Genomic DNA, 287,714 nt, shown 5'->3' on the forward strand with positions numbered 1-287,714 from the left:
TTCCCTCTGACCATCAAGAAGCACTTATTTAGTTTTACTGAACAGCCGCTGCCCAGGGGCTGTGAAGTCTCCTCCTTGATGAGCTTCAACAACCTCTTGGATGTGGGCCTGAGCACCTTGCTCTTGATGTCCCTGCTGGAGCAGGAATTAGGCCAGATGGACCCAAAAGTGCTGCCAACCTCAGTCGTTCTGTGGTTCTGAGAAGCTTTTCCCTCTTTCTCCTCTCTTTGAAACACATCAATACATTGGCAGTGTTGCTGCTAAATAAATGCATCCAGGAAATGGCTGATAACATGGGTCAGAAGAGTAACTACCTCCCTTTGTTATTTGGAAACAAGCAGTGAGTACTGTGAAAGCTCCTTTCTTGCTAGCTCTACTTATAATAATTGGCTAGAGTTGAAGACTTGCATTTTTATACATCTTGGGAGCAAATGCCAACTATCCCTCTGTCTCTTAGTGTCCCAAGTGGATCACAGAATGCACATTCATATAAATTGCTTTGGAGCACAGAGATGGTTTCAAGCTGCACTGTTGTCTGTGCTCAACAGATGCATGCTTAGAAGATGTGCACAAGCTGCTTCTTCAGGAGTTAACCACAGAATAAGCATGCTCAGCCTCGTAGTGCATCTTCTGCCCCTGTTGTGCTCTAAGGTGAAAGCTGGTTCCCTTCCAGGAGTGGAAAGCACAGCTAAGTTTGGGACCAGGAAGGCATTCTTTTCTGTTGTCTGTGCAAATATTGAAACTGTGACATCTCTGTTGTTGGCCACCTCCTTTATTCAGAATTCCTGGTTCTTTCAGTTTTTTATTTCCCACACACTTCCACTTCTCTTCCTTGCTTTTTTACTTTCACTTGGCTATTGCTCCTGCAGCTTTCTCCTCCATCCCTGATACCATCTTTGTGTTTTATTTTCACGAAGGGTTGATTGTTTCTTGTTCTGCTTTCCTTCAATGAAACCAACTGGCATTAAAGAAAACTGCTTTGTTCGTGGCCACATCAAAACCTTTTAATATTTGGTGATGCTCCGAAATATTTTGGAACTGGCCCACAAATTTTGTTCCAAGCTGGAAGCTCCCCAGCTCTCAAACAGAGGGGAAGAGCTCTTAAAACCACACTGCCAGCTTGAAGCATATTTACACTAAATGGTTTCATATTGTCAGTGAGTCCTTTTTGACCTTGATGTCAGTACAGAGGCTAGTCCATTCTTCATCCTTCCTGGGTGTGAGACAGAGTGAGAAAGAGCTGGATATGCTCCAGTGACAGTTAGAGGACCTGTAAGTGTTGTAGACTTTGCTCCCTATCCGTAGGTCCACCTTCTCCCCATTTTTTTGCTAGCTTTACACAAGCACAGCTTCAAGACTTGTTGGAGAGGAGCACAGGGCCCATAACTTGCAAAGTAATTCTATTGCAATGACACAAAAGTTATATTTCCCATGACTTTTTAAAGACATGTTGAGTTGCAATCCAAGCTGAACTGACAAATCCTTTTAGGAAACCCAAAGGAATATTGGAATGAAAATGGTTAACTTGGAACAATGAACTTGTCATTACTTCTTCATTTGAAAGCGCCATTTTCCTTTAAACGTTCCTCACTATGTTGGGAAATAGGAGAGCTGGGCAGTAATCCCCTAAGCCTGTTGTTGATCTGCTTTAGCTCTGAGCACATTTGCTGCCCCTTGTCTTTCCTTAAATTCATCAGGCTGTGTCCAGTGTGAGGGCCTGCTCAGTTTGGTCACTGTTGGGCCTTCAGAGCATCTTGCAACGTAAGTAAGGATATGAAAAGTAGGCAGTGATGGCTCTCTTGTGGAGAAAAAAAATAAAACCAATGTGGTCCCCCAAAAAAGGCAGGTAAGGAGAGGTCTGCTTCTTGAAACTGTGCCTGTGTGAGGATACTCGTTCTTTCAAGAGTCTTTACAGTTTCAGCACCATCCTGTGGGATTTGAAAGACAGCTGTGAAATATACCCAGAACCTTGTTCCTTTCTATTTGAAGCTGTCTGGGAAAGCTGTGAGCAGCAAAAAAGACACCAGAACTGTCTGTTTGCAGAATCAGCAAGATGGTCAGGAGACATCTACGTTGTTCTCTGACTCGAGAGGTTATTTTTGCAAACATATGGCCTGGAGTTAAACACTGGTTTTTAACTACGGTTGATTCCTGTGTCCATTAATGGTGTCTCTTGCTTTTTTTTTTCTTTAGAGAAATATTTATATTTGTACAGAAAAGGGAGATGTTCAAGCTGCACGGCAACAAATTTCACATTAAATTGCTACTTTTAAAGTTCTTTTTCTGAATCAGCCCTCAGATTTTAGTCTCAAAGTGGTAAAAAATAATACAAATCTCTCTCTGCAAAATCACTTCAGCGTATTTCTGCAGCTAGCAACTTTGATGGGCCTGTTAACGTGAAAAGATGAAACAAATAAGTCCCCGTGTGCCCTTCATCATTTTAGTGTCTTTTTTCTTGGTAATAAATGGTAGTTCATACATCTTACTCAGCTGGGCTTCTCTGCACTCCTTTAACCGTAACTTGAAAAAAGCCTAATTGCAAAAGAAGCAATCTGCTTCATTTTTCTTAGAAGAAGAATTGTCAGCAGAGTAGGAATTCAGAAACAATACCACACTGTAATTCATTGTAAGCTTTCAAAAAGACAGAGGGTATCACTGACCATCCCCTGCACGTAGTGATTTTAGGAAGGAACCGTTCATGAGTAATTTCAAGAATGGCTTTTCTTATATTAGTATAATCTAGTGATGTTTAGGCATGCAGAGAGTGTCCTTGAAAGACTAAGGATAAAAGGAAGGGAGGAGATGAAAAATTAAGCCTGAACCAAGGGATTTGGAAAGAATTTCAAGCTTAGAGTAGTATCCAGCCATATTCATTTAACCTTCAAATGAACCGGCCATATTTTTCCTTCTCAGCAAAGTAACACTTTCAAGTCTCGAAATATGACTTTGAGGCTGAGATCAATGCTGGTAATGTTCTCATAACACCAACTCCCACTGGAGGTGAAACAGGCAAGGAGGGGACTGGTGGTTTATTCAGAGATTCCACACAACACAGCAGGCAAGTGATTTCTGCACGAACTGTGCTTCCCTAAGTGGGACAGAGAATTCTGTGGCAGGGGTTAGAGGCTTACCAGCTCCTACTGACCCAGCACCTCCCAAAGCCAACAAATGGCTCTCAGCCATTTCTGTCCCACAGTCTGTGAAATCCAGGAGAGGTGCAAGCTATGAACAATTTACAGATCAGAAGTAATAGGAGAAGCGTGTTGTCAGTAGGTGTAAATTTGCCATGCGGGAGTCTGTGCTCATGTTGGACAAATAAGAAAAAAATCCATACATTGAAAATCATTAAAAGTCATTAATCTTGATTCATGTAACTAGCCTGGAAGGGCGTGAGGAAACTGTGAAATGAGCTATGTCTTGGAGTCCTGAGTTACAGGTGTTTGATTTTGCACTGATTTGTAACTGCCCTTAGTATTATGTAGCAGTGCAGTAGATGAGAAATCACAATCAAAAGACCTTTATTATATCTACATTCATGCATGTGAAAACACTGGTCTTCAAAGCATTGTATGAACACTAACCAGCTAATGACTCCCCATGCAAAGTCAAAGTGATGGCTATTTTTAATGCACTTATTTTCCATTTGTGCCCATGAAGGGCTGTTTTGTGCCATGAGCTTATTTAGCCAAGCAAGAAAGGGAGAAGAATTAATGTGGAGAGGGAAGGAAGCGGCGGATGCGAAATGGTTTGACCAGGTTCCCTGTACACAGTTAATGGACAGAAAAGGAACGGGTGAAGATGAAGTTTGAAAGCCATAAAACAATGGAAGGGATGGAAAATACTGAGTTGATTATGAGGTATAAATATATCTTCAGGGCTGGGTACTAATGGTCTTCTCAGACTAGCAGAGAAAAGCATAACAAGGACGAGGAGCAGGTAAAGTCAAGTAATTCAAAGCCTGATTTTTACCAGTGAGAGGATTAATGTTTGGAATGAGTCACAAAACCAAATGATGAACTTCTCATCTCTTTTATTCAAAGGCAGGAAAAGATTTGGAGGACACGCTTTGGATGAAACTTAGAGCAGGTGCACAACCTCTCTGTGGGCAGCGGGTAGATACGCACACTGAACCTTCCTGGAGCACTGCAGAGTGCAGCTGCTGCTTCTGCTTCAATAGGGTGAGAGGCAATGGCTTTCAACTGCACCAGGGGAGGTTCAGGTTGGATAGCAGGAAACATTTCTTGTCTGAAAGGATGGTGACACAGCTGCCCAGGGAGGTGATGGGGTCACGTTCCTTGGAGGTGTTCATGAACTGTGGAGATGTGGCATTGAGGGACGTGGGCAGTGGGCAGTGGTGGTGGTAGGTGACTGCTTGGATTGGATGATCTTACAGCATCTTCCCAACCTTAATTCTATGGCTCTGAGGCTCCGAGTGAATGAATACCTGTGGGCAGAACAAAATGCTGAAACCCACAGACAGGATTCATCCCTCTGCAGCTGGAGACCCACAGTTTTGTGCTTTGCAGACACCATTTCAGGTCACTTCTCTCAGTGACATTAAGGCTGGAGCTACCAGCACACAGAGCAATCCCACAGCCCTGCGCACAGCCGTGGCTTTTGCACCCTGAGCTTTGCAGGTGGGCCCGTTCCAGGATGCAGGCTGTGTCAGCTCTCCATCCCACATGGAGAGCCATGGGAGCGTGCAGAGGAGGGGCACAAAAACGGGATGGAACACCTCCCTACGAGGACGGGCCGAGCGAGCTGGGGCTGTGCAGCCTGGAGCAGCGAAGGCTCCGAGTTCTTAAGGCTGTAAGAAAGAAAGGGATAGACTCCTTATCGGGGGCTGTCGTGATAGCACAAGGGGGAAACGGCACTGTGCTGATACCCCTCAGTGGGGTATCAGTGACCGGGCAGCCGTTCACTTTTTGGCGCCCACCATTTCACAGCCACAACCCGGCCCTCCCCGCTCCCTCCAGCGCAGCGCCGCGCCGGGGCTGGGCGGGCACGGGCAGGAGGGGGGGGGGGAAGCGGCCGCGCTGGGCGCTGCGGAGCCCGTCCTGCACCAGGCGGCGGAGTCAGGCAGCCCCGGCACGAGCTGCGGCGGCCGCGCTTCCTCCTCCTCTTCATCCTCCTCCTCCTTTTCGTCCTCATCAGTGCCCGGCTCGGTTCCGCGTCCCGCCCGGCCGCCCCGCGCGCGCGGCTCCCGCCCTCTATGGATGGGAAAGCAGCACCCAACGGCGTGGCCACCATCGAGGACAGGATCTTACGGATCACGGGCTACTATGGATATTACCCGGGCTACTCCAGCCAGAAAAGTAAGGCTCTCACCGTGCCTCTACCTCCGTGCTGGGCTTCTCCCCGCCAGGTGCCGAGCGGGGGATGCTGGGGGGGGGGGAGAGGGGTACAGCCATCCTGCAGCGGCGCTCGGGAGGGATGCGGGGATTTGTTCCTTTTTGGGGGCTTTTTTTCTGTTTTTTTAATTCCCTCCCAGCTCAGCGCTGCTCCGGGAAAGTTTGGGTGGCGGTGGGGGGGCCTCGGAGCCTCAGCATCCCCCGATGGTTCGTTTTCCTCGCCAAAGTAATCAGATTTTTCCAGAAAGGTGGGGGGTGATGGGGAGATCCGGCTTCGCCTCGCTTTAACCGGGTGAGGATTTAGGGCTGTAGTGGATTTCTGTGGGGTTGGGGATGTCCCAGCCCTCCGTGGAGCTGTTCCACGGTGAAAGTTCCTCTTAATGAAAGAAATGATTCTTTTTTTTTTTGATACCGCGGGGGGGAAACCGATCCGTTCCGTGGTCTAAGAGTTACTTTGCACTTTGCTGACGCTTAGGAAAGGGAAATGGAGGCAAAGGGGAGAAAAAAAAAGAGGAAAAGGAAAAAAAAAAAAGGAAGGGAGAATAGAAAACCCCAAGCAGCCGGTGAGGTGCGGGGAGCACGCTTGGCTCTGCGTGTGTGAACTCCCCTTGGAATCGACGGAGGTGAGCTGCTTCCAGAACGGCGCAGTGCTCTCCAGCCGTAGTACACCGGGAAACAGCGGCACAGCCGAGCTGCTCCTGGCAGACGGACACCTCTGAGGGCTTTTTGTAAGAGGAAAAAAAACAAGCCGTGCATTGGAAATAGTAATAAGATTGCCTTGTGTGTCGTTAAAGCAGGTGGTGGAGATGGTGGGTGTGAGGGCCCCTTGCTGAGGTCAGTTGCAGTTAGGAAGGAGCTGAGAGCCATCTGCAGGGATGGATGCATGGGAGTGTGAGCCAGGTGGGACTGTGTCCTGCATTCTGCAGGAGCCTGACAGATGGACCAGAGAAAGGTGAGGGCACCAGCTTTGTACTTAGTCACAAGTTTGCTTTGGTTGCAGAATGCAGTTTTTTCAGCTTGCAGCAACACTCCCACTCTCTGTCAAAATGCAGACCCGAATTCAGTGTTGGCAGTGTGACTGTCTGTCTCTGCATGGGTGCATGGGAAGACTGACTGCCCGAGTGCAGGAGCTTCTTCGGTCCAGGAGCAGGTTCTGCAGATGCTACAAGCTGCATCCACTTGGAATTAAACAGAACCTGGAGAGTAAAGCGCACAAAACTGCTGACTCTAGAGATTTCATTGCAGATTTCCTGGCCTTTTGTACCTCTTGGAAGTCTGGGTGCTGACAGGCGTTGTGCTGGAGGGGAAAGATTAGTATCTCAGTTTTTGTTGTTTGAAGAAAACAAGTAGGATTTGTGGCCACCAAGCTGAATGAGAAAACTTGCAAGTGTGAAGTGTCCTCAGGTGAATGAAAAGTATGTGTTCCTACTAAACCACAAGCACTTATTCAGGAAGTCTCTTTAAGTTCTGTAAACACCATGGTAATTCTTTGGAGTGCTTGCAGTTGGCAAATGGCTTAACTTTTCCTCATGGCTGTGATTTTTTGCTTTTATAAAGTGATTTAATGTTTTAAGGTTTTCGCAAAGATGTTCTACCTTACCTGTGGCATCTTTCAGGAGGGTCAGGCCTCTTGCAGGCTCTTGGCATTGAAACAGTGAGAGTAGCTTGTCCTCTGGCTTGGAGATTTTACTCCGTTTCTGTGTCTAGGCTGAAACATAGCCTTCAGGAGTGGCTGCTTCCAAGTGCTTTTGACAGTTCTCTGCTAATTGTTTTGAGCTCTGTCAAAGTGTAAGTCTTCAAACGGGAAGTTTGTGCAACTAATTTGTAAGGTACACGAGCTCTCGTTTTATTTCTGAGGGCATCGTTATGTCACTGCTATTCAAATAGTTTTAGTGCAGCTGAACCGTGCCCGTGCCTTTTGCTGGAGAGCTGCAGCGTGGTGTGCAGTGTGCACCGACTTCCAGGTAGGTTGCATCTAAATCCACTCCCAGTGATAGAAGAACTGTTGTTCTGCCACATGTCCAAATGTGTAGCTCATGGAGTTATCTCCTTACACTGACACCTTGCTCCTGCCCAGGTCTGAAGCGTGCTTGGGAAGAGAGCTGAGGATGAGCTGTTGTGCCCAGAAGGGCTTTGCTCTGTCTGCTTTTCTTCTGCTTCTCTCATAGCCGTCAGCTCTCATCTAGGAGCTGGCCAGGCACCAGGTGGGGATGATATTTTGGTGATGGTGTTCTGCTGCTGGTCACCACCTTCCTTGAGGCTTTTCTTTGTTTATCACCTGCAGTGTCCAGCTAGAGACTTTTCTCCTCCTTGGTGAGGAGAAAAGAGGAAGGCTGGTTTGGGTAGCAGTTGTTCTGCTGACTTTTGGGATGTGGATCCTGAAAAAATGACCAAGTTCCCAAGGCTCTATGAATTCTGCTTGTGAGTTACATCTCTCCTTATCTAATTGGCATTCACTGTGTAGTTCAACAGGAGAGCACGCCTAGGGGTCTGTGTGAAGGATAAGGACTGATCACAAATGCACAGGAAATCTGTCATCAAATGTCTGTAGTGCTGACTGGCTGTTTTTGAGGGAACTGGAGTATTTCTTCTTTTGCTTCTTCTGTATTTTTGTGCACTAACCTACTTCAGAGTGCGCGTATGATTCTGTTAATTACAAGTTAAGCACTTTTATCATCTTATTTATCCTTAAAAAAGCTGTTAGAGAAGGAAAGCAGCTTCTTTGCTTCTGTGAGCCAACTGATTAAGCAGAAGCATGGGTTTTGATCTGGTATTTGCATCCATGCATATAGCAAAAGAACATATCCTGCATAATAAGGCATTGGCAGTGGAGCCAAGACATGATGTTTTGTGCTTTTTTTTCCTTCTTTTTCCCACCACTTCCACAGATCAAAAAGATGGTTCCTGATCACAGTTACCCTCTATCTTTGCCTATATGGCTTGGTCCCTTAGTTCCTGCATTGATAATATATACAATATATATGTATGAGGTCTCTGTGTGTTTATGGAGTAACTTTGAGGAAGTTCTGTAACAGCTTGTCTCTCTTCCAGTGAATTTCCTCAGAGTTACTCCTTAATTTCCCAGGGCATAAATGTTGATTCTGTGCTGGCATAGAACAGAGGCACCAGTCTTCGTCCCCATTCCCTCTCCTTTGCCATAATTTCTCATTTTTCTTTTTACTGCTAATACAATCATATTTAGTGCCTCTGTTCTTAAGAGTATATGTTGGCTTTTTTTTCCCCCTTTGATTCTTTCCAAATGCTACCTCATCTGACTTTCATCTCTGAATATATTCTTGGTTTTATGACACAAAGTTCCTCTCCTTCCAGTCTGAACTAACAGCCTTTCTGTGCCTACCTCTGAATTAAAAGCGTTCCAGCTGAACTTTCTAATCTCTGATCTCCATCAGCTCCACCTCCAAGTCAGGTTGGTGCTGTCCTGGCTGTTAGCATTGCAGAGCTGGGTTTTTGGAGCACCATTTTCTCTGGCTCAGACAACCACAGCGTAATGGTACTGAAACTGCAGCAGCTGCACTTGTTCCCCTGGTTCTTCACAGGATCCGTCACCGTATCTTTCTTGGTTGAGGAGCTTGTCTCAAAGATTATTTCCTCCTTTCTCTGCTCTTGTTTGGGTCTGGAGGTCTGCATCTCACCCCCAACAGGGCTCTGACTACCAGCCTACAGTGGGAACTTCTTCATTTTAACATTCCCCCATGCTGCTTCAAGCCCTCTTCTCTTCTTCAGCCCTGCCTTGATACCCTGGACCTGTGCAAGCTGCTGGAAGCAGAGACTGCTGTCAATGACTGGCAGTGATGGGACACGCAGCATGGCCTTGGCTGAGCATCCCTACTGCATCCACATCATCACCTGCATCTACTGCAGGGCTGGGGTGCTGTCACAGCTCTGTCCTTCCTTAGCAGGGCTTGGAGCTGGGAGAAATGCTGAACCTGCCCTTCCCAGCAGCACACTTGCTGTAGGGAATAAGCTTTTGGTTTTGTTACTCTGCTAGAGCAGCTCAAGCAAGGTTCTTTGGTTTCATTTGACAAGTTAAGCCTCAAGTCAGCAATGAACTTAAGCACCTGCTTAAGTCTGAACTTGTGTTAAGCCACTGGGCTTTGACAGTGTGTTTAAAGTTAAGTCCATGCTTAATTGCTTTGCTTAATAAAACTGGGATTACAGGCGTGGTGAGGCAGTATCAGAGGCTTGACAATTCTGCTTCCCTGCTCCCTGAACAGAGTAGAAGGCTGTAGAGGTGAATTCCAACTCCAAAACATCAGAGGGAATTTTTTTCCTGGCTATTACAGCAGCTGTGCCAGCAGCTCTGCTGCAGTACAAATCACATGGCAGGCCGAGATCATCTCTGTGCTTGCTGAACACCATGCCCTCCTGGTGCCTCATCACTTTAGTGAAAGGAACAAAGTATCAGGCTATTTACTGGAGACACTCTCCTGTTTCTCCAGCAGTTTCCAGACCCCTCAGTTTCTCCAACACAGAGCACACACAGTGGGACAGACTGGAAAGCAGAGGGCGAGGAAAGGAGCTTTGAAGTTTTTGGTGGTTTCTTTGAGCTGGGGAATCTGGAAAGGAGGCAGTGGTGCCTGAATCAGCTTCTGTGTGCATTAAGGTCTGAGGGCTATTTCAGCTAGCAGCAGCAGCCCCTGTGCCAGCTGATAGCTTTTGGGCTTCAGGGACTTGAAATGCAAGTTTAGCTGGAAAAAGTTTATTTCAGAGCTTGGCTTGTTTGGGCCAGCCAAGATGGGCATGTGGCCACTGCTGCAAATATATCTTGGGAGGACAAACAGGGAGATGTAGGAAAGAAGAGTTATTTAAACTGAAACAGCATGTTGGCACATATACAAATGGGTATGAACGGTCCATGAATAAATTAAGGCTGAAAATTAGCAGAAGACTGGATTAATGGCCAAAAATTCCCTCCCAGCCTTATGTATCTAAACAAGAATTAGTTCCCAAACTATAAAGATGTCTCATAAATAAGTTTGGCAGGACTTAGAGAAAAAAAATACTGCTATTTGGCAGGGGAGTCTGAGATGGTAAGGTATATTAGAAAGTTTGCAATAATGTCTTCTACACATTGGGAAGCTGATGGACTTTTGCTCAACTACCTGCATAGTCATTCACCCATGAAAGTGAATTCGTGGCATGCTGGTTGTTGAACAACGGGTGGCAGGAGTTTTTCCTCACAAACCTGCTGCTGGGTGATTGCCATGATATATATTGAAAATGCCTGGAAAAAGGAAATCTGTCTTTTTGTGGCAAATGTGCAAAGAGGATGGGGGGGGAAAGTGTTTAACTGGCCGCTTAAGTTACTCACCAACAGAAACTGGACCAGCTCTACTAAGGAAGAAGGAAAATCTCTTTTCTTTCCTGCGGTAAGGTGCAGTGGGACTCCCTGTTGGCTGTGTTTTGGGCTGCCACAGGACAAAGATGTAAAACTATGCCTAGCCCATACCCAGGGTACTGCTCACACAGCAGTGGCAGAGCTGTAAGTGGGAGCATCCCCAGCATTTTTGAGTGACAAGAGTGAATTTATTCAAAGGTATGCAGCTTGCGTTCAAGTCACAGGTTCTCATTGTATCTGCCATACAGAGGAGACCTTTCTGTTATTACTTTAGGAACACTCATTCTTCCCAGACTTCACCTGCGAATATTGTTGGTAAAATAGACTTGCCCTTTCTTACCTCCAGCATCTGGATCAGGTGCAGCAGAGTGAGGTAGTGAGAAATGTCTCAGTTGTCCCTCTATTTTGGCTGGTGCAGGCTCCCGTGCCTGTCTAAGTCTACTTTTGTTTCCAGTTTTACTCTTTGCAGGGGGGAGGGGAGGCAAGCACTCTCGTTGCATCTCATGGGTAAATATAATCATATTTACACTAAACCCACTCACTGCTAGACCAATCATAAGCCTGGCAACGATCTCTCCATCCACAATGGGAAGGAAATTGTAGTGTGAGTCCAACCTCTTTGTGCTGGCATTATGGCTACCTTTGCAATTGGGAAGTGAGTGTTTATGGGACTGACGCAGCGTTGCTTGAGCAGTTACCTGTTGAAGTAAGATACAGAGACCAGGTATTCTGAGGGATGTTTTTGCTGAGAATCAATGCACACCTTTATTATTATTAATGGATTACTTGGAAATGCTGTGCACCTCACTGAAAAACAAATTCCTGCTGGGGAACTGATTTTTCATATAGTTCAGAGGGATGTAGCTATGCAGATCCATTACTGCTAATGGGCATCATATGCTTGGGTGTCTGAGGACAATACTGAAATCCTGTGCTGTGTAAGATAAGCAAGAAACAGGGCTAGAACACATGTTCTCTGTCACTGTGTTTGGACACAGAAAAGTCATTGCATTAGTTTAACACAGTATGATTTATGTTCAGCATCTCGAAGTAAAAGGGCATCTTCTGGTGCAGTTGTTGTGTACCTTTTCCTTCATGTGTCTAAAACCTGACACTTTCTCATTTCTTACACAAAACTTACCACGTGGAATCTGAAGCACTGGAGCTGTGTGGGTGCAGATTGGGGTTTTTCTTTGCAGTGCCAGAAAAAACTTGTTGTACGGTGTGTTACAGGGGCTAAAATTTGTAGCAGCTTGTGTGGAAGTGGAATGCATCCCAGTGCTCTCCCAGAGAGAATTCTCCAGTGCAAACAGCATGGATGGTAGGAAAATGTACTCTGCATGGTGTTTCCATGGCATGGCTTGCACTTCTAATTGAGGAGGATTGGTTTTGCTTATGGGAAGACACTCAGTTCTCTGTACCAGGTGAGGCTGGGAACATAAAGAGTAGGTGGAAAATGATTGAACTTAGTGTTTACTGGGAAGATGGGAAAGAAGAACCAGTTTCCTGGTTCTCTATCATTTCTTACTTCTTTCCAGAGCAGGATGTGCTGGAGAAAAAGAAAAAAGTGGAGACTTAAGAAGAAAACTTCAGATGTTTTAAGAATACGTCCAAAGAGACATTTTGGATGGATGAAGTGTCTGGAGTGTCACTGAAGAAGTGCTGTTTTTCATACGTGTTGAAAAAGCTTTGGAAGAAGAAACAAAAGCTGCTTTTTAGCTGAAGAATGTAGTTGAGCTCTTGTTGGAGTGCAGCTGTATGTCCTTTGGAGGTGACCTGTCCAGTGCCAGGCCTGCTTTCTGCCATTCCTCTTGGGGGGACTCTTGGGTAATGGGCATGGATTGGTCTGGAGTTGGGTTTTCCAGTGCAGCCTGTTTGTTTGCACACATTCAGCGTTGGAAAGGAGGTTAATTTGATGAAATCAGGACAACTTTATTTGTAGGTAGAGTCTGTGCAGCGCCTTTGTGCACATCTGCTTTGAAGCTAATTCAGAGCAACTGAATCCTTATGAAGGCAGGCATCCTCAGCTGTGGGCTCAGAGAATTCAGCTGGAAGAATGCGAAGGCTCTAGAGAGCGTGCTTAAACTTGGTGGTTCACACTGTGCACGTATGCAGCACTGCCTGTTTGAGGGCCAAAGTTTGTAAGGTGGGCACTGTGGATGCCCCGTCCATCCCTGGAGGTGTTCAAGGCCAGGTTGGATGGGGCCCTGGGCAGCCTGGGCTGCTATGAAATGGGGAGGTTGGTGTCCCTGCATGCAGCAGGGGGTTGGAGCTTCATGATCCTTGAGGTCCCTTCCAACCCAACCCATTCTATGATTCTGTGAGCCTATGAAATGCTTCTGTGGTGAGTGTGCGCTTGGATTTTAGCTGCAATGCTCTCACATTTTGTGGATATAACTTCTGGAGCCTGTTCTTTGAAAATGTGCCCCTTGATTATTACTGTTGTAAAATATTTATAGAGCGAAGTGAAGTTTCATAGCACTTTGAGGAGGTAAGGCGTTCATTGGAGCTTACTGGTTTAAGGTGGTAAAGTAAACAAAATGGGAAGCGCAGCTCTCAGATTTATCTTGTGTAAAGGAATGCAGGGTAGAATAAATCCATCACTATCACTTGGCACAGCGCTAACAGCTGTTGGTTTTGGACTCCTACCTGAGCACGGGTCTCAGGTTTGCCATACAAATAACAGTAAGGGACAGACCTCAGTTGTGTGGGTTCATATTTACTGTAATGCAAAAGCTGCCCTTAGATAGGGGCTATTCACAAACAAGCTCTTGATTTTGCTCAAGAAAAACAGTAAGCCTTTTTTTCCTATATTTTTACCTTGTTTCTTTCTATAATTCTTCTGTCTGTCTCTCTGTTTTTTTGTTTGTTTATTTGTTTGCTTTTGGTATTTTCTAAAGGGTGCAGTGCAGCTCTGGAGAACGGCATCAATGTTCTGATATTTCCTCTGCTCTTTTTCTTTCTTTTTTGTTTTTTCTTTTTTATTTTTTTACCCCTGGGATAAAAGTGATTCTACTGCTGTATTACTTGGCAAGATAACAGTACAGCAGAAAAATCATGTGGCTGTTTAATGACTGCCCTTCACATCCTCTCTGCGAGTGGTAGACGGTGTGTGGCTGAGTGAAACAAGTCATTCTGTTTGGTTTTTGTCCCCAAATATTTCTGTTTCCCTCTGTGGGAGGTGGTTTAAAGCTGGCAGTGGGCTGTTTGAACTGCCATATATCCTTTGTGTGAAGAATGAGGAAAAGATTCGTATGTCTTCATTAGAGGGTTATGGTCGTTATCTCCTGCACCATTCAGGTATTTGGGGGCGAGCCTCTGGAAACCAGCAGGACAAATGCAGTGCAGTTTCAACACAGTACCTAGATACTCAGTCTTCTGCAGCATTTACTCTTTGTATTTCAGTGGCTTAAGCTACTCTACTTGGTCCTGACATTCCCTTTTCATCCTGTCAGCCTCCCTTCTCTCCCTGTGTCTGAGCATCAAATTGGGCTGGTAGATGAGAAGATCTAAATGAAATATATTTGGTGCCTTTGATGTGCACAGTCTCTCTTTTTTTTTTTTTTAATAGGCTGTGAACAGAAATTGTCTGTGTATTCCCAAACTGAAGAATACATGATTACTATTCCCAGCCTCCCTCTGAGAGCAGGCTTTGACATCATTTATACTCTATAATTTATGGTATTTTTGTAGCAGGCTGTTAAGGTCTGGAAGAGAGTAAAAAGGGTTGATTTTGAAAAAAGGAAAGAATATCCCTGTGTCTTGTGGTAGCTCTATGAGAAAGCACGCTCCTGCTTTTGGAGGTGCTGCTGGGTCTCTTTTTATTGTGGGAGCATTTTTTAAAGATGATGCTGTTTTGCCTAATGTCAAACACATCCGCGTGTGCCCTGTTAGGACTTTGCACTTCATTCCAGGCTGTTTTAAAAGCAGATTACAGAACGTCTTGTAACTCTTCATCTGTGGGTTTTTTTTAACCTGGTTTCTTAAGGAAGCAAGGCTTATGTGAATATGATGTCCTTGTCCCTATCCCCTCCCTCTGTAACTTTTGAGTCTATTGATGGAATTTGAGTAACCTTAATAGGAGAGCATGAAAGACAAAGTAATGTGATGGACCATGTGAAAATGGACCATGTGAAAAGTGTAGCTCACTGTTGAAGAAGCGTACTTGGTAACATTTCTGGGGTCTTACAGGAACAGCAGCTAGTTCACATCCAGCTTCAGAGAGAGGTCAACAGGAGATGTGCAGAGCAGCGTAGAATCATAGAATGACTGGATTGTTTGAGTTGGAAGGGAACTGGTCCAAATCCCCTGCAATGAACAGGGACACCCACAGCTCCATCAGGTGCTCAGAGCCCATCCTGCCTGACCTTGGGTGTCTGCAGGGGCGCTCACCACTTCTCTGGACAACCTGTGCCAGTGCCTCACCACTCTTGTTGTAAATGACTTCCTCCTTATATCCAATCCAAATCTCCCCTTTATTAGTTGGAAGCCATTTCCTCTTGTCTTATCACAACAGTCCCTACTAAAGTGCCTGTCCCCTTCTTTCTCATAGATACCCAAAGGCTGCTCCCAGCTCTCCCCAAGGCCTTCTCTTCTCCAGGCTGCACAGCCCTTGCTCTCAGCCTGTCCTCGCAGGGAGGTGTTCCATCCCTGGAATCATTTTTGTGACCTTCATACTCTAACAGGTCCATGTCTCTCCTCTACCGAGAACTCCATATAATTCAGTTTCCTGGTATATCTTCTCCTGGTATTTTCTGCTGCTGCTCATTCAACTGATGAATGAGGGTAACACCCATGAAATCTTGGAGCCTTACCCTTTCCCCAAATATTTATGGAGACAGAGGGAGAGAAGGAGAACAAAGTGTTGGCCTGTTAAAGGTAAATAAGCACACTCTGAAGCGAACACGTTCTTTGCTCCATAATTCATTCCAGCACACGTGTAGGATACTGATGAGTGACATACAGACTTTGCACTTTTTGCCTGCTTTTCCTGAATGCACTGGGATGCCAGGAGTCACAGGGTAATAAACCTCCCTTTGTTTGGATCTTTGAGATGATGCAGTAAAAACAATAAAACATTTCTACAGGACAGTCTCAGGTTTTCATCTGAAATTCAATGAATAAAATATTAATTTCCAGAGCCACACTATTGGTAACAGCCTGTAGAGCCTCCCAGACGATGGCTGTGAACCCTTTTCAGTTTAAAAAAAAAATGGAGAGAACATAGTTGTATTATTAAGGCTACAGAAAATGTTATAAAATATTCATAATGATCATCTCGTCTTATTTGAAATAATAAATCCAGGGTTAATTTTGTACTTGCAGAAAACCGGTGGCTGACTACTGGGCCTCTGTATCTTTGCTGATGTAATGTAGAGATAATGCATAATATTTTATCTACTTTGCAAGGATGTTATTAGGCTCACAAATATGTCGTGGTGCCTGGAGAATAAAAAGTAGGCTTTCCCCTGTTTCTTAGGTGAGGGAAATAGAGGGCTCTGCAGTCATTTTCAGATATTTTGGCTCTTTAAGAGCCCAGGCACTGCTGTGCAAAAGGAATCATAGAAAGCAAGAAAGCATTAAGTTTGTTATTACAGCAAGTTTAATACTCCTTGTAACACATATTGAGAAAATAAGCTAAAAAACAACAGCAACCAAAAAAGCATGGGAGACTTGCCACCACTGCTGTTTATTTAAAAGCCAAATTCCTAGAAATTAGTTTTGTTACCCACACCATGCATCCAACTGCCAGCTGCAACGTTTCTGACCTGTGCTGAAAATTAGAATTTGACATTGTGTTGACCGCAGCGAGCAAGGAAAAATGCCTCAGGGTTTTCTAAATAGGATTTAAAGCAGATTTCCCTTGGTTGTGTTTTATTACTGTGCTCTGTGCATTTTGATTTTTTTTCTTCCCAAAGAAATGAGTGCTGTTTTTTAATACTGCCGTGTAGCGACAACATGAAGCCTTTTTAGTTGCTGCTGCACAAAGTATTGTAAAGTCTGACATCCCTTTGAAGAACTGCTCTTAGCCACTGCTGCTATTTTTATTTTGGAGTTGTTCTCTGCTAGAATATTTTTTTGTCCTCACATGCCCTGAATTTTTGAGACAATTTCAGGTCAGCTTACAACAAATCGATGGAGATCTTTCTCCTGGTTTTTCCTCACTCTTATTAACTTTTACTGGACTCCTGCCTTCAGAAATCTAGTTGAAGAATGCTTTTTTTCCCCCTTCCCCTTGAACTTGCAACACGGTCTTCAGAGAAATATCTGCCAGCAGCACTGACCTACAAAATCTATTAGCTTTCCCCGCTGGTGTGAAGCTCATTTATGTAACACCGTTGGATTGGATGGCTGCTCTGCTTTGGAGGTAAAATATGGAGGTCTTGTTTCATAAGCCTAAGTGCAAAGGAGTGGCTGATAATGAGATAATGTTTGCACATCTATGGCAGGTGGCTTGTGAAGTTGTCTCCTGCTTTTATATTACAGAATCTGGAGAGATTCCTTGCAGGCAGAGAACGTGTGAGCAGGTTTACAATCAGGTGCTGCCAGCTGGATTCCCTGGGCTGGCTCTTTGAGTTCCCTCAGCACAAAGGAAAAACTGGGCAGGGAGTCCTGATGATACAGCCCTGAGAAAAGGAGATTGTAAAAGTTGTTGCTGATGTTAACTTGGTTATATTTAGTTATCCCTAGTTATTCTGGGGCCACCAATACCAGAAAGACAGGGAGCTGTTGGAGAGGGTCCAGAGGAGAGCCACAAAGATGATCAGGGGGCTGCTGCACCTCCCCTATGAAGACAGGCTGAGGGAGCTGGGCTTGTCCAGCCTGGAGAAAAAAAGGCTGCAGGGTGACCTCATTTCAGCCTTTCAGTACCTAAAAGGAGCCTACAAACAGGAGGGGAATCAACTCTTTGAAAGGGGAGATAACTGCAGGACAAGGGGAAATGGCTTTAAGTTGAGGGAGGGAAGATTTAGGTTGGATGTCAGGGGGAAGTTCTTTGCTATGAGAGCAGTGAGGTGCTGGAACAGCTGCCCAGAGAGGCTGTGGATGCCCTGTCCATCCGTGGAGGTGTTCAAGGCCAGGTTGGATGGGGCCCTGGGCAGCCTGGGCTGCTATGAAATGTGGAAGTTGGTGGCCCTGCGTGTGGTTGGGGAGTTGAAGCTTCATGATCCTTGAGGTCCCTTCCAACCCAGGCCATTCTATGATTCTATGATCCCCCTTCTGTGCTGCTTAAACCCTCCCGGTGTAATAAGGACAAGTGAGGGCTGCTGTGTGTAGCTGTGCTGAGCCCTAGTGGTGCAGTTCTCTGCACTGCTTGCATTCTTTACAGTGTGTGGAAAGAGCTGGATTAGAGCTGCCTATAACGGCTCTATCAAGTGGTGTTCCAGTGCTGATAGATAGTGGAAAGTAAGTGTTGCAGCTGGTCAACAAATGAGAGCTGGCTTTCTCTACTTTGTCAGAGGGTGCTCCGTTCGTGCTCTAAGCTTTGTGGATGTAAGACAACTCTCAGTTAAAAAACGCAGTGCTTAGGTAGTTCTGTTCTGTCCTAGTAAGTCCTGTGGGTTTCACAGTTTTGAATTATGCTGTATGCTGTGAACGAGGCTGCAATTTGCTGATACCTTACCTGCAAAAGGCTGTGGGCAATCATGGAATGGCTCAGCTTGGGAGGGACATTAAAAATCATGGGTTAACTGTAATTGTACATAAGTCACTCTGAAAATGATGCTTCCCATTTATTTTTATGGAAACTACAACAGCTACAGAGAGCACAATAACACCTATTTGATAGAACAAATCCTCAGCTACAAAACACTGTTTTTGAGCACAGTTTTTCACCGTTTGCTCTGGATTTTGGCCAGCAATGAGCAAGAGCCTGCACACTGTCCTGGCACAAATCTGCACCAGCACTGGTGTCACTGTTGAAATGCACCACCCACTGCTACATGGTCTTCACATCCACTCTTTGGTCTCCATAAACATTCAGCTAGTGTTGATGAATGTCAAAGGGCTCAGACATACAAAGAAGTGATTGGAAGCACATCAGCAGGTGACTTGATGGATTTAAAAACATTATTAGGTGATCTTCGGATTTTGCTTGTTAAGGATGTAATTAGTAACTTGTTCACACTGCTTTTCATAAACATGTCCTTAATTTGAAATGTGGCTCAGTATCAGACGCTCCATGTCCTCTGGGTGATCTTCTAGCAGTGGAGATGCAGAGGCAATCTCTACCTTCTCCATTGGAGCATAAAAATACAAGAAGCAAGGGAAATAGAACATTGTTGAGTGGATCAAACAAAAAGGACAACCAGCCCATAAATCTGAACCAGCCCTTGCCTGGGATGGATATGTGTGATAAGCAGAGAATAAAGTCCCCTCAACCTGTTTAGGGGATTTTGGCCCCGGTGTTGTTGGATGAGTGAAGTTAAAGCACAACAGCATTTACAATCTTTGCTACATAGGGTTAGAAAGTGGCTACTGTTACGTCCAGCTGTTTTTCAGGGCTTAATCAAAGGGAGCAAGGAGCTGCTCAGAGCTGGATTAACTGGAGATGTAGTCTTTGGTGCAAGTCTGGATGAAAACTATGCCCCGTCCTTGGACGTGTTTAAGGCCAGGTTGGACAGGGTCCTGGGCAACCTGATCTGAATGTGTGTTTGGTGGCCCTGCTAGGCAGGGGGGTTGGAACTACATGATCCTTGGGGTCCCTTCCAACCCGGGTGATTCTGTGATTCTGTGAAAACTAAACTTTGCTTATCTAGAAGGGATATCTTAATCTTTCTGCCACAGGACCTGTCCTTACAGAGATGCATGCCCTGAGTTCGTTGCGGGGAAAATGTTTCCAGTTTCTTTTGGCTTTGCAAGCCATCATCCTTACCTTTCTGTAGACAGATCTGAAAGTTGTGAATCCTTTCTGTCCCATCCCCTGAGTCGCAGTGGATTTCTGAAGTGGGCTGGTTGACCTGTCCCAGACACATTAATAAAGCTCCGCATCATGAACTATTAGAAGGAGCTAACAGAATGTGTTATGCCTGCTCTTTCTCTGACCTTGCATAATTGCCTCTGATTATTCCATTACAGCAGAACATTTTAAAGTAATTGTGGAGATTGTATGCAAGTGTAGAACCATAAAGATAGTCCTAAAACTTGACAAAATCTCAGACAGGAATCCAGATTATGACTCAGTCTGCTGCGGTCTTCTTTTTCAAGTGGGTTGCTACCCAGATTGAATAAGGTTTTGCTCTCCAATGAAGTTACATGATGAAGAATGGCAGAACTTGATGTGGTCCTTGACACTGTTATTGTTGCTCCACGTTCCAGGGTCAGGAGAAGTTTTATCTGAATAAAATGTCAGAGGTTTATCAGCTTTTAAAAAATTTCATTTGTGAAATGCCTGGGCTGAGCAGTGAGTGTCTTAGAGTATTACAGAACTGAAATAGCTATGGAGAGATAGTTGGTGCATCTGCCCTAATGAGCAGGCTCACCTGTGTCGTTCTTTGTGGACGCTTATCTGATCCTTTTTGAAAACACCAGTGGTGGACATGGACTGTCCTTGGAGGTAGCCTGTTGTAGTGCTTTGTTTTCATGTTATTTCCTCATGGAAATATGAGGAAATGGCTAAATGTTGTTTGGTTGTTGTTTTTTTTTCTTTGCATGGTTCTATGGTTTGCATACTTCTTCTAGTTACTTTTTACATGGAGAACACTGATCTCTTCCTCTGCAGCAATACAAAACGGTTCCAATTACTTTTGTTTTGTTTTCCTTCATCTGTACTGCACAAACCCAGTTCACAAAATCATAGAATCATAGAATAGCCTGGGTTGAAAAGGACCTCGAAGATCATCCTTCAATTCATTCTATGTAGAGCCATGCTTTGTAGAAATTTGCCTAACTTTTCTTTCTTCTGGACTCTCCATAGTGAGCACATATATCTTCTTAAAATCAGGTTCCTCAAATTAGACACTAGATCAGGTCTTCAGTTAAAGTCTCACCAGCACAGCCTTGCAGAGAAGAACAGCTTCGTTTCTGTAATGCTATGGATTATCCATCTTACTTCTATGTCTAAGTTTTGGCAGCAGCAGGTAAGGCAGCATCACCTTGGGGACTCCTGTCAACTCCTGGTCCTCCTCTAAAAGTTGTGGCTGTTCCCTGATCTGATCCTCTGGTCCTCTGCTCTAGCTGGGAATAGCCTTTCACTTTCATTAAGAATTTATTTTTTTCTGGGCGATTTCTCAGGGTTATTAACATCACTCTGTTTTCTTTCCAACATACTTCTAGCTTCCCTGTTTTATATAATTTAGACATTGTGGTCAATCTCTCTGTTATGGAAATAACAAATGGTGAAAGGACCCTCTCTTACCGTTTTTCTGTTTAACAGTGAGGCACTGATAGCAACTCCAGGTCTGGTTCGTGAGCACTTTTTCTCCCACTGTAATTCTCCTGTCCTTCTCTGTTCACAAACCCATTATTCTTCCACAGAAATAAACAACATTAGTGTGATGTGATTTGGCCTTGATGAACCTTTGATGATCATTCTCCTCACTGTCTTTTGTGTAGCCCCTTTGACTATTTGGTCTTTTATTGTTGTGGGATCTGTGGACAGCCTGCCTGTTATTTCCAGCTGCTCGTATATAGTTTTCAACTTAAGTTTGGTTTTCTGCTCTTCCAGAGTTTCTTGTACCTTCCTAGAATTGTCAGAAATTCTTGTAGCAGCGTTAGCTGCCTGCACAACTGACAGGGAACTGACATCAGTGCTTTTTTCCTGGGTACATCATCAGGCCAAATTGTTGTTGATAGGAAATTTATCCCTCCAGATACAGAAGTTCCAAACAAACCTTTGTTCTGTGCCATCTTGTTGTGCTTCAGAATATATTGCTCTGCAGAGCAGTGACTGCTGAGACACATATAAGAGACTGCATTTCTTTAGTAAGAACTTGAAATTTATGTTAAGATAAATTTCTAATTGTTTTGCCTATATTAGAGATTAACAAGGGCAGAACTTGAGCAGATAATGAGGAAAAAAGTGTTGGCAAACTTGGCAGTGACTTTGAAATGATCCTTGTAACTTGTTTTGTGATGCTTCTCTCCAGTGTTTTGCCAGCATTTTGCAAGTGAAGTCATCTCAGCATATTGCTCACAGATGGTGACATTCTTAGATGCAGTATATGGCAAGCAAAGGCTCAGGTACCATTTGGAGTTAGACTCGAGTGCTCTGTAGACATGGCCCTGATCTTTTACAGATTGAAAAATGAACCTACGTAGCGAATTACAGGAGGCCAAATAAATAGTGAAGTGGAAACTGGTTAAATACCACAAGAATAGTATTTCACGGTCCCATTAAACTCATGAATTTAGGAATATGAAGGTGATTGCTTGAAATTTTCCCATCCAGACCATCTGTACCGCTGCCTTCTGTGCTGTGGCCTAGAGAAGCCAAGAATAGTCTTTAAAACAACAGATGGGTCCACCAGCCAAACGTTTCCGTCATCTCTCTGCATGAAAACACTCTCTAGTTGGACCAAGAGTTGCAGCTGTGGCCATGAGGCCTGAAGGATGCTGGGGCTGGGATTCAAAACTGATGTCAACCCATGTATGAAAAATCTGAATAACCTGCAAGTAGATGCTGAAGGACATGAGAGTGAGGATGAGTGATGGGGGTGAAGTTGGAGCAGACCGCTGGTTGGTCTGGCATATTAATTTCCTACCTGTATTAATTCCTACCTTGTGTAAGAGAATCTCCAGCACACTAGAAATCTAGAAATGGTAGCAGGAATGGTTTTTATTCTTGGTTGTTTTGTTTGTTTTTTTTGCCCTTCATTTTTCTCCCTTTAGCCATCTTGGGAAAAGGGCCAATGAAACTGAACTCTTCAACGCTTGCTTCATACCAACTCTAACTTTATAAGCTATGATCATATTGGTTTCTTAACTTCTGAAAATCACTTGTTGGGCTCATAAACAACAGTGGGCCTCTTGCTAATACATTAAAGACTTTTCTTCTGGTGCTTTGTACTCATCCTGTGAGGGTCGTACTCCGGATGGCTTAACTTTGGTCTAAGTGACAAACTCTGCATAAAACTACAACAACTGGGTTATCTTAAAGCTGCTGTTCCTATCTCTTCAGAGACTGTATCAGTGTGTGGTTTATGTGACAACCGTTTGATCAAACTGTCAGCTTTTTTCTTTTTTAATTTTTAATAAATAATTTTGAAAGCTAGAAGTTAATGCTTTGGAGCTAACAGTCTGGTGTAGCTGTGGGGTTCCTGGAACCCGTATCATTACTGCTCACAGAATCTTCAACCACAAGTCTGTTTAGCACAAGATCCTCATTTAGCAGAGCCGGTAGGAGATGCTGTAAGGAAACAAAACAGGACACGGACAAAATGACTTTGTTCTGTCACCCTCTCCCAGCAGTAGGCTATCGAGCACTTTTGAAACTACAAACTGTTTTAAAAACCATTTTTAGCCTCTATGAAAACCTCTGGCAATGTGTGCCACAGTCCCATTTTGCACTATACGGAAATGCTGCTGTAAGTCAGCTGTCCATTGACTGTCTTCTTGAGAACCATCTAGTTTTGGTGTTAGCCTGAGCCCCCGAGGTGCAGTTTCTGATACTGGTGACAAACACTTTGTGACTTTCCCATCACTTGAAGCTGCTGGGCACAAAGCATTCACTGTGTCATGTGGAATGGAGAAGAAGCTAATGAAAGGAAAAATCTTGCTGTTACTCAGTGAGAGAGGTACTGATTTGCTGACAGTTGTTTGTGGGTTGGTTATTCAGCTGCAATTAAGGCTCCAGAGCTAGAGTCCTGACTCCAGCAAAACCACTGAAATTAATGGGGAGTTTTGCCTTGAGTCAGGTCTACAGAATTGAGGCATTGGTCATTTTTTCCTCTCTTTGCATTTTGTCTCACGTGTATCTGCTTGCAAATAGACAGTACTTGCTGGTGCATACAGTGAGTTAATTTTGATCTTGGCTTGTACTTATTTGAAGGTACTTGATGAGCACTGTGCCTGTAATTGTTGCCCTTGCCTTGTTCAGCGAACTTGCAAACCAGAAAGAATCAAAGAGCAGATCACAGAGATGCATTCAGGTTTTCTGTGCCCTATTGCAGAGCTTGGTTGTTTCTTTAAGGTTTTCTCTTTTTATTAAAAAAAAACAAACAAACAAGCAACAAACAGCTGACTAATAACATTGAACTTTATATACTATTGCACAGCGATAGTAGCACTGTTAATTTAGGGATCACATGCAGACAGTGCTGTTGTGTGAAATTAGAGAAGATTGCTTATTTGTTATCTTCTTTTGTCTGCAAAAGCCAGAAAGCCTGCTCTATTAGTTTTATCTAGAGCACAGTATGTTCTCATCTTAAACGTGCCATGTAACATTAATTATTAATCACAAGGATTAAAAATAGAAATAAATATAGGGTAGTAATCGTGTGCCTAGATAAATCCTGACTCGCTCCATCAAAAAAAAGCCAAAACAAAAACAGGGCCTTCCTCCACTGTGTACCTTGTGTGAGTGAGCTCAAAATCAGATCACTGAATATTTAGGTGCTCTGTCTGTGTTTGATGATTCTTATGTCTGGATGCTTTTCAGAAGACTGCTGGAGTCTATTTATAGTGCAGCTTTTGAGCATCTGACCCATAAGCTCCTGTGGACAGTCAGAGTTTCTTTTTTTTCCCTTTTAAAGGTAGAATATAGAGAGTTTGCACAAGTTGAAAACACTTTTTTTTTTTTTTTTTAATATCTCCTTTTTACTTGTCACCTTCACCTCCATGCTTTGAAATGTGGCCATTTGTCAGCTTGGCTTCAGCCTGAATTAACTGCTTACAGAAAATTCCTTCACAGCACAGGCTGTGATTTCAGGTTTATGCTGATGTAATGAGGATCGAAGTACTGCCCAGGGTCTTGAGTAACATACTTGTGCATTATGTGTGAGTTAGAATAACTCTTACAATTCCTGTGGGATATCCAACTCTGGCTGGCTGGAAAGCATGTGGGAAAGGAGGGTTTTGATAACCTGAAAATGGACAAGGGCTCCCAGATATCACTGATCCTCTGGGATCTTGTTGAATTTTAGTGAGGGCAGCTCTACACTGGAGCCATTTCTCAAACAGTTCTTCTATTCAGTGTTTAGGCCCCAGAGGTCTCCTTGCTGCGTGTGACTTGTGGTCCTATGAGATGAGATGTGAAATTTTGAAGCGCCTGTGGTGTCAACTTTGCTCAGCCTCTACCTCTTCTGGTGCCTGCCTACTGCAGGCATCGTGCTACCATCAGAGAACGGCAATCCTACTGAGACTGGAAATCTCCCAGTGAAGAAGCTATCTGGCCAGAAACAGGGGCTGAGAAGGACTTCTGAAGTTGCTGAGTTTCACCTATTAGTATCACAAGCAATCTTGTATATTGCTTCCTTTGGAGTCAATCTGGAGGCTGTAAATCATGATCTCTGCTTTTCTATGATGCTGGTGGCATTTGTAGAATTTGGCCCAGTGAGCTGCTTGGTTGTTTTCCCTTGGCTGAGTTTGCCTGGCAGCGGGATCAGCTGGTTCTGCTCACGTGCTCTTGATGCTTGTGATTCACAGACATCAATAAGGCCAGAAGGGACATTTAAAATTACTTAATCTGACCTCATTTATTCTTATATTACATGATGTACAAGTATACGTTATTATATGTTACAACATTTAATACATAGAAACATGAACTGTGTGGAATATGATGTTAATGTCTGTGTTAAAACTGATGGATAGTTGTCAGCTACTTTCTGTTTAAGCTATGACAGATCCTTGGGAAATGAGGATAACTTTGAGCTGTAGCTGAACCCCTTGGCTTTTAGGAAGGGAACATGAAGATTTATACCTCAGACTTGAATGTGGACACAGTGCCAAGGTCCTGGAATCCTACATGGGAATGTGGAGCCCCATGGACACAAGTTAGTCAATCCCTGCTTAAGGGAAGGTCATTTCAGGCTCAGAGTGAACGTCTATAGATATTGATCAAGTAGAAAGGGATTATAGTTATTTGTAGCCATGTGAATGATCACAAACCTTGTTTGTAGCATACAGACTCATTCCACATATTCTGTCCCCCTTGTCCTTGGTGTGTATCCTAACTCCAGCTTGTGTCAGTGGGGTCTGCTTGTATGACATCTGCTTTTAGCAATTGGATGAGAGCAAAATGATGCTATCTGTAGTTAACAAACTGTACTTCTGAATGAAGCTTTAATTTTCATGTTCTCAAAATGGAAGGCATCAGCCTTTATCAGAAATTCTGGTTACCTCTAGTGGTGTAATTCAAGAATAACGATGGAGTTAGGGAGGTTTCCAACTCTTTTACCTCAGTGGAAACCCACAGAGTGTACTGGAATTGTTGATGCTTTATCCTGGTGTATTTAAGAAGAAAATCTGGCCCACATGGCTCTTTTTCCTCTTTTTTTTTTTCCCCAAACACATCCTATGTGCTTCAGTCACTGCATCATAACCCAGAGCACGAAATCATTAAAACAGAAGGAAATGTAAAATCCTAGAAAACCGTGCAAATTGGTTGGTTTTCATTTGCAGTTCCACTGACCTTGACCAATACGTGTTCTTCTATCATCCTCAGTTATTTAGCTTTCCCTGCTTTTAATCCCTCTAGTGTTTGTGGGAGGGATGCTTGTGTGTGTGTTGGCCATCGTGTCTGATCACAATGAAAAAATCCAGAGATCTCTCAGGTTTTTCTTTGACTGTTCTGTCTTTGATCAGTGTAAGTCTAGGCTTGGAAGAGTATTCTGTCATATTTTGCAAGTTTTGCATGCTGCATCCCACATCTGTGTGGGACAAGAACTACACAAGAATAACTCTAGGCCATTAGCTTGTAGTAGAAATAATTGTGCAATACTGAATTGATTAGTTTTTAATGCAGAAAGGGCTGATTTAAGGAAACAGTTGGAACGGAAGGGCAGAATGCTGACAAAGAAGTTAACTGCTGTGTTGATAAATTAAAAAAAAGGCTTCACTGTGTTGCAAAGCATTTCTCAGCTCTTTTCAGCACTGGCAATATGAATCGTTCAGGAGTTTATAAATAAAGAGAACTGTGCTTAATTCGTGCTGTCTGATGAGAAATGTTGGACTTCCATACTTCTCAACTTGGTATGTTTGCCAAGTCCTCTTATTACTTCAATCAATTTAAATTTGCAAGACTGATGATCCTGACAGAAGCTATTGGCACATCATGTGATCCTGGGAGCTAAAAATACCATTCTCTACGGGGCTTACTTATTTCATGCTTCAAAGCCTAGGAAGTGTTTGCTTTAAAAAAAAATAAAATAAAATGAAGTTTGTGCTTTGTGTGCTACCAGTAACTTACTGAAGGCAAAATTCCTGCTACTTTTCATATAGCCTTTAGGATGTTTTGGTGCACAGTAGTGGATTGTTACTTGTTTTATGGAAGTGCCTGCAGATGCCAGGTGAAACGATCCCTCGTCCTCCTGCATTTTTATATCCATGGTGCAGAACAGCTGCTTTATATAAAGAAATGACTTACGAGAAGTGTTTAATTAGTGACCAGCACTGTGAGTTTCTGGCAATAATACCACTGCTTTGTGTTGGGAGAGCTTGTGATTGTGTGGTGGCATGGGTTTTGTTTCGAGTTTGTTACTAATCCTTTGCCTGCCCCTTTCTGCCTCTTTCACAGGGAGATGGGCAGTAAAGCAGAAGAGATGCTACTGTATCAAGAATGTATGCCATAGGCTTGGTTCTGCACCTGAGTTTGTGTGAGCACACACTTACAACCTTCAGAATGAGGCAGTTTTTCCTCTCTTTGTCCTTCAGGTTTGTAGAGATGAGTTTGACTTCATTCCTCACACTTGGAGTATTTTGCTCATTTTGTTCCTTATTTCATATGCATTTCTGCTCTGTCCTGAGATAAGAAGTTGGAGATACGATGAGTTATATGAGTTGTATAATGTGGAAAAGCCTGCACGATGGAAGAACTGTTTGTGTTTCCATTTTGTCTATTGGGGCCATGATGTAATACCTGAGTGCCAATCCCTGATAGAGCTAGGATGGCTTCAGGCTGATGTGATGAAAGTGAGAAATTTGGAAGCATGGAGCTGGAGGGTTAATTAGAGAATTATCTTGTATAGTGAAGCATTTGACTGAAAGTTGTTGTCCTGGCAGGGACATAATAGTGTAGTTTGCAAGTGGTAAAGAGTTCTCTAATGGGGTGAACACACACTTGGACGAAGAACTGAGTAACAGCTTATGCTTTGGGCTTGAGCAGGTGTTCTCAGTTCTGCTGTCTTTTCTCATAGCAGATTTTATGTGCAGACAGCATCTCTGGGTTGCTATAAAATCTGGAGATGGCTTGCTTTTTGCATGTAAATGTATTCTCTTACAAACAGCACGGCAGTGAAAAAGGAAAAAGGAATTTTTTAGCTGGCCTAAGGAAAATCTTCCGTGCAGAGTCCAATAAGGATCAAATTAAAGCAAATTAGATTTGATTAGCTCCAGAAAGGCCAGCTTCGTAGAACTAATCTTTGGCTTTTTCTTTTTTTTTTGTCTCTTGAACTACTTAGTCATCAGCCTAGGGTAGGATTACTTTCATCTGCTGGAGGCAGGAAACAAATGAAGCGATGTACTGAGGAGAATATTGTAATCCTTCCTTCCACATTCAACTTTGGTATGGAGCCAAAGAAGTTAAAGCCTGGTAACATTCGTTTAGGTATGGTCCTTGATGATGAAGAATCCCGCTATGTGCTAATTAAATCAAATATCCATCCTCCAGTGAAACTTATTCACTCTCCATTTAACTCCTGGTTACATCTGTACCTTGAGCTAAATACCAGCCTGAGGTTGTCTGGAGATCAAGTCTGCTGTCTGTGGTGGTAGCATGCAAGCTCCTTTTCCCATCAGTCTGCATTTTCACTATTGTATCTGTAAGAAGTCTTCAGTGAAAGGCGTGTAAGTAATCTATTCCTAGTTCTAGCAGCAGGGCCTGCTCCTTCCTTCCAAACCAAGGCACAGGAAATTGATGAGAGCCTGATATAAATGCATGGGCTCGTTAAACTTTCTGGCAATTTGAAACAGACAAAGTTGGTATTAAATTTATATTGTCCCTTGGAAGATAATCTTGGTGAGACGTGCCCTTCAGGGGATGTTACTCAAAGCATGAATAAAACATGCACTTTTCCCAAGGAAGGCAAAGGAAGGAAAGAACTGAAAGATTCAGCAGTAAATTAAGACTATTGCTTTGGTTTCCTGTGGTGTTTTTCTCCTTAACAGAACTGCTGTCAGTTTTGGTTGATGCAGGCAAAGCTTCTGCTTTTGAAATCCTCCCAGCTAACTTCCCTGGATTTTGCTTTGTATTGTCATGAAATGATTTGGGGTGTAATATGTGTATTCTTCTTACATATCCTGTTATTTAATTATGTTTTTGTGAGGTTTCAAGAAAGAAAGGTTCACATTTAGGATCAGGTTGTCAGTTAGTTATAATAACTTGCGTTGTAGTACTGCAGCTGCTAAATTTCTAGCTTTCAAACGTATTGATTATAGAGCTAAAAGTATGCAAGGCAGAAGTCAGTGCTGCTTTGAAGTCCTTCCTAGGTGAGGTTCTTATGTTTTTGCTGGAATATTAATAAAATGCTTGTTCCTGAGGAAGATGGATTCTTTATTTTTTTAGGAAGATTCTTTCACTACTGGTTTCCAATAAGCTCCTACAGGCTATAAAATGGATATTAAAACCAACACAAACCTTGGTGATTTGCCCAGCTAAGACTGTAAAACCAAGCACATTAGCTATAAAGTTAACTGAATTTGGAGGACTTATTCTTACCTTGCAATTAAATGGAAGAAAACGCATTGTAGAAGTATTGCAGGGCTTTAACCTGCTTCTGTTGGTGTCAATGGGAATTTTGTGATTATCTTCAGAAGAAGCTCACACTCAGATCTGCAGATGTAAAATGGTCCAAGAAGATCACAGCTCTTTGAGTCTGATTTGGTACTGTGCACTTGAGTGGAAAGAAGAGACTAGCAGCTGCAAACACTGATGATAATATTCCTATGTAATAACATGGCCTGGGACTGATCTCAGACTTCTTTGCACAGAACTGTGGCACCATTCTGGATGACCAGTGATAACCAGTCTGCTTCGTCTGGTATGGCCAGATGGATCTCTGGGGATCTGCACTAATTTCTGGATAGTGGGAATTTTGGGAGTGATCAGGCATTGAAGCTGATGGGAACTTGCCAGCCAGTGCTTCCCAGTTATTTCCAAGGAAATACACAGTAGCATCAAGCCTTTTGCAGCCCTGCACGTCTAAATCTTAGGTGTTGTTTGAAATGGGTTGCTTAGTGGAATGAGCACTGCTGTAATCCCAAGTAATCACCAATATGTTGGCATCTCAGGGAAGGAAAAAAAAAAAGAAGAATCAGCGAAATCATGTTTTGTAACAGTGGTAATGAAGTAGATTGCCTGATGTGTGCTTCCCTGGTTTGGTTGCAATGGGTTGGAGAAGGCGGCATTATTTTTGACTGAGCTGTTTCATTTCAGTGAACAGCAAAATTATATCCATGCTTGATTTCTTGAAGGTGTAGTAATGGGGGCAGGGGAGAGCACAGTCCTCATTTTTCTGATACTTCATATGTCTGCCTTGTTGACACAACAGCCCAGTAATCCAAGGTCTTTGTGGATTGCTTTGTGCTTTTGATCCTTGGAATAAATGAAGCATTTCTACTTCAAGCTAACATCGACAGAGATTAAGGTATATACATATAAGGTGTATATATGTGTATACATAGGGTCCAGGCTTCTTTTTAGCCCTTACCTGCTTCTGCAGCGAGGGACAAAAAAGCACAGGGGCCAGCCAGCAGCTTGTGTAATTCAGCAGACAGAAGCTTCAGAAATTAATTCCACAGCACAGATGATCTTGCCTCTCTTGTCTTGACTGCTCTGTCTTTTTAGTGGAAGCTTACATACTCCTGGGGAAGTCCAATGAAATTAGTGCAAGTACTAAACGTCACTGAAGAGGGAAGTGCAGCTGATTAAGACTCTTCACCCCCCAGCTATAGCAATCCAGAACATTGTTTGGTGGTGTTTGTGTTTTCCCAAATACTGCAGTTCTGCCATTGCAAGGGGTTTGACATCTGTCTGCATTTCTTAGTTATCTAAATGCTTAACAAAGAGACAGCCCAGGGGAATTCAGAAACAATTGTGCTTTTGCTATGCTTGTTGTTCTGAAACCACCTAAACACTTTGGATTTCTTCATCTGGTCTTGCAAGTGAAATACTTCACTTTTAGAGTGTGGATATTTTGCTATGATTGGAAAATATAGGATCTTAGGCACAGAATTACAGCTCCTGTTATTGCTGTGCAGAATGATTGTATTCTCACTGTACCATGCCATGGCTGGCAGGAAGTGGGAAATGGGAGTCAGGGAATTAAGGCAATCTAAACCCTAATTCCGAGTGTATTTTGTTGTACTGTCACAGTGCTGAAGTATCTTCATTCTGCACACATGGGCTGTTGCTTGGTATGATTGGCAGGGAAGTGTTAAAGATATGTTAGTGTGCAAAGCAGCACATCCATCAGAGACTTGGATTTGCAATCTTAACTCAAAAGTGAATATGCTTGCTTTGTATCTGATGCTATAATAAGGAGGATGTACTGTAAATATTGCCCTGAAGCAAAGGGATTTGCTGTAGATTGACTATAGATTTGCTGTTCATAGTGATCACATGCACACATAGGTGGCAAAAATATGTTTAAGCTTTACTGTCTTCTGCTTTAGCCTCATCTAATCGGTGTGCATGCTCTGAGGGACTCCTGCATTTATAGCACGAAGCCCAAGGTGGAAGTGGACAGGAGGCAGAGCCACAAATAGCCTTTGCTGTGGCTGTTTGCTATTTCTATGGATCTGTTGGTATCTGTATAACAAAGAGGTGAACTTGGTTGTGAGTCTGTTCTTCCTTCTCACTGAAACGATGCAGACCAAAGCTGTGTATAGCCCAGTCTCGCCTCTAGTGTTGAGGACCACAACTGCACTGTTCGTATCTCTCACTCTCCAGGTTTGCAGCCATCCAGGTGGAGTTGGCATGGTCCTGCCATCCTCCAGAAAGCTGGTGTTGGATACGAGGTCATCCGTCACCACGAGACAGCCTGACATCTCCTGAGGCTGCACAGTTGGGAGAGATGTGGACGGAAGAACAAGCTGTTCTGCTTCAGTTCACTGAAGCAAATTTATGATGCGGGCATCAAAGCCAGCTCCGTCCTAAAACGAATCTGCTGCTTTACAAAAAGCAAAGGTGCTGGGGCTGTGTTCTGCCATAGGGAAATCCAGAAATCCAGTTCGTTGTCTGCCCTCACCAGTGCTTTATCCAAGTGACCTCTGTTTCTTTTCCTGCTGATGTATTCCTCTTGCAGCATCACTTGAATTATTTCAGTGTCCCGTCTATGGAATTTTCTTGCTGAAATTTTTCCTTATTTACCTTTGTGTTGTCTTCCTCCATCTCTCTCTTCGTGGATGAAGTCAAGAGAAGCTATTTTCCTCTCCCTGATGCAGTTGGTGCTGATGCTTTTTCAGGAGCCCAAGGGATGCTGAGGAAAATGAGAAAAGTTACAAAAAAAAGCACTTTTATGTAATGTATCTCCATGCTGGATGGAGATCTCTGGTGTGCCTGATCCAAGGGGAAAAGGTTATCCATTCACTTACTCAGTGTTTCTCTGTTCCCCTTTCCATTACTCTCTGTTCAGCACACTCCTGATGGGGGTGATGCTCACTTGTCATGAGTCACTATTTTACTACAGGAATCTATGTACATCTCATAAAGGAAATCTGTTAGCAGCCAATACTTTTCATTGAGCACTGTGAGATTTTAACTCTGAAGTCTTTAAATTCTCAAATGATGTCTCTTGTAGCAGATTGGTAAATAAGCTGCTCTAGGTTTTCTAGGCTGATCTCTTTGAGGTACAGCACTCAGGGTAGAGTATTTATATGAAAGAGAACCTCTTTGTTTTGCTGTCTGATTTATGGTAGTCCTTGCAAGCCAAATTCTACTTAGGTTAGAGAGACATGGTGAAGAAAATTTGTGAAGAAGGCAGCCTTTTGGGACAAATCAGAAATAGATATTTCTTTTAAATGTTAATGTTTATTCCTACCTTAACTGTGAAATGGGTGTGATTGTCCCATAATTTCAAGAGAATAACATGAAATGGGTTTAAAAAGGTACATACACCTTAGGTATGTAAAGGTACCATAGACTTTGCTTGCAGCTGCCGCAGGCAATGAAGGATCTTTATAGACCATCGTTCAATCCTTTAGGCCCAACTGGCTCTGTCTGAAAGTGGCTGCGGTCAGATCCATCAAAGCAGCATGCAGGAAACCCCACAATAATTCCTACCTCAAAGGAATAATATTTCTGTCAGCCTCCCATGGTTAGAGGCTGGTTTGCATTATGGTGCATCAGCAGGTACAGGGAAGGCTGTGTATTTAAACTATCTTTGATCTCTCCCATTGATCTCAGTTTAAATCGGTGTAGTGACAGCAAGAAGTGAAGCTGGGTTGTTTTGTTTTTGTTTTTCAAGTTCTTTTAATGCTCTTTGTGAGTTGTTTGATGATGGGGGCATAGACTAATTGGCCAAAAAAATAGTAGTAGCAGACCTGACAAATCAATTTATTGCTATCTGGAGTGGCATTATGGCTCTGAATACTGAAAGGCAGCTCTCTGAATCGCTGTAAGAGTAGCTACTTACTAGGGCAAAACAGTAGTTCATTGTAGTGCTTGGATGGACTGTTGTTTAGAGACCTGAGAGTCTCATTCCATGTACAGCAACATTTCAAGGAGTAAAAAGACTACTTTTATATTGCTACTTTATTAAAATTTATGCTGGCATTGCAGTGTTGGAGCTCCAGTGGAAGCTGAGTTAGCTCTTTCATTCAAAGTCACGGTTCAGGCTGCTCATAACTTAGTAAAAAATCACCTCCGAAGAAGAGATTTCTTGTTCTGGATCTCAGTCTGCCAGGGAGTTTGTTCTTTTAAGTGCTTCAGGACTGCTCTGTGCCATTGTGTGTTTTCAGGAGGTATGGAAGAAAGTGTTTTCCTGATGAGGCTTTCTTTGTATTTAAGGCTTGGTCCTATTTTATTTTCTTTAGCTATTGCAGAGATTTGGGCTAGGGCTTTTGTTCCTCCTGTAGAAAAGAGGGACTCACTGCCCAGGAAGGGCAGAGAGGCAGACAGACATGCTACATTTCTGCTATTGAGCAGCAGGGCTTGAGGACAGCTGAGCTCCAGGCGCTGCCCCATGTCTCAGACCACATTTCAGCCTCGGACCATTAGCCCCAACCCCATAGATCTAATGGGGAAGGGCTGTAGTCCTCCCAGCTTGGCCTCATGCTTTTGTACTTGTGATGTGCATGGTTCATATCAAAATGGGAGTTTGTTTCACTTCTGTCCCACGCTGCTAGTAAAAAGCAAAAATAATAATAATAAAAAACCACTTAGAGTTGGAAATAAAGATGACCTCCTTTTGCTTAAACGGTGTGCAGCCCAGATTGAATTGTGTCTGAAGTGTGCTTGCTTGCCATTAATGATCTGTGTTTTTACAGCCTCTTTGCTCAGGGGACGGTGTGATTTGAATTTATTGTTGCAAGTGCCTCTTTGAGGAACTACTGATACTGTTTTACTAGTTGACAAGAAGTTAGTTTCTTTTTTCTCTGTCCTTGTTTTTTCGTGTTTCCATCTGTTTGGTCCAATTGAGGTCCCCTCTCACCTCTCTGCTCCTGCTGGTCTGGGTGATGGAGATGGCCTTGGATATGTGAGTCAGCTGCCTTCACTCTGTTCTCTCAGTGCTTGAGTCTGGCAAATCCCTGCCAGGATGGCTTTGAGATTCTGGCCCAGTGCTACTTTGAAAACCCTGCTGCAAGCATGCCTGGGTAGAAGTGCTGTAGCTTGAAGGGCTTCCCAGTATCTGGTCCAAGACCAAAGTCTGGAGGATCTGGGAGATGGCTCTCCTGGATACTGAAGCTTCAGCAGAGTTTGCTTTCCTGTCCTTTGCCCCATGTGATTTCATTTCCATTTTAATGAATACAAAAGTCACCTCTGAAATCCTTGTCACGTAATATTCCTTGCTAGACAGTTACAAGCTTCCTGCCTGAAGGCCTCCTGTAGTTTCGTCTGTGTAAGTTGTCCTCTACTTTGCATCTTAGATTGTCCTTAACTTAGCTGGCCCCAGAGCATCTGGCCTGCCTCACCTCACAAGTGTTGAGGTGTAGGTGAGCAATCCCCTGTTGAGAAGTGCCCCAGCAGTCACTGGCATCACGTGCTTTGCTGACATCTCCTGTAGAGTGGAAGAGCCAGTCAGTGGGGGCAGGAGGTAGGATGTGTGTGGGGCAGGAGCATCATGGAAGCTCCTGAAGGGCAAGAGATACTTTGGTTCTTGCCTTTCTCTGACAGCTATAGTATAGATGTTCTTATTTTTTTACTCACAGCTGTGTAATAGAGGATATGGTCAGAAAGATAGACTGAAATGAGCGAGTTGCTCTCTCCCTCTGCCCCAGATAAACTACCATCAGAACTACAACACCAGAATGTCTAGCTCCTTCACTTCTACTCTTGCTTTTTAATGAGCAGAGGGAGGGGCTCTTTTGCAGTGTTTTTATGGTACTGTTCGCTTACAGATCAGCAGAGCTAATGCACCATGCTTTTGTTCCTGTGCTCTTGCCTGCAGTGCTATGGTGGTGTCATTCTCTGCAGTGTTTTTTAGGCTTTGAATAGCAATGTGTCAAGGCAGTTATGTTTGGACTCTGTCTTGTCTGAGCGTTCATGCAAAGTCTCACTTAGCTTTTCAAGATGCTATGGGAGCTGTAGATGCTGTTCCCTTCCCATCTCCGTTATTTAGGGCTCGCTACAGCAAACCTCTCAAGCCTGTGCTTTATTCTGAACCTGCAGGAGATTTCACTGAAAGCAGAGTTTAAGTCTCTGTCACAATATTTGCTGTGATTATTTGAATGATTATCACAGAGACAAGCTAAGGCAGGTAGATACATCTAGGACCTCAGACAGGAGCCTAGATGTAAGTGCTTGCATCTCAGCAGTGGAGGAGCCAATGGAAAGATCCTCTAGTGATGCAAACACAATGCGCATGCTCCAGATGGACTGGTCCCAGGTGTCTGTGTGAAATTCATGCCTTAGATCTCACTAGCATCTGGAGGGGGGCTGGTCTCACAGAGGGAAGACTCTGCTAGTGACAGGCCCCCAAATGGCCCTGCTGATGAGCAGCTCTTCTGCCTGTCATCCAGCTCATTCTCTGATTCTAATCAAAATGGTGGCTTTAGCCCAGGCTTCTTGTGATGACTAAGCTGTTACAAATATGAGGCAGAGAAACACTGAGAAATGTTCTGCTTTGGGAGGAAATACTGTTGCACAGTTGATTTGAGAGCCAATTTCTGGCACCAGATCAAAGGCACTTGCTTTCTCTACTTCCCAGTGAAAGGACTTATCTATGGATGGTAAAGTGAGAAAGTAAAGAATCTTGACTTGCTTTTCCTCCTGGAAGGGCTGTCTTGTTATCCAAGTGGTCACTTCTCTTCTGATTAGGTCTTCCTTTATTGTAGGAGTGTGCTCATACCAGCAATTGTTGAGGCTGTTTTGATGCTGTGAGATGCCATCTATCAAAACTGTGACTTTGGTGACTCATTGTCCTTCTGGGCTGTTCCAGGATATGCTATGGAGCAACCTCTGATGTTCTGACCTTACAGATGAGAAATTGCACCCCAGATAGATGAAGTAATTTGTCTAAGGTTACCCAGGCAATCTGTGTCAGGGCAAGGATTCAAACTTGTCTATGAGCACCTGCCTTTTGGAACATTCTTCCTCCCACTGGCAGCACCTCCTGTGGCTGAAATGCAACCATTTATGCAGGAGAAATGCCTCTTGTACTTTCCATCTGTCTTTGAGGTGGTGCTATCACGTATTGTTTTGTATACTTGATGGAGTTTCAACAGAGCTGAAAGACATCACTTTCTGCTTTTGGATTTCATTTTGTTACTGTTCTGTGTTTTTTGTCCAGCAGATACAGACAATCAGGTGTGCTAATAATGCAGGGCCAGCCACACATTTATCTCTGTGCCAACACTCAGAATCAGGCTCTATCTTCAGTCCCCTTGCCAGAGTCTTATCCTGGTGACCACAGGACTTTTCAGTATCCTTGCACCAACAGGTCACAGTCCAGCAGGTCCTCCTTAGGGACAGGTGGTGTTGCATTGGCCATACATCCATCTCATGGGTCACAAGGGAAGACAAGCAGTCAGCATGGCTGTCTGTTTTATGGATGTTGTGGCCCTACTTTGTCCAATGCATTCCCTAGGCCAAGGTTAAGTGTTTTCTGCCTCTTCTGTACAGGATTTTAAAATATCTGTTCTCCACCCAAGACAGGATTGCTATAGGAAAACCAGCAGAAACAGGTGGTAGGTAGGAGCCTTTCCTGGTAGCAGGCAGTGCCTAGCTTTGAGAGTTCAGAAATGCACCTGAGTGCACAGGTCAAGCTGGGGGGCTCACAAGTGCCTTGCACTACGATCTAAGTCTTCCAGAAACTAGGAGAAGAGCTGACAGATATATGGGGAGCTGAATTTGCCACCCAGCCCTTTGGAGAGCTGTTGGGTGAGGGGGGGAGATGTGATTTATCGTGGAGCTGGCCACCTGCTGCCTTGCTGTAAATCCTTTGGAATCTGCAGAGCTGCCAGTTGGGGGATGAGGGAGGAACACATCTTTGCTGCACTCAGCTTGGGACGGTGCCATCATCATCTCATTCTTTCTGTGACTGATGTTTTACAGGAAAAAATAAAAATAAAAATCCCTGACTGAAGAGGTCAGGAAGAGGTCCTGGGGGAAGACTGAGCTGTTTCTCTGTGCAAATGTGCTTTTATCCCTTCTGTGCTCACCATCACCTTCCTCTTACTGAGATAAGGTAACACTTCCCCATCTCAGTTGAATATTGTTAGTCCTAGCATGCTTGTACTCTGCCAGGCAAAGGAATTCTGTGGTTAACTAAGGAGATAAAGCTGCCAGCCTCAGTGTTCAGCAGGTGATCTCTGCTCTTGATCTGAAGAACTGATTGCTGCATGAAACATTGCAGAGAAAATGCACCTGAGAAACTGCACAGTGCTTTTGATAATTCCTGGCTTCAGACTGATGTTGATATTGTGGGAATTTCTTTCCTTGCTACATATCAACGCCAGTTTCCCTGGTGATGATGAAGACTGTGTGCAAGTGTAGTTCTTTTTGTTTTTAGTAACTTCTTAACTCCATTGTCTTATTGCAAGGAAGTTAGATCCCGATCTTGTTATTCGATTATTATGTTATTAAATCCTCCAAATTAGTAGTAAGGTCCTATAAGTTCCGTGAGTAGTTAAGCAAAGAGAGGAAGCTGTGGTTGATGCCTGTGCTGCAGGAAAGGCTCTGTTCCACATGGGATGTCACAGATCAGGCAAAGAGGCCAGCATGGAGTGGGAACTTCACGTGAGACTTCTGATCAGGTATTGATAATGAAGTGAGCTGAGTGAACTAAGAAACTTAGCCAAATTTCCCAAATGTGGATTGGCCAGCAGAGGCTTCAGCAGATGCAACTTTATCTCATGCACACATCTGCATCCATTAGGTAGTGAGGCAGAGGCTTCATTCAGACTGATTGTCTGGTGTGCAGCAAAATGGAGGATAGAGGAGGAAATGGGGGCTCACAGTGAGACCTTTGAAGAGTCTGTGACTGGTTGTGTTGGAGATGCTGACAAGCTCTGAGCCCTTCGCAGGAAGCGGAGAAAGCAGACAATTGTGGAACGCTGTCCCAAGAGAAAAAGGGGTTTTCTGAACAGCTGCAGCACCTCGTAAGTTAGGAGAAGTATGAAAAATGAGTGGCAATGCTGCATTAGCAGCCCAGCTTGCTCCACATCCAAGAATTAACTTACATTATGCCAACTTATGGCCTCAGCATGATGTCCTCTGTTTTACGCACCTGCTTCTCCTTCCTTTGCCTAAGAGGGACTTGTGACCATGATGGTAATTGTATCTGTCTCTATATATGTCTTCACATTCTCCTCCTTAAAATGTCTGAAAGCTTCCACTTCAATGTCATTCTGCTCACCAGAATACATTATACTTTCCCAAAGTGAGTACTTGTGCTTGTTATAATTATTGCAGAAGTGCTGAGCATTTTCAAGTGCGTTTCATCATCCCTAAATGTGGAAGTAGATGACTTGGCACTTTCTTTTTACTACCAGCTGCTAAACAGGCCAGTTCTGGATTAGTGGAGCACAGTCAGATCCATTGCAAAGGAAGAATCTGTAGTAGTTGTACAGGTTTAAGGACCACAGCCATGTAATGCTGGAGCTTGTGGTTCCTATTCTTCATTGTGTGCAGACTGTGACCCAAATACCTGATATTTCTCAGCACTACAAGCAGAATCAGTCCTCTCAAAAGGATTCCTCTCCTGTCAGACTTCCCAGCTACCCAGTCATGGCCACGCTGCCTATAATGGTTAGAATGGCTGTGGAGAAGTATTGAGTACTTCCAAAAATCTAACCTTTACATAGCTGGTTAAACGGTATGTGGTTTTTGTTTTATTTATGCTTTTGCTCAGCTATGTGTGCAGAAGACTTTGACTTTTTAAGAATTAATATGCTGTCTTGGGCTTTTTCTCTCTAACTTGCAAGGAAGAGCTGCTGGAAGATAATTCAGCTCAGGCAGGCTCCAATGGCTCCGATTAATCTTGTTGATAAATTACTCTGCATGGGAAGCAGTTAGGAGCATGGGGGAAATCAGCACAGGCAGTGCCACTCTGTGCTCTCCCCTGCTGCCCCAGTGTGAAGATGTCTGAACACACACAAAGATGTGGCTGTGCTGGGAGCTGCTTCAGGCAGCTGAGGAAACTTCAGAGGTCTTGAGCTCTTCTCCAGTAGGAAACGTGGATAAAAAACCTCTGGGCTCCAGTTAATCCTTGGCAAAAGGGAGGATGAGAGATAATGGGCTCAAGTTGCGCAAGGGGAGGTTCAGGCTGGATACTAGAAAACATTTCTTCCAGGGAAGAGTGGTGATGCAGTGGCACAGCTGTCCTGGGAATGCTGGTATCACCATCCCTGGAGGTGTTCCAGAACCATGGAGATGTGGCACTGAGGGACGTGGGCAGTGGACATGGTAGGGTGGGATTGGACTTGGGGATCCTAATGATGAGTTTTTGTCTGCAGAATGCAGCATCTCTCTCCAAGTGCTAACGAAAGCACAGAGTTACTTGCAAAAACCGAAAAATAATAATATGCGTATTTCAAATTAAATCCCCAGTGAGAATTCTCAAGAGAGTATAACTCCCTAGACAGCTTAATTCCATTTGTTGCCCTTACAAAGAAGGCACACAACTTATTAATTTAGGGAATAAGGCATGTGCTTGTGCTGAGCTGCACAAACATATTATGAATGTGATAAAGGCTGAAAATTCTTCGCATGCAATTTTAAAATGTATATATTGCTAAGCCTTAAATAAAATAATTAATCACTAAGATTAATAGTTGGAAAGACAGAAACTTCTTCAGTCCAGTTTGCTCTTTGCAGTGAGCTGCTTTACCTAAAGACATTAGTGGTTTGCTGGAGAAACTTCTGGTTAATGATACTTTTTAAAAATATCCCTGACCCTCAGTAGCTGCAAGTGCTCAAGTGTCAGATTTAATGAGTGTGTATCCATTTGGCTAATGACAGACAGGACCTCTTCTGGTGTGGTTTATCCCTGGAGGGCAGCTCAGCATCATCCAGCTGCTCTCTCACTCCCCCGCAGTGGGGTTGGAGTAAGGATTGGAATAAAGGTAGAAGTAACTCATGGGCTGAGATAAAGACAGCTGGCCAGGTAAAACAGAATCCATGCACTCAAACAAAGCAAAACAGAATTAATCCACAACTTCCCACCGGCAGGCAGGTGTTCAGCTATTCCTAGGGAAGCTGGACTCATCATGTGTAGCAGTTTCTTGGAAGACAAATACCATCACTCTTAATGCTCTCCTCTTCATCCATCATTGCTCCAGCTTACCATGTGCCATACCAGCACCATGTGATATGGAATATCCCTTTGGGCAGTGTGGGTCAGCTCTCCTGGCTGTGTTCCCCCCCAGTATCTTGCGTGCTCCCAGCCTCCTTGCTGGCACCTCAACACAAGCAGCAGAAAAGTCCTTGACTTAGTTTAAGCACTCTTCAGCAATAACTAAAAACATAGGTGTGTTATCACCACTATTTTCATCAAAAATCCCAAATACAGCATCACACCAGCTTCTACGAAGAAAATTAACTCCATCTCAGCCAAAACCAGGGCGTTCTTCCTAAAAGGTTTGCTTGCAGATGGTTTGCAGCTTACTAAGAAATGAACTTGTCTCAAATGAGGAGAATTGCTGAATAAGTTTGACGCTGCTTGATGCTTTAGGATTCTCCAGGGGACAGAAAACCCTGTTTTCCATGACAGCTTCAACTTGTTTCCTGAGTCTAATGAATATTTTTACTGCAAGACCAGAATGTTGCATCCATAATGTCACTTTTTTACTGCTGGCGAGATGGTAAGAAATTGGAGGCCAATTTTGACACATCCCTCCAAGGATTATAGATGGTAGAAGCTCTCTTACACTGATTCACACAAGTTTGTGTTGTTTTTAGTGGGTGTTGTTTTGGCCTTAACTGAACTCTTTTCTACTGAATGTCTTCAGAATCTTCTCCTATACATTGCTGACTGTTCATTTAAGGTTTTCAAACACTAGTTGCAATAGTTCTTTCCAACTCATTTTCTCAGAAGATGCAAAACTCATTTTGCTGTGTGCATATCACAAATCTCCTCTCCTGAATTCTGAATTGGCGTACACTGCTTTGTGTGATGCTAAGTGAAACTGGGACCTGGATTTGTTCTAGGTCCTAGGAGCAAGTTAAATGCCACCCTAGGGGAAACTGTCAGGGCTGTTTGTTCTGTGCATTGCGGTTGCATTCATCTGTGGGGTTTGCTAAAGAAGAATTTGGTGTATAGCAGAGCTCTGAATACACTGAGGAACCATATGCTGGGCTTCTTTTGAATGGTTCACATCAAACAATTTAAATTCGTGATAAAAAGCTGCATCCCAAAGCTGTGCTTAGCACAGAAATGGTAGGTGATGTTTTTCAGTTTCCACCCTCCCTGTGTGGGGATCTACTTTGTATCCTGCAGGATTCAGGGCACTCTTTAGATGGCTTGAGATGTTCTTTGTGCTGCTTAAGGGTTCCCTTTTTCTCCTTCTTCACGTTGAGAAGGTGGCGTGAAGTTCTCTTTGGATTCTTCATGCAGGATGTAACAACTCCAAACTGCCTGATTAGTTCCATTTCACACTTTGGTTGTAGCAATATGAAGGACTGAATGCAGGTTGGGATCTTGTCTTTAAAGCTATTGCTATAAATCCCCAAATCACAGAATGATGATGCTGGAATGAATCCCACTGCACGTGGCTCTGGTCTTCTTCTGGGCATTGCTATCAGCCATTGTTGGGGATGGCTTCCCTACCTAGGAGGACATGTGGCTCACATGGACCATGGTCCACCTGGCAGGACTGTTCTTTTGTGAACATTCACTTTCCCTATGAGTATGTTAATTCCTGCTATGAAAAGGGTTTTGAATTTTCTGGAGTTTTACTTGTCACTTTGTTCTGTGCTTCTTAATCCCTTCCAACTCAAACAATTCTATGATTCTATTGTTTTTTGTTGTTTTTTTTTTTGCTGCATGTGATTAGTGATACTGCCAGAAAGAAGGCCAAACAGAAGTGGTTGTGGCTCTAAGTATTGGTTTTGTGTTGGAAGGATAACTTTGCACCATCTGTTTGAACTCTGAAGATGTTAGGCTTTGGAGATGAAGTAGGACACGTCCTGATAGGCTTTTCTTGTTTTGGAAAGGTTTATCCATAGAAGCAGAAATATTTTATGGGAACAGCTGTTTGGCTTTCCATGAGGCTGGTGTTTCCCTGCCCTCACAGTGACTGTCCTTTGCTGTTTTGGGGGGATTTTTTTTTTTCTTTTCAGTTTTTGGCTGGTCATTTCTTCATCCTGGTGCAGACTGGAAAAACGTCCAACAAGCAGGGAAATTGCCTCTTGCACAGTCCATTAGCATTTCATCAGGTCAGTGTCTATTGCAAGGAATTTCCCCATTCTGTCTATAGCATAGTTACGTTTTCCCTGTGATGTTAGCTTTCCCAGGGATTCTAGTAATGTCTGTTCAGCCTAAGATTCTCCATCTGCAGTGTGTTCTAATTGTAAGCTGAACCTGTGACTGCAGAGAATTCCATATGTGGATCAAGCAGTTTTTTCTCTTCAGGTGTATTTTACACTTCAGTGATTTCTCGTGGCTAACTGGATGCAAGTAGCCTTGTCAAACTGTCCCTAGTGTGAGTGTCAGACCTCTGCAGCCTCCTGGGCTTGGCGTGGACAACAGATCCACAGCTGCCATGACTTATCCTGACTATCCCTTGGCTGTGTCCCATGGCAGTAACCATGCGACAAGCCAAGAGCTCAGCTGAGCTAAGCAACCCCAACTGTGGTAGAGTGAGTTGCAACAGCTTGTGGATGCTCACAGCAGGTAGTTTGGTTTATATATAATTTATGGTTTGCAGACAGGGAGCGGCTCCGTGCTGGGAGTTTCAGACTGGGCTTCAAATATAGGTTTTAAATGCTTTGAATGTGCTGCTCCTGCCTTGAATCTGGATGAGTTTCCTGAGCCTTTGGGTCTGTTACACATGGCTTGCAAAATCTGTCATATTTATATGGGATAAAAGTGTTCTGGTGAATCTGTGAGAAGGTAAATGCTGGTTTGTGATAGTGTGGGTGACAGTGCTAAATACAAAGCAGTGGGGAATCAAATCTGCTTATTCTCGGAAGGTAAACACACAGGTATGACACACAGGAGTGAGTTCAGTGCATCTGCTCAGCTTTGTCTGCATTTGAGCACACAGTCAGTGCAGTGCTTGCACACCTGCTCTGTGCTGGCCTAGTCAGACTGGGGTTCATATGGTCTGAAGCGCTTGACATGTCACTTCTAAAAGAGCAGTGCAGCTCCCTGGATGCACAAGATTCCAGGTTGTACCAAGATACTGGATAAATGAGAACAGTGTGTATCAAAAACAGTTTGATCTCTTCCTTCTAGGCGGTCCAGCTTGAGATGCTCAGATGGTCCCCACTGGTGCTTGCCCAGGGGCACCAGGTACAGCTGCAGCTTTCAGCATCCTGGGAGCTGGTTATGCTGGTCTGAGCCAGCTTCTGCAAGATATCTGCTGAACACAGGCTGCTCAGAAGCACCAGCTTAATCAAATAATCTTCAGAATATCTAGCGTGAGTGTCCATATCTGACTATTTATAGCCTGATGCTGTGTGTGTCAGGCACGTGGCCCAGATTGTGTCTGAGGCTATGACTGGTAATAGATTTACAACTGTGAGAAAGGAGTGTGGTGACAGGTACAGAATTTAGATGGCTCTCTGTTGCTGCTCTTTCCCAAGTTGCAGCATTTCTTTGTATTTCTGAAAGTTGTTGCAGAAATGCAGGGGTGCTGCTGCAGCAGGGTGACAGCTGTGGCTGGGAACTTAACATATGTGCTTGTGTGATGGCCCCATCTGTGATCCTGTCCTGGACTGGAACCGTGCAGCAAACTAGCAGATGTTTAAGAGAAGCAAGTAATGCAGCGCCTGATTTTTGGGGAAGATTTTTGCAGAGAGAGAGAGCAAATGCAGCTGGTACATGAGCCTATATAGGATTCAGTGATGCCAGGTAGATGTGTGTGTTGCAGGCAGGCAGGTATTACCTCCCCACTTTGTCGACTTCTGTCACTTGTAATCTTAACATCCAGACTTAATATCTTCAATTTCACAGCACAAAACCCAAACTGGACTGAAGCAAAAAGCCCTAAATTAGCTTCTCTAGCCTATGTTATATAAGCAGTCAAAGAGGATTTTCCCATGGACAATTCTTTGAAGGTAAGAAGACTGTAAATTGTGAAGATTGGAAAAAATAACCAAAGTTTGCTCCTGCCTTCAGCTGTAGGGCTGTGAGGCTTGGAGTGGCACCTTGCAGGTACACACTGCATCTGAATTAAAAACGAGAAGATCAACCTAAGGAGAAAGAATAAACAATACATAGACCAGTTGTTTTCCTCACTGCTTTCTTGTCACAGGTGGAAGGCTTCATTTGTAGCTGGTGTATGACCGCTTGAGCTCCTTCAACTTGAAATGGATGGAAATGAGTTTGATAAGGGGATTTGTGGAAGATAGTTTTTGCAGAATGTCTTGGAGATGGAAGCACGGCAAAAGGAGAAGCAGGTTCTCTGCACCAGTGTGGAAGAGGGATAAATCTGTAGGAGAATAAGGCACCATGTGTTCCGTTGCTCTGAGAACAGCTTGTTTTCTTAGAGATCTGTTCCTTCATATGAAAGAGCTTTATCAACACAAAAAAAAAGGAAAAAAAAATCTTTTTCCTAACCTACAATTCCCACTGGTCTTAAATAAAATGAGATGTAAGCACCTCTCTGACTTTAAATAGCACATGGGTAATCAGTCCTCAGAGTCTGATGATAGCATCAGTGACACTCATTGGACTGAGGGAATTAAAGAAAAGAACCAAATCTGTGCTGCTTTCATCTGCATTCAAGTGGCTGAAGAAAAAATCGATACTCGTTAGCAAAATAAGGACAATATTGCCAGCATTGAGAGTTATTTTCCATTCTTTACACTCTCTGTTTAAAGCTTGCAGATGATCTTGGACCTGTTCAGATGAGCTTTACAGGGGAGTCAAAGGATCGTTTGGGGGCTGAGACTGGAAATGGATCTGTGCGGCCTGGTTTCAGTTCCCTGCTGTTCCATGAGCACCTCGTATGACCTTGGGAATGTTCTAAAGCTTCCTGTAAAGCTTAAGCAAATTGTCTGCCTTCCATTTGTGGCCCCCATTTAGATGGGGAGCGATTGTGGGTTAGTAGTCTGTCCATGACCAAGTTTATTAAGTCTGTCTACTTTTATTTCCAGTGTCTGTGAAAGATTTGGATCTTTCTCAGTCTTGGTTGGGTGATGGTGTCTCACCCTTCAATGACTTGAACTGCTGTATGAGTTGGCCACTATCTACTCCCATCAGATAAGACGGGAAATCAGAGGCTTCTAAAGCAATTAGTGACTGGCTGGTCATGGCCAGGAGACCCTACCCTATCTTTCCCTTTTCTGTAAATTTTCAAAGTAAATTTCAAACTTCCCTGCTGGCAGCCAGGAAAAGGCTTTCAGCTGTTAACTGGCTGAACGCTTTCCAGTGATTTATAATTAATGGAGACACTTCCAAGAGTTTGTGGCTTTTTATTCACTTGTTTCCTGCTTATGTTGACAGTGACCTTATCTGCGTTTAACTTTGCCTTCTGGATTCATGAAGAGAAGCGTGGATTTAAGCAGCCCAGAAGGAAGATTAAGCCATCCTTCTAGCTAATCTGCATGCAGAGAAAACTGCCTGCTTTCCCTATCTTAGGTTTGAGAAATTCTATTATGCTACAGCGTATCTCCAAGGAAGGATTTGGGTGATGTTGTTAGCAGACTTCCTTAACACTAATTTTTACTGTGATTTGCACATGGTAAGTCTGCTGTCAGCCATGTAGCATTTTCTTCTTTAAAAAGGAGTCCTGTCATTTGTTGTGCTGCAGCATGAAGGTGTTTTGCAGCTTTGGCTCTGAGGATTTGTAACTATCAGTGTCTTCTGACAGTAATTAGTGATGTTCCCACATTGGACCCAATACACACCTGAGCCATGGTTGTTGCCAGGAGGTTCACAGGAACTTTACAGTCATCCCCAGGGCATTCTTGCAGTGTATCAGCTAATGGGGGGACTGATCCACCAGTCAATTCTTTGGGCTATACCTTTGGTTCTGCAATTTGTCCTTTCTTATGAAGCCTCCTGCCAAAATAACTCTCTTAAAATGCACTGAGCACTTCGGTCCAAAGGCACTTTAGGTCTCAAAAGCTTTCAAACTTTAGTATTTTGGCTAGTTTGCTACCTGTAAAATAGCCTTGGGTATTTCCCAAAAGGCAGTCACGGCTTATCTCCTCTGAGACCTCATTAGAAGGAGCAAAGATCTGCTGTGGATGGTCCCCATATCCTGGGAACAGGAGTGTCACCATTAGCTGTCATTCCTCTTTCTGATCTACTCTGGGGATTTTCTCCCTGTGCTCTGAGAAACCTGTGGAGATCTCTGGGGACACCTGAACCAGGGTAACCTGGAGTACAAGGTGTTGTCAGAACAGCCTGCTATGTCAGCACCCCTTCACAGCATTTTCTCTTGAGAACTGGAGCAATGAGTGTTTTGGCTGCTCTGAAAACAAAAAAACTGGCAGTGAAACATCACCTCCTCTCTGACAGAGAACTTTGGCCTTTGCCTAATGCCAGATGACTGCAAACTGAAAAGAAAAAAGGAGTAGAAGAAGTGTACTTCTGAGTATTTGAAGCCAACAGGCACAAATGCGTCTCTCTAATACTTAATTTCCCAATGGGATAAATGTTGAAAGAGCACTGGGGCTTCATTGCAAAGATACTGCTGTCTCACAGGCTTTTTATCCTTGGGGTATTGCTGAGGTGTGCATGTGATGGGGCAGTCTGCCTTTGAAGTTCCCTATGGATCGAGTGGCATTTAGACTTCACCCTTAGAGTGGTTGTTAGTGTGACCAAAATCAATGCTTGAGCTCTGTCCTGTTCTGAGTACACCTTAGGAAACTTGCTGCTAGGTATCAAGTAGGAAATGTTTTTGTTCCATCCATCTGAACACTTATTTGGCGTGCTGCTAGACAACATGAGAAAACTGGGTGTGATATTGATGCGTTACATTGCACTTGTGACAGACAGAGGGATGACCGTAAGGAGAATGTCTCAGAAAGCCAAGCATAGCTTATGGGATTTGGAGCCAAACAGGCATCTGCCAGGAAGCTGATGGCTGGTAGTCCTGTCAGAATCCCCAAATCCACTCTCCTGGACAGCGCAGGAAGCTTCTGGCCTTATATCTAGTGGTGCTTTGGAGGATTTGTGTGTAGCCCAGGGCTGGATGTGGCCTTTCCATCTTTATGAGGACACAGCATCCTTGCGTGTTACACCCAAGACATGTTGTGTTATCCTGTCACAGAGTAGGAGAGCTGGTTGAACTCTGAGCCAGCTGCTCTGGTGCAAGAACATTTATTGCTCAGCAAGGAAGGTGATCTCTGGGTGTTGCTTGAATGCTTTGCAACGTGAAGTAGTGGCTGGGGACTGAATGCTGCTTTCTCCCTGTGAGCTGAGATTGGAAGGAGTGAGAGCAGAGTGAGAGTCTCAAGAAAAGCTCTTGCTTTTTATCTGAAAGAAGCTGGATGACTCAACTGCTTGCATCTTCTAGAGTACACCAGGAGCCAGGAAAGCCTTTCCCCGAATTTACTGCCATTGTGAAGGAAGGAAGCTTAAATATTTGGCTTTCTTTACATCTTTAGAGGAATGGTGACCTCAGGACTGATGTGAAATCTATACAGTGCATTGTATGGCTATAGCAAATGCTACTTTTGAAGGACCTCCCTGACAGTACCATCAGGGTGTACATCAGGGTGTACAAAACCTGCCTGCAGCGCTACCCTGGAATGGATTTGTTGCAGCATATATACAGGACAGTGACAAGGCAGTGCTTGGAGGCTCTGTGGGACTGTTACTTGCTGTGCTGGGGGGGCTTGGGAGAGCACACGTTATTTTAGCTGGTCCCAGATGACTTCTGACTTGCTGGCTCCAGTATTATGTCTCTAATCTTTACATGCAAGATCAGTGCAGATTCTTCTGCTGAAACTCGCCCTTGGAGCTCCTGCTCTCAGAGATAATCATCCTCATTCAGCATTTCTTCTCCTTTCCCATTTCTCTCTTCTTTCTGTGAACTCATCTTTCATGCCAAGTTCCACTATCTCTCATATATCTTTTAGTGAGTTTTTGTGGCATCTCTGCTTTTGCCCTCTTGCATCCTCCTCCATCTCCTGACCTACATAATATGTGTCCTATGTGCTAAGACCTGCAGTCACATCCTGAACTATTTACAGCCATTCTGGTGGTGTTTGTAAAGCTGTCTTTTGTATTCTTTAATGTTTTCTTTTGTTTTCACAGTTGTTTCTGGACCCATTATCTGTCATAGGGTACATTTAAAATCTCTACTTTTAAAAATCATTGTAAGAAAGCTAAGGAGCATCTGCTTAACTTTTACAAGCAAACTGCTCCGTGTGCCACAATCACGTGGTCATTGAATCACTGTGATGTTTCCCATTGTCAGGTTGAAAATCCTACCACTTGAGCCTAAAAATAAAGTGCTGTCAGTTCTGCATGTGCAGGCAAACTGTCACTTTATGCTAAATGGATTGATTAAATGTTCTGCTTAAGCGTGCTCAGTGAGGAAAGTGCTACCAAAACTGGATTGTCCCTGAAACTGAAGGATGCCTAAGCTTCCTTTTCATTCATTAGACTCCTTTTAAGAAAGCAGAGGGCTTATTTGAGCTCAGACTTGAGCATTCGAAAGGCTGAATTTTGCCAAACTTGATACTTGAAAGAGCCACCAACTATCCAGTATGCATAAATTCAGAAGTGGCATCAGGTACATGGTAAAGCCTGAGCAGCAAGTCAGTGCACTGCCCTTGACGGCTTGAGATTCAAGCTGAGGCCAATTGAGTCCTATTTGTGAGTGAAACCAGAATTCAGCAGTTGTCTCCACTTTGGCTGGAAAGATCACTCACAATTGTGCGTCATGATGGTTGACAGCTTCCCTGGTAGCCTGAGCTGCCTCACAGCTTCAATTTTAATTGTTTTCTTAGAAATTGCACTCCTGAATTTAAACCTTTCTTCAGCCAAAGGTGGAAGCAGGTGCAGGCAATTGCTGCCTGTGCTCCTGCTGATGAGAATGGGAACTGCACCAGTGAGTCAAGATGGGCAATCACACCAATGTCAATGGAGTATTTTATCCAGGTATTGAAACTGCCAAACCATCCTGGTCAGAAAAACGTGGTTTGAAAACACTGCTCAAGCCTTTACTTCTTTTAGCCTTGTCTTGAAGCTCTGACTGGTTTCTTAACACTGCAACAGATGCAGTTTCTAGGAGGTGTGTTACTGCCTTCCTCATTTTTGCTGCTTTTGGTAAAACAGATGGATTTCAATATCTGCTTGGTATAGCATTTGCTCTAGATTTTGTCCCTGACCCCCCTACCCCCATACACTTTCCCAGGTCCTTTTCCATGGAGAACATCAATGAAAGGTGTCTGGAGGACCCCTGGACATCTTGCATAGCCCTTGCAATGAACCACTGGGTACTTGGCTCATCCTCAGAGCAGAGTTCTGAGATGTATGACTTCCAATGAAGAATCCCTGTTAACTGTGTATGCACAGTTGTTTTACAGCCAAATGAGCTGAGATTATTTATATGAGCCACTCTTTTTGTTTTTTTGAAGAGGGACACTTTCTTCTATTGTTCAAGGGCAGATTTTAAAATGAACTTGGTTGACACGTGGGCTTTCTGAGTGGAAAGGCTTGAAGACATTGCTATTTTCAGCTGCATACAGACAATTTAGACTGTCCTGATGTCGTTGTGCTGTTTTTCCTATTGGCTGAATGTATCTCATGGTCTTTATCCATTTAAGTGAAACTTGGGCCATCTCTGGCGTTACTTGTACTGTTTAATGAACAAATAGAAACAACCAGATGATTCTTTGCCTTGCAAGCTGAGGATCTTTAAGTCCCACTGGACTTTCCTACAATCCTCCTCATTGCTGTAATGGGAGACCTGGCCAGGAAAGTGCTTTGACAACTAAATGACAGCTCTGGATACCATCAGTTGCCACCATTCCTAATTGTGTTTCTCACAAAGCAGTGACACAAAAGGATGTGGTCAGTGGGCAGGGTGGGGATGGGTCCAGGTTGGACTGGGTGCTCTTAGATGTCCTTTCCAACCTTGATGATTCTAAGCTGAATGTCAGCTATGGTGTCTCAGCCATAAGCACTTTGAACTGAGTTCCTGGAATCATTTCTATCCTGTGTACACAGAGGCTTCGTACATCACTAGGCTTTGTGCCTGACAACTGCAAGGATGTCAATTATTATGCCGTAATTAATCACTTGAAGCATCTTGCTGCACTGTTGTTAAGCCAAATTCTGAGGCCTTTGCTGGGTCATTAAGCAGTAAGTAAGTAAAGACTAATTTAATCCATTATTAATCAATGAAATAAATATATTATGTAGTCCCAGTTTAACAAGTCATGGGTGAAAAGTGAATAAATTGAGTAAAAATCTCCAAAAAAGAAAAACAAACAGTTTTTAACCATAAACTTAAATTATTTTGGCAAATACTTATTTCTTCAGAGCCGTATGAGCCCATACCAGCTCCTAACTTACATTCTTTATATCACCTACTGGAGCTGCTCAGCTCACTAGAAGCAGTGAAGAATGTGCTGGAATTTTACCAGGAAAGGAAGCCCTTGGTCCTGCATTGGGCTGAGCACAGACCGTCTGGCTTCAGGCATGAGCTCAGCCCACTGCTGTGGCTGCGGCAGTATCACCCTGCAGCCGTTGCCTTCCTGAGGGAAGCATTTCTCAGCATCCAGCTCAGGTCCCAGCCCACATTCCCAGCTCCTGCACCAAGCCTGGCTCTGGGCTATCGCTGCCACCAGCAGTGTTTTCAGCTGCTAGCACCATCCTTAAGTTCTGAGTGCATTTTGGGAGTGCTAACTTGATGGCTTCCCGCAGGAACAGGAGATCAGCTGTCATCTGGGTGGGCTGTGGGGTTTTCAGTATTTTGACTTGCTTTTACAGCAGTATCTGACAAGCTTGAATCCCGTGGTACTGAGAGCTTACAGCAGATATTTGCTTTTTTTTCTACTGCAGTAGCAACTGGAAGGCTGGTTGTGAGGTGTGTTGTGCTGAAACCACACTCATACATTTGACTTTTAGACACGAATCCTTCCCAGGAGCATCCAGCTCAAGTGGACAAGGCACTTGCAGAGAGGTGAATGTATTATGACAAAGTCAAGAGGGGATTTGTAGCAGAGATAGGTATTAAAATGCTCACAAGCTCCCTACCACTGTAGAGCATCTTAGAAGCAGGCTGCCTTCTCATCTGGCTGGGATGAGAGGGAGACATTCTGTTGTGCATCTGCCATCGCCTCGTTACGTGAAGGAAAGTTGGAGAATGCTTTTGGTGCTTTGTTTCTTTGCATTGCATAAGTATGTAAGCTGTTTGGATCATCAGAACAAACTTCTCCCCATATTTCAAAGCCAATTGCTTGTTTTGACATTTGCAGTCTGGCTCTTTGCTTGTGTTTTTCTGGTCGTTTTGTTGAAACAAGCAGCCTGCATTCTCTCATTTTGTTTATGTGACTTGAAATGAGACATCTATTAGATTCCCATAAAGAGAGGAGTGATGAAATGGGATCTAGATACCATTTCATGCAGCTCTCCTAATATTTATCACAGAATCACAGAATAGTATGGGTTGGAAGGGACCTCCAGAGATCATTGAGTCCAACCCCCCAGTTTATACTCAGGTGATATAAAGAATATAAAGTAGTGAAGTTTGTTGGGTGAGAAACACATTTCAGCATGTTCTTATTGCCATGGGACAGCTGAGTAGGGAAGTACCAGTGGAAAGATGGAGAGATGCAATAGAGCTGGAGCAGGGTGCAGCTGCCTGTTACCAGAGGCAGTTTCTCTTTTGCTGAAGTGTCTATTTCTGGCTCATGCATATTGTGGCACAGATATTTCCCAGAAGATAATGTGGCTTTTATTTGAAGCTAGCTCTTTTCACTCACTAGGTGAAAAAAAACTGGATATTTGAGTTATGGGCTTACATGTGTAATTCACCTTCAGTGTGGCAGGGAAAAGATGTCCAGTTCTGCTCTGGGTTTGTGTAAGGCTGAATCTTGCAGTTAGCACTGTGGCTTGGAGCCACGTGTGGCTTAAGTGATGAGGTGGCTGTGTGCAGCTGGAGGTGGATGTGAGCTGGAGCAGGTGCTGCAGGATGGAGCAAGGTGCTGGGGGATGGGGTATTGCCAGCAGCAAGGCCAACCAGACAGCATGGGGAACACTGAGCCTTTCTGGGTTTGCAGACCCCTGTTTGGGGGTCACCTTGTCTTTTGCTTTCTGGAAAACATAGCTGCTGTGTCTCAGGTAGGTGGAGGCTTGCAGGATGCTGTCCTCACCACTTATCCCTCTGTGGCAACTCCTTGCTGGTTAATTACAGCATTGGCTTTAGGAAGCCAGCTGAACAGGTGCTTTTGGCAAAATCTAGTCTTATCCAAGGCTGCTGCTGATCCCTTTTAGATCTGGGGAGCACAGTAAGGCCGGGGCAGTGTTGATTTACAGCAGGGAGCTGTGTGCTGCAGACACGTTGCTTTGAGGCTGTCACTGTCTGGGGGCCGTGCTGATGTGCTCTCAGGATACCACGTCTGCCACTCCGTGGCTGTTCTGTGCCACCAGAGATGCACAAAGCAGCCAGAGCCAGGGTCAGAGGCTGTGCAGGGGCTCTGCACTGCAGTTTAGGAGTTGTCACTGTTGATCTTCTCAGAGTTGCACGCTGAGACCAGAGCAAGCTCGAGCTGCTGTGTGGACAATAAAGAGCACCAGACTTGTGATTTTGCCTTTAACTGGGCTTGACTTCAGAAAACAGCCAGAGAAAAATCTGTGGAAACTGGTCATGAGGTGCCAGATGTGTTGGTATTTTGATCATCATGAGCCAGTAAGCTGAGGGAAATGAGAAACACAGATATGAAGGAGCCTGGTGCAGAAATAACCTGTTCTGCCATTGCAAACAGCACTTTGGAATAAAAACAAACAGTACGGAACGTGGTTAACCTTAGTCGTGAATGAAGTGTCTGGAGCTGAAATCCATCACTGTTAGAGCTCTGAGAGTGGAAAGATACCTGGAGAGATCTGCATAATGACAGAACTCAGTTGCAGCAGCTGGAATGTATGTGAGCCTTGATGAATCTGTGTGAGTGCCTATTGCCCTCTGCCTCCTCTGTGCCCTTCCAAACACTGCTGTAAGTGCACTGTCCTGGAATGGTGCGGCCACAGCGTCTTTGTTCTTTGTACCTCCTTTCTTTTCTCCTGTCTCAGACATAAATTATGTGCCTGCCTTTGTAAGGGCTCTGCTGACCTGGCTGCTTCCTGGCTGCAATCTCCTGGCTGTCTTTGCTCTGCAGAGCTGCTCGTTTTTACGCTTTTAAAACAACTTCTCACAAAGTACCCTCACACTTTCACCTCTGCTGCCCTTTGTACAAGGGAGGCATCCTCTAACAGCCCCAACCCTTCTGCTCATTCTCAGATCTCTGCTTAGAAATCTCATCTCCTGTTGTGCCTGCTCACTTCTAGAGCAGGTCCTGTAGCCTGTCACCTAATAATATTCACAAGCAAACTCATTGGACTGTTTCTCAGGACTGATCAGATGCTCTGTTCTTACTGCCTCTGTCTAAGCTTCCCTGTTTTGAGTTTGGAGTTCATCCAGAGCAGAACAACAGCCACATCCTGGAATGGTGTTGAACTGTACTCTACTTGGAAGGTGTTGAAACAGAAACCTGGTCATTTAGGTCAGTTGTAATGGTATGTACAGACTTGAGTGGGATTCTTGGCCATAAGAGAAAAATGCTAATAACCAAGACCTCCCAGCAAAAAAGCAACAGCTTTCCATTCTTGAAGTGAAGCTGTATTCTTTGCCCACTGGCTGCACAACACCAACACAGGTATGATATAGTGACATCCAAATAGGACTAAAGAAAGTTATAAGCCTTGCTAAGTAAAAACGTATCTCTATAGCTGGATTGCCACTATGTGCAAAATCCAGTGGTGAAACACTGGCACAGGCTGCCCAGAGGTGGTGGTGCCCCATCCCTGCAACACCCATGGTCAGGGTATGGGCTCTCAGCACCTGATGGAGCTGTGGGTGTCTCTGTGCATTGCAGGGGGTTGGACCAGAGGGCTTTTAAAGATCCCTTCCAACTCAAATGATTCTATGATCCTGAGCATGCTGGTTCCTATTTCCAGCACAGTCACCCTTAAATCTTCTTCTTTCTAACTGCTTGAGTAAACGTTACAGTAGGTCACCTCAGTGTCAAATTCTGGTGAGGAGGAAACTTTGAGAAAGGCAGCAGAGGCAGAGAGGGGAGAGAAGAGGAAGGCAGGGAGATATGCTCTGACAGCAAAGCAAAACGTGGCTATCGTGGGACTCCTGCAGCACCACTCCTGCCAGTCATGTCTCTGGCTCCAGCTGTTTCCTGTGCATCTCTAGACTTCTCCCTGTCCCTCCTCCCTGGGAGCATCAAAACCTCAATTCCTCCTGCACTTCCCTGTCAGCTGTTGTTCTTGTCAACTGGCAATAGTGGCAAATAGCAGAAAATGAAGCTCTCCCTTCTGGTGAGTGTCCGCAGTCCCTGCTCCCTGGCATGAAGAGTCAAAATAGTGTATATGATGTGCTGCTCAGACTGTTGGATTGGCTCAGCAGGCACTGGCTATTATTAAGCTGAGCACGGAAATGAATAAACAAGAAGGATTGAAACTACACCGTCCCCACAGTTGCTCTGATTTTTCTTGCTGAAGCACTGATCCATGAGGTTTTGAGTTGAGCACAGGGTAAGTTGATTTAAAAATGCACCCAGCTCTGGCTACAGCCACCTTGCAGGCTGGAGCCTGAGATGAACAGAGAACAGCTCTCAGAGGCTGGTCCTGTTCCTTCTGCCCTGGCTTTGGGCACTGCTGAGGCTGTGCTCTGAGCCCAAGCATCTCTTCCCTACACCTGCTGCTCCAGTAGGATCCTGGCTGAATGCTGCTAACCCTAAAGGTGTGATAACTTCTCCCTTGAAGCTGTCACCACAGCTCCACTGGATGCCTCTGCAATGCTGTGATACAGATCTCTGTAGGAAGGGACAGCTGCATGGCTGTGCTTAGCAGCTGCTTGCAATTGGTCCCTGTGGCTGGGGCACAGATGGGTCTCCTTTCCCCACGGTCACAGGAGTGCAATGTGCTCATACAGGGCTTTGCAGATAGCAGAGGATGTGAATGTGTGCAGAAGTTTTCAGTCTGCCTGGTGATTTGGGGGTTGTGATTTTGTCCTATCTTCATCCTTTTCAAGGGTGGGGGGACTCTGCAAAACTGCTTGGTTTCTCAGCTGATGAGAATGAAGTATGTGGTTATCTTTGGAAGGGCACAAAGGTTTAATGTCAGACTGTGTTCTCTCTGATACGAAGATAGCTATCCCTCTGTTATCTCCCAGTTTACGTGTTTCTCTTGTATCTTTTTGCACACAGCCTGTCTGGGCTGGGAACCAGCTCTTGGTGTATTTGCAGTGCCAAGTACTGTCATGGTTGAATACAAGCAGTGATGAAGTGGGGTTTTGTGGATGTTTTATACAAAGAAAAGTTTGGCTTTGACATACCTTGCCTTAAAGCACTTTGTTCTTTGTGATTTCTAAGAAGGTCAGAAAAGGGATGGTGAGCTCGATCCCTAATGGTACTGCCTGTACTGTAGATGAGTACTGTAGGTGAGTGAGTTGTTGCACTCAGGTGGGTTTGTGGTGCAGAGCTGTGCTACCCTCATTGCCTTGGAGGCATCTTTAAAGCAGGCACTTCTGGTACTTGATGCCCTTGCTTATGTAGTGAGCACCCTGGGACAGCTTTGCTGTTTTCACTGATGTGTGGATTTTGTCTTTCCTCCTCCTCCCAAAGTTTGGAGAAAAACAGAATCAAAGAACAAGTTGTGTTTTGATTGGCAGCATCTTGCTTGCTGCAGTACATTAACTGGCAGAAAAAAGACATCTAGGGTCAAAGTCCTAAATGCAGCAAGGTGAATGCTAGACATTTAGAAATTCCAGCAACTCATCAACCTCAGGAGCACAGAGGCTTTTCTTTTTTCTTTCAGTGTATTGGAGTAGGAACAAGCCGTGCTGGATGTGGCTCTGGGCAGCCTGGTCAGGTGGTAGGCGACCCTGCACATAGCAGGGGGTTGAAACTAGATGAGCATTGTGGTCCTTTGCAACCCAGGCCATTCTAGATTCATTTGCTTCACTCTTCTCATGCAAAGTGTGCATCAGGAGTGCATGAAATGGTGCCAGGATAGAAAAGTACAACGCTTTCCATGTTTCTGTAACAGGTGTCACATATAACAACTGTCAGGGGAAAGAGAATGAGACTTTTGGTTATTTTTAGTCATAGAATCATAGAATGGCCTGGGTTGAAAAGGACAACAATGATCATCTAGTTTCAACCCCCTGCTATGTGCAGGGTCACCAACCACCAGTCCAGGCTGCCCAGAGCCACAGAGGTCAGCACTGCCAGATAAGATGGCTTTTGGAGGGCCTGTAAGCACCTGTGCTTCTTGCTCTGGAAATCTGGAAGGAAAACAATGCAACTCTGAAAATGCCAGCAAAGCTAGCAAGAACATGCTGAGATTGTTCAAAGCAGTGGTAAATTCTGAGACAATAGTCACATAGTCAGCTGATAAATGTGGATAATATGACTCATTAGATGTGTATTCAAAGATCAGGTTTATGATGCTTTATAACTTCATTGGTACCTTGATCTCCATAAACCTATGGATGTCTGGTTCTTTCCAAAACTGTGATAATGCTGGACTGCATTTCTGACTCTGTTGGTAGATTTCAAAGCAGTTCCTGGGACTTTGTTGGTTTTTCCTACAGGCATAGGAGGCAGATAAATAGCATATGCCCATCTGTCAGCTGAATTGTCCCAGTTCACACACACTGACTTCAGGTCTCATGTAGGCTGCTTACAACAGATACCGAATTTAGGTGTTGTGACTATCAAGTGTCTGTGCTTGAGATGGTAATGAGTTGCTTGAACCACTTTCTGCCCAGGGATCTGGCTCCACTGTGCATCATACAAACCAAAAGCTGAAATCAGATGGCAGAGAGTTGATGGGAAATGCAGTAACCCTTCTTCCTTCAAAAACTAATAATTCTCCCTATTAATAACAACACGGACTCTTGCATGAAATTTATAAAGCACCTTCTCATTCAGCATATGGGAAATTTATAGAGCTGGTAGAGCACTGTCTGTAGGAGAATGGTTGGGGGATGCGTTGCAGTCATTGCTCTCTTCTCAGAGACTTGCTTTGACTCTTGCATGGGTTACAGCAGGGACCAATTGTATGGTGTGACAGCTGCAGACCTGTTTAGTTTTCAGTGGTGGCACAGCTTGAGGTATGTCCTAGAAAGCTAAAAGGAGCTGGCAGGAAGCAGAGGCAAGGTAAAATGTGAGAATTTTAAGAGCCTAGTATGGCCCTGGAGCACAAAGTGTGAGATCTGTCAAACCTATAACCTGTCTAACAATACCTAGATTGACAATTTTCATGTTAGTGAGATTATACTTTGGAGTTCTAGGCCCAACATCCAGACTCAGCTGCCCAAATTCAGCTGCCATATAGATTTGCACAAGCTGTCACATTGGTTATTTCCTAAAGGCTCCCAACGGAGTCTGGAGGTGATGGTGCTCTGGGTGAATCGTAGTGTTTGTGCTTTGTCCTTTGGGTGCAAATCAGTGTTGCCCTCCTGCTCTGGGTTATGCTGTCTGTATCTGTCCAGCTTCAATGCTGGGCAATTTCCATGCAGTATTTTTAGCAGATAAATGACTAATAGAGTCCTAAAACTGAAAGTAACCAAACTTCTATAATTTAGTTTTCAATTTCTGCTAAATACTCCAAGAGGATTTAATGTGGTGTGTAATTAACACCAGCTATCAGTTCACAGCAGCTCTCTTGCTACAACTCAAAGCACTGTGCAAACAAAGTAAAATAGGAGTCACCCTTTAAAATTTCCTAAAGGGAAAAGAGAAGGTAAATAATTACCCAGTCTCCTGGGATTATCCTAAAGTTAGAATCATCCATTAGAATGATAGAAGAAGAAGAAAAAAAAAAAGCCAGCTGCTTCCAAGGTAATTTAAGATTTTGAATTGCAGCAGATTTAGGCAGTTCAGTGGAGATTCCTAGAGCAAACAGTAGCTGTGCCCCACTGGTTGCACATACCTATAGCTGTGCATTTTAAAGGCAGTGACCCAAAATGCTGTATGTGTACACAGAAGATTCAAGGGTACACAGAGCTAAAATTGAATATAAAAGCTAGAAGTCGCATGAAGCTTTCCTGAAGAAGTAACCATCTTTTTCCATTCTGCAGTATTCTTCTGAGTGTGCATATTTCACTGAAAATCCCATCCGGGCATTCAGACTTCCTTTAAAGCAAAACCCAGATTGTGGTTTTGCACTCGGTGTGTCATCGCTGGCTCTGAGGGCACGGTGTCCTAGCAGAGACCAAAGGCAGGAAGGTGCTGCTGGCTTGCCAGCTCTGATTCTCTTAGATGAATTTGGCATTGTGATCCCTCCTTATTCCTGTGGCTCTGATGGTGTCACCTTGAAGAGCAGTTCCTGCTGCAGGGTTCATTACCTGCGTGACCATGTGATTCAATTAGGTTCATTTGATGGTGACAAATATCTGGTAACATCCATCAGAACCAAGCTGCTTAGCAGAGAACAGCGCAGTGTATAAATCTCTTTTCCTTCTGTCACTGCCTTTCAACAAGAAGCTAATTCCATTTAATACATGATGGTACCGCATAATCGGTGATACAAAACGAGAGGAAATGGGACAAAATGGATACAAATGCATCTTGGCTCTGATCCAGCTGGTTCTTCGTTTCCTCTGAATCTGAAGATGAATATTAGAAAGGGACGGGGTGTGAAAAGCATCAGTGGGAGAACGATGGTGAAAATACTCCATGTTAAGGCAGCTGTGGTCAGGCCCTCGGATAGCTCTCTTGTGTAAAAAGTGGGATGCTGAACACCTTTTCCTTCATTTAAGTGTGTTTCGGGGCATCTTTATTTGATTTCTTTCTTTCTGGATTTGTTCCAGATTCATAAATAAATAAATAAATAAGCTCCTTTCTTTGGACTAATGAATAATTTAGGCTCCTAAAATGTAAGAAACACTATTCTCTGATTGGCTTAAAATGCACTTTTTGAAACCTCCAAGCCAGCAGCTTCATTGGGTGCAGCATCACAGCAGTATGTCACTGCAGACTGCTCCTGTGTCCCTGCAGATACACCCGGATACAGCGCCTGCCCCAGAGCATCCTGAAAGAAGCCAACTTTATCTGTTCACTCTGCTCCAATCAGTGCTGCCTTGAGATACTGATCTACGACCTTGCAGCCTAGGAAGTGCCATGTGCAGGCAGGAGGCAGGAAAAGCGTGAGCTTTGTGGGGGTCACGTGAATTTATGGTGCCAGCAAAGTGAGTTTGTGCTTGAAGGTGAGGTGAACAGATGCAGAGGTGGCTGGAGGTGCTCAGTGCAAGTACCAGCAGTGCTGTAGTGACACAAGAGGGAGCTATGGATTCTCCTGAGATGCAGCAGGCTTCACCCAGGCAGAAATACACACTGAGTGGGTAGAGGAATACATTCTGGAGCACAGCAGCCTCTGGAAAGACAGACCAGGCTCTGGCGTGTTTGTTCTTTGGGGCTGTTTGGGTGCCAGTTAACTCTGAGTGTGCTGGAGAGGAAGATGGAAAGGCACATTACTTCCTTCAGGAAAAAAATAAGAGATGGTTGTTCCTTTATCTGATGCTTGATGTGCAAGGGAATTTTGCCCAGAGGGCAAAATGCTGGCTTGGGAACAGGAGTTACCCTGCTCATTCATGTGGGCTGTGTAAGCTGTATTCCTCAGGCCTGGACCTGGAAGTGACATTTATGGGAAATTTAGGATGTGAGAGCTGTGCAGAGATTCTCCCAAAACCTTCCTAGGTTCCATAAGGACCAGTTTAGTTTCACCAGCACAGATTGCCAGTGGCTTCAAATTGCTGCTGTGTGAGTCTGAGGCCTTTACATTTACATACATTTACAGGGAGCTATTGGGAATAGGTGAATGGTTGGACTGGATGATCTTTTAGGTCTTTTCCAACCTTGGTGATTCTATGATTCTATGATTGCTTGCCACTCTGCAGTCTCTTCTCTAGGGCCAGCCATGGGCAGGGGCACAGCTGCTTATTTCATAGTAGGAGCTTTCCATACAGCACAACGCTTGGCTTCAAAATCATGCCAAGGAGAAGCAGCGCCTCTACCTGTACTGTATCCTCACAATTAACACTTAGCAAGAAGTGAGAGATCCAGCTCAGTGTCTTCCTCCAAGGTGACTGCTGAACATGTAATTATTCTGGACTTCACAGGATTTGGAGTATTTGTTTACAGATCTGCAAGGAAAGCCTCCAGTTTCTGCATTCACAGCTCAAAATCCACATTTTGGATAACAGCTCTGCTTGGTTACCCGGCGGTCTGTAGTGCTGAGCACTGCCAGCAGCCCCTCTGGCTGTTTTGTGACTCTGCCCTGAGTGATGCACTGTCCTTTTCTCAAATATCCAGTGTAATTCTGCTTGAAGAAAATCACTGCTTTCCCTCCCCCTCTCTCCTTTCAAATCTTTTAAATTCTTTTTGCAGTTTTTGTCCTCATTCTTGCCTTTCACCCCAGTTCCTGGGTGGATACTACGTGCTATACTTGATACAGTCTGAGCTATAAATAAGAAGCAGTTTGTTGGAAAGTAAAATTAGCAGGCCAGATTTTCAAACTCGCTTCTAAATGTGTGCCTAACCACTTCGAAGAGTACATGGCCTCGTTTTCAGAGGTGCTGACTGTTGTTGTTATCCTTGATTTCAATGGGAATTTGTGGTGCTCAGGACTCCAGGAAATCAGGTCACATTTCTGTTTGAGACTTGAGCATAGATGGAAAAGCCTGACCTCCAGCAGTGTATTACAGAAAGGTTGACAGCTGCTCTGGGTCAGTCATTTGCTCTGAGTGCAATGGGAGTTTTGGAAAGGTCCCTTCTGTTTTTAAAGGGTAGGAGATTCTCAGTGAGTGACCACAGGCACTCTTCTGTCCCCATGGTGAAACATCATAAGTCCTTGGCTTTGTTTAATTGTTTACTTTGTTTTGCATGAGATTGTAGACATTTGTCAAATGCTGGAGCTGTTAGCTTGATCTGACTGTTGCTGAGGGAGGTTGTGCGCACTGCAGTCATGTTGGGGTGAGTTACGCTCAGAGATGCAGAGGATGCCCCATCCTTGGAGACATCCATGGTCAGGCTGGATGGGCTCTGAGCAGCAGATGGAGCTGTGGGTGTCCCTGCTCATTGCAGGGGAGTTGGACCAGGTGACCCTTAAAGGTCCCTTCCAGCTCAAACAATTCTGTGCAGCTGCTGCATGGCAAAAGTGGAGACAGATGATGCTGGGACTCTGCCCACTGCTTCTGGCCTATAGGCCTGTGTTGACCTATAGCCATAGGACATATTACTTAGCAGCTCCGTACCTGGCTGAGCTTTCATGCTTACAAGTCCTGCTGACCCAGGCAACTACTGGAAATTGGCAGAAAAACAATCTTTTCAAGTTTCTGGACATCTGTGTGCTCTGTAGGAAGGGCCCTAAGGAGGTGAAGCTGTGGCTGCTTTACACATGCCACAGGAGCTCTGGCCATGCCGGGAGAGTTGGCCTGGGAAATGGGCTCTGCAAGTGGAACGAGCCGCCAGATCTCACTGCACTTTTTTGTCTTCTGATTTGCTTTGTGCTTTAGAAAAATCTCAACAGTGTTGACTGCCTACAGCTGGAGCAACAGAGAGAAGTGACAGAAGAGAGGCCACTTTGATAGATGCTTCTTGACTCTACAGAGAGAGTTCTTCACCTGCCACCAGGAAAATACTTCTGGGCTTTTGACTGTGTTTTTTGCATCTGTGCTTAGCACAGTTTTTGTAATTAAATTGAGCCTCTGGTTAGGAAGGCACAGGTCATGATAAAAGCTGCAGAGCAGCTTTTGGTTGCCAGATTTCTCATTTCTACAGCTGTGTAACCCAAGGCTCTACTCTAGAAAACCAAAACACAGATAGACTATCCAGTAGAAAGGTGTTTGCTTGCAAAGCACTCAAAATAATTTTTCTTTGTTAGCTCAAAAGCCTCCAGCTTCTCTCTCCAAAGCCTGCTGTGTGCTCACATGCCAAGACCAGTTTTTGGCATCCTGCACTGCGGCACAGAGCTATGCTGGGGAGAGAGCAGCTGCTTCGCTTTGCATTTTCCATGTGCTTTTCCCTCTTTGGTGAGAGTGTTTAAATAGCTATCTTAAACCAGCTGGGATTACAGAAGAGGAGGTCAAAGCAGAATTTGACTTATTTGACTTCCTAAAGGTTTATCTTAGAGAGCTGCTCTCCTATCTGTGCTGTGTTCCCTGCCATGCTAATGGTGTAGCAAGTGTCTGGCAGAGGGCTTAGCCTGGGAGGGCACAGGTGAAGTGCTGCTCTAAGACCATCCAGCCCCCTCCTAGCTAGATCACTACTCTACTTTAATGACCAGCTTGGTAAAGTGCAGAGAACCCCTGTCTGCAGTGGGCTATTTTGTGTCTCTGTTCTTTCAAGTGTTTCTTGTTGCTTTTGGCATTCAGGTGGAAATGAAGCTAAACACTCAGAATCCAGCAGTGGAAAGAGCAGAGGACAGGGGAATACATGCAAAAGAGAAAGGAGAGATGAAAGAACAATGAATGAAACCCTATGCAGCATCATTTTGAAGTAATTAGTTAGATTCATTATGAGTTTTTCTTTCTTTACAAACCCCAGGGGGTGATAATTGGCAAAGCTCTGCCAGAGTAAGGTTTCTGAGAGCAGAGAAAGACATCCTGGGCGACGTGTTACAGTAAAACTGACAGTCTTCCATAGAGTTCAAAATACCTGTTATGGGACAATCCCTGAGGGAAAGGCTTCCGTTTAAGTAAGAGCACAGCAGAGGTCAGGGGAGCTCAAATAAGAGCCTCCTGGAAGGGGGCTGGTGTGACACAGAAGGACGTGTGTTTCCCCAGGGTGAGTGCATGGAGGTTGCATCCTTAGAGCAGGCTGTGTGTGCATTGCATGCAGATCACTGGGTGAGCTGCAGCAGAGCCGATCTGCAGACTGGAAAGGCTTGAGGGCTGAGCAGACACATAGGAGTCTTTTTTCCTTTTTTATTTTTTCTTTCAGACGCTTGAAGTTTTGATGGAGGGGAAAAGAAAGGTTCTTAGTTGGAGTGAGCTCTCCCAGCGAGCTGCATCTGCACTGAGCTCCCACGGAGTGAAGCCTGCAGGCATTTTGTGTGCATGAAAAACTGATGCAAAAATTTTTGCTGCCAAGACACATCTGTAAAAGGAGGAGAAGTTTGTGTGCTTGTCAGGGCCTCTGCACCATGATACTGCATTCCTATTATCCATGGAGCAGCGCTCCCAAAGGGCCCTTTTTGCCATATCCCACCTTGCTAAGAGACCTCTGTAGAAAAGCTGGCAGCGTTGGTACCGCTCTGTGTTATGGATGACCCTTTGCCAAGTGCCCACTGCATGTGAGGAAGCCATACCATGCCTAGCAGTGGCTTTTTGATCTCCTGCTCAGGAGAGTGGTTTCTTCTTTAGGTCATGTTTTCTCACTACGTGCCTGGTTTTAAACTCTGCATTTTTAACCCGCACAGTTATCAGTTCAGTGACAGACATGCTGGGCCTGCTCTGGCCCAGGGAAGGTTCAGGTTGGATATTAGGAAAAATTCCTTCTCCAAATAGTGGTCAGGGGTCACCATCCCTGGAGGTGTCCAAGAACTGTGGAGATGTGGCTCTGAGAGACATGGTTAATGGACGTGGTGGGAGTGGGTTGGCAGTAGAACTGGATGATCTTGGAGCTCTTTTCCGGCCTAAATGATTCTATGTTTGTATGATTCTGTGGCCAGAGATGGCAGCTCCTACCCCTCAGTGAGCTAGCTGGTGAGTGATGCGCACACATAGTTTGTTGTAAAAGAGATGCTGTCCTCAGCTCAAAGATGCCACAAGCCAGCAAATGTTGTACGTGAACACTTGGTGCCATGTTATTTGTGTTGTGGATGTAGTGCTAATTGCACAGTGTTTTCCCTAATGAGGAGATGGGTCTTCCAATAACTTAATAGAATTCTGCCGCAGGCCCTGATTTACCTCTGACAAGTTAAACCATTGCCAGATCAATAGTGCGCTGTCTTGCAGTAAATAGGCTTGACTTTAAGTATTTGGTAAGGATGTATTTTGGATTAAGGGCCAGTTTTTCAAGGTGAGAGCCCGCTGTAGAGTACAGATGCAGCTTAGGGGTGGCTGCTCTCTGCACAGGCTGCAGATCTCAGCGCCCCATGCTTGGGGAGCTGCTAGAAGCAAAGGCAAGTCCCTTCCCTGGCACAGATCTTGGTAGGGGCCTTGATCTGAGCGATTCCACTTCCAACCGCATCGTTTAGTACCAGCAGTGAATGCTGTGAGTGGAATGAGGGCCTGAGGATAGTTATCATTCAGGTGACTGCTAGACAAAATAGGTTTTATGGGGCTGGACCTCAAAATCTGTCTCTGTGGTTCTGTGTGTGCTTTCCCTGCTGGAGATGTGTGTTGGGAGGGCGAGCTCCAGAAGGATCTCTGGAAGAGATACTCTGTGATTGGGATGGAGACCTTTCAAGTAATAACCTCACATTGCTAAAAGTGTCTCATCATCCTAAAGAAATGCAAAGCTCTGCTGTCTAGAAAGAACCTATTAACTTTTACTATCCATTTTCTGCTACGTGTGCACTCAGCTTTTCATATATGTTAAGAACAGGATCCTTATCCCTCTTCTTATTTTGGAGAACTGGCCCCAAGTCATGAGATGTAGGCTGAGACCTGCTACCACACATCCCTGAAGGACAATCCTAAAGCTTGGGTAACTGAACCAGTGAGAGTGTTAAAAGCAGAGTACTTACAGTGAATACACAGCTTCAACATTTTCCTTGTGTCACTACTGTTTAATCCTTCCTTAATCCCCTTATGCTGCTCCATAGAGGTTTCTTGTGTTATTTTCGTTGTCTTGCTAATAAGATGCTGCACATAGTGGAGATTTACACTGAAAGGCATTAGAGGGGATTATATGAAGATTAGACAAGAAGTACTCACAAAAGGTTGGAGATTTTATTACCAATTTTTGAAATTTCTATTACAAAAGAATGGTACTGTAAAAATTGTAGAAAATTTCTACTGTAAAACTGAATTTTTTTCTATTGTTCAAAAGACTTATCTTGAATTTCAGCACTGGTTACTTTTCAGACTCATGCTAACAGAACTGGAACCATCTGATTTTTCTGTGGCTTTTAAGTAGACCAAAATTCCTGGAGAAAAAAAAGAATTAAGCTCCTTCTGCTGGACCAGGGATACATGAACATCCCTGTGAACATCCCTCATGAAGTGTATGGGTGGGCTTTGGCACCCAGAAGAGACTGCTGATTTCAAAAAGGTTGTGCAGATGGTGGAAGACTCTGTGCTGAGTCTTTACAACCACAATTACCTAATTGCAAGCACTGGCTGCAGTAGACTAAGACTGATATCTTGCAGATGAGATTCTGGTCTGTTGTTTCATCATCACTAAATAAACGTAGCTAGAATTTTGCAGAGGCAAAGCCACACTGGCAGCAGATCAGCAATGAAAATGGAAAATAAAAATGCTTTTAAATAAAATAGCAGAAAACAGGAGGTAGCAGATTTTATGTGTAAACATCAGAGCTCCAGGAAATTAATCTCGTAAGGGCCTAAACTAGAATTGCATTTGAATATATTGCCCATTAAATCAGGACTTGCTTTGTCTCCTTAGAAAACTACAACATAGCGTTGGGCATCAACTCCCGAAGCCAACTCAGGTCCATTCCATGAGAAACCCTGACACTCTGCTTTGAGAATCTTTGCAAGGTTTCACATCTGCCTGGGGGATTTCCTAAAGTCCTGTGCCAGATGCTGGTGGGTGTCAAACTATTTTGATTTTTAGAGATCTAAGTTCCTTCCAAAAATGGCACAGAATCCTAAATAGTAAATGAGGCTTGCTGGCACCATGTTTGCTTTTCTTTCTAGCATTTTTGCTTGTTCTTAACAGTGGTCCTGAGCTGCCTCTGCCACACAGGTTGCACATGTTCCACAGGCTTTAAATGACTTGCTTGCAATAAGGGGGTGCTTAGCTGGGAATTCAGCAGAACATCCTACTTCTGAGACCCATTCTGAGCTAGCGGTGTGTTTCCTTCACCCTAGTTTTGATTATTAGCTCAACTAATAATGGCTAGTTTTATTCTTAGCACCTCTTTGTTGTTAGAGCAGTGTTGTTTGCTGAAAATAAATTCAGTGAATGAATGGGATAAGGAAAATGAACTCCAAGGCCTGTACAGCCATGAGGATAAAAGTACCTAAATGTGATCACTTTGAAGGACCCCAGTTTCTAAATGCATGTTTAGCTGGAGCTGTGGTCTTCACTGGGGGGTAGAGTTGTTTCTCACAGTCATTTTATGATAGGAAGTATTCCTACTCTGTCCTTGTGCTCTGGGGTAGAATCAGCTCCACTTCAAACACGCCAGACAGCTTCGTCTGAAAGCTCTCCTGCAGTGGGAATTCTGTACCTGGTCTCATCCCATTTAGCTGTTCACTGCTCTCCTTGTTAAACAGTTCATCTGCTGGCAGAACTTTTCATTAATACAATTAAAGTCTCTTGCCCCTGGCCCTGTCAACACAGTTGTCCATAATCCTTTCTGTTATGCAGGGACCTCTTATACACATGAAGACTGCTTTGCTGTTTCCCTCTGACTTCGTTAAGCGCTTGACCCTGGTTCTTCCCATCTTCACACACACACTGTTATTTCAACCTCTGATCCCTCTACCCTTTTTCAGATCTTTTCTGAAGCTTCAGATCTTGCTGCAAAATCTCTGTGAATGCTGCACCCAGCCTCTAAAAATTAGAGGGGCTGTGAAATATAAAATTAGAAATGTAATGCAGCACCACCACCAAGAAAACAAATGCTATCTCTTTGTCTTAAAAATTGGTCATTTTTCCTTCACCTTTGGTGTTGGAACTAAATGGTCTTTGAGGTCCTTTGTAATCCAAGCCATACTGTGATTCTAAGTGATACTGAGTTTCTTCACCCAAGGACCTTTGTGTTGTCATCTGAGTGGTGCGGACTGCAGTGTTGGATGGTGCAAGCTCCTGCTCCCATTGCAGAACTTGCAGTGCTGGTGGTGGCATTTTGAGACTAGCCAGCCCTGTCTTCCTAGCCTGCTGCTCTGTTGTGGTCGTGGTATTACAAAAAGCCTAAAGAAATCTCATTAACTGCTGTCTACATAAAAGATAGCAAATAGGAGAAATGATTTACTTTGTCATTGATATGCACCACAGTCATGATGACAAACCCGAAATGAAAATTGTCTCAACTCAAATGCTCTCCTGTGGTAAAGAAGAGGCATTTCATGATTGTGGAATTAGAAAACGTAGACAGCTTATTTCATTTGTGGCAGTTTTGTTAATAATGCATGGGGAAGGCAAGTAATAATCTGGCATGCAATTACGTTTAAACTGTTTTCATGGGGTGAGAAGAGACAAAACCAACAAGCACCGAATAGCAAGAAAAAAACACCACAAAGTGTTGAGCTTCTGACTATTGTTCTGTCTGTGTTGGGTATTTGAACTGATACCAGTTTTACTCTTTGCTATTGCTGCAGACTCTGAGCTGTTTTACACCAGTAGGTTTCCGTGGCCAAGCTGAAGTGGGAGCCTTTCTTCTCCTCTCTTAAACTTGGAAAGAGTTTGAAATTCAGCTGACTTTTGATGAGGAATGCCCAGGCTCATTCAGACAGTGCTTCGGAAGCTCAAAGCATGATCTCAGAGGCTCACAGTTCTGCCAGTGCTGCTTCTCAAGCAGGGAGGCTGGACTGCAGGGAATGCTGAGATTGAATCCTTCCAGTGAGGTCTGTGCATGCTACAGATGAAATCTGCGTGTGTTACTCATAAGATTCTTGCTTTTTGCTGTGCCTGGCCCTCAGTAAAGCCTGGAAGCTGCAATTTATGATGCAGTGCTAAACAAACTTTGCCTTACTGATTCAGGATTAGGACAGCAGGATCGATTCAACCTGACGTAGGCTGTGATGCCACTGGCATCACAAATCGTTTTTTGGTTTTACATTGTGCACCTTCTTACTGTTCTGCAAATATGAACGAGAATGAATTCCTAAAGTTGGAGGCAACATCTAATAATTTTGTCAGCCTGAAATTTAGATCTTGTTTCCAGTGATGCCCAAGTGCTGAGGATACATCTAAGCTCATATAGATTCATTCTGTTCCCATGAAGCATGAAACCCTTTTTAAAAATGAAGGGTTGCCCATGCTCAACATTGGTATTTCTTCTTAACTTACTTAGTTGCTTGAAGATATTATTTCATGATCTTATTCTCTCACAACAGAACAAAAAACCTAAAAAGCCTCCTTGCCTGCAGCAGGGGAGTTGGAACTAGATGATCTTTCAGGTCTCTTCCAACCTGAGCCATTCTATGTTTCTCTGATTGCCAGCTCTGGGGACATCAGTGCATATCTCATGATGATTATAGAGGAGGGTTTTTCTGCTGTAAAAGTCACGTAGCTAAGGAAAATCTGAAGTTTATTTTATTAAATGAAATTTTCAATTTCCTGTTATTCCCAAGGAGAGCTCAGAAATACTAGTTGTCAGGTCTATGAAATCCTATACTGAATAAAAAGCTTTCCAAAAGCAGCGCTACAGATGTTAGTAGTTCCAAGTCATGGAATCATAGAATGGATTGGGTTGGAAGGGACCTTAAAGATCATCCATTTCCAACCCTGCTGCAACCCTGGAGGGCTGGCATTCACTAGATCAAATGCCAAGGGCCCCCCTGCATTCTGCTTTTGAATGCATCCAGGGATGGAACAGATCTCCTGCTTTGAGAACTGTGGAATTACTTCTGGTGGCAGGTGCTCGGATTGGGGCAGCCATCAGATAATTTGGGTTTGGTGGTAAGCAGCACAGCGTTGTGTGATGTGTGACATCAAATGATATGAGCTGGCCTCTTGCAGCCATTGCACAGCTGTCTATCCATGATGTGAGCATTTTAACTCCTGGTGTCATGGTGCTGTCAGAGCCAGCAGTGCAGGGTCCAGCTGCCATCTGCTTAGCTACAGCTCTTTGGGGTTTGGTGGAAAAGCAGTGGCTTGCAGCAGCAGGGAAAAATTTTTCTGCTCTGTGTGACAGCAAACTGCAAATCTTCCTATCGTCATCTCTGAGTAGATGTTTAACTGGTGCCATTAATCTTTTTTCTGTGAACTGCCTTCTTGGGAAGCCCAGAAATAGAATGTATTGCTTTTTTTTTTATTATTATTCCCACTGGAAAATAGGGTGGGTAGTAAAGAGTGAATTCCTGGGCTGATTTGTTGAAAATAGCAACCCGTGTTAACATGAGCCACTGGAGATCAGTATATAAACACTCAGCTCTCAAGGGAATTAAAATCTCTTCAAATTTAGCAATATTGCTTGTGGTGATTAGGTGGTATTTTAGTCAGAAATGAATCCTCTGCTTGTAGGTATTTGCAGAATACTAGAAAAGCTGGATAAAGTTGTATCTCTGTGTCAGTGAGCATAATATGGGAGACTTCGGTGTGTCTTCAGTATGAATGTTCTCAATAGAGTATGTCTGATGATAGAGAAGTCAAGGGTAAGGCAGTCTTTCTGCCACAAGCCAGGGGATGGTTGGGATTCCAGCAGTTCCCAGCTGGAATGCCATTGCAGAATCACTCAACAGGCTCTGGCCTGGATGGGTGGAAGATTTGGAGGAGACAGCCAGGAACTCACCAGTGTTGATTTTTATTCTGTTCGTCAGGGAGGCACTTGAGAATACGATTGCTTTGAACAAGTGAATAGGACCCTCCAAGCACTTCAGTATTTTTCTGAGTGAGAGCTGTCCTGCCTCTCCTGGGCTCATGTGAGCTGGTATCCACCACCTGAGCATGGGGATTAATGAACTGTCACTGTGTTGGAAGAGGCAGGTGTTTGGTCAAACAGCCGCTGGATGTGTGCAGAAGCAATTGTTGCTCCTGCAGAGAGCACACAGTGCTCTGTGTATGTGTAGTATTTTGCATTCTCTTGTCCACATATGATATGTGCACATGTATGGTGGGGGTCAAAGGATCATGACTAAGGTTTTTATGGGTTCCTAGCAGAATAGGCTTGATATTCTGGGACCAAACAGTATTTAAGCCAGTGAGAATTTTGTCTGAGGTAAGACAAAGCAAGGAATTCAGGATATGATTCTTTATAATCCATGTGATACGACTTGGCACAGCAGAGAGATTTACAATTCTTTTTTTCTGCATGCCTTGGAAGCTGTTTTAGACTGAGTTTGCTCTTTGAATCAAGTAACAGAAGCTTCTTGCTTCTGGTGAATGTTCAAACTAAAGCCTTGAATTCTCTTTTACATGGAAATGCTTTTTGTAGGATCCATCCATTTTGATTTCAGTTTGACTGTTTATCTCTTCTGCATCTTGCATCTAATTTATATTCCAGCATGGTAAAATGAACTTGATAACAGCCCTCTAGCTTGTCGTCTTAAAACACACGCTCAGCCTGCAAGAGCCAGTAAAGTCATGTTTATGAGGGTATTATGGTCTGGTAATTGGGAACAGACTGACCTGTTGGCTGCGGGGCCTATGGAAAGTGGATTGCATACAGATCTTGTAACTGACTTTGTTCAAAACAAACAGTGACTGCAGTTTTGGATCTGAACCCTGTTCTAGAGACAGAGTCAAAGAAGGTCTTTTCCCATTGGAAGCATCTGCCCTAACTTAATATCTAAAATGGCCAGGGGTGAGCAAGTCACCTCACTGGACAGAAATGAATGCATTCAGTGAGTTCCTAATTTCAGATTGCAGCAGACATGTAGGGGAGACCAGGCAAGCTGTCTTCTAGAGATACCCGTTTCTCACCATTCACCTTTAAAAGGTTTATGGTGTAGCTGTTTCAGACCTTAATGTTCAAAGCCAGGTGAGATGAATCCCATTATCAATGTGGAAATTCAGTGCTCTGTGTATCTTTGCAGCTATTTTCCTTTAGCTGAGATGATTCTGTCTCCCTGTGGCAATAGCACGCTTGTCATCTTCATTGGGATCAGATATTCCATCACTTCTCAGTGGGACTGTATTAATACTGTGATCTTGGTTGTCAGTTCTTTCCCATATGAAGAAAAAAAGCCCTCCAAACCAAACCCGGCATGGCTTGGTGAGTTTATGGGTTGTGTTCTCTGTAGTCCTCATGAACTAGTGACACAGGGGGGTGGAGTGTCCTTATTGGGGATCTCATTATTTGTGTCTTACGCTAAGATACACCTCCAAACGGTTTATTGTCTCTTGCCAGCTTTTGTCAGCAGGAACCAAGTACATCTGTGGCTGGAGTGCAGCTTGTAAGCAAGCATCTGTCTCTGTAGGACCGACGCTTCAGATAAACCTGGGGTTACTCAAAGTTCTGCTGCAGCTTTGAATGTAGATTGCAATTTCAGTGAAGGAGAATAGTCTTTATTCTTAAAGTTGGTCCCTGAAGTGTGCATAACTCGTTACTGTTGCAAGTCAAGAGGATGGTTGATGTTTTGACAGCATCAGTCCCATTCTGATGTGAGAGTGGAGCCCTTGTTAGCAAATGTAATTCAGACTTGCAGTCTGTGGAGTAACTGTCATGCCGTCCTGGTAAACTTGGACATGAAACACCACGTGTAGGTGGGTTTGTTTGGGATGTACTTCAGGAGAAAGAGACTGCTTGCTTCTCTCCCTTCTACTCCATATTAATTTATTCCTCTCTTTGGCATGATTAGAGAGGAGATGGGTGGTACACAGGCAGGATCAGAGCACCTGCATCAATAGCATCACCTGCATAGATGCAATCAGCTGTTCACATCAGGAGCAGGAATAGGTGGCCAAAGTTCTGACTTGTGTAGCCGATGAGAGAAGCCGATGCTTTTCAAGCTGCAGTCTTCAGTGGGATGCACAGCTACCAGTCACATCGTTTTGAAGCGGTTTTCTACCTGCTTCTTTTCTCTTCTAATTGTTGTACAAAGCAGAGATTGCTGGGATAGGTACTTGAAAGGTTTTTTTTTTAATTTGAATATGGCTTCTGAGTTACTGCGTTGAAACAATTGCTGATCTTCCCTCAAAAAAAACAAAAGCAGGCTATTTTTTGATGCAACCACGTTCTGCCGGTAACATTGAAATTATCTGAAAGAAATGTCTCAAATTGCTTGACATCATCTCATGCATTTCACCCTCTCCATTGTTAGGGTTCGTTAATGATTCCATTACAAACTCCTATTTGCAGAAATGGTTTTCTAAAAACCATCTGTGTTGTATTGTTTATGTTATATAAACGCTCAAGGACTAGACTGTATTAATAGATAGCCTTGTGATTGTGGAGCCAGCAATTACTTAACTTGTGATTACTGTATCACAAAGTCTGCTGACTCTCAGCACTTTGGAGAGGAGAATAAAATTCCTTCTGCAAATTGGGAAGATAATTTTCTTTGGAATAGCACTTGTTACACAGTGCGGGAAATCTCCTGAATGCAGATAAGCAGTAAAAGCTGATTAGCTTTATGGGGTGCATTGCGATGCATTGGGAAAAACTGTCAGGGTGGTGAGACTTATCAGTCCCAGGGAATGAAGCGAAGGTGCTAGAGCAGAGTTGCAAGCACTCCAGGAGAGGATGTGCTGGGTAGAAAAACAGGTGACTGTGATCTTTTTTTTCCTCTGTTATTCTTATGTAGCATGTCCCAGTACTGTTGTTCTCTGTGCTGGAACAGAAAGCCTTGAGATCTCATTCTTTTCCATAGTGTTAGCCATTGATTCTTACAGTGTCACTGCTCCCTGATGATAAAGAGTGCAGATCACACAAACAGGAGTAAAAGATGTGCAGAACAAGATTGTGCATTTAAGATAATATCCTACACTGCTGGCTTCTTTGCCCTGCAGACTTTGGAGCTGCTTCCTATCTCCTGTGGGTATGGTGATGTGATGGACTGATACCTTCCAATGCCCAGGAGAGGAATTGCCATAGCTGATGTCTTCTGCAATAACTATTTTGTGCCCAGAAAGAGGCTCTTGTTGCAATGTAAAACATTTGAGATGCGTGCAGACTGCCTTTAGGAAACCTAGCTTGTGATCTTCTGGGTTGGAGATTCGTTGTCTTTTTCAAACCACTTTATTGCCTTCCTGTATTGCCTTCCAATGGCTCCTCCCTGTAGGAAGGGATGGAGGACCAAGCTCCAGTTGCTAGCAAAGGCACAAACAAAATTTTTTTACATTGGAAATACAGAACAATAGAATTGTTTGAATTGGAAGGGACCCTCAAAAGCCATCTGCAGTGAACAGGAACACCACAGTTCAGTCAGGAGCTCAGAGCCCCATCCCCTGACCTCGGGTGTCTGCAGGGATGGGGTGCCACTACCTCTCTGGGAAATCTGTTCTAAATTTGTTTTTCATAGTTACTGTAATAAATATGTTGAATGGAAATGGAATGGTTTGCTCAATGAAACTTTCTTGTTGCTCTGAACAACATCCGATAGTAGAAATAAAAATAATAATGAGATTGAAGACATTGATTTAGAAGAAAGAGAGTTAAAATGTCCTGGCTGATTCAGGGGAAGAATCTAGACTAACCGTGGCCTATATATATTGCTAGTTGTGACAGTTTTTGTAGGGCATTAAAAGAGGAGAGACTCCTGCAATACCGCTGCTTTGTTATCTGATGAAGAAGGAGCTTGATGTTACTGGCTCTTTCACCCAGTGCAATTCTGGTTTAGTGGCTTTATTGGAGTTGCATTATTCGAAGTTTCTTTAAAACAACTACTGTAATCATACATACATTGCCACAGTGTAAGGAACCAGAAAATTGTATTGCATAATTCCCTTGCAGTTGTCTGAGAAATCTCCTGTCTGCTCTGCTAACACAGAGAGATATCTGATGTGGAATCGTTCTTTTCCTACAAAGGGACTGCAGTGCTTTCAGGTTAGAGAAGAGCAATAGCAAATATATTTGTATTTTACCTGCTATACTTAACAATCGAATGAAAGAAAAGTGTTAGCAGAGGTCAAGCATTGTTTGAATGTGTTGCAAATGGTTTCCCAGGGAAACAGCAAATCAGTACTCATAGCCTACTGCAGCATCTTCAGAACAACATCCAGCCACCAGCCCCAGCCGTGTTTACTATAGTACTTGGGACCAAAAGTGATGCAGACCAAAGGCAAGGGAACGTGTGAGTAGGAGCAATTCCAAAGGATGAAGAAACATTCAGCAAGAGTGGCACCGTTACCATCCTACAGTGTTTCTGAATTAAATTTGCCTGTGTCAGACGGTAAATGCTTTTTTTCCTTTATATTTAAGGCTGGGCAGGAATTCAGTTTGCATGCTGCTCCTGCTGTGTTCCGTGGAAAGGAACGTGAGTGTGTGTGTGGATGTATTCCTACGTTTTTTGGTTAACTAATGCTTTGGTAGCATTTTTCACACTTTAATATCATCTAGGATAAGTGCCGTTGCATTTCTTTGTGTGCTCAGTTGCTGTGTGAGTGATTTCTGTTGAAGAAACTAACGTTGAAAGAACAACAACCGAAAAAAAGTTCTTGTGCTTGCATTCTGGCTTTTCAAAAGGCTGGGAAATTAGCTCTGTACTGTGCTATTGAATTTATTATTAGTTAGTATATTATTAGTATTTTAACAAGCCAGATCTATCGTTGTTTTGAAGACGGAGGCACCAACTTTTTGTGCCTGCTGTCCCTCAGCTCGAGATGGCAGCTGTTCCCTTGCACTGCTTTTCCCCCCTTATTTGCAGAGATGTCAGCTCTGAAGCAATTCCTTAATACAGAAAGCACAAGGTAGAAACTATGAAACCCGTGCTGTGCTCTCGCTGACATGACAGCCAAGCACAAAGTGCAGAAACACGGCTTGTTCCCTGCAGAGTGCATGCCAAATTCACAGCACAGCTCAATGTCAGCTGGAAACTTGGAGATGTCCAGCAAGAGAGATCTCTGCACTTAGAATGGTGATAATGTACAGCAGGGATGTGTGTAGTATAAATCAAAAGTTGAAAGGGAAACTTTCTGAAAAATATTCCTGATGTTCGGGTTCCACGTGGTGTTGTTTTCTTACTGTATGTAGAAATCTCAGGCTTTAACTGTGCTGTTGCAAGTTTATTACACTCAGTGTCAGACGTTTCAGAGCTCTGAGTGTTGCTTTCCAAAGTTGCTTGTTCTGCCCGAAATGAATTTTCTTCCTGCTGTGTTTGGTGTGTTCTTAGGAACGCACGAGCTGGAAAATTGCAAGGTGTGTGCTGTCTCTGTCCTGATTTTTGTTATTCCGACCAGCAGCAAAATTGTGATTCCTTTTTTTTGTGAGTTAAATTCGGCACTACATAAAAGCAAAGCAAGAGGCACTGCACAGCAGAGCGTGACTTCCAGCTCTTCAATCTACCTGGATCAGACCAGCTTAAATTACAAACAGGACTGGGTTTTGGTACAGCAGGCAATTGTCTGTCATTTTTTCTTGGGAGTATGTGTGCAATACAGAGTATTCTGCAGTCTGAACACTTAGCTGGTGTTTCTTTTTGAGGGGAAAAATGCCCTAAAGAAAGCTGAAGGAGAGGATGGAGCTAGCTACTTATGTTGATGCATTGCTGTTGGGTTTTAGGAAGTGTGAAATAGTAATCCCTGCCCTCACCTGGTTCTTGACGAGCAGTGGGATGAGCTGGTTAATGAGGTGATTTGCTGCTGTTGAGACAGTGGCTAGCCACTGCCTAGCCTCATCCAGCTGTTTGGGAGTCTTAACCTGCTCCCCATGCTCAAAAATGGCACTAATGTTACCTTAAGGAAGGAAAATCCAGTCATCAAAGGAAGAAAGGGCAACAGACTGGAAGTGACTACATGACACACTTGTCATAGCCGACAGGCTGAAAATGGAAGGGTCCTTGCTGGGGATGAGGCTGACCAGGCAGAACTAATACTAAGCCCTGCTAACCTAGACATGGAATGTGTGTGCAGGCGGTTTTACAGAGCAGCAAAGATTTTAGTGGGGATTTCCAGTGAACCCCAATGGGATAGGGCAGCTTCCAGCTTCCCAAAAATGCTGCAACTGTCTCTGCTTCCTTCACAGGCATCAGGAGAGCACGTGGAGAGGATGCCGCAGGGACTTGGGCCCTGAGCCTATGTACTGGGACAAGAACAGGAGCAGTGCCCTATGTTCTTTTACCCCACTGCTCCTCAAAAGTGTTTAAATAGGCTCTAAGTCAGACAAAGAAACCAAAGGACCTGCTTAATGCATGGCAGGTACCGAAGTGCTGCCTCAAGCTGGAGGCAGACAGATTTGGAGTCATCTCAATGCATCTCAATGTAAGCCTCTGGAAGTACTGAGAAAGTTGTTTGAGCTTCCCAGAGCCAACAGGAGAGATGGATGCCTCTGAAAGGTGATTCATCTCCTTGGATCAGTACTGCTGGGAGCTGGAATGAATCACTCTCTGGAGGCACCCATCAGACAGGAGAGGCAATAGTTGGTGTAGGAGATGAATATAAGCAATTTGATATTGAGTTGTGTGTCAGTGTGCTGACTGCTTTTACACTCGTATCTTAGGAGACCGATGAACCAGCCTGGATTTATTGCAGTGTTTCTTGAAAGTAGAAGCTATCTCGTAATTAGTTGATAATGAGATGCATATGAGTGATTTCAGGAGTGTCTTGGGTCTAAACTCCTTGTACAATGACTTTATGTCAAAGCAGCCTCATGGCTTTTGTTGAAGCTACTGTCGATGTGCTGCAGTGAAAGTAAAATGAGAGTTTAACTCATAATGTCTGTTGCTTTTTGGAAATGTCACTACATTTTAGCAATGACAAGATTCATTGGCATTTCAGAGGATTCTCTTCTTTCCTGGTGAGATTCATAACTTTTTATTTCAGAGGAAAACGTATAAATCTGTGAAATTATTGGAGGCACATCTGGTGTAATTTATTACAAAGTTTGTCAGAGAGATTTTCTGTAATGGAATGATATGCGATTTCAAATGGAATGATTTATGCTTATCTGTTGCTCAGTCAGCACTGAAGTGATGAGAAATAGGTCTCATCTCAGGCCCAAGAATCCTCTGGTTTTGGTTGGTTCTGGGTCTGGCGTATCTGGGGAAAAGCGAGTCTGCCCAAGGAGGCTGTGGATGCCCCATCCCTGCAGGCATTCAAGGCCAGGCTGGATGTGGCTCTGGGCAGCCTGGGCTGCTGGTTGGTGACCTGCACATAGCAGGGGGTTGAAACTGGCTGAGCATTGTGCTCCTTTGCAACCCAGGCCTTTCTATGATGCTATGGTTCTTATGGATGTGTCACAACAAAGGATGTTCCTCTTGGTTGTGTTCAAAGGACTCTGGCAGAAGCTGCCATTGAGGTAATCTCATATGGAATATTTATGTCAGCAAAAGCTTAAAATGAAGTCCTTGCTCTGAAGCTGAGCTTAGGGCACTAAGGCTTACAAGTTCCCTTAGGATCACTCCCTCAGACAGGTGGATGTTGGCTTATGAATGGCACTGAGGGGCATGGCTTAGTGCATGGGCATGGTGGTGATGGGTTGATGGTTGGACTACGTGATCACAGTGGTCTTTTCCAAACTTAATGATGACTCAGGGGGAGATCACCAGAACAAAAACCTCTGACCCCCAGCTTCTTGCTCCTCACACAACAGCCTTGTGTTTTTAGAGCACATGGGGATGCCAGCAATGTTTTCTGACAACAGAATTCAATCCAAAATATTCCACTCCCAATAATTGCTTTATATTATGTTCTGTAAATGTGCATAGGTCATTTTCTATAGAAGTTGCAGAAGTTTCACTTTCAACATACAAAAGTCGTTTTCTCTGCCTTCCCAAATTTTTGTTCATCCTTGAGTAAAATGTAAAAGTTGACTGTCCCTCGTACTCTTCCTGGTACAAATGCAAATGACAGACTATCTGATCTGGTTTTTACATTTGTATATCCAGAGTAAGCCTGATTCTGGAGTTGCTCTTTCCAGTTTTTGTTCAGTTTATAGTGTCCTGCATTGATATGAGTCAGGGCCACAAATGAATCCTTTAAGAATCACAGAATTAGAGAATGGTTTGGATTGACCCTGGAAGGGACCTCAAGGATCATGAATCTCCAATCCCCCTGCCACATGCAGGGCCACCAACCTCCCCATTTAATACTAGACCAGGCTGCCCAGGGCCCCAACCAACCTGGCCTTGAACACCTGCAGGGACCTCTAAACACACTGTGTTATGACCAGTAACTTTAACACATACGTAGCCATTACGTTTCAGAACACATTGCTGCTGTCTCTAGCTGCCGTTTGCACTTCAGATGCTATCAAATAAACTTATTTCCAAAATTTGTTCTGACACCCGCACATTGATGCTGATATATTATTTCTGATGTCAAATCAATGGGATTCCTTGTCTGTGCTGAAACAGAGAGAGTGATAGTTGAGTTATGTTGGAATGAGAATGGGTAAAAAAAAAGTCTGATAAAGTGGTTAAGGAGGGAAAAAAACAAACAGGGAAAAGCACAGCATTGCACACAGTGGCCCTTTACTATAGTAAGAAACAAATTCTGCAGTCCTCCTGAGATGGCTATCCCTTATGCTCACGCATCAGAGCACTCCAGAAACCATTCTGCAGGTTGTTTACAGCCAGAAAAGCTTTTATTTTCTCCTGCAGAGGGCTCTTTTTTTCTTTTTCTATATGGTTACAGCTGTTGAACTTAACGATGCTGCAGCCTGAATCCATTTTGTGCTGCAGTCCCCATTTGGAGGTTTTAGGACGCAGCAGCTGTAGACCATGCAGGTTTGCCATATTCCCAGGTTTGCCAAAGAGCCTGCATCTCAGAATGACTTTTTCATGCAGCTGATGTACAGAATGATGGATGTACAGACTTGCAGGTGTGTTTATCAGACTGGCATGCAAAAGCCAAGGCAATTATACAGCAACTGATACAGGAATGCTAGTCTAAGGGATCAGCAGCCAGCTATGAGGATCTTTGGAGATAAAAATCAACCATTGCATGAGTAGAAACCTCTGTGCAGCTTGTTTAGTGACTATTTCTATCTTCCCTTATTTGCAAAAGTTGAATAACTGTATATATCCACCTCATATTACCTGGCTTCATTGAGCTTAAATGGAAGTTCCTGAACTTTGATACATATGGTAAATCTCAATGCTGTTCACACTGTGGCTACTTCCAACAACAGCAGGTACATGTGCACATGCATTGTGTGCACTTCTCATATCCTTGCCATCTCAAGCACAGCCAGGATGTGCAGACACTGCACCCTACCTTGCCAGGTAGCTTTCACAGACCTTGCAGTTTATGTGAGCAGATGTCACAGATGAAATCTGCAGTCCAACCCTATCAGGCACTGGGACAGGAGCATAACAAAGCTTCTACATTGGCAGTAGCAATCTCTCTAGCAATCAGAAGAGCTGGAAGGAAACACAGTGCAGGTGCAAGGACAAAATGGAATCCTGGACTGTTTTCACAAGTGGCTTGTGCTATGTGAGGATGCTCCTGCCCAATTCTGATTGTTTTCCTTCCATTCTGAGCACCTCGCTTGCCACGTCTCATACTGGGAGGTGCAGATGCACTCATATTTCTTTCACTCAAAGCTAACCTGTGGTATTGCAGTTGGCAGAGTTAGACTCATTTTTCCTCTTTGGTTCAGAGATGCATCCTTGGTCTGTAGGTATTATGAATTAGTATATTTATACATGGTTTAGTTTATGTTGTTTTTTTTTTCTCCCTCCCAGATTTTGCTTGTAAGTCTAATCAAAGTGGTGTCCATCAGCCTGTATCTTAAATCAGGAGCATTAGGCATGCTGGGTCTAGCTCCCACTGCTGTTATCATCACAAAGCCAAGGAGGTGCAAGGCTGGATGGTGACTTCAGGAAGTTCTTTGCATCCTCTCCTCTAAGGCAGAGCAAGATGCATTTTCATCACCCTGATGGGTGTCTCTGTCATTTGTCTCTGCTGTGAGACCATTTTTCGGGCACTTAATGACAGCCATCGTGAGACTTTTCCCTCTTTTCAGGGTGACACGTCCCTCGTTAGGCACTGTGTTATTTATGGCATGATGAAATTTAAGTTATTTGCTCTCTCTTTCTTTGCTTTATAGGAGGATAGGAGGGCATATTGATTAGGGAGATTTCTAATTGTGAGGGAAGTTTCTGTCAGTTTGAAATGAACGTCTGTGTGCAGACACTGAGGAGATAATTGGCAGGAATTGCAGATGGACGTCACTGTTCAACTACAACACAAATGTCTGCACTTTTGCTTTCTGCTCTTGACAATAGTTAATCATAGTACAGGAGAAATGTTGTATGCCATCACTGAGTCATTTGTTTTTCATTAAGATGTGAAAATGTTGTTTTTCCCAGGGCAAAAAAATAATTGTCATAACCTTCTCATCCCCTTCAGACATAAAAACTTCCCAAGCTAGCAAAGAGTGAATAAACAAGGCATTACTCTGACTGGTCATACGTGCGTAGCTCTGATACACAGACACTCCTTGCCTCCAAAAGGTTTAAATGGAGAACATCACTGAGGTCTGAGATATGGTGAAATAATTTGTCTTCGCTGAGCAAAGTAGGAGGTGCTTGCTCCTGAATCCTCCGTAACACATTGTCTGTAAAGGCTCTCCTTGTAGAGTTGGTCTGCTTGGCTTTCCTAATTGTCATTATGGCTTCATGTCCTGAGTTGAACTGCTAGTTCTGAACTCTTTAAGAACGGGGGAGATTTTGCCCTTGGGTTTTAAGTTCACATTAAAGGTGGTAATATCTTCAGGTGCAGTGGTGTGTCTGCAGAACAGCCTTGCTGGTTGTACTCAGTTGCCGTGGGTCTACACCAATGTAATGAAGGGCAGGATTTGATTTTTACACTGAGTCCCTTTGGCTGAAATTAAACAAACTGTGGACCTGACTCCACTAGGTAGCCCTGCCCGCAGCTGTGTGCTAGCAGTGGCAAACAATCCAATTAAAGCCATAGCTAATGCTCTCTAATGAGAGTTTCTTGTTATAAAATTGACAGAAGAAGCTGTCTTCCTATACAGTGGCACTGCAACTCAGTCCCTATTTCTTTTGAGTCGTGCTCATCCCATGTTTCTCCAGCCACAAATTTTACATCGTTTTCTCCTTACTGCACAACGTTAGGACCAGAATTTCTCTGCAAGAATCTCCAGCCCTCATGGCTGTGTGCTGTTACCAACATGAGCATGTGCACACGGGCTGCTGGAAGCGGTGGGCTGGTGATGTGTGAGCTTCTCCTTCACTGCAGCGGATGCTCACCAGCAGGTAAGATTGCAACACAAAGGAAGCGTTGTCAATTCTTTCACTGGTGCCCAATTTAGCAGGAACATTCGATTGACGTACTTTTCGCATAGCACCAGCCTGGCTTCTACCTCCATCCATCTGTCAAAGCTCAGCGATTGTTTCCGCGGCAGTGGCGTGAAGACATCATGTTGTCAGTGCACAAACAATGACATATTAGGAGCTGAGATTTTGAGGGCACGGTAGAATAAACAGATTTTAATGCTGTATGAGTAAAAGGAAGACTGCAAATGCCTTGAGTGACTTTCTGGCAGAGCTCACCTACTGCCTGATTACAGGGATAGCTATGGATGATCCCTCCCTCCTCTGTAGGACTGTGAAAACAAAAGAAACTTTCCAGCTCAGAAGCATGTCATCCATTTAGCCATCAATTTAGTTCTGTAATTAAAAAAAAACAACAGCAAACCAACAAAGCACATGCCAGCAAGGGAGATGTTGCTGTCTCCAAATTAGTAAACACTTTGTATTATGGACATGGAGAGGTTATGGAAAGGAATTCAGTTATCTATTTGAGAGGTTCTTCATTTCTATTGGGGCAGTTGTTGAGGAAAGAAAAGAAAGGTAAAAAAAATCAGTTATCTGATGATGAGGCCATTAAAGTTATTCCCAGGGCTACAATTTTATAATGAATTTATTATTTTACTGGTAATCCATTCACTTTGTTATTAGTAGCAACTTTGAGGCCATAAAAGATGAAAAGATGTCCCTTGCAGAATGGCATCTTTTTTGATATTCTAAGCAGTATTGTCACTCAGTGAATATGCTGTGTACATACAAAACTAATCTGAAAATCACTCTTCTTGAATCTCAAAGCAAAATCCCTGCTCTCCTAGCCCCCTGCATAATAACAGTGATTTGTCTAGCCCCAAAGCCACAGAGGGGCAAATATTCTCACTGTGTGAACTGCACGTGAAAGTCTGTGTATGAATGGAAAGCCACAAATCTTGCTTCACATCTCTCAGAGTCAAGAGGCGAGGGAGCTGTGTGCAGGTTATAGATAGATGGTGAAAATGGCTCTTGGGGGCACAAGCCACGTGCTGCTGGCTCCTGGTTGGAACCAAGACAGCAGCAGCTTCTGGTGGCTCACCTCCTCCATCAGCCTGGGTTCAGAGCAGTGTTAAAGAACGTGAAAAAGCGTGGGCTTCAGTGATATTAATCACATGGTTTAGGTTAGTCACAAGCATAATTACCTTGCTAAATTGAATGACACAGGAATAAATATATAGTAATTAATACAAGACATGGACTGACTCTGATAGAAGCATGCAGAAAGCCACATGTTCTTGCTGGACTCCTTTAGTCTGCATATATAGAGAAATTGTTTACTTCCTAAAGTAAAGTGTCTGCATTTCTAGGATGGAGAAAAAAAGACTGATATAGAATAAATAATAATCTTAAAAAATGGGGCAGAGTGTGGGGTAGCTTTTATCCGTAATGGAAAGTCACCCAGATGGATTTGATTCATTAAATGCTTGATACGATCCTGTGCAGCCTTTTCCTGTTTTCCATTCCCTCCTTTGTCAAGTGTATGGGCTGAGTGTTACTTTGGCACTCGATTATAAGCTCCAAACAGTCAAGGAACTCTTCTAGCAGCAAGATCCAGCACTCTGGCAAGATTTTTCTTTCAGTTAAAAAAAAAATAATAAAAATCAGGTAAATAGTTGAGTAGCAAGTCTGACCCAGCATGAATATTTCCACTCAAGATGGTTGTTCTTTCTTACAACAGGCACTCATCCTAAGGTTTACATCTATATTAAGTCAAAAGATTGTGACCCCGACAGTGCTGCTCCACTTTTGCTCTGGTGGAAGTGTATTTTGGGAGCTTTTTAGCTGTTCCTTCATTTTCACATGCCGTGTTATGGTAGGACCCTCCTGTTGTCCATTCTGGGAGGTCATGCTCTCACCTCCTGAGGCTCCAAGGTCTCCATAGGCATGTGGGATTCACGTGTACAAAAATTCAGTGGGAAATGCTGCTCTTGATTTCTAAGCTTGGTGGGTCTCAGTGGATCCCTTCTTGAGCGCCAGTAGTTATTGTGTGAGTCAAAGAATGGGAATTAATTACACAGCATTCCGTTTTCCTTTCCTCTAACACGTGGGTTAGAAGCACACGTGCAAGGTTTTGTTGGAGTGCTTTGTAAATGGTGATTTGTTGTCCTTGCAGCTGATACTGAGGTTGGAGAAATTAGCCCAGCATATTTCTCTTCACCTTCGCTGTCAAAGAATCTCTTTAAAATATGGTCAGATTCGGTAGCATTAGTTGGCCCAAGCTTTCCAGCTGTAAGAAGGAAATTTTGATAAATTGCTGTGCTATCTGATTGCTTTCAAATATAAAAGGAGATCTCACTATATCAAGCAGTGACTTTCGATTAAATGCAATCTCCTGAATTGCAGTTTTGGTCTTAGCTGCTGAGTTTCTCAATGTACAGGAAAAGATTGGTGTTCCTTTATTGTACCAGATATAAATAACTCTTGAGCTCTTTTTGCATACAAGAAAAACAGGCATCCTTGAAATTTTGGCTGCGGATCATCTGGTAGACTTCTACTGAATATAACGTGAATCTTGAGCTTGCTCTAAATTACGTGAATTGAGATGTAGCATGTGTCTTTTAAGGTAATGAAATCTCTTTAAATGATGTGTATCAAAGCGAGCAGTGATTTGGGTCGATGCGCCTTGGTGGTGGAGGACAGGCAGTCAGCAAGTGCAAATAAAACTTCCCTAAGGACTGGAAGATTTGGAAGTGCCTTTTTGGATATTTAGGCCAGAAGGTGCTGCTTGTCTTAACCTTGCAGAGATAGGAAGTAACTTTCAGCTGTCGAATAAAGGTGTGATGATGCTTCTTGTGGTGGTAGTGGTGGTGACGAGTGCGAAGAGCAAGGTTTAGACTTGTGAAATGAGCAGAACAAGGTCATGGGAAGAGTTGTGTGGCTATTTGATCGATATTTTCTCCATTAAAAAGGAAATATATGAAGATGAAAAACGTTTTAAAGGTTTGAAAATGTCTTGTAGGCTCTAAAAAGCTCTGATGCTCACCAAAAAAAAAAAAAAAAAGAGGAGAAACAATCTATTGCCTAGAAACAATTTAGGTGTTGGTCCTTCAAAGTCAGCTTCAGTGTTTATACTGTCATAGACTGTGTTCTAAATGTCTCCTTTGTGGTCTTTGTCGTTAGAGCAGGTGAATCAAACACAACTTGTAATTCATGTGTAGTTATATGAACCTCAGCCTCCTCTGGCAGTAGTGTTGACTTGATTCCTCTGTTATTCTGAATACAATCCCTGCTTTAGGAAATGCTTCCATGTTGTTGTCTGGTGTGGAGTTATTTGCTCCAAGCACACTGAAATGGCTCGTGTTGTAATGAAGAGTGTTGCCTTCCAGGAGGTTGTTGCTGCATTTGTTAGCATCTTAGCATCTTACACATGAGTTCAATGGCGGTTTTTCTGTGCTTTTCAGCATGAGGCAAGTGTTTGTTGTGTTAAAGCCTCCGAATCATGGCAAAATCAGTGGCTGCTCTGAGTATATGTGACTTGTGTCACGCTGGGTGAAGTGGTCACCAACTGAAGTTGCAGCTGCAAAAGAAGAGGTGGGTGATCTCAGCAGACCATGAACACACACGCTTATCAAAAACGGCCTGTCATCTTGGCTTACTGACTCAGAAGAAAAACTGATGTGCTGCTCACGTGCTGACCTCTTCAACAGACGCCTTCAGTAAGTTTGGGAGTATGTGCCAGATGGTCAGATTCCAGCACCCTGCTCTGTTCTGTTTCTTTCTGGTTCTTAGTCTAGTCCTTCAAGCACTTTCTTGTAAAATGCTGTATCCTTCTCACCAGCAAACTTCTCATCTGGTGTTGCCGGTGTTTCTGGCACCTGGGGCTTGTTCACTGCCTTTGTAAAGTCTCCCTCTAACACGCAGTGTCTTGGGGGTGGTTGCACCTCGCAACAGAAGAGAAAGCAACGTGCATGAAGATGTAGAGATTATGACAAGGTGCACTTAAAGCCTTCAAACTGACCTCTTCTGTAAGTTAGCAAATGCCTGCATCTAACAACCCATCAGTGAGCAAGGCTTCATCCGATTCAAGAGTCTCAAGAGTGGTTCTGAAGGATGGAAGGGGAAGCTCTTGCCTTGAGAGGCTCTCAGCACCAACCCCAATCGTTCCTCAGCCTTCTTTCTGTCCTATGGGGAATGGTGACCTCTCCTTTTGCCTGATTCAGTGTCAGTGCTTAGGAGGGGCCCACGTGAGTACAAATTCCTTAGACTGTTCAGACCCTGTGGATGGAGCTGCATGGCTGAGAGTATGCTGCAGCATAAGGCTCTCATTTCTTCAGGGAAAAGACTGGTTTTCATACAGCAGCATTTATCTGAAGGGGGGAGAGAGTTAAGTATTTACTTATTTACTTTATTCTGACCACAGCTGAAACCTTGATTTTTGCAGTGTGCTTCCTTTCTCCCACTGACTCGTTTGTATGCATTTTGCTGACAGTGTTTGAAAGCCCGGCTTTCCTGCAGGGAGTTTACAGCCAAACTGATGCAAACTCTTTCTTCTCAGGTGCCTCACGATCATCTGTCATCCAATGCAAGCCAGGAGGCAACTGCCCCAGCAGACACAGAGGCATGACTAGGCAGCTCTCCCCTCTATCTGTGGCTGAAGATTCTGCTGCTCCCATTCTTGAGCTGCAGAATCGAAGTCCCTCGGGAATCTGTCGGCACAGCAGAGTCGAGAGGCAGAGCAGATCAGGTAGGCATAACGGCCGCGCTGCCGGTGTCGCAGCATGCCTGCTAAAGGCCTCTCCTGTCTGGTTTTTGGAAAGACGGTGCAGAGTGCTGACGTTGGGTTTCGGTGCTGCAAACTGCATGGCCTTGTGAAAGTCCTTCCTGTACCTGTGTGCAGACTGGGGTTAGGCAAGAAGGAAGCAAGGATGGGAGAGGAAGTGCTGGGCCTCAGTAGGAACACAGAACGCGTTATCTGAGAAATCCTGTTGGCACAGAAGGATGGTTAACATTAGCGTGCCAGTTAGTCTTATGAAGTGGTTGTGTTTCCTCAGCTTCAGCCTGGCCAGAGACCAGGACCCTTAAAACCAGCCATTTACATTCTCAAAGGCAATGACAATCTCAGCTCGTACCGTGGACAGTCTGATGAAGAGAAGGAGCGACGGGTGGAAGGCCATCTAGAAAAGACCGTCACAGTTCAGATCATCGCGCAGCTGCACATCAGGGCTTCCACTGGGAATGTGTCACACGCTTTTTGCAGAAGTTTAGCTCAGATGAACCTGTACGTATGGAGAACGCTGGCTTCTTCACCATGGTGTCCATCTGTCATCAACAGGGGTGGTATGAGAGCAATTGCAGGATGCAGCCAGAGACCTTTGAGTGTGCTGGATTGTACTGGTGAGGAAAGAGCAGTTAAATGACTGAAATAGTGTAACTGTACCGAGTACTTGGAAAACAGTATATGTAGATACTGTGAGCAAAAAGGAGAGGAAGAGCAGGTTGGATCTCCCTTGCACACTGGAACTGTGGGAGATGAACCTTTATCTTGTCACTTCATCACTGATGGCAGCAAGAGTCAGCTATTTTCTGCCTTGAGTTGGATGGAAATCAGAGGAATCTTGTACTCCAGGAGTACTCTTTTGATGGAAACCCTCAGAAAGACATTAAAGGCGATGACTGCAGCAAGGAGTGGGTGTTACAGCATCTTGCAATGAAGATCTTACCCAAGATACTAGAAAACCAATCATCTGTTTTCATTGTTTTGCAGATACTAGGATGAATAGCTCCATATTTACTTGCACAAGGGTACATCCAAATCAGAATCTATCTTTTGTTAAGAAGGGACCTGTAGCCCGATTGAGAAAAGAGTAATACTGTGTCATCATATTCATCCAAATGTTTATTTGGCACCCTTTTTATCCAGATCTTCCTCATTGGTGAGGTCTAAGTATGAGTGACCTGACAGGTAGGCGAACAAATATAAAGAATATCATTTTCTAGGATGTAGTTATGAAATACTTAAGAGTTCAGAAGAAAAACTGTAGGTTTTGATTTTATTTATCTCATTCTTTTGAAAACAAAAGCAAAAGATTGTTCCTCTTGTTACAGAGAGATCAAATACATAAGTTACATTACTGACAGACAAAAGGAGCATGCGAGGATATTTCTGGCCATTGACTTTCAGCACAGTTTGCCACTGACCAGTGTCATCTGCATGTGTCACCTGTGGTGTCACCTGCATTCTTTCCCTCTCTTTTCATCCTTGCTGAGTTCTCAGATTGCTTCCATGCTCTTGACAGGTTGAGTCAGTTGATTAGCTTCAAACTGAAGTAAGTCACCAAGGATTTCTGTGACCTTTCTAATTGTAAAATGCTATCTGCCCCCACTTTGGCTCATGAATTTATTTTCTTCTCAGCACAGCATTCAGTATCTGGACTCAAATTCTACTTTCCAGCTCAGTTCAGACCCAACTTCATCACTTGGAAGTTCTCCAACCTTTTTAGTGTGAATTGTGTGTCTGCTTTCCATATGTCCCTACCCTCTTGGAGTTCAAGCCCTGTGATTCTTTTAAAGATATTTCTTATCTCTGCCTTGTGCATCTTTGACCAAGTTTTCAGTATGAGCATCTCGTGGATTTCAAAAGCAATTGTCAAGCTACTGTGCCACTTTGCTTGGAGATTTCACTTTACATGTAGGTATGTAGCCTAAGGCAAGGTAAGGGCCTCCAGTGGGTCATACATCCCATCTCCCTTTGGTACATGAGGATGAGATCAGCCATTTTCTCAACATGCCTGTCCATTCTCACCTAGTGTAGAGGGAGCCTAGACAACATTTTTAGCCCAAAAAGCAATTGCTAACTACATTACATGGGGTGAATCCTGTCAATTAAGCACTTACAAAACCTCCCTACTGTATGTTTAATTAGGCTAAATCTCACGCAGGTCTTTTAAATCAAGCTAGGATGTGTAAAAAGTGTGTATTTCTGTGCCTTTCCCCAACATTTGGTGCTGTAACAACCAAGTCAAATGCTAATGATAGTGTCATGCATTGTAACAGCAATTACAGTGTTATGTGGTAATTGGAAAATGTAATGTGTAGGTAAAGGTGCTTTAGTGTGCCATCATTGTGTGATTGCTTTCACTGCTATCTGAAGAAGGACTAATTGCATGGTAGTTTTGCTTAGCAGGAAAACCCCTAAGAGGATGTTATGAAATATATTCTTTCTAAACCATTTTAACTTGCAAATAAACTGTAATTTGCTTTTTAATAGAAGATAACAGTCATTATTAGTGCTATCAAAAGATCTGTATTCTCTGAGTAGCTGAAGATAATGCTACGATGGTGCTTTTCTATTCAGAGTTCTGATTATCATCTATATGTTTTAAATCAGCCTGTAATTTTATTTAAGTTCTTGATTCGTCACTAAACAGTGGAACAGCTAAATGCTTGTTATTTTTAAGGGGAAAAAATGCACCACACAATTACAAAAAGCTTCATGTCCCAGCTATGTAAATTCTTGACTGCAAATTTTACTCTCTCTGTTATGATGAGTCAGTTTTAGAATGTCGGTCTAATTTAATAACTCAAAACCTCACTTTTACATTTCCTTATGGCTGTAGCAGAAACAGTAGTAAGGAAGGAAAGTCAGAACTGAGTTTAGGTTGAACATAGAAAAGCGTGTGGGTGCTCTCACTGCAGTAGATCTGTAATTCCCTTTAGCATCAGCAGCTTTGTAGTTTCTTACACTATATCACATTGCATTGATGCAGCTACTAACAGTGGAGGTCATGGTTTTCAGAAGGAACTCCTGTTCCTTGTGTCAAACTACGTGATATGTTCTAACGTGGTAAATATCAGAGCTCATTGGTGCTGCGTGAGCTCATGGGCATAAATGAAGGCAGAGAGCTGCTGCTGCAGTCGGATCCGTTGTTTTCAGCTGGGATCTGTGCAATCACAATTGGGTTCATGGGCTGCATCAGTAAATCTGGAGAGCCAGTCATCAGTCAGTGGGATTTGGTGCTCCGCAGTGCTGGTTCCAGTGATTTATAGATTAGGTCTGAAAAGTACTGTACGAAAATGAAACATGGCAACTTTCTGATTCCCTCTTGCTTATCTTTAGAGGTTTATTTTCAGGCATGCCAAGCTTCAGTTTTGTTCAGTTTCCTTTTTTAACTTCAAAAGTGTAAATACAGAAACTTGACTGAAATAATCCCTGTCTCTGCCTTGAAACATCAAACCACCAGACTGTTTATTCCTCACCTTTCAAATAAAACAGTGATTTTTGAGTTTAAATATTCAATAATAAGAGCCATTTTCTGGCTCCAGATGTATAGGGTCGGATAGCTTTTATGCTGCAAACATGCAGAGTCATTGACTTTATAATGTAGCTGGTTCCAAGAGATGTAGCTGTGTTCTGGAGGTTTGGCTGACAGAAGGGAAGAAGGGCTGATAAAGCAGACAGCTTAACCACAATGCTGTTACCTCCAGCCTCTATTGTGTTTATCTTTTGTTCCTATTCTCTTGAAGATAGTATTGTTGAAGTATTTCTGAGCGGGATTTTGGTGTTTGTGGGACATGCAGGAATGAAATGAGAAAAGGCACGGCGTGGTTTGTGGCTGGATCACGAAGCGAGATTTTGCTAAGAATTGTTTAGAATGCATTAATGATGTGTGCAACTCTTTTTTTTTCTGTATGATTTTTATCCAGGAGAAGAAGGAACACAAGCGCACACGGAGAGCAGCAGCCAAGAAGCTGAGGGACAGACACGGTGCCAGTCTTGCACATCCACGTTTCTTAAGCTCATTTGGAGATTTCTGATCATTTTGTCCGTCTCTTCCTCCTGGGTTGGGACAACGCAGTTTGTCAAAATCACCTATGAGACATTTGACTGTCCTTTTTTCATGACTTGGTTCTCAACAAACTGGAACATTATGGTATTTCCCATTTATTATTCTGGGCACCTTGCAACTGCACAAGAGAAGCAGTCTCCAATCAAGAAATTCAGGTAGGCTTTATCGTGGCAATATCACTTTTAAGCAGCCTGATCTCTGAGGACTGAAATCACTGCACTTCTCAGTTTGACCCAGGGTGTCAGAAGACAGAACGAAGGTCGTGCTGCAGAAAATCACGTTCATAAATAATTTTTAAAAGGCTAGCAGATGAGTGACATATGCTTGAATAAATGGATAATTGATCGTTAGAGGGTTCTATTTTCACTGAGTTGAAAAGGTCAATTATTTGCTTATAATCTTGCTGTTATCTAAGATCTGTATAATTTGTGTTCTTGCCTGGATCAGTTTTCCACTGACGGTTAATCTCTCCTGACAGAATGCTAGTGTAAGGTGCAATCAAAACGACTCATAGCTGTAGAGAATAAAAGATGTTTCAGGGTAAGGAGATGGCTTGCTCCCTATGCTGGTTTGCAGCTTGAAAATTGTCTTTTCCTCCCCCTCCTGCTGGATCACAGCCAGGAGGATGAACACCTCTGGAGCCTTCTCTGCTCTTTTGCATGGGGTGGGCTCTTGGCTCTCCTCTGCCTGTAACTCTGAGGAGCAAGTTGGCATAGCTGAGTGGCTGTCATGCTGGGGAGAGGATGTTTACAGAAGGTTTTGCCCTTCTGTAAAGCTCTGAATGGAAATAACTGTCCCTCTCTCTTGCAAGAGCCTAGGGAGAACAACTCTGACTCTAGGCTTTCCATATGCAATGTGGCTGCGAGTTGCACTCGAGATTCCAGCCTCAAGTGCAAAGGCTGCAGGAATGCATAGTGTTTGCTACAGTATTAGTCTGCATCAGTGCAGATGTAGAAATTCCCATTCCTTTTTAGTAGCCAGTCTGAAAGCACAGGAGTTCAAGATCGGAGGAGGGACCCAAAGAAGTCATCCAGTCCAACCACCAAGACTGTGGAAGGACCAGACTGGCTCAGTTCCACCCTGGCTGGTACTTAAAGCCATATCTTAGGGCTTGGAATTGCTGCTTCTTCCTGGGGCAATTAATTTGACTATTCCTCTTCCACTTCCATTATTCTACTCATCCAACAGTGAAGCAGAAGCTGTTCTAAAGGATGGAGGTAAATTCAGCTTGTCACAATATAACAGACCTTGTCTGTGAAGGGAGGGTATTCACAGGGTAGTTTTGAGGTGGGACCTTATTCTGTTACTCCACTGTAGAGCTGCTTTGAAAACAGTATTACTGACTGCAGCAGAGTGATCTGTTCTGCCAGATATCTACAATGTGTGGCCCACACCTTGTTCCCTCTGATGGAGGGCTCAGCACAGCTGTCACCAAGAACATGAGGAATTCAATTTGTGACCATCACGGCTGGAGTGTAGCAGGGCCAGAGTTTTCCCTTGGCTGCTTTTTCCAAGATCTGAGATATAATTTGGCCCTAAATTTATCATTTCTGTCAAATCAGCGTGACTGAAATTGAATGGTTGCACTTAATTAAGTGCTTCTCTGAAAACCCAGTGCTTTGTATGTTAACGATGCCTTCATTCAGATTCTTTCTGGAGTATTGGTGAGAACATTAACAGTGTCAGCTTGGCTTCTGGGTATGGGGTGAAGTAATAACAAATGCAGTGCAAATAAGGGAGAAGGTGAGACTAAATATCCCCACAGATAGAGCCTCTGCATTGAGTTGATTGGCATCCACCAGAGCCAAGTTTTGAGCAAAACATTTGTGGCAGTGAGTAATAAGAGCACGCTTTAACAGTAGGTGCATTTCCCCAGCTGTTGATGAAATTCAGCCAGGTGTGAGGACATGTGTACCTGCCCGAGGAACTTCTGCATGTGGATGTGAAGCTGCGTTTGTGAAGTGTGCAAGGAGGACTCTGGTGCTAGAGCTGATGGAAGGGCACGTTCCAGAGCGTTTCCTAGTCCAGATGTATTGAGAATTCAGATCCCAGGGAGAAGTGACTGCTGGCAAGTACTGACTGTCATGGGCACCAGCCTGCTTGGTCTGTGCTGCATTACAGCTGGGCAAGCTCTTTGTGCTGGGATTTGGCTATGGCACTCTCTCCAGGATGAGTGCTTGGTTTTCTGATGACTTAAAGAATTGAAAAACATCATCTGGAGTTTTTAAATTCAGAGTTATAGAAATTTAGAAGGGATCTTTGGAGGTCGTGTGATCCAGCCTCCTTCTCACAGCAGGGTTAATTTCCAGGCTGGTCAACTGCTTGGTTAACAGCTTGTTTTGTGTTTTTGATATGGTCCTTATTATTTTTTTCAAACTGCATTTTCTAAGGTTTCTTATTGCTTCATTTGATGTTTTTATTTCTGTGGAGTAATTCTTGTCAGTAAAGCCTGTTGTATAACGGTGCCAGGCCTGCCTCAGATCCAGAGGAGATTGTATTTCTGGAGGATGTAGTCCCTCACTACAGGCTTTGAAGACAAATGACATTCTGTCCCACAGACAGTCCCAGTGGATCAGAACAAACAGTGTTGATGATATCTTGGCAGAGACCAATGATGATGCCAGTGACTGGCAGAGAGCTGCCCCAGGCTGGTAAAGCTGTGTAGAGCCACTGTTGCTTTTTATCTCTTAAAAAAAAAATAAATTCCACCTGGAAGGATAAAAGTCTCAGTCTTCAACTTTACTTTGGCTTTCTTAAGACTGTCAATTGTGTATTTCTTACCTTTCACACTTTACCTTAGAGATTAAATTTTGTGGTCTCGGAAACTAACTCACAGTTATTACCTCCCCACTGGATTTCAGTATCTCAGTTGTCTCGAGGTGGAAGGCACAGCTCTTTGTACCTTCCTGGTACTGCAGACAGCAGTTCCTCATGATAAAGACCTTGAAATATGAGAGTCCTTGCAATAGCCATGAACAAAATGTTCCAAAGCTTGGTAAGCTCTGCAAAAGGAAATCCAACCCTGCTGATAGCAGATGTGGCCTAGGATCCTGTTAGACTTACGGCTTGGGTTAGGTGGAAGGGAACTACTAACCTGTCAGACTCTTTAGTAGGGTCTGTTGTGGTAGGACAAGGAAAAATGATTTCTAACTAAAAGAGGAGAGAATTAGACTGGGTATAAGAAAAAAAGCTTTTTATGGTAAGGGTGCTGAGGCACTGGCACAGTTATTGCCAGAGAAGTGGGGGATGCTCCATCCCTGCAGACAGCCAAGGTCAGGGGATGGGCTCTGAGCATCTAGTGGAGCTGTGGTTGTTCTTATTCATTGCAGGGAGTCAGACCAGATAGCCTTTAAGGGTCCTTTCCAACTCAAACTGTTCTATAATTCTGTATTTCCAATGTCAAAAAATTTTGCCTCCCTGTCTGCTGTCTTGGCTCCTCAAGGAGCTTGCACTGTCGTGTTCAGCAGCTTTCTGCCAGAATACTCCCATGCTACAGCAGCAGGTGCTCTGCAACCTTAGGGCACGGGGTAGGAACAGTGTTGGTAGGTGTGCCTAAGGAAAGATGAACATGTTGTGAAGAGTTGGTTGTCTAGCAAAAAGGACAACAAGATGTGAGCACTAGTCTTCATATTCATGTTACTCCAGGTAGTGTCTGTTAGCTGTTCTCTGTAAGCTGGTTTAAAACCAGCTGCTGAATTATGCTCCAGCAGCTGCTGCCTGTCAAGGGTGAGCAAACCTATTCTTCTGCAGGGAATGAGAATTCTGGCATCCAAATAACTGAGAGGGATGCAGTCTGTGTAGTGCGACCCAGAAGTAAAGCTCCACGACTGCCTGAGGTGCTGCAGTTCCTGAGAGTGTGGCACACTGCCCAGAGCTGAGGGCTACCTGCAAATAAAAAGAGCTGTTTGTGTTAGAGGGCAGGTTTTAAATAGACTTCTTGTGCATTTGGAAATAGTTTATATCGTAGTTTCAGGGTCAGCTGCCCTTAGATACGTCTCTGTCTGTAAGTCAACAGCCTACAGATATCTGTATCGGAGTGGATCCACAGATCCTCTCCCCTGAGCACAGGGTTTTAAAACTGTCATGTCCCGATTGCTTCTGCAGGTTTAATTTTAGTTGCGTGCCAAAGAGGCTGAGTTAACCACAGAGCAACCAGCCCTCACAGAGCCCGAGGCAATTACTCTAGATATGGCTGAAAAGAGAAGGCATTCTTCCTAGCTCCTCACTCACTGAGCATTATTCACCAGGAACACAGAGTTCTCCTAGGCACAGAAGTGAATTCAGCAGGTCTCTCTCTTGCTCAGCACAATCCTGTCACATTTTTTTTTCTTCTTCTTTTCTAACTGAGAGACGATGAAGCACTGGCCTCTGTTTTGCCTGGTCCTTGTTTCCTCTTGTGTGTGATGAGGGCTCTTCCATGTACTTAAGCAGTCCATTGCCTGGGGCACGTGAAGCTGAATTTTCAGATTTCTTTTGCTAGTTGTGAACCTGTCTGCAATCCCTCCCACTGTTTCTGGGAACTCAGAGATAAGTGATGTCTTTGGTGGTCCCTCCCAGACTTTGGGCAGCCCATAGAACCCATCCCAGAACAACAGAAATCTTTCTGAGGCTTCTTCCTTCCAGGAACTCCTAGCTGGGGCACTTTGGACCTGACTCTGCTCTGTGTTTGTCTGGGTGCAAACATCCTGTAGATCTATAGGACAAGAAAGCCTGATCCATTCTTTTTTCAAGGCCAGGCAGGATGGGGCTTTGAGCTACCTGCTCTAGAGGGAGGTATCCCTGCCTATAGCAAGGGATTGGAACTGAATCATCTTAAAGGTCCCTTCCAACCCAAACCATTCTGTGATTCTGTGATTCTGGCATTTCCCCTTTTTGACTTCAGAAACCCCCTCCCCTCCTTGTGGATAGATGGGCAGAAATGCTGAGTGTATTCCCAATGTCTCCTGCATCTCTCAGGTCCAGCTGTTCTCCAGCTGTGCTGCTGCTCCATTTTACCTGCCTGCTCTCAGTGCCTTGCCTTGCTAGGCAAAGGGGTGATGGGGACATGATTTTCCATGGCACATTTGAAGAGAGTTTTTCCTGCTGCCTTGCAGACACGGTGATGCACTTGGATGATTTTGCTGTTTGTATGCTACTGGCATAGCACTGGGATAGTTAATCGTGCCCTGCATTATTTTGAGCAGCCCAAGCACCAATCTCTCATTTTAATATAGCACAAGCTTGTTCCCTCTAAGACAGATTCTGACAGCATCTGAGACAGGTTGGATTTAGAATCATGTAACAATCCAATTGTGAACCTCAGTGGACAGCAGAATTCCCACTGGTTTGAACATCAGGATCCATGCAGGTCTATAGTTCACAGTTCAGATCTGTTTTTGACAAGACAGGGCATACCAGCTCTGGCATCTCGTAATGCTAACACAGGTTTGGTGCATCCAGGTCAGCAGCACCTGTCTGAAGTGAGACACAGTCTGAGCTTAGCATCGTCTCTGCATCCACTGTGTCTCACAGGGAGAAAAACATCTCTTAAGTGTCAGCTGCTGTATCTGCAGGCCAACAAGTAGTCAAGTTTCTGCTGCCAGCAGGGCCGTTTCCAGACAAGGAAATTCATCACTTTTAACTCCTGTTGAAAGCAGTGGTACAACAGCCTGCATTCAAACTGAAACATTTATTTGTTTGCCTCAGTTTACCTCAGATAAATGAGGTACAAAGCAAGAGATAAGTGATACACAACATGAGCTGTTCTCCTTCCATGTGTAATGTTCCATAGAAACAGGCTGACTTCTGAGAGCATTCAGCTCATCCAGACTGAAGGAGAGGATTGGCAGATCTGCCAGCCTGAGCATCATCAGCTCGGTGCACATCCCAGTGTTGGTGTTATTGCCAAAAATGACTGCTTTGTACCCCAGCTCATCTTAGTAGCAGAGGGAATTGAGAGCTATGAAATAAAGCATAGGTTATCCTATATATTACATAGATGTAATTACTCTCCTTTCTTCTAATGGAGAATGGTGGTTTCTATTCACAATAGTAAAAAACAAGAAACCTTTTTAACAGCAGATTTCCCCAGAGTTAATAGCAGTGGGCAAGGAGACCCCAACACAACTCTTTAAATGGAAATTAAGCCAAGATTATTATTCCCACTATCACACCCCAATAAAGTACAGAAAACCTAAGTTTTTACTTGATTTATTTTGCAATGCACTCTTTGAAGTTTCTAGTTATTCCAGATAATTGGTATCTTAGGAATTGTCCAAAGCTATGAAAGCTCTGGGGACCCAAGACCTGGGGGAATTTTGGTCATAATCCCTTAGTGTTGTCATGTAATGATGTGTTGCAGTTTGGTGGCACCTTGGTTTGCTCCGTTGGCGTTTTGGTTTCGTGTTGCATTCATGCTTTTCACTCTGTTGTGAAATACACCTGTTATATACCCTGCCCTTTCCTCTTCTCTTGTTTCATTGGCTCAGCTTCACGTGCCAGTGGGTATCTTTCAGGCAGTCCCTAAAGCTCTCTTGGCCATACACTAGAATATATTCCAATAGAAATAAAAAGAGGTATCAGGGCAAAGCAAGAGGACAGTTGTCAAGCTACAGAGAAAGACTGCAGTTATAATCACCCTTTTCATGGCCTTGAAGGCAGAAGCTGAGAGCTGTCAGTGTTTTATAGATGACCTTCATTTACGTGTGCACCTCTGGGATTATTGTTGCATAGACTGTGATTATTCCAGGTAAGCTCCTTCTTTTCTATTTGTGAAACTGCTGTTTTGAGAAAAATATTGGTTATTTTCTCTCTGTGAATTAAACAATACTTTCTTACGGGCGTGCAGAGTAGTTAAGAAAAGCATTTAATTGAGTGTGATAAAAGTCTAATGAATATTTGCCGTGCTGAAGTGAATGCTAAGCAGAACCCTAGCTGAGCTTTAAACTCTCTTTTCTTTTCTTAGGGAATGCAGTCGGATTTTTGGTGAAGATGGTCTGACGCTGAAACTCTTTCTTAAAAGGACTGCTCCCTTTTCTATTCTGTGGACTTTGACTAACTACTTGTATTTACTGGCTTTAAAGAAGCTGACAGCCACAGACGTCTCTGCTCTGTTCTGTTGTAACAAAGCTTTTGTCTTCTTGCTTTCTTGGATTGTGCTGAAAGACAGGTTCATGGGAGCAAGGGTAATGGCATGCCTGATTTTCACCTCTCTTATTTTCACCCTTACCTCAAACCATAAGCTATTGCACTACCATAGCCCTGCTGCAATATGGTATGTGTGCACCATATTATGGTATGCATGTACCATGAAACCATTCTCATTGAGCTTTGTGGTCCAAATGTGAGCCTGAAGATCAGTCAGAGGTGTCAGACTCAGTTGGGTTACGGGGCTAAGTACAGTCAGTTAATTTTATTTTAAACCTTCTGATAAATGCTTAGGTTCTAACCAAAGCAATTTTATTCCTTGTTTGAGCAGGCAGCAGTATTCAATATGTAACATATATACTTATTCCACACGTACACATGCATAAACCACCACCACATCTGAGATCTCCTGATACGCAGCAGTTTGCATGGTTGTGTTCTGTAGCTTGGCTAAGGAGCAGCCAAGTCTTCCATGTTTCTACTTGTGCAGATTCTCCCATTGAAGTGGTGGTCCAAGACCTCGTGGTGTCAGTGGGTGTCATCCTTCTGGACCTTGAGCCCCACCAGTGACTGTGTGGGGCCAGGATGGTGCCTAGGACCAGGAGAGTCAATAGAATGGAAGTTCTGTGATCAGGAGGGTCAGATAGAATGGAAGTTCTGTGATCAGGAGGGTCAATAGAGTAGAAGTGCCATGGAAAGCTTGAAGGATCAGGATGCTTATCCAAGTGGGCCACTTCTATAAAAAATGATGAAGACAAGAGCTTGCTTTTAATTAGCAGCGTGATAGAATTGGTTCAGAAGTGAAAGGAGAAGGCACCCTAACGCACAGGCATTTGGAGCAGACAGCAGCACATTGCCCAATCACTGTGCTTGCAGGACAGAAAAAGTGTAAAGTAAAACAGTTGTGGGGTTTCCTGGAGGGACAGGACTGGCTTGGCAGCCTGTAATGACATGGAGCATTGTCAGCCATATGTTGTCCCATGAGAACATCTCCTTTGGGTAGGGATTGTTGCTGGATGAGTTCAGCAAAGGGTCCGTGCCATGAAGGTAAAGGCATGGACACCTCACCTTGCAGTGCTAAAGCCAGACATCTGTATGTCTATTTCATATATAATTAAAAATGTAAAAACTCAGATATCTGAGCGTGCCATACCCCCCCATCATGCTGATGGCTGGCTCACAGAAGCAGGGTTTGAAATCCTCAGTTCTCCTGCACAGCAATTAACAGGAGCGGTGACTTCTGAGGCTGTTTTCCCCCCTCGGTCCCTTGATCATCTCAGCTTCCTGCTGTTATTCCTCACTTGTGTAAGGTGATACTGAGCCCAGCTGGGGAAAAAAAAATAGGAAATTTGGGACTCTCTAAGCTATTTTTTTTTTCCCTAAAAGCAACCTCTTTCTAGAAGAACAAACGCAATTACTGCATTTCTGTAGCCCACTTTCTTAAAGAAAGCAGGTAAAAAATACTAAAGCTATTATCTGTTATTAGCTGTTTTTCACTGATACAAAGTCGGTATAAATATGCATCAGTATTAATGCTGTAAACACCATGAGGTTTGTACAAGAAAGAGCTGGCAGAGGAAGCCAACAGCAAATCCTGCACATGAAAGAAGCTGCTTTTGCTGCTAAGTGGCAGATTCTGCATGCACTGTGCTGGAAGGGTAATTAGCAGCATTTTCCAGCAGCCCTCCTGCCAGAGTAACACTTAATGATGTTAATAACCACGCAGGAGAGTGTATGAGAACTAAAACACAGCAAAGCAGCGTGGACTCAGCCTTTGGTATTATGAATGCATCTCAGACAGCAGGCATGATTTGGCTATTTGGACATGAAGGGGATGGAAATAAAAAGGGTAATTGCATACCCCATGTAGAAGCACACAGCAGCCTGGAGCCCAGACAGCATTTCAGAGCTCAGCTACTTGTTCTGTCAGAGCCTGGGAGCTGTGGGGCATATCTGCAGTGCATCTGGGTGGAATGCAGCTGCAGGCAGGATTTCAGGTGGGCTGCATAAGGACAGGCATGGTGTGATGGCTACCCATACAGTGTGGCATAGATTTGGGTGGGGAAGCATCAAATAGCTGCAGGAAGGCTGCACATAGTGCTCTGGCATTTGAGTTACTTGCAGTGTGTGCTTTGCAGTGATGCTGAAGGAGCTTGGGGTAACCAGAGAGAGTAAAACTGAGGCGAGGTTTAAGTTAGATATTAGGAAGAAATTTATCATACAGAGGGTGATGACGCATGGAACAGGTTGCCCAAGGAGGCTGTGGATGCCCCATCCCTGCAGGCATTCAAGGCCAGGCTGGATGTGGCTCTGGGCAGCCTGGGCTGCTGGTTGGCGACCTGCACACAGCAGGGGGTTGGAAATGGATGAGCACTGTGCTCCTTTGCAACCCAGGCCATTCTATGATAAAACACACACTGGAGAAAGAGTATTTATATGAAACTGATATACACAGCAATGAATGTGTATCTGTTTACTTAAGAGCAAGGATTCAGAGTTTCAGTGGAGGCAGACCCTTAGCCACAGTGAGTATCTGCACAAGGAGCATCACACAGTCCCTACTACGTCATAACCTGGTTTGCTTGGACACTTATGAATGCCTTGCAGATTAATAAGATGCACCCTGTGTCCGTGTTACACAGGGATTTGTGGAGGGCTGGGCAGCTGTGGCTCAGAGCAAGCACAGATGTGTGAATGACTTCTCATCTTTGGAGAGTTCTGTGGGTTTATGATGCTTAGATGTAGCCACATGTTAAACATTCCCAAGTTTGAGCCCATGGTTGTGTTTCTTCTGTGAAGTTGGCAGCTGAAGTGATGCTTATTGGGTAGGTGCAGAGTGCTGTGGGGGCATTTTTCCCCCACCCAAAAAAGGTTGGCTAGAGTGCAAACACAGATTTCCTTCCTGCAGCACCCCATTTTGCCATCTGCTGCACACAGAAAAGCAATTGTTGCTAACTCTTAGTTGGCCTAGCTGTCTTCCAGGAAAAAGAAAAAGGCAAGCTTATTTCATTCCTTATCCATAAAGATCTGAAAGAAAGTTATTCCACTCTTCCATTAATTAAAAGCCTTGTTTAACGAGCTGTCAGCTGTCAGCCTTGCCTGGCCGTGGCCTTGCTGCTGCTTGTCTGCAGGATGTGTGCTCAGGTTTCTAAAGCAAACACACAAGGTCAGCTGTGCTAATGCAGTGGTGTGTGATTTGCAGGAAGGGCTTTGTACATGAAGTTGAAATAATGTTCTCTCTGTTTTCCCGTATCAGGTCATATATTTCTGAAGTCTTACGAGATGATGCCCCATGTCTGTCCATTGCTGTGGTTGTTTCAGGGGAGAAGGTGCTTGGCTTTCTAAATTGTTGATTAAATTAGGAAACTGCCTCTCAGAATTGGATGTAGTCAGGCTGGGAAGATGATTTTCCCAACAAGGAAGTTCCTTTCTGTGGGGATGATGGATCTACTGGTCACCAGAACCATGAAAGGTTCTTCACTTACTGGGTCAGAGTGTTGGTTTAATCTTGATTCTTTCCATCTGAAGAAGGGGATAACTGCATCAGATTCCCCTGTTTTGTCTTATGGGAGATACTGCCTGGGATACTGTGGCTGAAGGATTCAGCTGACAGCTGAAATGCTGCATCTGAATTTATGCATGAGGTGGGATGTGTGATGCAGTCCAAGATGAAACCAGATGTGCAGTAAGCAGGGCAAGGGGAGCTCTGCAGAATCACAGGACACGTCATTGTGATTTCAGAGAAGCACTGAGTATGATTCTGCACTGCTTCAAGGCTGGGTGCTGTGGTATTGGTATGCTAGGATAAACCATAAGGAGGAATAGCAGTATTAGACAAATATTACATAATTTGTCAGTGAGTGCAGTGACAGGAGAAGAAGTAACAACTTTAAACTAATAGAGGGGAGATTTAGATTAGATATAAGGAAGAAATTCTTCTCTATGAGATGATGAGATGCTGGCATAGAGAAACTGTGGGTGCCCCATCCCTGGAAGTGCCCAAGGCCAGCCTGGATGGGGCTCTGGGCAGCCTGAGCTGGTGGGAGGTGTCTCTGCCCATGACAGGGACTGGGACTCAATGGGCTTTAAAAAGGTCCCTTCCAGCCTTTGGGATTTAGGAGTGCTAACATTTTAACTGAGGTCTCAGAGATTTGGCTTCACCGTGGGAGTTGATTATTGATTCTCAGTAATCTCCCATACATGGGCGCATTTACACGTGTCCTCACCTTGTGTGTCCCCTGAGACATGGTTTGCTCTTCTGAGTGGTGCTGTTGAAGTTGTTTTATGAGGGTTTTGTCTTTATTGCCTCACATCTGCTCAGTACAAGTATCAGTTGGTTTCTAGGACTCTTGGTGAACCTTTGTGAGATCCGAAAGTCAGACTGCTCTGCAGTAAGGCAGGTGGTTTTATGGAGAAATCTTTGGCCGTGCGTGTGTGATGCACGTGAAACTCAAGTTCATCTGGTGGTAACCATTTCTTATGTGCAGCTAAGTGAGGTTTTCCAGAAAGAACTCCTAACCCCGTGCCCATCTCTTTTTGGTGTTGGTTTGGGGTTGTCCCGGGGACGAGGAGGCTATGGATGCCCCATCCCTGGAGGTGTTCAAGGCCAGGTTGGATGGGGCCCTGGGCAGCCTGGTCTGGTATTAAATGTGGAGGTTGGTGGCCCTGCCTGTGGTGGGATGGTTGGAGGTTGATGATCCTTGAGGTCCCTTCCAACCCTGGCCATTCTATGATTCTATGAAAGCCCTGCCTGCCAAGCAGGCTGCTCAGCAGCTGACTGCAGCTGTTGAGCATAACTATATTTGTTTTAGTTTGTATGGATGGAGAGGGCCCTCCTTGTCCTCCTCACTGTGCCATTTAATGGGTATCTGATAAGAGAAAAGCATCTGAGCCTTACAAACTGCTGATGACTCTGTAACAGCCAACATTAGGGATCTGCATTTGTGCATCTTCTGACTGTGCCAAGCTCTAGTACAGTCTTCTATTTATAATGGCAAGGTGTTTAATGCTATACTTATTCTTTGTAAAATCCGTTTAAAAACCCATCTTTCAGAAATGAAGCTGTGATTTTCCCCAGGTCTGAGGAAACATTTCCCTCTGAAGTCCATGGAAGTTAGGTAGTCACTGTCTTTGAAAGCAGAATAAGGTAAAGACACCTTATTTACCTGCTGAGGGTAGGTAGGAAAAGAGGAGTTTTTCAAAGAATAAAGCATGGAGTGATCCCTGGCACTTCATGAGGCTTCCTGGAGTCAGGACCCAGGATTTCACATACTGTGTAGATACATATTTCTGTTCTTTTTCCTTTGAGCTTCTTAGAAGCTCTGACTTGGATTTTCAAAAGAGACAAAAAAAACCCCAATCCTACAAACCCTGACCAGAAAGGTAAAGGCTTCTTAAAGATATTTGGCCACATCTGTCCAAGAAAGCTGGAACAGCCATTGGGAAATGTACACAGCTCCCAGTTATGTACAGCTGATCCCCAACACAAGAGTTATTCTCCTGGGCTGATCTCCAGGAAGGCTTCCCATCAAAATGTTTACATTTCAGGTCCAAGTGGTGGCTTTGATGAGTATTCATCCTCTTGCATAGCAAAGTATCTTAGAAATCACTCAGTCTTAGAGTCACATCTTTAAAGTGGGTTTTTAGCTTGTAAAATACATAATGATGGATGTTATTTGAGTAGCTCCCAGGACAGTTTGCAATGCTATAGATCCATATCACTCAGTGCAATACACTTTCATTATGTTTTACATCTCTCCCAACAGTATATAACCACCTATTTAAGGGAAGTTGGGAAGATCTGAAGTCAGAGAACATAGCTAGTGACACTCATTAAAGCCCCCCGCAGTGATAATCTCTTTCTGTGTAATGAAACTGTGCTGAGCTTCACGTTGCTTTGCTTTGTCTGTGCAGATAGTCGCAGCAATAATGGCAATCACAGGAATCGTAATGATGGCATATGCAGATGGTTTCCAGGGTGATTCAATTATCGGGGTAGCATATGCTGTTGGATCAGCCTCTACATCTGCACTGTATAAGGTGGGTCGTCACTGTTTATTAATATTTCTATTTTTTTTTAGCATTAGATGATAATAATGCGAATGTACAGAGCAGATCCCTATGAATTAAATGCTTCTATTTATTTACCCCTCATGTGTCATTCGTGTTGTGACCAGGTGATGTCACAGTGTCTACACTACCAGAGTAATTAGTCTGTTGCTGCCAAATATTCAGATTGCCTTTGCTTTATGAGCCCTTGATGAAATCTCTGTTGTTATCCTGCTGCAAGGAGTTTAGGATCATCTTTTAACCATTTCTTGCCACTGCCATTCGTTGACACTGTTTCAAGTGGGCCGTTTGCAGCAGGGAGGAGAGGGTGAGAGCAGATAGCACCGTGTCCCTTCTGCAGGGACAGACATCTCGTCCCTGGTCTGCAGTGCAGAGCTCTTGTGTATTCCACTCTCGTGCCAGGCTGAGAGCCCCTGTTTGCCTGGTATATTAGAGACAGCAGGGCTCTGATTCCTGCTTGAAAGAACTAGCTGCTCTTGGAGGTGAGAGATGAAGAAGGGAGGGACGTGGCTGACCTAGAAATAGCCCACCTTGTAGGTTGGGCTAAGGTGGCTGTGTTTACTCCTGTAACTCTCCTTACATGGACTGCCATGTGTTTGGGTTCTGATTTACACTCCTTCTGGCATTTTATAATAAACATCAAGATATGTTGTCTGCATGGACTTGTGCGAGGCCTTTGACATGGTTCCACACTACATCCTCATCTCTGAATGGGAGAGAGATTTGAAGGCTGACTATTTGAAGGCTGGACTATTGGATGGGTAAAGAATTGGCTGGAAGGTCACAGCCAGAGGGCTGTGGTCAATGGCTCTATGTCCAGGTGGAGGCTGGTCACAAGCAGTGTCCCCCAGGGGTCCGTCTTGGGACCAGTGCTCTTCAACATCTTTATCAACAACACAGACAATGGCATCAAATGCACCCTCAGCAAGTTTGCTGTTGACACCAAGCTGAGTGATGCAGTCGATAGAACAGAAGGAAGGGATGCCACCCAGAGGGACCTGGACAACTCAAAAGATGAGCCCATGCGAGCCTAATGAGATTCAGCAAAGCCAAATGCAAGGTGTTGGAGTTTGGTCTGGGAAGTCCCAGCTGTGTGTACACTCTGGGATAAGAACTCATTGAGGGCAACTCTGCTAAGAAGGAATTTTGGGATGTGACACCCTGTCCTGGTCAGGGCTGTTCTTGTGTCCCATTATTCCCAAGGAAATGGAGGATGCTGTGCAGGAGGACTTTGCTTTCCACAACAGCCATGAGACTAAAACCCCTCTCTTTCCTTTGCAGGTTTTGTTCAAGATGTTTCTTGGCAGTGCGAATTTTGGAGAGGCTGCTCATTTTGTTTCCACCTTGGGCTTCTTCAATTTAATTTTCATCTCTGTTACCCCAATCATACTGTATTTTACGAAGGTGGAATACTGGTCACCCTTCTCTGCTGTACCGTGGGGCTTCCTGTGTGGAGTAGCTGGCCTCTGGTTAGGTATGTGATAAAAAAGGTGCTCGTTTTTCTGTCCCATCCCTTTGCACCCAGTACAAAGCTCTCCCAGATGGAATCTGACCTCAGTGCACACTGGTACTCCTTAAAGAATGATTAACACTTTCCTTTGGAGGCCTTAACACTAATATTAGTAGAAGGGAACAAAGGCAGAGAGCTCGTACTAATTGTTCACTTTTCATCTTTGCATTCCTACAGCGGTGTTATTGATATTTCACTTTCTCTGTCCCAGATTGGTTGCTAAAAATGGAATTTCAAAGGGCTGCACACAGCCGAGCAGCTCCTGGCAGGCTCTGCAGGGCATGCAGCACTGACATGGAGACTTACTGATGCAGGACACATTTCTGGGGGTGCTGCAGGCTCTGGGCAGAGGTTGCACAGCTTTTTGAGAGTCTGCAAAGACTGGTGCTGTCTGTTTCATTTCCTGCAGCTTTCTCTTCCCCTCCTCTCTCCCCTAACACTTCTTCCAGGGCTACAATTTCTGTCCTCTAGGCAGGCAGAAAAGCTGTTGGATTCAGCCCAGGGGTGTTTTAATTTGCAGGTATAAGAACATCCTTTCCTTCGCTAAAGTCTCAATTATTTCATAATTGTAGAGGTTTGTCTCCACTACAAGTATATTAAAGGGAAACAAAAAGGATGTCGTTGCCAGTACACAGTCCATCAATGCAGCCATGCTAAAACACAGCAGGTCTGACAGCTGAGGTGCTGAGAGCAAAGCCCTTGCCATTCCTGAGCTGAATGGCACCTTCTCCGTGAGCATCAAAGGGACAAAAAGTACTGATAACTTACCACCCAAAGTTCTGCTGTTTAGGACTACTTATATTAAAAAGAAAAACCCAAAACATCCCATAAATCCACACTGAGCATTTGTACTGCCTTCAACATTGCAGCAAGACCGTGGTCTAAGGACAGCCTGCTTAGCTGACTTCATAGGCTAATTGCATGAGTGCCCCTTTATCTTGAGGGACGTGGTCAGTGGGCATTGGTGGTGGTAGGTGGATGGTTGGACTAGATGGTTTAGAGGTCTTTTCCAACCTTAATGACTCTGACTATAGAATTCCCATCACGTTTCTGAGGTCAGAGTGGAGGAGGAGAGTCTCATTCTAGTGCTCTTCTGCATAATCATGTATTATTTTATCTGTTTTCCCCAGCCTTCAACATTCTGGTTAACGTTGGCGTCGTGCTTACGTACCCCATTCTGATCTCCATTGGCACAGTGCTCAGTGTCCCTGGGAATGCAGGTACAAGTCCTTGCTCGTGGGTTGGAAGATAAGCACATCAGCATGCAGACAGCAGAAGCAGATTTTTTGTCTAAATGGTCAAAATGTTCTGCCACGTATTTCAGAAGGGATTCGATGTCGCTTGGCTCCCACGTGTGCTCCTGGTGATGGTGGGATTTTTCGTTAGCCAAAGCCATTTCTTTTGTCTTCCTTTTCTTGGTGGCTGTGCCCATACTGAGCACAGAGAGGCAGGCAGCGGCCCCAGAGCTGGTGACTGATGAGGGCAGCCCATACACGTGGAACTTTACTCCAAAGTCCTCCTTCTTCTTCAGTAGCTGCTGTCTCTGCTCTTCTGTTTTCCTCCTCCACCCCCCTGCAACTCCAGGTGTCTGGGCACATTTCCAAAGAAACATCTATTCAGAGGGGGATGCAGGTCAGAGATGCACGATGTGATTGTCAGCCCTGCAAGGGCTCAGATTTGCTGTTATTACACTTGTGGGGCTGGCAGGCTTGGCCTGGAGGCATCACCTCCAGTTTGCTGCCCTCCCTGATCCATGTGGCAAAAGGATATGACCTGTTGGTAGCCTTTCAATATCTGAAGGAGAGCTACAGGAAGGAAGGAGACAGACTCTTGAGCAGGGTCTGTGGTAACAGAATAAGGGGAAATGGCTTCAAGCTTCAAGAAAATAGGTTAGATACAAGGAAAAGTCTTTTACACTGTCCAAGATCTGGTTACTCTTGGGGATGGCAGACAACGTGGCCATCTAAGATGCATGTCGTGGAGATAAGCCAGGCTGATCTGATGCCACAGTCTTTTTCCTGCTGCAGTTTTGATGGTGCTGTTGTTTCTCCTTCGCAGCTGTGGATCTGTTGAAGCACAAAATGATCTTCAGCGTGGTGAGGTTGGGAGCCACCATCATCATTTGCATTGGGTTCCTGCTGATGCTGCTCCCCGAAGAGTGGGATGAAATAACCCTGAGGTTCATCAACAGCTTAAAGGAGAAGAAAAGTGAGGATCACGCCGACGACATCACAGACTCCAGTGTACACACGAGAAGCAGAAGTAGAGCCAATGGCACAGTGTCTATACCACTAGCTTAGGGCTGGTGGACTGTACTGCACGCAGGTGTATATTCTGTGAATATAGCTTAAATTTCCTCACTCCTTGTATGCTTAAAAATGCCATTTACTCTGAACTGGGTATGAGTTGTAAGATAAGAGAGTTAGATCTATAATAAATGTTTACATTTATACACTTACCAAGGAAAGGGTGTAAATAACCACAATAAAATGTTTTCTAATTAAAAAAAAAAAAAACCACAAACATTTAAGCTCTTGTGTTACTGAACCCAATGGTGCTGAGCTTTACCAAGAGCCCAGTACCTCCCAGAGCCTTCTCATGAGAAATGGAGCACCCTGAACCATCAGCACCCTTGGGAAATGGCAGATCCCATTTCTTAGAGCATTTCATTGGGCCAAACAATTGTTCTTCTCATCCGCCACAGTGAAAAACCTTTCAAAAGCCAAAGCAAACCAACCTGGCCACTTCCCTCCCTGTCACCATAGGGGAGCTGTGACCCAGCATTTCTGGGATCAGTCACACTTGTGGCTGAATGGGCACCACCCCAGGTCGGTTTTGGGGTTGATACATTCATTTACACCAACAGAGAGCTGTAGAGATGTGTTTTACTGGAATTCCAGCTCCTGCCAAACCAAACACACAGGGAAAACAAGCATTTCCTTTCAGCATGCATTGACGAGTGCGTTTTGGCACGCAGCTTCACGGCAGCGTCTTCAGGCCCAGCACTGGATCCTTCAAGGAGCCTCATTAAGTGTTCAGCAAGGAAAATAATGTGAAATCCAGGGCTGTTCTGCACAGCCGTGTTGCTGATCCATTGGAGGAATACAAACTGAGAATCCCACCCGCCCAGTGCCTGCTCAGACGCAGCCTTTCTGCAGCCATGCCTTCCTCCCACCCCCAGCAAAGCCACTCTGCCTGCCCCACGGCCCCCAAAAACACAAATTTCCAGATGAGGATCTGACCCAGCTCACCCCCACCATGCCCACTGTCAAGGTCCCTCAGTGCCACATCTCCACAGTCCTTGAACCTCTCCAAGGATGGTGAGCCCAGCACTCCCTGGGCAGATGTACCACTGCATCACTGCTCTTCTGGAGAACGTTTCCTATTATCCAATCTGAATCTTGGCGTTGGCTTTGATGTTTTAGGTGGGTTTGTGATAAACCTGCTTTTACCTTCAGCAATGCCACTACAAGAGATAAAGCAAGGGTAGGGGGTGCTTTTCATATACCTGGGGAGGTTCTGGAGATGCTGTGACCCACTCCGAGCATCAAATTTCTTTCCAAAGTCTGAATGTTTAGCAAATGAACCACTTGTAGAAATGCCTCCAGCTCAACCAGCTGAGGCAGTACTGCTGAAAGTCGTGTGGAGGTAAAAACAAAGCAGTGACCAGGGCCGTGTCAATGTTTAACCCCGCTGGGAAGGGCACATGAGTGCATTTGGCGGTGGGATCCAACCCTGTGCTCGGCAGCCAGTCAGGAGCTCTGCATCACAGCACTGCTTTCAGAGTGGGCTTTTCCTTCTTCCCAAGCTCTACAAAATGGGTCTCAGCTCTTCCAAGACGCACCCCAGGGTGACCCAGGTGGCACCGATGCTCAGCAGTGAGGAGGTGCTGGGGGACCCCAGCCTGCACCCAACAGCCACAACGGAGCATGGACATCCCATAGCCCATGGGCAGCTCCCACCCCTCCGCCAGACCGGGTATGGGAGAGCCTCTACAGGTATGGAGCAAAGGGGGGAGGCTTTTCCCAGCAACCTTTTCCCTTCCCAGAGCCTTTTGAGATGGTCTCAGAGCCCAGTTCAGAGCACCCCTGCAGTGCCAGACGCAGCATTCATATCTCAGCCCCATAACGTGCACTGCTGGGCACAGCCATATCATTAGCTTAATTAGAGTTAGACTTTAATTAGATGTGAAATTCAGCATTAAAATAAATCAGAGTCCCACGGCACCAGGCTGACTCCACTAGCAAGAGGTGGGGAAGGTGAGTCCTGCTGCAATGTGCTGTGCCCCAGATGTCCCATACCCAAACCTAGAGGTGAAGGAGGAGGTTTGCGCTCACGTGGAGCAGGACACAAGGAATGCCTGTGGAGGGACAGCAGGGTGCTGTGACAGCACACAAAGCATTGGTGTGACAGTGGTCTGGGGTGAACAGATTGGGTTTGGGGGGTACTGCAGCCCCATCAGGGCACCTCCCGCTTTGTGCAACTGGTAAATGTGGATTTAACACCCATGCAGTACCTTTTTCCCTGTCCCTCTGTGCCATAGCCCAGCCCTTTATCCCCATACCCCCTCCCAAGAGGCCAAGATATGGGAAGCTCAATGACTCACATGGAATGGCATTCAGACACCCAAGGGCAGGTTTAGGGAGGACAGAGAAGCTGTAACAGTTACTGTGCATGTTTAATTGTGCAAGCAATAACACTCCTGTGCACCCAGGAGGAACAGCACAGAGCTCAGGGCAGGTTTAGCTCAGTTAAAGCACTGCCTTAATAAGTAACAGGTGCTGGTGGGTGGTAGCCAGGTGATCTTTAAGGTCCCTTCTGTGTGATTTTGTGGCTGAGCAGCAAAAAGAGGCTCAGCTCTCTGCCTGTTCTCTACATCAGGATAGGAAACAGCGGGGTGGCCATAGAGCTCAGCAAGGTGCTGTATGTAGAAGGAGAAGCCCTAGAGATGCTACAGGAGACACAGAGGTTGGTTATTGTCATATATGGACTGTGTGAGGGGTTGTAAAGGGAGAAGAGGGACATGTGGCAGACAGGTTTCTTAGATGCAAATACATCCATGTGTTATTTCTGTGGGTAACAATAATTTGTACCTTCTGTTACTGGAGTAGTGTCACAGACTCTTTGAATTGGAAGGGAGCTGCCTTCAAGGCCATCTGGTCCAAATCCCCTGCAACGAACAGGGACACCCACAGCTCCATCAGGTGCTCAGAGCCCATCCAGCCTGATCTTGGGTGTCTGCAGGTATGGGACACCACCACCTCAATGGGCAAAAAATTGGGACAGATGGATGTGGGAAATGCCAATAAAAATATGGTAGAAAGCTGTAGTTGAGTAAAGCCCAGGAGCAGACTGGAAGTGACTTCACTTCATCTTCTCCTTTTCTGATCCCTCAGGGCCCTTTGACTTCAGCACTGTGCTGGTTGGAGAGAATGGAGCCAGCAGCATCATCAAGCTGCACCCACCTCGGCAACCGCAGGTAGGGTGAATGTATGAAGATTCACATAGGCTCTGCTTGGCCTGGGGACGGGGAAGCAAACATCCTGCTTTCTGAGCACATGGCACAACTTAAGCAGAAAGCCCAAAACTGCTTCCTGCGGGATGCAGTGATCGGTGGGATGTGGGATGTGAGCAATGTGTGATCCGGGCTGCAGCTTGTGGTGTCACATGCTGCCATCTAGTGCCACATTTTTCAGCTTCTGTTCAGCTTCGTGCACACAGAAGCTGACCACGAGCCGTACGCCAGGGCTGGGGAGCAAGGTGGAAAGAAAGCACACGTTATGCAGTATTGCATGGAGGAGGCGTGGTGGAAAATGGGGATGCCATAGGCAGAGCTGAAGTACATAGGAACCCATAGGGAAATTTTCCATTAATTCTAGGGAGCTTTCTTTTACCTTTACCAGTTGCATTGGCTTGAATTGGGATTCCTCTCCAGCATTCCTTTACTGCTGCCTTTAATCTCCCATAATGATACACTGATGGTTGGACCTTAATTACTCTGTGATCCCATGATTTATTTGCAGGATCCTTGAAGATTACAGCCCAGACTTTGGCAGCAGCTTGGTGCAGCCAGCCAGAGTCGTGTCACCAGTCAGAAGACACTCTTGTTCACATTCAAGAGGTTAATGATGTCCCATATAAAGTGCAAGATAGGTCTTCCAGATAGAGTCTTTGATGCAAATGGCCTTGAGTTGTGCCAGGGAGGTTTAGACTGAACATATGGAATCATAGAATCAATAAGGCTGGAAAAGACCTCCCAGATTCCCAAGCCCAATCCATCCTACCATGCCCACTGACCGTGTCCCTCAGTGCCAGATCTCCATGGTTCTTGAACACCTCCTGGGATGGTGTTGCTATCACCAACTTGGGCAGCCTGTGCCAATGCATCACCAGTCTTTTGGAGAAGAAATGTTTCCTGGTATCCAACCTGTGTTCATAGAAATTGTGCTCAGGCATTGGAACAGGCTGCCCAGTAGAGTCTCCATCCTTGGAGATATTTAAGAGACATGTGGATGTGGCATTGTGGGACATGTTTTATTGGTGGATTTGGTAGTGTTAGACTGATAGCTGGTCTTGATGGTCTTAAGTCTCTTTCCCCAACTAGACGAGCCTAGGATTCTATGATGTTCCTTTTAATTTTATAGAAGTCAGGCTGAGCTCCCATCACAGGTGGGAAATGAGGAGTATTGAGACTAGAAGTGAGCCAGTGTTATCTGGGAGGCTGAAGGAGATATCTTAGTTCTTGAGATGGAAATCCATGCTCAGAACAGCCTGTAAAGCTGCTGAACTCCATCAGGAAGGACTTTCCATACCACGTGCAGTCCTGCAGAGTAAGGCCTTAGCCTCCAAAACAGTCTAGCTGGATGGAGGGGACGGTTTTCAGGGCCAGGTAACCAGGATCTGGCCTTGGATGACCTGCCAGGAGACACTGTATTCAATGATGATACTGATGCGTGTTGAGTGTTTGCTGAATGTGCCGAACTCCTTCTTGTATCCCAATCAACCAGGCCAGAATTGGAGATGGAGGAATGTCTAAGTATCTTCATGTTGGGTTGGGTGTTTGTATGAAAAGAGGAATGCTAAACACTAAATATTGCACTTGCAGAGGCTTGAACCTGCTGGCACTCCAAGGGGGATCACTGCTGCAAAGCCCTGGAGGCAGCAAGGGATGGATGGAACCCCAAAAGCCAAGGTGAGCACACAGCAAAGGGCCAAGAGCTGTGCAGCGGGCACGATTGTCCATGTGCAGCTCCTGATGTCAGCCTGAACAATGCACAGCAGAGCAGAGCAGCACCTTGGGAGCAGGAGCAGGCATACGTGACTTTAATGAGAAGTTTCCGTCGTGCCCTTTAGCTGTGAGATAGATAAGCTGTGAGTGCTTTGAAAACCTACACTAAATTGCTGCACATCGGCCAGACAGGAAAACGCTCGCTGCCTTCATCTGGGCAGCACCTGAGGGACCGGGTGTGGGTTGGCAAGAAGAGTTTCTTTTCCTTTCAGCCAACGCAGGTGTCTTTACTGATGCTTTTAATACCTCACAGACTCTGGAGAAGAGGGGGCAGAGCCTGAGAGCCCTCCCTGGCAGACGGCAGCACTTGCACAAGATGCAGATGCTGGACTTGACGCGCCGGCGCCGAGAGGTAACGCAGGGATGGCCCTGGGGAGAGGCTGAGGATTGGAAGGGTTTTTCCATCTCTTTGCCTCCCCCCTAGGTGAGGAAGTTCCCATGGGGTCACATTCTGTCTTGCGCTCGTTTTGGCAAATACGAATTGCCCTGGTTGAGCTACCTGGATGTGTGATTACTTGCAGTGCCAGCTCTCTAATGACGTGCTGCGTCAAGCTGTTAGAATGTGTTTGCTCCTCTGCTGCTTGTGCTGATGACTTGTTTGCAAACCCAGGCGGAGCTGAAGCGGGATCTCCACAGGGAGGCAAAAATCAATGAACAAAAAATGGAGGAATTGGGTTCAGAGATGGTCCTTGACACATTTCAGAGAGGCGACAGCACCAGGAGCCAAGACCTCATCCCTGCTGAGCACAGTCTGCATTTTGATAGTAACACTGGTAAGCAGAATCATGTTTCGAGGAGATGTAAAACTTCTCAGCATCCTCATCTGGCCATTTGAACCCCGTGAGGTTCAACAAAGCCACATTGTGAGGTCTTGCACTTGAGTCAGGGCAATCCCAGCTATGTGTACAACTGGGAGAACTCCTTGAGAGCAGTCCTGCGAGAAGGACTTGGGGGTCCTGGTGGAAAAAGCTGAAAGTGAGCTTTATAGGAGCACATCTATTCTTAAAAGTCCTCTTTCTCATGCTAATGAACCTAAAACAAGCTCTCTCGTGGTCAAAATAAAAAGGAGGAATACAGACCTCTGATAGTGGTAGGGTAATGGGGAATGGCTTTAAATTAAAACAGGAGATTTAGGTTAGAAGTTAGGAGGAAATTGTTAGAGGGCAGTGAGGCCCTGGCACTGATGCCCAGAGCTGTGGGTGCCCCATCTTAGGAGGTGCCCAAGGCCATGGATGGGGCCCTGCTCAGTCTGAGCTGGGGGGAGCAGCCAGCTCGCTGCAGGGGTTGGAAGTCAATGATCTTTTAGGTCCCTACCAACCCAACTAGTCTATTAAGTCAGTTTCCCTATGGAAGCCAGGGAATAGCCATAGGGGCACAGAACCAAAGATCCCAGGGCCAGGAGCAGGTTCCCACGAGCAGAAGATCAGACAGTGCCATGTGAAGGTACTGGAGATGGTACTCACCTACTCACATACATTGGGAGTCTTAAAGCATCTCAGGCAGGAATGTGCTCCCTGGGACACAACATGCAAATCCCACCATTCCTATGGGTCAGCACTAAACCAGTTGCCTCATTAATCAAGTTGTCAGACTTGATTAATTCACCCAACAGAATGAATCACAGAATGGTTTAGGTTGGAAGGGACATTAAAGCCCAGCCAGTTCTAAGATTCTATTTCTGAATAGGCTGTGCCAGGTCTGCCCAGCCCCAGGAACGTGCTCTGATCTTGCAGGGATTTCTCAGGATCTTCCTCATAGGGATTACCAGCTGAACCCAACAGGATGGGCATGCCTCTGAGGGAAAACTGCAATTATTGTTATTTTCTCTCTCAGGAAACAGAGGGGATGGAGGATTTGCAGGGCACCATGCCAGAGCTGGGCTTCCCCTGGGCAGCAGCAGCAGCAGCAAGGTTGGGCTGTGGTTCTGCAAGGAGCCACGCAGCAGGGATCTGCTCTGGGACACTTCCAGCACTGACTCTGAGGAGTGGGAGAGGGAAGAGAAGAAGCTTTACCGCAGACCTCCGCTGGTGAGAACCAGGACAGAGAGAGTTTCACTCTTTGATAACTTCTTTGATAAAGAGTTCTAGCAGCCAGGCTTGGGATGTGCTGAAGGAACAAGCTGTGATCTCTGCTCCAGATAGACCGTGACATAGACATGATGTTTGCGATGTGCAGCATTTCTGAACACAGAGACCAGCAGAGAGGAGCACTGGAGATGAGGTGGTTGATGTGTGGACAGAAATGACATGTCTGGGTATGTGAAAGAATATCTGGGGGAAAAGTGGTGTGGAGCGAACAACGATAACATGGGGGCAGAGGGAGGAGGAGGAGGCTGGCAGAACCAACAAGCAGGAGCTGGAGAATATTCTGGGTTAACCCCCATATTAAGTTCCAACTGAAATAAAGTGTTTTGCTTTCCTTAAGGTCACTTGGGCCTTTCTGCTTGTTTTTAATCCTGCATCCTTTTCTAAGCCACAGAACATCCATTCAGATTGAAAGGCAGAACGATTGGTCAGAGGTCTTTTAATAAACATTCTGGTATTTCTAAGTATTTTATTATTACTTTTTAAAATTTCCTTTCCTCTGTCCCAGGTGACTTTCCTTCACCTCCAGCTTTAATGGATAATCTGCTATAAAACATCTACGTTTTGCTCACTTGGCATTGAGAAGAGAGGTGGGTTTACTCTTCCTCCCATCTCCCTCATGGCCATTCATTTCCCTCTGCTGGAAATCTTATCCCCTTAGTTTTCATGGCCTCAAGTTGCACCGGGGTAAGTTTAGGTTGGATATCAGGAAACACTTTACAGAAATGTTGTTAAGCACTGGAATGGGCTCCCCGGGGAGGTGGTTGAGTCACCAGCCCTGGATGTGTTTAAAAACCATTTGGACGTGGTGCTCAGGGACATGATTTAGTGGAGAGGTTGTTGGGGTAGTTTGGTTTGGTTGTGGTTGGACTTGATGATCTTGAAGGTCTTTTCCAACCTTAGCATTTCCAAGCCAGGCCATCTTGAATAAGTGGATCTGGTGTTGGCTCTCAGCAGGAGGCACGCTTCTACATGTTTTTAGGGGAATTAGGCACCCATGGCTGATTTGCTCTCAGCAGTTTTTAGCTGTTTGTCTCTCCAAGGATTTACTGAAAATCCCAGGGAAAGCAGGATTTGGAAATCAGAGCCAAAGCCTCAACTCAAAGCCAAAGCCTCCATTCAGCACTGATCTCTGTCTGCCTTCCTCCCCTCGCCCTTTGCAACCTCTCTGGATGTATAGCAAGCCTGTTCTTTGGGGAGAAAGCTGCTCCTTGGAGCCACGTGTGAGTGCATGGAAAAGCCAAGAAAACAAATTCCAGTAAGAAAACAGCTTTTAATGAGAAAGAAGGCCTGCTAATGAGTCTGGGTCCAGAGCATGTGTTTTAAAAGCACCCCTGTGTGCTTTTCTTGTAAATATGGTCGTCGTGTGTGAGCTGGAAGGATCCTGAGAGCTCTGAATTCAGCACTGAGGGTAGGCTGGAAAGGTCAATGATTTAATGGGCTGGAACAATTAATCTGGCACTTTTCTATACACCTGTCCTCTTAATGATTCGACGCATCTCCCTTCTGTGTTCCCATCTGTCAACAATTGAGCTGTAATTGGTGTAAATGCAATTTATCTCAGATAGAGCTCATTTGTTTCCCGATAATGGCGTTGCCAGCACTTGGGAAGAGCAGTGCCCATGGAGAGGGTGTGCAGAGCAGTCTATCCATTGCACAGGCTGCATGGAGACTCTGAGCATTCATTTATCAACTCACAGTGTGCAAAATTGGCTTTTCTGGAGGCAATGAAGCCAGGAAACCCTCTTCCTGCTTCTCATGCTCAAAGTCCTTTGACTGTTTTGCTTTCAGTTGTGTTAACTCATCATGACCTGGAGAGAGGCAAGTGGTAACTCGTCCTGCTCTCAAGTTTCTCAACATCTGTTCAGAGGCTGGAAATGAAAACGTTTTCTCTATTACTGAAGTTGAAACTTAAACCTTTCTGCAAATTCCAGAAGATGGGGGGGAGGGGGAACACTACAATGCCAGGGCTGCAACTCAGAGAGGTGGTTCTGAAAAGCTCCCTATTCCAAATGCTTGATACCATCTCATCATCTGAAGGATGAGGTGCTACGCTAGGGGTGAGGTTTGCCGCTTGGAACTGAGCACATGGTGCTCGTGCAAGTCATGATGGAATGAAACTCCTGGTCTGAGGTTGCCTCCACAGCAAGGAGAGGCTGGAGAGGTCCTGTCAACTGTCAGGGATTGGCATGGGATGAGCTCTGAAGGAACTCATGAAGGACTGAAGGACAGCACATGAGCAGGGGTTGATTTTGGTGGTGCCAAGAGGCAAGGATCCGCAGCATGGAAGTGAAGTGGGATTTGTCCGTTCTCATTCATTGCAGGGGAGCTGAACTAGAAGACTTCTAAAAGTCCTTTCAATGATTCTAGGAGATGTAGTTCAGATAGATCTCTGCCCCGAGGCACGAGAGCATAGGATTTTCCCTGTGAAAGGGCTGTAAGATGGGTTTGGTGGTGGACTTGGTAAGATGGTGTAGTGGAAATGCTGTCACAGCTTCAAGCAGTGATGGAGCACCTGGTGAGAAGGAAGGGCCAACCCAGGTGAGCTCAGGTGCAAGCAATGCAACTGAGTGACCAGAAGGGGTAAAGTCAGGATCCATCCCTTCCCATACCTCATTTAAATGTTGGCAGTGGAAGCAAGGATATCTCACTGGAGATCCCTGTATACCTGTGGTCTTCCAAAGGTAAGCAGATTATTTTCTTTGTTTCTGTGTCCATGACTGTTGTATTTTAAGCAAACCTTCACCTGCTGCAGCCTGGGACTTTGCTAGTATGCTGACACTGGTGCGCTTCCCATTGTGTTACAAATGGCCAGAGCAAGATAAGTTTCTCTTGCTCAGGATTAACCAAACTGATTTTGCTGAAAAGTCCAGACAAAATGACTGTGCTCAGCCTCAGGCAGGCAGTGGAGCTGGGGAAAGTCAGCACCAATGGTTAATGTCTGGCTAAATCATTAGTAATTAAATGCACCACTTAAAAGAAGAAATCTTGAAGAACCTTTCCTCTATATTTAGAAAAGCTAGATGCTACTGCAGAAGTCTGAAGGCCCAGGTTGCTGTAATCTCTTTTCTTGTTCCTCAGCAGAAATACAATTTACTAACACTTAGCAAAGAGCAACAGCTGGTAAAGAAAACTGAATGAAGCTCAGTGCTGTGCTGTAATTGGCTCTCACCATGCAGCCTGTGTTTATGTCATTTTCTCATCTTCCCAGGCTCTGTTTTCATCCGGTGCTCAGAGCACTAGACCTCCTTGAATAGGAATGTGGGTGTTCAGCACCAACCAGCATCCTCCCTTCACCGACACCTGCAACCATTCAAAAGCATGAAAAAAAACCCACCATCAATAGCTCTTGGATATTTCCACTAACTTGATTAATCCCTTATCTCCCTCCCTTGTTGGGACATGTGACAGGCAGCGGGGATGGTTTCAATAAGCTCAGTTTCAGGCTGTACATGAAGATTATGGTGTGATCACTTGCTTGGTTTGTCTAACCAGATAACCTCAGATGGTGCTGCAGAAGCACAGCCCTAATGCTCTTCTTTCCCAACTTTGGAAGTATTGATTAATCCCTCTGGGTTCCCAGCTTTTCTATATGGGCTGATGGTTGGACTAGAAGATCTTAGTGGTCTTTTCAACCTTAATGAGTCTATGACTCATTACTCAAGGAAGGTCAAGTGATGGCACAGGGGACCCTGAGGAAAAAAGAGGGGTGGGTATGAAGGGATGGTGCATTTTCTGGGGTGTCACACCCTGTTGGTAGTGCTGGGCTGCTGGCCAGGAGGCACATGATCTCTGATGGGATGGAGCTGCTTACAGATCCCTCCTGTTCTGTGAGAGAACAAGCATTTATTCCTTGCTTAGCAATAGGGTTGTAGCTTTTTGCCACCTACTGACGTGCTGTGGGAATGGCTCATCCTGCAGTTCCCTGCATGAAGTCTGATTGTGCAGTCAGCATCTGCTGAGCAGTCCACAAGTATGAGAGAGCAGGTACCTCCCTTGGCACACAGATGGGAGAGCAGGATGCATTTGATCAGTTGTTCCTTGCTATGTAGGAGCTGAAGATCCCAGTGGATCTCTTCAAATTCAGGACATTCTGTGATTTCAGGATAATTCTCTCCTCGTCCCACACCTTGAGTACTTCTTACTGCTTCCTTCCAAAGAGCAGCACCATGGGAGAAATCTGACATTCCATTTGGCTTCTTCTCCTTTTATCTCTTCCCCCATTCCTCTACTTCTTCCCCTTCCACCTACTCCTAAAGTCTCTGCTGACTTTGGCCCTTGCCCAAGGCATCTTCCTCCTTACTGGTGGACAGAAGCTCTCTGCAGGATCCGGAGTGTTGCTTAAGCTTCACTTAAACCCTCTGCTGATGCTTTAAGCAACACACGATGCTGAAAGTGCTGACTCATTGCTCAGAGTGAATTTCAAAACTTGTGAGACAGCCAAGAGTACTTTTTGTTGTCTTTTTCTGGAGATGCTGGATGATGTGTCATCTCTGTGGGCAGTTCTGTTGTGGCTCTTGTTCTCTCATGCAGTTTGACAAAGCTCAGCTCAGCTGAGTCCTCTCTGTGCTTACCAAGCATGGTCATCCTTGGCCTCCCTGTGACTCTTAGTGTAAATGAAGTGTCCCAATTTGTGTTGGTTCCAGGGATCCCCCTTCATCTACTCAGAGCTTCTCTCATTTTTGTCTGTTCATAAAGTGACCTGGGTTGAAAAGGACCTCAAATTTGATCTACTTTCAAACCTCCTAATGTGGGCAGGGTCACCAACCACTAGAACCAGGCTGCCCAGAGCCACATCCAGCCTGGCCTTGAGTGCCTCTGGGAATGGGGCTTTCATTCATTCATTTCAGCTTTTGTTCTTCTTAGTTTCCATCAGCACTGTGGTTTGCTAACGTGCATCTTAAGTCAGGGGATAGACTAAAACTGCCATGCTGCTGATCCAGCCTTGAATTCCCTGTTCCTGTGTAGTCATTGTGGGACACAAAGTTACCTGTGCTGGCATTTATTAGCTGGTAGTACAACAAATGACCCTTTTAATCAAATCAGGCTTTATGCAGCATATGATGTTGTTGATAATGACTGAACAGGCTGCATTAACTCAGAACTTGCTTAAAATGCTGGCTCACAACTCTTCTGGGAGAAAAGCAAAGCAGGGCACTGCTAGTTTTGTGGTCTCACTGAACTTGTGTGGCCAGCTACCTGCCTCTATCTGGTCACCATTTGATCCTTGTTGCAACTGCCACCCTAGAATAATCAATGTGGCTTACAACTGACTTCTGTACTGTGAGAACAGCGAGTTTCAAAGCCAGGCACCCCTTCTATTTACCACACAAACCACCTCATTCAGCTTGGCCAAGCTGACCTAAAAAATACAGCCTTTTGCCACACAGAGCCTCCCTTGTGAGGCTTCTCACTGGAGCAGATTTGCCTCACAGTGCTCTTCTGTCTTTAAAAAAAAAAACCCCTAAGTGCAGCTCCCCATCTCTCCATCCACATGGACACCAGGACCTCACGTCACAGCCACCACTGAGGCTGTGTGTGTGCCCCAGTGCCCTTTTCCCTCTCTTTTTGAAAACAGGCAGGGAACAAAACTGCTACTACTCCTGGTGTTGATAACCACTTCTTCCTGTTGCCTTGGGCAATGCTACGTTGCTCTGCTCTCATTTATTTATTTTCTCCTTCAACTTCATCTTTGAAATGATGATGATACTTGATTACTACCTGCAGCAATGTTTTTGACAAGGAGCTGCTGCCTTTCCAACTGCTCCTACACCTGACCATGGCAGGGACCCATCCTACCAAGGTCCCCTCTCTGTAGGGGTGTCACTTCTGGATGGGGGAATGATGGAGCTGGGCACAGCCAGCATGGTGCATCTTCACTTACCGTGGGAAGGTGGATGTCCAGCTGCACATAACACCAGCATACTGACTATTTCCATGCCACTATATATATATATATATACATATATATATATGTATATATATATATACAGAGAAGAATGTTCAGTGTCTGGAATTAGGAAGCTGCAGAGATAGAAAAAGCTTTTATTTATAGTCCAAAAAAAGCCATGTAAGTGATTACGATGATGAGGAAACAGTTAAAGTGAATGCAGTCTCGCCTCTTTCCAGCTTCTCAGTGCTCTGATTTTGTAACTGATGTTGCTGTTAAGAACTGTGAGCCCTGCCTTTGTGCTCACAGAACCAGAGAGGGGCACCAAGATCTGCATCAGGGACTGAATCCATGCCAACAAAATCCTGCAAGGAAATCTTTACTCTAATGCCAAATGTGTCCAGGCTCAGGCTCTTTTTTGAGAAACACCTTGCTATGGGAATCCAACCTGTTTATTTGCTACTTCAGCCTTTCAATGAAGCCCTTTGCCTGTGGGTTTCATGGCACCGATGGTCTTCAGAAGCTGTTTTTGAAGCTCTTTTTGCAGAAGTCTCACAAAATCAAAGAGGAGGCCGTTACAAAATTTGTCTCAACATTGCAAAGTTCTTTTATTCAGATGGCTTCTGTTGTATTGAAAATCAATGAAATGCTTTTAAAGCAGCGTTCCTGAAGTTCAAACCCCTTCAGCAGAGGATATTGCCAACCAGAGGCCCCAGCATTGCTCTGCTGTGTCTCCCACTCGTAGCTGCCTCCAGTGCCAGCCTGTGGTTTCAATAAGGTCTCTCCCAGCTGCTTCCTAATGGCCTGTTTTGATGTTCCAGCATAATATGGTTCAGCAGTGCTGGTTTCATTGATTAGCACGCAAAGCATGCTCTGAGACTGGATGCTTCCTGCACTTAGCCATCCATGTGGTGTTTCAAAGGGCTGACTGGGAAAGATGACGTTTCTTTGAGAGACAAGCAAAAAGATCCCAAAAAGAAATGTGAAACAAAGAACTGCCAATAGTATTTTGTACTGGTCCTTCTCACAGCACAGAAAGCACTGCTGCCTTCCTGCTTCAGCGAGAGGAGAGGTTTTGCTTCAGTGAGCTGACAAATACACACAAAGCTCATGACCTCGAGGAGAAACATCTCTGCTTCCAAACAGCAGTGAGTGACAAAGACCTGGAGATGCAAGAACATGACCCATGCAGTTAAATCTGTCAGCATGAAACATGGACTTTCCTTGCAGATAGATGGAGATCTTGGGCTACATGTGCTGGAATGTGGAGCCTGGTCTGAAGGAACCACAGGATGGCGTGGGTGCTTTTTGTCCCCATCCATCCAGGTGACAGTGGTTTATGTTATTCACTTCTGTCAAGACTACACAGCTGTAGCATCTCTTGCTGCAGTGTAACATTTCCTAAAGGCTTAGCAGCTGAAGGTCCTTGCTCGTTTATAGCCATGTCTTTTTTCCTAAGGTGGTTTTCCAGAGGTACATGGGCTTGTGCTCAAGGTTCTTTCAAGGAGCCTCATGGAATCAGTAAGGTTGGAAAGGCCACTAAAAAGCTCCTCCAGACCTGCTCCAATGGCTTCATGACAGCCTTACACAGGGTTCCAGAGCTAGGTACAGCCCTCCTTGACATTTCTGAGAACTCTGTGAATTCAGAGCAAGCACTTGAGTGAAGCTGTGGGTGCTCCATCCTCAAAGCCATGGATGGGGACCCTGAGCAGTGTGATCTGCTGGGGATCACAGTGGGGGGGAGTATCCAGCCCATGGCCCATGGAAGGTGGTTGGAACAGGATGGTCTTTAAGGTCCCTTTCAACCTACACCCTTCTATGAGAAGGTTCACTCACTTGCACATCTGCTGTGAGCCAAGTGGTCACACACCAGTGGGAAAACTCTGCACCTCAAGCACAGTGCTGTTTCTGCAAGCTTCAGTTTTCCCCTAGCCTCCAACTTAAATCTATCCATTTCTAAGCAAGTTGGGCTGGTCTGGGGAAAAGTAGGCAGCATTTAAATCATGCAAAGCCTCACATTTACAGGAGGTTCTTCTGGCTTTTATTCACTGCTTAAACACATGTGCACACGGAGGAGCAGGGCTAGGCTAGGGCAGCAAGGAGATGTGAGAATTTTGGGGAGGAAATTCAGCTTGCCAAACATGGCAGGAAAGTGGCAGATTTCTAATTAAGATCTGACTTTCCATTAAGAGGATCTGATTTATCTACACCTGATATAAACACGGATGCTGAAAAAAACACAATGCTCCTTTTTTTTTCCCCCTTTGCTTTCCATTTTCCTGCTGTTCTTTGAAACCAATGCTATTCCGCCCTCCTCCAGTGCCCTCACCACACATCTGCAGCATACTATGACTTACTGCAGCTTACCATTTCCTCCTGAAGTACTAATTTTAAAGAAGGATTTGGTTTCTGTTTAGCGGAGTGAGGCAGTCCAGCCCTCAAGCCAGTGAAGGCAGAAGCTCTTTCTTCTGTGTCAGAACCAGATTAGAAGATTAATCCCTGCTCCTGCAGGAAGTCCGCAGCAAAACCTGCCCTGGGGCAAGTCCATGAGATCATGCTCCTGTAATAACTAAGCACAGATAAAGGATAGCTTACAAACTGCTGTTCTTATGCTTTTCCTCCACCAGCACATGATCTCAGGTTGGGCAGTAGAGAAAGGCTCTGCCTTTCTGGGGCTGCTGCTGGGGCTCAGGGAGCTCTGAGACACTGCTCTCAGATACAGGGTTGGATTTGGGTAGCGCTCGGTGAGCAACTCAGGTTATTCTGTGATTCTATGATCTTGTGTTCCAAGTAGAATAATACTAGGGAAAGCCTTTCTTTGCTGCACAGAGGATGAAAATTGCAAATGTCCTAAGGATGCCATGGCACATCAGGCATCTCATGCCTGCATGACAGCCAGGTAACCCTTGTGCACCAGAACATGACGACAGCACGGGACTCTCATGGTGTTCAGGTGGGATGACTGCCATGACTGCCCCATCTCCAGCAGCACTGCCTCTCTGCAGCACCAGGGAGGGCTTCCAAAAGCACCATGAGCTAACAGGTGAATGCCTTAGAAGCATATCTATAAAACAGCCCCGCTAGATACTCAACACAGAAGATATTTTTGAGGTTGGAAATAATTCAAAAGAAACCTTAAAAATAAGCTTTTAAGGATCAGAAACTCACAGCTTGAAGAAATTTGAGGTTCTCTGGGAATTGTTTGCCAAGGAAAGCTTCCTTACAGTGACTCATTCCTTCAATACCAGGACAGGTTGAAAACAAAAAGCTTGCAAAGCTCAGACAGAACAGGAAGAAGGATGGAGCTGAGGAATGATGCTCTAAAATACATTTCCAAACCTGTGATGTAAGTTGTATTTCCATGTTTGTGAGTACTTACTGAGGTCTTCAGCTGGTGAGACACAAGGAGCCACTTCCAAGAGGGAAAAATGGGTTCTTCCTGTAGGTGGCTGTAGGGATTGTGACACTGGAAAGGTTTCCAGAGCACTCTTCTTCCAAAGGTCTTTCCAAGAAAGCACAGATTGCTGCGAAACTATCACAGAACAACTACAGAATTCCTGCTGAGAGATATAAAAGCTGTTCCCACATGGAAGCAGCCAAAACATAGATGTTTCACATCTCATAGGATCATAAAATCATTTGAGTTGGAAGGAACCATTAAGGTCATCTGTAGCGTGACTGCCCTGTGATAAACGGGAATTTCAGTAACTGTGCTTTTGGTATATCTCAGTGATGTATTTAAGATTGAGCATATAGCAGCCATCGATGCAGTCTCTTAAGAGGCAAAGTAACATATTTGTGTAGATGCATTCTATATGTTCCATTTGTTAACTTACACATGAAACCATTCAGGCCGTTGTTGGTTGGACAGTCTGGAGATTGCCAGCTCTTCAATTTTCACTTCAATAAAACAAAAAACCCCCAAGGAGAACACTTTCTTTTTTTAATCATAGCCAGCCCCGCTTTCTGTAATGAAGAACTTCTTTTCCAGCCCCAAGAGAGCAATTCTTTGAATGTCACTTTCAAACAGCACGATAGAAATCTCTGCAATTTGCAGAACAGAACCCTGCCATTTGCAGCGTGCATTGCTTTCCAATGTATGAAGGCTGCTCCGAAAGCAATGCCTCCTATCTTGTTATGTCAGCCCATTATGTGTTGGTGGGATGGCAGAGGATGTTGAACGTTCCCAGCAACATTCCATCACGTTCTGTTGCTGAGAATTTGCTTTATCAATTAGTGTTATTGTGCTCTTCGTAGCTGCTGTCTTTCCCATGGAAATAAACAGGAGGCATTACTTGCAGAGTGAGCTGTGTATTTACTTTTTGGAGGTTATTTACAATTGCATACTGGTCCAGGTCTCCTGTTCTCAGCACTGCAGAAACACACTATGTGCCAACACTGTGAAAGACTTCAGACCTAAGGCAACCTAAAGGCTTCTGTCTCAATTCTGCCCAAAACAGGAAGATACATTTTCTGGCAAACTCTGTCATTAAACAACTGCACCACTCATGGTTAATGCTGGTCTTTAATTAGACAAAAGGCAGCTTTACACACCTGAAACTGCCATTCATTGCTGGGAAAGCTGCAGGATCCGCAGCTGAGTGGAGAAGGAAGGGCACCCTTAATTTGGCTGAAGAGCAGCTGGTTTTCTTCTCACTCTAATTAGCTCCTCCAGCAGGCCCTTATGCTTCAACTCAATGAGGCTGAAGCACACTCAGCTCAATTCAGAAATGGCACATCAACTATTTTCATCAAACGCATCAAACTCAGAGGGTTCATTTGTTTGTTCTTTCCGATATTAAAGACTAATTCTGACTTAGACTAAGAGCCTTCCTGAGTGCATCCACCCCTAGGGAAAGAGCCGTGGCAATATGAGAGCATTCAATTAGCTGTCTGCTCCAAATTACTCACGGAGAGGAGTGGATTGACATGGACAGACAGCGTGTTTCTTAAGACCCACGTGGGAGGGGCTGCAGTGCTAACAGAGTTTTGGTCCCCTCCTTCAGTAGTAATGTGAGCTTTGCATACAGCTTTCTTACCTCGGCAAAGCTGCTCCACCATTTGCTTTTTCAACCTTCACTTTCAATGCTCTTTCACACCTGGTAGTGTAGCTCTTCTGCTGCTTTCCTTTGTGGTTCACACCTTACTACAGACCAAAATAAGGAACTGGAATCTGTCATAGTCTGCCGTGTTATACACACAATAGAAGGAAAAGTATCCACAAAGAGTTCAAGAAATATTTTGTATGGTACTATCAATTGCCTTTGGGTTGCCAGAAAATGTCCTAGGTCTGGGATAGAGCTTCTAGTCAGTGCAGAGGTCGAATTTAAACCCGTACCTCCAAATTACATGTTTCAGCAACCTGTAAGACAATGGTTAAAACCTCAGAGAATCACTCCCTTCTCCATCCCTGCTTAAAAATTACACAAAATCTGAGAGGTTGGGTTGTTTTTTTGTTGTTTTCTGTTTTTATCCCATAGGAACTTAAAAATATTTCAAAAATTAAAAAAAAAAAAAAATTAATTACAACCTTTCAGTATGTTTTTTTTTTTTTTCTTCTACTCATGTCTTTTCAGACCAGGAAAACCTCTTATTTCTTACTCATAATTACCTGAAATCAAGGCCCTACGGGTCTAAGGTAACAGAAACAGCTATAAGAAAAGCACACAGTGAACTGAGCTCTGGCAGAGGACTGTGCAGACTATAAATCATAAGTTGGATTTGACCTTTTTCCTATCGTAGCTGAAGAGAGATCAATAGGAATTGCTGGCAGTGAGACAGAAGGGACATTTCTTCTCCTTAGCTGTGCTTTCTAAGTGAGAGCAGATGTTCAGTGAAGGAGGAAAACACGTGTACCTCAGCAATGGATCAGCACAACTGCAATCCTAGCAAGGTGTAAGAACCAGTAATCATCTAACAAGGCATCATCTAAAGAAGCCTCCCCTTGAATACACAGAAGCTGCCAGCATCCACTTCCATCTTCCTGTGAAGAGGGCTCAGGCACGCTTTGCTGAAGGAGAACTGTCCTGCAGAGGACAGCAAGTTTAAAAGATCAATACCTCGTCTATTCTAAACCCCTTTGAATTACTGCTTGTTTTTACCTTACCCTTGAGCCTTACAATGAAGAGCAACAATCAAGAGCAAAATGCAGTCACAGCTCTGCCTTCCCCACAGGGAATCAGATATCAACAGGAAGAAGAGAGCCTCAGCATCCTCAACACAAACATGCATGCACTGAGAACGTTCCCCTTTTCCCTGTATGACTCATGGGTCAGGATCCCTCTGCACTCTGTTTTTAAAGAAATCAAAGATTTCCAAAGTGTGCACGAGTGGGCAATAAAACATAAAACATTCATTCCTAAAAATATCACCCAGCCAGCCTTGCCTGGATTGTCTGTTAGAAAAGTACTTCTTATTTTTTCACACTGAAATCAATATTAGGCTTCTCCAGGTCTACTCTAGCCCACATGGGCTAACTAGATGTACTAGGCCTAAAAATACACTGCGGTGCAAGACATAGGAAAACAATTTAACCTGCTTCTTGCACAGAGTAAGAAATGGAAAAGTAGTAAAACATCTGTGAAAGTGTAGCTCCATAACAAAACTGTAGTGATCAGGTAGCTGAGTTGTAAGGAATCGGCAAAGCAGCTGAAAGAACAGACCTGGGGCTGCTGCCAGGTGAGCAGCAACTTCCAGCAGAGGCCAAACACATGCAACACTTGCTGCTGAGTTCTTGGCAAGTTTTAGGAACCTCAGTGCAACTGCAGAGGGAATAAAACAGAGGAGATTTCCAAAACCCATAGGCTTCCCAATGCATTTTTAAGAGCCTGTTTTCATCTCTGCAAGAGTTGCAAGCAATTCCCAACTCCCGCTTGTTACAACTAAAATAATAATAAAACCACTCCTATCTCTCAGGAAAAGTCCAGTGATATTCACCATAACTTGGCACACATGGCAAAAGCATCAGTTCAGCTATGAAACTGAAGTTCATACAGGCACTGCACATTCACTGTTTTGTAGACAGAGCAAAACAACCATACGAACATTTCCATCCAAAAGGAAATAGATAAACAACTTAACCATTTATTTGACTGCATTGTATTTAGACAGCTTGTACATTTCATAACCCCACTGTTTTTGTTCTCATCGAAAAGGATAAAGGGACAGAAGAATATAATCCACTCAAAACAGCAGTCCAGTATTTGGAGATACACTTGACATTTCCATAGATGCCCCTCTGATACCTAAACTCCAATACAGGTTGCAATGCTTATACAAGACCTGAACATTTTGAACAAAGCACTCGGTTTGAGCAACGCCTTGTGGTGCCCTGGAAAAGTTTGTGATTCACTATGCAATGCCAATTAGACTATGCCTGCTTTTCTTGTGGGTGATGAACCTGATCATTTCCTTAAAAAAAAAAAAGGCAAAAAAAAACCCCAAACAAAACAAAGAAAAAAAAACAAAAGAAACCCAACATAACGCAAACATCCATACCTGACATGTCAGCAAATAGCAGTGTTTGGGCAAATCTAAATAAAAACTCCTTAGCTAGATTTGTCAATGCAAAAGGTAAGGAGGAGTGGAACTGTGTTTTAACAACAGACACGAGAAATAACCAAGCTCCTTTTTGCTAAATTCGTTTTGAACATCTGTGTTCACCTCTCTGCAATTCTTGACTTCCCACTTGAGACCCAATTCCAAGCAACACAGAGAATAAATCTGCTTCATTTAACGTAAGCCAATGCATACAGCTTCAGTCTCTTCCGTAGTGAACTGTGTGTTACACAGCAGCAAAACGAGAACCTTTCAGGCAGTGTGCTCTTTGAAAAGAAACACACACCTATCTTGCGCAGCGTTTTCAAAGATGGCATGGTAAGAATGAATTACTTCTTACAATAAACAGAGCTGTATCTGAAGTTTGCTCAGCAGTGCTGGTATTTTTCGGCAGTACCTTCACAAAAAGTGACGTAGGCTAAGTTTCAAGTCTGCTCTCAAACTCAAGACACCCACAGCTTAAATATTAACCTCCAGAAAACTTGCTTGTCTGGCTTTTCAGTTTTTAAACATCAGCAGGCACACAAGATAGCCTACTCTGCAGTTTGCAGCCCAGCAGCTGCTAACAAGGAACGAAGCTTCTCTTATCTGCCTCCTTAGTTCAAGCAAGCCAGAGCAGGCGTTACTTTCCAGACGACTTGAATACATCTGGGAAAAGCCTGTTTCCATCAATTCAGCATTCCCAACACTTTAGCCTTCACCTCCTGAAGAACTGCTCTAAATAACTGGCAAACCAGAGGGGGTAGGAAAATTTGAACAGAAGGTTTTGCTCTGAACTCTGCAAATAAGATTCCAGTTCACAGCACTAATTCAGGCACCATTTTAAGCGAGTTTTCCTTACTGAGGGGAAACAAGCCCTCTCAGAAACACAGCGTTTCCAGGCAGAAAACTCAGAAGGGCCAATTTCTACTACAAGTCTTCATTTTCAAACACAACTCATCGTTTGTACCTGGTAAGAAATGCCCATCACCATTTGCGATCGGTCTGCGCAAAATAAGGCTTTCCTTTAAATCCAGTTTTCCTGCACAGGGATCTTTTCCACATGTTAATGGAGGTAGGGTTTTTTTTTTGTTTGTTTCTGATTTTTTTTTTTCTTTAAATGTACAGTAATTAACATAAACAAAACAACAACAAAAGACTCAAACCAAACCCTAAAGAAAAAAAAAATAAGTGTAAGGCAAATCTGAAGAGTACGCTTAACTACCAAAGAGCAGATTCATTGAGAGCTCATCCTTCCCCCCTCTTCTCCCCTGCAGACTCTTCCAGAAGTCAACTAATACTTTTTTTTTTTGAAGTGGAGGAAAAATAAAAATAAAATAAAAATCCCAACCAACCGATTCATAGAACTGAGCTATAGAGCCACGCTGAACAAGAAAGCCTGGACACTGTAATTACTGAACAGATTGATGGGTATTGTTAAAACCTGTGTAAGCCCAATTGAGACAGAAAGTGAGAGAGGAAGAGGAGGAAGAGGAAGAGAAATCTCTTCCCCATCGCTTCGATTTTGGAAGGAAAAAAAAAAAAATCCCCCAATAATTTAGCTCATGTAAGTTTAGAGAAAATGAGAGCAGCTAAAAATGGATACAATACACCTTGAAATTTATTTCCAAGACCAAGAACCAAAGATTGAAGCATTTTAGAACACTGAAGCAAAGCAATCTGAAAAAAAAATAAAAAATTGTTCAAACTATTTTAAAATAGCTGTTTCTCAGAGCTTCTAGTGATAATTTTGATTAAATAAAATCATACCAATTTACATTAATTTTCTATATCTTCTTTTAAAAGTCCCTCACTCTTTTAAAGAAAAAAGTGCATCCAAAACCAGCAGAGATTCACTGGCAACATCAGGTTCTCTTTTAGCAGCTACTCAAGGATTTCAAAATAGCTTACACTTCCTGCTATAAGAAAAGAAGGGCTTTCCAAACCCTCGTTTGGGAGAAGTATCCAAATCATAAAAATCTGAAATAATTTATTATCAAATCCAGAATTTAAATAAAAGCAGAATTTTTCCTTGCAGAGACAATTGAAGAAAGTAAAAGAATAAAAGCATGCACTCCAAACTTAAGAGGTGAAGACAAATATACTTATCTATACAGGCACTGGCAGACGCAATTTAATTGTTACTGTTACTCATTGTAACACACACCCCACCCTACAATACATTTTTTCATTCACTAATCACTGAGGTACCAATATTTAAGAATGGAAAATTCAATATTGAAAAATAAAACCTAAAATTGAAGCCTTTTTCCAGAAAACTATGGCAATTTTTTTTTTTTTTTTTTTTTTTTTTTTTTTTTTTGTATGAAATGTTAGTATACTTATAGAATTTTACAATCTACATTGGCTTTTTTCTTTTTTTTTCGGGAACCAAAAGTTGTGTTCCACATAACAGGTTCTTCAATAAAATGTTCACTGTGTATGTAATACAGTCAGTAGACTTGCAAATGAACGAACCTATCTTGGCTATCAACTGGCACATCTTGCTGGTACCAAAAGAACTCGAAGTTTGAAACAATCGGCTTTAATTCGGAACAAATGCGCCATGCCAAAGTGCAACAAATATGTGCGACACTCAAATGAGACACTGACAGATAAGAGCTGCATGGAAATTACTAAGTCCACCTGCAAAGCAATTTTGTACAAATTGCATTGCATGCAAAGGACAACTCTGCGCTGTTGGGACGTCAGTTGCTTGATGTGATGGATTCTTTTAACGCAGCCATAGTTTAAGACGCAGTGCATCAACTCCATTTAAATAGTATCTGAACAGCCTCTTGTCTCGCACAAACCCAAGGTTTTCATAAAGTTTCAAAGCAGACTTATTTGTGATTTCTGTTTCCAATACAACCTTCAAGAGAAAAAAGGAGAAAGCACGTATGAGAAAGCTGTATGAACAAATCCCAAAGCTGTTATTTAAAGGTACACTTCAGAGCAACTTCTGGAATCGATATTTTCAAGTCTTCGTTTATACAAACAACTCCCCCCCTCAATCCTCACATTTAAAAGAAAACAGCAGTTAACAATAGTAGCAGGGTTTCAAACCATTATCTGATAGCAATAAAATATATTTAAAAAAAAAATAAGAATACCAATTGAACAGTTCAGGGTCCAAATCATAGAATCACCAAGGTTGGAAAAGACCTCTAAGAGTAGCCAGTCCAACCATCCACCTACCACCAATATCTCCCACTAAACCACATCCCCCAGTATAACAGCTACACATTTATTGAACACAAACACTTGGAATGAATCCTAGAATGGCCTGGGTTGAAAAGGACTACAATGCTCATCTAGTTTCAACCCCCTGCTGTGTGCAGGGTCGCCAACCACCACACCAGGCTGCCCAGAACTTCTACACATTATAAGAACTTGGTATGCAGTGAGTTATATTTCACCCCCCGAATATCTCTCACCTCTTAATTTGAAGGATTTAGACCTAGATACAAACTCCTTCATTCTATGCCCCACCATCAGATCCAATGCTTATTATACATATCTGTGCTCAGCACAAGGACCTCAGACTCATCCCAGAGTGCACACGCCAAGCAGATCCCAGGTTCACAGAGTCCTGTTTGGGGCTTCTTGTATGGCCCATACCAAAATTCCTCATATGCCAAAGGGCACATCAAAACTTACAGAGTGCAAAGCTGTTGTAAGAGAGGCCTGGGCTGGAAGTAATTGATTATAGTGAGCAAGTAAAAGGCATATCATTACATTTCAAGTAATGCATTGGTTTTATCATTACATTTCAAGTAATGCATTGGTTTTAAAACTTCTTGGTCATTTATTGTCCCCAACTTGCCTGGCAAGGAAGAAAGAGCAGCTCTTTCCTTTTTATCTTTTCTTTCCTTTTGACTCTCTATGTTGACAACACCACAGTTGCAAGAAAAGCTGACACCAATAGCTGACACCAAACCCAAGTGTAGTCCATGGAAAGGAAAGACTGAAAAATGTCCCAGGAGCCTCAAGTACTGCCCAAAAACCACACTCGCATTAACAATCACAGAATTGCAGAACAGCCTCGGTTGGAAGGGACCTCAAGGATCATGAAGCTCCAAACCCCCCTGCCACAGGCAGGGCCACCAACCTCCACATTTAATACCAGACCAGTTTAACAAGAAGTTAAACTGTTGAAGTACATCCCTCTGAATTCTTTTTGCCAGTTTTCTCCAAACACAATGAACAGAGCTATGGCACACCTCACCTGGTCAGCAACACACCCATTCCAACCAGTAAGAATTTGTTCTGCCTTTTGCACTGCTGTCCACCTCAGTTATTCAGAGATTCTACTGTTAAGGATTGACCACAGTTGCTTAAAAACACTGGCAGAACTAATAAACTGACACTAATATCCCCCAGACACCTACATTCACAAATTAAACAAGAGCTGATGGACACTGTAGAAGGACATTCCAAGAAATTTATGCAGCAAGCCAGTGAGCAGTGCAGGTACAAAACCACTAATGGCTACATCTAACCAGTATCTGATGCCCACCACTCTATACAAAAATCCCAGTCAAAAAAAAAAAAAAAGAAGTAATCTGTATTTCAGAACCTAAGACTCCCTCATCTTCCAAAAGCAGGAAGTTTTTAGTTGCTGTTGTTCTGTTTTAAATTAAAAACGCTAGCCTGTATTTGTAGAGCATTTTAAGCTAACCTACCTGGAACACTGTTGGCCTTCAGGTATGCATTTCCACTCCCCCTCAGCTCTTCTGCCAGCTCACTAGGTTCACTACCACGCTACTTCATAAAGCAAACTATCAGAAAAACAACTCAATTTTCTCTCTATCATGTTTGCTCTTTGCATCTGAGGTTACTAGCATTTACACTGATTTCCTTCAGTAAGGTTTAAAAATCTGCTCTGTTTATGTATTTGAGCATTACTTCAGTTTCAAGCCACTCAGACATTCCTATGGACAATTCCCCCTGTGCTTTTTAATTTGTGAATGTTGTAAGAACTGCAAAGTTGGAGCTAACAGTGAACACCACACACTGCAGGAAAATAAGACTTAAAAGAAGTTTTTCTAGAACAAACATTAAAATATTAATAGCCATAGTTCTTAAGTTACAGGACAGTCTATTGTACCTGTACTCTTAAGACAAGCAAATTCAATTCTTGGTCTTATGGGAAGAACTAGAGATTGAATTTCTCTTGCTGGCACCTCATGCAATAGTACTATCAGGCCTTACAACTTGATTGATTACTCTTACCAATTTCAATCTATTAAAATAAATAACTTTCAAGTTATCACCAATTATGGCAATGCAATAATTTACCTGAAGAGTTCCTCTTTTCTACACGAGTATGCACACTGTACAACTTCTTAGTTCAAATTAAAACAAAGCATTATGCCAAACAGGAAATCTGATCCATGTAAATCCACAATGCAGGAAACTCCTATTTGAACTCTGCCTACAAATGGCATTCACTTGCACGAAAGTTCTTTATTCTGGCAGAGTGATACAACATGTCTGTATTCAACTGCAAGCTTGCATACTTTGCAGTGCTAGAAGACTTCCAACACTGCAGACCCAAGGGAGGGGTTATATGCTGAAATTCAGGTTTGCTGGAATCTTAGCACCTGAGCAAATGCTCATCTTGAAAGCTCATGCAATAGATTTGTCCTGGTATTTCTAAGAAAAACCCAGCACAATGAACAATAATTCCTTGATCTCAACATAGTGCCTTGATCTCAGAGGGCTAAGACACACTCCTGGATCTAGTAAGGAAACACCTAAGATTTATACGTGCTCCATTAGTCTGAATTTGTGAAGGATTCTTCTCTTCAATCAAGCTCAAAATCTTCAATTGTTACCTTTAATATTTATTTTATTCTGCAAACGTGCCTATTAAGTCTTCTCATAATGCAACCCATCTGCTCCTGTAGATCAGTAAGGTCTGACTGGGTTTGAACACGATTTTCTGCATCATTCTGTAGGCCGTTATTTTCTCTTATGCCCAAAATAAGAAAAACTTACAGTTATCATCTCAACTCTGGTCAATTTTAACTGGTTTTAGAAAAAAGGAATCTCCTGTAAGAACAGGATACAATGTTTCTTGTTATTACCTTCTTGTACCTAGTTTATCTGAACTGAAGGAAAAAGGAGGTCAAGCTTTCTTGCTTTTTCAGCTCAAATCCTGAACGCACTCAAGTTTAGAAACCAAATCAAATAAACTAATGAGGAAAATAACTCTTTCAGCACTCACAGAAGAGGCCACTATTCCTACAAATAAGCTTGGCCTATTATGGGATTCAAGCTGTGGATGCTTGCCCAGCATCCTTCATCAGATTGACTGACTTACCACTTAAAGATATGCAGTATCTCAAATATAAAACTTATACAAAATGATTTTGTAGATTCAAAAAAGCTAAAGATGCCAAGAGTTTGATAATTTCAAATAGGATTATATAAAAATCCATCGCTCTTAGAAGCACAGCACTGAATTAGAAAGACACACCTAGTGGTGAAGTCACAAAAATCTGACTTTAAAACATTTTAAAGTCTCATGGGAATTCTCAGAAGTCACAATTCCTCTCCACGCTTTGCCAAAAAAGCTCTGAAGAGTTCCACTTATTCAAGCCCTTTTTTGATTAGTTAGTAGTTACATGCTGCTGAAATAATACAACATGAGGTAAATAATCATTTGCAAATTACTTACAGTGATTTGTTAGAGATGGAAAGTCTACATGTGAACAAACAACTCTTCCTGTCCTTATTCTGATTAAGGGATGGAGCAGCTCCGTATGACGATCTTAAGCAGCATAACTTAAGAAAAGTGCTTGTCATAAAGACCAAACAAATGTACAAAAGGCAGCCAGATGCTCTATTGGCTGGAGTTGGCACACACACCTTTTGCAAGGCTTGGTGTTGATACCCCAGAAGTCTAAAATCTGTGATACTTCATGAAGAACCACATTAAATTAAGCATTTATCAGATTACACGTCACAAGTTACTAAATGCATTGATTGCAACTATTCCGTAATTAGACTGAAGGGAAAAGATTACAAACAGCTTTTGGAAAATTTCAGTGACAATCATAGGTCCACGTTCCTGTTTTTAATGATTTTCTAAGCGAGTTTCCAGAGAGCATTTTTGAATTACAATCTGTTTTGTATCAACAGCATCTTTGTATTTCCACCATGCTTTTGATTTTAGGGATGTAGAAGAACATGTTAAAAGCAGCAGAGAGAAACTATTTACACACCTCACAAAGAGCAGTCACTGTCACGCACTGCTTCATCAGCCAGGCATCAATCAGATGGACAGAAACTGTTCCCCCCCAGCAGCTGCTATAATAAATGGTGAGGGTAAGTTTCTCAGCTCTGTCTGAGAGCTTTAAATAGCAGGTGGCTAACTGGATCTTTCAAATCCTGGTCACGACTGACAATTTCTCAGCAATCTACCACATGCAACATGTAAACATTGGTACTGTTGTACCACATATCAGGAAGAAACGTATACTTTCTGCTGAAGGAAAGGAATATGCTTCCCATTGGCTGTACATTACCTGCATGTTAAGCATTAACACACTGTATTACTCTGGGCATGCCTCTGCCAACTGGAGTAGCAGGAAGTCAGAAATACACTCTGCTTGTGCTCCTCATTGCCTGGACATGAGTTCCCATTTCAAAAGTTTGTACCCGTATAAAACCAGGTTGATGCAAAAGCCCCCAAGAAGCATGGCATGATTAGTTCAGAATCATCATCCCACAAACACTTAGATGATTTCTGGGAGTGAAACATGCCTGCACCCGTACAGCACACACTTTAAGGAGCTTGCACTGAAGCACATTTGATTAAATAGGGACAGCAAAAAGCCTGAAAAATGACCTACGATTTTATGAGCATTTACACAAGACTAAAGATGAAAATCTATGACTAAGGCTTAATGAGTCTTACTGCAGAGTAGCCTGCAAACCTCACCACGTTTATTTTAAGTAATGGTAAGAAAGACTCTTGCATTATTATTAAAGCGGGAGGAGAAGGGGGGTGAGGGGGAAAGAAGAATGACACAGGAGAGCTCATTAAGTGTATACCTCAAAGATAGTCCAGTATCAAAACAACGCTATGGGAGAAGCAGCACACACACACTCATACATAACACAGGGAGCACTGCAACTCTGGTGGCCTGGGTAGAATCACAAAGTTTGCCTACTGACTCTCTAACAGCAGTAGGCTTCAAGACCCTGCATCTTATTTCTCCCAGTCTGATGAGAGTACACTGATATACTTGGTTTTTTTCCCCTTCCTTCCTCAAATCTCAGATATGTAGCAGCTGCAAATGAATACAAGACCACAGTGGAAAGCAATGGAAAAGATGCGTTAAAGGTAGCAAGTGGGAAAATAGAGTAAAGCATAGTATATATGATAAAAACATGGAGACAAAACAAAGAACTTAAACAACTACAGAACTATTAGACTGCAGTACACTGCCTGGATACAACAAATGGTAGGAGAAAAAGAAAAAGACACCAGAAAACTGCTCTCTTCAAATACCTGAAAGGTGACTGCAGTGAGAGAGGGGTTAGTCTCCTCTCACTGGTGACAGAATAAGGGGAAATGGCCTCAAGTTGCACCAGATAATGTTTAGGCTGGATATCAAGAACCACTTCTTTACAAAAAGGGTTGTTAAGCACTGCAATGGGCTCCCCAGGGAGGTGGTTGAGTCACCAGCCCTGGATGTGTTTAAAAACAGTTGGATGTGGTGCTCAGGGACATGATTTAGTGAAGGGTGGTTAGAGTTAGGGTAGTACGGTTAGGTTGTGGTTGGACTTGATCTTGAAGGCCTTTTCCAAGCTGGCCATGTCTATGATTCTATGAACAACTGAGGGAATGGAGTGAGATGAGGTAACAAAGGACCATTAGCAATGATACATTGAAATGACACGGTGTTCAGATGTCAGGAATAAGCTAACAACTGCACTGTAGCAAGCAGATGGAAGTTAAAGAATCAGATAACAGGATTAAGGAGATTGGTTACAAGGGGAGTTCCTCACAAGTTAAACAGGGAACGAAAAGATAGTTGCTTCATACATTAAAAAAGGGGAGGAAAAAAAACCCAAAAACATAGGACTATAATCTGGTAAAAGACTAACAAACAGGCCAGAGAAAAAGCCTGACAGTAATTAAGACACTTTCCTTCACTGCCATGCTAAATCATCAGAACTTAGTGCTGTGTGATACAGCTTCAGCACTGTTGAAGTTACCTGATTACTTGCTGCAATAAAACTATAATCTGCAATATTACAGCATGTACTGTTCCAATATCCCGTGCGTTCTGAAAGCATGGAAATATTACAACATGCAAGTTACACTGGTCAACTGAACCTAAAGCTGACTCTTAAGAAGAAAATATGCCAACAACTGAAGGCTGAGGCAGCTTTGCAATGTAAAACAGAACCTGAAACACTGCACTTGAATATTTATGACAAATTTAGAAAGTTATTTTATTTACGCCATATGTTTTTGAGGCTTTTTTCCCTTCTATTATAAAAGAAAGAGGGCATTAGCAACCCACCTCCCACCCAAAACACATTCCTGTGAAATTAAAAGACAAACCTGTGAAATGAATTCACACATGGGAGAACACAAACCATAAACAATACGAAAGTTTTTGGTTATGGAGATCTTACCTCATCACAATCTCCTTCGACCATAGCATAAATAGCTTTCTTAACCAAGTTTGTACCTGAAACACAGAGTTCAGTAAGTATTAATTAGAGTGGAGGTGCAAGAGATGTCAGTTTATGTACAGCTAACCTGTACTACCTATGTGCTGTGACATCTGGGGAAATTAGGGAGGAAAGAATGTAACAAGAAGTTGCAGTCTCAAGTTTGAATATTGAAATCATCCCTAAAGTTATCCTGAGGCTCAGCTTGAATGCAAAAGTCTTCTAACGCAAGGATATTAGAAACAGGCTCCTATGTTTAACATGGTGTTATATATAGCCTTCCAAGATGTGATTCATTCCCTTTTGCTGCATTTAAAGGCAAACTCTGCTGGCATGTACTTGAAGGGCATTCATCTTCCAAGGGAATTTCCTCTTACTAAAACAAATACTTCTACTAGCAACAGAACTTATGAAACCACTTTTCTTGCAGCTCGCTCCCCATTTGGATTTGCCAGCAACTAATAACGTGGTCGAAGCCACCCCTTCCCTTCAGTCAAGCATTAACTTAATTATTTATCATTATTTCTCATCTATTTCACGACAGTTCTACGAATGCAATATCCCTACCTGTCTGGAGAATTGGGGTGAAATTGAAAGCTGATTTCAAAGTTATTGCTGGAAAAAACTGCTGTTCAATGAAATGGCATAAATGTCACTTCCATAAGAAGGCTAAGGAAAAGGAAAAAGAACCCCAAGGAATCTAGAGGTTGTTTTCAAGTATCCTCAGAACTTTAATCAATTAAGATTTTCACTGAACATAACTGTACTGCATATAAAACACCTTCAGATTAACAGCATGCTTTGAGCAACAGCAAGATGATAAATGCAGGATAGACATTAGCATTTACATAATGCTAAAGTAAGCAAAATGTTAACTATAAAATTTATTTATATAACTCTAAAATAATGATCTGACTAAAGCAAAGGAAAAATCTTGTGGAGATCTTAAGAACAGCGTTAGTTCTTATTTACTTATGAATCCAAGTACCTGCAACTAAAACACAGCAGGCTGCTTCATGACTCAGCTAAAAGGAAAGGAGAGAACCATTTCTCACTATCCTCTTCCTTCTGCTCTACTACAGACACCAATAAGAGCTTCTGAATTGCATCAAAATAAAATAATCACGTATGCCCAAACAGTCATGATAATTTTCAAGTTAAAGATGTCACAAAATGTAATTTCACAATAACAAACTCAAAAGAATTAAGGTCCCTAAGAGCAATCCTAACACCAGGTTTCCTAGATGGCTTGATTAAAGGAGGAAAATCCCTTCCAACAGAGCAAAAAGTGATCAATGAAGGCAAACTCCCTGCCAAGAGCTGTTTATTTCATTGTGTGACTTCCCATCAAAACAGCTCTCCATTTTGGTTGTTCAAGCAGGAATACACAACTATTTTTCAAGCATTAATACAGCAATGAGCTACATATGTTGTCCCCAGTGGGCAATATATACATAATTCATAGGGGAAAACCAGGGGACATATCCACTGGGAAAAAATAAGTATATATGTATACACTGAACACAATAAAGACAAAGTTATGAAAGCACATATAAAACCAAAAAGCAATTCCTGCAGTTGTTATTTGATGGTGGTAATTTGCAGAGGTAAGTGGCTGCTGAATGCCTTTCGTTTTAGCTTCATAAACCAGATGTAAAGCTCGTGTGGAATGGGCACTTCAGGTTATTTCAGCTGAATGGAAGAAGACACTGGGGAGTTTGTGCAGGTGAGCAAGGCAGGGATGACATCAAACCACCACATCTAGAAGTGCAGCTCTGCTTCAATCTTCATGCACCTATGTTTACCCCAACAACATAGGATATAAAAAAATAACAACAAAAAGGCTCTTCTTACCAATTCCTTTTCTTCTGTATTTGGAATCCACTGCTAACATGGCTATATAACCTCTGCGGAACATCTTTTTGTGCATATCCAGCTTGCAGACGATGGCACCTACACACTCTTCCCCTACCATGGCCTTAAAGACAAACATATAGGTATGTATTCTCAGTTTATGATCTGCAGCACTACCAGAATTAGTAACCAGTACATTTAAAATGAAACAGCTGTACAAAATTTGCTTGTGTACGACAACCAAGTCAGTCTTAAGAACGTTTCCAGAAGTATGAACAAGAATAAAGGTCTCTTATTTCTCTATCATCTTAAAATCAAATTACAGTCCATCAACAGGCAATTAATTGTCCAGGAGAGAATCGAAGTGCTCTCTATTGAGTCTACCAATATGAACATCTGGGACAGAAAGGGGTAGAAAAGAGATAAAGACCAGGTTAAGGTATAGATACGTGCTTCCATATGTGCTGCCACAAAGTAAAAAGCTCTTTCTTGTGATCTGAATTTTCAAGTGCAATGGCTGGGGTGGGTAATATACTTAAGTTTTATCTGGTGCTTACGTCCCGGTTGTAACACGCCAGAGAAAAATGCCTTTGCATTTATTCTTTACAAACAGTTATTTTCAGTCGTGGGACATCCCAGTAACAAACAAACAAAAAAAAGCATCCAGTTAATTTCACACATTTTCACTGTTCTGAGATTTTATTTACTATGAGCTACGCACTGACAGATCCAATGGTATTAACCACACAAAATGTGTGGTTAAGGAGACATTCTGAAATAGTAAGAAGAAAAAAATACCCCAAGATCCTAACCCCTCTCCTTATCAAACCATTCACACAGCCTCTGTGCTCACACACACTAAAAGATCTACCATGAAATACATTAGAGACAGAATAACTAAGTCATATGTTAACTGAATGACTAGGCAGCATGAGAGACTAATGACATTAGAACCTACAGCAGTCAAGTGAATAATGCTACAGAGCAGGGCAGCATCCAAAAAGAGAATGAATTATTACTGTTTATTCAGAGAAAGATTGACAGATAAAAAAGAAGCTGAAAATTGCATGCATGGGTGTGTAAGTGGATCCTCAGAACTCTGAGACCTGTATCTGCAGGGAGAACCAGCCTTCCGCTCAAGCGTGCCTCCTAAACCAGGCCTACAGCACATGATTGGCACAAGCATGTGCTAGCACAACAGCTTCTGGATAATCCAAATTCACAGCACTAAGAGACATCAAACAAAAAAGACCTGCCTGAGCCAGTATTACCAGGCCTCCAGTGCTCATCTCCCCAAAGTCTCTGGTAGGAACTCTGTAAACAGAAGATTTCACTGTGCAGCTTGTAGGGTAAGAATCTATAGGCAGAAGGCTCTGAGATAGAGATCGCACCACAGGCACCAATCTGCAGGTTTTCTGCCTAAAGTGTGATGTCTTCCAGCTCTCCATTTGGACAGTGGGTTATGAACCAAGCCAGCTGTCAGCCAGAAGCCCATTAGAAGGTGACAGGAAGCAGCCCAAAATGAATGAGTTCCATACCTCTGTGATGCAGCGTGAGCCTAACAACACATCTAATACGGTTCGAGCTCGTCAGGCAAACATAATCACAAATATAGCTAATTTTTACATTTGGCAAAAATCTATATTTTTCTAACAGCACCCAAGAACAACCCTGAACAATATACATCAGTAATTTTTAAAACAACCCTGAACAATCTAAACCTGTAATTTTTGAAACAGCAACTGAAACATGATCCAAGTGGACTGAAATACACAGCCTCTAAGCAGTCTTTTGTTTGTTCTAAAACACACTTTCATTTCATAGAAAAGCTGTACTTATACAAAAACTGCATGCAAAGTACCAGCTCAAGGCAAATCTTCTATCTCTGCTCAGACCTGAGAAAAGCAGGGAGTTAAAGAGTATCATCAGACACTTCATAACATTGCTATAATTATGCTGAGTACCTAGATGTAATCTTATACCTTGCTTTAAAAAAAAAAAGACAGCACGAACTGGCACTTGATTCTTTTCCTCCTCACCATTCAGGAGCAGCACCATCTCAGGCAACAGCAGATTTGCTTTCTTCCTTGTTAGAACTACTTTCCAAAAAACCTACTTTCATTAAACGTGTACTCACATTAAACATTAAATGAACAGCAAATAATTTTGTTGCAGCAATCAAAGGAAATTCCCACTGATGTTGCCACAAAGTTGCATACAGTATCACTTCGTTACCACTTCCTAAAACACTTAAATCTGTCTTTCTGTCTTGGACCAGGTGAGTCTGCCCCTTCACTTCTGACTGCTCCGCTTCCATACTGAGCACTACAACCTGAGTTTTCCTGTTGCCTTTTTTTTCCTTTCTTCTTCTTTCCAACCTTATCTAAAGTTGGAAACAAATCCAAAATGTGAAGTAAAACTCGGTCATATTTTTTCTTTGGAAAACATCTAGCTGTGTAAATATGGGGAAAAAGAAAAAAGAATGAGAGCTGGGGGAAGGAAGGAGAAAAAGTAGCTCCTGTACAACATCACATATGAGAAGACTATCATAGGACAAATATTCTTTTCAAGTGCATGAGAGTACTTCTAAACATACAAGCTTCCACAAACAGAATTCAGCCCAAGTTACCATGATATATCATAAGCCCCATGGAGTACTATAAGATTTACTTCAGTCCTAAGTTCTCAGCAACATTAACACATGCATATTCAAATCTAATATTTGCATCAACTTTGCTCTTATGAATAAGTTCAAATCAAACTAGATTTTAAAACCTTTGTATTGCAACCACACATGCCCAGAGTTAACACAGATGTTCATAAATCAGCAAGAACGTTGCCTCTCTTATAATTAAAGAACTGGCACCAGTTTCATTGGCAAAGGTGGCATTGCATCTGTCAGCCACTGCCTCTGTGCCTTTTGGACTCAGAGTTCCCACTTAAAGATGACTAAACCAACCAACTTGCCCCTAAAAGAGGAATAGCTTGTGATTCAAATGCAGTAGAACCTGCACTACTGCAGGTTCCTTTTCCACACAGGCACTAAAATCCATCCCAGAGTATCACAGGAACAACTCAGTCCAAATCTTTGGCTCACATTTAACGATCATGTTACCAAATGCTATTAAGGAATACATTTAGGCTAATGGTTTTAACCTGGAGTCTGGCAGTTCAGTCAGAGCTCTTTACAGCGCTGGGCAAATCACAAAGTCACTCTCCCTGCTTCCACTCTATGAAACTGGACACGAGTAATTCCTTCCTGTGCAATTCAATGCCAAAAGAGCTCCACTAGCTGCTGTTAAATACACATACACTACAGAGTCTGAACCCTTCACAAAGCCTGCTGGAGGAAGAAGCAGCACAGCAAGTGTCTCAAACCGTGAGCATTCCTAAGAGGAAACTGGAATACAGAGGAGTTGCAGCAGTTTGCAAATTGGGTGCGGATATGGATATGACAGAATGCCTTCCTAGGTCTGCCATGAGGCTGGTAAGACTCCCCATGCAGTTCCCTAACTTTTCTGGTTCTTCTTTTATCCCCCCAAGCATTCTGTAACTGAAAAAAAAAAAAAGAGGAGATGATTTATTACAAGTCTTTAATTTGAACGCGAAGCATAGAAACTCATAAATGAAATCCAGTGAGACAAACAGCAAAGTATCAGTAAGAAAAAAAAAAAAAGATTTTAGCCATGGCCATTTAGGATTTACAGCCCATCTAAATCCATGTACATGGAATTAATTGCTTCGTTTAAAATTACTAAAGTTTAAATTATAATCACTGCTCTAGCTACTGGCAAAGTTCAGAACCCAATAAAAGCATGCATTTTCCAGATTTTTCTTATAAGGTGGCTGAGCAGAGCAGTGATTCTGCAGTGATGAGTAAAGGAAAGATTACAACACTCAGTCAGAACCCTGCTGTTATTATATCCTCTCTTACCCAAACTTTGGAACAGAGCAAGGTTTCCCAAGCTCACCTCTCCCACGCTACAGTATTTGGGAAACAATTTTTTTTTCAACTTATCAGTCCTAAATGGAAGGAGTTTGAACACTTTCTAGAATCTGCAAAAACACTTGCAAACACAGCTACAGCCTCAAAGATGCACCTACAATCAATACAGGGACAAAGCTGTGGCAATGTTTAAAGATGTGAAACAGAAAGACAGCCCTCTCCTCTCTCATGTTTGACAGCAGTGGTTACTGTAGGTCATCTGAAGAGAAAATGGGCTGACAAAGCTCCTGGGAACAAATAAAACCCAAGCATAGGGCACCCACACCCAGCACACCCACACCTGCTCTTCCAAAGACAGGAGGAATCTAAGCTTAAGCATTCAGTCACAACTTAAGGAGGAGAAGGCTATTATCTTGCTACAGCTCAGTCAGACAAGGCAGCAGTGTCCCATACCAGAGCTATTTATCAAGTACTCTCAATGTGTGAACTCAAAGGCCAGGAATATGGTTACACAGATTCATCTGATGTTCAACGATGGGTTTTGATGGTTTTCTAGACCCTTTAAAAGTAGAATGTGAACTTGTTTTTGAGTGTATAGCTAGGAAATGGTTTGATACTGCAAAACCATGCTAGTGATCGGAGAGGATTGGTCCCAGGCCTTCCCTCCAGCTGTGTATTCTCACCTCCCCTCTTGCACCAACACCAGCACTTGTGCCACGCTGCTATGAACACTTTTAGAGAGCTAAACTGGCTGAAACTTAACTCCATGACACTTATATCCCCTCAAACACACATGTATAAATGCATGGTAGGGCACTGGAGCTAGCTTAACTTCCCAAATCAGATAAACAACAAATTTGCACAAGTGAGGACAAGGTGCTTGAACCAGAAGCAGCAAGCAGCCCTATGATTGGCACTAGCTGTTAAGTCACATCACCTTGCAAAGGCCAAGCCAAACCCATGAGGTCATCATCCAGAGGAATAATGTTATTAATTCCCCTGGAAAAGCTCTACATGGTCAGGGATCTAAAATGCCACATAGCAGAATTACAACGTTTAAGATTGTTTACTGAATACATCAGCAAGAGAACTGCTGATCATTTAAGGAAGAGAGACATCCTGTCCATTTAAATAGAGTTAGTTCTTTCCCCTCATGCTGTGGAGGGAGGGAGCCCATCTCAGTGCAATGAAGACCTCGGATTATTGCACTGGAGGACCTCAACAAGAGTAGCAATGGTGAAATTCAGTAACTGAATTGATAGAAATGCTACAGTTTTTCCCCTCAAATACAAGCAAGTTACAGTCTAAGCTCTGTACCCAAGAAGAATCAAAGTCAAAGCAAAACCTGGAACCAGAAGGGTATGAGGCTGTGAGGCATTAAAGACAAATGATTCTGCGGAATCAGGCGCTATCCTTCCGAGCACCAACCTGACATTGCTCTTGCTAATTGGAATATGCAGTTCCTGCTGAAGATAAATATTTTAAAGAGTTATTAGATAGAAGTAGTTCAAAAATCCATTAACTGCAGGAACAAATTCAATTTTATAGAACAGAAAGTCTTCATGACAACCACTAAACAAGCCTTAAAAACACCAAAATCAGTCACAGAATTATATCAAGTGACTCAAGATACTGGAAGAGCTTCAAGTTATTATGCACGTAGAACTATTTGCTAACAGCTTTAGACATCTTTTCTGTTTTACACACTTCCTATCATTCCACCCTTCAAAAAAAATGGCAAAACTGAGTAAAATTACAGAGTTCAAATAAAGTTCTGTCGATTGTTCAAGACTATTAAAAGAAGATGTCGCTACAAAATAGACTTAGGATGACTTCCTTTCCTTGAGTAAAACCTTGCTCCTTGAATGCATTCAAAAACACATTAGAAATAATCTGTGTTAGTGCTATTGAACAGTTTGCCACTGCTCCTTGAGTGGCAAAGTAAAGAGATGCATGATGCTCTAATAGCATCCAACACCATGCTGGCATTACTGAGGGCACACCTGATGCTGCAAGTACAGACAAGATCTGTAGTTCGAAAGCATTTCTTTCCAAGATGAGGCAAATCAGTCACACACATAGCTAGGTGCAGGCACTACACTTGAAAAATTACCACTCTACCCTGATCAGCATGACTACATATTGAAGGATATTTTCAAATATATTTTTTTATTTTTTTTTATTTTTATGTTGTTCCAGATGGTAACACTCTGGTCAACCTCCCGTAATCAATCGTACTGTATTCTTTTTTCAGGCCTGTAAGAGGCACATTTCTGGAAACCCTCCTATAAATCATATAAATCCCACTATAAATTACACCACGTCCTAAACTAAGAACATTTAGTAAGTTTAAGGCCAGATGGATTCCATTAGCTTCACCTTCTGTACTCATATCCAATTAAAATCTTACAGAGGTACCATTGAATAAAAGGGTACCTTGGCTCTGGCTAAATCGTATCTGTCAGAGTGGTGTCCTGCCTTAATTGAAGCATCAAGAGAGAAGAATTAATCATTTATTTGAGCGAGGAAGCACCATATGCTCCCCAAAATATTCTGTTTGACAGAAAGAGTAAATCAAACACAGCTAAGCCCCCCTCTTGTGCATACATACCCCTCAGGCCAATTTATGCTCAGTCTCATATACCTGTGCATGGATTGCTACCCTGACAGCATGCTTGTCAGCTGAAACACACGTTCCAAAATCATCTGGCTGTTCTCTTTCCACAAGAAGTGCTAAATATTTAGAAAGTCTGGGTAACAACTAAAACAATCTTTTTTTGACAGTGCAGAAGGAAGAATACAACAGTTAAGGGTAGCATTAGTACTGCAAGACAGCCTGAACAAAATGAGAATTTCTGTACAGTGCATATAGTACCACACCTGGAAAGTGATATAGTTGTACTTGAAATTCTCAAGGTAAGCAAGCAGATCAAAAAGTCTACAAAACCTTCAACAGTGCCCCTACACTCGTCAACATTCATATGCCAGTCCTGCTGAAGTCAGTTTGAGAACCATTGTGCAAGAATTAATAAGCACTCACAAGATACCCGTGGACTAAGTATACTTTCTTTTCTAAATACAAACCTAGGAACCGAGAGAGAATAACAAAATGAGCAACCAAAGGTCAAAGACGTCAATGTCAACACCAAGATTAGAAGCCTTGAATTCCTGGATCCTAGCCCTGTGTTCAAACCCTTTCCCCACCACTGAGAAAGGTGCGCTAACGCATGTAAGAACTTCAGACATAAGCTTTGCTTATTCAGGCTCAGGTGAGAAGGAGAATTCATTAGCGTTACATATTTTCCAAAAAGCTTGGCCTTTCCTCTTAGCCATAAAAAGAATTTTAGAAGCGTTTCCACATGTCAGCCCTTTAATCATGCCTCCACCCCAGCTTTAAACCACTCCCAATTCTTGCCCACTCCCCCTCAGCACTTACCAAAAAGCAAAGTTGTGGCCAGTTGTGGATAAAATACCTATACGTGTAAATGGAGTAGGGTTCAGACAGATCTTTGGTGATCAGTCTCATGATATCGGGCATCTGCAGCTCTGATTCGTATCGGACGTATCGTATCGTTAGGTCCTCCTCGGGCTGAGAGTCCGTTCCCGAGCCTTTCAAACTGCAGCCTGCTGCTAAGGACCTAGAGAGCAGCAGCAAGGACTCCTCCTCCTCCCCACCTTCATCCCCCTCCTCCTGCTCTTCCTCCTCCAAGCCAGTCCCTCCTGCCAGCCCATTGCGGGCTGCAGTCTTAGCAGCAGTCGTAGTTGTGGCAGCAGGCTGGCTCCTGTCCCCTGTTGCTGCTGCTGCTGCGGGAGAAGGAGGAGGAGAGGGTGCAGTCCTTCCCTGGGGAGGGAGGTGGTTGGGAAGGGGGGACGAGCACGGTGCTGCGGCCGGGGGAGACGGCTGCTGCTGCTGCTGTCCGGAGCCCATTGTTTTGCCGGCTCGCTTGTTCTCCAACCCCTCGGGGGCCGCCCCTGCCTCAGAGCCCAGGATCTTGCTCTTGAGGGAGGCCCGCAGGTGCCGCAGCTCGGGGCTGATGAGGCCGTTGAGCTGGTGGTTGTGGTGCGGGGGGTGATGGTGGTGGTGGTGGAGGCGGTGCTGCTGCTGCGGCCCCCCCTTGCCGCCGTCGCTGCTTCCTCCTCCTCCTCGCTGCTGCTCCCGTCCGCCCGCGGGTCCCTCCTCTTCCTCCTCCTCCTCCTCTTCGGCTTCCTCGTCCTGGGCCCCGGTACAGGCGGCGGCGGCGGTGGAGGAGGTGGAACACGAGGAGGAGGAGGAAGCAGGCACCCCCCCTCCTCCTCCTCCTCCGGGGAAGGGGGAGAGCGTGTCCCCCTGTGGGGAGAGGACGCTGCTAGGCCCCGGCGGTACCTCGGCCATATCCTACGGGAGAGACCGACACAAACCCACCGAGGAAGAGGGCGTCAGACCGGACGGGGGAAAAAGGCCGAGGCAGCGGCCTCACGGGCCGCGGCCGAGGGGGGGCGGGGGGGCCACGAACAAAGGCACAGACGGTGCCCGGGCCCCGCCTCGCCGCCCCGCCGCCGCCTCTTCCTGCCGTCCCACTCCCCCCGCCGCCGCCGTCGCCGCCGCCGGGGCCCTTCCCCTGTCCCTCGCGGGCCCCGGACGGCCGCCGCGGCCCCCCCGCCCGCCAACGCCGCCGCCGCTCACCCCGCGTCTCCTCAGCGCCGCGGCTCCCACTCCCCGCTCATCCAGCGGCCGCCAAGCGCGGCCGCTGCTGTCGTAACGCGCGGCCAAGTTTCCTGTCAGCTTTTGCGACGTTTCCTCCCTTGGCGACGGAGCTTAGCGACGGCGGGGCGGGCTTCACTACGGGCCTGGGCGGGGCCTCACAGCTCGAGTCCGCGGATCAGTGGTGGGGGAGCCCGGCCCTGAGGCGTGCGCGTGTGGCTGCTGCTCAGAGCGCTCCTTTTGCCACCCGTTACCTTGCCTCCCATTCCAGCAGCACTCATTTTACTCTTCGCTTTTTGATCAGCCTTGCTGGATCTCACCGTAACAGTAAAGCCCTTTAAATGGGAAAGTTTTATTTAAAACACACACGCAGCCCTTGAAATGCAGAGGATGGATTCTGCCTTTTCTCACCGGAAGCCTTGCAGGGCTGCTCGTTCTCCTTTGCTGCAGTTATTTTTTCAAGGAAGTGACAGGCTTGGGCTTAAAAGGGAAATCCAGCCTTTTCTCTGCATGCCCTAGCAGGGTTCTGTAATTGGGAAGGAAGCAGGCTGTGGAGTTTCAGTCTGAAACTTCACAGAGTCCTGAAGTAAAGAAGGAAAAAAAAAAAACCAAACAAACACCAACAACCACCCACCTGATTGAAAGAGAACGAGTTATCAAACTTTGATCCAAAGCAACTGATGATGGAAAGACTCGGATTTTGAGGTTGAAATTGGTCTAATCTCTATTCGCGTTGCCTTTATGCGTTCTGCAGTTGCTCTGCAGGTGGATTTTTGGACTGCTCTGTGAAGGTGTTCATGCACATAGTTTCATTTAAGTGGTGTTTGTGTGTGTGTGTGTTTTCAGGCATCAAAGTATCCCTGTGGACCTGATCTGAACTGCTCTGGCACACTGACATTGCAATGAGGTTCACTGTCCTTGAGTATTTTAAACAGAAAAAGCAAACAAATGTCAGCGTAGTAATGGCCTAAAATTCAGTTTTCCTTTGTCATGTTACAGTGGTGAAAGCATCTGAGGCACATGTTTTGGTGATATCTGTGTTAGGAAGATGATCCAGCAAAAGCTGTGGGATGGGTGATGTTATGAAAACATACTGTGTTGTCTGCACTGAGGTTACAGTACCATGGGAAAAAAAACCTCTCCTGTGTGCTCTATTTGTCCCACTTCCAGACTTGGAAGGCTCCTTGTTCTGATGTTGATGTTAACAGTTCATTGTCCACAGCCAGGATCCATCTGACCAAAGGTAAGCATGGATAGGGCAGCTGAGCTCTGAGCTCGTATCTTTGATTCCCCTTAAAGCTAATGGAGAGGAAAAAGTGGTAGAATTCAGCCTGTCCTAAACGTTTTAGATTTCTAAAACAGAGCAGGTAAATCTTGCTTTGGTAGTGATGTCACCCCATTAAATAAAGGGACCTCTGCATAACTGGTTCATCTCAGATACCTCTGCTGTCACTGTCTGAAGTTAGATGAAAGGTGTCCTAAAACTACTGTTGATATGTTCTTGGTCTGAGTGCTTACTTGGCCTTTAAATTTGTCTTATTTCTTGTAAGTATTATGATGACAATTGCTTTTAAAGAAAACTCTCTGAACCAAAATTGTGTATTTCATTCCTCAGATTTCCCTCACTGCTTTTTGAATCTCCAGCAACCCCGAGCAGCCTCACATCATTGCAAACCACACCTTTTTCTGAAGGAGGGATGGAGGTTGAACACAAGCCTCATTGTTTCCAGTTCATTGTTCAATAATTCTGTTACCTGTTTCTGTGGCTGATTTATTTGTTAACAAGAGAGCACTCAGGAAACTATTCCTGTATTGTTTTCTTACTTGTTTCGATGCCCTTCTTCTTTTTCTTCGAAGTATTTAGGGAAATCTATGCACAGATTACACTAGATATCAAGGAAACCATGGTGGAAAATTGACATCTAAACATACTCTGTTTCTTGTCAAAGTAGAGATGTCGTCCCAGATGCACCACAATGTTGCAGACAGAATGCTGAGTTGCACTTAATTTGGGCAACAAACAGGAAGTGCAGCCAATGCTTAACGAAGACAAATTGTTCTTCAGTTACTAGCAGTGGTTCCTTAAAACAGCTACCCAGCTACAGTGATCATGTTACTCAAGCACCTGAGCGTTTGCTGATGAGCAAAACAGTAATAAAACAATGTCTCACTTTCTTTTCCACTTGTCAAAGTCCATTATAGATGTTTTACAGTCTGATTTTTCAGGAAGGCACATGCAGTTTTCTGTGAGCTGTGTTAGTTCTGTGGCCCTCAGCACATCTCCCTTCTTAGGTCTCCAGCTGTTTGGGCTTAGGGACTGATCTGAGACAGTGCAGCTGGTTGGCTGCCAGCACAACCATGCCTGCTTGCCCTTGTTTTTGCCCCATCATGATGAGTGCTTCCCTCATACAGTCATACTGGGGAAAGAGGTGGATCAGCATCTCCGCAGCGCTGCATCAGCTGCTCCAGCTGAGCCATGAACTGCATGGGCAAAGATGCTGTCGTTCAATTAAAGCATCCTGGCCTTGATCGTCTGCACCTCAAATAAATGCAAGATGACAGCAAACATACACAAGCAGTCCTGGAATTTCTGTGCTGCACTCTGCTTTCAGAGGGGAGGTGCAACATGTGCAGAGGTGGGACTATCAGGTCTGTCCAAGTTCCTGAAGCATCAACTACAGAATCATAAATAGGAAAAGAGGAATTCACTGAAAACAAAATGTATGTGTACATGTCAAATAGTGTTGTTCGGTTCCCACTGAGGACACCGGCTGTGTAGTGGTAGGGATTCGTGCTGCTCAGAAAGGGAGCGTTTCATGCCAAATGATAGCTCCGGAAAGAACTGCACTTTAGCGTGTTGTTAGCAAGAGAAATCACAAGGGGGTGGTGTTGTACAGAACAGCGGTGACCCTGTGCCGCAAAGCAAGCGCATTGTGCTGAAAGATTCAAGAGTCACTGCCTGCATCTCTTCTGGCAGCAGTCCTGGGAGGATGACTTCTGTCTCTGTGCAGGGCTGGGTCTTGTGGGGTCAAGATGAGCGCAGCAGGGAAATTGCCGTCTCCACCTTTGCAGCTACGTTGAAACCGAGTGTGAAATGATAGAGAGGGACATTTGACAGGGGTGGAAATAAAAAATAAAATAAGACAGGGGCCTATGCAGGATGATCCAACCATGAAGATATTTATTCAATTTCTTAGTCTTACTTGGTTTTTTTTTTCTTGCTACAGGTGAAATCACACGAGTCCCTGATAATGAACTGCAGCTGGCTTCTCTTTCTAGTGCCTGGTCTCTTTGGGAGGAAAAAGTCATGGCTCAGCAGGAGCAAAAAGTGTGTCAGCAGCCTCATTCAAGAGCACTCCTTCTAGTAGGGAGCTCTGGAGCCTTTCAGGAAGAGTTTCTGCCTTTGCTACCCTGCTGTGATTCTGCTCATGTCTCCCAGTTTCATGGAGACACTGCAGTGGGAGAAATAGTACAGAGAGCACAAAGGGAATCTCCCTGCCTTTCTTTTATACCAGGGCTTGATTAGTGCTTAGGAATCAAATGAAAACATATGTAAGAGCTACTTACTTAGGGATGATTTTGTGGAAGAGGATTGATTCCACAGTGTCTGGCAGCTGGCCAGCGGAGCTGATGTAAAATGATGTGCTTCACTGTGAACAGCCAGACACAGCTCTTCTCTTCTACACTCCTTATAGAAAAAGGCACGGAGAAGGAAGAGTTTGGGAGAAGGTGCAGATGTGAGGTATGAGAAAACTGAATACAGTATTGCAGATCTAAAGCTGGTAGCTGAGATCTCATAGGCCTGGGTCTGCTGAGAGCAGCCTCTGGCACAGAGGAAAAAGTGCTTGAGAATTACACACCTTTAATTTTCTCATCCAGCTGGTTGCTTGTTCCATCATCATTTGGAGCTCTCAGTATTGCAAAAGGAGATATTTTAACTTGAGCAAGTCAATATGTTGATCTTCTTGCATGAACTGCTCACCCACATGATCTGCCCCAATCCCATATGATGCAAAAGGAAATTCAGGAACTCTTCCTTGCAATAAGTTTATCCCACAGTTTCAGGGTCACTTTGACCACTTCAGCTGGGTTTGTTTTACATCTGCCAAGCAAAAAGAAAATGTAGTTATTGTATATTTGAAAATCACATGACTCTGTAACATTTCAAGCTTGCTGACAGCTATGCAATAGGCACCACATTCACCATTTATCATTTCAATGTAATCTCAACATCTCTAGAGCAAGGGAAATATGTTTTCAAAATCTTCAAGCTTCCACTTGTAGCCAACGCAAAATCTGTTATTTATTTCAGCAAGCATAGAGTTAGACCAATGCTACAGACCTTTGAAAAACCCACTTAATGATCTACCTAAAACTGCTTAAAATATGATTTAGCGTATTTGGTCATCAAAGCATGGTTGTCTTTTAAGAAGGCCCTCTGCCAACTGCTGTTCTTTGTTTGCTGATGAGCTCCCTGTGGTAGGAAATATTTAGAGGAGTACCAACCTCCAAAACTATAGAAAAGGAAGAAGATGGGAATGGAAACCTATCAAAAGAGGGGAGGATTGGAAGGAGGAGTTAGGGAATTACAGACACACCAGATTCCCTTCAGTTTCCTGAAACATCCTGGAACAAATAATCCAACAATATGTAAGCATTTAAGAGAAAACAAAGAGATTAGGGACAATCAGTGTGGATTTGTCAAGAATAAGTGAAGTTAAACCAATATTTCCTTACGTGACAGTGCAACAGACTTTGAGACAAAGGAGAAACAGTTCAAGTCACGAATCCTGCCATTCGTTAGACTTTTGTCAGGGCAGTCTCATAAGCAAGCCAAGAAAACACAGCAAATATGAAATTATAAAGGGCTGCATGCAAGGCGTTTCAGAGAATAATTCTCAGTATCTCACCAGTAAAGGGCAGAGGGCTCGAAAACAGCAGCTGTGATGGGAAGGTGAGCACTCTGGGGTTCTTACAAAAGGGTTCATTAACATGGGCCACAGTCATGTTTTTGTTCATGTTCATGGTGGGCAGGACAAGAACTCTGATTAAGAATTCTGATTAAGCTGCTGAGGATTATGTGAACTGTGAAGATAGTGAGATCTTGCAACAAGCTCCTGGAGAAGCTTGTGCAAAGCTTTTAAGAACAGAAAACATAGGTGGATGGATACATTAGAAAAGATTCTTGAGGTCTCTTCTTGCCCTGCTTTTACTCAAATTTCTGCAGTATGTTCTATTGCCAAAAGTGGATTTTAAATCACAGATGCATGTGTCAAATGGGAAGATAATGCCTCATCACTCAGTTTATTGACTGCAGAGGCAGGGCACTGAAAATAGAACTAACAAATTCCCCCTCCAATGGGACTTCCTGGGGGAGCAGAGAGGGAGAAGTCTGGCCTGAGCATTGAAACTCCTGCATGCTCCTAACTACACTGCTGGTCTTGTCACTCTCTCTTAAGTCATGGTATAGATATTTAAGATAACTAGAAACAGAAACTCCTACATCCTGCAGGAGTTAGGCAACTTAAAACATCATCCTTCTTAGAATTTATTGCTGTGCATGCATGAACCCATTTTATTCCCTTAAGACCGGTACATACAGTACTTGTGTGTGATTTGGGACTGTTCGTGGCCTTAAGCTTGGATGTGAGTTAAAGCACACTGCTGGCTGGGATCTCATAGCCATGCCTTGATTTTTCTCCCATTCATGCTGAATCAAATCCTGATGCTGATGAACAATAACTCAGCTCTGATTTTCCTAGGGCAAGAATTCAACTGGTACTGCCTATTCTATGCTGAGGCTTGGTTGGCTCACACAGGGCCAGATATATTTTGTTGGTTTTTTTTTTGTGGAAATAAAAGTATCCAGATTCCTTTTTGAAGCAGATGAGTGCTGCCTGCTGAGCTCTCACAAAAGTTCAAGGGAATTTTTGTAATGCTTTGAAAAATATCTTCCAAGTGAGTGCTGGCAGCGTCTTGTGCATCTCCTGTTAGTGCTGCTCAGGAAAGTGGGGGTGGCTGGAGGAGGATGGCTGGAGAGCTTGCCAAGGCATCTCACCTTTGGGCTTGTTCTGATGGTCAGCAAGATCAAAATTGAGACTAATATTCAGCTCCTCTTGGCTATGCATATTCCCTGAAAGGAAAATAATGGGACCTTTTGTGCTCTGAATACTATTCCTCTGTTCTGTCACTGATGCGCTTTCATTATTCCAAATAAAAGTTTGACAGTCATCATATTGATCTAAAAACTGGAAAAATGACTGGCAAATAACAGCAAATATTTAATGGTAAAGCTGTCAAAATGCAAATGGTTGTCTAGTGGAAGCCTGTTTATCCACAACATGACTTGTGTTTTTAATCTTCCTGCTTTTATATCTGCTCTCCTTTAAAATGCGAATGGTAGGCAGCATCTTCATTCAAGTCATTGTGAACATGTATTCCATCTTGCCTAAACACTGAGTGAGCTTTGTGAGTCAAACCATGGCCATAGGCAGCTCAGGGGCAGACCCTGAAAACAAACTGGGGACACACGAGAGGAGAGCATAGGTCATTTTTGCTCTAACAATCTATCTAGCCCTGTGTTTGCATAGAAAACATCCACCTGCTGTTCTTTCCTACAGTTTGCGTTACGTCCTGTAATTTGACAGCTGAAAGTCTGGTTGGATGTGTGTTTTATTGAAAAGCTTCAGGACAGAGGGTGCTCTGTTGGTCACTGGTGTCCTCTTTGCCCTCTGGATACAGGCTCTGTTATATGTGCACACACAAAGTACCTGTCTAGCACACCCAGTGCAATGCTTCTCCCAAGACATCAGAAACATGCACACAGGTTGGTCAGGACTGTTATTCAAGAGAGCTCTCCTGAGCCTCTCCTAAACCTCTTCTATAATTGTTCTGCACCAGAGGGTGGTTGGGCATCATTAGGACAAGGATCATTAGGACAACGTTCACAGATGTAGGATTGGGTTTTGGTTGGGACAGTGTGGAACCAGGAGCTGGACTCAGTGATCCCTTGTACTTGGAATATTCTATGATTGTATTAAAAAAAGAACAACAACAACAAAACCAACAATAGGATCTGATTTGATTTATGCATCATTTTCACATTTTCAGGTAATGGCCGAATGTAGACGGACGTTATGGTAACAGGATCCCTTGCTCCTTTGTGCAGGATGAAGTCATCCCACAGCAGGCAGCAGAAAAAGGGGTAATATGTCCTGGAACAACACCTAGGAAACCCATTGCCAAGTCATGTTCAAACCTTTGGGAGAGTGTGGTAGGGAGCCTTGGGGCAGTACATGCTGACAGCATGGTGGGGCTGCTCCAGCATGAGTATTGGCTTCTCCCAGCCAGTCTGACTGCAGGGAGGCTTCAGGAGGAATAGGCTCACATCCTGAGAGCTCTCATCCATCTGCCATGCCGCTCTGTAAAGATGAGGATTACTGATGGGTATTTGGAGTTGACGTTTCTGGAGGACAGGGCTTCCTGCAAACAAAGCCCTGCTGGGCTTAGCCTGTGGAATAGGCTGGAAGCAGAGTTTGCAGGAGCCATGCACATTAGACTTTAGGGTATGTTCTGTATCCATTCTAAGCACTGAGACTCAGATACAACATGGGATACATTTTACTTGTGCATACGTGAAAGCCCTGCTCACACTACAAGACAGTGGCTGGTGTGGATTAGGCTGAATATTTGGCACAGAGAAAGAGACACCTGAATGTGTTTCGAAGTGAAATCAGGAGTGGTAATTCCCTGACTGATCCCAGGTGGCTGAGTGTTTGGACACATCAGTGCCACGGATGAGCACCAGGTGCTGGATGCGCTGGCCCCAGCTGTGCAGGAGCTCCCAGATCCCATGTCTGCAGGCTCACCACCACACATCCTTGATTATCACCTAATTTGAGCCTTGGGAATCAGCCATAATGAGTTGGTGATTGAACGAATCATGCCTTGCTTTCTCTTCCCCAACACAGCAATTCACCCACATTCGTTCGTTACTCAGACTTGTTTGCCAAATAAATATATGCACATAATTTCTGGTCTGCAATTCATTCATATGCAGCCTGGGTGAGTATTTAGCAATTGAAATGAGGAAGTCAAAGATGTTTTATTTGGGCTCACAAGTTTTTGCTCCTTGATTAAACTCTCAAAAGGCATGTTGTGGGTGTGCATGCTCATGTCAGTGAATTGAAAACAATTTCTGCATTTATCCTCTAATAGACACATATATTCATTGATGCATTCAGTTGGTGGTAAGCATATTGATCACAAAGTCTGTGAAAGTGAACACGAGAGGAGCCTAAATTAAACTAATTATTTAAGGCAATAAAGCAGAAGGAAAAGTAACCTGTTGTGTGATCTTCTAATTGCGCATGAAAGAAAAAACGCTACGCTGAAATCTGCCCAAAAAATGAAGTGAGAAAATGAGTCTTGGATTTTTTCCAGCATCTTTTGAACCACCCAGGATAGAAAAACATGTGAAATTTTCAAATTTGTGTTTTATGAAAGGAAACTAAGCATCAGAAATTTAACCAAAAAATAGTACGAACACAGTGGTACTTAGGCTATAGGTAACACAGGCTATAGATAAAGTGAAACTGTGAAAGACAACAGCTTACATGGCTTCAAGAGGCCAGAGAGAAGCATTCGCTGAGGATTACTAAGCATCTGCAAACATCTTTGGCTCCTGAAGTTCTTGAGAGGCAAATTGTTGGAGATGGAGATGGCATGAGAGGAAACATCACCTTATGCTCATCCTGTTCATGTAATTTTCCTAGGTGTTCCCTTTGACCAGTGCTGCAGATGAGATAAAAAAACAAGTGTTGGTCGAATCAGTGTGACTCAGTGTGGTTATGATGCTAGGTGCTGTAAAGGATACACTGGGAGCCATGGACTGGCAGTGCTGTTTCTGACAAGCAAAGTGCCAAAATGGATCACATAATTCCTACAGTCGGATACTTGAGAACCTCTCTGGGCAGCTGTTCCAGCACCTCACCACTCTCATAGTAAAGAACTTCCCCCTGACATCCAACCTAAATCTTCCATTCTTCAACTTGAAACCATTTCCCCTTGTCCTGCTATTATCTAGAGAGTTGAGGTAGCTCCCGAAATGCCCTCAGCTCAAACGTTTCCATTTATTATGCTCTCCCTCCTTCCTCCCATATGCATGAGAAAAAGTGGTGTTAAAAGCACTGAACACAAGGCCAGGCCACAGGTCCCATTTTGGAAGAGTTAGATGGTGGCTGAGTAGGAAACCTGGCCTTCAGCTGAGCAATGTGCCATTTCACTCCTGGTGGCCTGTGAGCATGTTTTGAACCAAATGTTTACCTTCATATTTTGCCTGGATGCCATGCTGAGAGCCCAAGTAGGCCAATACAGATGGCAGCTGCTGGAAGAGTTCAGTCTTTATTCAGAAATGGAAAATGATAGGAAGCTGCCACCAGCCTAAACCCATCACCTTTATTTGAGCCCAACTTTGTACCAAGCCTGAGGCTTGGCAGCTCAGCTTGATTCCTGTGGTAGATTACCCATAGACCAGTGAATTACTCACAGAGCCCAGAAAGCCAACCGTACCCTGGGCTGCATCCAAAGCAGCATGGCCAGCAGGGCAAGGGAGGCCATCCTGCTGCTCTGCTCTGTGCTGTGAGACCTCACCTGGAGCACTGCGTCCAGATGGGGAGTCCTTGGTGCAGGACAGACATGGACCTGTTGGAGTGCATCCTGAAGAGGGCCACAAAAATGGTCTCAGGGGCTGAACATCTCCTTGTGAGGACAGGCTGAGAGCTGGGGCTGTGCAGCCTAGAGAAGGGAAGGCTCTGGGGAGAGCTGAGAGTGGCTTTTCAGTGTCTAAAGAGGGGCTGTAAGGAAGAGGACAGATGATTTAGCAGGATGTGTTGTGACAGGACAAGGGGAAATGGTTTCAAACTAAAAGAGTGGGGGGAGATTTAGATTGGATATAAAGAAAATGTTTTTTACAATACATACAGTGAAGCACTGGCACAGGTTGCTCAGGAAGGTGCCTTATCCCTGGAAACACCCGAGGTCAGGCTGGATGGGCTCTGAGCACCTGATGGAGCTGTGGATGTCCCTGCTCACTGCAGGGTACCAGAGGTCCTTTAAGGGTCCCTTCCAGCCCAAAAGATTTGATGATTCTATGATTCTATGGCATGGCAGTGTCCACTTCAGGCCTCAGATGCCCAGTGTGAGCCCACCATGTGGGTCAGAGCATCCAGGAGAAATAGTGTTTGCAGGGAAGGATCAGATTGATGCTCAAATAATCTGAGATCAAGCCTTGCTCAGTGATCACCCCCAGCTACATGTTTGAAATATGTGTGTGTCTGTCCTGCATGGAAAGGAAGTATCAAACTGCAAGAGGGAATTGCCACATCAATTTATTTTTCCCTAAAATAATCACCCAGAAGACAGCTTACTCAAAAGTATTGAACAAACATATCTCAAGTCCAGACATTGAAGGTGAGATCTACTGACCAGAACCAGCTCTGCAGGCACAGACACCTACAGAAGGGCTCCTTTTTCATGGGTTGGAACATGTCACAGCCACCAGCTGATGCAGTCCAATGGATATTGCCTCAAAAAATCCCTATTTTTTTCCACTGCTTAAAAGGACTGGGTAAGCAGCTCAGATGAAGTTATCAGTTTAGTGACCCATTAAATACCAGTGAGAAGAATGCAGCCCTGCAGACTCAGAGACTCATCGGCAGAGCTTACAGCTTTAAGGAACATATAGTCCAATGCTATATGCCTGGAGATATAAAAATGTCTTTGGGACAGAGATCCTCAATTCATACAGACCCCACTCCATACTCTTGCTTCTCTCCAAGCCTACATTGCATCTGGTCCTTGGTATGGAAGGAGGAGAGTCGCAGCAGCATTTAGGAAAACGCTAACATTTTCCCAAATCTGTGATCCAGGCACACTCTTGTGGTTGAAGGCAGCTAGTGCACACTCGAACTCTATCCAAGTGGAGATGGGGTGGCCTTGGGGCTCGTCCTCCTGCTCAGGTCTGGCACCAGCTCGTGAAATGCAGCCAGCAGACTCATAATGACCCAAGCTGTTGCAGTAAATCCCAAAATGCTTTAAAAGCTTGCGTGAGGGCTTCTAACTGGATTCAGCTCAGTGCTGCGTGTCAGAGGAAGTTAATTATTTAGCACTGCGGCTATTAACTTGTCTGCAGGAGAGAGCTTCTGGGAGAAGGAACATTGGAGCTGCTGGATTGTGGGGTGGGGTTTTGGGGTCCCAACTCAGCAGTGTGCCCTTGCTGCTAAGAGAGCTGATGCTATTTTTGGCTGTGGTAAGTGAAGCATCACCAGCAGGTTGAGGAGGCATGTCTTAAACCCTGTTCAGCTCTAGTGGGACTGCACCTTGAGTGCTGGGTCCAGTTCAAGGTCTCCAGTACAAGGGAGAGCTGGGCATGCTGGAGAGAGTCCAATGTAGGCCACCAGGGAGCAGTTCTGCTGTGAGGAGAGATGGGCTGCTCAGCCTGGAGCAGAGGAAGTTCAGCAGGAGCTCATCCACATCCATAAATACCTGAAGGGACGTGCAGAGAAGAAGGAGCTGGGCTCTGTTCAGTGGTGCTCAGTGCAAAACAAGAGGCAATGGATGCACACTGGAGCACAGGATGTTCCCTCTGACCATCAGGCAGCACTTCTGTGCTGCGCAGGTGACAGAACATTGGCACAGGTTGCTCAGGGAGGCTGCGAGATCTCCTTGGAAATCTTCAAAGCCTCCTGGAGGTGGTCCTGGGCACCCTGCTCTGGTTGTCCCTGCTGGAGCAGGTGTTGGGTCGGGTGCTGCCATCCTCAGCTGTTCTGTGTTGGATGGGATTTGTGTCACCATTCATGCTTTGTTGTCTACTCCATCTTGCATCCCACAATCTCAGCAGCTGGCCTCGCTGTTCTGAGCATCCTCCACCTCTGTTTCTTGTAGTTTTGCTGAAGAAAGCTGCTTTTTCGTAGGAACAAAGCCCCTCAGACCTGCTGGCACCTGAGTAATGAGAAAGGTGTTGGCATTTGGCTGTGAAAAACAGAAGGACAGGGATCCCTGTGAAATCAGTAGTAAAAGCTGTCTTGTGCTTCCACTCTAAGCTACACACATGTGAATGTATGGCTTCACAACATTAAAACACCCTTCTGCCCGATTTTTTGCAGCTGGCCATGGCAGATTTCACTGCAACCAATGGCACTGATTGAAGAGAAAGATCCTGCACCACATCTCCAGCAGCAGGAGGAATGACAAGTCCACCCAATTCTTGTCCCCTGCAGCTGGTCTGAGCTGCAGATGTGCCTAAGTTGCCATAAAAGCCCCCAAAACACCCCCAGTCTAGCCTGAGCTGGGCCATAGGATTCTGGAGACCCTCCATTTCCTTCAAAATATTAATTTCTTATTTTCTTGCTGATGGAAAACACGGCATATTTGCATTTTTGAGCCTGAATAGTTTTAATTCAGTTTTTTATTGCACAAGCTCAAGAGGAACATTTACTTTGTTTTCACTGATTAGTTATACAATTATTCCTTTCAGATACCACATGAACCATGAACCATAATATTGTATTCTTTGCTAATACATTTTGGAAGAGGTATTTACATGAAAACACAATACATAAATGTAATGAATTTTTCAAATGAACACATTGGTAATATAATCATAATTTTTTTTTTTTTCATACACAAAAATTCATTAAACTTTTCCCAATTAGCAAACTGACTTTTCTAAGTAAGCTGCTGATGGAGCAGGAGCCAGCCAGGCAAATCAGCAGGGTTTGATAACGGTGATGGGGCAGGTCGCTGGGGAGCACGCAGAATCATAGCATTATAGAATGGCCTGGGTTGCAAAGGAGCACAGTGCTCATCCAGCTCCAACCCCCTGCTGTGTGCAGGTCACCAACCAGCAGCCCAGGCTGCCCAGAGCCACATCCAGCCTGGCCTTGAATGCCTGCAGGGATGGGGCATCCACAGCCTCCTTGGGCAGCCTGTGCCAGTGCCTCACCACCCTCTGGGAGAAAAACTTCCTCCTCATATCCAACCTAAACCTCCCCTGTCTCAGTTTAAAGCCATTCCCCCTTGTTCTATCACCATCCACCCTCACAAACAGCCATTCCCCCTCCTGTTTATACACTTTTCAAGTACTGGAAGGCCACAATGAGGCATCCCTGAAACCTTCTCTTCTCCAAGCTAAGCAAGCCCAGTTCCCTCAACCTTTCCTCATAGCAGAGGTGCTTCAGCCCTCTGATCATCTTCGTGTCCCTTCTCTGAACCCACTCCAAGAGTTCTCCATCTTTCTTGTATTGGGGGACCCAGGTCTGGACATAGTATTCCAGATGGGGACTCACAAGAGCAAGAGGGAAGTTATCTCTGGGCTGGAGGCAGAGGACTTCTGCTGGACCTAGCACCAGCTGAAAGTGAAACCTCTTCCAGCTGCCCACTAGTGAGGGCAATAGAGAGGAGTGAGCCTTGCGGCATCATCACATATGCATCTCGGAAGCTGGAAAAATGGCTTTTGCTGGGTTCAGGATCCTGTAAATGCGTTGTATTTGTATTTTTCCAGGTTTGAGTCTGAAATGCATGATCACATAGCTTTACTTGGGTCTGTGAGTCTGGATCTGCTGGAGCAGCAATGGTCCCACTCAACGGTGACACACAACTTTGGGGAAATAAACCCATCCTCCTGTTGAAGTTGTAGAATTATAGAATCATTAAGGTTTGAAAAGATCTGTAAAATCATCCAGTTCAAATGTCCACCTCCCTTCCTCCCTTCCTCCCTTCCTCCCTTCCTCCCTTCCTCCCTTCCTCCCTTCCTCCCTTCCTCCCTTCCTCCCTTCCTCCCTTCCTCCCTTCCTCCCTTCCTCCCTCCCTTCCTTCCTTCCTTCCTTCCTTCCTTCCTTCCTTCCTTCCTTCCTTCCTTCCTTCCTTCCTTCCTTCCTTCCTTCCTTCCTTCCTTCCTTCCTTCCTTCCTTCCTTCCTTCCTTCCTTCCTTCCTTCCTTCCTTCCTTCCTTCCTTCCTTCCTTCCTTCCTTCCCTCCTTCCCTCCTTCCCTCCTTCCCTCCTTCCCTCCTTCCCTCCTTCCCTCCTTCCCTCCTTCCCTCCTTCCCTCCTTCCCTCCCTCCTTTTTCTTTCCCCCCACACTTTCCAGAGACAGAATATTTCCTTTTGTGGACAAATTGAAGTAGTCACTTTAGAAATCAGTGAATGATGCTGCAGTCTTGGTCTCTCTGAAGTGAATGGGGAGTTTGCTGCCCCTCAGCTCTATTGGGATGATTTGGCCGAGCATTCTGTATAAAGAGGAATAAATCTCTCAGGAGTGAGGTGTCTCTGCACAATGAACACCTCCCAGGGCCCTTTACACAGACTGTGCTCTTATAGCATGTGCCTGACCTATTTTGTTATAATAAGCTCATCTGTGTGCAGCAGATGATAAGCAAAACCTCTCTTCTGACTCTAAAAATCCATTCCGTCCATCGATACCTGTGTGCTAGTGTTTGTGAGCTGATCCTGTGCTGATAAGAGTAGCATTTACCTCTTGGGCATACAAAGCTCCCAGTGGCACCCAGCAGGGCTCAGACTGGGAGGCTTGGGTTCTGTTACAGCATCAGCTCCAGGGCATGAGCATGGGTCAGGCTCAGTGGGGGGAGATGGCAGTATTTAAGGAGTATGTGAGGGTGGTTCCTATGCTGAGGCATGGAAAGTTCACAGAGGTTGGAAATCTCAAACTTGGAAAGCTCGGTGTGTGGATAGGAGGCTGAGTGCCTGTTCCCTCTTTGATTTCATAGATTCAAAAGATGGTTGGGTTGGAGGGGACCTTAAAGCCCCAAAAGCACCACCCCCTGACGTGGGTTGGTTGCCCCCCACCAGTTCAGGCTGCCAGGGCCCCATCCAGCTTTACCTTGGGCACCTCCAGGAGTGGGGCACCCACAGTCCTCTGGACAGTAGCACCAGTGCAAAGCTCATTACCTGGTCACGTTCTGGGGTGTGCCTGGCAAACACCTGCATGAGAGGGTATAGTGCCCGCTAAGAGATGCTCTTGGTCAGCTACAGCCCTGCTATTTCCAGACACAAAACAACTGGGAGCACAGATAGACCTGCCTGGTCAATGTGAACATGAACAGGACCCTAGCTGTAGGTGTTAATGCAGAAGCAGATTGCAAATATCTTCTGTTTCCTCACCTTTTTCTTTTATTTCTGCTTTGCCTTTGACTCTGCATCAGCATTTCTTTTTCTTCTCTTTTTTTTCTTTTTATTTTCTTTTTATTCTTTTTTATTCTTCTCTTTATTGTATTGTATTGTATTGTATTTTTATTCTTTCCTTTGCTTTGTTGAAAAGCAAAGGTCAAGCTCTGAGCACCTGATGGAGCTGGGGGTGTCTGTTCATTGCAGGGCTTTGGATCAGGTGGCCTTTTAGCATCCCTTCCAACTCAAACGATTCTGTAATTCCATGGTTATTTATTTGCTCCAATGGAGAAGCCCCATACCACAGCTGCTGTAGCACAGTCCAAACATTGTTGTCCAGGTCTTGATCCTGGATGCTGAAACCATTGCATCCACAATGGTTGGCTCTACTCATGGCAATGCCACCTACGGGTCCCTGGGGTCAGCAACACCTTTGTCAGCAGTTCCTGAAGTTGATCTTTGGTCCCGTGGGACATCTTGGGTTCATGTTCTTTCTGTTAATAACAGCCTTTGCGTTGCCTTCTCTTTGGTGGGGGGGAAAGGCTAATGCAACACTCACTGCGCTGCAGCTGCTGGCTGGGAATTGTCAATAGGGCATAAATAAATCTACCACCGCACAGGAAAGACAATGGGATTATACATACTCCTACTACTGCCAATTACAGTAAGAGCAACAATTATAAGGTAGCACTCCTACAGCTACCCTAGGGAGAAAATGAGAGGAAAATGTTCCATTAGCCTAATGAAGAGAGTGTGGTAGAGCTGCAGTCAAATTTTCTCACTATTAGCCCCGACTGTGTGCCACTAACACACAAGGGAAGCAGGAGTCATAGGGTAACAATTAAAGTTCCTGACAATTAACCCCTATGATGTACATGCCTCTAACCTGATGAGAAAATGAAAAAGAGTTGTGCTTGCATTTGCTTGCCATTACTTCCCAGAATGTACAGTGTGGCATTTGCCAATGACAATGAGCGTTTCTCACCACTGGGACCTATGAAATGCCATGTGTGGTGGGGATTTGGTGCTAAATGCTTTTGGGAGTGCTGGGGTGACGGGAAGGCATGCAGAGATGGCTTAACCCCCTCCCTTTTAATGCAGGGGAAGGAGTTACTGGAACATTGCTTCATTAACTGGGGTAGAGGATGGAGTGGCTAGGAGGAATTTTCTGGTGTCCAGTCCCTGCTATATCCCCAGAGAATAAAGAGGAAAAACCAGCTTTGGAAGCAGCAACAGGACATATAGGAGTTGTCTTATTAGATTTGTGTGTTTTGCTTATAGTTCAAGTGGGCAGTTTGAACCATGGGTTGTAATGGGTACAGTTCTCCCAAGGAGATGCTGCTTTTTGTGCAGGGTGGTTTGAGCAGCACAGCTTCAGGACTGCAGCCCAGTGGTTATCAGGGCTTATTGCCCCATGCTACTTGAAACAGTGCTCTTCCCATGGCTCTTTAAGGTGAGGAAAGTCTATGATATCTCAAAAATCTGCTTGTAGCAAGCGTTAGATATGTTAACTTTTAGTGATGACTCCTAAAAGAAGGGAGTTTAGACTTGGATGTAAGGAAAAAGGTTTTTACACTAAGAGTGTGGTGAAGTTCTGGCATAGGTTACCCAGAGAGGTGGAGTTTGTCTCGTCCCTGCAGACACCCAAGGTCAGAGGATGGGCTCTGAGCTCCTTATGGAGCTGTGGGTGTCCCTGTTCATTACAGGGGGTTGGACCAGATGGCCTTTAAGGGTTGGTCCCTTCCAACTGCAATGATTCTATGGCTCTATGATTCCAAGGTAAGCTGTAAAGTCAAAGATCACTTTTCCTGTCAAAAATCCTGAGGGAAGGTTCAAAAACTACCCTAGTGTGGACCCAAGCTCTTGTATCACAGCACAAATTATTATGGTTCTGTTTTTAATTTCTCTTGTTGCCTAATTCAAAGCCAGCTGAGTGTTTTGGAAGCACAAAGGAATGATGGCTACATCCTATATCTGATTTCAGATTACCTGATCAGAGAGCACATCCTGGGACACCTCCGGGGTGACTGACTACAAGAGCAAGACCTACCTGGGCACAGCTGCTTTGAGTCTTGATTTTAATGGTAAAAAGGCACAGATATGTATGCTCCTCCCAAGAAAATCCCATTTATTGACAAAGAAAGTCATACCAGGATGTGAAGCTGAATCTGGAGCTGAAGGAGGAAGACGATGGCTATGAGGCCATATTGATCTCCAGAGAATCCTTTTCTCACTTTCCATCAGTTAGAGATGGTGTGGCCACTATCTTCCCTGCTCTAAGTGACTTCTGCAGTGATTTCAGAGCTGACAAGCACTCTGTGGCAAATGTGAATCCACTTTTAGCCCCTTTAAGAGATAAGGAATAATGATTATTATAATTACGATGTGGTTACTTTATTGGTTAAATTAACATTGCATTGTTGGGGTTGCTGTGCAATATACAATATTATTTTACCTACTGTGCCTTCAAAGTCATCTTGTCACAGCAACAGCATGGCAGCATGGAAAAAGCCTTTTAACAAGTAGGTAAATACATGTCTTTGGGAAAGTCAGTGATAATTATGTCAGCTTCAATATATTTGATGGTGAAAGAACGGCTAAAAATAAGTGGAAACAATGACAGAAAGTATGGAATGCTTTAAATAAAATCACTGGAACTGCAAAGGTGCAAAGAATTTTGGACTAGATGACCTCTAAAGGTCCCTTCCAACTCTAAGGACTTTATGATTCTAAAATTTAAGAGTGATCTTTCTCTTTGGACCAGGTGCCAATAGTCCCATTATTCACAGGGCTAGGGAAGCCTTATGCTTACAGTGGTGCATAAAGGGGTCCAAATGCCATTCCTCAGGGACAAGTAAAGCATTATTGCTATTTCCAGCTCAAATGGATGGAATACTCCCTTGCATATGTGATCATGCAGAAGAAATGCAGTGCACATCTCTCCTCTGCAGCCTCTGATAGTGTATGAACATGCTCCAAGAAGATGAAGCAGCACCTCCTTGTAGGTACCCAAGTCTTGCAGCAGCAGCTTTGCTGTCCATGGTGATCTTGTTGTAGTTCAATCTGGTTTAGCTTGGAGATCAAGATGGACCTTGGCCATTATCCCAGATCATAAGGCTGGCTGGGAGTTGCATCAAACCTCTAGCATGAGTTGGTGTTGTTAAGGCTTGTCCTAGCCTTTGCTGTTTAGGAAGAGCCAGAGGGCAGTCTGCTATGGATGTGGATGTTTGCTAAAAGTTGCTTACTGTCCTCCTGCTTCTGGAATGGGGCTGGAGAGAGATCCATGGGCTGGGAGTGCCCATCTTCAGGATCAACAGGCAAAAATCCCCCCCTAAATCTACTTGTCCCACTGTGACTGTGGTGTAACAGTCCCTATCTGACATCATGACAACACATAAGGGTAGATTGGACACATGCTTTCTCCTGGCAGAGGAAGATCATTGGAGTTCACCACCTGGGCCTGAGCATGCAAGCTGTGCCAGCCAAGAACACCCAACGTGCAGATCTTGTCTCTTGAGATGGTGCTGAGGTGGAACTGGGGCCAGCACACACCTGGACCAAGGGTTGCCACCCTTCATGGACCTTCCTTCTCACTCTGCCACCAGATGTGAAGGAGAAGAGATGGAAACCACAGAAAAGCTGAAGAACATCTCTTTCTGTGAGCAAGAGCTCCCTCAGCTCCTAGATGTGGGCCAGCAGACATGAGCTGCAGAAGGGTATGAAATTATTTGAAGCTTAGCTTTCCCATATAACTGACAAGGACAGAGCTAGATTTGAGGCTGTTTCTGCAAAACCCACCAGCATAGGTCTGCTCTCTCTGTGAGTCCATCAGACAGGAGCCAAGGAATGGGGTGACAATGGGTGTCACCTCTCTATAGCAGCAGTCCCCAAGCTTGTGGGGTGAGGGTCCTGGTGGTGGTGCCCCCCATTTGGATATCTGAAGTCCAAAATCATGAGTTCTGGCATGGGAAATGCTGCACCAAAGCCAGCACTGCCACGAGGGAGAGAAATTACTGTGTTTAATAGCTGCAATTATTCTTCCAGCTGAAACCATTCCGTTGGGCTCTAGCTACTATGGTTTCCCTATTCCCCCCCCCCCAAAAAAACCAAATTATTCTGCAGATGTATTAGTGCTTTATTATCTATAAAGTAAAATCTGGGGACATAGATCTGAAGCAGGATGCTCCATGATGTGCATGTAACTTCCTTTTTGTCCCTGCTCCCCCAGCTCTGCCTCCCCTCCCTTTCCCTTTCCCCTGCTTATTTAAAGTCAAAAGGTTCAGTGGAAATTGCAGCTATGAACACGCAATTATTCTTTTTACAGGCTAACGAATATCCCATGCATATTTGATCACAATATTCAATTACACAACCACTTAAACAATACCCACACACCAGTTTGCATCTGTATAAGGCTTTGATTGGACACTTTGAACTGTTTGTTCACTGCGTACCCTGGACTCCACGAAGCAAATCAGCAGGACTGTTGCATAAAGCACATGTCAAGTCAGCCATATGCACAAAATGACATTATTTTCAAGAGAACTTGATTTGGAAGGAGGAAAAATCCCCTGCACGGCACTTTTCCTAAAAAGAACTGGGCCAGGGGGAAGAAAGCTTTCTCCTGAGCACAATCCTCATAACTGAATTTCCTTTCATTGAGCTGGGAGTGGGAAATACACATTTTTTCCCCACAATAAACTGCTTGTTTCCGCTTGTCTTCCCCCCGAGCGGGGCAGTCTGTCCCGAGCGGTTGAAGATGAGGCTAATCTATCTCCAGCACTTCAATAAATAAAATGCAAATGTTTGTCATAATAATGCCTCCTTTGTTAGCCCCAACCCGGGATTTTTCAACCTCTGACTCCCAGCCATGACCGCCTGAGTGGCAACGGCAGAGCGCTGAAAGAATTTTTCAACAGCAATTTGCTTGTTCCAATTTGCTTTTCAGGGCTACTGATCAGGATTGCGGGCGAGCCTGTAAAAGGATCTCGCTCTATTAATTTGGCCCAGCCTCTCCTGTTGTTCTCCTCATATTTGGTTTCTCCGGTAGTTCCACTGACTAAGTTAATTGAATTAAGAAGTGCCACCAGGAGCTCGCCTGCGGATCTACGGTTTCATGTAGAAAACCCGCTCCCTTCGGCTGCAGAAACAGATACGTGCACCTGTTGAGAAGGTGAAGAAATGTTTGGAGGTGACTTATTCCCCTGATGATAGCCCCCAATTTGCTTCTCGGGTTGGTCTGACAATGGAACTCCCTCAGGCGACTGCAGCAGCCCTCCTCCAAGCTGGGGTTTGGGATGGTGGATCACAATCACGGAGCTGGGAAAAGGACTGAAGGTGCAGTGATTCAGAAGGTGATTCTGTGGGAATGGGCTGACGGTGCTTTGTGCTGCTTGTCCCTTTGGCTTGAGGGCATATGTGCTTGTTTTAGCAATGCAAAGTGCTCTTTTTCTAATTGCTCAGTCTGCAGTCTCAGCTCCACCAGCAGTGTTGTCAACTGGATCCTGACCTTGTTGGAATCAGAAAATCTTTGAGGTCCCTTTCAACCCAAGCCATTCTCTGATTCTATAATTCTGTGATTCTTGTGCTACAGCAAAGCCTGCTGGATTAAGGATAGTGTTAATTATTAACATGCTTCTATCAGTAAGTAGGTTAATCAATCAATCATTCAATCATAGAATCATAGAATCACCAAGGTTGGAAAAGACCTAAAAGATCATCCAGTCCAACCGTTCACCTCTTACCAATAGCTCCCACTAAACCATGTAGGTTTAGTAGGAATCATGCAGGAATCATTAAGGTTGGAAAAGACCACCAAGATCCCCAAACCCAACCCCAACCACCCCACCATGCCCACTGTCCATGTCCCTCCATGTCCCTCCATGCCACACCTCCACGCTTCTGGAACACCTCCAGGGATGGTGAGCCCACCATTCCCTGGGCAGCTGTGCCTGTGCTTCACCTCTCTTCCTAAAAAATATCTCCTAACATCCAACCTGAATTTCCCCTGGCACAACTTGAGGCCATTCCATCTCATCCCATCACTGTTACCTGGAAGAAGAGGCTGACTTCCACCTTGCCATCACCTCCTTTTAGGGGTTTGTAAAGTGCAATATGGTTGCCCCTGAACATCCTCATCTCCAGACTAATGGAAAGAAAACCATAGTTCGTGTTTGTTACTGCATTTCTGATAGGGTTTAAGGGTGAAAGCACACCTGAGCCTCGAAGGTGTGGAACCTGCAATCTGAAAGAAACTTTAGAGAAATCCTGAAAGTGGTAGAGCCGTTTTGTAGCAATGTGAGAGCATCACCCTGTGTCCATTTCAAAAGTGCCCCTGTTCACCCACACTGTGAGCTGCTGTGGCCTGAGCTGATGATGTGCCGGAGAGGACTGGGGCTGCTGCAGTGTGGGGCTGGGACCCAAAGTGTGGCGTTTGCAATGGCCAAGCTGCAATCACAAAGCCATTCCCTACCCAACACCTACTTGGAGGAGTAACATTTGAAAGAGTAAAATAAAAGGGGTAAGAATGGGATGGGACAGCGGAACCCAAGCAACAAAGCAATGAGTTTTGCAGTGCTTATGAAATACAAAGGTGCAGCTACACAGATGCACCCTGAACCGATGACCTATGGGGCAGCCAGCACAACAGCTAGAAACCAAGCCATCACCAAGCCCCAGTCTATTCTTGCAAGGCTTTTGCAGCTGGAGCAGTGGTTTGGTGTCACCACCGGAGGGCAGAAAAGGCCTTTGCTGAATGTGAGCCTTTCCCATTAGGGCTGCAGCGCTTCTCAAAGTAATGCAACTCCTCCTTTCCGTGTATTCCTACCCTTCGTTGAAATTAAGGGGTTGCCCTGCCGTGCACATGGTGCTTTGAGCAGAAGGCTGTGCAGTGGAAGGCAGTTTATGGTCTCTGTGCTCTAGAAATGCTCTGTAGGGCTGAGAAGGGAAATTAGCAGCACCATCAGAGTGGGGAAAGAGTCTTCTGTTCTGTGGAAAAAGCTGTTTGCTAGGAAATTTAGAAACAGATTGCAGTGGTTAATTAGGAAATAGCCTTTAATGTAATCAGAAGAGAATATCATCCTACATCACACATGCAATATCATTTAGTGGAAATCTGTTGTTACTCAACTTGGGAAGAACAGTGAGCGAAACTGATTAATGCCCCCCAGATATTTTGTCAGATAATTTTCATCTTATTTCTGCGTTGCATTTCCATATTTATATCCATACTTATATACAGTGTACTTACATACACACATACTCACTGCAAAGAAATATCATCCCCCCACTTTTCTTTTTGCTTATATACACAAGTGATGAGATTGAGGCATCTTCTGTATCCCATATAAATTCAACCCGATCTTCCTAAATAATTTAGCCCAGTATTTAGCACTATCAAGTCATCAATTACCATCCCCAGTGGAATGGTGTAAGGATCAGCCTGGTGCCCTCTGCTTTTTGGATCGACAGTTAATGGACACTGTGTTGTGCTGTGCTGTAACTTTGGGCAGGCAACGTTTTGGGTCATCATCAAAGCTCAGTTTTCTCCCACTTGGTGATTTGTGGAGTTCATACAGTCATGGTGGCAAATATATACAACAGTCTAAAATCCTCCCTCTTGATTCTCACTGAATCATGAGGACACGCAATATTATATTCACCAGAAAGCCCCTAAATGCTCCCTACAGACTATCGTGTTACTCCAGATTTTGGCATTTCTCAAAAAGGATTTCTTTCTTAAACCCATGGCACTGTAATGGCTCTTAAGAAGCTGTTACTGTCTAAAGTGTAAATCCCTCTTAGTTTGTGTATCATCGACCCAATGAAGTGTGATGGGGCTGCTGAGTTGGGGGGGTTTGTGTGGCTGCTGTGAGCGAGGTGTGCTTGGAAGTGTGTAGAAGATGGGGGGAAAAAAGAGGGGATGAAGTCAGGAACCCCCTTATAAGAGGTGCTCACTTTTAAGAACATAAGAGAGTAAACACACACACAGAGTATGTGGTGAATGGCTTAAAGGCTGCCTGCAGAATGTAGAAATCCCAAATTCAGACTCAGCTCTGCAATAAAATATGTACACTGCGTAGCTTTAGGAGAGTGATTCAGTCGAAAGGGAATACTTTGAGGCAACTACCTAATATCTAAAGATGGCAAGATCCTATAAGTGGAAATTTATTTATTTTTTCACTGAATTAATGATCCCATGGATGATATTGACACTCCCTTCCACATGCAGGGAGGACACCCAGCTCTGTGCACGGCCGTGCTGATCAGTCAGGCATGGATCGGCACCTCACTGCTGCTGGGGCTCGGTGCAAAGTGAGGCAATAATTCAGCAAAAAGACAGCGTGTTAGAGAGGGGAAAAGCAAAGAAAAACACATCTTGTTTCAGATGCCGGGCAGCCTGAAGTTTTTGGTTTTAGAGAATGATTTTCGTACTCTCTCGTGATGTGTTTTCCTTCCTGCACAGGTTGTAGCACAGCTCCCGTTCTCATAGGGCTGCAGCTGGAGAAGGAGAAAAGGGATTTTTAGCCAAAAAAAAAAAAAAAAAAAGGCAAGGCGAATCCTAAGGAACAATATTTGAACAGATTAAATGGGGAAATGTTGCGCCTTATCGGATTTTCAGAAAGGAACGATCGTTTACATGCGCCGTGTACTAATCTGAATCTGAAATAAAGCAGCAGCTTTGTACCAGCAAGGAAAAGCCTGCCTGCAAAACACGGTCCTGGATGGGTCAAGTAGCAGAAATTCCAGCTGGCTGGAATGGGAATATCTCCTTTCTGCAGCCGGCATCCTGAATCCTTATTGCTAAAGAGCAAGGGGAGCCGCCGGTCCCGTTACGTAAGAAACAAACCCTATTTGGCATTCAATTGACTTTCTAACTCGGCAGACAGGACTTCACATCTTCAAATACTGAAAATAGATTGCATTCTTGGCCCTCGCTTTGAAAGGTTGGGGAGAATAAGCGCACACCCTGGTCGTGTTCTAGTGATCTCGCTAATCTCAGTTGCACTTTGTCAGAACGAGGTAACTGGTCGTTAAGTGAAATACCTTAGATCAAAGGGGGATTAATCGCCAACTGAATCCGTGCTGAATAAACCTGTCATTCAAGAAAATTATTTCCACTGAACTTAGCAGAGGATTGAAGGTATTTGCATAACAGGGACCCGCGTACTTCAGCCAGGTTAAAAGGTTCGGAATTCATCCAGTGTTTAGCTTTTTGGCTCCTTTGCCTTTCAGCGGCCCTGTACAATGGTTTTTAATCTGATAATGCAGCTAACTATCTAAATGATGTCAGAACAGGAAAGTATTGCAAAGTTTGGTTGAGGGATGGATCAATTTCACTTTCAGTAACTCCTAAATCTGATTTGTTGGAATTTAAGATGTAATCCTTAAAAAAAGTCCCTTAAACCGGAGGGCTGTTTATTAACATCCTTTTTTTATTTGACCTTTGTCTTAGAAACAACGCATCGTGCCTGCTGCCTTCCCCAGGGCTCTCCACGTTCATTCAGCAGAGCTTTATCCGCAGGGCTATGAGCGATGCCCGCGTGGCTGTGTGCCCATCTCACCTATATATCTGCACAAACAAATGCATACAAACAAATTGTCAGGATTTCTTTTTTTCCCCCAGCCTGTCTTTCTGAGGTCCCAATGGAATAAAATGTAAGGGAGATGGGGATAATAATTAAATAACCATAGCCAACGGGCTTCCATCATTTTCCAACACCAGCCAAGCTCGGTTCTTGTTGTGCAGTTGCGTCAACGCTTCTAAGCCAAATGAATTACTTATATTTTATCATGATTTTTTTTTTTTTTTGGTGGACAATCTATTCACATTGGAAAGAAGGGGCTCTTCCATGGCTGTCAGGCAATGGCTTGATAATCCATGCTATTAAAAATTGCAGAAAGCAGGTAAAAAATGTAGATTTTTGCTAGATGCTTTTGTGTTGCCTTCCATTTGCAAGCCCTTCCACCTCTCCTACCTTTTGGGTGTATGGGAGGATGTCAAGCTACATGGCGGACATCAGATTTCATAATCAGATTTTGGCAATAAATGGAATTTAGCCACTGCTGCATCTAGGATGTGCCTGACACCATTCATTCTTTCAGAGGGCGCAGTTCATATTCATTGCAAACTCAAAGCATCTTTCAAGTAAAAAAAAAAAAAAAATTGCAAAGAATGGTTATCAAAGAAAATGAATAAAATCCATATTGAGATAATTTTTTAGAAAATGATTGAAGTTTTAACCCAAGAAAGGACTCTTAGAGTTTCTTATAGCTTAGAATAAGAACATGTCAATCACGATTAAGCTTCTGGAATTGGAATCCCTTTGAAATGCAGCTGTTTCTTCTTTAATTGTGGCAGCGGACTCAAAAGAAAAGAAAGGTCCAGCCTTAAAGATGAGTAAGGAATACAAAATAGCTCAGGATTAGTTGTGGAGTTCAAAGGTCGCTAATTACACTAAGGAGTTCCCAGACACAGGGAAAACATTAAACAGGTCACCTACCAAACGGGAAACAGACTTTGACTTCAAAAAAAATATATAACAAAAATCCTGAAGAGACAGGTTTCTAGAGAAAATCAAAAGTACCGCAGTGCCACCAGCTGATCTCCGTGGGGAGAAAATGGGCTGGGTTGGGTTCTCCGCTGCTATGTGTTGCCAAGGATGAGCTCTAAATCTGTATATATGTACAGGGCTCAGCCAGGTTACTAGGAGGCTCTGTGAAGGGGAAGGGGGAAGGCTTTTGCCCTTAAAATATGGGGCTTTCAGTCGTACTGTGGGATGTGAGTCCCTGAAAGAAAACCCTGTAGTGATTCAGCCTTCCCCATCAGCACTCAGCTTGAGTTGCTGAGGGTGATCCAAGGAGCAGGTGCAGCTTGGGCAAAGAAGCCCTGTGTGGGGCAGGGAGGGGAGGTTTGGGAAGCAGCTGCCCCTCCCTGGTAGGGCTCAGCACTCCTGCTGCAAGGATGCTCGTGTCTTCTGAAAGCCTTCTGGGGACACACTGCTGTGTGCTCTGTCTCGTGGAAGGAGATGAACCCTGTGGGTGTGTGTACAGGGCAGAGATATGGCACCTTTACTGCCTGTTTGTTCACAGGGGAAAGAATTCATGTTTTTAGCAACACAAAAGATTTTTATTTTTTTTTATCTCATATCCTGTTCCCCTGCATGACTCATCATTCTATTCCTGTGCATGTTGGTGTACAAACTGGGATCTGATGCCTCATTCAGTTCTGAAGGCTGCAGGGATTGCATGCCATGGTGCTCTCAGGGCAGGCACAACCACAGATGGGCTCTCCTTCTTATCATAGAATCAATTGAGTTGGAAGGGACTTGTAGAGGCCATCTTGTCCAACTCCCCTGCAGTGAACAGGAACACTCACAGATCCATCACATGCTCAGAGCCCCATCCAGCCTGACCTTGGATGTCTCCATGGATGGGGCACCAGCACCTCTCTGGGCAACCTGAGTGGCAGTGTTGGCAATACCTGGCATTTTGTGTGTGCTGATTACTCAGTCCCAGGGTCTGTGGAGCCAAAGGACAGCAGAGGGTGATGTGTGAGGTGGTGACAGTAAAAATAGTTTGGGAAACTCCAGGCATGAGAAAGAGAGGACCAAACAGCAGTGGGAGGCTACAGAGAGTAGTTCAAATACACTGCCCAGAGGAATGGGGTTTTCTATAGCAATAGGGTGAGAGAACAAGGGTAAAGGGAGGCAGTGATGAAGGAGACAGCAAATGAGGTGAAGGACAAACATGGGCTTACCCACAAGCTGTGTTATGACTTGAAACTCAGCAGGGCTTGTACAAATAGGACTAAGTGTGGCAAATTTCTAGGCAGGCGTGAACAAATAGAGGAAAGCTGCTGTTCAATGTTTAATGCTTTGTTGTTTCAGTGTTTACTTTTTAACAAATGGCCAAAGTATTAACTACCACGGGGGAAAAAAAATAGAAAAAAGAGAAAAACAGAACAATTAAAATGCAGAGGAGGGAATAGATAAAGGAGACGAATTAAAAATAGCTGCTTACAACTTATCTGAAGTAATGGGATTTACCCAAAAGTACTTTGGAAACTGGCAGAGACCATCTTGTTGGTATCACCAAATACCTTGTTACTTGGTGGGAGGAAAGGAAAACAGAAAAGCAATAAATTACCTTTAATTGAGCAGTGATACGTAGCAGCCAGCACACATTTGACACCACTGGACCATGTTAGGTAGACTGATTTCTTTCTGTGGTCATATGAACATGCCCTGTGGTTCCCAGGGTGGGGGAACAGTTGATGTCTCACACATTGGTGTTGGTGATGCTTTGACTTGCTGTGACTGACACGATCATGAGCTGAAGAGATGTGGTTGATGACTGGTGTTAGGGTGTTCCTGTGGCCTGGGCAATTACTGCTTCTCAGTCCTTGCACCCTCTGAGAACTTGAATGCAAAATCTATTTCTTTCCACACCTTCCACAAAGTGTTCAATAACACAGGTGGGAAACAGAACATGTTTGATGAAGGCACCCCATCACCATGACGTTTCCATTTGGAAACGTCAGCCAGGTTTCTCTGTGCTTAATGCATTATACATGAACTTACATTATACATGAATTTCTTAGAGATCTGTTGTGCCAGTTCTGTTATCTTTACCATATAAAGGTGAAGGTTCATCCAGAAGGATTGTTTGGTACTATTTAGAATCAAAGAACCATTAAGGTTGGAAGAAACCACTAACATCATCTAGTCCAACCATCAACCAACCCACCAGCACTATAGATTGATGTTAATTGGCATTCCTTACATTACTCCCAACTTTTTATCAGGTCTAGTGAGTTCACTTTATTTCAGATCTATATTGGTGGTTGTTTTTTTTTCTTGTTTATACACATTATTTTATTTGGGTTGACAACCAATACTTAATTACACCCTTCTGTTAATTCTTTTCAAATATTTGCATGTTAGTTTTCCTCCAGTCCTCTGAAATGCAATATTATGCCTGGAGAACTCTTTGTCCAGGTCTTGAAGAACTCTCTGTGCAAATCTATCTGTATATATCTCACAAAGTCCATACATGAATGGACTCCTTGAATGGAGCATACGAACAGGAAGGGGAACGACTGCATATGTGGCTGGACAGTAATAGGACAAGGGGGAATGGTTTTAAACTGAGACAGGAGAGGTTTAGGTTCGATGTTAGGAGGAAGTTTTTCAGCCAGAGGGTGGTGAGGCACTGGCACAGGTTGCCCAAGGAGGCTGTGGATGCCCCATCCCTGCAGGCATTCAAGGCCAGGCTGGATGTGGCTCTGGGCAGCCTGGGCTGCTGGTTGGTGACCTGCACACAGCAGGGGGTTGGAGCTGGATGAGCATTGTGCTCCTGTTTAAACCATGCCATTCTAGGGTTCTACCATAGCTGTAACAAAACTATAAATGTAAGTACTTCAAGAGAGAGAGATAGAAGAAATATAGCATGGCAGTGGGAGCATAGTAGAGCTGTAACCCAGAGGTTTACGGAGCAAAGCCTTAACCAAAACTGCTGCTACTGAGTTATGTAAAACTCAGGGCTAGAAGGGAAACATCAGCTATATACTCTGTATACAAACCTGCATTGCTTGATGTATGCAAATCAATGTAAAGCAACAGCCCTCCATTCCTGAGTACTGCAACAGTCCTAAATTCGGGAGTTAGAAACACAGATGAGAGGAAAACCTAATGGAATGCAATTTGTGTTAGAAGCAAGTCCTGGGGAGTTGTCTTTGGACACCTGTGAGAAAGAAAAGTTATTCCTCCATGGTGCTGCAGTGCAGAACAGAAAGATCCAGGGACACTTTCTAGCAGTGTCCCTGCTAGACTCAGCAGAAGCTCATAAATGGGAGGGAGATCAACTTTTTACAGGGTCTGACAGGAAAAAAGGAAATGATTTTAAGTTGAAAGAGGGGAGAAGAGAGTTCTTTTGCACTATGAGCATGGTGAGGCCCTGGCACTGCTGCCCAGAGTGTGGGTGTCCATCCCTTGAGATGCCCAAGACCATGGATGGAGCCACGGTGCAGGGTGTTGAGCTCACAGCAGGATTTTGGGCTGGATGGGCTTCAAGGACCCTTCCAACCCAAGCCAGTCTATGATTCTATGATCTTTCTCATGGGTAGTTTAAAAGCCAAAACCATATGCTGAAATTCTGCATTGAATCATGGAGAACACAACCTAAACCCTTTCAGAGGTGTCTTTCCCCATTCACTGTAGCACTGAGGTGTGCAGATGGCTGTAAAGGGTGTAGCTGGGTTCTGGGCAAATTCATTAAGTCGCTTTTTGCATGCAAAGCAAATTGTGTGTCATCTTGAAATAGGTCATAGCATAGCACTGCTGTACGTTTACATAACAGTTTCAACTGAATGTCAAGTTTCACATGAATTAATCCACCCTTCAGAACATTTCACCAACCAATTAATTACTATCTCAGCCCAAGCATTTTTTACATTTTAAACTCTTCTCCTTACATAGTCATTAATCTTATTTATCCTGCATCATACAGTTAAACAAGAGGTATGGCAGCAGCAACATGTCCAGCTATTAGATGGCATTCTTCTCTTCTTTTGTGCTGCTCTCCAGGTTCCCTGTTTTTCATCATCCTCTCAGAATTTGCTCATATCCTGATAGCTCTCTTGAAGTCCATTTCCTGTGTTCCTGCAGATACCAATTTTCTTCCCAAAATTAGAAGACACCCTCTACAAACTGAGTCCTTCCCTTTTATGCCTACTTTCCTACTGAAACTGGCTCAGCGATGTTTTCTGAAACATCCAGCAAACTCATCTGTTTTGTGCTTACTTTGAACTAGTCTTACAATTTGGAAAAATGGATTTATGTCCCCAGATTCTGACTACTGCTGATCTTAAGAACAGTGAGTTTTTGCATGCCTGCATGGAGAGGAACTCAAAACTTCTGCTGCCAGGGGCCATCCAGATTCATGCATTGTCTCCACTTTTAGAAGCACTGCTTGTGTCAGACTTCCTCACTTAAAACTCTCGTCAACTATTGACTCGTGTGTATTCTGTGCACAAAATAATGCCATGAAAATAACATTTCTTCCTTTTAAATATCCTGCTTATCAGGGCACTAATGGGATTCTTGTGATTTAAGGAAAAGAATAAGGCAATTAAAACTTTTGTGTCCTTGTAGAGCTCTGGGGTTTATAAAACCAGTGAAGTAACAGGGTCTCCTGGACATGCCCAGTCATGGAATCACAGAATCTTACAATAGTTTGAACTGGAAGGGACCCTTAAAGGCCATCTGGTTGAAGTCCCCTGCAATGAACAGGGACACCCACAGCTCCATCAGGTGCTCAGGTTCAGCCTGACCTTGGCTGTCTCCAAGGACAGGGCACTCACCACCTCTCCAGGCAACCTGTGCCAACACCTCACCGTATTACTGTAAAAAGCTTTTTCCTTATATCCAGAAAATCTCCCCTCTTTTAGTTTGAAACCATTTCCCCTTGTCCTATCACAACAGCCCCTGCTCATCAGTCTGTCCCCATTTTTCTTACAGCCTCCCTTCAGATACACAAAGGCCACTCTCAGGTCTCCCAGCGCCTTCTCTTCTCCAGGCTGCTCAGCCCCAGCTCTCTCAGCCTGTCCTTGTAGGGATGTGTTCCATCTCTTGTGTCCCTGATCCCTGTCAGACCAGTTTGTATTGTCTGTGCCCCTAGGTACATATTTTGTACCTTTCTGATAGAAGGGAGTGTAAACTTTGTGTTAGAAAAGAGATTAAAAATGGCCAGAAAAAAAAACTATTTATTTCAAATTATCTTCCCTAAGCTGTTATCCAGAACTAAACAATTTTAAACCAACATATATATTTAAGTGAAACGACTTATTTGCCATTTTTAAACAAACACACAAGTGCAGGAACAAATTTATTTTCACAGTATTGTGGCACTGCTTCCATTTGCTATTTTGTTTAAATACAAAAATCAATCACAGTCACATCAGTAATATAAGCTTTTGTACATGGTAGGTGCTGATGCTTCGGAATTCCAGATGTAATAATCTGATGAAATCAGTTCCCGGGCTAAAAAAATAAAACAGACAAGAAATATAAGCATTACAGAGTGCCTTACCATCAGCCATTCCTTCAGTCAAGTTAAGAGACTACTAATCCATCCTTACAAGTTTACAGAAAGGGTATAATGGCCTCTTTAAACTCTAAGACTCTTACTATTATTTGAAAATTATTTCTGATAATAACACATTTAAAGTCTCAGCTTCAATTACCTTTACTAATGTATCAGTCATGAGCTTAAAATTCAAACAGAGGTTAAGTCAAAAGCAGGTGGATAACTTGGATTTTGTTCAATGAATATAAATTACATACTTGACATAAAACATACAGTATGGAAATGATGCTTTTTTGTGTTACACTTTAGGACTGACTGTGACCTGTCACAAAATTAACAGCGTAGATCACAGCTTCCAAAAGGCATCTACAGACTTCTGACTGATGGAAGTCACGAAAGACAGAGAGCAACAAATAGAAATGCTTCCATTAGACAGCAGTACCCTGATTTTATTGGTGCTTACAGTGTTCTCAGTGTATTTTTGCTGCAGACTTGCAATGTTAACTCAAGAACAGGCAGATTTGGTTTCTGCTCCACATCCACCAGCAGATGTTGGTATGATGACACTAAGACAGCAACAGCCGCAGCCTGCATGCAGGAGCTGCATTCTGGCCTGCAGTCTGTATTTCTAGACCACATATATCTCCAAATTAAAGCATCCTAAGCAAGAGGGCAGACTATGGAAAAGTGTTCTCTGTCTCCCAGTTTAAGTCCTATCATTAGGTAGAACACTGTAAAACATCACAGGTAATTAGCACACGTAAAAGGGTGATGACAGTCCCTATTCCAAAGGACTTCATGTGCATTAAGCACAGCAAGAAAAAGATTTGTACAACTTTAGTTACATAATTTTAGTAATTGACATCCAAAGTGTGTCTTAAATCATTGACATCCAACATGTAACCGTTTCAGCAAAATAACTGACATTTTTAGCAACTCACATGCAGTGATTTTGGGTTTTCCTGGTGCAAAGATCTGAACAGAATGCTGGTCCACATAACACCCAGTAAGTGTGAAGTCTGGGATCCTAAAATACATCTACAGAATGAAAGGAAATACACAGTGAGATGCATAATATCATGGTTGTTGTGCAAATACTGGCAACCTGTGTTACGTGCTTTAGGTGTGCAGGCGTACCCCAAAATGACAGGATGTCAATTCATGTAAGTTAAAAAAGACTCCATACTGAGAAAAAAAAACAGGTTAATAATTAAGTCTGATTAATATCTTTGTAGTTGGTTGAAGACAATAAAAATAGTATCTTTCTCACTTATTTACTACTAAGGCATCTTTTTACAGAGACTACGACTTACTTTTACATAAGCTGTGTTGCCAGTGCAAACATAATCAGTTGGGTGCTCTTCACCTATGTCACCAAAAGTCACAGTTCCAGTAAGAGAAACTTCTGAAGATTTAGGGAACTTCTGTCCTAAAGCCAGAAACAACATCTGTTAAGGAATTACACAGCTGTGCTTCCCCTACAGAAAATCAGGTTGGGAAGGAATGATGAATGCACAGGAGTGTTGTACTTACCAATGACCCAAACCAGGAGGCTCTTCTCTCGTGACAAATCCAGTTGGCCATAACTAACTTTGTACTCCAAATGAGCAATTGGGCCCCTGCAGTGTGAAAAAAGAGCAATAAGGCCACTGGAATTAATATTATTCAGTTATTTGTTAATAATCATTTTGTTAAAACAACAAATGCTGAAATACTTAAGCGCACACAGACAAATCGTATGTATCTAAGCACACTGTTAATTTATGGAAAGAAATTACAGAGCAGGAGGAAATCAATGTGTTTTCAACCTAGTAATCATCAAAGTTGTTGGTATTTTACTGTCTTCAGTTCACCAACAGCATTTTCCTAACACTGTGATCAGCATCACCAATGTTGCATCATTCCATCTTTGAATTTTCATTGCTGTTGTGTGACAGTGCAGTCAGGCAGCGGTCTGAAAGGCTTAAATAAAAACTATCCTTTTAATTTTAAATGACTGTATTTTTGACAAGCTGATCTGTAGCTAGGATTAGCAGCCTTAAGGAGCAGGTAACCCTGGGCTAGAAACTATCTCAAGGCTTAATCCACCTGGAGGATTGTGGCAGTGTTTCATGTGAGGAAATGCCACAGGGAAACACAATACTTAGTGGAGGTATTGAGAACCAATCAGAAGTCACAAGAATTCCAAGGCTTCCCAACATTACCAAGGTTGATGTCCAGTGTTGGTCCTTTGATGAAGCACAATCTGTTACACTGACTGCCAGGAAGTTCATTTCAGGAAGATCACAGAGAAAAGGAGGAAATGTATCTAGGATTCCTTTACTCTTACCTGTTGAAAAAGGGTATACGAGCTTCACAGTACTCAAAAGAATTCTTTATGCTTTCATGAAGCTTCAAATTTACTGTTATTTTTAACTGTGATCCCTCTTCAGTGAGTTGATAACATCCCAAAATTGGTGGAACCGGCACCTGGAGAAAACCATATTCATTCTCAAGACTTATCAGCAATATCATGGTAAGATCAGTTACACGCTGTTTTAATTACTAAGGTATTTTACAGGCTAACAAACTTATCAATTGCTGATTGGTTTTGAACAGTATCTGTCAAACCCTTTGGGCTGCTGACAATACATAGATTTGTTACGTATGCTCTTGACATCCCAGCCTGGATTCACTTTGTCTAATTTGGGCACTGAGTGGTTCAGAACTTCAAGTATGAACAGTAATGCCAAGCAGTCAGAGGTACCGTCTGTTATGGAAGTGACTCAGATGACTCAAGTCCTGAAGTTCCAAGCAAATTACTGTATGAGGAGATTTCTATTTCCTTGTATTGAACTGAAAGTCACTTCTCATAGAATTATTAAGGTGGGAAAAGACTACTGAGATCATCAAGTCCAATTGCTGACCCATCACCACCATGCCCACTAACTCATGTCCCTGGATGCATTCAACAACACGGGTATTTTTATTTCTGTTTGAGGACTGGAAAACAACTAGGGTCGGTGATGGCATTACCTGGGAAGTGTAGTAACACAAGTTGAATGACTCTGAAGGAGGAATGAAAGGAAATTTGTAAGGCCCACTGTACACAGAATCATCCAGTGGATTAACACTGCTGGACATGAGCATGGCAGGGTCAATGGATGTCACGCAATGGTGGACGAAGATATCTTGGAGTGGAGAGCCATTAGTTGGGAGATTCAAAGTGAGGGTTACATTTGGTGCAGCTCCCTCTATATCACACTTGAAAAAAATGAAGACGAAAAGTTATGCTACAATATTTCCTTCAAGTCAGAATTAGATGTTCAAAAGTCAAACACAAACATTAAACCATCACGCTAAAATTTTTCAGCTGGCTTCAAATGTTTGTACTGACAAATACTTTCAAAACAAAGTCTCTTTTTCCTTTCTGTACAGCTGAAGCCTTAGCTAGCTGTCTCTTAATTGACAAGTGTATCTTAGCAAGAAATAAGCCCATAAGCAAGCCAAGGACTTACTGCTATAGCTGAATTATTACATAAACACACTTGGTGACAGTCCAATTAATTCAGTTACATTTACAACATTTGCTGAATGGATTCAAGCATGCTATTAATGGCCACTGTGGTCCCATGCCAGCTCTCTCACAGCAACCATGTGCAGCACATTCATGCTCTTGTCCCTTTGCGTGCCAGCTCAGCAGTACACAACTCCACCAGGTCTTTCCTTTTACGTAAGGCCATCCACTCTGCAAGACGACCTAGAAACTTGTTCCTCTGAGAACAGGAAGCTGTTCAGCCATATAGTCCCTACCAGCAAGGTTGGTGTGAAATAACTCAGTTTCCAGAAATGCAGTATTTAAGTTGGCTCCTTTTGAAGATGACTATCTCACCTCTTACTAATTACATAAGCACAATCCACTTTAGAATCACAAAATGGTTTGGGTTGGAAGGGACATCAAGGATAACCAAGTTCCATCCCCCCTGCTGCAGGGCTACTCTCAAGGAGTACTTCTCCCATTCTGAACACATGGGAGTACCCTGACTCACCTCACTAGGTTCACATCAGCCCACCTTTTGAGTTTATCAAGGTCTCTCTGGATGGCATCCCTTCCTTCTGCCCGATCAACTGCCCAGCTCAGCTTGGTGTCATCAGCAAACTTGCTGAGTGCACTCGATGCCACTTTCAATGTCATTGATAAAGATACTGAAGAGCACCGATCCCAAGATGGACCCCACTCATGATCAGCCTCTACCTAAACACAAGGCCATTGACCACAGCCCTCTGTCTGCAACAATCCAACCAATTCCTTATGCACCAAATAGCCCACCCTTCAAACCCGTATCTCTCCAAATTAAAGATAAAGATGTGGTGAGGAACCATGTAACGAGTCTTGCAGAAGGCCAGGTAGGTGACATCAGCTGTCTTCCTTGTGTCTACCAATGCCATCACTCCATAATAGAAGGCCACCAGATGGGTCAGGCATGACCTTCCCTTGGTGAAGCCGTGCTGGCTGTCTCAGATCACGTTCTCATCCCTCATGTTCCTTAACGTATCCTCCAGGAGGACCTGTTCCATGATCACCCTAGGCACAGAGGTGCCTGTTGTTTCCTGAGTCCTCCTTCCTCCCTTTCTTATAAATGGGAATGATGTGTTTATTTTTCCAATGAGTCTCTCTACCCTTACAACAACAGCTATTACAAATACACTGCACTAAGATAATTTATGAAGCATAGTTTGGAAGAAGGAATGTTAAATATAGCAAAAGTAGAAAATACAAATATTAATGTATTTTGTAATTGTTATTGATCTATTTTGTCAACATTCCCCCAAATTTTAGTATCAAACAATGAAAACCATTGCTACAAATAAAAACATTCAAAATTGTTACACAATCAGTTTCTTTACACAGATTCTGCAGCAACAGTTCTTACATCAGTCAAACAAACAGCATTTATGGATTCAAAATTTCATTGTCACAGAATCATAGAATGGCTTGGGTTGGAAGGGACCTCAAGGATCATCAAGCTCCAACCCCCACCACAGGCAGGGCCACCAACCTCCACATTTCATACCAGCCCAGGCTGCCCAGGGCCCCATCCAACCTGGCCTTGAACACCTCCAGGGATGGACGGGGCATCACAGCCTCTCTGGGCAGCTGTTCCAGCACCTCACCACTCTCATAGCAAAGAACTTCCCCCTGACATCCAACCTCAATCTTTCATTCTTCAATTTAAAACCATTTCCCCTTGTCCTGCTATTATCTACCCTTTCAAAGAGTTGAATAGAATGCAGGAGGATGGAAAATTACATTTTCATGTGGTAGGAAGATTAATTAAAAATTCTCAAGTAAAGACACTCAAGTAGAAGACTCAGAAATAGCTTCTAATCATTTATTAGATAGGTAGAAATGAAGTGTTAGCACTACCATTTCTAAGCCTTTATATGCAAAGACTGTATGAAATGACTTTTCTCTATTTCATTTAGAATTTAATTTTAAAAAAAAAAAGGTAAAATACATGCAATGTATCTACTGCTGGTAACTGAAGGCCCAGAAATAGTTACTGATAAATGTTGAAGCATGCAGGAATAAACAGTAAAGATCAAACTAAAACACACTACTCGTACATGAGTCTAATATGCAATAGCTTGCTAATCTTCCAAATTTTGCAATTTTAGGAAATCACTGAGTAAAAGGAAACATGCATTTGCATTCCCAGTGTGCTCACATGAAAAACACGTTGGTTAGACCGGCACAACAAATGCTCTCACCTTGCAATTCACAGCTCCGTACACCTGCCACATGTCCACAACATCTCTCTTGTCATACTGCATACATTTGACTTTTTCAGTGATGCAGACGTTGACCTGAGGTTTGCCTTTATATGTGTTGGATCTCCAGGCTGGTTGCTTCACGTCTGCGGGAACAACCTGAATGTCATCAAACGAGCTGCTCAAGCTGCTGATGTTTGTGTTTAAGGGGGTGCCAAGCGGACATGCCTGTATGATCAAAGTGTGAAGCTGGCCTGCTTTTGCACTCAACTCCGCTTCATTTTTCCGACTGGGAGAAATGTAGTCCAGGATGCCAAACAGAAGAGCGAGTCCTTGCGAGAGCCCAGGGATGGTGAGGAGGGGTGGCCGAGGCTCCAAGGCTTCCTCAACCAGCGGCAGGCAAGCGTAGATCAGCCCGCTCTTCTGGAAAGCCACCACGGGCCACAGGTCCCCTCCCTCGACGCGAACCGAGCGCACCGAGGAGTGATCGATTCGAGTGCTCGTATCTCGGTGCTCCACAAAGCTCTGGTCCTCTGTGAGCCTGAGCTCAAAAAGCAAGGCCTTGAGGAAATCGCTGTCAGACGGCACAGCCACGTGTGTTGATCCATTGAAGGCCTCCGCGCGTGCCTCAACGGTGGGGTAACGCCTGCAACACAGAAACAAGAGTGTCTCAGTGCTACTCCTCTTTTCCCACTCAAAATACAGTATTCCTAAAAGCAGAACCACATTGTCTCTTTCCTTGATGATCTCCTTGAATGCAAAAGTACTACAAAAGTCCTTGGAGTGTTGCTGGGTTTCAGGTACACTCATTCAACAGATGCTCAATCAGATATTTGGCTACTAGCAGAAGTTGCCCAGAGGTGCTGGTGCCCCATCCCTGCAGACACCCAAGGTCAGGCTGGATGGGCTCTGAGCACCTGATGGAGCTGTGGGTGTCCCTGTTCACTGCAGGGGAGTTGGACCAGAGGGCCTTTAAGGGTCCTTTGCAACTGAAACAATTCTATGATTCTACAGATGGAACTCCTGAAAGCTCCTACAAGTACCCTCGTGCCAGTGGATGCCAGCACTGCCCCGACACAAAGAGCAAGAGGATCACACACTAAATCATGGTCAGTAAAACCATTTCACATGTAATTAGGAATCACACTAACAAGCAGATTTTTACTGGAAACTTTGAGCAAATACATTCACTTTTTTTTTAAACATCTGTATCTGTCTGTCTACCATTTACAGTCCTATCTGTCTGACCTTTTGCATACATAGACTATTTCACGACACTAATGAAGCCAAGCATGACTCACCGATGCAACAAAACTCCAACAGCAAAATATTTCTAAGAGGTGAGATCACTCTAAACACAAGTTTTCACACACTTGAGAAAACGAATGCCACACATGACCAAATTCTACTTTTTCAGCTTTTTTTGCCTACATACAGCTACTGCTGTAGTTCTGCTACTCTGCTAAATACACTGAAATTACATACAGGGTTTGCACTTCTGAGCTTGCACAACCGATCTGCAGCAGCTGTTCAACTAACAAGCAAGATGAATTAAAACTCTTCACAATACTGTAAATCCAAGAAGACCTCAGTGTACCTAAGCTCAAATGTTCCAGCAACAGTTGCAAAGTTTTTGTGGGAGAGGAAAGTGGATTCTGCAGTGCAGGTACAATACATGTTATTTGAGAGCTGTTATGACTGCTCCTTCATTTCGTGTTTTTGATTTTGAAGTATTTACAATGTAACCATAACATCACAGTGGGAAGGTTTTGTATATTCTAAAACTGCAGTGCTGCATCAATGTATATACTCTACTGCACTTCAAATGTTCTGCAGATAATGCTTGAGAATAAGCACAGGATTTTCCTCTGAAGCACTATCATTTTTTTCAGGAAAGAGGGGTGAACTTCTTCTCGAGCTAACTAAAACCTATCAAGAAGAATTGAAGAGTTCCCTTATTAAATGGCAATGAAAAATCGGTTTCCACCATTTTTTGTTTGAATTACCGACTCCCTCGAGCCTTTTAAATTAAGTCTGATGACAGGCTAACTTTTCAATATTCTTTTTTACTGATTCTTATAGCAGTTACTCATGGCCCCTCAAAAGCCATGCCATGAGTTGCACACTGCAGAACAAGAAGGAACCCTTTGAATCACACTGCAGCCAATCTGTACTCAGGCCATGTGTTTGTGCTGAGGACCACACTTATAAATGAACACGGGAGAAAAAAATGCCCAGATACATCAACGCCTTCACTTATTCCCCTTTAAATACTATTATTATTTTTTTTAATACAGTGAGAGCCTGTTTCTTAAATTGCCATGGACTTTGTAATCCCAGTGATGTGGTATTTTGTTTTATCTATGACCTCCACATGTAACGCTCCTGAGCACTTGTGTGGTTCTTATCTTATTGCCCCCACGTCTCACTTGCACCATCTACAAGAGCAGCAGCCCCTTGCTGGAGGCAAGCCATGATTCCTCATGCTTGTTTTCATGACTGTGCTTTTCGTCTGATTCTTAATCATGCATCTAGAGCACCATTTTTTTCCCGTAAGGAAAAGGTATGCATAAGCAGACAGAAGGCAGAGCTACGGGATTTGTAAACAGGATACAGATGACAGTGAAACACCTCCCTCCAGTGTCACTTCTGTTTTGAACAACAAGGAAACAGAGTGTTTTTGCTGCTCAAAAATTGACAAGGACTTCCTGTGCAAGGACACTGATAAGAGGCTGCGGGTAACCTTGGTGAGCATCTCTTATTTTTGGCCGATGTTCCCAAAACAAAGGAAGAGGAGATATTTCAGCCTAGTTTTGTCCATCCCAACCAGCCGGCTGCATTTGCTAGAGCTGTCCCCACAGCACAACCACCTTCTCCTCCTCCTCCCACTGCATCTTCCCAGCTTTAGCTGAGTCATTAGACAATTAGTTAGCCCTTCTGATCTCAGTTTTTCAGTATTCCCTTCTAGGAAGCGATGAAAACTTAAAAAGATGAAAGTTTCCTGGGCTGAATGAGCTTCAGTGATTCAAGAGAGCGACCACGCTTGTTGCTTGAATTAAGTTATGATCAGCTCAAAAAAGTGGAATGCTTTGATGTCCCAGATGTCTTCTCTGAGGTTAAAGATCAGGGCTCACGTATCTCCAGCTGAGTGCATAAGTCCCGAAACCAACAGCTTCCATGTGATCTGGCATTCTTTATATTGTCTGCACGCTTTGTTGAATTTAAGGTCAGTTAGGAGGATAAACTTGGGGTTTCCACAGCCCTATTATTTCCTCTGGGAACTTGAAAGATCTAAGTCTGGAAATCACTTGAAGTATCAAGTCGAGTTTGCCCTTTTCAAAGGAGCGCTCCTGGCTGACTGTGTGACAAGTTACTTCACAGATCCTTGTCAGCAGCCCCCGGCCTCCATGGTGATTACACTCACCAGCTTTGGGACATGGCTTTCTCTTTCTCTGCGTTTGTAGAGGGGAGGCCACATCTCTCAACTTGTAGGTAATACAAGGACTATAATACTAATCCTAAAACAATCAGAGGAATGCCCAGCGTGGAGAGCTGGCTGCACCCAAAGATGGACAATACTCTACTTACTCCTCTTTTTTGCATCCTTCTAGCTTCTCAGCTTTACAGAATTCAGATGAAGACTGTATGCTGTTCCACACATTTTTTCCTTCCCCAGCCTATTTTTCCTCTTGTTCCTCCCACAAAGGAAATGGGTGCAACACTGCCCAGACCAACAACTCCAGCTTGCCTCGCCCAAAATCTTACTTAAAACTCTGCAACAGTTCTGAACACAAAAAGCCCTCCTTTGGGTCAACCTCACTTTGTATGCAAAGATTAAAACCAAACTGAAACATTTCTGTACTCTCAGTGCAATTCAGCATGATGCTAATGAATAGAAGTGGACACGTGTTCTGCCTGTGTGTCTGGCAGCATTTCCCAACTGCTGCCTTGTCCTTTGTCACATGATGACAGAGAGCGGTGAGGTAAAATGTTTGCAACAAAAGAGAAGCCAAGACAGAAAGAGGAAGAGGGAAAGAGAATTAAATACAAAATGCAGACATTGTAAAACGAAAAGAAAAAAAAAAAAGGAAAAAGGAAAAAGAAAAGAAGGAAGGAAGAAGGGGAGAAAGGAAGAAGGGAGAAAGGAAAGAAAATTAAGAAAAAAGAAAAGAAGGGAGAAAAAAGACGAAGAAAAAAAAAAGGAAGGAAAAAAGAGGAAGGCAAATAGGGAGGGAAAAAGAAGGAAAAAAAGAAAAATAGATGAGAAAAAAAGAAAAAAAAAGGAAAAAAAGTAAAAAAAAGTAAAAAAAGTAAAAAAAGAAAAAAAGAAAAAAAAAAAGAAAAAAAAAAGAAAAAAAAAAAAAGAAGAAGAAAAATTAAAAAAGAAAAAGGGAAAGGGGTTTGGGGAACACGAGCAGAATCCAGCGCTCGGCACTGACGGCTCCAGGCCAGCACTGCTGGTCCCGGCGCATCCCGAGCGCCGTCCCTGCGATGCATGTTCACCAATTCCCCGTTTCCCAGCCCCTGCCCGCCGTGCCCCACCCGCCTCATCCCCCCGCCTCTGCCTCCGCCGTTACCTGGAGAACAGCACGGCCCGCGGCTCGTGCCGCAGCACCCAGAGCGCCCGCAGCGCCATAACGCGGCGCCGGGGGCGGCCGGGCCGGGGCGCCGCGGCCGGGGAGGAGCCGGGAGCTGCGCGCGGCACTGCCGGCCGGCGCACGGCCATTTCCGGCGGGCGGAGGCGGCGTCGCGGCGGCTGCTGCTGCCGCTGCTGTGCCGGGACACAATGGGCGGCGGCGACGGGGCGGCGGAAGGCCGCTGAGGAGCCCCGCGGTCATGGCCACCGCGGCCGAGCTGTTCGAGGTGGGTGCTCGGGTTCCGTGCGGGGTGTCCGGGCCTCGGGATGGGAAACCCGGAACCGGGAGGATGAACGGGAGGGTGTGGGAGCGAGGAGGGAGGAGGAAGTTTGGGTGATGGCGTGCGGGGCGGCAGCCCTCCTCGTCCTCTCGTGCACCGCTGTCAGCTGCGCCGTGGGCTGACAGCGCTCTGCTCCGGAAGAGAGCGCTGAAACGCGGAGGGAACTTCGCCCGGCGGCGTCGCGTCGCCCGAGTGCCTCTGAAACGGTGAGCACGCCCTTGGTCTGCAGCGTATTGAGGCCCAACAAGGCAGATATCTCGTCCGAGGCCACGCACGGGCAGGGCAGGGCGCACAGCAGGAGCCTGGCCGTCCTTCTGGCCTGGGCGTGCTGTGACCTGCGTGCCTGCTCCTATGGCTGGTGCGTGGAGGCATCGCTCCAACCCATCGCTGCCGGTTGGAGGCACTCAGGTGCCCGTTGGGTGTGTTAACACTGGGACACACTTTCCCCAGCCTTCAGGATAGGCCTTCCTGTTTCATCACAGGGTCTGGTGTCTTGTCTAAAGGCATTGTGCTCACTTGGATTTATGAATCAACGCCAACACGTGGATGTTGTGACTCATGTCTTTTTGCTTGCCTGGTTTTAAGAAACAAGGAGAATAATGCAATGTGACCTATGTAGGTGGGTGCCAGGCTTAGTGTCCTCTCCACACCTCCACCATAGATTCTTCTGAAGAGGTTTCATTCCTCAGCATGGCGATTATGCAGATGCTGAGCATGGGAGAACTTCTGTGTGTAAAGAAAGCTGTGGTGTTCAAGGCCAGGTTGGATGGGCCCTGGGCAGCCTGGGCTGGTATTAAATGGGGAGGTTAGTGGCACTGCATGTGGCAGGGAGGTTGGAGATTCATAATCCTTGAGAGCCCTTCCAACCCTGGCCATTCTGTGTTGGGTGCTTTGGGATCATGCACAACGTGTTCCATTTTGCAATAGAGGTGAGATTACAAAGTAGCTGAGATCTTTGCAAAAAGATCCATTTGAAGTGTTGTTTTCCAGAAGGGAAAGCAGCACTTCATTCTCTCCTGTTTGCATTTCAGTACAGAGGCAGGAGGGGTTATATTCACATTTATTACGTTAATATTGCCTCATGCATTAGATTGAAGTGACTGCCATGAAGGTAAGACATGAAAACATGTGCTTGTTATGGGAGTAACCCTCAGCTGTATCCTGAGATTAGTGTTAGATTTCAGTCTTTGCATGAAAGCATGTTTGAAAGTAATTTTCAATATAAATATGTGAAGTTGTATGGGAAGATCTGCTGAAAATGGACGCTATGTGCGCTCATTCTACCCCATGTAACTCAAAACATAATGATTGTTTCTAGATTTTAATGTGGCTTGGTCCAGTTTAGTGTTCCTACAGGCCAGGTTATCACCCACTTCAGGCTTATCTCTTATTAAATCAGGAGTATTGGCAGGATGGATAGGATCGCGCTAATTCATCTTGAGCTGAAGCTGAGTTCAAAGCTGTGAAGAAATTGACTGTTGGGGCTCATCTGATAACAGGCAATGGACTTGCAAATGACATTTGTAGAAGCTGATTTTCAGCAGTTTCTTCAGGACTGGAAAGGAAAATTAAAATAGGAATTAGGCTATCGGATAGCTATAGGTGACCGTATTATCAAGATAGTATTAAAAGCAGTCTACATTTCCTTAGGAGACCCAGCTTGCAGAAAAGCTCTGTAAAGTTGGTTTAAATAATAAAAAAGAATCATTATGCGTGTAGGGGCAATTATATTGTGTGAACATTTGAATGAATTATAGAATCATAGAATGGTTTGGGTTGGAAGGGACCTCAAGGATCACGGAGCTCCAGCCCCCCTGCTGCATGCAGGGTTGCCAACCTCCCCATTTAACACCAGCCCAGGCTGCCCAGAGCCCCATCCAACCTGGCCTTGAACTCCTCCAGGGATGGACGGTGCATCCACAGCCTCTCTGGGCGGCTATTCCAGCACCTCACCACTCTCTGTGTGTATCTATGTACATATGTGTATATACAGGCACACAGAACACATCCGTAAGTAGTGCACCCCTTATATAGGTCTATTCCATAGAGTTGGCATTGGTGTCCTTGCATCCAGAGTGGTACTCCAGCTGGGTTATGGGATCTTCAGAAGAAAGGCTGTGGTTTTTATACGAAGGAGAAGTGCTGAGAAGATCCATAAGACAGCTATGAAGCTGGGGGGCTCCCCTGGAAGGGCTGCTGCTGTGTTGAATGGCTCATTTCAGCTATAATTAAACTACCAAAAATGTTCCCAGTAACTCAGATGTAAAGGTGATGTAAAGAGAGAGTTTATACTTAGTATGAAAGCGCTGTGTTGTAAGCTCTGATGAAAAGGGTCCACATACATGTAACTACATTGCATATTCCAATTTGAGATATGATTTTATATCAGAACTGAGGTGAAGAGATGAGTGATGTGTTGGGAAGTGTATTTTCAGTGCTACTGCTTTTGAAGCTCAACCAAGTTGCCTGAGCAGAACACAGTTGCTGTAGTCAGTCTTGGGAAGAGGAGTCGCCCACTGAGATGTTGAAACTTCTGCATAAGCCAGCAGGATTCAGCACATTGCAAAGTATATTCAGAAAGCTTTTGTGTGGCTTTTGGGTGGCAAAATATGGCTTCTGGCTCTGGGCAGCCTGGTCTGGTGGTTGGCGGCCCTGCAAGGGGTTGAAACTGGATGAGAATTGTGGTCTTTTCAACTCAGGCCGTTCTATGATTCTATACTTGTGTTTAATAGCTGGGCTTGACTGGGTAGGGCATGATGTGTTTGGGGAGAAAGGCAACTTCATTGCTATGTGCAAGGACTGGCAGTGTTTGCTTTCCAGCCCTTGCTTTTGCACTCCTGCTTCTGTGTTGGGTCATGCTTTTAGATCCATTGTATGTGGTGGAAAAAGCTCCCTGTGAAGTCCTAGGGGCTGTGAGGATGCTTCATTAGCCAGTCTGAGATGTGGCAGTGTTAGCACCAGTGCAGTGCTGCTAGATGACCAACAGATCTAAAGGAAGAAGTAATGCTTGGTGGTGTTGGTTTATTTGTTTTGCTGTTTGTTAATTAAGGGATAGGTATCATTGCACTTTGTTTTGGATACTTTACTATTCAGCTGTGGAAGAAATGGTTGAGCTGGTGTGTTTGATCAGCTAGAATACGAGCTCTTAGTTCATCCAGAAAATGTTAGGAGCAAAAATAATTCTTCACCATTGTGCAGAATGTTTGTGGAAGATCCAGCAGATAGTATGGGGCAAACTTGTGTAACCTTGTGCTTTTAACACCATGCACGCCCTGTTTTCCCTTTTTGGGATAGTAAAAAAGAATGAGTGTTGCCTGTTCTTATGCTTCCTTTGTTTTTTCTCCCCTTTATCTGCTTTGTTTCTGCAGCTGCAGTTGGATGTCTCATAGTGAGCAGCAGCATTCTGGCAGTGATCAGCCACAGGGCAGTGCTTTGGTTACTTTTGCTGGTGGTTTAGCTTGCAGAGCATGTCACACACTTTGCAGTGACAATCCATAAGCTCACTGGGAAATAAAAGCAAGTAATATAGGGGCAACTCTGCATGGCCTGTGAGAGAGGCACTCTGGAAGCTAGTAGGCCAGGTGTTCAAGCCCCACCACGTTGAGAACAACGTTCTTTATTAAATATATCAGCATAAGGGGTGATGTGCTCATTGTCAATGCTGTGGTTGCTCTTCACTGCAGTGAAGCTTTCAAAATGATGTGCCACATCTTAAGCAGCTGCTTACACGTTTTAAAGAGTTTTTATTTCGTGTCCAGGAGCCTTTTGTGGCGGATGAATACATTGAACGGCTGGCATGGAGGACACCTGGAGGAGGTTCCAGAGGTGGAGAAGCTTTTGATCCAAAAAGGTAAAATAAAATTGTGTAATGGCCTTGCATGGTTGCATCTCTAATTGCACTGCTTTATTACATACACCCTGTGTGTAGTGCTGGTGCACACCCAGTGAGATTTTCGTGTGGGAGAACAGACAGTTTGTGACCACGAGCCAATTACTCAGAATTGACAGGAGTGGGGAAAGTCGCTTTCTAATTTAGGCAGTTTGAATAAAGGAGAATTGATGCTGTTGTTCTTTGTCAGACATGAACGTTCCAAAGTACTGCAGTTTCTGGATTAAAGCATAATATTAGGCTTCTCTGTTAAGATCAGTAAGTCAACTTAATGAGTTTCTTGCTAGTTTAGCTTGTTTTAGGACCCAGCACTTACAGTGCTGTTGCAAATAAAAGTCACAAACTGGTAGGCTGGGAAGAGGGGCAGGAACGTGGCAATGTTGACATAGCTTGTTTTGATCTGAGTGTGTGTGCTGCAGTTTGAACCAAATGAGCAGCTCAGTTCTTCTGGATGGAGGTGGACTTGAGCCCCTTTTCTTTGCACTCACCTGCATGCTGTGATGGCTTATCTCGAGCTAACTATAGGCAAATGGTATCAGGATAAAATCCAGCTCACTAAAGTATCTGGAAACTAAGCCAATGGAGATGTCAGCTTTTTCTAGCTGAGTTAGCATTTTGGAAAGCAGAGCAAAGGGAAAATTCGGTGTCTGTGAGCTAGTGGTAAGGAGAAAAGGAGCAAGGGCAGGGTACAGAGGAAATGGGGAAGGGGGAAACAGTGCGAAACCAGCTCTTGTTTGTGGCAAGGAGGGTGAAGTTTCTCAAGAGAGACAAGCCAAAGTTTAGAAAACAGTTCTCTGTTACTGGCCCAGCACCAGGTGGTGCACTGATATCTCTGAGGCATGAATTTATACAGCACCATTTTACATCTAAGCTTCAGTGTTTTGCACCTCTGGACCTTCCTGGAAGCAATCAAAGCCAGGCTGGATGGGGCTGTGAGCAACCTGCTCTTGAGAGAGGTGTCCCTGCCTATAGCAGGGGGTTGGAACTGGATGGTCTTCAAGATCCCTTCCAACCCAAACCATTCTATGATCTTCATTTTCAAAAAGTGGCCATTTCAAATAGTGCTACACATTAGCTTTTTTTTTTTTTTTTTTTAAACCAATATTGGCATTTTTTCTAGAGATGCAATTAAATGTTCTAATTTCTCAAATGATTGTTACCTGTGAGATGAGCTTGATCTTATTCCTGTTACAATTATTGCAGTGCTTTTGAGCTCAACAGAAAGTTTAGTTTCCTCAGTGTTGATTTAGAATTATGGTGGTGAATCGATCCACAGAGTGCAGTAGCTTAGTGACTTCTTACCCACACAATCTTATTTCTGTTTGAGGTTGTCTGTAGCTACCTAAGATAAAAATCCTGAGAAGTTTAGGATTACTAACTTCATAGATGAGCTGTTACTCAAAATGGATGTGAAAAGCTTCATTAACATGGACGAAAGGCGTTGGTTTTTAGCAGTCTGGCTCTTTGGAGGAGGATGGATGCTGAGCTGTTAACTCTGAATCAGAGGTCAGCATCCTATATAGAGCTTTACATGCAAGATAAGCAGGAATAAGCCTGCAAATACACACCGTTGCTTCCTCTAGCTGTTTCTCCACAGCTGTGCCTGCGACTTCACAGTAGTTAGTGATTGTTGCCCACACCAACTCTGCTTAAATTAACCTCTCTTATCTAGTCCTGTGGGTTTGCTCATTTTAACTTCTGTGATGCACCCTCACATATATCAAGATGAGTGGAGGTCTCCCACAGCAGTAAATAATTTTCTAGTGAGATCTTCCAGTGTAGGAGGAAGGGAAGGCAAAAGAAACAGAAACCTTTTGGCTGTGTGGTTTTGGGTTTGTTTTTTTCCTGTTTTTAGAAACTGATGCTTTCTTTTGCTTGTTTTGTAGAAAGGATGTTGAATTCTTTATTTCTGTTCTGAGAAACATGCCAAGCAACTACCTCTTCTATTTAAGCATTCTTTCCTCTCTTGCCTTGCTGAATGCTATTGCAGACTAAGTGCTGAATTGGCATGATACCTGTTTCAAAAACAAACCTATCCCAAACTACACAGAAATGGCTTGTTAAAATGAACAGAAACAGCACTTCTTTGATGCTTTTGTTTGAAACTATGCTTTCTGTGACTTCAAATCATCCAGGTTTTATTTTTAAAATACTTATATCTATCCCTCATAGTTTTCTCTGGAATCTAATGCAAGATGCTTGCTTTTTGGGGTTCTGGCAAGCAGGGAATGGACACAAGGAGTTGTAAGCATTTGTCACAGTCATGGTTTCTGTAATAAGTTGTCACTTTTTCTAGGCACTCTTGTAAAGATACCACTTGAAAGACTAATTAGTTTTTCAGAATTAGAATTACTAATTAGTTTCTTAGAGTAATACAGTGAGCAAAAAGGCACCAAACAGCAGGGTAAAAACCACTCATTTCAGCAGCAGAAATGAAAACGGAAAATTCAGTTCCCTCCATGCAAGTACGAAAATCATATTAGTATCAATTATGAAATGCTCAGAGAAAGCCCTATGTGTTGGCTGAGAGAATAATAGCAGTTGTTATTGGGAAGGAGTCATGTGAGGGGAAGACAACGCATTCCACTTCTCCCTTCTGTTTGCTGAGCGTTCCTAGGTTGTGTGTGAGGAGCCAGGGCAGGAGCAGCGTGCCCCTTCTGTGCTTCAGCAGTAATGCACATTGAAAGGACCTCAGCTTCACAAATAGCTTCTGAATAGGGTATGTTTGAAAATGCATGTTCCTCAGCACTTTAGAAGTAGCTCCCTGGAAAAGATTTGGGTTTCTTTTCGTCTTTGCATTGACCTTAAATCCGGACAACAGTATTTTTCAATCATTGATATATTTCTAGTTATTAGAATGAATTTTATGGCTGTGGAGGACCTGGGAATAGTTAATTTCCTGCACAGCGGTGACTCGTGTTTAGAAAAATACGAGCTGAAAAGACAACTGGAGTGGGACAGGATGGACAAGAACAAGAATGAGGGGGGAGCACATGGAGAGTGGAATGAGAGAGGAGAAAATTTAAGAATGCATTTGAAGATCCTGTGATTGGAAAGAACAAAATGTGTCTGAAAGTACAGTCACAGTGATGGGAAATGGCAGGGAAAAGAAAACTTAGTGATATATGCTAGAGGAAGAAATGTTAGGAGAAAGGAGTGTGGTTATACCCAAAACAACTTTACCAGACTATATGATTGTATTCATTGCCTATTAATAGGAGAGTGGCTTGCAAGTTCATTATAAAATCTGCAGTACAGTAGAAACTATTTTAGAATCATAGAATGGCTTGGGTTGAAAAGGACCACAACGATCATCTAGTTTCAACCTCCTGCTGTATGCAGGGTTGCCAACCAGCAGACCAGGCTGCCCAGAGCCACATCCAGACTACTGTACTGTTATAGCCCTTACACTGAAGGGATGTGGTTGCCTGAGCTTCCTTTGTCTTGATGAGATTTGTTTAAGGAAGATGGGGATACATGGATTTTTGTGCTAGTGAAAGAATCAGGCTCTTGAGCAATTGGTGTTTAACTGTGTTCCCCTGCTATCATGTAATATTTACTTGATCACGTAGCTTTTATGTAGACATAGTTCTACACAACTGGCTTGGTGTTGTTTAAAATAAAATAGCATCTGTAATTTAGGCATGGTCATATCAGCATTGAAGGTGAGTTCTTGTTTGAGTTATTTGCTCTTTACAAATCTACACTATCTTTCAAACTAAAATCTGCCTTAATATCTTTTATTTTAAATCAGATTATTGGAAGAATTTGTGAATCACATCCAAGAATTACAGGTAATGGATGAGAGGATTCAAAGAAAGGTGGAGAAACTAGAACAGCAGTGCCAGAAAGAAGCCAAGGAATTTGCCAAGAAGGTACAAGAGCTGCAGAAGAGCAACCAGGTAAAATCTAAAGCATGTGGTTGGTACCAAGCTTTGCAGATTTAGAAGCATCGTGTGCTCCCATCAGTGTTTCTTGGTACAGCATGCTTCTGTTTGAGGTAAAAATAGAAAACGTGATGGAAAGCAATTTCCCCTGTCAGAGGCTGCTTTATCTGCATGTTCCAGTAATGAGTGTTAGCTGTTCTTCACACTAGTTTAGTGGAAGATGCTAGACTTTGAACAGTGGCTTGAGCTTGATTAGCGGTTCCAAATAGTTGTGCAGCTCTGAGGTGGAAAAGCTGATGCCTGGATTCTGACTGATGTAAATGGAGTGCTTCCAAAAGTACAGGAGATGGAAATCTGAGCATTGTGCCCGTGTGTACGTTCTCCCAGGTTGCCTTCCAACACTTCCAAGAACTAGATGAGCACATCAGCTATGTAGCAACTAAGGTCTGTCACCTTGGCGACCAACTGGAGGGGGTAAACACGCCGCGGCAACGGGCTGTGGAGGCTCAGAAGCTGATGAAATACTTTAATGAGTTTCTGGATGGAGAGCTGAAGTCTGATGTTTTTACAAACTCTGAAAAGGTAAGAGCTGTCAGCGGGATGAAAGCAGTTCAAAGCAATAAGCAGTACTGCCCTAATTACAAGCTGCTACCATGACTTACCGTGGTCAGACTTCAAACCAGTGAGTGACTGACTTGTTAAAGTTTCATTGTTCTGAAATGTAAATTAACAACACTAGGCTGCAGATTGCTGATAAAGCATTTGTATTCAGCGATGCTGAATGTGGCAACGTTGGCATTTTTCACTTTATGAAATTATCAGAGATTTGAGAAATTGTGGTGGGGGCAACTTTAGGGTGCATACAATATCTGCCCTTTTTCTTTGAACCTTTTGCCTCAGATCCACCCTGTAACGCAGAACGCTTCTGAATGCAGCTTCTTTGTGAGACTTCACTCTGTTGGGTCAGTCCACTGGCCTTGGATACCTTTTTGTCACAGCATGCTTTTGGGCTTTGTGTAGTCCTGTGGCTATGTCTCCACCCTCTGAATTTAGAGGATCTAGGCAGGAAAACTTCAAAGAAACGTTGAAGCATTTTGTTTTTCTTACGCTTCAGAAGTGTGTTTGTGAAGCAAATAGAATCTGAGTGGTCTGGCTAGTGGAAATAGATTGTAGGAATAGTGTCCAGATGTAAGCAAGAGATGTATGCACTTTCACAGTGCATAGTGAAATGTGATCAGTAAAGGTGGTCTTTTTTTTTTAATTATTATTATTTTTGTGGGCTTTGTTGTTGTTTTTGGTGTTATTTTTGTCTGTCTTCCTCCAAGTGCGTCCTGAATGACCATCACACCTTGGATAAGTTGTGTGCACAGTGGTATGACCAGTCAAAAATTGCAGTTTTGTAGCAGCAGAGAACTTGCTTTGCATGTTCACAAAAATATTTTTTCTCATATTATGCATCTCATAAATGACCTCACTGCTGAGCTGGAGGCATCTCTTAGGGAGTTGCAGAATAAGTAATTTCATGTACTTGCATTTCCCAACAAGTCACCTACTGTACAGTGGCATCTGCATCGTGCTCTGTGGGTATGTGATCACTGCCTGTTGATAGTTTGTCCTGCTCTGAGAGGGAGTGCAAAAAAACCTTTTTTGACATCCAAGGAAAACAGGAAGGTTCCAATGTAACAACAGTTCTTCTGTATGTGACCTTTTTCATATTTTTTTCTCTTTTTTTCCTAATAAAACATTAATTTTAAAATTATTTAAGGGAACACAGTCCATAACAAGTCAGAAGGTAAAGCAAGTTTTTTTTTTTGTCTGCAGAAAAAATCTCATAGGGAATTTAACTTTATTTTTGTAATATTTTCTGTTGGAGGCTCTGAAAAATCTGTGGTAGATAAAATATGATAAGCCTGGAAATTGTTAAACAAATTAATCTTGGTATGCCCTGAAGACACAGAGCAAATCTGGAAGAGGAGGAATGCAGGAAGGGCCAGGAGCCTGATGTCAGTCAGCAATTGATGTATGTGGGGACACACATTTAAATAGCAAGTAGAAATAGTGTTTATAAGGCAGCCTTCCTAGGTGTGAGGTATGATGTCTTCATACATCTTTGAACTAGAAGCAGTTCTGAAGTATGAGATGGTAATAAACGTTCTGAAAGGTTAAACGTTAATTTTTGGCAGCATCCTCTGATTTTTGAGCTGATGTGGATTTCCACTGTGATTTCTTGTTCTGTGCCAACCCTTATGAAAGTGTGGACTTCTCTCTAAGCCATTAAGGGCAAGGGCTACTGAGAAAGGGAGGCAAGGAGTTGCAGTGCAATTATTTCTGCAGGAATTCCTGTTTTTCTCGGCAGTGTCAGTTCTTATAATCTCTTGGGTTCTTACCATTTTTGTTTTCTTTTCCTCACATTGAAGATGTTTCCCACGTTACTTTGTCCTTGATGTACTGAGCAATTTCCAGCTTATCTCTGTGATGGCTTTTCTTTGCTGTCTTGTCCTAAGCTATGTGCTGTGTGTCTTCATCCTCCAAGCCGCTGCCGTTTGCCTTGTCCTGCCAGCTAACCAGACCCACTTCTGCTCTGAAGTGTCTTAAAGTGAGCAAATCAATTAAAAAATGATGTAGCAGCTCACTTATTTATCATGCAACAGCATCGTTGTGCTCAGCATTCACTATTATTCTTACATCTCTTCTGCATTAGTTCTGTACTCAGTATTGTTCCATTACAGCTATCTGCTTCTTCATGCCAATTCTGTTAAAATTTTCTTTTGCTGCTTTGTCCACTTTTTCAGATGCATTATAGCCTTTAAGTTGTGTCTTACAAATCAATATTTATTTTGACTTAATGGTTTACAGAAGCCCGATTCAATTAAAAATGAAATGTGTCTGGATTTAAGCAGAAACCATGGAGAATTGATTCGTCTTGGCTTCTGTTGTGCTTAAGAAAAGGCTGTGAATTCAATAAAAATCTAAGAAGTTAGTTAGCAGCTATTGTGTGAAAAGGAGACAGAAGATGTTGCATTTGTTTGCTGATGTATTTTGTTTTGTTCTTTATTTACCTTTCTTCTGGGCTTTTTTGGGGGTGATGCTGGCGAATAAGTGCTGATCTATAGACTGTCCTCATGACATCAGCACTGAGCAGAATTGTTAGTTAGCTTGAAGCAACCTTAATACCTAATAGAAATAACTGCTGTTTCATTGGATTTATTTGAGGAGCGTGGCTGCTTTTGATTTAAGAGGCTATTGTAAGCTGACAGTTCCAAACATAAGCTGCTCTTAATAAGCAGAATGACTACGCTTTATTAGAGCCTCTATTTCTGCTGCACAGCCAGCCTCGTGCAGTGACTGTGCTCTATTTTCCTACCTGTGCATCTTGTTCTGTTCTTGAGAAGTTTTAATCCTGAGCTGCTCGTAAGTGGTGGCAGTGTAGGATCTCAGTGCTTCTGTTCCTCTTGCTCTAGTTCTGCGTACAGGAAAAGCAAGACAAATTGCACGCTCTTCTTTATACTTTCTGTTATGTCTACTTGTATGAAGACTTTGCCTGGATGTAGTAGTCAGTTTTTCTTGCTCCCATCAAGGTTCCTTCCAGTCGCTAAGACCAAATAATAAAAGTTTTTACAGCTGTCTCATAGCCATGCTTTGGAGCAGTCCATGCTATCTACCAAATCAATGACTTTTATCCTAATTCATCACAAAGTATCGTGCTGCAGTTCATCCATCTGTGTGTTACAGTTGTCTATTTTATTTCAGTATGAAAGGGTGCAAATTGAAACATGATAGTTTTAGCCACGTTACTCAGGGGTGATCAGATCAGGAACTCTGGTCTGCAAGCCTTGTTGGCCTGGTATGGTGATGAGCTTGAGGAGCTGCTCCAAGTGCTTCCATATAGCAGAAGAATTTTTATCATGTTTTGACCAGTGTAATTTGTATATTAAATAATATCTTAAGCATCTTAAAATGCATTCTGTAGGAAAGTGATCTCCTACATGGGATGTATCAACTAAAGGAATAGGAACTACAGTGTGGAAGCTGAACAGTAGAGATGAAAGAAAGGAGTAGCCCACGTTCAGACCTTCTTTAGTAACTGGCTGTCATGTTTTTACTTGTAACAGATTAAAGAGGCAGCTGATATTATTCAGAAACTGCATTTGATTGCTCAGGAACTGCCTTTTGACAGGTAAAATTCTACCTGAACATCTCTTTAAAAAAATCAAAACAGAAAAAAAATCCACAATAATAACTTCACATGGCTGTAATTCTGTAATGCTTTTTTATTTTGGAGGGGGATTGGGTGGACAGCAGGGAGGGAATGGGATGGGAAGGGGCTGTATTTCACTTAATGATTCCTGTGTCTTTTGATGTGGAGAGAAATAAGCACACCATGCATTCTTGAATTTGTGTTCGCATAACTCATGTTGTAGGATCATCTTTACATACACATCCTAAACTGCTTAACAGACTTTTAATGGGATAATTTTGGTGTGCTGACTTAATGCTAGATTTGGATTAGATGCTTGTAGGTTCTTATGGATATGAAGTATGTAACTTTTCTGTCGTCTTTGTGTTACATATATTCCTTTTTAAATAGATCATGAGTAACAGGCACTCTGGGATGTCTGATTTCTCTTGTGACGTGGATTTGAAATTAATCATGGTATTTTTTGATGTTAACAGGTTTTCTGAAGTAAAATCAAAGATAGCAAGTAAGTTATCTATCCAGTTCAATCCATATTCCCATATGTGCATCGTAAAAGCTGATTAAAGAAATATGCAGTACTGTCAGTATTACCATTTTTGCCAGTGCTTGTATTACATAGCTTCATGGATTATTTTTAAATGTTTTTTTTAACCTTCTTTCCTCTGTTCCCTTCCAGGTAAGTACCATGACTTAGAGTGCCAGCTAATTCAGGAGTTTACCAGTGCACAGCGGAGAGGTGAAATATCCAGAATGAGAGAAGTAGCAGCTGTCCTGCTTCATTTTAAGGTAAAAATTAATTTAAAAAACCAAAACAAATGCTCAAAACCAACAAAAATCCACCAACTCATCTTTTAAGTGAAAATATTTGCACAGGCAAACAACCGTAACTTGTCTACCTTTTAAAAATACTGAGTATACTGAGATGTTCCATCTGAAATCAAGTGTAGGGGAATAAAGGAGGCAAATGCCATCCCTGCAGGCATTCAAGGCCAGGCTGGATGTGGCTCTGGGCAGCCTGGTCTGCTGGTTGGCAACCCTGCACACAGCAGGGGGTTGAAACTAGATGAGCACTGTGCTCCTTTTCAACCCAGGCCATTCTATTCCATGATTCTGTGGTGGGGAATCAAGAGGCAAAGTCAACAGAGACCATTCTGAGGGAATTTTTCTTGAATGTGTATAAGTTGTCATTTGTGCTTGAGGAGCATTACAACCCGTGGTGTGTATCCATGGAGAGTTGTGATAAGTGAAGTTCTGCTAGGTTTGTGACAAGAATGGATTTGAAAAAGCCTATGGTTCAGATGAATGCATTTCTTGTGTTAACTTCTTTGCAGGAGTTTTATTTCCTTAATTTTGCTCTATATTAAAAACATGGAGAGCCTGGTTTTAAGCCTTTTTTTTTCTCCTTCCACAGGGCTATTCCCATTGCGTTGATGTGTACATAAAACAGTGTCAAGAGGTAATGCATTTTATGTTTTAAACGCATCTCTTTGGGTGTTGATTTCCTCAGTTCTATAAGTAGTTGTAAATACGTTGTGAAATTGTTTCCACAACCCTAGGGTGCATTCCTGAGGAATGATGTGTTTGAAGATGCAGCCATTCTCTGCCAGCGAGTGAATAAACAAGTTGGAGAAGTCTTCAGCAATCCAGAGACTGTGCTAGCCAAACTCATCCAAAACATCTTTGAAGTTAAACTTCAGGTATCACAAATATTAAGATGTTAAAGTGATTGAGGAAGCTTTTCATCCACATGTGCTTGAAGTAACAACTGCTCAGAATTTACAATATTCATAGTCTTGTATAAAGATGTAGGATCACACTTGATTGCCATTATAATGTTTCATACAGGTAATCAGACCCATTTCAAATAAATCTACCTGCACTGTGAATACAACCAGAAAGAAAAGATTCAAATTCAGTATGTAAAATTAAAAAGGAATCAGCCCATTCATTAGCTTGTTCATGAGATGTCATACGCATTTGATTTCTTCTGTGTGCCACCTACCCAGAATATGTCAGGAAAATAAATTTCACATTTAATGAATATGTTTAATCTGTTCATAGTTGGAATAGGGTTTCATGTGTGAGGTTAGTATTGAGTAATAATAATAAAAAAAAAACTTGTAGTATTTATATGAACATAGAAACCTTAGTTGAAAACATCGTTACCCATCCTGAAAGCATAGTCCCTTAAGCATGTGAAGTCAACAACATGCCTTTTCATTGCAGAGTGTAATTTCCCAGTCAGTGTTGTTCTCATTATTGATAGTACAGAGTAGGGACTGAGTTTGTATTTCATCCCTGAATTTGACCATCAACCATTGACCATTTGACCATTTTGACTTAGTATTTTACAGTAAACCATATTTTTGGCCAAATAGTCAATTACAGGAATATTCTAAGCTTGTATCTGCATTATGTATATATTATAGTAATTAAATATGTAAGTACCTCTTTTTCTTTCTGTCAACTGCAGACGTGCCGTTAGGCCTCTAATGGTTTTGATTCTTTAAGAGTGGGATCTTGTGTTTGGTCTAGCATGTTTTCAGAGCAGTGTCTATTCTGTTTGCTTTGCCTGCTGTTACTTTGTATTATTAAATCATTCTCTTCAAAACAAGGTATTTATCTGTAGTAAAGTCTGTTATATCAGAGATTTAACCCAAAGACTATATGGATTGCTTAAGGGTGTGTGCTTTGAAGAAAACTATATATCACCTAACAAGTGTGGATGACCTGAGGTTTGATACCTGTTCTTCTAACAGATATACCTAAATTTTACAGAGTTATGTAAAGGACCAGCTGGAAGAACACAGGAAATCGGATGCAGAGCAGTATCTTAAGAATCTTTATGATCTATATACAAGGTATATTTATATGTAGATGATAAAATGATTGTTGTAGATATCCTCTTGGAATGAAATGATTAAACGTCATCAAGATGTAGGAAGACAGGACAAAAAAGTAAACTGCTCATAAAAATGGGGAAAATGTAATGTCTGTTAACCTTTCCAATGATTAGATTCTTTTAGAAACTTTAAATAGCTATTATTATTTTGAATGGGAGGTATTTAGCATTGAGATCTTTGAATGTGTTTTTTTCTTTTTAGACTGGGCAAAAGCCAGTCCTGATTGCCTTGATGGCAATTGTGCTGTATGTAATCAAACATGAATTATGTAAAGTTCTTTACTTAAATATAAAGCTGCTGCTAGAAGTTCTAATCATGATCTGTATTCTGTTGTACTATGTACTTTACAAGCATGTAATGCTGTAATTCATACAAATGCAACCTTTTCCTCCTCTCCCCTTCTTTGTTTCTTTTGCATAAAGAACTACTAATCTTTCAAGCAAATTGATGGAATTTAACTTGGGTACTGATAAGCAGACTTTCTTGTCTAAGCTTATCAAATCCATTTTCATTTCCTACTTGGAGAATTACATTGAGGTGGAAATTGGTTATTTGAAAAGTAGGAGCGCTATGATTCTGCAACGTTATTATGATTCCAAAAACCACCAGAAGAGGTCTATTGGCACTGGAGGGTAAGTTTCTTCTATTCTTATACACTTCTGAAGTGTAAGGGAGGTGGTAAAGGGAGAAACATTGTATTTTTCATGCTAGATGTACAGTGATCAACTGCTAAAGAGCAGACTTCTAAAGCGACCTACAACTTTTCATAATTTGCTGTTGTTTTCTGTTAGCTTTCTCTAAATCTTACTGCTCTTGATACGTGTGAAGGGTGATGCATGGTATTTATGTACTTGTGGAAAATGAAAAATACCAGTTAAACTTATGTTTCAACTTAGGATCCAGATCCACAAAAGGACTGAAGCAAAATTAAGGTACCGAACGCATGTGTATGTGTGTATCTAAAAGCATACATTTTTTTTCACCTGCCCAGGTCTTGTGGTCCCCTCCCAAGACCTAGGAAGGGGAAAAGTCCATAGCAATGTCAGTGAAAAAGCTCTTAGTGAGCCCAGAAGATGCAATGGACTTAGAGAAAGGTAAAACAAGACTTCATTATCCTCAGGGTAGAGAAACTATAAAGCAGTAGGGAGGCATGGGAAAGGAAGAAAGAAAAGTTGTGTGAGGAAAAGGTGATGAGACTATTGCACCTGGGTTCAGGCATGAAGAATGATTTGAAGAGAACAACAACAGTAGCAAAGTCATGAAATGAAGACAAACAAAGATAAAAATTTAATTTTCTTGGGGAAAATTAAATTGATTGCAACGACTGGGTTGCTTTATGCATGGAAATGTGTTGGAGCATGCTTGACTAAGTCGTGACTGAACAGATAGGGATGAGGATGAAAGGATTTGTGGGTGTGGATGAGAGAGGAAGTCCTCAGTGTTTTGAAAGTAGAAATAACAACGTATTTGAGGCTAAACTTTGTCCACAGAGCACACACCCCAGGGGGGAGCAGCTGTTCCCATGGTATGAGCGTGCCATGGTAGGACACGGCTGACTGTGGGATCAGAGGTGGTTGTTTTGCATTACCAGCAATTTTTTTTTAAGCTTGTAAGACTGTCTTAACGCTTGCATATCCCAAACTGTGTCTTGGGTTCCGTTTTTGTAAGTTAACAACTGAATTATTGTGAAGTATCATTGAATGCGAGCCTCGCAATTTGCACCCAGCGAAATCTTTCGGTGTCTCTGTTCTAGTATTCAGGACCTCAAGGAAAGGATAAGGCAACGTACTAACTTGCCATTGGGGCCAAGCATTGACACCCATGGAGAAACTTTCCTCTCACAAGAAGTGGTGGTGAACCTTTTGCAGGAAACCAAGCAAGCTTTTGAGAGATGTCACAGAGTAAGTTCACTTCCTGCTGTCTCTGTTAGAGAGAAAATGTTGTGTATCAAATCAAATCTTGAGGTTCAGTTTGATAGATAGAAGGGAAGAACTGCAGTGTATTAAAAAACTCTTCTGTTTCTCACTGAGTTGGGGTCATATTAGGGATTTGGGGTTTTCTGTATAAATGTGGATTACTTTTATCTGTCTATATTTGGAAGAAGCAGGTAGGGTTAAACCTACTTAGCTACATAGGTGGATTCTTTTTTGTTGGTTTTTTTTTTCTTTTTAAATAAACCAGACTCAAGAACTGAGACAAATTTACTGCTTTCCTCCCCTACAGAGTTGTGACTACACAGTTGTTTTTTTGTATCAAGTGCCATTTCTTCAATTGTCATAGAGAACTGACACAAAGAACTAAGTGAAATCATCTTTAGTACCTTAATTAAGTTACCTTAATAACTCTGTACTGTTCTTTAAGAACCTGTGCTACCCGGAAAGGTTTTCTTTCTACCTAAATCACCTGTTTTATTGCCTGTAATTTACTGTTTGGTATTCAAGTGTAAGTGAAAACCTATGAAATTTTATTGGAGACTTCAGTGAATTCCTAGGGCAATATTTATTAGATAAACACAGTCATTCCAAACAATAGTTTGATGCCTCTAATATTCTAAATTAGCCTAGTGTAGAAGAGGTTCTAACACCTTAGTTATTCAGAAGCTTTAATGCTCAACATTCTAAGATGGGGGAAGCATGTAATAAAATATCCAGCACAGTATTACTTATGCATGTAGGGATGATCACATTCTTAGTGGTGGAAGTCAGTGAATGCAGGTATATCATCTCCTTTTTTTTTTTTTTTTTCTCAGTATGGTTGTTGCTAGGAAATCATTAAAATCATAGAACAAACTTCTTAAGCATACTTTTGTTTTTTTCCCCCTGTTAGGGTCAGGTTTGTTTGTTTTTTGTTCTAAACTCAGTTGCATTGGTTTGGATGATTTGATTGGTGTTGCATTGGGGAAAACTGGTTGAGTGCAAAATGGATCTTGTGAAATAAGGAGACTTTTAGAATGACAGGCACATTAAAAACCTCTGTGTCATCGTGCTGCTAAGACTGTATTTGTGATCAGAGCAATTCACTTTGCAAAGGAGAAGTTAAGTAGTGGCCCATTCATGCCCCGTCCATCCCTGGAGGTGTTCAAGGCCAGGTTGGATGGGGCCCTGGGCAGCCTGGGCTGCTATGAAATGTGGAGGTTGGTGGCCCTGCCTGTGGCAGGGGTTGAAGCTTCATGATCCTTGAGGTCCCTTCCAACCCAAGCCATTCTATAATTCTATGATAGGCTAGCCAATTGGAATATTTCATTGTATGACAGCTGGTACACTGTGAGTCCCAACCATGACTGATTTAGGAGGAAAAGGTTGACAGTTCTGCCTAACCCTATATTGAAACATCCCTATGCTTGGAAATGTCTCTAACAGGGTGGGGATTTTGTTTTTGTTCATTTTTTAGGCATCCTGTGGAAATCCCTTAGAGTGTTCTTGTGTAAATTAACCTGGATTGCGATAGTAATCTTACTCCAAGCTTCCAAAAGTCTCCACTTAATCCCTTGAAAACCAAAGCTCCATTTTTTTGCATGCAAAAGCCCTGTTGCATTTTTCTTTAAAAAAAAATGGATTTGCAGACAAGTTGCTGCCCCAAATCCTGTGCTGCTTACAGTTCATGAAGGTAGAGATGCTGTGTGTACATGTAGGCATTGCTTCACTTAATAAAAATTGTCATGCTCTGTTGAGTCCAGCTGAACTGTGATAAATGTCAGTGAGGTTCAGACCGTGTTGTTTTTTTCTGAGGTACTGAGACAGTGATGGAACAGCAGCACTGCCTCTAGCTGTGGTCAGTGGCAAAAGCAGTGAAAAAGGGCAGGGTGCATACAGTGTCAGCCTTTACCAGGTACCTCATTTCAGCGCCAAGCAGTGGGTGGTTTAGGTGATTACAGAAATTACAGCTGGATGTTTGTGTTTTTACAACTGAATTAATGCCTTCCTTCATTTATTATCACTGCTATTATTAGAAACTGTGTGTATTTTTGCTTTCCATAGCATCCTGCAGCGCATTGCCTTCATTTTACCTGTTAGTACCAAAGAGTTTGTTGGTACTGAAGGCTGTTCCTGAATAGTTCTCTGTATGGATGCTTTTAATTTAAAATAAAATTCCAGTTTTTCTGAAATACTCGTTACACTTTAAGCTTATCCTCTACTCAATATTGGGTAAGCTTTCAAATGTATGTAAAACTGACCTTTAGAATAAAAGTTCTTCTTTTTCTTTTAAGCTCTCTGATCCATCTGACTTACCGAAGAACGCTTTCAGAATTTTTTCTATGCTTGTAGAGTTCTTATGCACTGAACACATTGATTATGCATTAGAAACAGGCCTTGCTGGTGAGTATAGTATTTCTTGAACACTTCATCTCACTGGCCTTTTTGGGCAGATCATCTTTATGGATCTTTTGCTGTGCCTCATTGATTGGTCTTGTTCAAAATGTTTCGGTTAAGTGAAACCTATGAGAAGTATTCTATACATGGCACCACAGTAAATTTATCCAACTCTAAGCATGTGATTTTTAGCACTCATGGAAAAATCTGCATATTTGAAATATCACATTAATTAAGGAACTGTGTGTCATTGTTATATTAATGAAACCTTCTTTCCTTTAGGCATTCCCTCTTCTGATTCAAAGAACGCGAATCTTTATTTCTTGGATGTTGTCCACCAGGCCAATACTATTTTCCATTTGTTTGACAAACAGTTCAATGATCATCTGATGCCATTAATCAGGTACTTTAATTTTGATTAGTTTCCATTGTGAATGGTAATTTTTGGTGAACAGAGCAGGTTTATATTCTTTATTTTCATCTCTGTTAAGAAGAGTTTATTCTTGGAGTGGTTCAGCTTGATGTTGCAGGAAGATGAAATACTGTCATGGGAGGAGGAGGAAGGGAATTTATCCTTAGATAACCAGAAGGAGAGAGGGAGCTTTTAGGGTATTGAAAGAAAAAGAGGAGTTGCTTTGCAGAGATCTTGCTGCTGCATTGCACTGGGGTAGTGTGGTTTTATGGCTGCATCTTGGGGTGAGCTGGTGATAGCAGGGCTGCAGAGATTGGTGGAGTCTCTGCAGGGGAAGAAGCTGGCCATGCTGTGGAGCAACACGTGAATTACATGGAATCTGCATGGAATCAATGAGCTGCTGGTTGGATCTGCTCAAGGTAGAACACACTGATGTGTTATGAATCAGCGTGCACGAGCTGCCAGTCAGTGCAGATTTGGTGATCTGAAGCCAGCCTACTCCACCTAAATTCATCCTTCTTGATGGAACAGGAATTCTTCACACATCCCTGATTTAAGAAGCCATCCCAGCAAACAGATTTGTTTTGGTATTCTAACCCTTTCTCACACAACTCTTTATGCTGTTGCAGTTCGTCTCCTAAGTTATCCGAATGCCTTCAGAAGAAAAAGGATATCATAGAACAGATGGAAGTGAAGCTGGATATGGGCATTGATCGGCAAGTAGAGATTTAAACTTTGTTAAGCACCAATTCTTTTAAAACTCCTTTGTGATTTACTATTTGGTTCCCTTTTCAGGATTAAATATTTCTGAACACAAAGTTGTCATTATTTTTTTTTTTTAACATTATTCTGTGCAGGAAATCTAGATTTTGTTTGTATAGAGAGTCTTATTTATGTAGCAGTTTTCTGACCCTATATAATTGGGAAAGATATTAGCAAATCTGTTATGTTTAGAGTGCTGTCATTCAGCTTTACCTTATTGTCTCATGCTACTTTTTTTCCCCCATTTGAAGGAATGATGATTGAAATAGGTTAAAGACTTGCAGAATTTCCATAAGGGAAAAAGTTTGGCAAAAATAGGTTAGATGATGTGAGAGAATCTGTGCTATGGATTACACCTAGTCATAGAAATCTGCAGCCCTGGAATGATTTTTGGTTCTGACATCAGCTTGCTTTGAGATTGTGACTTATTTAATCTTTTTTCCTTTTCTTCTGATCATATTGGAATAGCCATAACATTTGTAAATGAAAATCATGCAGTGATGGCAGTAAGCCTTCCTATGGGACATGAAAGCTACTCTGGAACTCATTGAAATTTATGTAGGAGTCATTCCACACTGGAAAGGGTTGAGAACAGCTCTATATAGGAAAAGTAGGCATTGCATTTATGTCTTCCAGGGTGATTTCTGTGGAGACAACGAGGAGACTGGATGTATTTCCAGAGAGCTCTGCAAGTTGTTTCTTAAAGGCATTTTCTGCAGGCGCAAAAAGAATGGTTGGAGGTGGAATATGTGTATGAAACAATTGAGATTTTAGCTGCTGCTGCTGGAAGTTGATGATAAAGGCTTAAATGCAAAGCTTGAAATACTTGAACCACAGCAACCATAAGCTTGGCTCTGGACAGGCATGGGTCAGTTGTCAGCATTAGAATAGTTTTAACTGTGTCAAGTAAATAACTTCTTAAAAGTGGCAGTAAGACTTAGGAGAACAAATCTATGTTGGAAAACTGTGCTCAAAGGTTTGTGGATGGACTCTTCATAAGCACTGGCACTCTTACACGTAAGGGAGAGCTTAGTTTTCAGATGAGTGTTACATGTAAGATGTGTGCTCTTGCTTACATGCTGCTTTGTGGTACCACTGCTGCTAAGAGTTGATTGCCTTACTGAAAGGAATGATCTACTTTGAAAAATAAAGCACTTCCTAATGCTGAAATTGCTAATGCAAGTAATTTCTAAATTTAAAGCCATCAACATTGTGCAACCTGAACGAGTCCTTCAGGAGCTTCTGGAATGGCATTCACATCATTGTCTGCCTCTATAGAAGTGATTTACTAGTCAACCAAAAGTAGAAGTAGTTCTAATGGTTTTCTGTCAGTTTGTATTCTGTGTAACCAGTCTATTGGGAGTATTTATTGAAAGCAGAAATGGAGGAGAGTGTCAAATTTTTTTCCTTTTTAATTTGATTGCACATAGGTTGTTGAATGAATTTGAGTTTCTATGCATAGAAAAGGAGTTTTAAAGGATCCATTTATTACATTTGTGGACATAAACATTCTTCCCCTGCCCTTCCTTTTTTATTTTTTTCATTTTACAAGTGTTTTCTGATGCTTGCTGCTGAATAATACACAGTGTGATCTAATTCTACTAACTAAGCATTTGGAACTCTTCCTTTGGCTGTCCCATTCCCTCAGCAGTGCTATCCAGCTCCTCTGAAGAGCTGGGATTGGTTACTTCCCACTTAATGTGTCCCTTTAAAAACCAACTGGCCAGCATGTTTGCTTGTTTTTTCCCCTACTTCTGTTTTTCTTCATGACTTTCTAAAAATCAAGCTTATCTTTAGAGAACTGCACTGTAACTACAGTCCCTTGTTTCTTATGTTTCCTTTTGGTGTATATTGTATAGATTAAGTGGTGAGGTTATTTTTTCCTTGTTGTTCTATGCTGCATACTCTTATACAAAACCACTTCACTATATGTCAATGTAAAAATCAAGGAAATGAGAACATTCCCTTCAGAACTCTTAAGTGTTCTTTGTAACTTTAAAGGACTTTGAATTGTATGATTGGACAGATGAAGCACATCTTGGCTGCAGAGCAGAAAAAGACAGATTTCAAACCAGAAGATGAGAACAACGTTTTGATTCAATATACTAATGTAAGTAAATTAAGTTCCAACTCATCAGTATAGCTTGAAATGCACTTGAGTGACATCAAACACGAGGCAGAGTTTAACAAATACATGTTTGACAAAGTGCATTGGATTGATTTCCTTAGCCATTGCACTAAGGAACTGCAGGCTCTATTGAGGACTGCTTTTCCAAGCTGGAGGGGACATCAGAATTTTGTGTGTAGAGTCAGACAAAAATCTGACATTAGGCGCTGTACAAGCTGTCACAATTCTTCCCCATCCCAAGAGGCCCACATTTAAATCCAAGTTGTTAACTGATAATTGGCTTGAAGCTATCAGTTTCAGAAAACTTGTTATCAGATCTAGTTGCTGGGTGCTTTTTCCCCTTAGGAACAGAAGAAAGCAGCGTGGGTATGGCAAGACCATTTTTTTTTTACTGCAGAATTTTCTGTACCACTGAATGTATTGTATTTTATGGCCTGGAGGATGGAATTTAAACTTCAGGGCTGTGTTGCATTAGGCTGTTGTTAGGGAGCAATTAGAGAGAAGTAGATTGTTAATGGGAGGAATATATCTGAATATGTGAAGGTGGGTGAAAGTGGGAAGAGTGCAGCAGTAGGTTGTAGAGGTTGGTAGTGTGTGGGAAGAGTGAAGATGGCTGTTAAATTGGGTTTGCAGCTACTGCTGACAGGGTTTGAATCATCTTGATTGCCCCCCCTTGGTTAATTGTTGCTTAAATTAAAAGTGCAGACTAAACTGAACTGACATAAAGTATAATTTGGTGAAATGTTGTCTTGTATCCTTTCTTTTTATGCATACTTATGTCTCTGTGACAAATGAAAACCTATTGGAATTATTAATTGGAAGGTAACAGATGATGTCATGCTGTGGGAATTTTAAAGAACTCGCTAATTAATGTTCAGCTTATGATGTAGAAGGCACTTCATGAGAACAGGTTTCTTGATATTTATTTATTTTTTTAATTTTTATTTAATCTTTTTTTCCTAAGGCTTGTGTTAAAGTCTGCAGCTACGTTAGAAAGCAGGTGGAAAAGATTAGGAAATCTATGGATGGCAAGAACGTGGACACGGTTTTGATGGAGCTTGGAGTTCGTTTCCATCGACTCATCTACGAACACCTGCAGCAATACTCCTACAGCTGCATGGGTGGCATGTTGGCTATTTGTGATGTGGCTGAATATAGAAAGTGTGCCAAAGACTTCAAGGTAAGTTGTGTGTACGTTGGTGATGTACAGCCATGTTGATTGGTTAGATAATATTTTATGTTACCATTTCTTCTGAGAAGTTTTTGAAAGTGATCTTTTTGTTTGAATATCAGCATTTCATGTGCTGATGTTGTATGTCCTGTTAATTGTACTAGTAGTGCTTTATCACATCCTGAAGAGCAGTCTGCTGATACCATTTTGTTGCTTGCAGGCTATATGTATAGAGAGAGAGAGAAAGTGTTTAGCGTTTATGATACAGTGTATTCCAGATAGAATTTTGTATTGAAGTAAAAGCTAAGATTTGGTTTCTGGCCAAGACCTGTGGTTCTCTTGCTTCAAGTGCTTTGTTTTTTCCCAATGACTATTGCCAAAATGTTGAGAAAGTCAAGACAAGGGGACTTGTTTTTCTAAGTCTCTTCTGATCATATTTAGTTAGAGATTAAGTTTACTGAAATTTGGTAGAGATTTTTTTTATTAATTTTACATTTGTTGGTATCAATGAGTCTTTCGTGGAATAGTCTTAAAACTTAACAAAAACAAAAGAAAGCATCCCTCCCTTAGTTTTCTCAATGATGTCTTAGGGCTTTGTGTTGAGGAAATAAATCCTTCAGTTTGTGTCTTTGCAAGCAGTTCAGTACACTTTTAAACTGCAATGTAGATTTGTGTTGAACATGAGATAAGCATACAGTGAGAAATAGCAAGCTATCTTAGTTACTTTGTAATTGGTTTGTGTTTTGCTCTCATTCCATGTGCCTGTGTATGTCTATGTACAGAATGACTGAAATGTATTTTCAGTAGGGAAGAAGTATTTTGAGAATCTTGATGGGTGCCTACATGGTTTTTTTTACTCTTAACACCTCTCTCTCTCTTTTTCTTTCTTTTTCTTAACCACAGATTGCTCTGGTGTTGCAGCTCTTTGATACTTTGCATGCACTTTGCAATCTTCTGGTTGTAGCCCCGGATAACTTAAAGCAAGTTTGCTCAGGTGAACAACTTGCTAATCTGGACAAGAACATCCTTCACTCCTTTGTTCAGCTGCGTGTTGATTATAGGTCTGCACGTCTTGCTCGTCACTTCAGCTGAGAGCACAGGAGGAAATGTACCTATGGGCAGGCCTCAGAAAGCACAGGGAATGTTTTCTTACCAAACCACAGCTGTAACTTTTGTGGAATAATGACTGTTCAGAATAAAACAGCCATATTTAGACGTGACAATGTAGAATGCTAGCAAGTGAAAATCTGAATGATACGTAAGCTAAAGTTCTCCCAGTGATGAATTTTAGCACAACTACTTGCTACTGATTTATTTTTTTTCAATTGGGTGTGTTGGTGTGGGAAAGCACGTGGTCCATGGGAAGTATCTTAGTCTTCAGTATTGAATCATCAGATACCATTTGTTAGAGTTTGAACTACAGAGCATAGCGTAGGTAATGGATTACATAGAATAGACCAGTGTAACAACATTCTTCATCAATTTTAATGACTTAGACTTCAGCACAGCTAATCATAATCAAATTATCTTTGATTGGTGTTTCTAAGTCATTTCTTTCATTTAAAACGTTATCCTGCCCAATGTAATTTCTTGCTCTAATTAATTAGTTGGGAATTTCTTTGAGATATAGAAGTAAAAGGAACAGTATCCCACAAAGATGTAATTTATTCATTGTGTAGCATTCTAAACATAACTAACGTGGTGGAAAGATTTTATTTTTTTGGTTCTTTGGTTTTGGGTTGGTTTTGTTTTTTTTTTCACCTAACAGTCAAGGGCCCACTGAAAAATATTGGTATTGTATGACCTGACATTCTTGTTTCTCTCTGCTTGATATTGGAACACTGAATTTGATAGATGCTCCTGAAGTGCAGCTGCCTTGTCTGGGCTTTGTTACTACAAGGTGAAGGTGCCTGTGGTTGGATTAATACAACTTTTTCCTGTCTGTCATTTTATATATAAATAAATTGAGATTCTAACAAGTGAAAGGATAAAAATGTAGCCCAAGTGTTCATTTATCTACAGGAGGAATGGACTGCAGCTCTAGCAAAATCCGAAAGGTGAAATGTACTGTGCTGATGATAATTGATCCTTGGTGCCTGAGCAATATGAAATGTTCAAGTGTGCAAAAGTTTCTCTTCCACTGCTCGTAATTTTAATATTGGAGACAGACTACTTCTGCATCTACTGTTCTACTACAGCGTTTATTCAAGGTGCTTCTGAGATGGACCACATTGTGTGCCAAGAGAGAATTGAAGCACTGGTGTTTTGAAACATCTAGGGTAGCTTTTCCTCAAGCAGTTGAAAATTGTTGTAAATAGACCTTTGTTCAGAACAGACTTGTGGAAAACAGGTTGGGACTGCTGTGGACTGTCATCAATCTGACTCACATCGTCTCCAAACAGATCATCTGTAACATTTTTATTTCTACTGCGGGCTCAGCGTGCATTATGAAAACCTTTCTCTCCCATCTTCAGAGCAGCAATCCTATAGATTTGCTTTAAGGGTTGGTCAAATCAAATTATTTTCGTTCATGACTTCCCAGGTGTAGTCAGTATTGACAGACTCGTGCGGAACTTTTCTTGGTTAGTTGAGATTCTTCTGCTTCATTTTCCATTTAGCAGAGCACTCTATCAGTAAACAAGAGCGTGGATGCCAGGCTTTCTCAAAGTGTTCTGGGAGCCTGGCTGCTTTGTTGAGCTGCAGAGCTCTATTCCTTGGCCATGGCAAAGCCACAAAGAGTTTGGGATGCTGGAGGAGGCCCATGCTTGTACTGCTGCCATTTGTTTTTTTTTCTCCTAAAGCTCTGATGTGAATTCAGATGATACCTCTCTGTTACCTCTGTAACTGAAAGCCAACAATTTTAAGGCTGTGGTTTTATTAACCAATACAAAATCTTTCTACAAAAAAAAAGTGTCAATTTGTAATAAAAAAAACTTCAGAACAGCGAACATCACTTTGAGATCACAGATCACAGAAGTGCTTCAGAATTTGTTGTATGGTTGTTTGGACTTATTTTAAGGTTGTATGAAATGTGTATTTACCATATTTGCTTTATTAGCTGTGTTTCCCATGAATGTGCTCAGTGCAATATTTCATTATGCCTGTTAACAGGAGGCAGCAAACAGTAGGTGAATACTAGAACATACATATGTAAACTCTTCCTCAATAAAAAGAATTTCCTCCAGATAACTTTCTTCCATTTCATTTCCGCATTCTTCTACTGTCTTTGTGCTCAATTATAAAAACAAAACCTATTCAATAGGAAAAATAGGGGGGGGGAAAATAATTTTGCTGATCAAATTAATCACTGATGTGGGCTTTTCTCTTCCCCTTTTCTTGACAAACCTCCCCACGCATGTACTGAAGGAGTTTCTGTATGTTGTCAGTAAGTTTGCTTTGCAATACAGCTGGGATTGGGATAGAGTGGGAGACTGCAATTTTCACACATTTTTTAAGTTTAGAGCTATTATAGCATATAATTTGGGAAAATATTTCCAGTGGTTTCTGAATACCATCGAGTACTATCCGAAATACAAATATGCATTATAATGTTCGTGTAATGAAGTAAAGTGTTGCCTTTCTAATGCTTGCTCCCAGAACATTGGCATTTAACAGGCTGGCAGCCAAATGGATGCCTGAGAGGAGAGCGTGCGTGTGTGTGTAATTATGTTGTCTACAATTGGTGAAAATGGCTTTGCAGTGAACTGTTGTAGGCTGGAAAATAAGCTGTGTTTTTTTAGAAGTCCTATAATTTAGTAACCTGGTTTGTTATTGTCTCACATATGTGCAAAGCACAGGGATTGGTGCTCTGTAAGAAGGCTTTTCAATGCGAATAAAAGTAAAATTGGGAAATGGAAGTGCTTGGAAAAATAGAAGGTCCTGGTTTTTAGGTGAGGCTAAGAAACAGACATGAATTAAAAAGATATGGGGAACAAGCAGTTTTGTGGCACATCACAGGAGAGGTTAAAATGCGATTAATAGAAACCTGGCATGCACGTCGATCCAGGAGAATAAGCAGGATTGGAAATAGAATCTTTTTACAGCTGCATCCCCATCCTGAAATGAAGTGAGCCTCTAGAGAGGGGCTGGCTGAAATACTTGGCCTTGGAGCTGCTTGCTCGTCTTGAAACTGCTGGGTTCAATGGGAAGAGGCTTTCCATGCTCTACTGTAAATCTACTCTGAAGGACAGGTGGTAATGCTGCAATGTGAGCTGTGCCTGCTTCTGCTGTGAGGACCAGAAATGTCTCAGCACTGCACAGTTAGGAGGAAGGAAGAGAGGATTGCTGGAGCTGAGCCTGGTTTTGTTCTTTCAAGACTGCGGTGATGCGGATAATGGTGAGTAAATGCTGGACTGGAGAACTGCATGGTACCAAATGGGAGAAGGTTAGTGTGTCTCAGGGACAATCAGTGAGAGAACCCGAGTTGGGTTTGTAGGAAATAAGGTAAATACATGATATGATAAAAATTCTGCCTCTTCTAACGTGCTTTGAAAAGGTGGAGAGAGACCTGCTGTGTGCCAGTATGGGTCCTGGAATATGTAGGCCTGTTCTTCAGAAACCCTCAGTTCCAAATTTACTCAGTTTTATATATCATAAGAAATCCCAACAAGGAGTGGTACTCTGTGGATGAAGTTTTTATTGTGTAACTATGCCAATTTGGATTAGTGTTTGAGTTCTACCAGTCACGGGCAGGGAAACCTGCCCAGGCCAAGGTGGTAATTGTGTTTCTATGGAACGTAACAGTAATTACTTGTCTCGTTTTAGATGAGGGTAGCAGCTCTTTGTTAAGCTTCCATCTCAAGAGGACCATTCCATCCCAGCAGGGAGGACAATGCCATGCTTCATGCCTAGAGCTACTCTTCTCGAGGACACCTGAAAGGTAAGAGCACCTTTCCCATCCTCTTGTTCAGCTCCGTGCTGGCATCAAGGCAATGTCTCTCACACTTCTGCCTTTTGTAAACGGATAGATTTGTGTCTTGCTACCTACACTGCAGTATTTCCTCTGCGGACATCAAGTGGACAGGCTGGCACATTGTTTGTTTTCTCTTCCACAGTTGTTCTTACACCCGTTCAAGGGAGGGGAGGGAAAGACATTGCCTCCTGTCCAGCCGTATTCACTGCTTAGTGCTCGTCTGTTCTTTTTTTCCCCTCTTTCCTTATTTCTTCAGTGGCAGGAGATTTCTGTGTCTTCTGCTTATCTGTGAGTCAAGAAGCAGCTGTGTTTGCCTGTCTTCTTTTCACTTGTATGGGGCACTGCTTATCCTGTGTCAATACAGCCTTTAGTCTGTGTGGAAGCCCTGGTTTTACTTGCATTCTATTAGCTTTACTTCTGTGTCCTATTTTCCTTTCCAGACCTCTCAGGACTGCACTGTCCCTTCCCCAGTGTTACAACACTAACAGAGAGCAAGCCACTAACTTTACAGGATGGCTTCTAAGTGTCCTCTAGATACTGCCTAATGGTTCTTCAGCTATATGTTGCCTGGTAGGTCGAGGAGTTTGGTTCCTTCCCTTTTTATCTTGCTACCTTCCCCATATTCCTGCGGGTTTGTGGTTTGATGTACTTTCCCCTATAACAAAATTCACAGAATCATAGGATGGTTTGGGTTGGGATATTAAAAATCATCTAGTTCCAATCCCCTGCTGTGGGCTGGTTGCTCCCCACCAGCTCAGGCTGTGCAAAACCCCATCCATGGCCTTCAGCACCTCCAGGGATGAAGCACCCCCAGCTCTCTGGTCTGCAGAGCCAGGGCCTCACTGCCCTTTGAGTAAGGAATTTCTTCTTAAAGTTATCCAGGTGGTATGTTGTGGCAGTATACTTGCTGTGCTAAAGCTTGCCTGTGACACAGCTGAGAAAGTCACCCCTGCTGCAAGGGAAGGGTCAGCACATCTGCTCTGTGCCTGCCCTTGCCCTACCCTATTGCAAAGCATCAGCGTGGAGTGATGTGAGGCCTTTGTGTCACCGTTGTGCTACAGAAGAGGTTTTTGTTTGTCCTCCATAGGCTGACCCAGGAGCTTTGAGCTATGGATTGTTGTCCTTGCAGGGTCAGAATTGTTCCCCTCTATAATGTCATTTTAGAGGATGGCTTGTGTAATTCTCATGAGATGCTTAGCTGTAAGTACTGGATTCTTCAGTTGATTTTGTAGTACGTGATGTTCTTTGAAAGTTGGCATTTTACTGAAAACCCAAATGATCTCATAAGGCTGCCAGAGCATGAAATAAACAAACGGTACTTGGGGATTCTGGTGCTTTCAGGCCAATAGGGATAATGGCAGCAGTGGCTGTGGCTGAAACCTGTTGTGCTGATACCTGTGTTTTGTATTTCTCCAACCTGGATTTAGCAGGAATAGAACGGAGAGTGGACTAAAAGATGTTTCTCCCTTTGGTTCCTTCGTTTTGGGTGCACAATGGGCTCTGTAAGTTGGGGCTGTTTCTTCTCCCCTCTTCTTTGTTGACAGTTTGTACCACCTTTTTCCCTTGGAATTTATTCACCTCATTTGTTATCAGGGTTGCCTTTGTCAGTCTTGGCCCTATCCCAACTTCATTTCTAGCCGAGGCACGTGATACATATTTGTATCATGTCACAAACAAGCACTTGCAGTCTGTTCTTTCCCATCTTGAATGCCTGCTTTTCCAGTTTGGTCATCAGCATGGTGGGGATGTCAGCTGGCATTCTACCAAGGGTCTCCAGCCTCCTCAAGGCCACCTCTGTTTGAAAAGAGAGGCAGAGAGGCCGAGATGTCCCAGATTGATTCACAGATAGATAAAGCGTGCAGCAGCAGAACAAAAGCAAGGTAAATAACTTGTGTTGAAAGACACGGTTACAGTTCTGCTGAGGTGAAGACAGTCATTTGGAACTCTGCTGTTCTGACATGTGGCATTTGGGTGTTGTAGTAAAGCCAGCTAACGTGAACTTATTGGAAACATTTTTGTAACGTTCCATTTGCTGTAAACAATTCATTAAAATAACTTGCTAAGTCTTAGACAAGTGGGTTTTTGAAGGTTGCTCATTTTACTTATCCACCCAAAGTCAATTTGAGTATGAATATATATCATTTTACTCATAATAGCAAACAACTTCAGAGAAGAAACATTTATTCTGGAGGCAGAGATTCAAACTAAACGGCAATGATGCATTACAAATATATAATTATTTGCACTAATATTTGAGCAGGTGGAATGGATTAGTGCACGGTCAACATTACACTGCTGATAACATGTATTTTTCTATATTAATATGTACTGTGCAACATGTATTAAAATTCATTTTAACAGAGATAGCAATATTTATATTGCTGTGTTCTACAGACAGCAGACTGAATTGCTGAAATGTGCAAAGCTGGGCTTGATTCAACTTAACTTTGTTTCCCTGTTTGTGTGTTTTTAATTTCTCATTAAAAAAAAGAAAAAAAAAGGCCACGTTAAACAACCCAACACCCTTCAGGCCAGAAAGGTTTGCTTCAGTGTGGAGTTTTTGATCTAAATCACTTTCACTCCTGCTCTCCCCAGCCTGGCAGGAAGCGTCTTGAAATGAGGCCTCCAAAGCTCAATCCTTTGTATCAGTACTGGGATACAACCTCATTTTAGGAGCTTGATGGGTATGTTCCCTCTGGGGATTTTCATGAATTATTATTTTTTATAGGACCTGCTTTTGGCTTGTAAGCTGTTGCTTTTCCCTCTTAAAACATCTTTCTGGAAGTCTCTGATAGTAGAGATAGACTGTTTAGCCAGTGAATGTGCCTCCTGCTATGACAGAACAGCAAGAGGAGAGACCTGCTCCTTGTTGGTACTGTTAAGCAGGAAGTGTGGCATGGGTTGAGACACTAAGTTTTAGAAGGATATCTTGAATCGTGTCACATCTGCAAGTGTTTCTTGACAGCTGCTTTGATCTGAGGTGTGTTCTGGTGAGATGCAGGCCTGGGGCATGTGTCATGTTTGGGGGAAAAAACAGCCTTAATTGCTTTTCCCTCAAAGGGGGGATGTCCAGAGACACACGCAACAGTGGAGTTCAAAGCATCCAGAATCCACCCATCCATCCAAAGACATTAAATGACCTCCCTTTCCAGCCAGATGTGAGTTGATGTTCAACCAGACTAGTTAATCTCTCTATTTTTTTTTGTGTCTTCTTAAAATTTTATTATGTATATGCTGATATATATGTTAATCTCAGAGAAGCAGTTGTGAGGATGGATCATCTGTCATAAACGCCTACATAAACTTCAAGCCTAATGGGAAGAAAGTCTTTTAAAAAGTACTTTTTTCTTGCTCTGCAATGGTGAAAGCCTTAAGTAGCAATTTTGAGGCAGGTCTTGAACTCCAGGTCTTCTGAAGGAGACCAGAAACAGTCGGTTTACCTTCACTCAAAATACAGGGCGCCGTGCCAAATTCTCTGCTGGTGTTAGCAGCTGTAACTTTGCCAGCTTCAATGAAAATGTGCATTTCTACAAGTCCATAAGCGTGTTAGACACATACCTTTGTCTCTCCACAATTAGTTTTGTTGCTTACATAGCATGAGGCTTTCTGCAGTGCATAATCCAATGGCTAAATATAGTAATTCCAATGCACTTGAGATCAATTAGATTTGTACTTTTAAACTCAGTTTTGTCTGTAAAGATAATGTTATATTGCTGAAGGGATTTGGTATTTAAAGTGTCTGAACAAGTCTAAGTGGCTCTTGGGCATTATAATTTTTATTTAGCTGCTTTTAGTCCAATCACTAATCAAATTAAAACCTACCATGACTGGTGTGTAACTCGGAGAAGACGGTGGAGCATGTTTGAGCTGATAGCACTTAATTTGTTGGCGGGTTAGGTGCTAAGGTGGTGTTTTTGTTAGCAACAACAAATGCCTGTCTTCTGAAAATGGAAAAGTAGGCTGAAGTGGCTTTCGGGGGACAAAAAGATGCAAATCCCAAGTGCAGAAGATGGTAGTTCCTGCAAAAATGGGCAAAATCCGCTTGAAGTCTTTGCGCTGCAAAGACCTTTTGCTTTAAAAGAAATTACTTTGTTTGGTCTTATTAATCAGCACTGCTATAGGAATAATACTGCAGGTTGTGTGTATGGAAAAGGGGAAGAGTGGGACAAGCTGTCAGTTTCTCTCTAGGAAATTATTTCTGAATGTACCCTCAGATCAGACCGCCAGAGGTAGGATGCCTTGTACAGTGGTGATGTGATCCAAAATGTACGTCGTTTCCCATCTGAGACATGTTGAGAAACCCCAAGCTATGCTTTGTGCAACTCACTATATGTTGGTGTGTTCAATTCAGGCCCACCATATGATAGAATCACAGAATGGCCTGGGTTGCAAAGGAGCACAGTGCTCATCCAGTTCCAACCCCCTGCTGTGTGCAGGGTTGCCAACCAGCAGCCCAGGCTGCCCAGAGCCACATCCAGCCTGGCCTTGAATGCCTGCAGGGATGAGGTAACAAACAGGAAGGCGGGCACTTTCTTGTTTTGTTTCATGTAAGAATGGTACATTTAGAAATGCTAGGAGCCTGGCTTTAAAAGAGAAGGCAGAAAAGAATGATTTAAGTGACTCTTACTGCTCAACTGTTCCGTCATGATGCAAGGGCAGAAATCAACAGCAAAATCAGCTAGGGAAGAGAGTGCAGTTCTGGAAAAACAAAATCAAGATGAATAAGGTCTTTTTCAGGCTCAGGAGATGTCTGTCCTTCACATTTAGAAATTTGTAAGAGTCTGTCAACTTGGTTTAAAAATCTTGTGGCTGATACGTTGTGTTGTCAGATCCACTCTTACACTTGTCTCAAACTTTGAACGGAAATGGACTGTACTTTCTTTTAATTGTAAGTGCTAGTAAGTTATTTCATGCCATGGTAGATGAGAAACGGCTCTCATTCTCGTGCAGAACTTATTCTTTTTAAAATAGGCATAAGAAAGACCAGATATGATGAGGAAATGAGAAGAGAGTGACATGGCATTCCACTGAATTAAATTAAAAAAAAAAAAAAAAGTTTTTTGGATGTCAGACTGTGGATTCCAAGGGGAAAATGGAATGGAGCCAATGCTGCAATAAAACGAGATTATAGAAGAAAGCGCTGCAATTCTGCAGCGTGGTGCAAAATATAGCTAGAGGCAAAAGTGGAGCAGTTCTCAGGGCATGGTAACATCAACAGGTACTGGTATCACTGAATTCCCACTCCGTGAAGTTAAAAACTATGTAGTACTTGTATAGATTTGTTATGAGATGGATGAAGAGAAGGGAGCTGTTCCAAAGTCTGATTCATCCTGGCATATAACTAAAGTAGGACAGATGATTTGCTTCCTAGAAGTCTCAGTTGCTTCATCAGTTATACAGGCAATGAGAAGCTTGTTTAGATCAGCTCAAATGAGATGCCTAACGGGTAAGGTTGCCTCAACCTCTTGTAGAGGCCAAGAAAGCCTACTGATACTCGTTATTTTGACCCCTGAAGACTGTCTGTAATGAATTCAGCCCTTCCAACTTTCCTGGCCCTTTGGATTTTCTTTTTCCCTTGAAAACGGAAGAATCTAGAGCTGGTTTTCTGTTGCTTGAAAGTCTGCTGATAGACTAGAGAGCAGAGAGTTTGATAGCAGGCAAATACTGCCTGGCAGTGTTCAGTAGTTGACTTTATGAAGGCTGTGCTGTAGCTTTGGCTGCTATGGCACGATGTTACTTATGGATTTATTTCCATTGGCAATGCTGTGTGAAAAGACACATTAGTGCACATGGTGATGCAGGAATAAAAACTTGTGCTTCCCGGGTTGCTTTGATCTTCATCGCTTTGGTGATCTGAAAGCCAAAAGATGAGTCTATTTTGGAGTGGCTGTTGTGTGACGGATGAGGAAAATGAGCAAACGGAGGAAAATGAGAAAGGAGGTTAAACTGGACAAAAGGCTTGGACTGAAATCTGAGGAATGTTTCCTTTATTTCTCTTTGCTTTACTCTAAACAAGTCTTTGATTTGTCTAATCTGACACTGGCTAACTTCAAACAAAATGAGTTTTCTTCTAGCTTGGTTCCCTTCTGCTTGGCATCTCTCCGCTCCCACACCTGCTGGTCCTTGGCAGAGAGGAGCAGGCCCTCTCATCCTGCTTCCCCTTGGATCCCAGCTCTGCCTGCATGAGTGACAGCTGCTGTCTGACCATTTGGCCGACTGGTGATTGTGCATTTGTCTGAAGCTGTGCGGTGAGGTACGGTGCAAGATAGACAATCTACATCCGTCTGTTCCATCGTTGGTTCTTCTTAGAAACGAACTTCCTTCCACTGTCCTTGGAAGTTCACTGGCTGGATCTCTTCCTCCTCACTGAACGCAGTTCTGTTTCCTTCATGGTGGAGTTCTGCTGCTCCTGCTGTGAATGACTTCTCAGGCTTTTTCATGTTTTAGAGTTACTCTGGCAGTCTGTTGGGTGCACCTCATGTCTGTCTGCTTCCTGCAGGGCCCTGTTTATGAGCTGCCCTCATATGTCCTCACTGCTGTTACCCTCTTACTTTCCTGGATCTGATTTCTAGCAAATGTTGTCCAGCTGTAACAGCAATAAAAACAGTACTGTTCTTCCCAGTGAGGCTGAATAGTTAAGAGATTTTCTTCCCCTACAAAGCAAGGAATGGGATTTCTTGCCATCGTGTTTCTTTTATTCTATGTTTATGTACTGCAGATTGCAAAATCTTTTTTGTCCCTACAAAAGACTAAACTGCAGAGAGCTTTCTGATCTTTGTTGACCAGTTCCCTCAGGTTAGGACTCTGTGAGTTCATAAAGCTGAAAGGTACCACTCACATCAAGGAGAAATAATTCATCTCCCTCTGGGAAAACACTGGGAATTGCTGGACATCTCCTTAGATGTCCAGTTGCTCCTAAGGCTCTTTCACCTGAGTTGCCATTCTCCTTTGACTCTCCCTTGGGCTTATTATTTTACATGGTGACAGTTTTGATCCTCACCATTCCCTTCCCCCTCCTCAACTCTTCTCCCAAGACTCTGCACACTCATCAGCCAAGGCATATTTGGCAGGATAGACAGGAACTCTTCCAAGAATAGGATCTTCACCAGTCAAGCAGTTGCTTGTCATCTTGTCCCCTCCTGATTCACAGGTGGCTTTGAGCTTCCCCGTCTGGCAATGTGAAAGGCAACTGCTACCAGAGCCCAGTTGGTTCAACTCAATAAAACAGAAGAATTTGAAATGACAGGATGACAGATCACCTTTTTGCACTGTGGAACTCCAAAGCCAGGCTTCTTATTCTTATCTTGGTAATAGCGGTCGATGTCAGCACTGATGGAATGAAATATGGCTCCTGTCCAGCCCAACCCTTGTTGTGTTTAGTATTTGATAGCTGGTTCATGGAATCACTGTCAGTTTTCTCTACCTGAGAGTATGCCATAGGCTTGCTGTGACAGTTTATCTTCTTATATCATCTTTTCATCAGCTTGGTGTTTGGTGTTTTTTTGGTCTTACAGTTCGTCTTCCTTACATACATGATAGACACATGTAATTCAGATTAATAGGGACCTCAGGGAGTCATCTGGCCCAACTTCTGACTTCTAAAGCAGGGTCAGTACTGAATGTAGACAGTAAAGAACAAGACCTCTTCTCTTTCTGCCTGCCCAAGTGCAATCCAGTGCTATGCTTCTCTGCAGCTTTCTGTCCTGATGGTGAATGGGTGAGACTTTACTGGTCTGTGTTACTTGTGTTCAGGCTAGTTCAAGGATTGCTAATGTGAAGAACAGTCTTGTGTTACGTAGCAATAGAAAAATTAATTTAAAGCATATTCAGAGGCATAGCTTCTTGGCTCAAGAAGGAAATCAGCTGTTCTGGGAGTTCCTAGATGAGGAAGAGAGCTGTGAAATGCTTCCCCCAGTATTTAAGCTGTGTAAGCTCCTGATTTTTTTTGATTTCACACTTTCATGAAAATTGTTACCAGATCAAATAAATGCAACGTGGCCCTCATTTGAGGTTGGAGGAGCGTGGTTACTCTCTTCCTTTTACAGTAAGAGAAATAGAGAAGGTTCCTTATGTGTAACCCAAGCAGAGAAACGGTTAAGCATCTTAAGCTGTGTAAGCAAAAAAGAGAAGAAAGTTGCCAACATATTTTTGACAAAAGACAGGGAAGTGGCAGGCTGTTTGGGGTATGCAAAAAATTTTTCCTTTCATACATATTGACAGCCAGAGGGGGGTTATTATTGAGAATATGGGTAAAGTTACTGCCAGTTTCTGCTGGTACTCATGTTTAAAAAGAAACTATGGAAACCAGGAGTAGGAATATTAATTAAGTTCAAATCTGGAATGCCTTTGCCAGGAGTGGCTGCATGAATTCAATGAAGCAGCCTGTTGGGTTGCAATTCACTACGTTGCTTGCAGTTTAATAGAATGCTGAACTTTTCATAAATTAACATGTTGTTTCAGTAATCTGATTAAAAGGTTATACGTTGATAAGATTAGCCTTAGCTGAGTTTTTTCCCTTAAAGAACCAATATATATTTTCTTTAATCGGTATGCAATCATAAACTGTACCTTAGGGGCAAGTTCATTGACTCATTCCAATTGTGGAAGCGCAGATGAAATCAGTGGAGCTGTGACAGTTTACATCAGCTGAAGATATGACCCTTGTCCCTGCTTTCTGGTGAGCATCTTTATAATTAAGATATTTAAAAAAAAAAAAAAAAATCAGATCTTAATTAGCTGTGGAAGTTGGTTGGATCCTATTTTTGTAGAATAAGTTTGAAGTGATGAAACTTTGATTCTCTTTTAGTTTGTCCTTGTTTTTCTTAGGACTTAACTACATCCTATGTCTAAAAATATTACAGATGTGTATGTGTATATAAGGAGGGAGATAGACACTCATGCAGGAAGCAAACTTTGCTTGTGGAGGATCACTTCCTAGCACGTCACAGCATCCATTGTAGTAGACTCAGTGCTGCAGCATCCATTTTAGAAACTCAGATCCACGAAAGTATCTGGATGCTTAAATCTCATTGTTTTAAGGGGCTTTACATGCCTGAATAACTTTGAGCCTGTGCTGTAAAGAGGCGTGCTTTATGTTCTGCAAGCATTAGCTTAGTTCACAAGGATGGATGTGAATGATGGGATGTGTATTGCAGACTTGTGGCAGCTGGAGAAATGGAAGCAAGGAACCACCTTTAAAAAATTGGCAGGCCCTTGTTTGTGTGGGCAGCTGTTTTCTCTTCCCGATTCCTTCTGCACTTCCTTTTCTGCATGGATTTAGCCATGTTTGAGCCTTGGTGTTTGTGTCCAGTGTGTGCAGGCAGACAAATGAGCCTAACAGTCATGTGGAATTAGCCAAGTGCTCTGACAGACCTGAATTTTACATCAAATATGGATAACCTCCCTCCTGTTTGCTTGGAAAACCAGCTAGTAAGTGATGAATAAAGTACCAAACACTGCAGCCAGTACTGTTCTCAACCATTGATCAGTCCTGAGCTCAGCTCATTGAACTCCCATTCATGCCCAGAGCTGGTTGGCCAACCTTGCTCTTCCATTGCCTTCTTTGGACTGAAAGGAAGGATGTTAGAAGTAGCAATTGTAGCTGTGCAGAATTGTCACGTAGCTCAACCAGGAAATGTAGAATAGTGTCAGAGGGGACCAAACAGGAAGGCTGAGTGTTTGCTGTCTTGCCTGCAGAAGAGCAGGTGGAGTTATCCATGGGATGCTGCTCAGTTTTTAGGAGTACAATGAAATGCATTCCAAGTAATTCTCTCAAAACCCTTCAAGTGCAAGGCAGAGATTCAGGAAGGCTGCCAGTTCCATGTAACTACATAGGGTAGCTGCTTTGGTTTTTAACTGCCTTACATCTTTGTGACAAGAATGGTGGCTGTGTTCGGAAAGCACTTATTAAGCCAAAAATAACACCCCATTTTTCTGTGGAAAGCGAGTTATAAATATAATCGCAGCCAGCAGTTGATCTCCAATCTAAATTGTATGCTTTGCTGAGAGGTTTTTTTTCCCCCTCGACAGAGGTTAGCAGCTGGTAAAGGTGCACTTCCCAGGGATGGCAGAAGGGAGGCAGGCTTGCTTCAAGTAATGCTATTTCTGGGCGATAATCCAAAATGCGCAGTAGGCAGAAGTTAAAAGGAAGTGCTTGCTTTTAGGTTTTTAAACTATATCCCTTAATCCTGGGTGATGATTGACAATCATGATTTAGAGTACGAGGTGCCCCTTTCTAATCCGGCAAGTTTGATGTTATTTGCGTATCTAGTATGGCTTTATTCAACTAAAACTAAATGGGAGCCTGTGCAATTGATGCCACATTTCTGAGATGAGTCCTGGACTGGGAGTCTATTTACAGATTAGCGGATACACAGTATCCATAGTACTGCCTTTTTTAATGTGCCCGTGTGTGTAATTCAAAGACTCCAAACGGCACATTTACAATTAAAATGTTTCTTGCTGGGTAAGAATACTAGTGGGAGACTTTTAACATAATTTAATTCACCGTGAAGGAAAGCAATATACAAGATTATATTAATCCTGGTTTGATAATTATAGTAAAATAAGAATACATGTTTGTATTTAATAACGATGAAAAAAAGCTATCATTTATTGGCTTTGTGTTATTTATTATGATGTATGCACTTGATCTTGGTTGCAGTGCTTTTCTTCTGCTGAAGTTTGCAGCAAGCGAATGTAAAACGAAGAGGACAAAGTAGTTAATGAGAATTTGCCCACGGTTTGTTATTTGTAAAGGTGAGGTGACACTTCTTATCTTCTGCAATCGGTGGCTTTTAAATCCATTTTGCTTAAAGAAAAAGAAGTAAAAGATAATGATACATTAGAAATGGCAAATAGAGGACACATCTGAAAAAGCTGATGTGTCTTCAGCATGTAAAGCGTTGCAATATCTTCTGCATTTTGTGGGTTTTACTGTTGACTTCCCAAACACGGACTAGCTAAGATGCACACTCTTGCTGATTGAAGCTTGGCCTGTATATTTAGCACTAATCACAAGCAGCTGTGATGGAGGGAAACCTTCCTAGCCAGCCAGATTATATTAGATTAAAATGATCCACATGTAAGGTGTAGCAATACCTACTACCCGGGCAGGAGGGAAATCACATTATATTTGCAACTAGATTAACACAGGGATTGAGTTGACAAATAATTCTCTCCTGCTTTTTATTTTGTCAGGTGGGAGAAATAAAATGTTGCTACGCCAGTGAACTGCCTCAACAAGGCATGCTTCTGTAATTGCCTTGGATGTGCACGCTGGTTCCTCGAGTCAGCACAGGACCCCAGCAGAGCCTGGTGCTGTAGGAATATGGCTGCCAACCCAAGCTACACAACCCTACCTGCTGGGAATACAGCTGGTGGAATACAGGGCTGGTGTTGGGTGTGGAGTTCTGCACCTTGGACAACAGTGCCCACGCTAAGAGCAACTGGGGAAATAGGCTGCACTTGGTTGTAGGCTGGTCCTGTGAGTATGCTACCATGAGTGGGGCATAAGCATGTGCTGTGTGCTTGCAAAACTCATCTGTAAGGGCAGGAATATTTTCCTTTGTGGCTTGAGACTGTCAGTAGAGGAGGACAATATGTGATGTCTTCTGTACTGTCTTAGAGAAACAATAGCTCAATAAAATATCGCATGGGGCTGAGGAGTGGGGAAAGGAGACTGAGCTCCATTTGCATAATGCCAGCACTGGAATTTGGCTGCCAACAGGGCAGGGGAAAGCAGGGGGCTATAGAATTCACTCTTGATCATGAATAGCTCTGGGGGCTCCACGCTGAACGACTGGGATGGAGCCGTGGTGGGCCTGGGCATGCATCCAGCATGCGCTGTCGCAGAGGAAATTCCTCTCTTTGGTAGTTTTGTGTGAGCAGAGGGGACAGGACCAGGATCATGATTATCTGGGACTCCTGAGGAACCCATCTATCTTGTCATCTTCTTACATCTTTTGTCTATAACTTTTAATGGCATCAGGGGTTCTGGGGTAAGAACAGGGTGGCCAAAGGAGCGAGGGCATTTGGCCAGGACACAGCCAGCTGCACTTCTGATTTTATTTCTTTGTCCCTATAATTTATCCTCTAGTGTAAGGTAGCACAGCTAGGATGTGTGGTTTCCCCTGACCTCTCTCAAGGGGAGAGCACACCTGGCCCACAGTCCAGGGCTTCTGCCTTGTGCCTATGCACGTGGTAATGGATTTTCTCATCTTCTCTTCTTTTAGTAGGCCAGAAGTTGACCATTTCACCCGACAGCAACATGCCTTCCTTCCTCTGCTTTTTGTTTGTTCTATCTCTCCCTCTCTCATTATCAGTCTGCTTCTCAGGTGATTTTTCATTTCCTACCTGGCCTGTTTCACCTGAGAACTCTGACTTCTATCATACTCAAAGTGCTTGATTTGCATACATGTTATTGTACCCTTTCTAATGTAAGGCCTGTACCGTGTTGTGTTTGAAGAACATACCAGGGTTGAGAATTGCCTTCTTGTTGCAGAGCTCACATGATTTCCTACAAATCCTATGGGTGGTAATGCACAGCTAATGGTTTTAATATTCTGTACATTTTTGGCAGCTGTGCAGCACTAACATATTCAGTAGATGTAACAAAAATATCTGGGCAATTTTTAAAATAACAGAACGGAGAAGTAAACACAAAGTTTGCACAGAAAATCTCAATTGGAAGCTAACTGATGTGTACTGCAGTAAGTCTGAGAGGTTCTGGCTGTCGTCCTACCAAGTCATGGTAAGTATGGCACCATAGGACCATGTTTGACCACGTTCAGACTGCTTAAGTGTGAAAAATGCAGGGAATACCTTGTTTTACTCAGGATTAAGATATCTGTCATTTTTCAGTAACTTGCTCCATTTTAGATGGGATCTCAGACTGCCTCTGCAGCGTATTGTTGCAGTTTTGTTGTATAATAGCAATGCTGCAGCAAAGCAGGGCAGGGACTTCACAAAACACTTTCAGCAAGTCAGAAGTGGAAAGATCTGAAAAGTGACAGGCTTTGGACTTCTGATTTGACTCAAGAATAATTGGGAATGCAATCTATTGAGCTCAATTAAACACTTCCTTTTCTAATGAGTACTCTGAGTACCTTAAGCACAGAGCAGTACACCTCAATGCCATATTTGAGAGCTTATGGCTTATTTATCTTTCAATGTGTTTCAGAATATGCCAGTGAGATATAGTATGAATGATCAGCTGAGCCATTTCAGGGAAGTAGCATTATTTGGGTACCACACGTGCAATGCAAAGGCATCTTCATAAGGATGGAAGTGATATCAAACTCCATGAAATGCCCAGAATGACTTTGTAATTCTATCGTATCGCGTACTCAAGAATCTGACCTCACAGACTGGAACATGGTCTTTGCTTATAAGCTTTAGTAATGTGCTGAGAAAGGCAAACTCCATGATGATGACTCTTGTTTTCCCTATAGTGAGGTCATAATTTGAGCAGGGCTTGTTGCTGCTCTAAGATTAAATGTTGGTATTTGATCTTCTAGGGAAAACTGTTTATCACCCATGTGAAACCATCAGCTTCTTCTGAATGTGTAGATTTAAACAGTGGTTGTTTGGATAATTGATGTATTTAAAAGAAGTCTTGCTCTGTACATCTCAATGAGATTTAAAAATCAATCAACATCTGAAAACTATATACTCTCCACAAACCTAATGAATGCCTGTCTCTGTGAGACATTGCAGCTCACATTATATTTTGAATTAATTGGCAAACAGTTACATAAAGAGATCATATTAAGGTCTCTGAAAAAGGAAGCTGGGTTAAAGATGAGCTTTCATCTTTAAATCTGCTTTTCCCGACTTTTTAATAGCTTGATTTGTCAAGATGTAGTTGACTCTGCTGGTTTGTGTATAGATTTTTTTTTTCTTTGTTTTTCTTTTACATAAAGAGGTTGAGGGGGAAGCCAATACAACATCAAAGCATTAAAATAAAGAGCTTTAAGGGAAGGAAAAGAGAGATGTTAAGATTAGGTGAACGAGGGAAGCAAAGGTGTGGAGGAGATATCATCAAGTAAATAAAGACATGGCAGTGAACTGCTCTAATGAGACACAAGGCTAATTAAAGAAAAGGAACAGAGATAATTATGCTCAGATGTTTTGCAAGGCGTGAGAACGAGGCTAGCTGAAACCTCAGATTCTGTCTTCCCCTACGAAGGCGCTCAAATCACGTAAGATCAGGCTTCATGACTCATGCCCTCATTTCCCTCTTGGTGATACTGTTTTCAGAGGTGTGGTGTATATTGTTCTCCTGTCCCTGCTTTCCACCTGCTTCTTAGGGAACCAGATCAGAAAACAGGGTTTCAAACAATCTGCAGCCTCTGCTTTGTCACAAGCGCAGAGCCCTGGATGTCGTTTTTCTTCCTGCATGAGCCCTGTGCTGGGACTCAATCTGTGAACCTGTGCTTACCTAGAAATGAAGGTTTGTTCTGCCTTTCCTCAGAAGAAAGCAATTTTTAAAGAATATCTTTTGAAAAGCAGGCTTGCTCGCATTCGAGGCTAAGGGATGGTTGCCATGCAGAGGTGTAGGGACTAAAGCTGCTTCTGTGGAAGTTAATGGCAACCCTTCAGTTGCTTTATGAGGTCCAGATCATTGTTGACCTGTTCTGTTATCATCAAAAAAGAAAGAAATCTATGACGGGTTCAGCTTTCAGGCGAGATGCCTTTTTTCCCCCCTGTTCCTCACCCCCTCCTCCTTCCGTTCCCCTTGTCCTCCAAAGAAGACTTGTGTGCTCGCCTCTTTTGCTGCCTTGGCACTGCGTTAGAATACTTGCAGGAAAAGGAAAGAAAGCAAAATCCTGAAAGCCACGCTTTTCCCTATAGGTTGGCACCATCACTTCAGCTTTCATCAGCGAGAGCAGCGTGCCAATCTCACGCCAGCACAAACAGATGTGACTCTAGAGCTTTGAGTGGCCAGTGAAAAAGGCATTACTTGCTGAACTACGCTCTGAAAGCAGCCAAATTCACCAGCCTTAGGATTTTCCATTGAGACAGACAGTTTCTCAGAGCTTTGCTTCAAGGTGCCGGGATTTGGGTTTTCTTTATTTATTTATTTTCCTTCCCTTTATGTGCTGACATTATTCCAACATTCAGCATATGATTTCTGTTTCAGAAGAATGTTATCAGACCAGGGTAAGTGCATGGGAAGGCTGTTCGCTGCTCTCTGAAAACCACTGTATACATAATGCAGGACTGTATGCATAGATGGGATGAAATGTATTCCACATGCATTGGGAGCTCACGTGTATTGAAAATTTGTGCAACAGATAAACCGTATTTTAATTTCGACAAAAACCAGCCAGTTTTCATGCTATTTGAAATATATAAAGCAGTAAAATACATACGATTCAGAACGCTCCGCTGAATCATAAAAAGGAGGTGCTTAGTTGGCAAAACCACTTTAATCCAGACATCTACAAGGGAAATCACGTAAGTCCAATGATGCTTAGTGGCAATGAGTGCCACTTAATAGGGATTGTAGTTCTGCTAAACTGGGGCACCTCCAGATGATTTAGTAGGCTTAGTGGAGCAGGGTGAACTATTTGCAGGTTGTATTCTTCAAAACATATACCATATTCTGATGTGCAAAAAATCACCAAATGGTCTGCCGTATTTGGGACCATATTTGCTCATCAGAGTTTTGTGAGGGCTTTCAGGGCTTTCCCATAGCTGCCTCTTGCACGGCTCTTGTGTTGCGACAGTAAGAAATCACTAATTGCTGATGAGCCCGGGCTAACAGTTGGTCACAGTGGATTAGCCATTTTTTTGCAAGACTAGCAGGATCTACTGTGATCATCTGTCCCGGCGTCTGGCCTACATTACCCAGAGAATTTCATCCTGATGTTACTCTATCAGGCCCATCAACTTCAGGGTGAAGTAGAGTTTAGCTTTTATTGGTGTAGAAGTCACAAAATCAGTTTCCTTCTTCAGTGCTGCCTTGGTGGTGTTTGTGCAATAAATGTTACATTAGAGATGAAATTCTGTCAGAGCTGGGAGCGTTCTACCAGAGTGAGATATGAAGGATGGTGAACAATACTGAGAGGCAGTGATGTGGCTGAACCACATTCTCCAAGATGGGATGGATTTTGTTTAAACTGTTCTAGGGAGTTATTTGTCTAACCTGGCCATTAGAGTTGCACAGTGTTCAAGAAATGTTTTGATTTTGTTCTAAAGGACGTGGTTTAGTGGGGACATATTGGTGGTGGTTAAATGGTTGGACTAGCTGACCTTGGAGGTCTTTTCCAACCTTGGTGGTTCTATGATTCCATACACCGTGATACCTCTTGGCAATTTGCTTCACTGTGTTTCATTAATACTGCTACATTGCTTAAGGTTTCCAATGGCATTTGATGGACTGTTCCACAAAACAAGTGAGCATGTGCTAAGAGATTGTTTCCAAATAACTCTAGAACCTGGAGGGACTGAACAGACAATCAAAACTGAGTGGCAGAATCCTCATTTTACAAATGGAAAACTGCATCTTGGAGGAATTGAGCAAGTTCTTCAGAACTCAGAATCAGGACTGGGACTTGAACTTCTGTGGCTTTGCAACCTAGTCCTGTCCAACTGCCCTTCCTTCTGAGATGAGGGATGCTCAAGGTAAGATTAGACTCATAGACTGGAAAGCAAGTTGACTGTTGAGCCGTGTGACAAGATGTTCTTGTGAATTTTTAATTGCTGGCTGTGCAGACATGTCCTTTGTAAGGCAATAACCTGAGGAGATCTGTCCTACATTTTGGATACTATTGTACTTCTGCAGCTCTTGGAATGAGTCTCAAATGAAAAATCTGTTCTGTAGCTCATTCCCTACCATATTCCCTCTAGATAAAGCTTTAAACCTGTCAACTTTGTGACTATTGTTCCAGGAATTTATCCTTGGAAGCAAGCAACAATATCCCTAATATTTAGCTGGAAAGAAAATCTCTTTGGGGAAAGACTAAAACGGTGCAAGCTGATCACAAATTGATAGTTGCCTTTTTCTTTCTTATACAAATTTCAACACTGTGATTTTCTACTTAAGTTAGCTCTTAGCTAGTCTCTTACAAAATAACTTTGCATCTTTTATCAGCTCGATGATGAAAGTTTCCCTTCTAGCTGCTTCTTAGATATTGGATTCTTCGTATAACTACCAGTGTGAGTTTAATTTCAGGAAACTAAAACTATGGTAACTTGTCTAAGATGTGAATGTAGTTCCCTGGAGGTTCTTAAGAAAAAGGGTGGATGTGGCACTGAGGGACGTGGTCAATGGGCATGGTGGGGATGGACTGGGTTTGGGCTTAGCAATCTCAGAGATATTTTCCAACCTGAATATTCTATGATTCTGTGACTCCCTACCCCATTGAACCTTCCAGAAAGATCAGCTGGCATATCTGTTCTGTGAAAAGTGGTATTTTAGGAAAATTCTAGAGCTTAGATTCAGCAGTACACATGACCATACCTTGATTTTAAGTCTACAAATGGCCTGTTGGCTCTAGTGGCAATATTTGTTTGCTCTAATTAACAGTTTCCTGAGATCCTACTGTGCTGCCTCTAGAAGGAGCTCCCTTCTTCCTTCACAGGTCCCCAGAAGCAGGGCTCTACTTTTTCCCTGTACTTTTTGAAGGTCTTCAGGCCTCGGGCTGTGGTTGCATTGAGGTTTAATTGTGCAGGTGATTAGCAAGTTAAGGATCAGGCTCAGACACAGACTTCACTTCCCACTGTAACACCATGAGTCACTGGGAAGCTTTCGAAAATCTCACCTTAAAGGTCCAATACAACTGCCATCAAATTCCAAGTACTGACTTCAATGGAAGTTGGACTGGACTCTTAGCAAGGAATTCCATGAGATTCCATGAGCAAGGCATGTCCAAGAGATTTTACGGCATGGGTTTGAAAATCACTTTTAAACAGGTATGATGTGCTGCAACGCCGTGTCTGTGTGTTTGGAATGAATACGTGAGAACAAATGGAGAGCCTTCAGCTCTCCTAAAGAAAGATGGGACAGGCAACAGTTAAAATTTGCTCATGTTTTTCCCATGGATTTTGTTTAGATCCATGCTTGGGTACTATTTCCTATACTTATTCAGTTCATCTCAAGCTTGGAATGTTTCTGAAGTCTGTCTAGCATGGGGTAAAGTCCAATATTTCTAGTGAAAGATTCTTACTTGGATTGCTGTGTCTTAAGGGTTCTGCTGCTAAAGCAAAAGGGAGAGTCCAATTTTGTCTTGCATTAGCCACCTCCACAACTGGCACACAGTAACTGTCAGACATCCATTTTGTGAGACTCTGCTTTGCCCCTTGTGGACCAAGCTCCATTCTTTAAAACTGTGCCTGGTTGTGAAATATGGAGGAGAAATGGCTTTCAAACTCTAGGAACTGTTGTGTTGGAAGCCAGCTACAAATTCATTTTAATTTTGACAGTGTTACAGGTCTTAAGATGTGTTACCTGTATCCTGTAGAGCATTAAGTCACCGACTGTATTTGACCACTGCCTACCTGTAACATCAGTTGGAAGACCAATATCTAGCAGTGGTTATTTGTCCATCCATTTATTTTTCGCCAAGTTTGTGATTTGCTCAATCTGAGCTGGTGTTTGCTTGTGTATATCTGCACATATCAGGTGAAGATTCACTCGCAGCTTAGAAATGATCAAGCAGTAAGTAGGGCAGCGTGCTTCTCAACACTGCAGAGTATTTGTGCATTGCTCCATCTCCCCCTTTCATATTTAGACCAGGGCTGTGCCTATACATCCACATCATATCCAAATACAGCAGCAGTGGTAGTATGGAACTGCAAAAGAACCCATTTGCCAGTGAACTTCTGTTAGAAAAGGAACAGAAATATCCATTGAACCTGTTAAGCTATTTACTTTGTTAATATAACATGGAATACTGTGAATGATTTTAACTACCATGCATTGTTTAAAGCTTAAAAGAAACAACTATCCAAGGATGGAACAGAATAATAAATCAGTAACGAGTAATAGCACAGCATGATTTTCACGTGCAGATTTTCTCTTCAGCTGGGAACAAACCTGAACAGAACATTGTTAGTTCACCAACAGGACATGGAGTCCCTTTATGAGACTACAGCCACTGCATGTATGTATAGCCACTGTATTACAACAGAGGAAAGGCATTTCATTGCTTTACACTTTCCTCTTTTTCATCCTTTTTGTGACTGGACCACTCTAAGCAATGTCAGTCAACACCAGTAATGGGAACATACTCCAGTTGGAAGCAAGAACTTGGAAAGGACAACATTTTTCTACATCTGATAGACTGCTGATGTGATCCATTTGATAGGTGCAACACAAGGAGGGCATGGAGTACATGCATGGCTGGATTCTCATCTGAAAGCTTCAGTCCATGTAACTCTTCCTTACTCTTCACTGAAATTAAACCCAATTTCCAAATATAAGTACTCTGCTACAAAATATGCAGGTGAAGCTGCCTACATATGTTGCACTTCAGGATCAATACCTGGTGAAAACGTGTTTATACAACTTGTAGACTACATCATATAATACACTGTGCAGCTGGTGTTTCTTTTGATAAATATTTTATGCCTTGATGATGAGTTCTGTAGTTGACTGCATGGTCATTCAATAATATTTCACAAGTGAGGGCTCCTTTTATTAAGACCGACCCTTTTCTCCCCCTCTTGCTGATGTTTTAATGTGCTGATGAGACAAACCATGCAGTTGAAATATGAATTTCAAATTATTTAAGTCGGTGTGTTTGAAAGTCAACCATTTTCATAAGCTGTGTCGATGAAAGGTCTCTCAGTTAGTCCAGAGAAGTTGGTTGGTTTGTTTTTTGGTTTTTTTTTGCTGTCATTTCTGTCCTGTTAATTTGAGCAGAAACTGTAATTAGATGTAAGTGGTCTTGTTCCCACAGAAATGAATGGCAGCATCTGGAGAGAGACAACCGTTCCAAATGCTTTTGGCTACCATTTCTCTGCAAGTTAGCAGTATGGAGCAAGGGCCTGAATCCAGACTTCTGTCGGCCTAATTTTATATCTGTGGAAGCACAACACTAAATCCAATATTCAAATGCCTCTCTGTGATGGGTGCAGAGCAGGATACATTCCAGGCTTTCATGTTGCCCGCTCCTCTCAGGAGGCCAATCCTCGTTGCATCTCCTGGTGGGACTGGATGTGTTCCTCTGACTGACCTGGACTAAGAGTAGGAGGGATTCTGGGTCAAAGGCTTTATTTTTTCCCCTTTTTTCCTCCTCCATCTCATTATCCAGTTTGACAGTATCTGGGCTCCGCTTCCCCAGACAGGAGCGCGGCTCTGTTTGTAAACAGTAATTGAGTTAAAAGATGTTTTGTGTCAGAGCTGAGCTGGTTTCTTTATTTGCTTGCTCTGCAGAAGGGCTGGCTCCTGTAGGAAGGTGCTGTGCTGCCTCTGAGCGCTGGGTCTCCACAAGGTCACGCAGCTCCTTATCGCCGCCGAAATTTGTCTTTTATCCTAATCAACGCCAGGGTGCTGCGTTCTTATCAAACTTCCCGTCCCCTAAAGGAGAATCAGACTTGAAGCTGATAGTGCTGTTTTGGAGTAAATACTTCAATTCAGCCTTTCCTGTTAATTGAAATGGGATAGACTGCTTTCCTTTCTTCAGCTTTTCAAACCTATCTGTCTTGTGCTCAGGAACTTGCAGCCTTTCAGAAGCGTGTTCATCTGTGGACAACCACCGTATGTAACTTGCCTTGTAGTACATGGCACTGCTTTCAGCAGGGCAGGAGGTGATGGCCTTAAGTTACACCAGGGCAGGTTTGGGTCAGATATTAGGAAAAATTTCTTCTCCAAAAGAGCAGTGATGCGGTGGCACAGCTGCCCAGGGAGTGGTGGAGTCACCATCCTTAGACTTGTCCAAGAACCATGGAGATGTGGCACTGAGGGACGTGGGCATGGTTGGGTGGGTTTGGGTTGGACTAGATGATCTTAGACGTCTTTTCCAACCTGAATGTTTCATGTTTGACAACTCCATATGGAGGACAAATGTGATGGCACTTCTAAGTGCCTTTTATTAAGCTTTGCTACCATACAATGCTAATTCTCTACTTTTACCTTGCTCCTTGCTAATAGCAGTACCTTTGACAATGCAGCCTCCTTTCTAAGCCACTGTTTTTCAGGGCTTTGTCTCATTTCTCTAAAATATGCAAATAGACAGGGAATTTAGACTGAGACTTTAGACTTAGAGCTGCCTGAAAGATTTACAGGACCAGTTCCCATGAGCCTAATGGGACTTGTCTATCTAAACCCTTTACAAGACTCTCAAATCTCTGCTTTCTGCTGTTATGGAGGCATCAGTGATGGCCCAATAAATGAGGGGAATTGAGGTTTACAGTTGAAGGGTTGTCTCAAATTTACTGTTGGATACAAAAGAAAATACAGTGTTTCTTCCCCAAAGCCACAGTGCTCAGAATGAAAGTCTGAGCGTTTACAAGTAAATCTGTTATTCAGTGTGGGAATTAAATTAAATTATTCATCCTTTAAGAAATTTAGGAACGTCAGACTCTTCTTTCCTTGATAATTTCAGTAATACAGTGGTAAAGTCACTTCAGACTTGTCATAGGTTCGGTGACAACTTTCCTCTGTATATTTGATGCTGTTGAGTGTTTACATAAAGTGATGCTCTCACAGATAGCTGTGTTCTGTGGACAGTAATTCATGTTGTTGGGTATAGAGAATAATCTTTCTATCACAAGACATTTCTATTCCTGCTTTGCAGACACAAGACCTTTTTGCTTGCTGTTAAAGCTTGCCCTCTTTTTCCCTCAGCCCAGGACATGCTGGTAGCTCATACTTGTAGACCTCTGAATTTTGCTTAAAAATTTTCAATCTTACTTCTTCTTCTGGTTGTTTGCAAGGATAAATGCCTGTGCAACATGGCCTTCCTTAGTTGGTCTTTCCTCAGTCATTCTCAGCATCTGCAATCTACTGCTGTTATTATATATTATATATTGCTGCTATATTATATTTATCACCATGCTCACTACGTTTAGCTGTTTGTAGAATCACAGAATGGCTCAGGTTGGAAGGGACCTCAAGGACCATCAAGTCCCAACCCCCCTGCCACATGCTGGGTTGCCAGCTGCTGGATTGAGTACGAGGTCAGGTTGCCCAACTGTTCCTACGTCGTTTGTACTTTCTATTAGAACTTCTGCAGGTACGTAAGCTGAACTCAAAATATCAGTGCTATATTTTGACAGGCGTGTTTTTTGGCTTAGTCAACATCCAGATAGAACCATCCATACAAGAGCAAGATGCTTTGCTGTGCTGCAGTTTGGCCCTTTCTCTAATGTTAGTTGTGATGGTTAGAAGATGCCTGACCTTGGCCAACACTTGTGAAACCTATTTGATGCTTAGATGAGGATCCATGATTACAAACAGGAGGAGGAGGAGAAAACACATTTGATTGTGTTTTCTTGGTTACTAGGAGATTATCAGTGTTCCTTTAGATTATTCCCTTGCACAGATATTACTGATATAGAAATATAAACTACCTGAGTTATTGCCTTTGATTAGTGAGAGCTACTTAGGCTTATCCATCCTCTGACCCATTTCTTGCCATGTCCTCAGGTGTTGTCATAGTCTGGTGGAGGCTGGTTCTGAAGGGTTGGAGAAGACTTCTGGTAGTGATAGTACCACAGTAAAGAGAGATGGTGGAGGTGACTATGCTTCTAACTGTTGCTTAAGTGAGATGGGGTGAATGCTCAGTGGAGGGGCTTCTCTACATTGGTAGATTGGCAGTTTTGCTCGCTGCCTGGGAGGCTGGAGAACTGGAGTAAAACAGAATGGGGATCACCCCATCAAGCATGCAGAATAAATGGGGTGAAGAAGAGTAAGTCAGTGTGGAGAGCACCTGAACCATCACCTCTGAGCTTCCCAGGTGAAGGGATCTGAAATTACTCCTGCAAGCTGTCCTCATCTACCGTATAAAAATCCTTTTTGTAGAAGGCAGTCATTCCCCTCCCTAACTCTTCAAGATGTGGTAGCAGAGTATCACTGAGCCATTGCTGGCTGCGTGGCTTTGTTCTGCAGTGAGCAGTGTCTTTGCAGGCCTGTGACCTGCCCTGAAGGCTGGGCAGCGCACAGCTTGCTGTGACAGATGCTTTCAGAGCAGGCTGAATCTCTCCTCTGCCTGGGTGGCCTTCACATGTCACCTGCTGCCTGCTCCACGCAGTGGAGAAGGGCCGTCAGGTACAGGTGCCAGCTGGCAGCTCTCATCTCTGCTTCTCGTGTGCTTTCAATGTTTAGATAGCAATGCAGGTAAAAAAAAAAAAGGTGTCACAGCTGCTGAGCCACAGCTACACCCGCTGCCAGGCATCTGCATCCATGCAGAATTTATGTAGATGCTCAGTAACAAAGCGTTAGTGTTCAGGGCTGGAGATGATGGGATGCACTTTCCTGTTTGGAAAGAATATCAGATGTGTCTTTGTTGAAGAATTTTCTGGGATACTGCAGGTAACATCTCCAGCAGATGTAGCACTGTGTGATGCATTGCTTCCCTTTCTGTCCCAGAAAACAGACCTAGACCTAATATTAAGGACTTGAGAGAAATGCCATTGAGATAAATACCATTCCCATTGATTTCTTCTATAGTGCTGTAAATCCCACGAAGTTCAGGCTGGCTGTTTGACTGTCCCTTTTTGTGAATGTGAAAGAGCAAGGGTAGGGAGAGCAGGAGAATGCCACAAGGCAGAAATAGCAGAACCATACTCTTGCTGCATCTGGGCTCCATATGAAACCTTTGCCTCAATAGACCATAGAGGTAGCCAGGATGCTGCAGAGAACTAAGGATGAGGAGAGCTCCTGGGTCACTGCATTAGGTCACCTCCCAGCCCATGCTGTGACATGCTACAGTGCCATTCATAAACACGCTGTGGTTCACTTACACCCTTTGCTGGGGTTTGTTTGCTTGGTTGGGAGGAAGAGCTGCCCTGCCAGTCCACTCCGCCAGGCAGCTCCACAGCCCCTCTGATCTTGTAGGCTGAAATCTTCCTCTAATTTCCAGTGTAAATAAGATCAAGACTCACAGGCTCATGTGCTACAGTCCTTTAGCTTCAGTTTCTCCCCCTAGGCATTAAATCTACATATTTATTTGCAGAGAGCAGATCTATCCCCTTCCAGCCTTGTCTTGCTAAGGCTGGAGAATTGTTCTTTATGTGCTGTCTTGCCCCATCAATCCCTGCTACAAAGGACGATCCCACTTCTCAAAGAGTTGTTGGATATCTGAAGCTGCTTTAATAAGAAGTCACTTAGCTTTTCTCTGGCATTATTCCCTGAACAAAGCCACTTTGGTCTGCAGAAAGTCTAGGGTTCGACTCAATGTCAGAGTGACATCCAGTGGAAGCATGGCAGAGCATCTCTATAGCACACCCACCTGGCAAAACCTTGCTTGTCACTGCTTTAAATTTATTTTATTCTTGCTCCACTGAGCAGGGCAAAAACTTGCCAAAGTCAACATGTGATGAATGAAATGGCTTTCGTTGTAAGACCTGTCAATACACTTCAGCTTCCTTACAATAAAAGGGTGACTCCTTTGACGTCTGGGACTTGCACCTGTCCTCCTTCTGAAAGCAATACATTCTCGATATGCTGAAATGCCACTCTTAGGAAATCAACAGAGTTAATCTATTGGGAACACTGAGGTCTCAGGGCCAGCTGTTCAGCTTTTCTTAGTATCATAGCTCCATTGATCTAAAGCAGCTCTGATGATACACACCGACTGCTCGTATCAGATAAAATCCCTTTTTTAGTTATTTTGTGCAAGGAGAATAGTGATTAAGGCTGATCTGGGGACAGAACAAAATGGATTATCATAATAAGTAATAACTGGAAAATAGGAGGTCCCTATATTTTGGGTACATTCAATGTTGAATTTGAAGCAAGGAGAGGGGAAAGAATACTGGAGGTGCTCTTTTTCTGCACGTAAAAGTAGGGAGTGGGTAACATGGACCTTAATTTCTCACTTCTGTTTGGTTTCCACATTTCCTTCCCAACCACCCTCCCCTCCCCATCCCTCTCTGAGCCATAAGCATCAGTGTCCAGGACTCGACCTCCTTCCCTTCTCCTCCTTCCGCAGGGTTTGGTCACTGGGATGTTTCACCCAAAAAGACTCTTGGCGTTGGGTGATGATTGCTTTAACCCAGTGCTGAGCAGACCAAGACATTGCAGTTACTAACCCGTTTATTGCAATGGGCTTTTATCATCGTTTTAATTCTCCATTTTGCTTGTGGATCCCAAGGAACCTGTGGGATGCTGGGACAGCCTTTGACCAGGAAGATTTCCCCATCTCTCCCCAGTGTCTTCCAGGCAAACGAGAGAGGAACTTAATTCGTTTGAAGAAGCACCAAGTGTTTAAGGTAATTTGAAATCCTTTATCTGTCAGTATTCTTGACAGCAATCAGGAACAATGGAGAAATAAATAAATTAAAATCCCGTAGCCATGGAAGCACACTTTAGATCAGATTTCTATTTGCATGCTTTGTACATATACACAAAACATATTTCATGTACCAAGTTAAATAATGCACAATACTTAAACTATTCTCACTTTTTATCCTTTGGTTATTGTAATTACAAGTAATTTTGTGAAGGATTTTCTATTTTTAAGAAATCACACTTTTGTACTTGATCCAGCTAACAGGATTTTCTTACATTACTTCATAAAGAGACCATCTTTAAACTTCTAATGTTATTTCTTATTCATTAGTACATATGCCTGTAGGGTATGTTCATAAATGGGTTAAAGTTACAAAGTTATGCTTATAAAAGCTCATGGTAATTTGGAGTATCAGGAGGATTTATTAATTTTGAAATCTTAAAAGAGCAAAAGCTAAAATGAGATTGGATTAAGTATATTCTTGCATGCAGTTATTCTAAACACCCTTAAGGACCGCAGACTAACTTACAGAGGACATTATGCAAATATGAATATATCTCTAAGTGCCTCATAGGCTTGCTGATGTAATATTTTACATGGTTAGTTAAGTACATCAAGTAAAAGGTTTGACCTTGATATACTGTAAAAGGTACTTATCCCACAACACCCAATTGTTTTCGGTGCCATTGTGAAATATATCGCTCAAACGTGCAAACAATTTTGTGCATAAATCTCATTAAATGTAGCTCCAGCAGCCAAACAGCTGCCCACAATACCCCGTCTCTTTAGAAGACCAAAGAACCGCTTTATGATTTATCTTTATCAAAATGCTGTTTATATTTATCGACAGTACCAGGCTGTGCTTAAGGAGCGAGATGACAATTTCTTACTGGGACAAACAGAGTTTCTGGGCTTTGTTACTGGCACCTGTTCCCATTACACAGTTCAGGTTTTGGTTTTTTTAAGGGCATGCAGAAGGTGGAAGACTACAATGCCCTAAAGTCAAACCATGTTCTGGGGAAGGAAAACAAGTTTGGGTTTTGATCTTGGCTCAGAATTTCTGCACATTCTTGGGTTTACTTTCCTCTGATTGTGCTGCAGTAAGCTTGACTATAGGGACTTAAACATTCCATTTTCCTGTATCTTCCTTCCTCTTGCCCCTACTCCATTCCATATATATATATATGTGTGTGTGTGTGTGTGTTCCATTGAGGTGGTAATGAAACAGAATAGAAAAATGGATTGCTAAATATTGTGTTATCTTTTCTGTATGCGTATCTGAAGGGAAGATTGGCTGATGTGGCACCTGCAGATTACTTTAGGGTAAATCCTTGTTTGTTCTGTTTAGCATTTTTGTGGTTATCACTAACTGAACTGGAGGGAAAGGCTCTGTGGATGGGGGAAGTAGGCATGGGTTCCTTATATTAATCAGATGGAAAAATAGATATTCAGTCCTGCACACCAAGACATCAGCCCCCTTCTAAAGCCTGTATCATATCAAGCGGTTCCTGCGGGGCTCAAGCAGTAAAGAGTCTAATCTCTCTCAAGTCCCTCCAAAGTGACCAAAGTGCTCCAAAAATATTTATGGCGCTTTGTGTTGGACTGCAAATAGCCTATTGGGATTGCTTCTCTTACATGATGGTTTGGGAGTGATTAGGTAGTCAGGGGGTTGGAAAAAAAAAGAGAATTAATAATGCAGCTTCATTGGGGTGATGTTGATCGTGTGGGATGTTGCACCAAATCCTGCTTTTTCATTTGGTCCATCTTAGAAAAATGATGAATTAGCTGTGAAGTACTACTGAGAATGTATCACTAGCATTTGCCAGCTACCTGGGAAAACTCGACCTGTTGTGTATGTCACAGGCTGAAGTACTATCCCAGAAAAAAAAAAACAAACCACGACTGCAGCTTTATGTGAACAAGAGCTGTTTCTGTGACTCTGCCTGCCATGCTGTGGTTTTGCTCAGAGGAAAAAAACAGTGGTTTTCTTACGAGATGAGGGGGTGTTCCCAAGTTCTGGGCAATTTTGTATAATATGATATTGTTTCTGAAAGTTATGTCTTTTGTGGTAAAGCACGAGCAATCGGGTCCATTCAATTGGACCTCTCCTCTTAGGATAGACGTTAGGAAAAAGTTATTCTCAGAAACAGCAGTGATGCATTGGAGCCAGCTGCTTAGAGAAATGGTGGGGTCACCATCCCTGGAGATGTTGGAGAACTGTGGACATGTGGCACTGAGGGACATGGTCAGTGAGCATGGTGGGGATGACTTTGGCTTGGGGATCCTAGTGGTCTTTTTCAGCCTTCATGTTTCTATGACACAATTTGGAAGGTTATGTACCCAAAGAGGAGAAGAGCTTGGAAACGAGATGAGATTTGAGAAATTGTTATTCTCTGAGCCTGTGCTTGTTTGCAAGGACCCTGTGAATGTATTTGACCAATGTATTGCTCTTGTTTGGCTGGCATCGGAAATGAACCCGCTTCCATGCCACAGAGGTAATTCCAAGGATGCATGTCAGTATGTCACACTGGTAATTCTGAATATCCACTTATTTCTGTGGTATATCTAGCTGGAGTAAGTCTGTTTGCTAAAGGATAAAATAAGAAACTGTTTTGAGGAGGTTTACTGATTTCTTTTGCTTTCACGTGGAAAATAAAATGACTACAAAGGCTGCTCGTACTAAATGGAGGTTCCACTGGGATTAGTGAGGATGCGGTGCCTCTGAGCAGAAGCTTCTGTCTCTGCAGGAGGAGATGTTTATAAGGAGAGGGACTGATCTCTAACAAAATCTGGTGCTTGAAGTAATATGCCACACACGTCGTAATTTAGGACCTGATCCATGGAAGTGTGGTATTTGGATAAGCAGTTGGGTGCCTTGTGAATTTACAAACACAGCTAAACAGATTAGGTTAGGTTGGTAACTCACTGGAAATGTTTGTTGGTTCCTTTTGGCATCTGTCTGCCACTTTGGTCTCCAAGAAATATGCCTGAATGTGTCTTCATTCTGTGAGGTGCTCGTATGAATTTGTTTCCTTAAAGTGAGTTAATTAAGTATGTTCTTAGCTATGCATTTATTTTAATCCTAGTGAGCTGCTGTGTACGAGTGCTGCATTCATCCTTTGTATCTACCAAAACTTCATAATCAACAAAGAAGTCATTATTAATCTATTCATAATGCATGCATGTACAGAAAACCTGTGTAGAAATCCATCCAATGTTCTGTGTGTGCACAGAAAGCAGCAAGTGGTATTCCTGCATCCAGATCTGACACATTTTAAATTCAGATTGGGGTAAAAATATCACTAGCAAGATAACATATCACACTACTGAAGATGATAGCTTTTTTATTTTTTTATTCTTCCCAGTGCTGAGTGTGTGCATGAGCAGCAGAACTCAAATGGAAGCACAGTGTTGATCTCTTAAGAATAAGTACAATGCATTTTCTTTGGGTCCTGTAGATATGTATTTGGCGTTTCTATGTACGTTCACTTTAGAGATGGTTGTAGAGGAGAAGATCTTTGTTTTAAATGAAGTAAAAAGCTGCAGGGTGAATGACATCTTCTGCATGTACCATAGAAGCAATGCAGCTCTAAACAGGGACCTGGGTGGAAGGAGGAGTGAATGTGTATTCGTTTACATAACAGGCAAGTGAAACACATCCCTGGAATTGAGTGCTGACTGTGTAAGTAAGTTACTTTTAAAATCTTATAGCTTCTTCCTTTATCTCTTCATGTTGTAGCTCTGATTCTCTGATTTAGGGTTCACTTCTGCCTCTGTGTGAGCTGCAGCACAGTGTGGTGTTGGTTCCTACTGGGCTTTCCTGGAGTTGCTGAAACAAAAAATTATTTGTATAAGAAGATGCTTAACAAATATTTTGTACAAAATTGAACATTGGGATGTTTCCTAGCAATACATGCTTGTTACAAGCTCCTACAAGTGCAAAACAAGAAACAAAGCAAGAAAATCCCTGCTCATCTGCAAAACATCATGTTCTGGGAGAGCCAAGCAACCTGTCCCTTTTACCAACCTTATGTTGGGTCGTGCCTTGGAGATGCAACATCATGCTTAATGTTGTAGGGGAGCAGTAGGGGAACCTGTTGATCCTTGCATCCCACCATCAGAAGGTTAATGTATAAAGGAGCTGGCTGGCTTTCAGCTTTATTGAAATTATCATGGTACCACAAAGCAAGGGCAGCCGCCTTGCCTTGCACCTGCTGAGGCTCTGTGCTCCACAGTCTTTATGGAACAAGCACTGGGAATATATTAATAACAAATGATTTGATTGTGGAAGGAAAAGGTTTGTAACAATGATATATCTGCTCATGGCTGTGCTTCCAAGGAGATCGCTGATAAATCTTCTTGATAATTCAGATTTGGGGGCAGGGGGTTGTCAGTGATGATAATTGAAAATTGGGGAAAAATACTTTTGATCCTGCAATTGCAGGATTTTGTTTTTAGGGGGTTGGGGAATGTTTTTTCTTTCTTTCTCTCTCTTTCTCTCTCTCTTTCTCTCTTTCTTTTTTAATTTTAATTTTCAGTATTTCAGCAAGCAGAAAAAATATCTCTTGTAGAATGAAAGGCCTTTGAGTCCTAGCTATTACATATCCTTGTGGTTTGAAGAACTTTTTTTGTTTTTTAATGTTTTCCAATTAGATTTTCTGGAATAAAACAGAAATATAGTCGTATAGTTTGAAGGGAAAACAAAATAATTTGTTGGTTTAAAGAAGGTATTTTGCATTAATTTTTGTAGTAGTTTGCATCAGCTTGCTGAGCAGTTTGGTTGACTACAGTTTGATTATCTTTTATAAGAGATGTGTTGCTTAAAAACACCCTCTTTTTCTGCTCATGTCTGCTGTTTCCTAACTTGCTGACTCTTTGTCTCATCCATTAGATTTCTGTTAAAACTTCCAATTTAGTCACATCTTCTGAACTTCATAAAGTGCAGCCTCTGTTGGGCAGAATGCGCTGCTCTGTGGCCAACTCCTTTCCCTACCAAATCTTTCAGACCTCTCTTCCTGTGCCCTATTCCAGCACATTTCCTCTTTATATTCCCTGTCCAGACTTCTCTTCAAAAGCCTTTGCCTCTCTTCCAAGCTTCTATCTGTGGCCAAAAAATCTCTCAGCCTCCCCTCTCCTTGAGGACGCCCAACTGTGTTTGGGTTTAGCTCATGTTTCCAGTCCTGGGTTACCATTTCCAAGACCTTATTTCACCATCCCTTACTGCAACAGTTTGGTGGAGCAGTGAGTTCATATAGATGAAGGCAGGTGTGGAGGGAAGCACTGTTAGTTGTGATTGCTATCCAACCTAGCTGAATACGAGTAGCTCTGGTTTGGAAGCTGTGGACACATTAGCATGGAGCTATGTCCAGGTTAACAAACCCTAACATAGCTCCACAGCTGGTGGACCAAACCTGCTGTATGCTGTGTTCAGCTTGAATCATAGGCAGGAATAACATATGTCAGCCTATACAAACACAGTATAATTTTATTTGTCTTGAACCTGCCTCAAAGGCAACAGTTGTTGCTATTAAACTTTGACTTGGAAATTCCTTGTGCCTCGTACCCATGCTGCTGGGAGCTTTTCTGGTGGGTTCTGTTGCAAAACAGGCAATCTGTTGAGTGCAGAAATGTAGTTCCTGCCACTTTCTCAGATGAAAGCAAGCGAAAAATGGTGATTGCACCACAGCTTGGCTCTTGGTGTTGGTGAGCACTGCAGGAGTGCTGCTGTGCTGGGCTGGGTGTTGGGCTGATGGTAAGATTTGGGCAGGTGTACGAGTGATACGGAGGTGCAGCCAAAATTTAATTTCCTCCAGAACTGTTCTGTGCAAGCTGCACAAACCTTCCTTAGCTGAACAAATACACTCAAAGACAATGATTTCCCATTTTCCTGGAAAGACATGTGGTACCAACTGCCTGTGCGCTCTCTCCTGGAGCCTTAACAAACAGTCTGTGCATTTGCATTTTCTCCAGTGGTCTCAGCAGTAAACTTCCTTCCAGGAAAAAAAAAAAAAAAAAAAAGGAGGGGAAAAAAGGAAATCTTATGTTCCCTGAATGCAGAATGAAATTACGCATTCTCTCTGTGTCTCATACATGCAGATACACAATTTAGTACTTTACATCTTCAAAGCGCTGTTCAAATAGGGACTAAGTCGTGTTTGTAAACACTTGCTTTGGGAGACAAGTTCAAATGGGGCTTAAGTCCCCAGTGAAATGTTGCTGGTCTCAGTCAAGCTCCTAGTGGACATTTGCCACAAAAGCACAGCACTGTTTGCTTGTATCGATAACAATTAGTATTATAACTCTGTGTTACAGCACAGCCCCCATCAAAGACACATTGTGCAGTGCACTGGGCATGCACAAAATCAAAGACTTGCACTGCCTCAAGATGTGAGCAGAAAGAAAAGGGGAAGAAAAAAAAAAAAGACAGGAGAAATGATCTGTTCTGTTTTGCAGAGGAGAAATTAAGAGCTGCAGTCCTCAAATAGAGTTTAACTGAAGCTTGCTGCTGTCCTGATTTGTTACCAATTTTGCTAAGTCCAAGGTTAAATTACCAAATGGTGTGAGCGTGGTCACAGGGGGAGTCTATGTCAAGCCCAGGAACAGAACCTGGCACTCACAAGTCCATAGAAACTGTGTTAACTGGAAGGTTACCCTTCTCCAAATGGAGTTTAATGAACATAACACACTTCAATAGGGTGTATTCAGAAGAAGTTACCCATTATGGATGTAATGTATGAGTTTTTCTCTCTTGGAAATAGGTTGCTCTTACTGGCCATTTCCTGGTCAGGTTTTGATGAGTCTCTTTCAGGCAGAGTTCCCATTGAAACAGGTTTTCCTGAATGAGGACTTAAGGAACAAATGAAGAAAGACCTCTATAATTGCTCTATAATGATTAAATGGTTCCCATGAGCAAGGCAGTTCAGAAAGACGTGCTTTCACTTAGCAACGTTTGCGCTGCCAAAATGAAATGGCCACATCTACTGCAGGCAGAACTTAATTCATTGTCGTTGCTGCTGTTGTTGTGTCAGAGCAGAGGTGGGGGCAGGGTCAGACCAGGAAAATGGTAGATTCTGTAGAAACGCCCTGAATATGGCAGTCCAAGTCCACACCATCTTGGGCCTCTCGGGCTGCTTCCTTGGATGCCCATCTACAATGGTTTCTTGATGCTGTCTTATTTCTGCCACATTTGTTCTTGTTTGAGATGGTACTTGGACACAGGTGTCAGTGATGCAGTTTAAAGGCAATGGTTCTACAGAAGGAGAGAAGATGGATATATCAATTTCATTTTGAGGTGAGGTGGAATCACAGAGTCATTAAGGTTGGAAAAGACCACTAAGATCATCTAGTCCAGCTGTAACGAGGTGCAAACCAGACCTGCAGGAGTGACCTGTTCTTCATGTTCCATAAAGGTAGCCTAAAACAGATGCTGTATTTCCCTTTCTTGTTTGTTTGTTTGTTTGTTTTTTGAAAGGCTGAGGGCTTCCTACCTGGTTTGGAAATGCTCAGCTCCCAGCTGGGCATGCAGACCAGGTCAGCATCATCCAGTGAATGCTTGCTCTCCTAAATGTGAGAATGGCAACCCTCAAACTGGAACCATCTTGGGAGATTTGCCTTGTGGTTGCCAAACAATGGAGTCGAATCTCTTGAAAATGAAGAGCTCATAAAAATAAGCTGTGCCTTGTCAGCTGTAAAGAGAGAAGAGCGTGTTGTTCCTCAGGGCCATATTCTAATCTCAGATGCACAGTGTGCATTACCATATAGCTTAAAAAAGCAGATATTTCCAAGATATCATGAGAAGTTGTGTGCAAGCTGCTCACGGAATTCAGTATCCTTCAGGAGATTTTCATGCACTTGGATATACCCAGCAATGGCATAGACTTCTGGTAGGTGGTCTGTGGTTCTGTGGCAAAAGGGTAAAAAGGAAGATGGAAAAGCCAAAGAGAAGTGTAGGCACAGGACAGTGATGCAGCAGAGCTGGAGCTGGACGATTCTAGCAGCATTTTACTTTGCTGAAACATAGGGCTGGGGAGGGTAATGAGACCTGCAGTGGTACCTTTCAGAGCTGAGAAGGAAAGATAAAACATTTTGAGAAACCGTGTTATTTGTTTATTTGGTTTGCATTGTTTTTTTTTTTTTGGTGGTAGTTCTCATTCCTTGCAATAGGAACAAATAGTTTGGACCAGTCAAGCCAGAAATAATTGGTATCAACAGCTGACTGGTGTCTGACCGCAGTCTGGCTGCTGGAAAACAGCTGCCAGTGACACAAAAACTATCCTGACAGCAAGCAGTGGTGAGGAACCACAGAAACATGGGGCCACAAGGGATCTCGGGTCACACAGGCAATGAAAGTGTCTTTTCTGTCTCTCCATGCTGAATATCAAAGAGTCCCAAGAAGGATACCTCATGTCTATAGGCGTTTGGAAGGTATGGGTTTTAAGAGCAGTGGATGGCATTGGTTCCTCACAGAGCCATTCTGCAGGATGGAGCTGCATCAGTCTATTCCAACCCCTATGATTCTGCAAGCTGGGCTTGCAATGGGTAATAAGTGTGCATCTAACTGAGGGTGCTTGTGGTCATATGAGACTGTTTCTCGGGAGGTTCAGGTTAGATATTGCAAAACATTTCTCCTCAGGAAGAGTGGTGATGCCCTGGCACAGGCTGCCCAGGGAGCAGTGGGGTCACTGTCCTTGGAGAAGATGGTCCAAGAAGTGTGGAGATGCAGCATTGAGGGTCAGTGGGCATGGTGGGGGTGGTCTGGGGTTGGGTTTGGGGATCTGGGAGGTCTTTTCCAATCTTAATGATTCTGTGATTCTAGGCAAACTTTAGCACAGTGCTGCATGGAGCTGTATAAAGTGTGAGACATCTTACCCTACGCTCAAGCACAGCCTGCCTTCTCATTAGGAAAAAACGCTGTTGCAGTTCTACCTCCTGTTGCCACGCAGACTGAGAATTATAGGATTACTAAGGTTGGAAGAGACCGCTCAGATCATCTGCTCTAACCATCAACCCATCACTGCCATGCCCGCTAACCATGTTACTCCATCTTCTTCCCCATCTACAAGGTTAACCAGCATAACTCATGCTAGAATGGTTTGCACCATGGTGGCTTCTCAAACACTGGCTGAACCACTGTGTGTCTCAAGGAGACCCCTCTGGTTCAACTGGGGAGATGTTATTGCTCTCTATAGAGCATTATAGAGACCTCTACCTGAAGGGAGGTTGTAGTGAGCTGGGGGTCAGCCTCTTCTCTTGTATAACTAGTGATAGGACTATAGGGAATGGCTTCAAGATGTGCCAGGGGAGATTTAGGCTGGACGTTAGGAAATACTACTTTTCTGAAAGAGTGGTCAGGCACTGGAATGGGCTGCCCAGGAAGGTGGTGGAGTCACCGACTCTGGAGGTGTTCAAGGAACGTTTGGATTTTGTGTTGAGGGACATGGTTTAGTGAGAGCTATTGGTGATGGGTGGATGGTTGGACTGGATGGTCTTGAAGGTCTTTTCCAGCTTTGGTGATTCTGTGATCTCTGCTAAGCCCTGACCCAGCAGATTGCTCAGAGCAGAGTTTGAAGCCCGTTATGTGCAGTGCCATCCCTTGTGCCCTTAGGCTTTCTCACATCTGGAACTCATCACAGGAGTCACATCCCGGTCACCTCTCAGCACTAAGGCAGGAGTGGCTCAGGGTATGGGGCTCAGCAGATGAGAAGGAAATACCCCCAAAGGAGCCATGCAGTCATTGCAGTTGCTCTGACAGCACAAGAGGCGTGTGTGGAGAGTGGGGACAGAATGAAAGTGGCAGAACAGTAAGCTATTTTGAGCATCTGAGAACACAATGCAAGGAGAAAGGACTGAAAATTCTGAAGCAGCGCTTGAGTGGGTTGGTTTTTTTTGTAATTTTTGGTCTGCCACTCTTTGATGTATCACCTTTCTTATTGATTTTCTTTTCTTTGCACTCAAAATATGCATTGTCTTCCGGTCCCTCTTCAGTGAAGTAAATCTAAAATGAAAACAAACCACACATTTGGCCAACCCTGCCTTAAAATTACACATCAAGAATGTTTCCAGTGACAAATACTTTCAAGGCAAACAAACTGAAGAGAAATTAAAAAATCTCTGTGGGGCATAAATATGTAATTACACTCACACAGGGAGCATTTTATCAGGTAAACCATCCTACTTTGTTAATTGAAATGCTGCAGCACAAGGTTTTTTGACAAAGGGGCTGAATATGTATGTGTATTTCTCACTGCTGCTGTTCCATTCCTCTCTCCCCCTTCCCTCTGTGCTCCTACGATGGGGTAGTGATCGCTCCTGGTTTCTTTGTTTGATTATCCTCATTTCTACCACCTCCACTTTATCCTGGCAGGGAAAGTTTTCCTTTCACTGGAGGCACAGGTGCTGCTGTTGATTTAAAACAAGCAAATCCCAGAAAATAAGACTTTTTTCTTAAATAAAGGAAGGAAAGAGTGGAACAAGGTTGTCCCATACACTCCCCAACTCAATGGTGTCCCCAACCAGGTTGTGAGGAGAGGCAGTGCTGAGCCTTTCTCTCAATGTGCCAGCATCTTGTCCAGGTTTCTCTTCTTCCTGAGGACCAGTAGAGGATAATACATTGTTGTTACTGTTCTCTTTCGTGACCCATTGCTTGCTCTGATCTTTCTGTTGCATTTTCTCTCCTAATAGGCAGTACAGAAAGCATTCCAGTTGCAGAGCCTTTGGTCAGTGTTGTCTAGGGAAACTCAAAGAGGTTTTGGTGTTTTTCTTGAAGCACCTGAGTTTGAATGTTCCGTATTTCCCTTTCTGATTCATTCTCTTCTCTGCATTTCTCCGTAGACCCTTCCCTTTCACAGTTCTATTTCTGATGTGCCACTTCGTATAACCCGGACTCTATTTTCAGTCTTTTTGTCTGCTCTGCTGTTCATTTTGAACAGAAGAGCAATGGAAAAACTGACGTTTCCAGAGGAGGGCTTTGCCATGCATCTCTCAGGGTAAGTCACTTAGTCTGTCAAATACACGTAGACCTGTAACCCTCTTGAAAAATGCTCAGAATACATCTGTGATCTCTTAGCCTCTCTCTGTGTCTTTCATCTGCTTTTACAGCGTTGACAGCATCAGAGTGTCTTCTCATAGAAGTGCTGTGAGCAAATAACTATGGACTGTGAGTTATTCAGAAACTAAGACACAATGGCCAAAGACTGAGAAATTGCCTGATGACATGGCTTTCTGCTCTTAGGGCCGGAAAACATAACGCTCCCATGTGATTTGAGCGTGTGGTTGAGACACATGAGGAAAAGGGCTGAAGAATGAGCCAAGAGCAAAGTGGTCCTATTAAGCTGTAACACTTGAAATAGGAAGGGACTCAAGCTGAGCTCCACCTTTATACTTAAATATAATATTGCAGGCTCTCAAAATAAGAGGCTGGGCATGGGGTGCTTTTGTGTAGGTATTGCCTGCCCCGTGGAGCTGAAAATCTTGGCACAGAAGCAGAGAGGGTCATAGAGAGGTTGGAACAAGTTTGGCCAACATGGTTGACATCAACTACAGTGGTCCAACAGTCTGACAGCTGTCAATCAATTAGGACTTCAGAGCATGGAGAAGAGATTTGGAATGGTGGCAAAGTATGGGATGCATACCAAGAATGTCCTCATGGGAATGAGGCAGTTTGGAAGAAGGTGTGGAACAGGTAGGCACTGATCTGGGAGTCAGGTCTGTCAAGGTATTATTAACTGTTGGTAGTGACTGAAAGGTAGTAGTTGTGTTGGGCTGTGTTTCGAGTTTAGTCTCTCTCTGGTTTTGCTGCAAAAACTGTTTTGCTCTTTATGAGTATCTAAGTACTCCTTCAGATCTGCCAAAATAACGCATGCAGGCAAGAGCTGTTTTCTCTCTGACTCTGAATATTGAATAAGTTTACACAAAGTGTCAGGTTGAGTTGAGTCCCATTGACTCTTTAGTGTCCTTGGCCAGTGTGCACCCCTTCTGAGTCACATTCAAAGGAGGACTCGCCCATCTTTTCCCCTTCCCTTTCTTTGTGTTTTGAGCTGTGTGGTGGATGTTTGCTCAATAAACAATGTTTGAAGTCGGTTGTCTCCAGGTATCTGTGTTGACTGAAACCACTGTACTGTGGCAGAGAGTGCAAACAGAGCAGCTTAGTAGATTCTGTTATGGTTCACGTGAAGCCCTCAAACACGTCTCATGAGGATTTCCTTAGTGACAGATCAGTGTATGCTTGAAGGAGTCTGACACTATGTGATTGTTTCTTTTTTAATCACCGTTATTTTCCTAAAATACAAGATTGGCTTATTTGAATGTACAAAAGACAAGTAAAAGAATCTTGCACCAATTAGGCTGGAAAGCTTGTTATTCAGATATTCAATTCTAATTCTACACCTTGTACTTTCCTGGGAACATCCTGCTTGGACATTCAGCATGTCCTGGACAATTGCAGAGTGGTCCTTCAGGACATCCAACAGCACTCAGCGCTGAACTGTGAGGGCTGGGAATGTGGTGACAAACACTTAAGGAAGAGGGGGAATATGATTCTGTGGTTTACTTTATTATTTATCAAATGACTTGCATTCATGCTGAAAATTGGTATACTAGCTTCAGCCTATGGTAATGCCCTGACAGTATCAGATAGAAATTTCCAGTGGTTTTGGGTGACACCTTTTCCCTTGAATTGTGGTTCTGTACAACAAAAATAGTGTAATCTCAAGTTTTGTGCTTGGACACTTTGCTCTTTCCAATGGGTGAATCTGCATCCATTTCAGTGCCTGCATTCTCTTTCCTATAATGTTAATTAATGAATTCAGTCTGATTTTGCTGGGAGCTGTAAAACTTACTCTTGATGTTTGGTAGGAAAGTTCAATTAATCCAGATTTTGGTGCCAATTGAAAGTCTACCAGTCTGTGGCCATACAAAATCCCTCCATGATTTTTGTAAACCAAGTGATGAGACCAGACCAAACTCAGCGTCAGCCTGTGATGCAGTTGTTGCTGGATGAAGTGTTGAAGTGCCAGTTGGACCATGTTATTTACTGGTAAAGCTGCCCTATGTCTTTTGAAGAATTACTGAAACTCCTCAGAAAAAGGGAAAATAAATTTCCCACCTCTTTTTTGAAAGACCAAAATACCTTCCATAGAACACAGAGGTATCTCAAGGAGATCTTGTAGCTGCTTTGCTTGCATTCGTCATCAAAACACGCCTCTCGAATATCTTGTTCTTTACTCCTTTGGGAGTGTACTGCAGTTCGGAGGCAGATGGAGACAACGAAGAGATTCGTTGTAATGTGGGTAATGTGGTGCAGCAGGATGTCAGGCACAGTTCATCTTATCAGGGCTCTGTGGACAAGGTCACAGACTGTGCAATGGTCAGAAAGTGAAAATCAGAAATGGAGTGATGCCAAACAAATCATAAAACAGCATGAGTTGGAAGGATCCATGGAGTCTAACAACTGGTTCTGCACAGGAGCACCTGAATATCAGACCATAGACCAAAATATATGAGGAATAGTTACAGCAGTTGGGAAGTAGGAGGGAAAGCCATTTGTATGAGCACAGTGTTAGTCTGTTTGGATAAAAAACCTCATTTGTATATATATTTTTTGGGTAGAAGTTCAAAGAGAGATGGGAAAAATTCCAGGCTGTTTGCTGGCTTGCATTGTCCAATACCTGTTTTCAACTAAATCATCACAACTACCTTAAACTATCTTTGCATCTTATCCTGAGCCTGGTTTGCTTTGGGAATAAACAGTGATGATTCTTCATTGCCTTTGTTCACTTAATTGGAACGTGCTGGAACCACTTTGGCCTGCGTAAGAATTAGCAAATTTTTTCTGGCATAAGTTAACTCCTGTTCAATGACTTGTGGTCAGGTACTCACACAGAACTTTGCTGAAAGGCCAGGCAGCAGTCTCTGTTTGGAAGGGTAATCTTTGTACTAGTGTTACATTAAACACAACTTTAGGCTTTGATGGATCCATCTGATGGACTTTGCCTCTCATGAACCTCAACTGCCTCACAAAAACCCTAGTTGTAATCTGATGTTCTCTAAATGGAATTAGAGGAGAACAGAGTGTATGGCATGTGAATGGGCCTGAAGGATGCTGGAGGGCTCAGTGTTGAGCTCATTGGCATAGCTCAGTGTCTTCGGCCTCGTTAGAAGAGTTGTACAACCCAAGCAAGTTGGCAGATCTACTAAACAAGAATTATGCTTTTTGACAGACTCTGTGGCTTTGTTTCTGAGCGATGCAGATAGTTTTGAAGGGAAAACTGATCTCCAATTCCCCTTCATATTCACATCCAGCTTCCCTTTAAAACCTGTCCATTTTCTTGTCCCTGCAGCATACGTCAAAGTGCTGCTTCAGGACCCTGGTGCCTGGGAGCTGCAACTTCTGCCCTGAAACAACTTGGCTTGTTTTGATATATTCTCATGCTGATGCCAATTTTTTGTCTGAATAGGCTTCCTTGCTTTGCTGTACTTACTACTCTGCCATATTTCTACAGGGAAAGCTGAATGTTTTTCTATCTTCTCTTGAAAGACTGAAATTCCCATCTCTCCTACCCACTGAATGAGGCACACTGCTCTACCATGGCCCTGGAGAGGGAGGGTCAGTGATGCTTCCCTGGTTCTCTGGGCTGTATCTGTCATGACATAGGACTGCACCTTCAGCAAAAGGAATTTGTATCTTCCCACATTGCTCCCTTCAGCACCTTTGAAGAAGTACCTTTCTGTCTCTCTTTCCAGTAGATAGATGATTCTTGCTTCATTTCACCTGGCTTCCTTACCCACAATCGTTCAGTAGGGCTGGTTAATGAAGTGTGTCAGTGCAAAGAAGTGTCCTGTGCGTGGCCATCTCTACAAGGACTTGCCTGCCTGAGCTCTGCAATTACGTGATTTTAATTGGCTTTTAATTTGGGGAGATTATTTCTTATACTTAAATGAAAACCACAGAGGTGTCATTAATATGTAGGTTAGAAATTGGAGGGGAAAAAAAAAAAGTGACTGAATTGCTTCTGAGCTCATAAAGGAAAATTCACATTTACTTTCCCATGTATTTAATGTGAAATATACCAGAAAGTCCATAATTAGAAAATTATAAGGATTTAAACCTATATTGCAAAAATACATTTCTGTGGCTCTGGAGGTTGCAAACATGCTTTCCGTTTAGAGCTGTATGTTGCATTTATGCTGATTTAATCATTCATTAAACATTAGTAAGAGGCCAATTATGCTGTTCAAGAATAAGATGTTTTACGAGAAAATGACAAAAAGATACATGTAATCATTGAAATGCCAGTTTACAATCAGATAGGATGGGAAATAATCCCTTTAGCAAGCTTAAGCTTTTACATATTAATGGCAACATTGGGGAGAGTGGAAAGAGGGCTTTAACAGCCTTGCGGCCTTCTGGTCCTAATCAGAAAGTGAGTGCTTACAGTGCTCTGGACAAAAATATAATGAACTGTTTTACTCTGTGGCAGAGACCACGTGAAATGCTTTTTAATTGTCCTTGCTGTGGCTTAAAGTGCGTGTCTACTGATTGACATATAAGTATAGGTTCGAATCTCACTCTGGCTCTTGCAAGAGATGAGATGTCCTAAGAAGGGAAGGGGATACAGTCCACTGGGACACCTTCATGCTTGTATTTCTGAAGTTCCATGTCAATCACTTTGTAGAAGGAGGTGGACAGAGGGAGAACATACCTGTAAAATGGAATCAGGGTGACAGGAACTCATTATACCATCTCTCTTCTAAGACTTGGGGACATCCAATTAAACTCTTAGGTGACAGGTTCAGAATAAACAGGAGGAGGTGGTTGTTCAGACACAGTATTGTGAAGTGGTGGAACTCCTTACTGCAGGACCTGATGATACTATGAGCTTGCATAGGTTCAAAACACAAGTAGATAAATGCATGGGAATGGGGAAGAAACCAACATTTGATGTATATCAAGCACAAAGTTCCTTTTGCTTCAAAGCTTCTCAGCTGTGAATTTTTATTCACTGGGAAAAACATGTGATGTGTGTGCTAGTCTGGTTTGGGCTGCCCAAGGAGGTGGCAGGTTCACCGTCCCTGGAGGTGTGCAATAACTGTGGGGATGTGGCACTGAGGGACGTGGTCAGTGGGCACGGTGAGGGTGGGATAAGATTGGCATCTTGTCTTTTCCTATCTTAATGATTATATTATTCATTAGCTTATCCTCAGCTGTTTGTTTTCTGCAGCTGTTGGTGGAGAAGGATGTAACTAATGGACCTTTGAGCTGAACCATCACGGAAAACTTATGTTTTCATATACATCAGTAAAAGACATTTTTTAAATCTCATTTTGCGACGTTGCACAGATTCCTGTGAGAAAAATACTCAGTGTTGGTTCTCTCATATTTATGATGCATCAGAAACCTAAAGAACATCCAGCAAACCATGGACTGCACATGGATGAAGACTTCTTTGGTGTGCGTGAAAAAGCTGCTTCACAGCCAAGGAGCTACAGAGGTAAGCTCAAAATGAAGAAAACAAGTCATGACTAACCACAATTGCTAGTTTTATTGTTCACATGAACTCTGCTCCCAAATTCCTCACCTCTGAGCCTCTCTGGGTGCTTTGTGTCCTGGCATATTTTAGTTGCCAGGATCGCTCAAATCTTGGAGTAAATCTGTCTTCCTCTCTGAGTGCATCTGGACCAAAGGGTGAGTAGGGTTGGGCAAAGAAAATCCACCATGATCTGAGCAAACACCCTATCGTTACAAAAAAAACCCCACAGCCAGGAAGTCCAAAACTTTGAGGACTTGTTTGCAATGAAGAAAATAGATGTAGGACTGAGAAGTTCTCAGGCAAGAGCACAGAAAACAGGGAAGCCCTGCATGAGCTGCGGGTGGGTTCCAGACAAACCAGCAAAATATCACTCCAGCTTCCCAGGGCCACGCCAAGCATTGACGCTCTTTGACCGCCTTGCCGACTTGTACATCTGGCCACCCAAACATTCAGTCCTCTTTTTCCAAATCCAGTTGGTCAGCTGTGCCCGTTGCCATGCTGGCCTCTGGGCAACGGACCCGAGCAGTGCTGTTGAGAGGGAGAAAAATGTATTCCAGCGATAGTATTGAAGGGTTACTGCTGCCAAACGCACTGTGTCTGTGGAAACACCTGTTGAGTAGCTGTTGCAGTGGGTAGAGCAAGATGAAGAAAGACAGCTGTAAAGGTGCCAGCAGCAGTAGGAAGCTCTACCAAGACTGCTTTGTGCCAGTTAGAGATGTGCCAAATTATTTGGCTGCATTTCAAATATCTGGGTGTCCACTACATTTGCCAGCTCGTACTCCCAGGGAATATTTCAGCATTAACACCACTACTGCCATGCTCCCGCTGCACTTCCACTTTAATTTCAGTCTTTATGTTTCTGCGTTGTTTGTTTTTTATTTCTCGTTCCTTTCCACATCTGTGGCATGCAAAGGAAAGCCCAGTATTGCAGTGCAGAGTCCAAAATAAAGGCTGGGATCTGCAGTTGGTAGGAAGACAAAACATCGCTGTAAAGTTCTTTTGGCCACTGGTTTGTGAGATATGCTGGCTTTTTTTTTTTCTCTCTTCTTTTTGTTTTCCTTTTCCTTTTTTCTTTTATTTTCTTTTTTTTTTTTTCTTCCCCAGAGAATCTTAATTTTACCTTTTACAAACAATTTGCTAACCTGCACACTTCTCCTACCTGCCCATCTTGAAATCCTTGGAACTGCAGACCTCAGCTTTGGGAAGTTTGCAGTGGGAATGGGGCTGAAATTCGGAAGTTGGGCTGTTAAGGCAGAATGGCAAAACATGGAAACTCTCTGAATGTTTCATGTCTATTCTGGAGTGTTTATGTACCATCCATTGCACTGGCAATATCCACTGAGGAATGAGAGAGCTCACAGCTGGAAGGAGAATTTCTCTCTTCAAAGAAAACCTTTCATGATTTAAGAGCGCTCTTTTTATAGATGAGGAATTGAGAGAAAAAAGAAAAGGAGTTGTAAAATAACAACAATTTGTTTTTGATAATCATTTTGTCCCTCAAGTGCCCAAGGAGCGTAGAACCAGCCCTGCCCCTTTCCTCTTCCCCTTTCCCTGTAAGAAGACCATGCTGTAAATCCATCCACTGTTCACGACAGACCCTAGAGGTATGCCCAACATTAAGTTTCTTCTTGTTTTGAAAGCCAAAACAAACAATGAAATCTCAAATAATCGAATTCTTTCTCTAATAGTTCCTTCCCCTGCCTGGAACAAGGCTCTTGTGGTTCAGCGGCTGTTCTACCTGCAGTGCAGGTAAATTCAGTGCATCCTAACTAGGACGAATTCAAGCCTAAACAACCCTGTTCCTGAATTTCTTTGTCTACGTCATGGTTTGTTCGCTGCTTCGCAGAAGGTGTGTTTAGTTCTGATCTGGGGACTCAGGAATGGTGTTGCTGTTAGGGCTGGTTGGTGTCCCTCCCCGCAGCTTTGTTTTCTGTGCTTTTTGCAGTTTTCTATGTGTTTGTTGTTGTTTTTTTTTTTTTTGTGCTTTCTCTTATTACGCATTGTGTGGTGCATGGCTTCATTCCTGTTGTTTGTTTTTATCAACACAGAATCCTATCTGATCTAAGGTTAAATGGTTAAAATTAAAATCTTACACACGCTTTTCTTTACAACGTGATCTTTCTCAATAATAAATCTCATTTATTAAAGAAAAACAAACCTTTGCTTTTTGAATGAGATAACGTTGCACCATACAAATTGGCAGAAACACATATGTGTCCAGGAGAACTGGCTGTTCTTTGAGCTAGCATTCCAAACACCCCTTTTTCCTATTAGACCTTTCTTTTCCCAAGCACTCATCAACCTGTTCCTCTTCTGGATGGTTTAAGTCAGGATCAATAACTGAATGCCTGACTTACTCTGATTTTACCTGCAGGTGCGTGTCAAACAGATAAGAAGCAGTTTGTGCTTCAGTAAGGCTTGCAAGAGTCCATGGTTCATCTTTGCTCCAAGACAATGGGGTCATCTTACAGAAATCCTGCAGCTCTCTTCTTGTCTCTGTACTAACCAGAGAGCAAAGGAAAGAGCCACTTGGTCCCTGAGCTTTCAAATGTCCAATGGATCAAGAAAACTATAGCTTACTCAAAACTCTCTGGTTGGATCTCGTAAATAATAAGAAGAGTCTCTGGCTGTTGCCTTGGCCACATCAAACTCTTCTCCAGACAACCAGAAAATGCATCTTTCCTATTAATCTTCCTGGCTTTGATGCCAGATTCATGGGTTATGGTCTGTTCATCCTGAGAAAATGTTATCTGAGTCAATATTTAGACAGAATAAGCCTTAATCACAACATAGTTATGCTTCATTAAAGAGGTTTTTCATTCACTTCATTTGGAAAATAATGCAGAATGTACCAGAAGCAAACAAATTGAGTAGATTTCCTATTCATGAAAACCTTCCTTTCGTTCCATAAAAATGAAGGGCTAATTACTTGTTCAGGAGGATTTCTTTTCTTTCTTCATAGGAGAAGCAGGAATACATTTTCATGACCTTGCTAGTGTGGATAGACTTGCCGGATAGCACCCACTTTTCCTGTTGCTGGAGTAAACTCTGAGTGACAGACAGTTGCCCCTTAACCCTTAGTAGCAGGGGAGGAACAAACCCAGGCACCTGAACGTGCTGGGGTCAGCCAGCTGGGAAGAAGCTCTGCAGGATAGTACCTGGAATCATGGTGGACACCAAGTAGAACAGGAGCCAGCAGTGTGTCCTTGATGCTTTGAAGGCTGAAGATAAACTGGACTGCAGTTAGGTAAAGGATCACCAGCAAATCAAGGGAGGTGATCCTTCCCATCTACTCATATCTGGTGAGGCCACACCTGGAGGATTGTGTCCACTTCTGGGTCTGCAGTGCAAGATAGAGATCCCAGTGTAGAGCCACCAAGGGTCTGGAGCAGCTCTGCTGTGAGTGGAGGCTCAGTGCAATCCCATCCAGGTCTGTAAATACCAGAAGGGAGGTGCAGAGAGGCAAGAGAGGCATTGCTGAGTGCCCTTGCAGAAGGGCAAAGCACATCCAGGTCTCGGCAGCATGAATACATAGAGCAGAGCGCAGGCATGGCAAATATGGCCTCAGAGCCCCTCTGCACTGCCATGTGGCTGTATTACCATAGTAACTGACCATTCAGCTGTCCTTAATGTATTTCTTTATCCTCATAACATCCTGGCAAGGTAAAAAAGTGTTTTTGTCTCCATGTAGCAGGCTGTGTGCAGTGGCTCACCCAAGGGGACACAAGCAATGCTGTTGCTCCTCTTGAAGTCTAGAACAGCATAGAAATACCAACGCTCTCCCTCTTTCCCACTGTAAGGAAATAGGTTGCAGTTCCTTCTTCCTTCCTATGCCCATAAGCTTAGACCAGGCAAGCAGTGGGGAGGCTGCAGAGAAGTCCGTCCCTTTCTCCAGGGCATGGAAGAGCAGATGATTTTGCCTGCAGTGCTCATAAAAAAAAAAAAAAATTGATTTCTTTCATCTCTTTCCTGTGCAAAGGCCAGTGCTGAGCCCAGCAGATTATTCAATAACATCCCATAAAAATATTAAACTTCTATATCGGAACCAAATTAAAATTGTATTTCATGATGTGAACAAAGGTACCCAAGTTGACTTCGTCGCTCTCCCTCTCCTTTTTCAAATTTAATATCACACAGAAGAGAGAAATGAAATCTGTATTTAAATGACTGTGGAACACTGTGCATTTAAAGTGCACAGCAAGTCACTCCCTAAAGCACTCCATATGATATGTAAATCTTTTGATCTTTCACAAAATGCATGAGTTCCATAAAGAATAATGAGTACTAGCTTGGGAAGTACAATATTGACTGTCACTGTAGTGCACTTAGCCACAATTATTATTTGCATGGCTTTTGCAACATAACTGGAGGGGAGAGTCCTGTGAATATTTTTAATGCATTCTAATAGCTGCTAAAAGAGATTTTATTTTATAATAGATGCATTCTTTCTTTTGGGTCTACAAGCATTTTTATCAATTTATGCATTACTTTTTTTTTTTTTTTTTTTTAACTCTTTATGAAAAAGCATCTATGGGGAAAAGCAGAGGAGCATACAAGTCCTGAGGATAGAAACAATTGAGGTCCGTTAGCTGCAACGAAGCAGGGAAATTGACAGTGTTTATTTATTCTTTCAGCCAGTCAGAAATGTTTAACTTTATCAATGATCTTAAAAGTGATCTCCCTGAGGAATCTTGAAGTGATGCACTCTCTGAGATGCATTTTGGACAGGCCAAGGTGTAAATGTATGCAGATTCCCTTAGGATCCGTTTTTCACTTGCAGCTGAGGTTGGCAGAGTCTTCAGCACCAATCCAGCACGTTGCTCCTGAGTTTCACCATGGGAAGGATTTCAGAGCCTGGATCTGGTGACAGTGGGGGCTTATTAGTTGTGGGGAAGGAGAAGCTGAGCTTTACAGTCTGTATGCTGAGCCTTTTCCATGTTTTTTCCCAGCTTTCCAGTGATGCACGCAGTCCCTCCTAGAGATGGACAAGCAAACCCTGCCTTCCAGAACCAGAGGTTTCTCTCTCTGGGATACCAGCACCTTGTATGTCCACCCAGAAGATGCAAAGACTATAAGCTCACAGCGTGGGAGAATGAGGTAAGAATAACAGTTGGAACCATGGTAAAAACCATAAATGAAATATAATTAGCTTATTACTATTAATGCTTTCTGGCTTCCTCCCTGAAGCTCTCAATACCTGTCTCAAGGTCTTTTTGAAGTAGTTTGATGTATTTATTACCTGCCCTGCTATAAAGCTCGGAAGCAGCTTGTTTCATAGAACAGACCTTTCCTCTTATCAGGGAGCAGTGATTCCTAACAGTTCGTATTGATCTGCTCTCAGGGTCTGGTTTATCAGGCCAAGTAACTTTCTGCTGTTTTTGGCCTCATTTCTCTGACTGTAGAATGACCATAGTGATATTTTCTTACTTTGTAAAAGCACTTTTAGGGCCTGAGAAGAAAATGTTGTAATTAAAGTCATAGCTGAACAGTAATAGGGCATTGCAATAGGGAGCTGCTCCTCTGATTTGAAGGAGGGAAGATTTAGGTTGGATGTTAGGGGGAAGTTCTTTACTAGGAGAGTGGTTAGGCCCTGGAACGGGCTGCCCAGGGAGGTTGTGGATGCCCCGTCCTTGGACGTGTTTAAGGCCAGGTTGGACGGGGTCCTGGGCAACCTGATCTGAATGTGTATGTTTGGTGGCCCTGCTAGGCAGGGGGGTTGGAACTACATGATCCTTGGGGTCCCTTCCAACCCGGGTGATTCTGTGATTCTGTGATTTGAATCAGGCTTCCAGAGGTCAAGGAAGTGAAGAAGTGAAGGACACTTTGTGAGCCCAGTGCAGAAAAAAAAAGAAAAAGCACATTTTTACCCAAAACTGAATGTATGATTTTATTTTTTCAGCCTTTTCCAACTATACCACAACTTACACAGGGTACAGGACTTGAAAAATTTCTTCTGCCAATGGCAATAATACATAAAAATCCCTTTGTTTGAGTCAGACACATCATTGGGGCACACCATTCCTATTTTTGTAGTGCTCTTATTCTTACAGGTTTCAATCCTCCTCAATGCTGTATATTCAATAGATTTTTTTAAAACACAGAAGATGGTATAGATCTTGCCAGTTGAATTCTTTCCAGTTTCTCTTCTTGGTGTTGAATTTTCCTACTTTTTGTTGTATGACTTTTAGTTTCCCACTTTAGAAACATTGTTCCATTCACAAGCCCATCTAACGATCAGAAACAGCCAGTGGAGTTTAGGTTGAATGACCATATTGCTGTCTGTTGCTTTCAGGTCTTTCTTTCTAAATCCCTTTTCATCCACATCATTCCAAAAAAGAATTCCTCTGTGGGAACATTTATTAGAAACAAGCTGCATCAATTCCCAAAAAATCTACTGAACTTGTTTACCTGTTAAGACTTGTAGTAATTTTCCATAACAATATTGCCATTTATTATGCTCTGGAAAGGCACTATAAAGGCACTTTCAAGAGGAGAAAACCAAGAAAGATTATTCATTTCACATCCTCATGCAATTCTTTTGTAGGTGGCTTTCAACAAAGGGTGATATTGGATTACATTCATTTTGGTTCTTAATAAACTAGTAAATCTCCCATTGTTCTATGTTGTCCAATTATAAAAGCAATGAATATGAGACTAAGCACTTCAAGATAACCATAGCTTTAAAGATAGACAAAAAGCTTTATAGATTAGGATCAGAATAAAACTGCCATTTTTGTAGCATTTTGATGAACAATATTTTGTGAATTAAAGCTTTCTCTCCTAGGAATGTCAATAAATTACTCTTTAAGTAGAAACCACTGCAAACCTCAGGAAGAGTTTCCTAATATCTGTGCGGCTGAAAAGGGAAGGAAGTAAATCCTTCCTAGAAGTCATTTCCTTGCTGTCTGAAGAGGCGATTATGGGGGGTATTTCTTGAGGTCTGTTTGCCTGTAGGAGTGTGATCTGTTGGGAGTTTCTTCCTGAATCATTTGCCTCCTGTTTAGGATATGCTACCTTTTTACACGTGCTTCTTAGCTGTACTATGTTCCAAGAATGGATCCTTCAGCACTTTAGAAATGCCTAATTGGCGATAAAAGCTGTCGTTAGCATTTTGAAGGCAGAATTTGGGTATTTTCTTGTTCATAAGGAAGGGTTTCCAAAGTGAAAAGAACTGCTTCTGAGCAGTTCTTCTGTCTCTAGAGGTAATGAATTAAAACAGTATTGGCAACTGTTTTAAATACACTGGGCAGAGGCTGGACCATTTTAGTAAAATTTTAAGCACTGGAGGTTAGGGAAAAAAGAATTCTAAGCCTCAAAGTGTTCAATGAAGTCATGAGCTGGGATCATTGCCTTGTTCAACTCTGTAAGAATTCATATCTTGCTTATAGAAACATCTATTAATCTACTGATTAGCATCAGATTCTTTGTCAGCACATCCTTAATGGAAAGTAGAGCGCTCCACATGCTTGGTCCTCGTATTCCTAACTTGCAAACAACTTTGCAAAATTGTCACATGGCATGACTTAGAGCTGTGAATTTGTCCATTGGCAGAGGGGAACCAATGACATATGGCCCTCTCTGATGGTGACACAGGGTAAGCATCCCACCCAGTTGCTCACCCTGGTTGTATGCTAAGGCACAACATAAGAATATACATACATAGAGGCCAGTTTGATAGAGGGGAAAACAGGTCATGAGAGATGTGAAATGGGAACATCTAGGTGTCAGAGCCCAGGTTCATGCCTTTGTATCATCCACGGAAAGGTCCACTGCCCATCTATACCCTTGGCTTGGGCTGGGATGAATTTTTGCATCATAAACCTACTACAGCACCAGAGAGAACATGAACTGCATCTCTGAATGCAGTATGGAAGGGACACTGTGCTTGCCAAGAGTGGCAGCAGTATTAGCAAGCTCAAAGGAGAAACAAAAACAGAAGAGAAGATGCTTCCCCGCAGTCAATCCTCTCCTCACTCACGTACCCTCTCACTGTTTCCCAGAATTTCAAGCACTTTTGTCTCTTCTCGGATGGCTCTTCAACTGGAGAGATAGCTGCTGGGTAAAAATAATTCTTTAGCTCAGGATTGTCAGTCCCATCATGGGACCGTGCCTGAAAACACAATCACACCTTTTGATCAGTTCTGCTGTAACAACCTGTTGTCTTTTATAATAACATTTCCATTGGGAATATTCAGATGCAGAGTCTAAAAAGAACCATTTCATAGCACACAGGCAACTACATACACAGTGACTTTGCATTCTTATCTTTTTGATTTTCCAGTGGGTGTATTTGCCTATTTCTTTTTTCAGACCGCATCCATCTGCTTCGCCGCTCCTACAAAAGCTAGTTTACATGCAATAATTGCCATTAAAAATGTGGGGGAAAAGCTCATTGCACAAATACATTGCTTTGCTCCTTCTAAAACCCACAGAAGCTACAAAACCGCATGAGGTTGATTGATGGATGGCTTTATTTAATTATTACTTTCAGAAACATGTTCTCTATCTTACTTATAGCAGGTGCAGGCTGTGACGTGGCATTTGCTCTGGTAATTATGCAGGTTTTTCTTGTAAATAGCAGAACAAGTCAGGATGAAAGATAGCGCTGCCCTCAGGTTGTGGGAAATTATTCAGCTTTCTCTTTACCAAATTTGAAATGATACGTGTAAATGATAAGGTCGCTTTGATTCCTGCTGCACCTCCCACCCCCAATTCTTTACTCCTGGGGCATAAAACTGGGAGAGAGGGAGGGAGTGGGGCTGAAGGTGGATGTGTGGAAGGGGCAGCTTGTGCTGTGGCTTGTGATGAGCGTTGTTATTGCAGTGTGGGAGGAGAGTGAGTGAGAAAGCTGGCTCGAGTGCCATGCACTGTGGTATAGAATTAGAAAGACTTTGGAGAGTGAGAGTTGAAGTGGCCTTTTAGTAGGGCTGGTGCTTTTCAACGTGGGGCGGTGCAGCCAACCTCCCAGCCATGTGCCCACTGGCTGCCTATGTCAGGTCTCCTCACATATCCTCCACACTGTGTTTCTTCCTCTTCTTTGTGTCTGTCTGAAGGAGTAGGTGCTTGGATTTTCACCATTCTCCACCTCCCTATCCCATGTTTCTTTGCCTACATGAGGGATAAATAGCAGGCGCCATGCTGGGTGTACTCAAATCCATCCCAACAAAAAATGCCAAGGTGAACATTCCCCAGTCACCAGGAGATCCTGCCACAGGGAAATGGGGCCTCCAAAGAGCCACTGTCATCCTCAGCCTGTAAACTCTTCCTTGAACTTTTCCTTCCCTCGGAAGGAATGTATGGCTGGCTGGCTCAGTGCTGTCTGCTATGTCAAGATTTGGCTCTGGGGCTACAAAGGAGCCACTTCCATGTTGATTTATGATAAAAATTCAACAACTAAATCCTCTTTGTTTGCAGCAGAGTTGAGATTGCATGCCTCCCAATGGCTTGTGCAATGCAAGGATGTATAAAAACTCTAGGCAGCGTTTCCAAACTCAAGTGCCTCAAGTTTTCCACCAGGGTCAGCATTTCCAAAGAGTCACAGGGTCACTACGGCTGGAAAAGATCTCCAAGATCTCCAAGCCCAACCTCAGCCTCTCCCACTGCCCACATCCCTCAGTGCCACATCACAGTTCTGGAGCATCTCCAAGGGACGGTGACCCCACAACTCTCTGGGCAGCCTGTTGTGGACTCTTTGGACTTCTCACTTTGGTCCTTTTGAAATGCAAATCTTTGACTACTCAATTCGGTCCCATCCAAACGCGGACCCTGGGTCTGCAGCCACAGCCAGATGATTTGGCACCTGCAGCTCCATTCTGCTGTGAGCTGCCTGATGTTTTACCAGATGTACTGAACACTTGCACTTTCCACTGAAATCAAGAGGAACTGATGGTGTTTGGCACCTACTGAAAGCACAGCCTTGCTACTGAGGGCAGTGTGTAAATAACAGTTCTGTAATAGGCACCCTCTGGAAATGTTACCTTCTCTGCTCTATAGCAAGTGTGCAATGAAATGAGAACAAACCCGACAATGAAAAATGTGCATTCAGTTTATATAAGAGCTTAGCTGAACAAGACAGTATTTCAATGGAAGGTGCAGAGGATGTATATGAATGAGAAGCGGTTGATTGTTACCGTGTGTCTATCAAAAAGAAAATAAGGTCATTCACAAATCTTTACATATTATGGAAGGGAGGAATATTTTTTTAATTAGGATTAAAAATATTATCTACTTAAAATGTGCCCATGCATATAGTCCTGGCATAGCCTATGGCAACACCTATAATTTTAACATAAAACTGTTTTTTCGAAGAAGGAAGTAATTTTGAGTGATAACTAATTTAGATAGTGCTAATTATATTGGTTGGAACTTGCAAGTGAGTCAATGGATAAAAAGTTGATTAAAGCAAAGTTATGAAACAACAAGAAAAATCCCTAGCTCTGTTCTTTAAGATGCTCTGAGCATTTTAATGTTTGTTCCTGCCTACTCTCTTGGCTGGGCTGGAAAAGACTGTTTCCATATAGCTGTTCAGAGGAGAAAAGAGAGGAAAATAGAAGTTTAAGAATAGTGTGTATATTGTACACCTTGAAATACTGCTTTATAGAATGTAATAAGTTGTGTAGTGATGTGACTTAGCTGATCTGTGTTTTGAGGCAACGGTCAGTGTTACTGTGGCTAAGCAAGGAGGAGCTGATGGGATTTGTGGGCATTTCTGACTCCTGCAGCAACGCAAGCCTTTGTGTGTGGTTGCTCTTTATAGGTTCTTCTAAGCCAATCTAATGTCATACGATGTGATGCAAATGCACCTGGAGGCTTTATATGATCTCTTTTGGAAGTGCACTCCCTGCATAAAATCCCATAGATCAAGAACACCTCATAGCTACTTGCAGCCATTTCATCTTTGCTTTTACAACCTGCAGTGAAAGCTGCAGCCTTGCTGGCTGGTAGTTGGACATAAAATCTTCAGTGGACCCAAACAGAGGGATGGAAGGAAAAGAAAAGCACAGGCTTGACAGCCATCTGGTTGCTCTGCCCAGGCTGAAACTCTGCCCTCTCTCTACTTTTCAAGTTCTGTTGCTGAGGAAGTGGGCTTAATTAGCTCTAGCAGAGACTGACCAAAGCTAATACTAATTCTGCTGATTGCCCAATTCTGTTTCTTCAAGATAGGTGTTCCCAACCCACCTGAGTGATTTACACAAGATGAAAGCAAGGCTAGCAAATATTCCTGAGGACTCTGGAAGGTTTGATGGAGCTACAAAGGGAAGAAGCCATTGCTTTTATCTCAGCTGCTGGATCTTATCTGGACCCTATCCTGCTTTCATACAACATCTACATTTTCCCACCATCCTGATGCTTGTGCTTTGAAATTTCTCCCATGAAACCTTCTCTTTTGTGTTCTCATTGCTCAGATTTTGCTACTTCTTGGAAATGAAAGCAGCCCAAAGTCCAGAACTGCATCACTTTGTGCACAAAGTTGGGCTGTTGCTCCTTGCAGAGGTGATCCTGGATCTTTGGAGTCCCCAGAATGTGGAGGCACAAATGCAAAGCAGCAGAAGAAATAGAGGGCAATATATGCTCATGCTTTGCTTCTGTGCTGCTCCTATTCACCAGGTGTGTGAAGGTTGGGTTTTTGCATTTTGGTTGTTTTCCTGGGTAGAAAATGATCACTGTGCACAGCATTGGCCGCGTGTGCCTGAGGATTCAGTGTGTAACACAAAATTCTGACTGTGAAGAGACAATTTTGCCATTCCAGTTCAACTTCATCATCGCTATTACTGGTGATTCTAAGGCTCACATTTTATTTTAGTACGTGTTTGCTTAACGTACAACCCATGGCTCCCTATGTGCACTTGAGTGCTTTGAAAGGATTTTGTTGTTTAAAAATAACAAAGGAAGGGATAGGTGTTAAAAGAAAGGGAAAAATAAGTAAAAAATAAAGATACTTATTATACATCAGCTAGACTGTCTGTAAGCAGCCTGGCATAAGTCGTCCTTTAATAGAGCTGTAAGAATAATTAATTTTTCAGTTCAGTGGTCAAACTGAAAAACTGAGGGAGGAAGGAGAGGAGGTGAGTGGGTGGGAAGAAACAAGGAGAAATGTTTGGGTCAACCTGAAGCAGCAATTTCTCATTTTCTCTCACTGAAGCGAAACAAACACATGTATTATCTGTTCCTTTGAAAAAATGGCCCTTGCTGAGTTTCTAAACAAAACCTTCCTTCTAGAAGCAAGGCCTGAAGATCCTGCGTAGCTGATGGTGACACAGAACATCTTTACTTTTCTGCACTTTCTTCTTCCCCTTTCCTATTCTGGAAAAAAACCCCACTGAATAAATTTACCAGTAGTGTGCAAAGACCTTTATGAAACACGTAATTTACCCAAACTTGCTGCCCAGCTCCAATCTGCTTCTGCAGCAGTGTTTCTCAATGCTTCCAGAAGTAAAACCAAAGTTTGAGTCTACTGAGAACGAGTTTGGTTTTCTTAATAATCTTTTCAAGGTCGTTTTAAAAGGAACCTTCAAGCCCTTGGGAATATGTTTTTCTCAGAGTAGGGGATGTATCATGCATAAGGCCATGGACTATCTCAGCAGTCCTGAATTCTGCAAGCCTCTGCCACGAATCGTGGTACAGACATGGTTCTACCATCCTCTTCTTTCCCTGGGCAACCTGACCTGGTGCCTGATTTAGTGGTTGGCAACCCTGCCCATGGCAGGGGAGTTGGAACTAGATGATCTTTGAGGTCTCTTCCAACCCAAGCCGTTCTGATTCTGACTCAATGATTCTTCTTGTAGGGGCTGCTTGTTTTCACTGTATTACAAACAAACCCAACCAAGAAGTGTTTAGAGGTATAGAGCTGATAATAATAACTCATAATAATGCATTTCTTTGTGGGAAATTAACAGAGATCCTAAATACCAGAGATGCATTAAAAACATGCAAGCAAAAGAGGTTGCTATAGGAAAAATCTTCGAAGGGGTATTATCCAATTAGCACTGATAGCTCTGCTAATATGGTAGCAATTAATATGTTGTTTGTGAAATAAATAGGAGAAGACCTAAATATTCTTTGGAGTTACATATGAATAATACTCTAATATCTGCTGGAATAATTATAATGAAGCTGTAAGTATTCTCTCATCAGTTGTTTACTGAAATAGCAGTCTATTTAATCAGTAGCAATGCATTCAAGGTGACTAAATATTAAATATGATTGGCAGCTTACTGCTTGGACTAAAACGATTAAGTAACATGAGAAAGAAAGTGACAGGTGACTTCAGTCCCCTCGAGGAAACATGCCCCAGCCAGGAAATGGGTTGGGACTTCTAATAATATTGGTAACAAATAAGTGCTGAAATGTTTGCTTGCAGCAGTCAGTCTGGAAAGGAATGCAAATCCTGTTATACATCTTTTTCATCTTGGTGAGGTTGCAGTGGCAGCACTCGCCAGCTCTGAGGTATCGTGCATTTTAACTATCCTACAGAGACACGTGCTGGGGAGGTGTTGGATGGCCATGCCAGAGAAGCCCCTCCAATCCTCAGCGCTGTGCAGACATGGTCTGATGGACCAGTCACTGCATGGTGTCTCATGTTCATCCTTTCCAGAGTCTTTCCTTATTGCATACTCCATTATTATGGATCCATTTGGACAAAGTGATCCTATCTCTAAGCTTCACATCCAGTGAAAGCGTTCGCTATTTTGGCAAAGCCTGTGTTTCCAGGGTTCCTAAATCTATCGTGAGCTTCCACTCTGATATTCACTAGCTCCTAGTTGTATGTTAAATGTTTCTCATGCTAATCCAAACCCCAGGTGAGGACAAATATTTTGTAGATGTCTGCACTAGAGTAGTGCAGTGTCACCTTCCTTTGGGCTGCATTGTGATAACCTGGTCTGATTTTTATGTGGTCCTGTGTAGAGCCAGGAGTTGGACTCGATGTTCCTTCTGGGTCTCTTCCAACGTGGGATGTTCAATGATTCTATAACCAGGGGAGTACTAAGCTCCCTGGCAGGCGACAATCAAAGCACCACTCTTCTTTACCAAACATAACCAATGCTTGTCCTGTAGCTACAAAGCTCTGAATTAAATCTAATAAATCAAGTCATGTCTTAGTATAAGAAAATGGCCAGGGTCATGCAGGACATCCGTAACTAGTCTAAAATCTGAGTGCAACTCTTTGGTCTTCCTGTCCAATGCTGTCTTTTCTGGCTGGTCCCTCTGGGTTCTCGCAAGCATCTCCCTCCTTTCTGGCACTGTGGAATAGGTGTTCAACTGTGAAACTGCTGCAGGGCATTGCTGCAGTTGTTGAGGCTGCTGCTGTCTGCTTCTCAGCCCAAGTAGCCATACTAAGGAAGTTGGGGAGCTTGGGGCAGCTACAAGGGCAGCAAGGGAGACACATTTTTCTCTCTCTGTCCCTGATGGGATCCTAAGTGTAGTATAGACATGAGTGTCAATGCCCTTTTACACAGAAAATAGAGAATGAATTCCAAACAGTACTGGAGACAGCTGACCCTTTTAGCACAATGCTTAAATATTCTAGTGCCGTGCCAAGGCAGCATGTGCAGAGTAAATATTTTAATCCCTAATTAATCACTTTGGTTAGATTGGTAAAACAGAAGTCTAATGAAAATAATTTGAAATTTCCTTCATGAATAATTGCATTGTTCGGGGGATTCTGGGAAGAGTCAACTGGCTGACCTTCCATTCTTGGGCTGCTCTATTGCTATGAGACTTAATTTGTGTCCTTCAACCCTTTTCAGTCACCGTCACGAGATTAGAAATACCTTTCATGCAGTTTAGCAGCAACTATGCAAAAGGACAGTGCAGTCAGCAGAGAGGTAAGAAATTAGCACATGCTTCCCTGCGGTGAGACACATACAGTATGGCACACAGGACAGAGGCAAAGCTTCTTTTCCACTCTCTGTCCCTTTATTGTGTCCTGAGCATGATGGATTGCATCGTTTATTGAAGTATTCATGGCCATTTTTAATTAGAGATGTGAGGTCTGCGGGTGCCAGAGCTTTGAGTATTTACAGGATTGGAAAAGAATTTGCTTGTTGATAAATCCTGGTGGCCGACACCATGATTCATCCCATGGCTCCATGGAAATTCATTTCCTCCTTCAGGTCCTGTCTTTCCGGTGTTCCATGTCAGTTTCAGTCCAGTCTAGGCAGGATGGCTTATAGGATCAGAATTACATCTCCTGCCAGCATCAGCCTGCATTTCTCTATGAATGCTACAGTCCTCTGTGGAACAATGATTTAAGTGCAACAAGGTTTGTGGTCTCCCATCCCTGGAGGTGTTCAAGGCCAGGTTGGATGGGAGCCTGGGCAGCCTGGTCTGGTGCTTGTTTTAGCAGCTGGCAACCCTGCCCATGGCAGCAGGGTTGGAACTGGATGATCTTTGAGGTCCCTTCCACCCCAAGCCATTCTGTAATTCTACGTGGATGTTCCACAGGGAACTTTTGCCTTGATGAAAACACAACGTATTGTCTTCTTTCTCAGTGTGCTTTTTCTTGCATGTGATGGTTGCAACAAGGGATGGTGCAAACTGGGAGTGCTCATGAGAACAGGTTGTATTGTAGAGCTAAGCATTTAAAAAAGAGGCAGGAGCATAATAGGGACTAGATTTCTGTCTTAGGGAGATGAGGAAGATGGATGGATTAGGTGATATTAGTGGTCTTCTCCAGCCTTGATGATTCTATGATTCTATGACTCTACTATGCTTAGCTCAGAAAGGGAGTGCACTGATTTTGCAAGTAGTTGTGGACCATGTGGTAGGAATAGAGAAGGGCAGGGGTCTTGGATCTTAGTTTGGAAGGTGCTTGTATAGAGAAGAGAGGCTGAATATGGGCCAGAGTTCTGGTTTAGGAAAGTGAAAAGTTTGGTAGAAACTGGTTTGCTGGGCCAGAAAACATGAGTACCCTTGCCAGTGCCTCTAGCAAGAAGGGAGTGCAAATGAGCACAGCTCAGAAAAACTCCACTAACAAGTGTTTTGTGCCCATCAAAAAACATATTTTTTTGAGACAAACATGTTTAAAACTTTGGTTTTTGTTTAGAGGACAAACAATCACTGTTCCTCTGCTAATAGCTTTACCTGATGAAGCCAAACTTTTTGCTATGACTATCACCTCACTGCAGTCTCCCTTTTAATTTGCTTTTTTTTTTTCTCTCCCACATTCACTATTTTACTCCTCTATCATGCGCACAGTTGACGCTTATCAGCCATGCAAATTCACAGATATTAAACAAGCTACAGGAGGGCTCTGATATTGTTCCCTCAATTCAAGATAAACCTATTGAGAATTAAGGGAAAAATTATTAATGAAAACTGAATGAGAAGGCTATAAAGTTCAAACAAAGTGTGTTCCCTACCTCACAGGATTTGGATGCATGCAAAATTTCATGAAAATTACTTACAAAATGGAATATTATTTCACATCTTTAGGCAAAAGCGTTGTTGAAATATTTTCATTCCATGCAAAATATATTGGATGATAATGGTATTTAGCAAGGAGATAAAGAATATGATGAGTTTATTGAAAAAAAAAAAAGAAAAAAAGAAAAAAAAGTGACCTTCTCTCCAGGGTTTAACTTGCTACTTTTAAGAATATAAAGCAAAGCCTCTACCTCCTGGGCTAGAAAATGTCATCTCCAATTGAGATGAAGATCAGATCATGTAGATTAATGCCATGGAAATGAACCTTGGTTTTGTGTGATGAAAACAGGCTGTGGGGAAGGAGAATGTATCTGTGACAGTCTCCAGCAACAGGGTACATATTCAGCAATTTGAGTTTTTAGGATAAAGCTTAAGATCTTACCTCTCCACTGCAAAGAGAGTATTGCCGTCATGAGTGGCAGCAGGAGCTTGGAGAACAGAAGTGAAGTCACAATGTGCAGTAGACCAATCTTTCTTTTAACCTGATCTTGATTTCAGTATCATCTCAAGGTGAATTCTGTGGATTGCCCATAAAGCAGAGCCTCGACCTAAGAGGAGCCCTGCAGAGGAAGTGGACACTGGAAGCTCAAGGGGAAGGTAATGGAAAACCCTTAAATCCCTTTTCGTCCACTGGCAGAACCAGTAGGACTAACAGAGTCAAACCTGTGGGTCTTTAGAACTTGCTGATGGGGATTCAGAGTTGTTCAGTAAGACTTTCCCCAACAAACAACAGCAAATTGAAAAACTAAAGAGATTCAGGTTCCTTTGCAATTCTCTCATATATTATTATTTTGTCATAAAGGGTGTATGAGAGAACAAAGCTAAATCATCTTTGCTTTTCAACTTAGATTTACTAGGTTGTGCTTTCACTCTTTATTGAGGGAGCCAAAATAGAAGCACTACTGAATATCAAACAACCAAGGTGACAGGAGGCTGACATCAGCTTCATAGCTGGAAAACCCATCCTCTATTATAATTTGATCGCGGACAAACCTGTAGCCCATTGGAATAGAAAACGGAGCAAATACAGCCATACAGTGCTGCAGAATACTGACCCAAAGCTGGCAAACATGAACAGTATTGACCCAAATATGGGGAGAATCAAGTGCTGCCCAGAAAATCAGAGCAAGTGCCGCTACTAATATTAGACTATTGCTAATCTGAACCTTGTCCAGAATATTGAAGAGAGCACAGAGAGTGCTGAAAACCATCTGAAATCCTGGGCGAAATCCAGACAATATTTTTGCAAATTAAAAACTGGCACGTCAGAGAAACTCAGAAACTACAAAGGCACAGGAAGCCTGATGCTCCGTGCAGCCTGCTGACTAAAACTTGCAGCTCAGGGTTCCTAGAGAGCCATTTTAATTGAAAGTGAGAGCGTCTGTTGCAAAAGGTTGGGAAGTCCTGCTCTAATTGACTCTTTCTGGGGTTAACTGTTGCAAAGAATGAGTCAGATCCCAGCTCCGCCGCGAGCACCGGGAGCCGGTCCTCCCCCATCATTAATTACTTTGGTTGCGTTTCTTCATCAGCGCCGCTTGGATCTATCGACGAGATCCCTGGCGCCTCGCCAGCACCACCACTCTGACGAGATAAAACACTCCGTGCGGGGAAGGGGAGGGCTAGCCTTGCTTGTTATTGCTTCTCTCTTTGATGCTGAATTGGTTGGTTCTCCCACACGGACCTTTCTGTACGGCTTCTTCCTTTAACGGAGCCGCAGGGTTTTGTCATTGTCGCTTTTGTTTGGGTGTGTTTTGTAATCGACCTTCCAGCATTTTGGAGGTTTGTAATCTAAAGGAACACATTCCTACAACTGGTGTGGCTTGGATGCTTCTTCCCAACGTGTCAGCTAATCACATGCCTTCATGTAGCTGTGAATTAAGGCAAAGGTGGGGACAAAGAACCCCTTGAGACTTCTATGTGCTAAATGGCTTTCAGTTATGGCTAAGTTGCAGTAATATCTTTAAGTTGTGCCAGGGGAGGTTCAGGTTGGATATTAGGAAAAATTTCTACTCCAAAAGAGTGGTCGGGCACTGGAACAGACTGCCCAGGGAGGTGATAGAGTCCTGGAGGTGTTCAGTAAAAGGGTAGATGTAGCACTGAGACCTGGCTTAGTGGCACAGTGGTGATGGGTTCGTGATCTTAGTGGTGTTTCCAACCTTAATGATTCTGATTCTATGAAATCCCAGCTGAATCTGTATACAGTGCTGAATGAGAGTCATCTGGAGTTGGGACTCCACCTGCACTTTTCATGGAAAATGGGTGTCTGCAGAGCCAGACAAGGTGCAGACTTAGGAGCAAGGGCTTGATGAGCCCAGGTTCCAGCAGGGCAGGGTTAAGGAAACAATTTGTGCCCTGCAATACAGAGCTATTGCATATCACCCTGCCCATGGCTGCTGCCCACTTTTTTTCTTCAGCTTCCTCAAACCAGTTTCATATACTTGCTCTGGCACATTTTTCAGCAGGAGGGTGATGGTTTTCTCTTTTCCAGAGCAGCTTCCATCTACTCTATGGAACTCCTATGAACACCTCACTGTACATCCAGGAAGTGAAAGGGAATGGGAGAAATGATGTTATACCTTCATGTTGGGCTTCTCTTGTAAGCAAAGTCTCTACACAAAGTTGCTGCTGCATCCGTGCTCCTAGGAAGGGAGGTTTCCTGTAGGAATGGTGTTTATGTGAGCTGGACACCTAGGTACTGAACTAGAGGAGCTGCTATATGTGACCATGGGCATGGCTCCTTGCTTGAATCAAGCTGTTCAAGACCACTTCACTGTCATTTGCTTTGTCAGAGGGAGGATAAAAAACAAGCCCCGTTGGTTTCAGCTTTTTGATCTCTTAGATTATGTTGTCTCACTGTGAGACCAGCCAAGGAAGAGAGGCAGAGCAAACCCAGAACAATTACTGCACATTTGCTGTGAAGGTTTACGTGTTTTTTTTCTTGGAACTTTCACTTCCAACTTTAATTAAGTTCTTCCAAAACCAGCAAACACACACGGAATTAGAGAGGTAAAGAATGTGTGTGCATGTAGGTGTGTGCTGGATGGGATTTTTGCAAGTTTCCCTTCATCTAATGAAAATTTGCTTGGTCCCCATTGATACAAGCTGTAACTGAGCTTCAGATGGATCAATGCCCTATTATATAGTCCCAACACACTCATGTTAGATAGTGAGAGCTGGTGGGGGTAGCTTTTTTGCTAGTAAGCCTATATCCTGTGCAAAGCATGCACAAAACTGTATTTGCTGAGGTCTCCTGTGGCATAGCTGTATTATTTCTTTAAATATTCTCTTTGGGTCATTGATGGCATCTCTCTTTTGCAATGTGCCTGGAACAGTAGGGCCTAATTCACTGCCACATCCCTAACGGTGCTGCTGCTGCTATCACTCCTGCTTGTGAGATATGTGAGTGGAAAGCACCTCTTCCTCAGCAGGATATGCTCAGGTCTCTCCCTATCTCTGCAAAATAGTGTGCATTTCACTTGTCTGCACGAGGGTTATTAATGAAGGATGTCATGAGCCCTCAATGAAACAGTCTTTGGACATGGAGACCCAGAAAAATGGACACAGTGTACTCGCAAAATGTTCTTAGTAGCACATGTGAATTTCTTTGCACTCAAATTAAGGAGGATTAAAGCAGCTAAACTGTTGTTGCTCAGTTCCCTTGGATCATGTGACAAAGCCTGAATCGCTTTTAGTCACTGGTATAGGCCTAAGTCAGTCCCTTGATCTCCAAATTAATTTTTGAATTGAATGATTGTGTGGGGTTTTTTTGTCCTAATTGAGTCTTCAAGTGAAAAATGCTTAGCAAACAGATGGAAAACTGAGGACAAAAGACTCTATTATGTAATAAAAAAAAGGGAGAGTTCACCACAACAGTTTGAAATTAGTACTTGGAATTTCTATTTATTTTTTTTTTTTCTTAATAAAATCTCAAACAGTAAACGATACACAGTGTGTTTTGCACAGCTTGGTGTAAAATCATGAAAAAGGGTGAACGTGGAAAATTTGTAGTGGCAGCGCTTGTAATGGGTAACACATAAGTGTCTGAGTAATTTATTGATCCACTTCTCATTTTCCTTTTATTGATATGGCAGAATCAACAGTTTTCCCAGGAGGAAAAAGGTATTGAGTGACAGCAATGCAAAGCTCAATGGCCGGTCACTTGTTTCTGGAAATCCTGAAACTCCCCCTAAGAAAACATGCAGGCTTGGTTCTGGAGGGCCCTTGGGGCACTTTAGGGTTATCTTGTTCCCTAGATGCCAAAAAAATACCTCCATCAGGAAGCTAACAGGCTTTAAAGTTGTACTGAGGGATCTATGCAAAGTCATGGCCCTTCTGTGGGATGCACTACATGTACTGCATGCTCTGAGATTTGTATTTTTCATACTCAGATGGAGGTTGATGGTGGGAGAATGTGCAGTGGGCTGCTGGGCTAGTGAATGCAGCTACACCAGGGTTTGTGGCTCACAGGAGATGTGGCAGAGATGGGCACATAGCCCCACCTTTAGGGCAGTAAAATAACTTAAAAGGAGTTTCTTGACTGACAGAATCAAGAGTTCTTTGGTCTCAATATCACTGGTTTCTGTCATCCAGCTAGCAGGTAGCATTGCTCTTCACCCATGAAATCACAGAATCATAGAATAGTTTGTTGGAAGGAACCCTTCAAGGCCATCTGATCCAACCCCCTGCAATGAGCAGGGACACCCACAGCTCCAGCAGGTGCTCAGAGCCCTTCCAGCCTGACTTTGGGTGTCTGCAGTGACAGGGCATCCAACACCTCTCTGGCTGTCACTGTATTTATATTAATTTTACAACTGTCGAGGCACATATGTTTGCTAGCTTTTCAGTTCCTGCAGCCCTGGCAACTGAATATTTTTAAGGCTTTCCTGATTTACAATCATTCCTTACTTTTATAAAATAGGAACCAAAAAGCAATTAATTTTTTTTTATCATTGGGAGAAGACTCTGTTGAGGTGCAGAGATAACCAGAACAAGACATTTGAGAGCTGCCTTTTGGTACCTTGGCATTTGCTTCTATGAGCTTCTGCCACACTTGGTGGATGTTTCACAGTTTTCTGCTTGAATGGAGGTTGGACAGAAACCATCAAGTGTACCAGGCTCTTCCGTGGCTCTGCATGGTTTGGTCCTCTATCTATGATCCACGGAGCTGCTATGTTCCTCTGGGGCATTGCTCATACATTCTGTGGATTCTGCTTATTCAGAGGGAAAAAAAAAAAAAAAAAAGAAAAATCAATTTTCCTGACATTAAATGTTGATAAACACTAGAAAAGATCTGGCCAATTGTGTCCATGTACGGGTGAAGGGCCTTTTCTCCATCAGGACAATACTTGCAAATAAATAACCTTCAGAGAAACCTACATGGTATCAGGCCCTCGTGTCAATGCTGGCATTTCTTTCTTGCAGGGATCTTGCTCTGTGAAGGTATAGCTTCTGCATGTAAAGGGGGAGCATGATGGTCTGGGCTATGGACTCTGACGGGGGAAACTCTGCTCCTTGCTTGGGCTGCTGCCAGTACACCCCACAGCTCTCCACGTCAGAATCGGTAAATCAACTTTCCTTTGTTTTAGTGATTTTCCTGCATGAGAAGTTTGGAAGTTTAATTCTCATTTTGCCTGAAATAGCAGCACATGAACTGGGGAGGAACACGTCTAGCCCTTCATTAGGGTCCAGACTCTGCCATGTCAGCAGTTGTTTCTTGCCGTCACAGTGTAAAACCCTTTTCCCTTTCACTTCACATTATTTCTTTCCGCAGAATGCTTTCAGTGCAGATAATGCACATGAAGGTACAATACAGCCAGTTGTCTGAGAAAAGAAGCCCGTTTTCTTCTAGTGGGTGGTAGGTAAGAATTACTAATCCAATCTGCTTGAGTTAACGCAAAACAAGGATTAGGGTAAAGTTCCCGAATATGTTAATCTTCCTTTATAGAAGTAAACTTTAGCACCGCTATCAACCCCATGGTTTATGGTTCATGGGAACAATGAACCAATTAAACTCCAGTGGAAAAAAAAATCTCGCACAAGTTTTCTGATCGTTACCTAATACTTTGAATTCCTTTGATTCTTAATTATTTGCCACTGTGTCAGAGGCACAGGAAATAAAATGATGTTTATTATTCATTAAACTGTTTCTAAACATATCCATAATTAACTGCTTCTTATTGTGGTTGTTCTTTTCATCTGCCCCTCTATGAATGTAGCTATTAAATGACACGTAAGGTCCTGGGTCGCTGATATAATAGTTGGCAGCACAAACTGTCGGCTTTACTGGAATGGTTGTGCCTATTCATAGTTGGATAGATGTGGAAAAGCACGTGGCCTGTGTGAAGAAAGGAAAGGGTCAGCCAAAGCCTTTCTCTTAGGTATTGGGAAGAAAAAAATGTTTCATTTCATTTGTGTAAATTTTCTGGCTTTACAGAAGCAGGCCCTTTCGAAAAAGCCTTATATACTGCTCTAGCCCCGTTCATTTCCAAAATGTTCTTGCTTGCTGCTGAGTCATATTCATTGCTCTTATCTACAGCAATCCACAACTGGGAAAATGTAACTGTGTGTACTGGGTTTTCTTCTTTGCATCAGATTTCTAACAGGAACGGAGCACAGTGGGGATAATTGGACTTACTGTAAGGGATATAAACGTCAAGGATTTACTTTTAAATGCTTAAGAGTCTTTTTGGCTGTCAATACCTGCATGGGAATCTTGGGCGCATCAATTAGAGAAAAGTTGTCCTAAAGCAAAGGTTACAACACAGGATTTCAGCAGTTTCCATGCCGATGGGTCAGAAAAGCCATCTTCAATTTAGAACAATAATGCAGGCATTACATGTAGTCAGCATTTTACTTTTTCAATGAGTGAAAAATGCAGCAGGAGTTCAGTTGTGCTTACGGTGTTGGTATGTACCCATGGCTGTAAGAGATTGAGCCCCGTTGCAATTAAAAAGGAGCACTATTTTTCGGAGGTTCTGATGAGGTTTTGGAAATCTCAGTGACCATCAAAGATTTCCAACCATAATGATCCTATGAAAAGACCTCTAAGATCATCTAGTCCAACTATAATTGTGTCTGAAAATGAAGGGAAGTATTTATCCATCAAACCTTCTGAAAAAGTAGATTTCTGTGTGCAACTTCATAATCGAAGTTCAGATTCAAGGAGGTTTATAAAAAAATATCTTAGAAGGAAGCGTGTCTGATGTAGGACACGATGAATATTAAAATCCAGGCTACAGTTCACTTTACTAAGTCATGTTTATAATGCTCTTGGTTAGCAGAGCTGACATCTAGGCTATGGAAGAGGGCACATAAGTACGGTGAGTTGAGTTTGGTCACCTGTAGCAGCAGTATGTTGTGCCCATATAATACTTACCTGGTAAAAATTGAGTCCACCATTACACTGCCTTGGTGTGGAGTGGGCTTGCATGCCAGGCACTGAGCTGCCTCTTTCATGCCAGCAGGAAGCTGGGGCCCCTCCAAGGCAGCGTTTGCTTCTCAGTCCTTTTGCTCAGCTCCTTTGATTTCTGCATCTCACCTGAGTGCTGCTTGGTTTAGTTAGAACCAGAGCATGCCCAAGTCTGAAATGCAGCCAGGACATCCTCCCTGCAACGATGGCACTTGTGTGCACCGGGACCACATCCTACCAGCTCCGTGCCAGTGGGAACAGATGGCACTCAGCACTTGGCAGCATTGGGCCCCAGGTCCCAGGGTTTTTTGGTTATTATTTTATTTTTTTTGTCTAACCACCAAAAATCTCAGGGAGCGAGGCATGAGTGAAAACAAGGCGCAACGAGACGCGCTGCGCGATCCCGACTGCTTTGGTACATTTGCAAAAGTAGCAAGTCCTCTTTGTGAGTTCCCCAGCACACAGCACAAACAGTCCAAGCCTGAGGCTGGGGGACTTTTCAAGCTTGTATCCCTGCTGTGGCATATAACGAACAGACAAAAACCCCTTTCTGCAACCTCCGCTGGCTGCGACATTTGTTGGTGTCTGTGGCTCTGATTTACCCCGCTTTGTGCAACACTGGTACTAATGTAACTGTATTGTGGCAGGAGACTGGAGAGGGCAGCGGATCACTCGCTTGAAAACATGACCTTTTAATTTAAACAAAAGACTTGAAAAAATGAAAGTGGTTCTTAAATGCAGTTTAATCAGTCAGGCGAAAGATGTCTAATGAAGCTGCCAGACAGATTTGTAGCCAGACTGTCACTTTACCCATCATGTTTACAGCCTCCAGTGGTGAGATTAGGACAGGGTGAAGGCTCAGACTATCCAAATTTCCCTGCTCTGCTCCTCTACCATGTCTGTAAGTTTTGACAATTTGACAAATCATTTTGCTGCATTGTCTCTAGAGCCAGAAGAGCCGAGCGTGGCATTCCCACCCGTGACCGTGGCAGAGCACAGCCTGATGCAGGGATGCGAGACCCAAAAGGATGCTGCGGTGCTGCAAAAACAAGGTAAAGCCTTTCTGCTTTATGTCATTTTATTCCCAAGGGATCTGTGCTAAAGCCCCCACCCCTTCTGTAAGAACAGATAAATCATTTCGGAGCAATTTTTACTATCTCCATTCCCTCTGCTGTGTATTGGAGGACTGTTTCTCACCAGGATCTCTATTTCTTAGATTCATATTAGTAAATTCATAGAATCACAGAATGGCTTGGGTTAGAAGGGACCTCAAAGATCGGCTAGTTCCAACCCCTACTTCTTACTTAAAGTTGCTGGGATGATGCAATTATGAATCAGGCTAAGCAGTTGTTGCTATATCAGAAGAAAGCTAAGAACAGACTGGCTTTAGTAAGAAATAAGTTATAATCCACCCCCACAGTTAAAATTCACACATATGTGACTATCGAAGCAGCGATCACACATTGCTCATGCAGATTTACAGTCAGCTCTTGTTTACATTTTGGGATATACAGTAAGTATTTATTTTTGCAGGGAATATTTGCTACCCAACAAGTTCTAGTGGCTGCAGGTTGTAGGAACCAGCCCCTCTGCTTATCCACAGGCTGAACACAGCTCAGACACACGGCATCTGAGCTCCCTGCATCGCCGCAGCACTGAACTTAGGCTCGAATGGGAGAAATTGCCTCTCTTCAAGATGAGAGGGGATTCATTTTCCATGCTAGCTCTTTCCTGGGGGTCTTTGCCAAGAAGAGAAAAACCACTTGCAGTTTTCTGTCTTTTCACCATTTTTATTTTTTTTTAAAGAACATCAAAGTTATCACTCCTGCTTTCTCACCATAATCCCACAAATCCTAATGTATGTCTCCCAGTCCTTTCATACTAAAAGCATGAGTGCATGTGTTCTGCAGCATTTCAGAGGTCGCAGACAGTTTCCTCATTTGCATACGCACTGTGGCACTAAAAGATCCAAACCAGGAAAAGTAGTTCAAACTCAAACATAGGGTTTGTTTTTTTTTCCTTGGGTACTTCAAAGCCGATTATTATTTTTAAAGTTACTTACGTGACATGATGTCTAATTCTGCTTCGCTGGAACAAGACTGGACAAAAATGACTTTTATAGGGTTGTTGTTTTTTTTTTTCCTTCCTTCCTCTTTCCCCTAACACTTTTTTCAAACTTTCATGCTTAGCAAAAAACTCCCCTGTAATTGTCTTGTCATGATTATAGTTTTTCCCATTCACCGCCGCTTTACATGGAAGCCCCGGGAAAAGAATTCTTAAAAATTAAATTTCATGCTTGCATGTGTTTCTGTGATCTGCAGTGTGTATGATCTCCAAGTGGAAAACTTCTCTAAAAATAAATGGATTACCCTTGCTCCGACGCTGTCTGATGTCTGCGGAGCAGATACCGCCGCTCGCCTGTGATCTCCCACCCACCGCAATCAGGGTGACAGGCGTTGAGGCGAGGGCCGGGCCGTGGCGTGGGGCTGGGGGAGCTGGGCTGGCTAGCTGCTGGAGGACAAAGGGTTGGCCTTCCCCACACAGCAATGCAAGGAGCCTTGTCGCGTGGTTCGTGGGCAGGGCCGGCGGCTTTCCGCACCGAACGCCATCTTGGGGATCGTCTGCCACGCAGTCCACAGTGGGGTTGGGTTGAGCGGCTTTGTTTGGCCAGTTCATTGGAGGTGTTGGTGTGGGGAGCAGCCGTGGCACAGCTTAGGCTGGGTAGCACCCAAGCACTCAGTAGCAGAGGGCTTCCGTGGGGCCTGAGGGCTGGGGCTGCCCCTCAGCCTGCAGGGCAGCCCTTCCTCTGCAACGCCCAGCCCTGCGCTGGGCCTGCAGGTGGTATTGCAGCGCAAGAAATAAGTGCCAATAGTGCCCAAGGGATCCACTTTCAAGATTTTCCTTCTTATCTTGCAACCCCATCTTAGAAGCCTTCTTCCCACATGAGCACACCCTTTTGACCTCACTGGA

General features: G+C 43.3%; 5 protein-coding genes across 12 annotated transcripts; 3 read left to right on the forward strand and 2 right to left on the reverse strand.

Moving 5' to 3' along the window:
* The first annotated feature begins 5,049 nt into the window (after positions 1 to 5,049).
* SLC35F4 (solute carrier family 35 member F4) lies at positions 5,050 to 107,969 on the forward strand. Of its 5 annotated transcripts, none has more exons than XM_048950228.1 (8): positions 5,050 to 5,315; positions 86,504 to 86,692; positions 90,652 to 90,949; positions 97,738 to 97,957; positions 103,833 to 103,958; positions 105,270 to 105,462; positions 106,629 to 106,718; positions 107,557 to 107,969. In XM_048950228.1, exons 1-8 carry the CDS (start codon positions 5,213 to 5,215, stop codon positions 107,796 to 107,798), a joined length of 1,461 nt encoding a protein of 486 aa, XP_048806185.1. In that variant the 5' UTR covers positions 5,050 to 5,212; the 3' UTR covers positions 107,799 to 107,969. The 5 variants fall into 5 exon arrangements, with proteins under 5 accessions (XP_048806185.1, XP_048806187.1, XP_048806186.1 ...); XM_048950229.1 differs by lacking the exon at positions 5,050 to 5,315 and adding an exon at positions 49,622 to 49,685; XM_048950230.1 differs by lacking the exon at positions 86,504 to 86,692.
* A 1,257-nt stretch (positions 107,970 to 109,226) lies between these two features.
* CCDC198 (coiled-coil domain containing 198) lies at positions 109,227 to 129,854 on the forward strand. Of its 2 annotated transcripts, XM_048950236.1 has the most exons (7): positions 109,227 to 109,496; positions 110,895 to 110,977; positions 112,604 to 112,690; positions 113,040 to 113,138; positions 113,397 to 113,559; positions 114,620 to 114,813; positions 114,924 to 129,854. In XM_048950236.1, the coding sequence occupies exons 1-7, from the start codon at positions 109,316 to 109,318 to the stop codon at positions 115,029 to 115,031; spliced, it is 915 nt and encodes a 304-aa protein (XP_048806193.1). In that variant the 5' UTR covers positions 109,227 to 109,315; the 3' UTR covers positions 115,032 to 129,854. The 2 variants fall into 2 exon arrangements, with proteins under 2 accessions (XP_048806193.1, XP_048806194.1); XM_048950237.1 differs by having other exon boundaries at positions 114,620 to 115,039.
* A 728-nt stretch (positions 129,855 to 130,582) lies between these two features.
* Positions 130,583 to 148,592, reverse strand: NAA30 (N-alpha-acetyltransferase 30, NatC catalytic subunit). Its single transcript, XM_048950235.1, has 5 exons — positions 148,459 to 148,592; positions 147,232 to 148,170; positions 139,850 to 139,973; positions 137,957 to 138,012; positions 130,583 to 131,168 (listed from the first exon to the last, which is right to left on the reverse strand). The coding sequence occupies exons 2-5, from the start codon at positions 148,165 to 148,167 to the stop codon at positions 131,031 to 131,033; spliced, it is 1,254 nt and encodes a 417-aa protein (XP_048806192.1). The 5' UTR covers positions 148,168 to 148,170; positions 148,459 to 148,592; the 3' UTR covers positions 130,583 to 131,030.
* A 30,809-nt stretch (positions 148,593 to 179,401) lies between these two features.
* On the reverse strand, positions 179,402 to 190,179 carry AP5M1 (adaptor related protein complex 5 subunit mu 1). 2 transcript variants are annotated; one of them, XM_048950234.1, is made up of 8 exons: positions 190,071 to 190,179; positions 185,494 to 186,139; positions 182,758 to 182,985; positions 182,072 to 182,211; positions 181,276 to 181,361; positions 181,056 to 181,171; positions 180,684 to 180,780; positions 179,402 to 179,696 (listed from the first exon to the last, which is right to left on the reverse strand). In XM_048950234.1, the coding sequence occupies exons 1-8, from the start codon at positions 190,127 to 190,129 to the stop codon at positions 179,614 to 179,616; spliced, it is 1,455 nt and encodes a 484-aa protein (XP_048806191.1). In that variant the 5' UTR covers positions 190,130 to 190,179; the 3' UTR covers positions 179,402 to 179,613. The 2 variants fall into 2 exon arrangements, 1 of the variants encoding a protein (XP_048806191.1); XR_007377989.1 differs by lacking the exon at positions 179,402 to 179,696 and having other exon boundaries at positions 181,056 to 181,190.
* A 29-nt stretch (positions 190,180 to 190,208) lies between these two features.
* Positions 190,209 to 215,529, forward strand: EXOC5 (exocyst complex component 5). 2 transcript variants are annotated; one of them, XM_048950226.1, is made up of 19 exons: positions 190,209 to 190,356; positions 194,169 to 194,260; positions 198,054 to 198,201; positions 198,574 to 198,768; positions 202,299 to 202,363; positions 202,861 to 202,889; positions 203,061 to 203,170; positions 203,796 to 203,840; positions 203,941 to 204,081; positions 205,163 to 205,245; positions 205,710 to 205,919; positions 206,184 to 206,219; positions 207,041 to 207,188; positions 209,495 to 209,603; positions 209,880 to 210,000; positions 210,639 to 210,725; positions 212,773 to 212,881; positions 213,864 to 214,079; positions 214,974 to 215,529. In XM_048950226.1, exons 1-19 carry the CDS (start codon positions 190,330 to 190,332, stop codon positions 215,160 to 215,162), a joined length of 2,160 nt encoding a protein of 719 aa, XP_048806183.1. In that variant the 5' UTR covers positions 190,209 to 190,329; the 3' UTR covers positions 215,163 to 215,529. The 2 variants fall into 2 exon arrangements, with proteins under 2 accessions (XP_048806183.1, XP_048806184.1); XM_048950227.1 differs by lacking the exon at positions 206,184 to 206,219.
* The last annotated feature ends 72,185 nt before the right edge of the window (positions 215,530 to 287,714 follow it).

This window comes from Lagopus muta, chromosome 6, assembly GCF_023343835.1.
Source record: "Lagopus muta isolate bLagMut1 chromosome 6, bLagMut1 primary, whole genome shotgun sequence".
In the NCBI taxonomy this organism is placed as follows: domain Eukaryota; kingdom Metazoa; phylum Chordata; class Aves; order Galliformes; family Phasianidae; genus Lagopus; species Lagopus muta.

Coding starts and splice junctions, on each gene's coding strand:
- SLC35F4 (XM_048950228.1), top strand. CDS start 5,213: ATGGATGGGAAAGCAGCACCCAACGGCGTGGCCACCATCGAGGACAGG. Junction 86,693..90,651: donor CGAGAGGCAGAGCAGATCAG/GTAGGCATAACG, acceptor ATTTTTATCCAG/GAGAAGAAGGAACACAAGCG. Junction 105,463..106,628: donor AGTAGCTGGCCTCTGGTTAG/GTATGTGATAAA, acceptor TGTTTTCCCCAG/CCTTCAACATTCTGGTTAAC.
- NAA30 (XM_048950235.1), bottom strand. CDS start 148,167: ATGGCCGAGGTACCGCCGGGGCCTAGCAGCGTCCTCTCCCCACAGGGG. Junction 138,013..139,849: donor ATACAGAAGAAAAGGAATTG/GTAAGAAGAGCC, acceptor TCTGTGTTTCAG/GTACAAACTTGGTTAAGAAA. Junction 131,169..137,956: donor TCGAAGGAGATTGTGATGAG/GTAAGATCTCCA, acceptor TTTCTCTTGAAG/GTTGTATTGGAAACAGAAAT.
- EXOC5 (XM_048950226.1), top strand. CDS start 190,330: ATGGCCACCGCGGCCGAGCTGTTCGAG. Junction 190,357..194,168: donor CCGCGGCCGAGCTGTTCGAG/GTGGGTGCTCGG, acceptor TTTCGTGTCCAG/GAGCCTTTTGTGGCGGATGA. Junction 203,171..203,795: donor CTGTCCTGCTTCATTTTAAG/GTAAAAATTAAT, acceptor CTCCTTCCACAG/GGCTATTCCCATTGCGTTGA.
- CCDC198 (XM_048950236.1), top strand. CDS start 109,316: ATGGGTCTCAGCTCTTCCAAGACGCACCCCAGGGTGACCCAGGTGGCA. Junction 112,691..113,039: donor ATGGAACCCCAAAAGCCAAG/GTGAGCACACAG, acceptor AATACCTCACAG/ACTCTGGAGAAGAGGGGGCA. Junction 113,139..113,396: donor TGACGCGCCGGCGCCGAGAG/GTAACGCAGGGA, acceptor TTGCAAACCCAG/GCGGAGCTGAAGCGGGATCT.
- AP5M1 (XM_048950234.1), bottom strand. CDS start 190,129: ATGGCGCTGCGGGCGCTCTGGGTGCTGCGGCACGAGCCGCGGGCCGTG. Junction 181,362..182,071: donor CGTATACCCTTTTTCAACAG/GTAAGAGTAAAG, acceptor TTCACACTGCAG/GGGCCCAATTGCTCATTTGG. Junction 181,172..181,275: donor CCTCCTGGTTTGGGTCATTG/GTAAGTACAACA, acceptor TTCTGGCTTTAG/GACAGAAGTTCCCTAAATCT.